At 43.3% G+C, this 288,358-nt stretch overlaps 1 protein-coding gene across 1 annotated transcript; it reads left to right on the top strand.

Moving 5' to 3' along the window:
- Positions 1 to 121,771: 121,771 nt before the first annotated feature.
- LOC124791884 (neuropeptide SIFamide receptor-like) lies at positions 121,772 to 252,262 on the top strand. The gene is made up of 4 exons (XM_047257898.1): positions 121,772 to 121,857; positions 134,354 to 134,627; positions 249,758 to 249,841; positions 251,891 to 252,262. The coding sequence occupies exons 1-4, from the start codon at positions 121,772 to 121,774 to the stop codon at positions 252,260 to 252,262; spliced, it is 816 nt and encodes a 271-aa protein (XP_047113854.1).
- Positions 252,263 to 288,358: the final 36,096 nt, after the last annotated feature.

The raw sequence follows: 288,358 nt of genomic DNA, 5'->3' as shown, positions 1-288,358 counted from the left end.
GTTCCCGAGAGACGTAAATTCTATCGAGGCGGCTCGCGGAGTGACTCGTCTGGTAAGTACGTCCAGGCGCGTCGCCGTGCCGAACTTCCCAAGTGTCGCGGAGCAACAGATCTCGGACGACAAGACGCAGTTCTTGACAGGTGTTGAAGTGGGGCACTTGATCTTTAGGGTGCAAGACACAATTAAAATCACCCCGAAGCACGTAATGGTCGCAGCGTCCAAGAAACAAAGTTGCGATTTCTCCTGAATAGAAGAGTGTCCTGTCGCGTCTGCGGGTGGAGCCTGACGGATCGTAAATGTTGACGATACGCGTCCCCATGACGGTGTCGGCCATGCCTCTGGCAGATGGAAGGTATGTGATATCGGTCACTGGAATGCCTTCTCTGCCGTAGATGGCTACGCCGCGTCCCAGGTGGTCACCAGGAGAAGGATAAGTGTTATATCCCGCGACGTCTGGAAGTGTGGCCAAGTGTACTTCCTGTAGTAGTGCGATATCGACGTCCGACGCCCATATCATCTCTCGCAGCAGTTGAAGTTTCACGGGTGAGCTAATGGTGTTAGTGTTGATCGTCGCTATTCGGTAGGTTTGGAGCCGTGCCCCGCCGTGGAGGGGAACTCCACCGGCGGAGGATGAAGAGGGGCGACGCAACGGCGAGTCGTGCCGTACGCCACCTAACGGCGGTATCAGCGGCGTAACGAGCCTTCCGTCTGGGGTAACTCTGTCCTCAGCGTGTGGTCCGGGTCTTCATCGACCTCACTCCACACCATTGAAGGCGCTGTCGTTGTGATGGTCGTACGTTCCACGTCGGTCGTAGAGGCGGAGGACGTCTCGGTGGCAGTCACAACGATGGAGTCCATTGGTTCAGGAGCACCTGAGCGAGCCAGTAGAGTAGGCATCGACACAGCCACAGTCGGCGTCATGTTGTCGTCATTCGTGTCGTCGTGCAGGTTCTCCGAGGCCTCGTCGGGTCGGACGGCCTCTGCAGCATCAGGGGGAGGTGATCCGTCTCGTTCAGAGACAGGACGGCGCCTCTTCTTGCGCCTCTTAGGTGATCGTTGTTTGCAGGTTCGTCTCTCCGTGTCGGAAGACGGAAGGGAGTCACGTCGCTCTGAGAGGAAGGCCGTCGCGGGAAATGAAGGGGCGTCCATATGTTCAGGTGGGTGGGTGTCGGAAGTCGTCGCTGTTGGTAGTGGCGCCGGAGTAGCGTCTGGTTTTGAGCGCGACGTGTCGGCCCCGGCGGTATCCGTAGCAGCTGGAAGGGTCACCGGTACGTGGTCCGACGGGCGGCGGCCGGTGGGAGGAGAAGAGAGCGCCGATGCGTACGTGATCGGTAAAACCGTCGTCAGAGCCGGAGGTGCCACGGTAGCGGCTGGCAATTGGGTGATTCGTCGCTGAAGACAGATCTGAGGTGGCCTTCTTTGCCGCACCCGGAACAGGTCTTGGGTTGGCCGTCGTATATGACAACCGCGCGGCACCCGCTAATTTGCAGGTAAGATGGCACGTGGCGATGGAGATCGATGATGATCTGCCGTACACCGTTAAGAACGGGGTACGTTTGGAATTGCGCCCAACGTTCGGCAGTGTGGCCATGTACAGTGCCATATGGGCGGAAAGCCGCGATAACGTCTTCCGCCGGGAGCTCGAACGGGAGTTCGAAAACTCGTATGGTGCGCATTCCTAAGCCGGCATGGTCGACAGTGACCGCTCCGACATTGCCGTCGGCGTGGCAAAAGTGTAATCCATGGTTGGTGTCACGAAGTATTCTTTCACATACCGCGTCATTGACGACTTTGACGTACACTGTACTGCTTAATATGGACAAATGGATGCCCAAGATGTCGGAAGCTGGGATCTTAGCAACGTCGCGTAGGAAGCGTTCCACTTCCAAGGCCTTTTGTCGTGCGTAGTCGTTATAGAAGGTGATTCGTAATGTTGATTTTCTAAAACGGTTGACCATGGTTCCAGTGCACGTAAGCGACACGTAAGTGACGGCCGCTAAAATGTAAACAACAGCGAGCGAGCGCGCTCCGCAGGCGGAAACAACAACACGTTCGCACTGCACGGCGGCGAAAGCCGGACTGAACCATCTGAGTCACCGAAGCACGACTCACGCCCGGTCCTCACAGCTTTACTTCTGCCAGTATTTCGTCTCCTATCTTCCAAACTTTACAGAAGCTCTCCTGCGAACCTTGCAGAACTAGCACTCCTTAAAGAAAGGATACTGCGGAGACATGGCTTAGCCACAGCCTGGGGGATGTTTCCAAAATGAGATTTTCACTCTGCAGCGGAGTGTGCGCTGATATGAAACTTCCTGGCAGATTAAAACTGTGTGCCCGACCGAGACTCGTACTCGGGACCTTTGCCTTTCATATCAGCGCACACTCCGCTGCAGAGTGAAAATCTCATTCTGGAAACATCCCCCAGGCTATGGCTAAGCCATGTTTCCGCAATATCCTTTCTTTCAGGAGTGCTAGTTCTGCAAGGTTCGCAGGAGAGCTTCTGTAAAGTTTGGAAGGTAGGAGACGAGATACTGGCAGAAGTAAAGCTGTGAGGACCGGGCGTGAGTCGTGCTTCGGTAGCTCAGATGGTAGAGCACTTGCCCGCGAAAGGCAGAGGTCCCGAGTTCGAGTCTCGGTCGGGCACACAGTTTTAATCTGCCAGGAAGTTTCATATCAGCGCACACTCCGCTGCAGAGTGAAAATCTCATTCCATTCCTGTAATGTTTTCCGTGGGACAGGAAGGTAGTGTATTTCTGTTCTGGATGTTAATTAGCACAACAGTCATACCACAGTTCACAGAATCGACAGAAATATTTCCTGCTTCTTCTAATGCTTCCACAACTTCTAATGAAATGCCGACATCATTCCAAAGCGGCTATAATTTTGACTTATTGTTTCTTTCAGTGAATTGCGTATAAAAAATTTCATGGTAAGTTTCGTCAGTCTGCTCAAAATGTTCACTATCGTACATAAGAGATAAGGAAGGGTGTGCCAAAGCACAGCAGTGATGTCCGTCTGAAACTTATAACCAAGTAACACCGAAGATTCCGTAAGAAGAACCCTTGTGATAAAAAGATACTATATAAAGGCCGACTAAACGGTCCACACTACTTTGAAGAAGTTGCTGACAAAATAGGCTAGTGTCGTATGTGATGTGAGTATTTGTCAACAATGGTGTCAGCAATGAAGCAAGCCGTTTGGCTAAATCATACGTGGGGGCATCAATACTACTTACCTTAGAGGCGGGTCTTCCTTATTAACTTCAGAAAGGCCGTACAAGTCTTGGTAGACAGCTATGTGGTCTTAACGTATTGTGGTCTCTTTTGGTAATGAGGATGAATTCGGGAGAGCACAAGTCATCCGCTGCACACATCCTGTAGGATCGTAATCAGTCTTTCTACAAGCAGAACCGTTTAGTAAACAAAACATTTTATCTACGTAGAATCTACGAGGTTACAATAATGTTGCATGACTTTTATTGGACTTCAGTGCCACTATCTCAGGATACTCTCAGAGATTTCGCAGTGCAGCCCTTTCTACAGAGATTATAAGTTACTGCAGGTAGGATGAGCTTTCAAAAGGAGCACGACAAGTTTGCCTTCTTATTTCTCCTACAGCATCCAAAGTAAGGCTTCATACTGCTTCTTCAATAGCACTCACAAGACTTATTGAGGGTGGTTCCCTAGGTGTAGGTGCAAAATTGAGTTCGTTACCTAATACAGACAGTGTCGCGTTGTCCAAATTTTTCTAAATGAATTTGACAACCCCCTGTGGTGACGACTGCTGTACCAACAGATTATCAAATCTGCTGAGAACTTACATTCTTATGGATTCAATTAAACATTTCCGAAGTCACTCCGTCAGCCCAATCCCATTATACGAAAGCGATATGTGCTGCAACCTTCAGACGTAGGTGGAACAATTCCCCTGAAATTACATCCAGTCTTCGTCTCGCTGTCTTAATAAAATGTGTCACTTTGACAAATTTTTGTGTTATGGAATGGTCCCGACACCTCAGTCAAAAGTTTAAGGAACTGAAATGTTTTGATCTCTTACCACGTAACATGTCGAAACTTCGGATATGTGAGGCCATCTCCTTCCCATAAAGGGATCTGGTGTGGATGTTGAAAATCTAACGGGTGAATTGAATTTTCGAAGAAATTTTGGGCTTGTAGCTGTTATCGCCAGCTATTATTGACGACAGTGAAGCGAGAGAGCTTTTGTTTTATTGGCGCCACAGTAACAATGTTGCCATGCAGGCTGTTGTAAATAATATTACGGTACATGAAGATGATCGAATTGCGGCAAGTAATAGTTAATAAAGAAGGGTTTAAAGAATTTTTTTTCGTTAGAGCTCTTGCTCCGTCCGAAAGATGATATTTTTAAGGCATCCGTCCGGTTGATTGACCCCACTGTAAGTGTGTTGCGAAATAAGGCGAACCTACGAGGGTGCCAGCTCTGAGACTGGGGACGACTCGGAACTAATCTTCGCCGAGTGCCTTCCAGCCGGCTTTTATCAACAGAAGGAACCACCACCCCCCTGCCACAGCGATGCGGCGTGGCTTCTTTCGGTCTGACGCCAGCAAAGATTTGTTGAGCCGTGCAAGTCGTCCACGACTGAGGAGAAGTCGTTCATAAAAAGACAAAGTAGGTTTCACGTCTCGATATTGGATGTCTGACGACCTATGCAAGTTCAGTACGTATTGTATGTGTTGCGAAACCAGAGGGTAGTAACGGCTGTTAGAAAACATTCCAATTTTAGAGGAGGTTGAAATTTATCGGTAACTAAAGAAGTTCTTTACGCGCAAACCGAGCTGCGCCAAAAAACTATACTATCTATTGTTGATTTTCTAGACAGCTAATAGTTAGCCCACGTAACTGTTGCATTCGTACAGGCCACTTATTCTTTGCTGTGATTTTTGTTTTGGTAAGACTTGGTTTTATTTAGTTTTATTCTCATTTATCGTAATTGGACCTTTTAAAAAACAAACTTCTGAATGTGCCTTGCAAGTACTACGGATACGTTATACGCTTTCTGGTTCTCAAAAATAGGGCAGTGTAGCATTCAAAAAAGTTCACGTTATTAGCTAAGTTTTTTTCTGAAGCGTGTTAACTTGTATCTTAACGTTTTGAACAGTTTGTAGCTTTAACGGTTTTTAAATATGAAATTCCTAATGAGCTTATAACACGCAGAGCCAACCCGCACCTTTCTTGTCATAGCATCAGTTCGGTCCGAGACTCTCGCTAGAGCCGCCTCGCGTACGTGGTTCGTAATAGCGACCCAGCAGTACGTTTGGCTGGCACCGTGAGCACTTCTATGATTACCGCATGGGAAGACATTCAAGGCAGTATTATACTTCCCTGTAGAAGTAACGAGAGGCTAGTGTGGTGTTTTTAGTCAGTTCCCATAATTACTCGGTAGTCAGAAAATTAAATTGTTTTTTTCGGGCTTCCTGTAACTTACAGGTGCGGTGTGATTACAGTCAGTTTAATTACTGACAACCAGTTGTAGCGCGCTATTATTTTACTCTTGACAAGGACTTGGCTCTTAGCATTTACTTTACCACACCATAACCATGACTATTTAAAAAAACCGAAAAAAATAAAGAAACCTGTGCGTACTGAGCTCTCATTGGTATATACGCTTTATGCTAGGACTCAACTTTTTTAAACCCATCGTAATTCTTTACTGTTTCAATTTCTTTTACATATCACCTGAAGATGCACGTCTCCTCTGACGCCAAACTGGCCGTGACTTTTTAATAAAAGTACTTTAACAGCAATGCGGAATTCTACGACTTCTACATGAATGAAAGAAAACTGTGGTAACATTTAACTTACCCATCGAAACGAAAAGTTTACTTCAGTGACAGTAGTAAGTTGTCGACTCGAGCACGTACCAGTACAGTCAACCTGCCCTATCTTTGGTGCATCAATTAGAAACGGCGATAACACACCACAAAAGGCGTCTTGAAATTCAGTTACAACACTGGCGACGTCATTTTTGTCGAGAGTACGACCTCAATGATGGATCAGCCATAATTATGGCCGTACGGATTTCGTATTGCAGCAATGACCTCCAAGGTCGTCTTATCTTATTGTAAGGGATTTCTTTTGTGGGGGACTGTGAGAATCCTTCTATATACCTCCTCTTCCAACGCCTTTAGGTGAACTACGATGGATCACAGCAACAGCATTACAAGCAGTATCTCTTGACACGTTCGCGGAAGTATGTAATCAACCTGATTGTCATCTTATGACGATGGCATCTTCATATCGTTTAAGGCTAACCGGCTGATGACCTACTCCAGTGCTGATGCACACGATTTGCCTGAACTCTTACGGAATTCGGTGGATTGTCTGCCGCGAGTAATGGGTATAATGGCAGGGGCACTACGAATTTAGTGTGTTGACTATAAGTTAAGAATGTGGGTCTCACGGGGAGCGTGCCGACGATAAATCCCTACAGTCGCACTGTGCTTGGGTAGCTCAGATGATAAAGCTCTTGCCCGCGAAAGGCAAAGGTCCTGAGTTCGAGTCTCGGTCCGGCACACAATTTAATCTGCCAGGAAGTTTCATAGAGAGCTGGTTGGTCTCTGTAATAAAAAACTGAGTGGAAGGATAAACAAACGAACTTGACCGGATGTCATGTGACGTCAGCATCGACCAAACCCAACGATCAACCGCGAACAAAATGCAAGAAAAAAAGTAGGAGATCCCGGGTTCGAGACCCGGTCGGGGCACACATTTTCAACTGTCCCCGTTGATGTAAATCAACGCCGGTCAGCAGCTAATGGTACTGATTTAATTGTAATTTGATTGCCATCTGGATTTTTGTAGTGCGGCCTATGGTGGGCACATTGAACGTTCTTGAAAGCTAAATGAAAATTAAAATTCTAAACATACTTGTAACGGCTCGACAGTAGGAATGAGAGAGAAGAAAGACTGCTTGCATTCTGCAACTTTTTTAGGTACTAATAGCAAATTTATCATTCAAGTATCACAAGAGCAGGAATCATATTTAGAGATGGCCGTTATCGCTCAAATAGCCGGTTTTCTGTTATACCGGTTCTTTTCGTCTCTAGTTTAATAGTGATATGGCGTGGGTGTCGGGACGGGTCGGTATTGGTGTTGATGCCCCACCACACGTACTGTGTCTCAGGCACCCTTTAATTCTCCGTTTGCAACCACCCCCTCCTGTTCTTTCCTCTTTCTGCTGCCCTGACGTTCCATTTCCCTCTCTGTGTGCCAGTTATCCCTTCTCCTTGACTGGACTGTGCTGTTTGTGTTGTTCCTCTCTTGATTTCTGCCCTCTTAGATCATGAAACCGATGACCTCGCTGTTTGGTTCCCTTCCCCACCACCCATACCCCGATCAACCAAAAACTAATTGCTGAAAATCTTAATTCTCCCGGAATTATTGCATTTCCTAATATCTAATTCATCGAGAGGGGTATTGAGTCGTGGCCGCACACGTGCGCACGCGACAGTGTATTTGCTGCTCCGAGTTGACATCAGATGATTGTCAGCTGAGAGCCCTCGCCGTTGGGAAAAATGCGGCGCGGGTCCGTACGTCAAGCCATTATTAGCGACGGCTTCATAAGGCAACATCGGAGCAGTGCGGCCCCAGTCCCAGGAAGCGCTCCCGTTTATTATCGACCCAGAGGCTTTCATCGTTCCAGCTGCCACAGCAGTTGCTGAGGTTCCTTTTCTATTTCTGCGTGCTCATCATTCTGCGGAGAAATGAGCCTCCTGTCTTCTGCTTTGTCCCGTGCCTCTTGTCCACCGAGAACTTTTCAGCTCATTCTGCTGCTCTGTCTAAGGGATATTTTCACTCCGCAAGCGCATTCTCGCGTTTATTGTGCACCTTATTTGCAACATTCTTCTCTTCCACGAACTGCTTCTTCGAGAAAAATTCTTCTTTCGTTACATTTACCTCTTACTTATTTTCTTCCGTTTTCGTTTATTGTGTGTGTGTGTGTGTGTGTGTGTGTGTGTGTGTGTGTGTGTGTGTGTGTGTGAAGGGGGTTGGCGGATTGTGTATGTACACGTCTCGGTCACCTCTTGTTCGCATTGACGGCATTTTGAACAGTGGACGTTACATTTCACATGTGTTACGACCCGTGGCTCTACCCTTCATTCGATCCCTGCGAAACCCTACATTTCAGCAGGATAATGCACGACCACATGTTGCAGGTCCCGTACGGGCCTTTCTGGATACTGACCAGCACATTCTCCAGATCTCTCACCAATTGAAAACGCCTGGTCAATGGTGGCCGAGCAACTGGCTCGTCACAATACGCCAGCCACTACTCTTGATGAACTGTGGTATCGTGTTGAAGCTGCACGGGCAGCTGTACCTGTACACGCCATCCAAGCTCTGTTTGACTCAATGCCTAGGCGTATCGAGGCCGTTATTACGGCCAGAGGTGGCTGTTCTTGGTACTGATTTCTCAGGAACTATGCAGCCAAATTGCGTGAAAATGTAATCGCATGTCAGTTCTAGTTTAATATATTTGTCCAATGAATACCCGTTTATCATCTGCATTTCTTCTCGGTGTAGCAATTTTAATGGCCAGTAGTGTAATAAATGTCGCACTCGCGAAAGTACAAAAAAAAAAAAAAAAACACGAAGCGAAATCCGTAAGTAGGAAACTACAGGGCGAGCTGGAACTCCAAAACCACTCATCAGTGATGCAGATGCCCTGAACAGGAAACCTGGATTATGGAGAAATGGAAGAAAGTCATTCCGTCAGGTGGTTCATGTTTCACGCTGTTTCCAACTTCTGTCCGAGTTTACGTCGCAAAAGTGAATATGTCAGGGATGGTTTGGGTAGCCATATCATGGAGGAGACAAACTGTTGTAAGCATTTCCCTTAGAACAATGAACTTACATCATTTATTTCCAGTATGACGGACAAGAAAGAATTATGTTCAAAATTGGAACGGATTGTAAATCGTGGCTTGGAGAAGTAAGTATGTGCTTAGTAAGTGGATTAAGAACGGAAAAGACCTTCCGCAGTTTAACAACGAAATTCGCAAACTGCTGACGAAGCGAAGGCTGTTACAGTCTCGGTTAAAAAGAGGACGCACAAATGACGACAGGCAAAAGTTAGTAGAAATTCTAGCCGCTGTAGAAAGATCTATGCCCGAAGCATACGGCTACCACTGTCATAGCTTAGAAAAAGATCTTGCCGAGAACCCGAGTATTTTCTGGTCCTACGTAGAGTCGCTAAGCGGGCCTAAGGCATCTATCCAATCACCCGTTGAGCAATCTGGTGTGACAGAAGGGGCGATAAAAGGAAAGTGGAAGTTTTAAATTTCCCGTCGAAGGAACCGTTCACGCAGGAGAATCGTGCAAACGTAACGTCGTTCGACCGTCGCACAGACTCCCGTATGGAGGACATGATAATAAGCATCCCTGGCAAAGAGAGATGAAAAAGCTGAAAGTTAATGAGTCGCCAGGTCCTGATGGAATCCCAGTTCCGTTTTAAAAAGAGTACTCCAGGATACTGGCTCTTTATTTAGCTTGCATTTATCGCTAATCTCTCGCCCAGCACAGAGACCCATGGGACTGGAAAAAAGAACAGATGACACCTGTCAATAAGAAGGGCAGAACTGCAGCCAATATCGTTAACGTCGCTTGCTGCAGAATCCTTGAACTTATTCTGACTTGGAATATAATAAATTTCCTTAAGATCGGAAAGCGTCCGTCCACGAATCAGCACGGTTTTAGAAAGCATCGCCAGTGAAAAATTCAGCTTTACCTTTTCTCGTATGAAATTCTCCAAACTGTGGATTTAGGGAAACAGGCAGATTCCAGATTCCTAGCTTTCAAAAAAGTATTTGACACGATGCCCCACTGCAGTTTATTAACGAAGATACGAGCGTACGCAATAAATGGTTCAAATGGCTCTATGCACTATAGGACTTAACATCTGAGGTCATCAGTCCCCTAGACTTAGAATTACTTAAACCTAACTAACCTAAGGACATCACACACACCCATGAGCGAGGAAGGATTCGAACCTGCGACCGTAGCAGCAGCGCGGTCCCGGTCTGAAGCCCCTAGAACCGCTCTGTCACAGCGACAGGCCGTACGGAATAGGTTCCCAGGTGTGTGAGTGGCACGAAGACTTGATAAGGAACAGTATGTAGGCCTCGACGGCGAGTGTTCATCAGAGACGAGGGTATCGTCATGAGTGGCCCGGGGAAGTCTGGTAGGCCCGCTGTTATTTTCTATGTGCGTACATGATCTGGTGGACAGGGCGAGCAGCAATCTTCTGCTGTACGAGGTGCATTCAAGTTCTAAGGCCTCCGACTCTTTTTTCTAATTAACTACTCACCCGAAATCGATGAAACTGGCGTTACTTCTCGACGTAATCGCCCTGCAGACGTACACATTTTTCACAACGCTGACGCCATGATTCCATGGCAGCGGCGAAGGCTTCTTTAGGAGTCTGTTTTGACCACTGGAAAATCGCTGAGGCAATAGCAGCACGGCTGGTGAATGTGCGGCCACGGAGAGTGTCTTTCATTGTTGGAAAAAGCGAAAAGTCACTAGGAGCCAAGTCAGGTGAGTAGGGAGCATGAGGAATCACTTCAAAGTTGTTATCACGAAGAAACTGTTGCGTAACGTTAGCTCGATGTGCGGGTGCGTTGTCTTGGTGAAACAGCACACGTGCAGCCCTTCCCGGACGTTTTTGTTGCAGTACAGGAAGGAATTTGTTCTTCAAAACATTTTCGTAGGATGCACCTGTTACCGAAGTGCCCTTTGGAACGAATGGGTAAGGATTTTACGCCCTCGCTGTCCCAGAACATGGACACCATCATTTTTTCAGCACTGGCGGTTACCCGAAATTTTTTGGTGGCGGTGAATTTGTGTGCTTCCATTGAGCTGACTGGCGCTTTGTTTCTGGATTGAAAAATGACATCCACGTCTCATCCATTGTCACAACCGACGAAAAGAAAGTCCCATTCATGCTGTCGTTGCGCGTCAACATTGCTTGGCAACATGCCACACGGGCAGCCATGTGGTCGTCCGTCAGCATTCGTGGCACCCACCTGGATGACACTTTTCGCATTTTCAGGTCGTCACGCAGGATTGTGTGCACAGAAACCACAGAAATGCCAACTCTAGAGGCGATCTGTTCAACAGTCATTCGGCGATCCCCCAAAACAATTCTCTCCACCTTCTCGATCATGTCGTCAGACCGGCTTCTGCGAGCCCGAGGTTGTTTCGGTTTGTTGTCACACGATATTCTGCCTCCATTAAACTGTCGCACCCACGAACACACTTTCAACACATCCATAACTCCATCATCACATGTCTCCTTCAACTGTCGATGAATTTCATTTGGTTTCACACCACGCAAATTCAGAAAACGAATGATTGCACGCTGTTCAAGTAAGGAAAACGTCGCCATTTTAAGTATTTAAAACAGTTCTCATTCTCACCGCTGGCGGTAAAATTCCATCTGCCGTACAGTGCTGCCATCTCTGGGACGTATTGACAATGAACGCAGCCTCATTTTAAAACAATGCGCATGTTTCTATCTCTTTCCAGTCCGGAGAAAAAAAATCGGATGCCTTAGAACTTGAATGCACCTCGTAGTGTACGGGAAGGTTTCGTCGTTCAGTGACTGTAAGAGAATACAAAATGACGTAGACATCATTTTTAGATGCTATGATGAATGGCAGCTAGTTCTAAATGTAGAAAAACTTAAGTTAATGCAGATGAGTAGGAAAAACAAACCCGTAATGTTCGGATACGGCATTAGTAATATGTTGCTTGACACAGTCACGTTTGTTATATATCTAGGCGTAACGTTGCAAAGCGATATGAAATACAACGAGCATTTAGCCATCGTAGTAGGGAAGGTGAACGACCTACTTCATTTTATTGGGAGCATTTTAGGAGAGTGTGATTCATCTGTAAAGGAGGCGGCATGTAGGATGCTTAGTGCGACCCGTTCTTGGGTACTGCTCGAGTGTTAGGGATCCGCAGGTCGGGCTGAAGGAAGGCGTCGAGGCAATATAGAGGCGAGCTGAAGGGTTTGTTACCGGTAGGTTCGATCAACACGCAAGTATTACGCAGACTAATGGTAATCCCTGGGCCACGCGGGATTAGCCGAGCGGTCTGTGGCGCTGCAGTCATGTATTGTGCGGCTGGTCCCGGCGGAGGTTCGAGTCCTCCCGCGGGCATGGCTGTGTGTGTTTGTCCATAGGATAATTTAGGTTAAGTAGTGTGTAAGCTTAGGGACTGATGACCTTAGCAGTTAAGTCCCGTAAGAATTCACACACATTTGAACATTTTTTTTGGTAATACCTGGAGGGAAGGCAACTCTCTCTTCGTGGAACCCAATTGACAAAATTTAGAAAACCAACATGTAATGCCGAGTGCAGAACGATTTTACTACCACCAACACACATTTCGCGAGTAAGAACCGCGAAGATAAGAGGAATTAGGGCTCTTACGCAGGCATATAAACAGTTGTTTTTCCGTCTGTCTATTTGCAAGTGAAACAGTGAAGGAAATGTGTAGTAGTGAAACAGGGTACTCTCCACCACGCACCATACGATAGCTTGCGGAGAGGTAGATGTAGACTCCATAGACCCTATGACTACCTGTAATGTCTCATTACAGCCAAAAATAATGTGATCATTTATGCTGATCACGTCCAGCATACAGTACAGTGTTTGTTTTCCAACGGTAATGCTGTGTACCAATACGGCAGTGCCCTTTTGTACAGATCACATAATCCAGGACTGGTTTCGTGAGGACGAGGATGAATTATCGCATATTCCCTGATCACCACAGTCACCAGTTCTCAATACTATTAAGCCTTTATGGTTAATTTCGGAGAAAATAGTGTGATCGTTGTCCACCTTCATCATTGTTACCTGAACAAGGCACTATTCTCTAGAAAGAGCGATATAAGATTCCCTTGGAAACCACGCAGGACCTGTATTTATCCATTCAGAGACGAGTGGAAGCCGGCTGGAGTGGCCGAGTTGTTCTAGGCGCTACAGTCTGGAACCACGCGACCGCTACGGTCGCAGTTTCGGATCCTGCCTCGGGCATGGATGTGTGTGATGTCCTTAGGTTAGTTAGGTTTGACTAGTTCTAAGTTCTAGGGGACTGATGACCTCAGAAGCTAAGTCCCATAGAACTCAGAGCCATTTTTTTACGAGTGGAAACTGTTCCCACACCCCATTAGGAGCCGTAATGTGTTTTTTCCTTGGTATTTCTGTATTTTTTTCCAAACCATATATGTTGGCGTATTTATTGCAACGAGTATCGCCTGTTGTCGAAATTCGACCAGCTCTGTTTATAGAGTAACGCAAGCCAATTTTTTTTATTCGTATGCATGGTCTTCTTACCGAAACACTATGCTCTGACTTTAAGGCGACAGCATGTGTATTGCGACATATTTGGTGCGTTACGGAACAACTTAACATACCACATAGTATTTCCATTAGGAAATAATGGATATGCTAACTGATCCAGTGACAAATTTAGAACCGAGATGTTTTCGACTGTATCATAGTTTCTTAGAAAGCCCACCGTATTTCTTTCGAATGGTGGTTCACCATCTACTGTGGTAAGAGCAGAGCCCTCATCACTTTGAATTGCATAGAAGTCTAAATTTTTATTATCCATATAACCATACAAATTTCTCTATTTTCCTTTACGACTCTTGCACAATAATATTTCACCGCAGTGAAAGAACGCTCAAAACAATTAGCACGTTGTATTTCAATAACATTTTCATGCATGCTGTTGTTACTATTACTGCACGTCTGATTTGACTGTTCATTCAGTCAATAGCGATGTCATAAAAATATAATTCCACATAATATGGTGAAAGATCATGAATAGAAGTCATTGTATCTGACCTGTGACAAAAAATGTCATATGTGATATACCCCACATAAAACGATGCCTGAAATTTTTGGCACATGAACTGACCATAACAAATGCTGTTTGTAATCTTCTGGGCCTGTTGCGTAATAAACTTCTTTCAAGGACATAATAAATTTTACACAAGCAGTTACGCTGCTAAGGGTATTATTTCTTTCATTTAAGCTATCGACCCGTTTTAGCTATACAGTCATCATCAGTTTATGTTTTCAAGTCGTGACTTCCATGCAATATCATCGATTCTGTTGATGTCTGTTTGTTTACTGGCTACATTGTTTTGTCGTTATTTTCCAGTGATCATCCTGTATGTTCTGACACTTCATTAGTAATGGTCAGAAATAACTTAATTTCCAGATGAAATTTCGTGACTGCTATTATGTCAGATGATCAGCGATATCTTTGAAATAATTCCTTGATATCCCTTGAATTCTTGGATCATTTAAAGTGCGTCCTTGATAAAGTGCGTTGTAAAATAAATTAGGTTTCTCCTTCTAGGCATGGACTAAAACAAACATAGTTTCCGTGTAATGAGGGGAATCGGAAGTCGTAGTTATTCAAAATGAAGAAAGTAAAACTTAGGAGCTTATTTCAAATTTTCTGGTAACGGCGTCAAATGACCACAAAGTTATTCTTACAGAAAAGTAAGCGAAATAACGACGCCAGTGTACAACGTTATTTACAGACTTCGTTATTACTATTTTCGGATTCCACGGCTCCAGCATTATCGACCTAGCAGTTGTTACTTTGTAGCTGCCCATAATGTGTGTTTTAATCCAAGTGAGCCACGTAAATATGAACGTCCCTGGAATAAAGTTTCATGAAACGTTGTTACTTTCGTATGTCGTTTCTACCATAGCACCTGGTCGGTACGTAGTGCAGAAGTTGGTAGCACTTCAGTTTTCGGATGTTCACCTATTAGAGATTCTAATGTTTTTATAGAGAAGATATTATCACAGTTATGAATATGAAACCATCTATTTATTTTTATTAGTCTTAACGGCTACGTGCATGCACGATTTTTTTCTTTGTGCACATCTCTGGTGAATTATTTATCGAACTGTCTAAGTTTCATTGATCTCCTTATGTAATTAATACAACAAATCGATATTTCAATTTTCTTGTTCACGTATTAATATTATGATGGCATACGTATTATTTGTTACGAAAGAACATAAAGTACTCTAGACCAGGACTCAAACCTGGGTCGCACGCTTTCGATGGTTATGCACTGTTCTATTTTGATTTGTCTTGTTTTCTAAAAGCAATTTACGATTCACAAAATTATGTCTTTCTCTTTTTTCGCATATATACTGATTCAATAAATCATTTACCATGAGTAAAATTGCAAAAAGGTAGAAAGAACAAACTTTGGATATTGAGCACAATCTGAACTAAGCAGGCAAGTGTAACAATGATGTCAGAACATGTAGAAACTTGTTAAAACAGTGTTAAAGCAACAAGAGACAAAAATACGTTATTCACGACAGTCATATCAGACTCAAGATATGTAAAAAGGCATTTCATATGGATAAGCCCTATTTTGGCTATAATGGACAGCTCGTTAGATATCGTTCGTTAGGTGAATGTGGACTACACGACTAGTGACACGTGCTAACTGAAATACGATGTGGTCAGAGCCAATCTATTCAATCATGGGTCTTAACCCTGTCCCAGCTAAGCTATCAAATGGTCCCACCAGTAAGTCTGAGGAGCCACTAAAAATAGAATAGTTTATTTAGTATTGTGTGTCCCTTATTTTATAAAAATTAAAACTGTGTTGATTGCATAAAAACATTTATCAAACTGGTGACCTGTTTCAGTACGTTTTTAAGACCATCTCCAGGCAGTTCTTTGAAATATGTGAACGTTTACAGACTTAGAGGGACATCTAGCAAAAGAGTTACAAATTGAAACATAGAAACGTAAAATAATTAAAAGAAAATAAACCCAGTGGTGAAAGGTTGAGGTGGTGAATGGAAAAGGTACCGCTTTTGAGACACGAACGTCACCTGCTGGATAGTATGGAGACGCTAAAGGTGGAGCAGGAGAGACTTCGCCTACCGCCTTCCACATTACGTCAATATCAGCGAATAAGGGGCGTACAGTATGTAAAAGCGGTACAAAATAATGTACATATAAAGAAGTAGCATAAAATAAAATACTAAAGGTGGAACCTGTGCAAAATAATAATTTATCTTTGCTTTGGCAATGCTCTGTTTATCGACGCAGAGTTCACGAATTCCCAATAGATGGCAGTTATCTTTCTCAGAACCGAATGCTATTCCTTTCTGACGTGTAATTTTATTTATTCTATTCTGATAAACTCCTTGTTATTTAGCTTAGGCTTCACCTCTTGTATCTTTTTCATGCTGCTACTTTGTACGTAGATTATTTTTGTAACGTTGTTACTTACTCTGTGCCTTAATGGCTGCTATTGACTTAATGCTGTGATTGAACCTCTCCTACCAAACGCATTGCCTCTCCACCCTAAGCAGCAACTGACTTTCGCGTCTCAACAGGCGTGCGTTATTCCTGACATAACGAACCCCCTTGGGGTATATTTCCCTTTATTTTTCTTACTTTCATTGTTTCAATTTGTAGCTCTTCTTGTTAGATGTCGCTCTAGGTCTGTAAACATACTTATATTTCAGAGAATAGTCTGAAGATGGTCTTAAAAACAGACTGAAACTGACCATCATATTAAAAAAAACATTGTATATGCGATCGAGATTCTATTAATTTTTTAAAAAATATTTCACATAATCGCTATTCTCCGAATCATGTTTATAAAAATTATTCCGTACTTTACTTACAAAAAAAATTGAGTTTTCAGAGTCTTATCAAGATACCTGCAGAGTAGAAGATCAGACACTTAAGAGAAATTACTAGGAAAAACATACAGAGGGCAGGGATTAGTTCGATGAAATGTCATGGTAAAAACTGGAACATGAATTTTTTCTCGTCCTAACATAAGAAAATCTTACACACGGTACTTTTACATAAGTGATTTAATTATAATATTTGCCCTCACGTCACTACAGCCATCAGTTTTTTAGACACTTATCTGTGCATTTTTCTGTTGCTTATTTTAACATCTACAGGTAGATGTGAATTATTCTCTTTCCTCCTCTTTGTTTTGTTCGTGATGTTAGGATTTTCTTTTGGTGATACATGTGAAATTCCATGACCTGATCTTTCTTCAGTTTCAACGTAATTTTTGACCATCAGTCCTTGTGCAATTTCTATTGTAAATTGTAATACAGATACCTTTACGAACAAGTGACAGTAAATGCCACATGCATTGATGCATACCATATCAGTTTTGCTTGGAATATTCAGTGTCAGTATACTGATGACTTGCAATCAATCTGACACAATGACCTGTGTTCCAACTGTACTCTGGTTTCTCTAACTCACTGCATCTCATTAGCAAAGATAGTGATTTTCTGTGGCGGTTTTATACAAAAAGATAACGCAACTTCATTGCGCCCTCGTCTTGGGAAGGTAGTGTCTGTTACCAGGAGAGAAATGTCAGTGACACTGAATAATTCGTTACTTGCTGTTTCGGTTGGAAAGTTGCCCTGTTAGATACTTCTACGCCTTCTAACGTATTGGTTGTTCTAACAAAGCTAAATTGTTGTTAAATGTTTAACTGCCAAATTTAGAGTTTTCCAGTTGTAATCTTTCCTGACATTGCGGCACTTTCGAAAGATCTTTCGTAATTTTCTGACTCTCCATAGTGTGGTTGGGATGTGCTACTGACTCTTGAATTTTCGAGTGTTATACGCAACATCTTGAACACCTGTCTCAATAACTTTTGTGCGTGCTCGTGTGTTAAATATTTCTCATGTGATGGGAAGTACTGCAACATAGTGGGCGAACAGAAGTGTGTAATGCAGTTTGACAAGCTGGAACGATGTCGTTTACCCAGCTGTCTGGAGAGTGAGCTATAAATCGGCTCCTTTACGCACATCGTTTTTACCGTCACATAGATTATGCCCTCGCACTGGATGGATACCTTGCATTCGCCTATCGACCATATAAATAGTGTATGTCCAAGCATTAAATTCAGTGCCGAAATGCAGAAGCACCGTAGGCTGCCCCAATTAAGACCAGGTCGAATGGTTGGCGAGCTATACAGGATATAGCAAACGGACGTGTAGATTTTTTTATTTAAGTACACACGCATCCCTTCATCTAACACAAAAAGGCCGTGTTGCAGACGCTAATGCCAGGAAAGAAGACTATTTCCGATTAAGTGTATCTGCTGGAGGATTTGAAATACCTCGTGAACGTATCTGGAATTAGATATCACAATTATGTGGATGCAGTACCCCTGTCACTAATAAATATAATCAGTCACTTAATGCGTAAAGATAGGAGAAACTAATGGTGTTTCTAATTTTGTGCGCGGGAAAAGACAGCAACGTAAGTACACTGCCCATGTCCAGCATGTCCTCGACGTTATAACACTTTTCATCGGCCATATGGTGCCAGAATAAAATTAAAAATGGGTCTCATTCCTCGATTCTGATGCAGGTTTTCTGGAGGGTTCCATTGGTTGAGAGGGAAATGTCAGAACAAAAAATTCCCTCCCAGATATTCTTAGTCTCCCCCTGTCTCACTATTAGCTCGTATGTTATCTGGCGGAAAAGTCTCTCACTCTACCATGGGTCATTATTCGAACAGCTTATTCAGGATAAAATATTTTTTTATATTAGGCCGTGGCACTATAAATCCTGAACCAACTAATCTGCCGATATGCCGACCACTTGCTGCTGCCCTCTTCTGGGTGGTTAACTGCTGGAATGGTGACACTCACCAGTATCTAGCAGTTAACCGATCTGAAGTGGACCACAGAAAGTCAGTCGAACTCGTATGCGGTTTCTACATCTACACCTACATCTACATCCATATTCTGCAAGCCACGTGACTGTGTGTAGCGGAGGGTACCTTGAGTACCTCTATCCAGATACATTTTATGTTCTCAAGGTCGAACCAAAGTGAGCTTTTCCTTGACGCTAGATTTCATATCACTTGGTAGGCACAAGATGCCCGGCACGATATAGCACATGCAAATGAGTCATCATAAGTGGCCTACACAGCTCTTACATCCATCTCACCTTTATACAATGCCTGACTAAAATACTGAAGTACCCGGGACGTCAGCGGGAAACGAATGAAACTGAGATGATGCGTAATGTTATTTCACTGATTACAGCTTCGAGAGGAATTCACGAAGTTCTCGGCAGAAGGCCGGCCGTTGTGGCCGGGCCGTTCTAGCTGCTTCAATCTGAGACCGCACGACCGCTACGGTCGCAGGTTCGAATCCTGCCTCGGGCATGGATGTGTGTGATGTCTTTAGGTTAGTTAGGTTTACGTAGTTCTGAGTTCTAGGGGACTGATGACCTCAGATATTAAGTCCCATAGTACTCTGAGCCATTTTAACCATCTTGGCAGTATGACCTCGCTTACCAGTATGATGTTGCACCTCTTCTCGCCTGGATGGACGCACTGATTTGACTGGAAATAAAGTCGCAAAGACGTTACGTCCTCTCTTGAGGCAAACTGGCCAGAGACTGTCCTCGATATGTTGGATGCTGTCGCTAGCACTGACCCCACACAAGTTTATCGGGGACAGGTGTGGAACTCTTACTGACCACGAGAGTACCTCAACATCACGTAGACTGAAACTTCCTGGCAGATTAAAACTGTGTGCCGGACCGAGACTCGAAGTCGGGACCTTTACCTCGCAGGAGAGCTTCTGTAAAGTTTGGAAGGTAGGAGACGAGATACTGGCAGAAGTAAAGCTGTGAGTACCGGGCGTGAGTCGTGCTTCGGTAGCTCCGATGGTAGAGCACTTGCCCGCGGAAGGCAAAGGTCCCGAGTTCGAGTCTCGGTCCGGCACACAGTTTTAATCTGCCAGGAAGATTCATATCAGCGCACACTCCGCTGCAGAGTGAAAATGTCATTCTGATCACGTAGACCGTTCACAGGGACACATGTCATGTTTGGACATCGTCCTTTTAAAATGGGATCACGATATTGTCTCATGAGCGATAACACAAGAAAACGCAGGATGTCAGTTACGCATCGTTGTGAAATCCGCTTCCTCAGTCACTACTAACTGCGACCTGAATTCACACCGATGATTCCCTATACCATGAAACCAGGAGGAACCCCGCTGTGCCTCTTCAAAACACTGAGACAACTCAATGAAAGTGTCATATGTTATTCGACACTTTCTTTGAGTTGTCAAGGCTGTACGGCTGGTTGGTTAGGAAGAAGTTGAAGTTTGTGATGTCCGAAGATGGGTGTAATCCCGAAACGCGTAACATGTTCTAATATGAGTCAATTGAACATCTCATGACTTCATTGCGATTGTACAGCATTGGTTGCCAATTATTATGCGTTATTATTCTTGAGTTGCACAACTAAAGTGATTTTACGTTCAACGTGATTGAATGTGACTTGTACTTTTTCGTAAGTTACGTTTCGTATTTTCGATGCTTTAAAGCGTTTCTTACTTTGAGTATTTGCTGTCGTTTTCGTGTTTTAACTCTGATTCAGGTGTCATATGATGATCGTTGACCAAAACCTTAGCAAGTAAATAAACTGTCCTGATGCAGCCAAGCGTCATGATATCCTGAACACTCCGCTATGCTTGTCGGTTCCTGTACGTCAGTTTGAGGTCTGCTGCCTGGTCTTGGTTTTGCTGCGGTTATTCCTTCACGGTCCTGGTACGCACACATTACCAGCAGTCGACGTGAGCACCTTTGGAAGGGTTGAAGTGTTCCCAAGGCATCTATCACTCAGGTCTCGTCCAGTGACTAGTCCACAGTCGACGTCACAGACCTCTTCTGAGCGACGCCATTTGCCCTTGGTGTTTCTCTACTGACTACACGATAACCCCCGCGGCCTTTCATACTGGCGGGTACTCCTCTCGTTACCTCTAGTGGGCAATTCCGCATTACATGGGGGCGTCCGGATACTTTTGATCAGACAGTGTAAGGAAAAAGGAACTTTACAAGGCTGCTGTGGCTGAACATTGTCTATATGATAAGTACAAAAAAAAAAAGATGAGGCTATATATTGGGATTTCGTTTTAAATAATACAACTGACATTATCACAAACTGCAACAATTTTAACCAAGATCAAAGGTAACACACCAAGGTGAGATATGAGGCCGTGTTTTGGACACTGAATGGATGCAAGCATGATGGCCCACGACTGTCCCACGCACTTGACCGTGGATGGCCGCAGCTTCCAGGAGCTGCCAGACTCGTTCTCCTGCGCATGCGTCACTTTGACCATCCTCTGGAAGTTTCCAGAAGTTGTTACCCCTTCTATACTTACGGGAAACTGTGCCAGCCCTACAAATCGGTGGTTCTGCTCCTGATGATATGGCCGAAGCAGGTGTCGAAAGCACAAAGATTTTTATTCGAAACGACGCAGTTTGAACATTATTCGGACTCCATTTATATGATTTTTGTTGTTTTACGTCCAGTATACAGTGGAAGATCATAATTTTGTTATAACCTTCATACGGAGTTCGTTTTATTAGACACCTCTGTCTCTTCATGATCCTCGCTGCTGCAATGTGCCTTCACTCGTATAAGAACAATTTGTCATTCAATAACTTGCAGTCTTCTTGCAGCTATCGAAATATTCCATCCCACAATGTCCATTATTATTACACTAAAATAGGTAATTTGGTAGGTTTAAAGCAGGTAGAGTTCGAAACAATCACGACACTGTCTTGTAACGCTTTTTCTCAATGGTCTGATTTACTCATTCCTTCTTTTCGGACGCACTGTGATTCACTTTCATCCAATGCTGTGCTCCAAACGTGTATTTTCACATGTTTGGTCTTAAAATCAGGGCTCGTGTGACATAGTAACTGACTTCTTTTAAGCAGAAGTGCACTCTTTGTCTACGGTAGTCGACTTCTTGTATCTTCTTGCTTTCTCCGTCACGAGTAATTTGTCCTCGTCTGCCGCCACAAATAACGATTCGCTTCAGTTAAGGTATTTAAAGCGCCACCTAAGGAGAGTTATAAATTTAGTATCTCCATTCACCAACTCAGACACGCATTAAGATATATTCACTACGCTCGTCTACCGACTGTGTTAATGACACAGCTCGCAGCACCCGAAGTTGACGATAGGGTTCATCGTCTGAATATGGAGCATAAAATGGAATCAATAGCTTGACTGAACACCTAATCGCACACCAATAATTGTTTATTTGAGAGAAATAGTTGACCAAGTGCTGGAGAGATGTGAAGTTAGTGGAATAGTTCATGATGGAAGCGGCTCTCCATGGCGCAGTGACTATACAGGAACAGCGGCTACTGCACTCTAGGTGTAAAACAAAGTATTGGGCTAAGGGTACAGAAGTACTGAATGAAATGTATCTGGCTGTCAAAGACCAATGCATGCATCCTTCTCTGAGTGTTGTAATAGAATCTTATAGAAAGACATCTCACGAAAGCTAAAGAAATTCTGACCATTTGTAAAGGCTATGAATGGAGCCAAAGACACTGCCCAGACAATCCAGAACGACACAAGAACTGAAATTAAGGACATCAAAGCAAAAACGGAATTCAAATGATCCTTTACTAACGAAGATACAGGAGTATTGCCCTAGTTCAGTGCTCTTAAGATTGCAAAGATGAGTAATATTGATATTAGTGTCACTAACGTTCAGAAACAGCTGAAATTTAACAAGGTCCAATTTCCCGAAAGAATCTCTATCACGTTCTCTTTGCTGCAAGTTAGATCCTCCCAAATAAAACGCGTGCTCAGTAGTTACATAAGAAAAGTAGCAGAAGAGATCCATGAAACTACCGTTCATCATCACTGACATCCATCTCTTGTAGAATCCTATAAAATTTCGTGGTATGCTGGTATTTTCTGTTCCTGTGTGTTTCCCACGAGGAAAAATTTTTGCGTGCAAATAAAGCGTTTCCGGACCCTTGTGCATAAAAAGTATTTTCTATTTTATTTGTAACAAACGTCTCCTGATTCCAAAGTGAATTTTCTCTCTGCAGCGCAGTCGCGGCCTTTGAATACTTCCTGGCAGACCGAAACTCCATGCCGAACAGGGACTCAAAGCTGTGACTTTTGCTGAGATCCCAACATTAAGTCCCAGCCCGGCACACAGTTTTAGTCTGCCAAGAAGTGTTCTGATAGCTTGGTCGTACCTTCGTTACATCCTGCGTCATACTCCTTTGAATTTGCTCTTATTTTGATAAATCAAAAATCTATTCCTAATCGATTACTTCAGGAGAAAGGCTCTTATTCATCAAAACCTAAATTTCCACGCAATAAAAGTTGATTTAATGTGACATAACAAACACTTTCAGTCACTGCTTGAAATTATCTCTCTCTTCTCATACCAAACATTTTATTTGTATTTACCAGTGTTCTTCGTTTGATGCAGATTCCGTATCTGGCATCTCGTTTAGATATGATCCTCTGCATTACTAACATGTATTGTAAGTCAGAACCACTTCTTATTCGCAGTTGCATAACAGGTGTTGTACACTAATCCTGCAAAGTCTGATACGAGAGCACTGCGCAATTTACTGTTCGGCAGTGTCTTCGATGTGTGTTCTGAAGTAACTGACTGTATCATAGTCTATGTAAAAATTCGAAATACGTCAATACAAGTAATTTGTTTCATCCATACAAAACTATAATAATTAATACTGATTAGTTAAAACAAACAGATACATCGACAACTTACGGGATACTTTTGCTTGTGAAAATCCAAGTACAGATTTGTAATCCGCGATTGAAATTTTCTCTTTGAGATTGAAGTTTTTGTTGTGATTTTTGTTTCTGTATGATTTTGCTCTATTACCTGTTTCAGTCAGTCCATACATTTTATAAAAATGTATGTATGTATGTGTGTGTGTGTATGTTCCACACCTCCATTTAAACCACTGGATCGATTTTAACCAAACATGGCACACATATGACTTACCGCTACAAATCTCGGCTTGCAGATTAGTTTTCACGCAAGTCAATAGTTATGATGTTATGTCTACGAACCTATCAAGGAGGTGAGGATGGACAAAGAAGTGTAGCTCACGACACGCGAATTCTGAGACTTGACAATGAGAGCACTTAGTGTCTCGCAAGGAACTTTATACGTAATTTCAAACCTTTATGAAACTTTTCCTCGCTGACGAAAGGAAAAAAGTTAATCACTTACTACTTACTACATTTTGTCTGTTCACGCTGTAAAACTGTTGCATCAGGCAAGAAGTTTTAATTTATTTCTTCTTTGCCACTAAACGTATACGAGACACTTCACATATGCCACTAAATCTACCTGCAAAATTTGATCATTGTACGACACATAGTTCGTAGACATAACATCATAACTATTGACTTGCGTGAAAACTAATCTGCAGGCCGAGATTTGCACAGATAAACTGAAATATGTGTACAAATATGTGTGAAATATTTTAAATATACATGAAATATATGTGACATGTGCGTACTCTGGCAAAGATTTGAGTAAATAGCTCCTCCTAAACACTTGGATCGATTTCAACCGAAGTTGGTACATTCACTTGCTACACCTACTATCTGGAAAGACATAGTGTTGTTGTGTAAATACCACTAGCCTGCTATGGGGGTGGGAGCGATAGCTTGGTGAGAGAAGATGGTGAGGAGGAGATGGATAGAGAGGGGAAAGGAAGAAATGAACAAAGACAGGAAGGAATAGGAGGAGGTGGACGAAGAGAGGGAGAGGAGGAATCGCGAAAGGAAAAAGGATGAGATGGAACTAGAGAGGGAGGAGGAGGAGATGGACGGAGAGAGAGAGAGAGAGAGAGAGAGAGAGAGAGAGAGAGAGAGGGGGGGGGAGGGAGGGAGGGAGGGAGAGAGAGAGAGAGAGGGAGGGAGGGAGGGAGATACGATGATACGAGAGAGGGGGACTGACGAGATCGACAGAGAGATGGGGGAGGAAAAGTTAGGAGGGGTGAGTGAACGAACTTAGAGGAGAAAGAGGAAGGGAAGGAGTTGATGTACAAAGAGAGGGGGAAAGATCACATGGACAGGGAGAAGGACAGGATGATAGAGAGTGGGGCGAGCAGGAGATGGACATGGGAGGAGGGGGGGGGGGGGGGAGAACTAACAGAAGATAGGAGTACATACATATCCAGGCAACAACGGTATTCACCTAGTATAAACATGATTCGCTTATAGACAGAATCGATAATCTTTGAGGGTCTCCGAATACTATTTTGATTCACTGTGTTATTGACAAAAAAGGCCTGTGCGTCATTAGAAATTGAAGAATATTTATTTGATTCATGAAACAATTCGTAATTCAGACGATGGGCGTGTTGGACGCCGTAGGAATGACATCAAAACGCATATGATAAAGGAAGAAGGTGAGTGGTCGCTTAGATAATCCAGTTACTAACAGAATGATTCTGGTGATTGTATTCTGTTAAACAGTACGGCAGTAACACAGTTACTCCAATTAAACTTCGTATTGCGTTGAACCTTAACAAACAAACACCATGCTTACATTTTGTTTATAATTTTTAAATTTAACGCTTTCACCGGCAACCCGTCAGTTGATGGAAAGTGAAAAATTCGGTCGATCTCCGATCCCACGACAGGATATGATTTCTCCCGCTTTTACATACGAAATCACGTATGTTAACCTACTTAATCGATTTTCATTGTCTTGCGATGGACACGTAGGTTTCAAACGAGTAAAAAAAAGAAAGCCCACCCGTCTAGAAAACGGCAAGGCATACGTGGCTGGCAATGAAAGTGATAAAATCAACTCAAACGCAAAATAAAACCGTCAGCCAATACACAACCTTGAACGAACCAACGACCAGAAGATAAATATGTCCATGAGCTTTAGGGATTTGAGATTCCTGTTGATGGGGCTTTGATTTTTATAAACAAATCAACAAAGTACAAGAAGCCCAAATTGATTCCATCGGAACAGTTGTACGCAGCGACAGTGATATATTTAAAGAAAGGAACGAATTTGGCATTCAATCGCAAATCTAATCTGCGATTTTGTTTTCAGGTGTTGAATACTTATCCTCAGTGCGTTTCAGTCGAGTCGTATAGACTCGTCAACGACGTGCCAACACGTGTTTCTACACGACTTTAACATGCACACAGTCAGATCCTACTTTCTTCAGGCAATGTTCGTGTTTATTGTTGTTACCAGGCCTGTTAGGTTATATACTGGTTGTGAAGAGCGTCAGAGTTGAGCAATCGCTGGAAAGGACGGGTTCATGTGAGATAGCGTTACCAGTCCCTGGCAGAGTTTGAAAAGAGCCTCAATGTGGGTCTCCACGTGGCCGGCTGGTCGATTCGCGCAATACCTGGACTTTAGGAGCACTGGGATGTGACAATAACCCGATTTTGGACTGCACAGGAAAAATGTGACAGACATATTCGCCCTCAAAAGGTTCCGATCAACCATGTCTGATCACCGCACAGGGGAATCACCGTATTGCGCTCCAAGTATATCGCGTCACCTTAAAATCTACAGCTGCTTCAGTCTGTGACATCGCGCACCATTGGCCGGAGACTACCACGAGCCGAATTAGGACATTACCATTCCATTTGTACACTGCCGTTAACGAACAGCTGCGTGTGGATTGGTACCACGATGGAGAAGCGTGGGCTGCTAGTGAATGGCGTCGCACGGTGTTCGCCGACGAATCGCGTTTCTGCACTACTCCGAATGGCCAACGTCGACGACTATGGTGGTGACAACTTTTATTAACATAAAAATGATCGCAGGCCTCAGACGAGATTTTATGTCCTGTATATCAATAACGCATAAGACTTACTCTTCTTTTTTGTTATTATTCGTCATTTGCCAGCTAATGCGATTTTACATGCAGCATGACAAGTGACTTCTGTTAGTCAATTTTGTAAGTTACGTTTTGTATTTTCGTGTCTTTATGATGTTTTGTAGATTGAAGTTTTGTTGTCATTTCTGTTTCTTTTTAACACTGATTCGGGTTTCACTTGATGGTCATTGGCCGAAACCAGAAGCAACTAAATAAATTGTTTTAATGCAGTCACGTATCGTGAGTTTCCTGAAGCATGCAGCCGCTGCTGACAATTGCCCGCAGAAAACATCTGAAAGTGGAAGGTGGTTGTACAAAGTCGCATGAAATCAGCGGAAGGAATCACTTTTGTGTTCCAAAGTGGTATCGGAAGTCCCGTACAGCTAGCACAATGGCTGTGCGTAGACAGTTAAAAGGAGTGGCGTACAATGATTAACCATATCCTCATAAGCCACAGCTAACGGCCTTGCCGCAGTGGTAACGCCGGTTCCCGTCGTATAACCGAAGTTAAGCGCTGTCGGGTTGGGCTAGCACTTGGATGGGCGACCATCCGGCCTGCCGAGCACTGTTGGCACACGGGGCGCACTCAGCCCTTGTGAGGCACACTGAACAGCTACTTGATTGAGAAGTAGCGGCTCCGGCCTCGGAAACAGACGTATGGACGGGAGAGCAGTGTGCTGACCACATGCCCCTCCGTATCCGCATCCAGGGACGCTGGTGGGTGAGGATTACACGGCGGCCGGTCGGTACCTTTGGGCCTTCATGGCCTGTTCGGGAGTTCATAAGCCACACATTTCTGTAGTCAAAGCTAGACGACGCTTTATGCGGTATAAAGAGCGACGTCATTGGACCGTGGATGACTGTAAAAGCCTGTAGAACAGTTTGTTTATTGAATGTCTGGAGGACAGTACCTACCAACATGTTAGTGCCAATAGTGACGTACAATGGAAGTGGTGTTACGGTAAGGGGTGTTTTTCGTGGCTACAATGTTTTCGCTTTATTTTGCTTGAAGAAAACACTGCTTGCTAGAGGATATGAACACATTTTACAGTGTTTTATAGAGCGTCGAGTCGAGAGACAGTCCGTAGAAGACTTTTTGGATCTGCATGATAGTGCACCCTGTCATTCAGCAGCATCATTGTGGTAATGGGTTGTGGACAATAACATTCCTGAAACGGACTGTCCTGCCCACAATCCCGAACTGTACCCAATGTAACAGTTTTGGGACGAGATAGATCATCGACTCCACTAGAGATCCCACCTTCCAAAGTCACTACCTTCAATGGTTTCGAGTCTTGACGAAGAATGGACCACCATTCCTCCACAGATATTCAGCCGCATCATTGAATGTGCCGCCAGCAACAGTCATAAAGGGAAACGATGGACACACACGATATTAATGTCCACTGAGAGCTGTCCAGATACTAACGATGCACACTGCTGATCAAGCATAGCGTCCACAAAATCTTGTATCCGGAGATTCCATCGCAGAAGATTTCGCAACCAAAGCAGTTGTTTCTGTGAATCTGCTCCAAAGGATACGATGACCGTACAGACATGAAAGCCTATGGCGACAATGTTTTGGGGTGCGGTGGGCATCCTACTCACATACTTCATAGACAAAAGGAAATATATTCACTGGACAATGCTAAAAAGAGATATGGAATCACTTTAGTAAGAAACTGAAGGAAATAAGGCAGCCGTTAGCCGAAGAAGGAAGTTTAGTATAGCAATTGCACATTCGTCCGGGGTTGTAGCTACTAAATAGCATTGACTGCGTTATTACACGCTACCGCATCTGAAGATTCGCCCATCATGGGACTCTGCGATTTTTTTCGCGTTCCTAAACATGAAGAAATGGCTCCCAGGTAAAAAAAAATAATAATTCAATTTTTTTGGAGACAAAGAGAACGGCCAAGGTATTGGGAAAATTGTATATTCAAAAAAGTGTAGTATGTTAAAGAATAAATAACTTCTTTTTGAAAAACAAAAATGGCGTCATCTTTCCTAATTTTTTGTATAAAAATATTTCTCTTGCAGAACTTAAAGTATGTGATTTCTGGGGGATAGTATATGAGTGGAATGCACACTGGATGTTAATTCATGAGATGCTTACGATATTGTGTAGACATTCGATTGAAAAAGGCGCAATAAACTGTTGTCGGGGTACGAGTGGAGGCAATGACGCAAGCACCGACAAAGGCCCCACTTGGAGAGCCGGGTGAACCTCCATTGATGCCGTAGGGGCAGACGCGATGCGAGCATTTATTGGGTGCTAAAATAGCGATATTACGGACGTATCCTGAAAGATAAAGATGAAACCCTCGATCGGATGCTTTTGAAGTCATAAAAGCTGGATCAGTAATGATGCTGACATGCGCCGACAAAACATCCTCGAACCACTCAGCAGAATATGAACGAAGAGTACAAAGCCTGTAAAGTTTGATGGAGGGAAAGACTTACAAAATTGTGCTTTCTAAGAAGTCCAACAAGAATTGTCAGGTGACTGTAGAAGAGGTAAGTACGAAGGACGTTAAAAAGTTTTAGGAAAATGTCCTGTAATCATCTTTTTTTTTCATTAATCTATGAATCACACAGCCTCTCAGCGTTTTTCAACTCTGGTGGGTGAAGAGAGAGCCGCGAGTAGAGCTCGGTTGTAATAAATTTTTTTTTAAAAAAAAGATTGTTAAATGTTCCGTGGAATGATTTGTGAGAAAGTAAGAAATAAAACAGATTAGACAAACATTTGACGTGCCTTTGATTGATGCATGAAATCATGTGCAGCAAATTAAGTCCTACTGAGATTTAAGGTACAGTGCTTAACTCAGAATCTCAGAACCTTAAAAAAAAAACTAGGGGATATTTATTTTCTGGGACTTTAAATTCTCACTCGGGGTCTCATTTTCTGGGAATGATTTCGAACATCATTCAAAGGCATATCAAACATCTCTCTAATCCTTTTTATTTTTTAATTTTGGGCAAATCGTTTCACCATTCCTCTTTTTCAATTATTTTTTTTTAATTTCCAACTTTTCTTTTTATAGTCTGCTTAAAATTACCCGATAGTTGACGTCTGTAACTTGCCGCTACAGTGTTGCCACAAACGCTGCAGGCTACCGCTCGGTTATACGCGACACACGGGTCATTTCCCAAATGCAGTGGGGAGCGGCCGTCACGAGATATGAGGGAAATGGGAGACGCTCTGTCGGCAGCCATTTCTAGGTGGCCAATGACTGAACTGCGGCAAACGACACGTTTTGTACCCCTGAATTTAAATTCATGTATTAGCGTACCACGACACCGTGATGTGCAATGATCCGAGAAAACGGCGATAAGTAATATGCGGCAGAACTAAAATCACGATCGTTTTGTTCAAAGCGTTTTAGGTTAACCTCTAAGAGCAAATTCAAGGCAAAAATATTTCATTTTCAACGTTAAATGCAAACTGTAATTTCTCGCCATCATTGGTTACCTGAAACTATCCTTACACTGGCTACACGCGCTTCCGCGTTATCAACCGATGAGAAGTCCTGGTTGGGCACTTGGTTGCAGATTATAAGTGACACAAGCAAATTGTAAACAGAGAAAGAATTATAGAAAGAATAATAATGGCAAATAAAACAGTCAATACGATGATGAAAATGACACGGCAAGATATTAAAAATTGAAAAATCATTTAAAGCAATTGAACAAAAATAATAATCAGAATCTCTCGATTAGATTTAGGAAAATACAAAATATTCTGTGCATTCGATGAGATTTGAGCCCACGACCTTCCACGCTGTATGTTCATGCGCTAATCACTGCACTACACCAATACTGCGCAGAGCATTGTAGTACTTGTGACTCTGGTGACCCAGGCGCAACTACACTACTGGCCACTAAAATTGCTACGCCAAGAAGAAATTCAGATGATAAACGGGTACTCATTGGACAAATATATTATACCAGAACTGAAACGTGATTACATTTTCACGCAATGTGGGTGCATAGATCCTGAGAAATCAGTATCCAGAACAACCACCTCTGGCCCTAATAACGGACCTGATACGCCTGGGCATTGAGTCAAACAGAGCTTGGATGGCGTGTACAGGTACAGCTGCCCAGGCAGCTTCAACAGGATACCACAGCTCATCAAGAGTAGTGACTGGCGTCTTGTGAAAAGCCAGTTGCTCGGCCACCATTGACCAGACGTTTTCAATTGGTGAGAGATTCGGAGAATGTGCTGGCCAGGGCAGCAGTCGAACATTTTCTGTATCCAGAAAGGCCCGTACAGGAACTGCAACATGCGGTCGTACATTGTCCTGCTGGAATGTAGGGTTTCGCAGGAATCGAATGAAGGGTAGAGCCACGGTTCGTAACATATCTCAAATGTAACGTCCACTGTTCAAAGTGACGTCAATGCGAACAAGAGGTGACCGAGATGTGTAACCAATGGCACCCCATATCATCACGCCGGGTGATACTCCTGTATGGCGATGACGAATACACGCTTCCAATGTTCGTTCACCGCGATGTCGCCAAACACGTATGTGACCATCATGATGCTGTAAACAGAACCTGGATTCATCCGAAAAAACGACGTGTTGCCATTCGTGCACCCAGATTCGTCGTTCAGTACACCAACGCAGGCGCTCATGTCTGTGATGCAGCGTCAAGGGTAACCGCAGCCATGGTCTCCGAGCTGATAGTCCATGCTGCTGCAAACGTCGTCTAACTGTTCGTGCAGATGGTTGTTGTCTTGCAAACGTCCCCGTCTGTTGACTCAGGGATCGAGCCGTGGCTGCACGATCCGTTCCAGCCATGCGGGTAAGATGCCTGTCATCTCGACTGCTACTGATACGAGGCCGTTGGGATCCAGCACGGCGTTCCGTAATACCCTCCTGAACCCACCGATTCCATATTCTGCTAACAGTCATTGGATCTCGACCAACGCAAGCAGCAATGTCGCGATACGATAACCCACAATCGCGATAGGTTACAATCCGACCTTTATCAAAGTCGGAAACGTGATGGTACGCATTTCTTCTCCTTTCACGAGACATCACAACAACGTTTCACCAGGCAACGCCGGTTAACTGCTGTTTGTGTATGAGAAATCGGTTGGAAACTTGTCTCATATCAGCACGTTATAGCTGTCGCCACCGGCGCCAACCTTGTGTGAATGCTCTGAAAAGCTAATCATTTGCATATCACAGCATCTTCTTCCTGTCGGTTGAATTTCGCGTCTGTGGCACGTTATCTTCGGGGTGTAGCAATTTTAATGGCCAGTAGTGTATTAATTGCAACTTTCAGATATTCGGCATCACAGAAAAAGGTACTGTAAACCGATCTCTGTGATTATAATAACTGCACATGTGACGCTGAATCACGCCTTATCCTGAAGAGTACAGCAGGGTCCGCCTGTGCTGTTCACGAAACGTGTGTATTTCCTTAGCATCGTTGCGTGTGTGCGTGTGTGCGTGTGTGCGTGTGTGCGTGTGCGTGTGTGTGTTACCATCGTTGCGCGCGCGCGCGCGCGTGTGCGTGTGGTTTTTGGTTTGTGATGAAATGAGAAATAAACGGGCCAGATCCAGGATTCAGGATCCAAACACATCAAGAAAGAAAGCCGGACAAAGAATTAGAAGTGCTTAGCTGTTGTGGCAGTTTGTCAATGACGAAATGTTCGAGCGTGACGCTGAACGCTCTGATTGGCGGAAGCTAGCTACAAAGCGTAAACTGTCAGCTGTTAAGTAATTTTCATCGGACTGTAGTTACCCTGATTAGTTTCCAGCTATTAATTTTTATTTATTTATTTATTTATTTATTTTGCAAGAGTAGATATCACGCTGGTCAGTCTAATATCCCATATAGTCCCTGGATAAGATTTTCTTAATTACCCTGATTAATTTCAAGCAGTTAAATCTTTCTTTGCCAAAACATATCTAACACTGGTCAGTTCCCCCTCTTCCTTTTGCTACTAAAGTTCGTACAGAAGTCCATCGTGTAATTTATAGGGTGTCTTGTTTTCATTTCAGTAAAATTAGCAGCAGGACACTATCAATTTTTTTGAAACGTGGTTGGAGTGCAAGCCCTGAATACAGGCAGCAACACAGCTCGCACCACTAGAAATGTCCGCTGAGTCGGTTGTCGACAACCCGAAAAATTAAATACAAGTAGAATTCTAGGAATGAAACTATAAAAGCAAGTCAGCTTTGTAGCATTTGTAATACTTTATTGGGCTACCAAAGATAGTTATTATGGCATGTATGGTCGCCGCGATTGATACACAGGGCTTCAATCGTGAGATAAACAACAATACAAATTACGTCACAAATACGGATCTCCGAACGAACAGAGAAAAGTAAGAACTTATGTGGAGTTCTTTTGTAGAGTTCAGTATCATTGAACCTATTTTCCAGTTTTGCAGAGAAAATATAATGTAAAACACGAATGTCATGACATATTAGAACCCGATATTTTACATAAATGGAAGTGTCTCATTTACTTACACAATACAGTCTCAACTTCTTACGGCAGTCATTATCATGATTGCTTCTTCGTTATATTTTTTCCATTCTTCGTAGATCGCGTGGTTCGTTCTACGGCTTAGTCACTGGTGCCTAAAAACGTTCTGCACTTCGGAATCATCGCTCAGAAACAAGTATATCCTGCATCATTATTCGCCAACACTGTTCTTACCACAGGTATTACGTTTTGCGCCCTGCACCCCCACGTTCTTAAGATGATGCACGTCTGAGATGCGAGTAGTTTGTTTCAGCGTTTGTTCCTCACGGTCCGTGTTCGGGCTTCATGAGGGTTATTGCGATGCTGAACTGATTTACAAACTACAATTTTCGCTGTATTCACGAAGTTATGGCTGCATAATACTGCGCTCAGTATGCCAATTGCCTCCTTACCATTGCTAATCGTCTTCCCAATTTCCATACCAGAAAGTCCGTTACTTTCTGAAATAGCACTACTGAAGGCAGTTTATCTGATTCTCTACGTATGTCCATCAAAATCATCATCAAACTGCTTTGTCGTCTGTTGTTTCGTCCTGCTGGAAGTTAACGCTATCTGTTGCATTCAGTTATGACTAGAGCAATGACGTTTTGTAACATGAACGTGCAGAATATGTAGATATATCAGTTACGAAAATTGGTAAAATATGAAAGAAGATATCTAATACAACGAAAATATTTTGTTACCTGTTTAACGTAAAACAATAATTTCAACTGAAATTACCAACCGAATTACACCACCATCTAATATACTGTCGTAATACGCACTTAAGCGTGTCTCCACTCCGCTAATAGAGGAAAATTATTTCGGTCTCATCTTTTTATTAAAATTTCCATCTACACTGAATTTATTAAGGTAAAATACGAAACTTTAACTTTCATTTTGAAGTGCTAGGTACTTTTCAAAATTCTCTGCGGTTATATGCTGTCGCCGATCAGAGTATCTTTAAAGGAAGAAAATGGTCTCGCCGTATCCCTTGACAAATGGTGCATACTGTAGTATATGAAATACAAGAGATAAAATATTCCTGGAAGGATGGCCGCTGAAGCATTTTCTTCTCCACCCCTGAAGATATTGCAGATATAGTAGCAAAAGTAGAATAGCCGGGATTCTCTTGCTACAACAGTGTCAAACGTATTCCCTACCTTCTGACCAACAGCACCTTTAACGTCAGTCACGTAGCATTTGACATTCTCATTTATAAGGATTCTTGTGAGGGAAACGCAATAACTTCTACAAAATGGTTCAAACGGCTCTAAGCACTGTGGGACTTAACATCTGAGGTCATCAGTCCCCCAGAACTTAAAACTACTTAAACGTAACTAACCTAAGGAAATCACACACATCCATGCCCGAGGCAGGATTCGAACCGGTGACCGTAGCAGCAGCGCGGTTCCGGACTGAAGCGCCTAGAACCACTCGGGCACAACGGCCGGCTAACTTCTACACTGACCAGACAGAACATTTGACCATCTAGCTGATGTATCCGCCTTTGGAACGGATAACAGCGGTGAAGCGTCTCGGTTTTCAAGCGATGTGTCCTCGATAGGTCGCTGGAGGGATTCGGCAACACATCCGCACACGCAAGTCATCTAATTCCTGTAAATTTCGGGGACGGGGGCAATGAGCTCTGACGACACGTTCAGTCACATCCCAGACGTGATCGATCGGGTGCAGATCTGGTTACTTGGGAAAATGTATCAACACACCACTGAGTAACTTAAGCAGCTCTATCACACTCTTAGCTTGTGACATGGCGCATTAGCTTGTTGAAAAACGCCACTGCGTCGGGGAAGGTGATCATCATGATGGGGCGTACGTGGCCTGCAACCACTGTACGATACCCCTTGCACGAAATCCACTGGACCCTTGGAGGCCCACGTGAAATGTTCCCCAGAGGATAAAGGAGCTGCCGCCAGCTTGTCTCTGTACCGCAGCACAGGTGTCAAGGAGCTGTTCCTCTGGAAGATGAAGGATTTGCACCCTCCCATTGGCATGATGCGGAAGGTATCTTGATTCATTAGATCATGCGATGTTCTTCCACTGTGCCAGCGTCCAATGCCGATAATCACGTGCCCATTTCAATCGTAGTTGATGTTGTAGTGTTAACATTCACACAGAGATGGCCTGACGGCTGCGGACGCCCATCTTTAGGAGTGTTCGGTGCACTGTGTGTTCAGACACACTTCCATCCATCATTAATGTCTGATGTTAGTTCCGCCTCAGTTCACCGTCTGTCCTGTTTTGCCAGTCTGCCCAGCCTACGAAGTCTGACATCTGAAATGAGCAGGCGCCCACCCAACACCACAAGGTCTGGACATGGCTTCACCTTTGTTTCGCTAAGTGTTGAAGGCACTCGTCGCAGCACTCTTCGGCCACCCAAGAAGTCGAGTATTTTCCTAAATGCTTGAGCTGAGCCTCTGGGTCATCACAATCTGCCTCAGATCGATTGAACCTCCCATTCTACTCACTGACAACGCGCTCAATGAAACTACATCTACATCTACATCAATACTCCGCAAGCCACCTGACGGTGTGTGGCGGAGGGTACCTTGAGTACCTCTATCGGTTCTCCCTTCTATTCCATTCTCGTATTGTTCGTGGAAAGAAGGATTGTCGGTATGCCTCTGTGTGGGCTCTAATCTCTCTGATTTTATCCCCATGGTCTCTTCGCGAGATATACGTAGGAGGGAGCAATATACTGCTTGACTCTTGGGTGAAGGTATGTTCTCGAAACTTTGACAAAAGCGCGTACCGAGCTACTGAGCGTCTCTCCTGCAGAGTCTTCCACTGGAGTTTATCTATCATCTCCGTAACGCTTTCGCGGTTACCAAATGATCCTGTAACGAAGCGCGCTGCTCTCCGTTGGATCTTCTCTATATCTTCTATCAACCCTATCTGGTACGGATCCCACACTGCTGAGCAGTATTCAAGCAGTGGGCGAACAAGCGCACTGTAACCTACTTCCTTTGTTTTCGGATTGCATTTCCTTAGGATTCTTCCAATGAATCTCAGTCTGGCATCTGCTTTACCGACGATCAACATTATATGATCATTCCTTTTTAAATCACTCCTAATGCGTACTCCCAGATAATTTATGGTATTAACTGCTTCCAGTTGCTGACCTGCTATTTTGTAGCTAAATGATAAAGGATCTATCTTTCTGTGTACGCAAATAGTAGGGCAAGTGCGGCATCGCCCCACTCTGAACTTTTGCCAGATTTGCTCGAGACGGCAAATCCAAGATATCGGCGATAGATGTGGCAACGTCGCAAGCCCATCTTGGTGGGAAGTTCAAATTTTTCCGGGAAAATAGGTCAACTTGGATACCTCCACTAACCTAACTCCTCCCTTCCCTCCCTCCCCAAGATAATGGTGGGACATTCAAATTTTACTGTGAAGAATGTCACTTGGGCTACCTCCACTAACCTAAGAAAATGGTGGGAAAAATGGTCCGCTAACCTAAGTCATCCGACCACCACCTCTTCCTTGGAATTGATGGGAAATGGACTCAGCCTGCGCTGGGCTGCTGGATAGGAAGGACGTAAGTATTTTGCATGCAGTGTTTGTTGAAACAATTTGAGTTGTCATAGGAAGTAGCTCCATCCAGTGGGTTCACCGTGATGCCCAGAGTCCAACTGACCTAGTACACAGTACTGTAACCAGTGGGCACTGCCGTCCATGGCGGTCTGGGGGCGAAAATGGTGGGAAAAGGACTCAGTCTGTATCCAGCTGCTGGAGAGAGGAAGGAGTGTACTTTATTTATTTTGGAACAATTTATTTAGGGATGGATTTCACATAGTTTATTTATTATACTTATGCAAAACACTCGCTCTGACGTGCTTGGGGTCACAGTAAATCGCCTACACACCTGAAACTACTCGTAAATCACCGAAATAATGCAGTACACTGATGTGCAGAAACCCAAGCAACTCTTAAGTTGTCAAAATAATGCATGTAAGAGGTGTGTTTTTTAAGTACCGTTTCGAAATTTAAAAAAAAACGTGCTAAGATATCTCAATAATTTTATTTTTACGTGAAACTCTGTCCTTAATCTACGCACTAACGCCATTACAGTCTGATTCTTCCTTGTTTACGTTGTGTACTGAGTGTTTAAGATGACTCCGATAATCGTGTGTCCAGCCGACTGTGAAGTACGGGCTGTTATAAGATTTGTTAGTGGTTCAAAAAATGGCTCTGAGCACTATGGGACTCAACTGCTGAGGTCATTAGTCCCCTAGAACTTAGAACTAGTTAAACCTAACTAACCTAAGGACATCACAAACATCCATGCCCGAGGCAGGATTCGAACCTGCGATCGTAGCGGTCTTGCGGTTCCAGACTGCAGCGCCTTTAACCGCACGGCCACTTCGGCCGGCATTTGTTAGTGCTAAAGGCCTAAAAGCGATCGATATTCATCATGAGAACTGTGCAGTTTACGGAGAAACCATTATGAGTGATGTAAGAAAATGGGTGAAAGCAGTTAAAGACGGCCGCACAAATGTGCATGATGAACAACGGAGTGGGCGTCCTTCGGTCGTTAATGAAAGTTTGGTGCAGGAAGCGGACAATAAGGTGAGAGAAACAGACGCTTTACGATTTCCTCCTTGCGGGATGACTTTCCTAATGTTGCTCGTAGTGTTTTGTATGACATTGTGACCGAGCACTTGAATTACCGAAAATTGTGCGCATGTTGTGTACCGAAAATGTTGACGGATGTTCACAAAACCAAACGTTTAGACAGTGCATTGACTTTCCTTGAGCGGTAACACAATGACGGTGATGATTTCTTAAGTCAAATTGATACGGGCGATGAAACGTCGGTGACCTACGTCACACCAGAATCAAAGCAACAGTCCACGGAAGTTGAGCAAGGGCATCGTTTTGCTGGAAGACAATGCCCGTCCACATGTGGTGAATCAGACCAAAGATCTCATCACATCTTTTCGATGGGAAACTCTGTATCATCCTCCGTACAGCCCAAGATCTTGCGCCCAGTGACCACCATCTGTTCCTGCACTTCAGGAGGCCGGCCGGTGTGGCCGTGCGGTTCTAGGCGCTTCAGTCTGGAACCGCGTGACCGCTACGTCGCAGGTTCGAATCCTGCCTCGGGCATGGATGTCCTTGGGTTAGTTAGGTTTAATTAGTTCTAAGTTCTAGGCGACTGATGACCTCAGAAGTTAAGTCGCATAGTGCTCAGAGTCATTTTAACCATTTTTTTGCACTTCAGGAAACACCTGGGCGGTCAGCGTCTTCAAGTAGATGACGAAGTCAAAACAGTGGTGATGCAGTGGTTAACAAGTCAGGCGGCAGACTTCTATGAAGAGGGTATTCAAAAACTGGTACAACGTTATGACAAGTGCCTCAATATTGACGGAAATTATCTAGAAAAGTAGATTAAGGTACAGGCTTCCATGTAAAATTATTGGGATATCTTAGCACGTCTTTTTTTAATTTAAAAACGGTACTTACTTAAAAAACACGCCTCGTATAATGCTCTGAATACATGCTCACTATTTGTAAACTGTTGAAATAATGCATTGCCCAGTCAACAGCCACGTAAACAACTCACAGATTGTCAAAATAAAACTTATAAAACGCTATGCAAACACGCTCGCTAATTAGAAACTGTCTAAGTAATGCACTGCACAGCCCACAGCCATGTTTCGCAATAGACTCGTTTACTACAAGTAAAATTTGCAAAATAATGGTGTATAACGCTCATAACGCTTAAATAGCCGAAATAATGCAGCGCACAAACACTCATTGCACGTAAAAACCGCTTTCGAACTATCATTAAGAAATTCGAGTGCGACGTATCAGCGAACTGTTCGCTACAGAGCTCCAACGCTGTAACGATGACATGAAATAAGAGTATATAAACGCTGGTAACAGAAAACTTCAAGACTTGCACTTTTCACGTGCGTAGTAGTGAAGGTAAACAATATTTAATTAGATAAAAGTTAGGGCTCTGGTTACGATACGCAGATTCCTGTACTTGTCATATAGTTCGGTTTGTGGCAACGTCGTGTTAGTTGGCAGACATTCTTATTAAAAGGCGAAGTTCGTAATATTCTTACGTATAATTAAATTAGAGATGCTGATTGGTGAGCAGAAAAAAATCAAGTATCGTGGCGTAAGCTGATTACTCTGAGACATGGCTCCCTATTTCTGCCTAGGAGTTTCTTAATGATATTGTTTTCAGCCAACACAGCGCGTCTAATAAGTTGAGGGCCTACCTAGAGGTACAAAGCGGTACTTACTATTGAAACAACGTTCTGGCTTGAGGCAGCCTTGTTTAAATGCAATGTCGTGATTTCACGTCCGTTGCGTAGCTGGGGAGGTCATACTTCCGCTTGAGACTATAATAAAATAATACTGAGTAAACATTTTCTCTGTTATTGAAAGAGCGTGTAAGAATTCCTGGAGTTCTTCCCGTCATTCTTCCACACAAGAGTTGTCTGCATATGAAGTAACAGAGGAATAAAAATAAAATCCCTTTTTGTATGAACGACGTTTCTTCGCGCGAGATACTGAAACAGCATATTTCATAATAATGTTTACTTTTCACAGTCTCAGTTGTATGTAATATAAATGATTACTGTTTTCTGTCATTCTAATTTAAGTACGCAAGCGTCAGTTGAAACTATCTAAAGAACTGGAAAATTCTTTGTTTATCTTCTTAAATAGTTTCTTATTGGTACTTTTGTATTTCTTTTACAGATCTGAAAATGATCATTAAATAATTGAAAGGAGGCATCATTTTTAATGTGTACTGGGAAAATAAACCGTTTTCGTTATAGAATAACACCTTCAAATACGTAACGTAGAAAAACATCAGGGCATTGTCAGAGGGCAATCCACTATAGCTTCATGCAGAGGAGAAAGGGGACACTGAGATCCAGGATTCTTGGTTCCTAACAACATTATTTGGCTTACTCAGACTATGGTCCGTCGTTCCGAGTACTGCAGTGGACTGGTAACTGCTGCAAATACGTCAGAATGGCGCTGATTAAAATAATCTCATCGGCGCTGTAGAATATGTCTTCAGAAGTCGTTCCAAAAATTTCACAACAGGCTGGAAAAGAGATGTTGGAAGACGTGCATGTAAGAAAACAGGAGCTGAGGTTGGGCGTTAGCAAGAGGCTAAGCACCACGTGATGAGGAAGGCTGCAGGGTCATTCTGCCGCGTTTGACTGTAGTGTGCATTCCGGCATTCGTGTAAAACATTCAGCATCCATTTTCGTTTTAGCGTATGTATGGCGAGGCAAATTAGCCATGGTAGTGTTCATTATGGGTGGCTCAAAAACAAAGAACCGGTATTACGTTAACGAATAACGAATAATAGCTATGATTTTCTGGGTGTATACATTATCGAAAGGGACGTTCCAAAAGTAAAAAAACAGTCCCTGTTGCTAGTGTTTTATTAATAATGACGCGTTTCGCGCTGTTAGCTGATCGTCAGATTATCTTCAACAGCAAAGACAGCATTATTCATATTTAAAAGTTTTAATATGAGGAATGTGGTCTCCGCTGTTCAAGAAATCTGAAGATGTAACAGCGGGATACCCAACATTGTTAATAAAACACTTGCAACAGAGACTGTTTTCTGTTTTCAGAGCATTGAACCACTCTTGCTGCATCAGGCCAAAATAGAGTAATGTGTACTTCGAAAGGGAGTGAGAAACAGTTGCCCATGAGGCTTCGCTCATAGACAGAGGACACACTGACGCCGCCGCAGAGTACACTCCATCCCAGTCACCTGCCCTGTTACCTGTACACCACTAGAGCTGGAAATCAAGTGGTAAGAAAGGAAAATTGAGTTCTACGTCCCGTCATGGTACATAGACACCGAGCACAAACTAAGTGGACCAGGATGGGGAAGGAATGTGGCTTCTCCATTCCAGAGCAACCACCCAACCACTTGCCTTCGTCATATCATAGAACTGCGAAAAACCTTAGTCTGTTTGGCACATGGGGATTACAACCCAACTACCTCCTAATGTATCACTTGGTACCAATGGGCCAAAGAACGCGCTCATGTCTATCATCGTGGTTTTAGATGGCCATTTCAGGCAATTAGCCACTGTTGATTCCGTGGTAACCACAGTTTGATCAGCAATATTTGACCTTGACAGCGTAACACTTCAGTTCAGTATGCCACACTAAGACACAGTGTTCTTTTTTACTTTTCAGTGTTGTTCTTTTATCAGCGAATGTAAATGTTATCGTTGTTTCTTTGACAGTGATGCCCCATGGCAATCTTCGTTAATTTGATGTAGCTGCCAATCATTTTACAAATTTTGGAAAGTATACGCACTGGCGGTTTCACGGATGTCGCATTTTTTACAGTCAAAGATACACCGAGGTAACAAAAGTCACGGGACACTTCCTAATATCGTGCCGGTCCTCTTTTTGCCCGACGTAGTGCAACAGCTCGACTTCGTGTCGACCAACACGTCGTTGGAAGCCCCTGTAGAAATATTGAGCCATGCTGCACCTACAGCTGTTCGTAATAGCTAATGTGTTGCCGTTGTAGGATGTTATGCACGAACTGACCTCTCAGTTGTGCCCCATAAATACTCGATGGGATTCATGTCGGGCAATCCGGGCAGCCAAAGCATTTGCTCGAATTATCCAGAATGTTCGTCAAAGCAGTCGCAGACGATACTGGCCCGGTGACATGACATCATCATTTTGGAACGTGATCTCCATGAATGGCTGCGAATGCTCTCCAAGTAGCCGAACATAAGTATTTCCAGTCAAAGATCGGTTCAGTTGGACCAGAGCATCCAGTCTGTTCCATGTAAGCACAGCCCATACCATTATGGAGCCTTGCTGAAAATTTGGATCCTTAGTTTCGTGGCGTGTGTACCACACTCGAGTCCTCCCATCAGCTATTACCAACTGAAATCAGGACTTACGTGACAAGGCCACGTTTTCCAGTAGTCTAGAGTCCGATCGAGATGGGCACTGACTTAAGAGAGGCGCAGGAGACGATACAGTTCTGTTAGCAAACACACTGGTGTCTGGCGTTTGCTGCACTGTGCTAACGGACACGTCCCACATTGGTTTCTGCAGTTAGTTCACGCACTGCTGCTTGTGTTTTAGCGCTGACAACTTTACGCAAACGCCGCTCTGCACTCGGTGATGAAGTGAAGATCGTCGCATACTGCATTGTCTGCGGTGAAAGGAAATGCCTGAAATTTGTCATTGTCGGCGCACTCTTGACACTGTGGGTCTCGGAATATTGAATTCTCTAACAATTTCCGAAATGGGATGTCCCATGTGTATAGCGCCGACTGCCATTCCGCGTTCAAAGTTTGTTAGACCATAACCATGTCGGAAACCTTTTCACTTCAATCACCTGAGTACAAATGATAGCTCAACCAATCCACTGTCACTTGACTTTCGTCACCTGAGTGTAAGCTGTGCTCTTGGGTCCCTGCCTAATCACACCCTTGGGATCCGCAGCTCGTGGTCGTGCGTTCTCACTTCCCACGCACGGGTTCCCGGGTTCCCTTCCCGGCGGGGTCAGGGATTTTCTCTGCCTCGTGATGGCTAGGTGATATCTGCTGTCCCTATGTTAGTTAGGTTTAAGTAGTTCTAAGTTCTAGGGGACTTTTTTTTTGGTTGGGTTTAAGGGCGCTCAACTGCTGAGGTCATTAGCGCCCAGTCTCTGTTGTTAGAGCACATGAATCCGGTAAAACTCAAGGGGATGGGAGGGACACCAGAAGGACCTGACAAAGATGCAGATAAAATAAGTAAAAAGGTTAAATGTCTTTGGACAAGCCAGTTAAAGTTATAAAACGCTGAATACGAGCAGCTGCTCGAGCGTCATTAGCTGAAAACATCCGGTAAAGTAGATGGCAGGGACAGGACAACACGAAATTGACTAAAACGGGGACACGACAATAAATCATGGCGCACTGTTAATGCCTGACCACAAGGGCACTGCGGGGCTGGGTCACCGGAGAGCAGGTAGCGGTGGCTAAACCGGCAATGCCCAATCCGCAACCTGGTCAAGAGGACCTCCTCGCGCTGAGATGGTCGGGAGGATGTTGTCCAAGCAGTTGGGAGCGGTTTTACTGCCCAGAGCTTGTTTCCTTGGAGGGATGACCAAGCATCCCACCACAACGACACAAGCCTCTTACATACATCCCCACGAACGTCAGATGACGGGACACAATGGGAGGCTGGCCAAGGCAGGAGGACTGCAGCCTTGGCTGCAGCATCCGCAGCCTCATTCCCAGGCACTCCTACATGTCCGGGAACCCACAGAGAGCTGACAGAACCACCATTAGCAGCGAAAGAATGGAGGGACTGCTGTATCCGTTGAATCAAGGGATGGACCGGATAGGGAGCTCCAAGGCTCTGAAGAGCACTGAGTGAGTCAGAGCAGAGTACATACGATGAATGGCGGTGGCGGCAGGCATACTGAATGGCCTGATGGAGAGCAAAAAGCTCGGCCGTAAAGCTCGAACATTGGTCGAGGAGCCGGTATTTAAAGGTGGCGGCCCCGACGACAAAGGCACAGCCGACACCATCGTCAGTTTTGGAGCCAACGGTGTAAATAAAGGTGTGACCGGCAAGTCGAGCACGAAGTTCAACAAACCGTGAGCAATACACTGCAGCCGGAGTACCCTCCTTCGGGAGTGGGCTGAGGTCGAGATAAATATGAACCGGAGCCTGGAGCCAAGGTGGTGTCGGGCTCTCACCCTCTCTGAAGGTGGTAGGGAGGGCAAAATCCAATTGTCGAAGCAGGCGACGGAAGCGGACTCCGGGGGCAGCAGGGCAGACACATACAACCCGTACTGACGGTCGAGAGAATCGGCGAAGAAGGACTTGTAAGAGGGGTGGTCAGGCATAGACAACAGCCGGCAGGCATACTGACACAGCAGTACGTCGCGCCGGTAGGTTAATGGTAACTCGGCAGCTTCAGCATAAAGACTCTCGACAGGACTAGTGCAGAAGGCTCCGGTCGCAAGACGTATCCCCCGATGGTGGATGGAGCTGAGCCGGCGTAAGTGGGATGGCCGAGCGGACGAGTAGACGAAGCTCCCATAATCCAGCTTCGATCAGACAATGGACCGATACAAGCAAAGCAGGACAGTGCGATCCGCTCCCCAAGATGAACCGCTAAGAACTCTGAGGACATTAAGGGAACGTGTACAACGGGCCGCCAAATAAGAGACATGTGGAGACCAACACAGTTTCCTGTCCAACGTGAGCCCTAGAAACTTAGTTGTGTCCATGAATGGGAGAACAATGGGACTGAGATGTAAGGATGGCGGAAGGAACGCTTTATATCGCCAAAAGTTGATACAAACCGTCTTCTCTTCAGCCATTTGCCACGCTCCATGAGTATAGGCTGTCTAGACAACGCTGAAGGCAGCGCTCCAGGAGGCATGTTCTCGGGGCACTGCAGTAGATCGCGAAGTCATCGACAAAGAGAGAGCCGGAGACATGAGGTGGAATGCAATCCATAATTGGATTGATCGCGATGGCAAAAAGGGCTACGGTCAAGACGGAGCCCTGAGGCACTCCGTTCTCCTGGAGGAAGACGTCGGAGAATACGGATTCCACACGTACCCTAAACTTTCGATCCGTTAAAAAGGAATCAATAAAAAGGGGCAGGCGACCGCGTAGGCCCCACCTGTGCATAGTGCGGAGGATACCTCCTCTCCAACAGGTATCATAAGCCTTCTCCAAGTCGAAGAACACGGCTACCGTTTGGCGCCTTCGCAAAAAGTTGTTCATGATGAATGTCGACAAGGTCACAAGGTGGTCAACAGCGGAGCGGCGGCGACGAAAGCCGCATTGGACATTAGTAAGTAGCCGTCGAGATTCAAGAATCCAGACTAACCGAGCATTAACCATGCGCTCCATCACCTTACAGACACAGCTTGTAAGAGAAATGGGGCGGTAACTAGAAGGAAGGTGTCTATCCTTCCCGGGTTTGGGTATAGGAACAACAACGGCGTCACGCCAACGCATGGGGACTTGATCTTCGGTCCAGACGCGATTGTAGGTACGAAGAAGGAAGCTTTTGCCCGCCGGAGAAAGGTGTGCCAGCATCTGAACGTGAATGGCATCTGGCCCTGGAGCAGAGGACCGGGACAGTGCAAGCGCACGTTCGAGTTCCTGCATAGTAAAGGGGGCATTATAAGTTTCCAGATTCAGCAAGTGGAAGGAAGGTCTCTGAGCCTCTTCTGCCTCTTTCCTGGGAAGGAAGGCAGGGTGGTAATGGGCGGAGCTGGAAACCTCCGCGAGAAAGCGGCCAAAGGCGTTGGAGACAGCCACACGATCAACAAGGACCTCATTACCTGAGGTCAGGCCAGGTACCGAGGAGTGGGCCTTAATGCCCGACAGCCGGCGCAGGCTACCCCAAACGACGGAAGAGGGAGTAAAACTGTTAAAGGAGCTGGTGAAGGAGGCCCAACAAGCTTTTTTGCTGTCTTTGATGACTCTACGGCATTGCGCTCGGAGTCGTTTGTATTCAATACAATTCGCCAACGTAGGATGGCGGCGAAAGGTGCGTAAAGCACGTCGTCGAGCACGGATAGCGTCCCTACAAGCCTCGTTCTACCAGGGGACGGAAACGCGACGTGAAGAAGAAGTAGTACGAGGAATGGAACGTTCGGCAGCATTGATGATAACAGCCGTGAGGTATTCGACCTGACTGTCACAACTGGGAAAATCGTGGTCCGGAAAGGTCGCCAGGGAGGAGTAAAGTCCCCAGTCAGCTTTCAGTATGTTCCAGCTCGAAGGACGTGGGGATGAGGTGTGGTGCAGGAGACGAACGACACAGGGGAAGTGGTCGCTCGAACAGGTGTCAGAAAGGACATACCACTCGAACCGACGGGCAAGAGTGGTAGAACAGATCGAGAGGTCCAAGTGTGAGTAGGTATGAGTAGAGTCCGAGAGGAAAGTCGGGGCGCCGGTATTGAGGCAGACAAGATTGAGATGGTTGAAGACATCCGCCAAGAGTGAGCCTCTTTGACAGGATGCAGGAGAGCCCCAAAGGGGATGATGGGCATTGAAGTCGCCAAACAATAAAAACGGCGGGGGAAGCTGAACGATCAGGTGCATCATGTCAGCCCGACTAACAGCAGATGACGGTGGAGTGTAGATGGTACAAACTGAAAAAGTAAAAGCAGAAAGAGTAATGCGGACAGCTATTGCTTGGAGTGGTTTTTTTTTTTTTTTTTTTTTTTTTTTTTGTGGTTTTCGGGCGCACAACTTCAATGGTCATTAGCGCCCTGACTACTCTAAGAATGCACCGCGAGGCACAAGTTGACAACAACAACTAAAAGGGAAAACACGATAAAAGATAGACTGACAGGCATAGGATTAAAAAACATCATCAAATGTCCTTAGCGAGGTGTGTCAAATTGATAAAACAAAGAACACGAGCAGCTGCTCGTGGGTCATCCGCTAAAATGGCATCGAATGTATTAGGCAGGTTAAGATCGAGGCGCAGTGTGTTAAGATCAGGACAGGACATTAAAATGTGTCTAACCGTCAGCAAGTGCCCACATGGGCAGAACGGCGCCGGCGCAGCCGTCAGCAGATGGCGATGGCTGAACCGGCAGTGTCCAATTCTTAACCTTGCTAAAACGACCTCCTCCCGCCGAGAAGGGCGTGAGGAGGACGTCCAAGCCACGGGAAGAGGTTTTAAGGCCCGAAGCTTGTTGTCGGTAAGTGCAGCCCAATCGGCATGCCACAGCGACACAACGCGCCGACAAATGACCCTGCTAAAATCGGACGAAGGGACACAACAAGAAGCTGTCCGAGGCTGGAGGACCGCAGCCTTGGCCGCGGCATCTGCAGCTTCGTTCCCAGGGATACCGACATGGCCAGGAACCCACATAAAGCTAACCGGCGTACCGACGTCCACCAGCTGCTGAAGAGAGCGTTGGATCCGGTGTACGAAAGGGTGAACCGGGTACGGATCACTGAGGCTCTGGATGGCGCTCAGGGAATCTGAGCAGATGACATAAGCAGAATGTCGGTGGCGGCAGATGTAAAGAACAGCCTGGTAGAGGGCAAAGAGCTCAGCTGTGAAGACCGAACAATGGCCATGGAGCCGGTATTGGAAACTTTGTGTCCCGACAATAAAGGAACACCCGACCCCGTCATTGGTCTTAGAGCCATCTGTATAAATGAAAGTCATGTTGTTGAACTTCGAACGAAGTTCCAAAAAACGGGAGTGGTAGACCGAACCGGGGGTGACCTCTTTTGGGAGCGAGCTGAGGTCGAGGTGAACGCGGACCTGAGCCTGGAGCCAAGGTGGCGTGCGGCTCTCGCCCACTCGAAAGGTTGCAGGGAGTGAAAAATGAAGGTGTTGAAGGAGGCGACGAAAGCGAACTCCAGGGGGTAGCAAGGCAGAGACATACAACCCGTATTGAAGGTCAAGAGTGTCGTCAAAAAAGGAACGATAAGACGGATGGTCGGGCATTGACAGTAGCCGACAGGCATACCGACAAAGCAGTATATCGCGCCGGTAGGTGAGTGGCAATTCACCAGCGTCAGCATGAAGACTCTCTACGGGACTAGTATAAAATGCTCCGATCGCAAGTCTTAGACCCCGATGTTGTATGGAGTTGAGGCGGCGTAAGATGGATGGCCGTGCAGAGGAGTATACGAAGCTCCCATAATCCAGCTTGGAGCGGACGATCGACCGATATAGACGAAGTAGGACGGTTCGATCCGCTCCCCACGACATACCACTGAGAACACGGAGGACATTTAAAGAACGGGTACAACGGGCGGCCAAATATGACACATGTGGAGACCAGCTAAGTTTCCTGTCAAAGGTAAGGCCTAAAAATTTGATTGTCTCCACGAGTGGGAGAGCAACGGGACCGAGTCGTAAGGACGGTGGGAGAAACTCTTTGTAGCGCCAGAAGTTAATACAGACCGTCTTCTCGGCAGAAAAACGGAAGCCATTGGCGACACTCCAGGAGTAAAGACGGTCAAGAGAACGCTGAAGACAGCGCTCCAGGACACGTGCACACTGCGCGCTGCAATAGATGGTAAAATCGTCCACGAAAAGGGAGCCTGATACATCAGCTGGGAGGCAATCCATTATTGGATTGATCGCGATGGCGAAGAGAGCGACGCTCAAAACTGAGCCCTGTGGCACCCCATTCTCCTGGCGAAAGGTGTCGGACAGGACAGAACCCACACGTACCCGAAACTGTCGATCCATTAAAAAGGAATGAATAAAAAGAGGGAGGCGACCGCGAAAGCCCCATGTATGCATGGTGCGGAGAATGCCCGCCCTCCAACAGGTGTCGTAAGCCTTCTCCAAATCAAAGAACACAGCCGCGGTCGGGCGCTTCCGCAAGAAGTTATTCATAATGAAGGTCGACAAGGTAACCAGATGGTCAACAGCAGAGCGGCGCCTTCGAAATCCACATTGTACATTGGTAAGTAGGCGTCGAGACTCGAGCAGCCAAACCAATCGAGAGTTAACCATTCGCTCCATCACTTTACAGACACAGCTGGTAAGCGAGATAGGTCGATAACTGGAAGGCAAGTGCTTGTCCTTCCCCGGCTTAGGAATCGGGACAACAATAGACTCGCGCCAGCATGCGGGAACATGTCCCTCAATCCAGATGCGATTGTATGTACGAAGAAGAAAACCTTTACCCGCAGGAGAAAGGTTCTTCAGCATCTGAATATGAATAGAATCAGGCCCTGGAGCGGAGGACCGTGATCGGCCAAGTGCGGTTTCGAGTTCCCGCATCGTGAATGGGGCATTATAACTTTCACAATTCGAGGAGCGGAAGTCAGGTGGCCTAGCCTCCTCTGCCTGTTTGCGGGGGAGGAAGGCAGGGTGGTAATGAGCGGAGCTCGAAACCTCGGCGAAAAAGCGGCCGAAGGCATTGGAGACAGCCTCAGGGGCCACAAGGACGTCATTCGCGACCTTCAAGCCAGAAACTGGGGAGTGGACCTTAGTGCCAGATAGCCGGCGCAGGCTACCCCACACAACAGAAGAAGGGGTAGAACTGTTGAAGGTGCTTGTGAAAGCAGCCCAGCTGGCTTTCTTGCTTTCTTTAATAATACGACGACACTGAGCACGTAATCGTTTATAATTAATACAATTCGCCACTGTAGGGTGGCGCTTAAAGGTGCGTAAAGCACGTCGACGAGCACGTAAAGCATCTCTACATGCTGCGGTCCACCAGGGGACCGGTACGCGACGTGGAGAAGAAGTAGGGTGAGGGATGGAATATTCAGCAGCAGCGAGAATGACTTCCGTGAGGTGTGCGACCTGACGATCGTAGCTTGTGAAGGTTTGATCCTGAAAGGTAGCCCTGGAAGAGAAGAGCTCCCAGTCTGCCTTGGAGATGGTCCAACGAGAGGAGCACGGAGAGGGAATATGCTGCAGGAGATGGATAACACACGGGAAATGGTCGCTCGAATATGTATCAGAAAGTGCATACCACTCAAACCGGCGTGCAAGTTGGGGAGTACATATAGAGAGGTCTAAATGGGAATAGGTGTGAGATGTGTCCGAAAGAAAAGTAGGGGCGCCAGTATTGAGGCAGACAAGATCGAGCTGGTTGAAAAGGTCTGCTAACAAGGAGCCCCTCGGGCAGGATGCTGGAGAGCCCCAAAGGGGATGGTGGGCATTGAAGTCTCCAGTTAACAAAAATGGTGCAGGTAGCTGAGCAATAAGTTGCATCACGTCTGCCCTGGTAACGGCAGATGACGATGGAGTGTAAACGGTACAAAAGGAAAACGTAAAAGTGGGGAGAGTAATGCGGATGGCAACTGCCTGCAGGCCGGTGTGCAACGTGATGGGATCGTAGTAAATATCATCCCGGACCAGCAACATAACCCCTCCATGAGCTGGGATACCTACCACAGGGGGTAGGTCAAAACGCACAGAGGTGTAGTGTGCCAAGGCAATTTGATCGCATGGGCGTAGCTTCGTTTCCTGGAGGGCTACGACAAGCGGACGGTGCAAGCGGAGCAGCAACTTCAAGTCCTCTCGGTTGGAGCGAATGCTGCGAATATTCCAGTGAATAAGTGCCATCGTAAGAAAAGAAAGATGAGAGAAGTGGTCACCTCGAAGGCCGCTTAGGGCCTGGCTTCGAGCGAGCACTGCCGCCGCTATCAGTAGGCGGACAGTCATCGTCCATTGGGTCTATAGGGTCATCGGCCATCTCGGGAGGATGGCCGGGAGGGGGAGCTTCCTCCGCCAGTGAACGGCCAGATGTACGGCGACCAGCGGTGCGGCCAGGCGAAACGGATGACGGCCTGGGGCGGCAGCCGCTGGGTGGCGCAAGAGAAGAAATGCGCCGTGGCGGGGAAGGAGAACTGTGCTTCCTATGCGCCTTTTTGGAAGGACGTGTAGTGGAAGTACCGGTCGAAGGCTGTGAGGTCGAGGTACGGAGGAAGTCTGCACGGGATGGTTCCTTCTTGAAGGCCCGTGCATCTGACTTCGGTGTCTTCGTTTTAGCAGAAGCTGAAGAAGGTGCTCGTGTCTGTGGGGTGATGGGAGGAAGAGGAGACGTCGACCGCGCGATCTTAGCACTGGCCGAACGGACGACCGTGGTGCTGAAGGTCAGATCGCATGTCTGGGTTGCTACCTCCCGGGTAGTCCGAGGAGAGGCGAGGACAGTACTGTATTTCCCCGCTGGGAGCAGCGTGGGCTTCCTACTAGCCAATAGCTTGCGAGCAGCCGAGGTGGACACTTTCTCTTTGACCCGAATTTCCTGGATACAGCGTTCTTCCTTATAGACAGGACAGTCGCGGGAGGATGCTGCATGGTCACCCTGACAGTTCACACAACGAGGGGACGGAGGTGGACAGTCACCCTCATGGGCATCCCTGCCACAGGTGACACATTTAGCCGCATTGGAACAAGACTGTCGAGTGTGATTGAAACGCTGACACTGGTAGCAGCGCGTAGGTGTCGGGATATAGGGGCGAACAGAAATAACCTCGTAGCCCGCCTTGATGCGCGATGGCAGCTTAACACTATCAAAGGTCAAGAAAATTGTCCGGGTCGGTACAAGGTCATTGTTGACCTTTTTCATGACCCTATGGACAGCCGTCACGCCCTGCTCAGCGAGGAATGATTGAAGCTCCTCGTCAGTCAATCCGTCGAGGGAGTCAGTATAGACCACACCACGAGACGAATTCAAAGTTCGGTGGGCCTCCACCCGGACAGGGAACGTGTACAGGAGGGTGGCCCGAAGCAGTTTTTGTGCCTGAAAGGCATTCTCAGTTTCCAGTAATAAGGTGCCGTTACGCAACCTGGTACAGGATTTGACAGATCCGGCTATGGCATCTACGCCCTTCTGAATAACGAAAGGGTTGACAGAGGAAAAATCCTTTCCGTCCTCAGTTCGAGAAACTACGAGGAACTGTGGGGCAGGCGGTAGTACTTTTGTCACTGTTGGCTGGTCACGTTTCCGTTTTTGGGTCGAAGTCGAAAGAGATGGAGTAGAATCCATTGCGGAGGAATCCCCCATGATTGCCAGCGTCTCCGATGGCGCGCTCCTTCCTTGTGGGGACCCTCTCAGAGGGCACTCCCGCCTTAGGTGAATGTTTACACCTCAGGTCACACCTCCCGAGAAACAGACGGAGGGACCAATCGGCATGGTCAGAAGGTATCAGCTCAGGCAATCACCCCTCCCCGGGCCTGGCCTTTACCAGGGGGTACGCGCGTGCCTTACATGTCTACCCAGGGCGGGGACTTACGCGTTACCCCGTCACCGGCTACGCGTGCGAACGCGTGGGTCGGCCTTCAGACACGCACAGGGAGGAAGGAAGAAGAGGAAAAAGAAGAGAGAGAGGGAGAAAGAGGACAGACTGTCTCAAACGCCGAGGCGGAGACCAGAGAAGGCAAGGAGAAGAAGGCAATGAGAAAGCAAGGGGAAGAAGGCAATAAGAAGGCAAGGAGAAGAAGGCAATGAGAAGGCAAGGAGAAGAAGGCAATGAGAAGGCAAGGAGAAAAAGGCAATGAGAAGGCAAGGAGAAGGCAAGGGAAAGAGTAAGGAAGACAGTGAGGTGGAGAAGAGCAAAGAAAGGAACCAACAAAAGGAAGGAAGAAACGAGAAGTGAAAAAAACCAAAAGGACCACGATGATAGGTCGTGGAACCGTCCGTCTCCGGACGCAGGCGCGAACTACCCCCGTGAGGGGGATGGACTCCTTTTAGTCGCCTCTTACGACAGGCAGGAATACCGCGGGCCTATTCTAATCCCCGGACCCGCAGGGGGGGCTTGGAGTGGTGTGGTCAATGGGATGGGATGGTAATAGACATCGTCCCGAACGAGCAACATGACCCCACCATGAGCTGGGATACCGTCCACAGGGGTGAGGTCATACCGCTCCGAGGTATAGTGGGTAAAGGCAATACGGTCAGTCGGGCGCAACTTGGTTTCCTGGAGACCAAGGACGAGCGGACAGTGCAGGCGGAGGAGCAGTTGTAATCCCTCCCAATTAGATCGAATACCTCTTATGTTCCAATGAAACAACGCCATCGCTAGTCAAAAAGTTGGGGGAACGAGACGGGGGAAGAGCTGGTCACCTCGACGGCCGCGGAGGGCCAGGTTGCGAGGGAACAACGCTACAACCGACGGGAGGCGGATCCGGTTCCATCGACTCGTCGCCAGCTGCAGCCGCTGTCCCTGGTTGTGTAGGATGGGCAGCATCATTTGCCGACGAAAGGCCAGCTGAGCGCCTGGCAGCAGAGCGTCCCGGCGAAACTGAGGACGGCCGGGAGCAGCGACTCACGGATGGAGCGTCAGACAAAACGCGCCGGGGTGGAGAGGGGGATAGAGACTTCTTCTTGGAGGCCTTCTTGGAAGGCCGAGGAGGCACAGGGATGGTGGGCTGGACCCGAAGAAGGTCCTCACGCGTGGGGTCCGTTTTGGAACGCCGGACCTCGGAAGCTGGGGTCCGGAACGTTTCCCCGATGGACACCTGAGAAGAGGATCGCTTCTCAGGTGGCGTGGGGGGAGGAGGAGGAGGAAGGGTGGCCCCTGGGGCAGAGGGGGTGGGGGCCACGGGGGAGGAGGATTTGGAAGGGAGGGATTTGGGAGGCGGAGGCAGAGCCCCCTGATGGGCGGAGGAGGCGGAGGGGGGACAGGATAGGGGTGAGGATACCGCAGAAGAAGTGGACACAACTGAGGCAAACGAAGTGGTCAATGGCATGGGATGGAGGCGGTCATACTTCTTCCTGGCCTCAGAATAAGAGAGCCGATCCAAAGTTTTGATTTCTTGCATCTTCTTCTCCTTCTGATATGCGGGGCAGTCTGAGGATCTAGGCGAGTGGACGCCAGGACAATTGATGCACCGAGGTGGTGGAGTGCATGTATGTTCCTCATGAAGAGGACCTCCACAATCGCCACAAAGGGGCTCAGCCTCACACCGTGACGACATGTGCCCAAAGTGCAAACACCTAAAACAGTGCATAGGAGGCGGGACGTAAGGTCGCACGTCACACCGGTAGCACATCACCTTTACCTTCTCTGGGAGAACGTCCCCCTCAAAGGCGAGGATAAAGGCCCCGGTGTCGATGCGACGGTCTTTGGGGCCGCGCTGGACTCGCCGGACGAAATGCACGCCTCGGCGCTCCAGGTTGGCCCTGAGCTCCTCATCAGATTGTAGCAGGAGGTCACGATGAAAAATAACCCCCTGCGTCCTATTTAGTGCCAGATGTGGGACAATGGATACTGGGATGTCCCCTAGGCGGTCGCACGCCTGGAGCACCGCCGACTGTGTGGCGGAGGTGGTCTTGATAAGAACGGACCCTGAACGCATCTTTCTGAGAGCCTCGATTTCCCCGAAGATGTCCTCAATGTGCTGAACAAAGAACATGGGCTTGGAGGTGGCGAATGTCCCCCCATCGGTTCGAGAACAGACCAAATAGCGGGGGAAGTACTTCGCCCCAAGCCGGCGGGCCTGTCCCTCCTCCCATGGAGTAGCCAAGGGGGAAAGGGCAGGAGAACCAGAACTAGAAACGGTACCTTTTCTTTTGAAAGACTCGGCCGCAGAGCGACCTGATACGTGTTGACGTTTCATCTGCGAAACGTCCGCCCCGATACCACCCACTCCGACCAGGGGCTCTCCCCACGGGCGCCACCCAGCCGCAGCAAGGGCCACCTGGCAGGATGACCATTGCCGGGAGTCCTGATGCCCCAAGGAGACGGGCATCTACTCCTTGGCTGACGTGGTGAGGGTGCAGCTCAGGTATCGGCAGTACGATCCCTGTGTTGTCAGGGGGCTACAACCTAGAGGGTACATGACGACCCCACCACAACGGGCTGGCTACCGTGCTGGATTTCTGGTGCCATGGAAAGTCCATCATGATCGCTGGTGCAGATGGAGATGCACTATGGGCGTAACTTGGACAACCCATCAGCTGTTTAGGCCCAATTTGAGGAATAGTGGGTATGGTTACAACGCCGGTGCAATGCTGAGTGCCAAGGTCTTAGTGCACTTAGGACCAGTGGTACACCACGTAAGGTGTCCTTCCCCAAAAGGCTCGTACTTCTGTAAAATTTTGAAAAATGGAGGTCAAACCCCAAGGGGGACCATCACATGGAAGGCCGAAACGGTTGAAACTCCTATTAGTCGCCTCGTACGACAGGCAGGAATACCTTGGGCCTATTCTTACCCCGGACCCGAAGGGGGGGGGGGTCTAGGGGACTGATGACCATAGATGTTAAGTCCCATAGTGCTCAGAGCCATTTGAACCACACCCTTGGGAAAAAAGAGTAAATGTTTGTGACAATCAAAATTATATGTAAAAGCATGGCTTTCGCTGTTATTATATACACTTTTCTCAATTTAAAACAGTAACCATTCTTATTTGTGTTTTCGCGCGACGAAAAACTGATGTTTCGACTGGCTGACTAGAACTCGTGTATTGTACTCTGACGCTGTGCTGTGATTGACTGACGAGGTCAAGTGTCCTGTGCTCTGATTGGCTGACAAAAGCAAATCGTGCAGAGCAACCTTGATTTCATTGATTTAGAAGGCTTCATATTTACATTTGCGTGTTACAAAAGTATGCATTTTGAATGAAGCAGTGCACAAAAGATATATCCGAAACTCTTCCTTTAGAGAACGATATGTTGTAGTAAAGTGCCAGGAAGTGCAACATCGGTATATCAAATCTGTAACGGTGAAATTACAGAATCTGGGAAATGACACTAATATTTATAATTTTATTCGAGTACACACTACTGGCCATTAAAATTGCTACACAACAAGAAATGCAGATGATAAACGGGTATTCATTGGACAAATATATTATACTAGAACTGACATGTGATTACATTTTCATGCAATTTGGGTGCACAGATCCTGAGAAATCAGTACCCAGAACAACCACCTCTGGCCGTAATAGCGGCCTTGATACGCCTGGGCATTGAGTCAAACACAGCTTGGATGGTGTGTGCAGGTACAGCTGCCCATGCTGATTCAACACGATACCACAGTTCATCAAGATGAGTGACTGGCGTATTGTGACGAGCCATTTGCTCGGCCACCATTGACCAGACGTTTGCAATTGGTGAGAGACCTGGAGAATGTGGTGGCCAGGGCAGCAGTCGAACATTTTCTGTATCCAGAAAGGCCCGTACAGGACCTGCAACATGCGGTCGTGCATTATACTGATGAAATGTAGGGTTTCGCAGGGATCGATTGAAGGGTAGAGCCACGGGTCGTAACACATGTGAAATGTAACGTCCACTGTTCAAAGTGCCGTCAATGCGAACAAGAGGTGACCGAGCCGTGTAACCAATTGCACCCCATACCATCACGCTGGGTGATACGCCAGTATGGCGATGACGAATACACGCTTCCAATGTGCGTTCACTGCGATGTCGCCAAAGACGGATGCGAACATCGTGATGCTGTAAACAGAACCTGGATTCATCCGAAAAAATAACGTTTTGCCATTCGTCCACCCAGGTTCGTCGTTGAGTACACCATCCCAGGCGCTCCTGTCTGTGATGCAGCGTCAAGGGTAACCGCAACCATGGTCTCCGAGCTGATAGTCCACGCTGCTGCAAACGTCATCGAACTGTTCGTGCAGTCGGATGTTGTCTTGCAAACGTCCCCATCTGTTGACTCAGGGATCGAGACGTGGCTGCACGATCCGTTACAGCAATGGGGAAAAGGTGCCTGTCATCTCGACTGCTAGTGATACGAGGGCGTTGGGATCGAGCACGGCGTTCCGTGTTACTCTCCTGAACCCACCGATTCCATATACTGCTAAAAGTCATTGGATCTCGACCAACGCGAGCAGCAATGTCACGATACCATAAACCGTAATCGCGATAGGCTACAATCCGACCTTTATCAAAGTCGGAAACGTGATGGTACGCATTTCTCCCCCTTACACGAGGCATTTCAACAACGTTTCACCAGGCAATGCCGGTCAACTGCTGTTTGTGTATGAGAAATCGGTTGGAAACTTCCCTCATGTTAACACGTTGTAGGTGTCGCCACCGGCGCCAACCTTGTGTGAATTCCCTGAAAAGCTAATCATTTGCATATCACAGCATCATCTTCCTGTCGGTTAAATTTCGCTTCTGTAGCACGTCATCTTCGTGGTGTAGCAATTTTAATTGGCAGTAGTGTATTATTCATTCGTGTGTTTCGTAATTTTATGCATCTGTCTCTTGGCTGTTGTATTTCGCCGTTGCAGTGGTACAGGGGACAGTCTAACGAGAAAAAGGAGGGAAGGAAGATTGGGTTTAATGGCCCGTCGACATCGAGGTCATCACATAAGGAGCACAGACTGATTGTGTCAAGGACGTGAAGGGAAAGGAAATCGACCGTATCCTTTCAAAAGAAACATCCCGGCATCTGCCTTGAGCGATTTAGGAAAATCACGGTAAACCCAAATCTGGATGGCTGGACGCGGGTTTCAACCGTCGACCTCCGGAATGCTAGTCGAGTGTGCTAACCACTGCACCACCTCGCTCGGGAAAAATGAAAAAGCGACAGATAGGGGAAAAAAGAAAGTAAACTGTTTATTATTTCAAAAGTAAACGCCATAACAATATATTTACCCCCGTGACATGAGACGTTCACTGCCCTCATGAAAACATGTTTGCGGTTGACTGCGAATCCATGATTGTACCCAGGCGTGCACCTATTCCTCCGAAGCAAATCGTCGGCCAAAAATGTCTTTCATCAGGGCTCCAAAACATCTGGAAATCGCGTGGGACGAGATGGGGCCTGCAAAGTGTCAACGTACTGGTGTGCGTTCATTGAAGTGTGCCATCGAGCCCAGACGCCCAGGAATGTTGACAGAGAGCATCATTCTGTTTCAGAGTAATGCTCACCCACATATTGCCAAGGTTATTTCTAATACGATGTAGAGATTCCCTGCGAAGCCCTTACACTTCTTCCACACAGTCCCGGGCTCTCCCCATGAGATTTCCATGTTTTTGGAGCACTGAAGAAAGACATTCGTGGACGTAAATTTTCTTCTGATGAAGAGGTGCTCGCCGGGGTACGGTCATGGTTCCGTAGACAAACGTGAATATTTCACCATGAAGACACTGACTATGTTGTCTGACAGTGAGATAAACTTATTAACACTGATGGTGATTACTTTTGAAGTAGGAATCAATCTATTTACTTTTTCTCTACTGCCTCATTTTAATTTGACTGCGTCCTTATGTATTTCTGTTATTTGTGATGTCATTCATATTTCAACACTATGTTTTTGCTAACGAATTTTGACTATTTTGCCCTCTACAGCTCCCTCTAGTACCATGGAAGCCATTCCCTCATGTCTTAGCAGATGTCCTATCATCCTGTCCCTTCTCCTTATCAGTGTATTCCACATATTCCTTTCCTCTCCGATTCTGCGTAGAACCTCCTCATTCCTTACCTTATCAGTCTACCTAATTTTCAACATTCGTCCGTAGTACCACATCTTAAATGCTTCGATTCTTTTCTGTTCCGATTTTCCCACAGTCCATGTTTCACTGTCCGCCGCTCGTGGTCTCACGGTAGCGTTCTCGCTTCCCGAGCACGGGGTCCCGGGTTCGATTCCTGGCGGGATCAGGGATTTTCACCTGCCCCGAGATAACTGGGTGTTGGTGTGTCGTCTTCATCATCATTCATCCCCATTACGATCGGAAGAAAGCAACGGCAAACCACCTCCATTAGGACCTTGCCTAGTACGGCGGTGCGGGTCTCCCGCATCGTTCCTCTACGCCCTGTCAAGAAGCATGCGGCTTCATTTCCAATCCATGTTTCATTACCATACAATGCTGTACTCCAGACGTACATTCTCAGCAATTTCTTCCTCAAATTAAGACCGATATTTGATATTAGTAGATTTCTCTTGGCCACGAATGCCCTTTTTGCCATTGCTAGTCTGCTTTTGATGTCCTCTTTGCTCCGCCCGTCACTCGTTATTTTACTGCCTAGGTAGCAGAATTCCTTAACTTCATCTGCTTCGTGACCATCGATCCTGATATTAAGTTTCTCACTGTTCTCATTTCTACTACTTCTCATTACCATCGTCTTTCATCGATTTAGTCTCAATCAATACTCTGTACTCATGAGACTATTCATTTCATACAGCAGATCATGTAATTCTTCTTCACTTTTACTCAGGATAGCAAACTCATCAGGGAATCGACCATTGATATCCTTTCACCTTGAATTTTAATTCCACTCCTGAACCTTTCTTTTATTTCCATCGGTGCTTCTTCGATGTACACATTGAACAGTACGGGCGAAAGAGTACATCCTTGTCTTACACCCTTTTTAATACGAGCACTTCGTTCTTGTTCGTCCACTCTTATTAGTCCCTCTTTGCTGATGTACATATTGTATATGACCCGTCTCTCCCTATAGCTTACTCCTATTTTTCCGAGAATTTCGAACATCTTTCACCATTTTACAACGTCGAACGCTTTTTCCAGGTAGACAAATCCTATGAACGTGTCTTGATTTTTCTTTATTCTTGCTTCCATTATTAACCGCAACATCAGAATTGCCTCTCTCGTGCCTCTCCCTCAAGCCAAACTGATCGTCATCTAAAGCATCCTCAATTTTCTTTTCCATTCTTCTGTACATTATTCTTGTCCGTAATTTGGATGCATGAGCTGTTAAGCTGATTGTGTGATAATTCTCACACGTGTCAGCTCTTGCCGTCTTAGGTATTGTGTGGATGATGCTTTTCCGAAAGTATGACGGTATGTCGCCAGACTCATACATTCTACACACCAACGTGAATAGTCGTTTTGTTGCCACTTCCCCGAACGATTTTAGAAATTCTGATGCAATGTTATCCATCCCTTCTGCCTTATTTGATCTTAAATCCTCCAAAGCTCTTTTAAATTCTGATTCTAAGTCGAGTCCAGTGTCTTCTTCTATCACATCAGACAACTATTCCCCCTCATACAGGCTTTCAATGTATTCTTTCCACCTACCAGCTCTCTCGTCTGCATTTAACAGTGGACTTCCCGTTGCACTCTTAATATTATCACCCTTGATATTCATGCCACCGAAGGTTGTTTTCACTTTCCTGTATGTTGAGTCAGTCCTACCGACAATCATTTCATTTTCGATTTCTTCAGTTTTCATGCAGCCATTTCGTCTTAGCTTCCCTGCACTTCCTATTTGTTTCATTTCTCTGCGACTTGTATTTCTGTATTCCTGAGTCTCCCGGAACATTTTTGTACTTCCTCCTTTCATCGATCAGTTGAAGTATTTCTTCTGTTACCCATGGTTTCTTCACAGTTACCTTCTTTGTGCTTATGTTTTCCTTTCCAACTTCTGCCATCTCCTTTTTTAGGGATATCCATTTCTCTTCAACTATACTACCTACCGAGCTATTCCTTACTGCTGTATCTGTAGCCTTAGAGAACTTTAAGCGTATCACGTCATTCCTTAGTAGTTCCGTATCCTACTTCCTTGTGTATTGATTCTTCCTGACTAATGTCAAACTTTTCATCGCTACTATATTGTGATCCGAGTCTATATCTGCTCCTGGGTACGCCTTACAATCCAGTATCTGATTTCGGAATCTCTGTATGATCATGATGTAATCTAACTCAAATCTTTCCGTATCACCCAGCCTTTTCAAAGTATACCTCTCCTCTTGTGATTCCTGATCAACATATTCGCTATTACCAGACGAAGTTTATTACGGAACTCAGTCTTTCTCCTCTCTCATTACTTGTCCCAAGCCCATATGCTTCTGTAACCTTTTCTTTTATTCCTTCCCCTAGAACTGCATTCCAGTCCCCCATGACTTTTAGAGTTTCATCTCCCTCTACATACTGTATTACCTGTTCAGTATCCTCATACGCCTTCTCTGTCTCTTCATCTTCAGCTTGTGACGTCGGCATCTATATCTGAACAATAGTTGTTGGTGTTTGTTTGCTGTCGATTCTGATAAGAATAACCCTATCACTGAACTGTTCATAGTAACACACTCTCTGCCATACATTCCTATTTACAACGAATCCCATTCCCGTTATACCATTTTCTGCTGCTGTTGATATTACCCGATACTCATCTCACTAGAAATCCTTGTCTTCTTTCCACTTCACCGACCCAAACTATATCTAGATTGAGCCATTGCATCTCCCTTTTCAGATTTTTTGGTTTCCCTACTGCGTGCAATCTTCTGACATTCCACGCCAAGACTCGTAGAATGTTATTTCGTTGATTATTTAATCTTTTTCTCATGGTAACCTCCTCCTTGGCAGTCCCGTCCCGGAGATCCGGAATCTAAAGGAGATATCATCATAACACTTCTGCAATTACAATCCACGTGTCCTGTATATACATGTTTCGTGTCTGTAATGCAATGATTTCCATTGCCTTCTGCATCCTCATGCCGATGATCTTTTTTGATTCTTCCGCCTTCAGGGGCAGTTTCTAACCCCTTCGGAGTAATACTGTGTATTATTTCCGCTGCGCCAGTCACTATCTCCTAACTAGTGTAACGTAAATGACTCATGACTCACCCTACCTGCGTCAAAAATGCCATTTGTTCTCAACTCTTGACCATCTGTCACTTTCATTTCTGGCCAAGTCCTGAATATACCATAAATTTGTACGAAATCGGTGATGACGAGTAGGTGCAATCCCATGTGAGTATCATATGAATGAACCGAACTCGGCCACCTGTTCTACCTATAACTCAACCTATTATACTCACTCCATGGTATATACCTACAGATTGTTACAACCAGGTATTTGTAGGAGCTGACTGATACCAACTGCGACTCATTGTCACTTCAGTCATAGGACAGTACTTTTTCTGATTTTGTGAAGTCTGCGTGATACATGCAAAACAAGTTGCCAATGTTTGCACCTCACTGGAAAGTTATCAAGATCTATATGAATATTTATGTATCTTTTTTATGTAGCACTTCTTAATGTATAACTACATCATCTGCAGAAAGGCTGAGATGACAATTACTATTGTCTGCAGTTCATCAACATGCATGAACAGCTAGCGTTCAACACATATCCATATCCACCCTTGTCTTTAATGAACTCGTTGTCGACGGGGCTTTAAATCCCATCCTTCCTTCTTTCCATGAACATTCACCGATTAGTACAGCGTACTGAATTCTAGTCCCCAAAACAATATTAATTCCAAATGCTTTCTAAAGAAGGAAACGACCTATCGGAATGTTCGGCAGTTCTAATTGTTTTTTACCCAGTACACTAATTTAGTTGCTGATAACTGAAGTCTGTAAAACGTATGAGAGTTTTTCTTCTGCGTCCCTATTATGTGGTAATTATGACCTGCAGTACGTCTTTTGGTTGACGTGAAGTGCACCCTGTGCTCAGCTACATGTGAAATTTGATTTCGGTTCAAAGCGATACTTAATTATTCTGAAAACCGGCCTTGAAACGTCCATAAATATCAGCGATGTGTAATGCCTTCCTCTTCCTTGCCGTGTTGATCTCAGAGCGACGAGCCTCTCTCTATTTTTTTTATTTTCTCTGGTCTGCACATCCTATCTTTCCATAACTGTGTGTGTGTGTACTTGGGAGTCCCTCTCCAATTACCCATGTCTCTGCTATCTTCCACAGAGAGGCGTCCATTTACCAAGGCTATACGCTATATGTACAATCGTAAAGGGCGCTTAATGGCCTCGTCCGAGAAAGTAAAGGGCGTCGAGCCGTACAGAATAGGGTGTGGCGTTGCCAAAGGCTCTTCATTCGATCGTGAACGCTGAAAACATTTGCTTTATGTCTATAAATAGCACTGTGCTCATTCTTTATCTAATTCCACCCGGCCTGCGTTGACGGACAAGGCTGGACTTGACAATTGTCACAGACGACAGGAAAGACCGGATCCAACACATGCGTTTTATGAGAAGCGGCTTATTTTCTTATCTGTACCTCTTCATTAGTTCACTATGTTTCTTTTTATGGTTCGGTTCATTCTGAATTTTTTCGGGTAGGATTCTCAATAATTTTTGCTTCTCCGTAAAGATTCAAAATTTTGTTCTGCCTTGAATGATTCCTTCATGAATCCTTTGCTTCTTATACGCCTTCACTATCTTCTGTCAACTAATTGTTGTGATATTTAATCGCTAAGGCTAAGTTGAGAATTTTCTTAGTGAGCCTGTTCTACTTCCTATTTATGTGACAGTGAAAGTGTAGTCGCCGTTTCCCGCTGATATCTGATTATTTTGTGTAGCTTGATAACCCTCCTGTGATCTCTTTCCAAATTTCATTTTCGCTTTTTGATCCCAAGATACTTGTTTTTCAAACTTTTTAATTGCAGTTTGTCACCGAATATCATTGTTTGGGATGCATAAACAGCTTCTGTTTTAAAATCTGCTTTATTACATGAGTTGTGTTCGCAGTTGCGAACATGGACACCCATCGGCTGTGTAATGGAATGACGACAATGAGGCTTTGGCAGGGCCCGGACTCGAACCGGATTTCCCGCTTATCGCGAGCGGCCGCCTTACCATTAGACTATCCTAGCAAGACTCACGGCCGGACCGAAACTTCCCTATCTCGTCAACCCTGTTATTACGTAATTTTCCATTCTGTGGTACTGATTTTTTTTTGTATCTGTACAAGAGGAATTTGTCGGTTCCTTGTAGTTTCGTACTTCGTTCTTTGTTACCTTCTCGTTTTAGTCCCGTTCGTAATATAATTTTTAATACTTTTAGTCATTTAAACAACGATGGTATCACCAAACTTCCGTATGGGCGCCACAGATGCAGATGTCTATTGCGTTGACAAATGTATCATTGTCGTCATCATCATCATCATCATCATCATCGCGCAAACAAATGTTACACACTGCGGCATTACAACTATGTTCCGGAAATTTTTGCTTGCTAATATGACCGCGCTCGGAGCGATATTTTTCCAACAGAGTGTAGGTAACATTAATCCACTAGTTTCGGAATGGAATACAATTATTTTCATTTAGTAGCGCGGTTGTTTTGTCTAAGTTAAACAAAAGTACATCCCTTCAATTTCTTCTACGTATTACAAGTTTGACTTTTTTTTCTCAGAGAAAATTTTATAGTACCCATTCAAAGACCTACAACGTGCTTCTGAAAGTGGTCTCGTCTTCTCTTTTTCTTTTTTTGTTTTTAAGACGTAGTCCGCTTTGGTCAGAAATACTTCAATTTTCATATAAGCATATTGTTAACATCGAGTATAGATTTCAGTGTCAGGAAGTCGTTTCTGAAAGTATTTGTATGGAGTGTAGCCATGTATGGAAGTGAAACATGGACGATAAATAGTTTGGACAAGAAGAGAATAGAAGCTTTCGAAATGTGGTGCTACAGAAGAATGCTGAAGATTAGATGGGTAGATCACATAACTAGTGAGGAGGTATTGAATAGGATTGGGGACAAGAGGAGTTTGTGGCACAACTTGATTTGAAGACGAGATCGGTTGGTAGGACATGTTCTGAGGCATCAAGGGATCACCAATTTAGTACTGGAGGGCAGCGTGGAGGGTAAAAATCGTAGAGGGAGACCAAGAGATGAGTAGACCAAGCAGATTCAGAAGGATGTAGGTTGCAGTAGGTACAGAGAGATGAAGAAGCTTGCACAGGATGGAGTAGCATGGAGGGCTGCATCAAACCAGTCTCAGGACTGAAGACCACAACAACAACAACAACAACAACAACAACATTATATTTAAAATTATTCTGTTCTTCACAGGAAGTACTATGCGGTAGGAAGCAACTTCACTCAGTTCAGTATAATTTGTCGTCGTCACAAATGCACATGCACATACAGAGTGTTTCAAAAATGACCGGTATATTTTAAACAGCAATAAAAACTAAACGAGCAGCGATAGAAATACACCGTTTGTTGCAATATGCTTGGGACAACAGTACATTTTCAGGCGGACAAACTTTCGAAATTACAGTAGTTACAATTTTCAACAACAGATGGCGCTGCAAGTGATGTGAAAGATATAGAAGACAACGCAGTCTGTGGGTGCGCCATTCTGTACGTCGTCTTTCTGCTGTAAGCGTGTGCTGTTCACAACGTGCAAGTGTGCTGTAGACAACATGGTTTATTCCTTAGAACAGAGGATTTTTCTGGTGTTGGAATTCCACCGCCTAGAACACAGTGTTGTTGCAACAAGACGAAGTTTTCAACGGAGGTTTAATGTAACCAAAGGACCGAAAAGCGATACAATAAAGGATCTGTTTGAAAAATTTCAACGGACTGGGAACGTGACGGACGAACGTGCTGGAAAGGTAGGGCGACCGCATACGGCAACCACAGAGGACAACGCGCAGCTAGTGCAGCAGGTGATCCAACAGTGGCCTCGGGTTTCCGTTCGTCGTGTTGCAGCTGCGGTCCAAATGACGCCAACGTCCACGTATCGTCTCATGCGCCAGAGTTTACATCTCTATCCATACAAAATTCAAACGCGGCAACCCCTCAGCGCCGCTACCATTGCTGCACGAGAGACATTCGCTAACGATATAGTGCACAGGATTGATGACGGCGATATGCATGTGGGCAGCATTCGGTTTACTGACGAAGCTTATTTTTACCTGGACGGCTTCGTCAATAAACAGAACTGACGCATATGGGGAACCGAAAAGCCCCATGTTGCAGTCCCATCGTCCCTGCATCCTCAAAAAGTACTGGTCTGGGACGCCATTTCTTCCAAAGGAATCATTGGCCCATTTTTCAGATCCGAAACGATTACTGCATCACGCTATCTGGAAATTCTTCGTGAATTTGTGGCGGTACAAACTGCCTTAGACGACACTGCAAACACCTCGTGGTTTATGCAAGATGATGCCCGGCCACATCGCACGGCCGACGTCTTTAATTTCCTGAATGAATATTTCGATGATCGTGTGATTGCTTTGGGCTATCCGAAACATACAGGAGGCGGCGTGGATTGGCCTCCCTATTCGCCAGACATGAACCCCTGTGACTTCTTTCTGTGGGGACACTTGAAAGACCAGGTGTACCGCCAGAATCCAGAAACAATTGAATAAAGTCCTTCGACGATGACTCGTTTCACTCAGTAGATATTCAGATCTACAATATAAAAAAATATACAACTGGTGGGCAGTCTGTCTATCAAAACAACACAGTATTTCATATCACGTTATACTCTCATACAAACTGAGAATATACATGTAAAATAAGGTAAAGCGTACCTGTTCTACACCATGTCCTAATGTGATAAAACCGTAATGGCATTGTCAAAAAATATAAATAAACTCAGCAAAGCATCGTCAGAACTAAAATATGGTGTAAAATATGCCACATCGTCCACACAGTCATTTTGCAACCGGTGTTAGTGTACAAAACATAATGAAGCGCTGTAGCTACCAGAAATATGATGAAAATACAGTAGGTAAAATACACGTAGCAATCTTTTAAATTTTGATAACTACTATAGAATCAATTGCAATAAAATAAAAGACGAATGCAGTTAAACATATAAAATTGTTTAGTATTATAAATTATATTATTTTGTATTATAAAATTATATAGTTCTGGCTCTAGTGTTCATTGAATGAACGTTTCAGTTTCTTTTGAATGAGTCAGTATTGTCAACACCAAATCTGACGATAAGAATGTAAGTATGTGGACGGTAGAGATAAAATTCCGAGACGCCTGAACAATGGCTTACACAAAATTCGCCGACTGTCACCGCAGATTACACAGACTTACAGTTTACGGGCCGAGAACATTCCTCGTGAGTGCACACAGCTGCCCTAAAATATAACAGCACATTAGTCTACCACAATATTATTGCACCTGGAGGTGTGGGCGCTTCAGCTGGCTTACCGTGAGTCAGCACGTAATCGGGTTTGATAGTATGCTCTAGAGTTGTAAAATTACCGTAGACTACCGTAGACTACCGTAAGTAAGTGTTCTACAATAGTTATCCAGATACATTTCGTCATTTTAGGTCTACCCGCGTTAACTGTACGTTAGATATGTTGCATACCCATAGGGCGTTAGTTCATGACCATCGCTCTCTTTACGTATGCGATGTGTGTCTTACTAGATTCCTCTAAAAACCGTGAGCGAAGAACTGTCTAGAAACTGAATGCGGATGTATAAAGGGCTGGGTTACCGACAGAACATTTTTGTTCTACATAGTTACACTTCCGTCTTTTAGTTAAAAATAAACAGAATTTATAGCAAAATTGAAATTGTCAATCTTCAATTCAGATTATATTCGAAAATTGTTGATTTGTAACGTGGAACAGAGGGATGCTGTAGTACAAATAAAGGCCACAATACAGATTTGTTATACAGTGCTAGAAAACTTAATTTTTTCAATAGAAGTGGAATAAAAAACGCAAAGCAACAGCGTATTAAAGATCATTTCAATCTTTCGTCGAACATCTACACACATCAAAAAAGTTTTCCATCACCTCGGTTCCGACTGTTCCGGAACCTGTACAGAAAACTGGAATAAAAATCAACATAAACATCATTTGCACCCTTTTTATTGCTCATGAAAACCACACATTGCATGTTGCACCACCATACAGCGAGACCTTCAGAGGTGGTGGTCCAGATTGCTGTGCACACCGGTACTGCTAATATCCAGTGGCACGTCCTCTTGCATTGATGCACGCCTGTATTCGTCGTGGCATGCTATCTACAAGTTCATTAAGGCGCTGTTGGTCCAGATTGTTCCACTCCTTGAAAATAACTGACTGAAAAGAAATTGGTCAGTAACTATGTACTTTATGTCTCACATTTTGATAAAGATGTTTCACCAATGAGTATTTTTAATCTGTCAGGAAATTTATCACACATGAAAGACACCTTGCACAGATGACTGAGTACATAAATAATGTATGTTGCACTGCTTTTCATAATCAAACTTGAAATGTGTGTCACATCCATAGTGTCTTCTTGTTCCGTAATGTGATACTTGATCCTATTTTCTCTTTACTCATTTCCAGTAGCAGCATGTGGTATAGCTGTCTCAGAACGGCAACTTTCAAGGGTTTTACATATATACCGGTAACAAACCATTTTGATTTAACTTGCTGACTACTGACAAAAAGTCATTAGTAAATATTTTGCACAAATCTGGCGGATCAGTAACTACTTCATTCTCGCAGAACAGAGGTTTAATGTACTGAGTACCCATATTCCAGCTCGGTATCTCTTTCACAACTGGCTGCATAGTTTTTACATTGTTCTGAGATATTTCTATTCTCTTTGTGTAATGCATTGTTTCTCTTGGTGACATGGATTGCTTTACCCTGTCTGATTCCATGTTTCAGCACTCTGAGCTGAAATTCTGTTACCAGGCTCTGTCGGTTCATATTATGATACAGTTCCCATTTCTTCCTACATGATATTCTAATGCCTTAATTATCTTTCTCTGTGTGTGTGTGTGTGTGTGTGTGTGTGTGTGTGTGTGTGTGTGTGTCTCTTACTCTCTGCTGTTTCTTTTCCTCTCGCTCCATTCATTCCCTCCCTGTGTTTGGCTTCCCGCTCTCCTATTTTCGATGTCCTCAGCCCTCTCCTCCTCCCTCTTTCTCCCACGCTCTTAGACTTTCTCCTCTCTTTCACTCCCACTAGGGTTGCCATACGTCGCGTATTTCGCGGACAGTCAGCGACTTTATGCTCGAAGACTGATGTCCTGGACGAAGAGAAAAATGTCCGTGAAAAAAAGTGTCTAGTAAGTAAAAGAAATTTCTTACGCAGGTTTTGCCACTCCTGCAAACTTGACGATAGCCGTTGAAACCTGATATTCCGTGTCACTTCAAAATCTCTCGGATATTTTCAGAACAGACTGTGGAAGCAGTGCAATAATCGATTCTTTGCGATTGTTTCAGAAAAGAAAACAACTTGCATAGTGGATGAGAGTTAGCTATTTGACCAGATAGTGAAACAAATGTTTTCTTAGGAGGATAACCAGAATTTGGAGATGCCTCATAAAAAGTGGGTTAAATTTTTTGAGGATTGTTTTTCTAAAGAGCAGTATTCAGAACTGCTTGCTATTGTGCAGTACTATTTCTACATTCCAGGGCATAATGCCAATGTGGAGAGAATGTTTTTCCTAGTAAATGCACAATGGACAGAAGAAACAGGCTAGATTTAACATCAGTTAATGCAATCTTCCGAATACAATATAACATGAAAAACACACAAATTGCACAGATTTTCATAGACTGCTTCAGAATAGGAGCGAGTTCCTTTCTTATGTCGAGGGCTTAGAGGAATATGACCGGTTTAAAGCATAAAGTGAAAGATATATATCAATTGTAGCAGCATGATTGTGTACATGTTAATAATTTGTATTCAGTGCTTTAATTAAAAAGTTATTTAATGTCAATTGCAATTAATTTTCTTCATCATTGACCACTCGTTTATAGACACCATTAATTCTTGGATTAATTTTCCTTGTTAATTACAACTTCTTTGCTGACAGAATTACTGTTTTGATTATGATAATTATGAAGATTTGGCTGACGTGCGGAAAGGTGAAAGGACATTGTGTGATTTCAGGTTTCAACCACATCTTCATAAGTACTACTGTAAAGTAATGATGAAGATTCAACTGAAATGCAAACCAATAGTCACTTGCAGAACATATCGGTCCGTGATTCAACCACATCTTTTTAATCACCTAATTTTGTCCTTGATTTTTGTCCTTGGATTATGGCAACCCTCACTCCCACCTAAGTATCTCTTCGTGTGTGTGTGTGTGTGTGTGTGTGTGTGTGTGTGTGTGTGTGTGTGTGTGTGTGTGTGTGTGTGCGTGCGTTTCTTATAATTTGTGTGCATGTGACAAGTAATAAATGTGTTCATAGTACAATACGATTTACATTTTAGCAAAGGCGTCCAGGTTGTGTAGAATTAGAGTGAAATAACGGAGCAGTCGCACATACTGAGATACGCAGCAAAGTCATCACCTTCTGTGCAGTCAAAGCATTTCTCCCATTATTCTGTGAGGTGTGGAAGTCTTAGATAAGAATCATTATAAAATGATCTGTAGCGGTATTCTGAATATCGCACACGAGACTGGGGTACCACCTTTGGAAATCATTTCATTTGGCCAAAAGGAGAAAGTCGAAATAAGGGTGAGTTACAGGTAGCACTCGAGTACTTAATGGTCGTTCCGTGTGAAAAAAAATCGCCGAGCTGGCGCGACAAGCAGCGTCAGACGGCGGCGCCTGCTGCCGGGCCTCCGCTCTCGAGGACCCGCGCCTGCCACGCAGCTCTAGAGGCTTTCTTCTCAGTACCAGAAAGGCAAACGAGCCCCGCTTTGATTCCGATATCCTTTATCCTCGCTTCTTCGCGGTGCTGAGGGCTTTATTTGGCTTTCGCTGCGTCTTATCAAGAGTTCAACACAGAGTGGTTCAAAAAGAAGATTTCTGTTGTTTATTACAGACAAACTATAAAACATAGAAATACGTTGCGCGCGCCACTGGACTGGGGAGGCTCAAAGTTCTTGACACAGCTGCGCTTTGTTTGTAGCTACATGACGACTACCACAAGAGCAATCGTTTTATGTGTTGGAATTTGGGCGAAATTCATGCATTGATCACGTGCTATGTGAGGCGTGCACGGCTCGTGTTCATCCCCTTAATTGTTTGTCATCTATTACTGTAGTGACGCCTCGTTTTCTCATTCCATTTGCTGGCGTCATTAACTTCCTGCCTTTACTTGTCCGTGAGTGGCAGCATCAGCGTATATCGATAAGCGCACTGTCGTACCATCTCTGGAGCCACCGACAGTATTTCCGGGTCGTCAGGTGTAGGGTAGTGAGTGAGTGGGAGACGCACCAGCAGTGCAATCGCGGCAGAGCAGCAGTCCAGTCGGTCGGTTGGCATGGAGCATCAAGCAAGCCCCCGCCGCGCGTAGTCGGCTGGAGCCACTGGCAGCGTACACGCGCGGGTTGAGTGTGAGGTGCTGCTTGCTAGCGCTACGAAGTTCGTCGCCCACCGATCTTGGACATGAAAGTTGAGTCCTCACTTAACTTACTATCGAGCCTCAACTGTTAACATTTCTTCGTTTTACCCTGGTTGTCGCTTTTGGGGCATTCCCGCGAGCAACAACGTGTGTGTATTTAAGTCGGCTAAGATTCCAGCTGCCTTCCTGTGAAATGTAACTTAATTTATTCCCTGTTATGGAAGTTAACCAGCGGTATCTTCTGCCTTGTGGCCGTTGACGTTCCGGTTACCTGCCCTGGTCGTTGACGTAATTTTAGGTGGTGTATTTTCCTCATCGTGTTGTTGCTGTCCAGCGTGGCATGTCGTTCGACAGCTGAGGTGTTGGCGCCAATATTCTGACAAGGGAACCTCCCCATCGCACCCCCCTCAGATTTAGTTATAAGTTGACACAGTGGATAGGACTTGAAAAGCTGAACACAGATCAATCGAGAAAACAGGAAGAAGTTGTGTGGAACTATGAAAAAATAAGCAAAATATACAAACTGAGTAGTCCATGCGCAAGATAAGCAACATCAAGGATAATACTAGCTCCTGAGCGCCGTGGTCTCTTGGTTAGCGTGAGCATTTGTGAAACAAGAGGTCCTTGGTTCAAGTCTTCCCTCCAACAAAAATTTTACTTTTTTTTTGATGGGGTTTAAGGGTGCTCAACTGCTGAGGTCATTAGCGCCCAGTCACTGTTGTTAGAGCACATGGAATCTAGTAAAACTCAAGGGGATGGGGGGGGACACCAGAAGGACCTAACAAAGATGCGGATAAAATAAGTAAAAAGGTTAGATGTCATTGGACAAACCAGTTAAAGTTATAAAACGCAGAATACGGGCAGCTGCTCGAGCGTCATCAGCTAAAACATCTGGTAAAGTAGATGGCAGGGAGAGGACAACACGAAATTGACTAAAACGGGGACACGACAATAAAACATGGCGCACTGTTAATGCCTGACCACAAGGGCACTGCGGGGCTGGGTCACCGGAGAGCAGGTAGCGGTGGCTAAACCGGCAATGCCCAATCCGCAACCTGGTCAGAAGGACCTCCTCTCGCCGAGAAGGTCGGGAGGAGGTTGTCCAAGCAGTTGGGAGCGGTTTTACTGCCCGGAGCTTGTTTCCTTGGAGGGATGACCAAGCATCCCACCACAACGACACAAGCCTCTTACATACATCCCCACGAACGTCAGATGACGGGACACAATGGGAGGCTGGCCGAGGCAGGAGGACTGCAGCCTTGGCTGCAGCATCCGCAGCCTCATTCCCAGGCACTCCTACATGTCCGGGAACCCACAGAGAGCTGACAGAACCACCATTATCAGCGAAAGAATGGAGGGACTGCTGTATCCGTTGAATTAAGGGATGGACCGGATAGGGAGCTCCAAGGCTCTGGAGAGCACTGAGTGAGTCAGAGCAGAGTACATACGATGAATGGCGGTGGCGGCAGGCATACTGAATGGCCTGATGGAGAGCAAAAAGCTCGGCCGTAAAGCTCGAACATTGGTCGAGGAGCCGGTATTTAAAGGTGGCGGCCCCGACGACAAAGGCACAGCCGACACCATCGTCAGTTTTGGAGCCAACGGTGTAAATAAAGGTGTGACCGGCAAGTCGAGCACGAAGTTCGACAAACCGTGAGCAATACACTGCAGCCGGAGTACCCTCCTTTGGGAGTGAGCTGAGGTCGAGATAAATATGAACCGGAGCCTGGAGCCAAGGTGGTGTCGGGATCTCACCCTCTCTGAAGGTGGTAGGGAGGGCAAAATCTAATTGTCGAAGCAGGCGACGGAAGCGGACTCCGGGGGGCAGCAGGGCAGACACATACAACCCGTACTGACGGTCGAGAGAATCGGCGAAGAAGGACTGGTAAGAAGGGGTGGTCGGGCATAGACAACAGCCGGCAGGCATACCGACACAACAGTACGTCGCGCCGGTAGGTCAATGGTAATTCGGCAGCTTCAGCATAAAGACTCTCCACAGGACTAGTGTAGAAGGCTCCGGTCGCAAGACTTAGCCCCCGATGGTGGATGGAGTTGAGCCGGCGTAAGTGGGATGGCCGAGCGGACGAGTAGACGAAGCTCCCATAAACCAGCTTCGATCGGACAATGGACCGATACAAGCGAAGCAGGACAGTACGATCCGCTCCCCAAGATGAACCGCTAAGAACTCTGAGGACATTAAGGGAACGTGTACAACGGGCCGCCAAATAAGAGACATGTGGAGACCAACACAGTTTCTTGTCCAACGTGAGCCCTTGAAACTTAGTTGTTTCCACGAATGGGAGAACAACGGGACCGAGATGTAAGGATGGCGGAAGGAACGCTTTATATCGCCAAAAGTTGATACAAACCGTCTTCTCTTCAGAGAACCGGAAGCCATTTGCCACGCTCCATGAGTAGAGGCTGTCTAGACAACGCTGAAGGCAGCGCTCCAGGAGGCATGTTCTCTGGGCACTGCAGTAGATCGCGAAGTCATCGACAAAGAGAGAGCCTGAGACATTAGGTGGAATACAATCCATAATTGGATTGATCGGGATGGCAAAGAGGGCTACACTCAAGACGGAGCCCTGAGGCACTCCGTTCTCCTGGAGGAAGACGTCGGACAATACGGAACCCACACGTACCCTAAACTTTCGATCCGTTAAAAAGGAATCAATAAAAAGGGGCAGACGACCGCGTAGGCCCCACCTGTGCATAGTGCGGAGGATACCTCCTCTCCAACAGGTATCATAAGCCTTCTCCAAGTCGAAGAACACGGCTACCGTTTGGCGCCTTCGCAAAAAGTTGTTCATGATGAATGTCGACAAGGTCACAAGGTGGTCAACAGCGGAGCGGCGGCGACGAAAGCCGCATTGGACATTAGTAAGTAGCCGTCGAGATTCAAGAATCCAGACTAACCGAGCATTAACCATGCGCTCTATCACCTTACAGACACAGCTTGTAAGAGAAATGGGGCGGTAACTAGAAGGAAGGTGTCTATCCTTCCCGGGTTTGGGTATAGGAACAACAACGGCGTCACGCCAACGCATGGGGACCTGACCTTCGGTCCAGACGCGATTGTAGGTACGAAGAAGGAAGCTTTTGCCCGCCGGAGAAAGGTGTGCCAGCATCTGAACGTGAATGGCATCTGGCCCCGGAGCAGAGGATCGGGACAGTGCAAGCGCACGTTCGAGTTCCCGCATAGTAAAGGGGGCATTATAAGTTTCCAGATTCAGCAAGTGGCAGGAAGGTCGCTGAGCCTCTTCTGCCTCTTTCCTGGGAAGGAAGGCAGGGTGGTAATGGGCGGAGCTTGAAACCTCCGCGAAAAAGCGGCCAAAGGCGTTGGAGACAGCCACAGGATCAACAAGGACCTCATTACCCGAGGTCAGGCCAGGTACCGAGGAGTGGGCCTTAATGCCCGACAGCCGGCGCAGGCCACCCCAAACGACGGAAGAGGGAGTAAAACTGTTAAAGGAGCTGGTGAAAGAGGCCCAACAAGCTTTTTTGCTGTCTTTGATGACTCTACGGCACTGCGCTCGGAGTCGTTTGTATTCAATACAATTCGGTAACGTAGGATGGCGGCGAAAGGTGCGTAAAGCACGTCGTCGAGCACGGATAGCGTCCCTACAAGCCGCGTTCCACCAGGGGACGGAAACGCGACGTGAAGAAGAGGTAGTACGAGGAATGGAACGTTCGGCAGCATTGATGGTAACAGCCGTGAGGTATTCGACCTGACTGTCACAACTGAGAAAATCGTGGTCCGGAAAGGTCGCCAGGGAGGAGTAAAGTCCCCAGTCAGCTTTCAGTATGTTCCAGCGCGAAGGACGTGGGGATGGGGTGTGGTGCAGGAGACGAACGACACAGGGGAAATGGTCGCTCGAATAGGTGTCGGAAAGGACATACCACTCGAACCGACGGGCAAGAGTGGCAGAACAGATCGAGAGGTCCAAGTGTGAGTAGGTATGAGTAGAGTCCGAGAGGAAAGTCGGGGCGCCGGTATTGAGGCAGACAAGATTGAAATGGTTGAAGACATCCGCCAAGAGTGAGCCTCTTTGACAGGATGCAGGAGAGCCCCAGAGGGGATGATGGGCATTGAAGTCGCCAAACAATAAAAACGGCGGGGGAAGCTGAACGATCAGGTGCATCATGTCAGCCCGACTAACTGCAGATGGAGTGTAGATGGTTCCGGTACCGGGAATCGAACCCGGGCCTCCTGGGTGAGAGCCAGGATTACTTTCTTTATTTTCGCAAAGTTATGATCTGTCCGCTCGTTCACTGACGTCTCTGTTCACTGTAATAAGTTTAGTGTGTGTTTTGCGACCGCACCGCAAAACTGTGCGATTAGTAGACGAAAGGACGTGCCTCTCCAATGGGAACCGAAACACTTGATCGCAAGGTCATAGGTCAACCGATTCCTCCACAGGAAAACACGTCTGATATATACGACACTGGTGACGGCATGTGCGTCACATGACAGGAATATGTTGTCGACTCACCTAACTTGTACACTTGGCGAATGGGTAAAAAGATTCTTCTACCTTGCCCGATTTAGGTTTTCTTGTGGATGTGATGATCTCTCCCAAAAAAGGGATGAAAACATAAGAGTGTCAAACTGCAACAAATGAATGCAACAGTTTCCCAGTCGCACAGTTTTCCCTGTGCTGTGTCAAAACACGTGTTTTTAACGTTTTCAAATTTTTCCGTGTGTAGACCGTCAAATCCTGCATATGCCCAAGCAAATCTGAACATGTCCTGGAATTTTGGAGAGCGAAGATGATTATGTGTGAGTGCCTGAACTTTGATAATTGTCTGAAAATAAAAAATTAAACTTTTCGCTCGAGGGAAGACTTGAACCAGTGACCTCCCGTTCCGCAGCTGCTCACGCTAACCGCGAGACCACGGCGCTCTTTAGCTCACTAGTTCCTTGATGTTGCTTATTTTGCGGATGGACTACTCAGTTTGTATATTTTTCTTATTTTTTTCATGGTTCCACAGAACTTCTTCCTGTTTTCTCGATTGATCTGTGTTCAGTTTTTCAAGGGCTATCCACTGTGCCAACTTATAACTAAATCTGAGGGGGGTGCGATGGGGAGGTTCCCTTGTGAGTCTCGTGCATTGAAATCTTGTGGTCGTTTTGCTGTTTGCGTGGAGCGGAACTTATTTGGTTGATTGTTCGGTCGGCTGTCTGTCGGTTGGGTTGCCTCCAGATTAAGAAGTCATTGGAGAGGCTGCCTGTCTCACCTAAATGGGCGTTAGTGTTACAATCTCAGGCTGACCCTTGGAAACTTCTGAGCGCCGTTCCTTGTGTGTTATGCAGTAATTTCGCTGTTTGGATTTTAGTTATTTGGTTGATGTTTGGCTTTCAGCCGAGTATAAATATCTCCCAAATTAATGTTCTTGTTTTGCCCGTAAGGCATGAGATTGTTATTCTTTATTTTATATGAAATGCTTTAAGATATGGTCTCCTGCCCTTTAAAATTGAAACTCTTCTCCTAGGGCTTAAGCCGTTAAATTATTGGTTGGTGAGTGGCCCTCAGCCGAGTTTTAATATCTCTTAAATTCCATTAAAATAAATTTGCTAAGGCCTTCAGTCGATTAGATTGAAGATATAGAAAATATTCTTGGGTGAAACCTCCGGAAGAACTTTGTATTTCAATTTTCCTTAAGCCTTGTGTCTTGGGTTTTGAATGTGGCCTTCAGCCGATCTAAAGTTAATCAAAGGAGGTCGTTAAAGTTTTGAGTGTTTTGCATCCTTGTAATGCTGCGTGCTGATAAATAAAGTTTGTATGTTGAGTGCAACTGACAGGAACTCATCTTGGCCCCTTTCCACAACCTAATCCGCTCTGTCCTGCTAGCCCAGGCATTTCACTATGTGCATTCCGTCATCGATTCAGCAAGAAGCCACCTCTGCTCAAGCTGATATATGACGCATTAGTTGGTTGCACATGCGAAGGGAAGAGCGTTGGTCAGCCACACACCCCTCACGAAAATGTCGAGCGTATCCGAGATGCGTTCACACGGAGCCCTTAGAAGTCCACAAGACGGGCAGGTCAGGGGCTTCAGCTTCCTCAGAGAACTGTGTGGTGTGTTCTGAACGATGCCTGCACATGAAGCCTTCCAAGTGGCAGTTAGTGCAGTAATTGCATGCCGGTGACCTTAACGGAAGATACGAAATCTGTGTGTCAGTTCTCCAGCATATGGTAGCCGATACTAGGAAAGACTGTTTGAGAGGTGCCGTGAGTGGGAAATTTGAGCTGCTTACGAATGGCGTCGCATTTAATTCAGCCATGGACTCGATGCTGCACTGCCCTGGACGACAATCATCGACGAGTATGGTGACGACCAGGGGACACATCCATACAATGTTTTGGAAAGACATCCCGGCGTTTCTCCCAGCGTCGTGGTGTCTGGAGTGATGGGATATTATTTCTGGTCACAGCAGGTACTGATTGAGGCAACTCTGTTGGAATAACGGTACCTCACGAAGTTCCTGCTTCGTCAGGTGCTATCTCTCATGGTACAGTTAGTAAGTTAGTTAGTTAGTTACGGGTTCCATAGATAATTTCAACGATTCTTTTATCGAAACTATGAGGAATGAAATATTATCTTGGTATAATTTTTTGACATACGACACCTGCAACTATGAACTATTCTGTTGTTGTTGAGGACTGGAGATAGATCTGGTGATAGAGCAGGCCAAGGCAACATGTCGACACTCGATACGGTATGTACGGTTACAACAGCGGTATGTGGGCGAGCGTTATCCTGTTGGAAAATACCTCCTGGAATGCTGTTCACGAATGGCACCACAACAGGTAGAATCACGAGATTGGGGTACAATTTTACAGTCACCTTGCATGAGATAACCATCGGAGTGCTCCTGGCGTCACACTAAATCTTACCCCAGATCATAATGCAGGTTTAGGTCCAGTGTGTTCAGCACTTCTGGTCTCCTAACCAACACACAGCCTACACTGGACCCGAGACAGAACAGACTTTCATCAGAAAATACAACGTATCTGCACCCTGCCCTCCAGTGAGCCCTCGCTTGACACCACTGAAGTCGAAAATGGTGGTGGTTTGTGCTCAGTGGGATGCAGGCTACAGGGAGTCTGGCTCGTAGCTGTCCTTGAAATAATCGATTTGTAACAGTGTCACTGTCGTACCAAATGCTGCTCAAATCGCTGTTGCAGATACATTGAGATGCGTCATAGCCATACGGCGAGGACGATTGTCTTCCTTCTTGGGAATGCAATGTGGCAGTCTGGATCTTTGTTTTCCCTCGACTGTATATTCTCGGGACCACCGCTACCATAGTCACATCCGGTGGCTACACTCCTATCAAGTCTTTCTGCGATATCGCAGAAGGAACATTTAGCTTCTCGTAGCCCTATTACACGACCTCGTTCAAACAGAGAGATGCTGATAATGGCATATTTGTCGCCTTAATGTCATTCTTGACTAAAGTCAACTCACCACGACCAGTCTCAAAGACAACTAACGCTCATAACCGTTACAGCACATCTTTAAAGTAAACCTGATTTACATCCTCATAGTGACTACCAGCCCGAGCGGTTCTAGGCGCTACAGTCTGGAACCGCGCGACCGCTACGGTCGCAGGTTCGAATACTGCCTCGGGCATAGATGTGTGATGTCCTTAGTTAGGTTTAAGTAGTTCCAAGTTCTAGGGGACTGATCTCAGAAGTTACATCCCATAGTGCTCAGAGCCATTTGAACCATTTTTTGACTAATAGCGCAACTCTTTCGCTGGGTCTTTAACTTTCCTCCGTTCTTTGAGTCTGTAACTTACCTGGTTACACACTACCGCTGCGCAATGAACACGTTTCTATTTCTTGACAAGGAAACTTCTCTATCATTGGTCAAGGGTGGACTACAGAGACACTCAGTTCCACAACGTCCGTGACCACAGCACTCGCTTATTAGCCACAGGTATCAATTTATTGCTTACTCTTAATTGAACAGCTTACTTCTGCTTAAATTATGTAGTAGGAAGTTGATGTTTAGTGAACAGTAACTGATGTTTTCTATAGTAGGAAATTCCATATATAATTTTCATTCTATCTTTTCTCCTCCTCTCGAATAAATTTAAAAACTTTTTAATTTAATTGTCTGCTTGAAACTGCCACCTTATTTTTAATAGCTGCTTCTTGCCATTTTACGTTTCCCTTTATTTTATCTGTTATGTAGATACAACAAAATGGTTCAAATAGCTCTGAGCACTATGGGACTTAACTTCTGAGGTCATCAGTCCCCTAGAACGTAGAACTACTTAAACCTAACCAACCTAAGGACATCACACACATCCATGCCCGAGGCAGGATTCGAACCTGCGACCGTAGTGGTCACGCGGTTCCAGACTGAAGCGCCTAGAACCGCTCGACCACTCCGGCAGGCGTAGATACACCTTTGCTATTTGCGTAAGTACTTTAAGTAACTGCACGTTTCATCAATGTCTGCGCAACGTGCATATTCAAATATAGTGAATTTGTTATTTAATATGGCAAAGAAAAGTGCCCAAAACCGTACATCCATTGTTTTTTATCCGTAAAAAACTGTTTTGAAAGCCTTTAATATTTACTTGATAACGTTTCGCTACTTTTCAGTTTTACTCTTAACTATATCGTTAAACGTTAGTCTGAGGAAAATTGTTTTCAGAAACCTTACACTTAGCGAGTTGGGAAATAATAGCCGAAATAAGATAGCTTGTAGAAAAAACGAAAAAACGCAAAATATCAGTAAGCAAACTTGGGAATAGATATTTAACCACAGTTTCAAACTAGGTACAATACAGCATCTTCCAGGAGATTGTAGAATTTCTGTGTTGAACCTAGGAGCACTGAGAACTTTCTTTCTGACATTTTCCCAGCAATTTCGTGTCTAAAGTATTTCTGTGGTTACCTCTCGCGACTGTACGACCATTATTCACACGTCATTACGAGTCAACCCAAAGAATGAAGCTTCCATAACAAGACAATACTAAACCAGCTCTTCAAGGTATTTTTCCAGAACTGTAGGTCTATCAATTAAGTTTTTGCTACTTCCTCTGGTGTACCGTACTTCATACTGGACAGCTTCATAAACGACGTTTTTGGAACATTAAATTGTCTAGCGGCCCTTTTCAGAAATATATCAATAGCTTTAGTCAATTTAGAAGGAGCCACATTCTTTGAGCAAGCTTCCCTATTATCCTCTTCCAATCTGAAATAGAATTCAAAGACAATAATGGTGTGGGCTAATACAGGCAGACTTTAAACATGAAAAACAAAGGGCACCGGTTTGAGTATCCGGAGGGAGTCCAGTTTGCGCAACTACAGCCTAAATTACGTTAATCAAAATTTTAACCAAACATATAAATGAAATCGTTTAATCACAGACATTAACCTGCTACCTTAGCATTCAAGATCACATGTTGCATGGCTCATCAGCTAATACGTAAAAATATTAAAAAATGTAGCACAATGTGAAAACTTTTTCTATTGTCGAAACAAGTAATGGTGAACTTATAAATAACAAGAGTAGTCGACTTGTCCACTCCGCTACAGCGTGGTAGAAGCCTGAACTACTACTATTTGCACTTGGTTCCGCTAGAGTACAGTACAATGTAGAGTCAAGTACCAGGGGGCCCACTTTAGGGAGTTGGGGACGGGGGAGGGGAAGGAATCCAGTTTAGGGCACTCCTGTACATTACCAGTCACACTTACTCGTCATCACCTATTCCGTCCTAATTTATATTATGTGCAGAGCTTGCACAGAAATGAAATAGAAAAAATAGCAATTTTTGCGCGGGTCGTGTGAGGTATGAGCCATTTATAACAGCGTAGTTTCCCGACAGAGGTAGGTGCAGCAGAAAGAACAGGATGGTAATGCGATGGTCGTGCGATCGAGTCACTATGCAGAAACTTGTTTCTTTTTTGTTTTAAATTTTTGTATCACTTACGCTGCAAATACCGAAGCGATGTCCAACATATTGTATTCGTTAATATTTTCATAAAGCATGTAAATTAAAGGCAAAGGAAAAGTTTGGATTGCTAATTTATATCTAAGAAAGAATTGTACCCACACCGTCGGCTAGGACTTTCGAAGAAGAGATTGTAATTAATGCGGATAGAACTTCGTTTGCCTTTAGTTTCGCTTTGACTTAGAGCAGCCCTCGGCAGCTGCACGTGAACAATTAAGTACTGGCCCATCGGCATTTGGGGAGCTCATTCGCCTGCTAGCTGTGACCGAGTATCATGAATTTTTCGATAATATTGTGACAACGCAGTGAGAATACTGTTTTTCTATAGAAACAGTCAAATAATGTAAATGTAAAAAATCCGGCCTTTATACCGTGTGTAAGTTGGAGAGAAAATTGCTGCTTCCTCTGGTTTTACAATCAATATCACCTCTAGAGGTATAAATCATCATCAATAAAATAATGAAAAGGTCTAATTTTGCATTCGAAATTCTCGTGTACATTTTACAATCCCTTTCTGGAAATTTATGTGCAATCCCAAATTTTCCTTTGCCTTTTTTACGCCTTTTATGAACATATTACTAAATACAATTTGTTGAGGATTATTTCGGTTTATTTTAGGTGTAAATACTACAAAAGCTGAAAATTTAAAAAAAAAGGGCTTGTGCGTAGAGACTCTACCCTCGGTCCTCTAATTGTCAGTCTGTACCATTTTCGCTGAGCCACCTGCTGCCTGGGAATTATACTCATAAATGACATGTCTTGCCAGACCCACATAAAAAATTCTACTTTTTTTTAACCCTTGGTCGTCTGGAGCTCCCGCTCCAGTCACTTATTTCTGGGAAAGCTCTGCATATGCAATTAATTTGGACGAAATCAGTGATAATGAAAAGCTGCGAACGCCATTTTAGACAAATTACGATAGTCTAGAAATCTGAATTAAGAGTCCCACTGAGTACGTTTCAGTCTAGCTTTGAATCTGCGTGTATGTTCACTCTGCATATTATAAATTTGTAAAGTTGTAGAACTATCTTAGCCTGTCATTAGTAAGCATAGACTATGGTAGTTTTCCTAGTAGCTTTGGTCAGTTAAGGTACGTGTACGTTAGGTGTGTTACATATCTATCTTGTGTCGTGCCTACTCGTCTAATATGGGGTGCCTGGGAAACCTTCCTCAGATCGCTAAACGACAATTCAAGCAAATCGTATTAATGAATTTTTATTTCAGTAAGATAAATGACAATACTTAACGCTGAAAATATGCATTGGTGTGTCGCAAGCAATGGGCGACCAACAAAATAAGAAAATCTGTTAAGTATACACAACGCCTAATGCAAGTGAAAGAATACAGTTCCTGAGTCGCTGCTGTACAGCTGGCAGGAACGGCTGGTCTTCAACTGGGCCACGGACAGCCGGTGCGGCGCTTCTGTTCTCTTCACCTAGAGGCCGGTGCTGCCTCGGAGTCGTCCTAGAGGGGTCGGCCAGCGGACTATTGGCTGACGTCTCCTTCAGGCCCCCTCTGCTCTATCATTCCTGAGCGTCGTGCAGGCGCTTGGCTTTCACGCAGGAACGTATCTCGCGTTAACGCATAACCGTCGTTTTTATTTACGTGTGTAATCAGTGTCTTACTAAATTCCCCTAAAAACAGAAAATGGTGAGCTGCCTTGAAACTTAGTGAGGGTACGGAAAGGACCGGGTAGCCTACGGAACACTTCTGCACTACGTAATTATCATCTTGTCTGTTACTTAAAAATAAACCGTATTTACAGCAAAATGTCCGCCCCCGGTAGCTGAGTGGTCAGCGCGACAGAATGTCAGTCCACAGGGCTCGGGTTCGATTCCCGGCTGGGTGGGAGATTTTCTCCACTCAGGGACTGGGTGTTGTCCTAATCATCATCATTTCATCCCCATCGACGCGCAAGTCGCCGAAGTGGCGTCAAACCGAAAGACTCGCACCAGGCGAACGGTCTACCCGACGAGAGGCCCTCGTCACACGACATTATTATACAGCAAAATCGAAACTTAAATTCGTTTTATTTGAAAATTATTGATCTGCAACACAAAACACAGGGGCGTTGTAGTAAGAATAAAGAAATTAATACAGATTTACCATACAGCGCTGGAAAATGCAATTTTTTCAACTAATAGCAAAACAAAGCGCAAGGCAATAATATATCAAGCGTCGCTTAAATACTTCGTCGAAAATGTACAAAACATGTTCCTGTTATTCATAAACAACTTTCGTATTTATTAACAATAAGAATCTCTCACATTTGACCATGATGAACGTTCCATTGAGTAAATAATAATAAAATATTTTTATATTGTTGCATTTAACTGTACTTAAATCAAAAGTAATTGCTTTCGTTACATAAAATCGCAGAAGTTGCGCGATCGGATAATTTTTGTTGCTCATAAAATGCAACGTATATTCGGTAAGGATATAAACTACACAACAGACTAAAACAAAGAGATGTTGTCAGCTCCCAGTCTCTCTCTTACACAACCGTTTATGTCTTTTTTCCCCTACCAGTGCTACCAACACTACCGGTAAGCCTATCATTTACTAGGTCATTTATGTAATGTACCAGAACTACCGAACCGTAGTTTCGGTACAGCAGAACACTGTACCTGTATATGATCGGTTGCATCTCCAAAGTGGTCTAGGATCGTGACATTCTGCACAGTACCTCCACTGTTTGAAAAAAAAAATAAATAAATAAAAAAATAAAGACGCAGCTCACAACAATTGTGTGTCTTTACTGCTTTAACAGGTGTATTAGAAACAAAAGTATCAAAGGTAATGACAAAATATGGTAACACTGTCAACGTCTTTCTTCAGAAGTTCTGGGAACCGGGGTGATGCAAAACTTGTTTTTGATCTGCGTATGTACCACAGCAATGTTAATTATATGCAATATGATCCATCAAGATGAAACCATGCCTCGTTAGACCAAAAAAAAAAAATAAATAAAAGGTCGTGTTGTTCCTTATGTGCAATTGCAGAACTCAAACTACTGAAAGAATGCTACATGGTTCCTATGTCTTCAGCTAAAGAACAGCGCGACGTCTGCACAATTGCAGCTTTGAACACTTGCGCAACACCTTCGTTAGGAGCTGCTGCGTGTCGCGGTTTACCACTGATTGTGACGGCTATTGGCCCACTCTATGATCAATGTCCGCGGTTTACTAAACCCTGGTGGCCTTATAGAGACGGTGGACGGCTTATAATTGGTCACAGACGTCTGCTCGTGGCGTCACCGTTCCCATACGAGCGTAAGCAATATAGCGAATTTCTCCATTTGTTCTCAGCGCCGCAACTTCGCTTCTGCGCACCACTAGGATTGCATCCACTGTCCCGGTTGAATTTCTTTCCGTATATCATTTCTATCGCTGCTTTAACCCAACTGCATAAAATAACGACCTGCAGTCGCAAGACGTTGCTAAGCTCTGCTCGCATTGCGCGCTTCGCTATATGAATGTACGGAGTTCAGTTTCGAGCTAATAGTCGGATCTGAAATTTATTCTGGAAGGAAGCTCAAGCCACATGAGACACGTCTTCGCCGATGTTAGTACCGGATTATAGTGGGGCGGCGCAACAGAGCAGGGTGAAGCTGCGCGTGTGGGTGCCGCAGAGCTGCTCCGCGCCCACATATAGTGCAGCTAGTTAGCCGCGCGGCAGCTGGCAGGTTGGCTTCACTGCAAACGCACAAGCCAGCCCATCTGCATACTTTACCAAGCGATTAAAAGAAAAACTACTCAGTGAAAGTATCTCATTCTCGCGCATCTCATAACTTTACTCGTCAGCTTCACGATGTATGTACTCATTTCAATATCTCACAATTAAGCGAAGCTACTGCAAGAAAGTCGAATAGTTTACAATGAAAATTAGAGGTCGCTATGAATTTGTGTTTGTTGCATGTTACGTCACATGTTTCTATATACCAAATGTACGTAGCGTATTGATTATTCTTTAAACTTGGGAAGCCGTAGATTTAACTAAACACTTAGGTGTTACGATTACGAACAACTTAAAGTGGAAGGAACACACAGAACATGTTGTGGGGAAGGCTAAACAAAGACTTATTGGCAGCACACTTAGAAAATGTAACAGACCTACTAAGGAGACTGCCTATACAAAGCTTGTCCGTCCTCTTTTAGAATACTGCTGCGCGGTGTGGGATCCTTACCAGATAGGACTGACTGAGTACATCGAAAGAGTTCAAAGAAAGGCAGCACATTTTGTATCATCGCGGAATATGGGAGAGAGTGTCACAGAAGTAATACAGGATTTGGACTGGATATCATTAAAAGAAATGCGTTTTTCGTTGCGACGGAATCTTCTCACGAAATTCCAATCACCAACTTTCTCCTCAGAATGCGAAAATATTTTGTTGACACCGACCTACATAGGGAGGAACGATCACCACGATAAAATAAGGGAAATCAGAGCTCGTACGGAAAGATATAGGTGTTCATTCTTACCCCGCGCTCTACGAGACTGGAATAACAGAATTTGAAGGTGCTTGAATGAACCCTCTGCCAGACACATGTGGTTTGCAGAGTATCCATGTAGATGGATGGATCTATAACTCATACCAGACTCGAGAAAACGGGTCATGTATAGCGCGCTCCGTTCTGCTCGCGCGTCCAGACTATAAAGCGAGAATGAAATATTTGTAACACTCTTGTGTCTCATACATGATCTGAGATATAGAAACAACATTTTGTCAAATGGTAGCACGCAAAGAGGACAGTGTGTTGCCATGCATAGTTTCCTTATCCAGCACGATATACTACAGGTTTTTTCAATGGAGTACTGTAATTTATGATTGATCGAGAGTCCGTCAAACGAGAATTGTTACAGTTTCCTAGAAACCGGAAGAAGTTTTCGAGACATGGCTCTGACATACACAACAGAATTCACAACCATTGTAAGAATTGCGGAGTCACGTACGAAAGTGTTTGGGATTGCCTCCAACCAATTCCCCATTAGAGTGCGTTCTGAAGATGATTTTCTAAATGCTGTAAATGATTTATACAACATAAAGAACTTTTCAAATGCAGTCGGTGATGTTGGCAGGAAACATTCGTCTACAATGTCCAGAAAATACTGGTACAATGTCTTACACATTTTAATTCAGTCGTACTACAAGCGGTAGCAGATCTTCATGGAAATTCATTAGAATCGATGTTGGGGGATACGGGAAGGAAAGCGGAGGTGACATTTCATTTTCGCGTGTTTCGTTTCATACAAGAATGGAAACTTAATATACCGGCAGACTATTCAGTACCAAGGACTTCATGTATGTTCCCTTTTACATTCATTAGAGATGAGTAACCATTCTTAAGGCAATTTATACAGTCTTACAGTCGATAGGTTTCGGATCCAAGGAAAGTATATCTCAATAAACGCTTTTTCAAAATGGTTCAAATGGCTCTGAGCACTATGGGACAACATCTGTCATCACTCCCCTAGAACTTAAAACTATTTAAACCTAACTAACCTAAGGACATCACACACATCCATGCCCGAGGCAGGATTCGAACCATCGACCGCAGCGTACGCGCTGTTCCAGACTGAAGTGCTTAGAACCGCTCGGCCACAGCAGCCAGCACGCTTTTTCAGAACGTGACGGTTAAGTGAATGTGCTTTTGGGATAATGTGCGCTAAGTGGACACTTTTTTGGAGGACAATAGAAACTTCACCAGAATATACTGACGATATTGTGATATGCGCATGTTCTCCACTACACTGTCAGACATAGGAAGCTCCCTCCTGAGTGTTTAAGAGCAACATACAGTAGAAATCGAACCTTCTATACAAGAAATTTATTATACAGGACGAAATTTTAACAGAGTTTTAAGTGGCGCTGACCAAATGAGACAGTTTTGAAAATTTTTACTCACATTCAGCTGGCAGTAGAATTACATACCACAAATACAGAATACTTATTTCTTTAGTTGTGCTGAAACAAGAGGTAATAATAAAGTCGAAGTAGCAAAGCACATGACAAGATTTTCATGTGTTTGTCAGTTATGCTACTTCAGCTCTATTATCGCCTCTCGTTTTTATACAGTGAAAGAAGTAAGAGGTTGAAACCCCCTGCTAAACCCGCAGGGCAGGACAAGCAGCAGGAATTGTGGAAGGGGGCCAGAATGAGCGACTGTCAGTCACACTCCAAACATAACACTTTATTTAGTTGCCCAAACATTACAGCGCCACTTCTAAGCTTGACTATCGACAGAAAACCGTCTTTAATTCCAAAAGCGGTTGAAGCCCCATAAACTTAAAACAAAATAACTACAATAACCTTTCAATAGGCAGAAGGCCCAAGCTTTATGACCAATAAGAAACCTTACTTCAAAACGGATGAAGGCCTTTGTTTAAAAAAAAAAAACTGCAAACAGTTTTCCAAGGCAGAAGGCCCAAAGCCTTTAACCTTAAATATTTAAGCCGAAATTTTAAGCCTAAGTGATGTAAGACTTGATAAGTAAGAATCCAAAATTTTAAACCGGCTGAAGGCCCATCATTTTTAGAACAACACAACTACAATAAATTTTCAAAAGCAGAAGGCCCACAGTTTTATTTTGAAAGAAAGCAATACTTGATAAGTAAGAACCTTAAAACTTAAAGCGGCTGAAGGCCGATGCTTTTAAAACCGATACACTACAATACATTCTCAACAGGCAGAAAGCCCACAGATTTATCTTCCAAAAGGTAAGACTTGCCCAATTTAGAAAGCTTACTTTTAAAATGGCTGAAGGCCTTTGATTTTAAAAACAATTACAAATCCCAACCATCGGCTATGAGCCATTAAAAATACACAATTAAACGCCAATAAGAAAGTCAGTATAGGCAACGGCGCTCAGAAGTTTCCAGGAGGCTCGGTCTGCCCTTAAAATCTTAACGTTCGCGTAGGGGAGACAAGTATTCGGCCCAACTATACTCGATCCACCAGCAACACAACCAAGAGACAGTCTGGGACCCACCGACAAGACGACTTGCTAACCACCGACCAGTATACGAGATTTCCAAAACCAAAACGTTACAGACATAGCCGCCTACACCCAAAAATACATTAAGCTGTCAAAAACTACACACCATGTTGGACAGCGACAACAGGTGAGGAAAGGACATTGCTTGAGTTTACGTCAGCGACCAGGCAGGTAATCGGAACACTAACGGCCACAAGTAGAAAATTCCGCTGGTGCACTTTAATTTCAAACCGAGAAATATAGTTAATTCCACCACACAGCGGCTAAATCTTCACCAACTCAAAAACTCGCTGCTGCTCCCAGGAATACTGCCAACAGCGAACCACCAACCAAGGGGATAACGTGAACAGACATGGCTTCGGTAATAAAATCACCACTCAACTTTTATGTTCTGGGTCGGTGTGCCACGAACCTCGTAGCACTCGGAAGAGCCCTCACACTCTCCGACACTGCATAGAGACCGCCAGCGGGTCCAACCGACTGCGCCGCGTGGAGATTTGCTTGCTGATCCGCTCCCACCGACCGACTGGCTGCACACCGCCAAGCCGGAACTATAAGCACTAGGCCAAAGATGGTATACAGTGCAAATATCGATACACACCGCTGCTGCCACACATAGAAGGAGAAAGAACCACAGCATAACCGCAATAACCATGGGAAACCAAACGCAGAGTAACAGCCAAGTTTTAAAGCAACGCATAAGCTGGGCTCACCACAGCTCAGAGGTTAAGGAAAAGTGTCCTGCACTTGTAGTTTGTAATCTACTGCCACCTCATCAGATAACTTGTCCAAGTGAATGAGTTGTCATGATAATTGTTTCGCTGGTCCCATAGAGGACGCCAAGTAAAACCACCTGCTATCAGGGCTTGTATACATGCCATTCTTTCAACAATGCAGTAAAAGAAACACAAGCGTAAGCAACAGTACTGTGTGTGTCATCCGCAACAACACCGGAATTCCGCCCAAACGCAGCTGGAGCCACTCGAACGCTCTGGTCGACGTGCTCTGAAACAAACGTGTTCGTTTCGCTCAGCGCCGCTCCGCTTACAGCGCCACTGTAATCACGCGCACCCACCAGCACTCGTTTGTCACGCTAGTGCTGCTCTTCTCGCTGCGGGCGAAGAGAATAGTTTGTGGCGATGATAAGATGGTGGTACAGCAGCTGCCAGAGAGAGCACAGACACCCGAGTGTTCCGTTTGCAGGTGAACATGAATGAATACCACCTCTATGAGGCTTCGGGCAAAGCCACGAGCTCATTTACCATTGCACATACCCCAACTGAGAAGAAAAAACTGTCACGCGAAGATGAGCTACGCGCTCCTTAACAGGATATTAAACTAAAAGTGCATGACAGTATAAAAAGTGTGGTATTGTTCTGCATTTAAAAGACATTTTTGAGGCCTACCGTAACCTTCAATCGTACTGGCTGATATTTAAAGCAGTCATACCAGCTCATATGAATTAGGTTTTTCACAGTTATTATAGGGTACTTAATAACTATGTCATTGGGTTAATAACAAGATGTAGGAGCCTGGGATAAGTCCACGTTTTTATTTATTAATTATTTCATTAATAACAGAATCCCACTATGAAACTTCCTTGCAGATTAAAACTGTGAGCCGGACCGAGACTCGAACTCGGGACCTTGAAAGGCAATCACAAAATTTGATGATAAAAAAGTTTTGTCCCAGAGTTCTACATACTGGGATTCTAGAATGAGATTTTCACTCTGCAGCGGAGTGTGCGCTCATATGAAACATCCTGGCAGATTAAAACTGTGTGCCGGACCGAGATTCGAACTCGGGACCCTGAAAGGCTCAGTGATGAAATTCGCCAGATGTAAATCCTATTGCAACCACCTGGGTCGCTATCAGGCGCCATCACCATGTACACAAGCCAGCGGCCCTTTATTTATGCGAATCACATGACCTGTAACTAGACATCTAATGCAGCATACCTCCACAAACATACCAACAAACTATAGGATTCCTGATACGGAGGATCACTGGTATATTTCGTTCCAGAGACAGGCAAACAAGCTATTACGCAGGTGGTCATAATGTTTACGCTCATCAGTGTTTATCAACGTTCTTAAAGCGACTTTCGTCTGGACTGCATGGCAAAAACTCTGCGCATTGAAATATAAGTCAATATGCGCCGGCCCGCAGTACACACATTAGCCGCGATGCCCATCCGACATCTGACTCCGTTGTATCAAAACATAAAAAAATGACAAGTTTACTTTACTCTCCGCTTCGGCAATTAACTGGAAGTTTGTGTGCATTATCCTCATGTTTCTGAGGAACTATTCAAGAGCTTCGACGTCATGTGGCAACTGTCGTCAATGTAACGATAAAATACACATGTGTGTTTCATACAGAAGTTGGCCACTGCTGGAGACAATACAGAACCCACAGCCATTCCTTCTAACATGTCATAAAATATGTCGCCATTCAAGAAGGATGCGATCGTCATAGGATGTCAGAGCAATTTTATTGTCTCGAGAGGAAAGTTCTCTGCGAACAGTTTCAGTGTGTCCTCCACAGGAACTTTTCTATACAAAGAGAGACCACGTCTATGCAGACTAAAATAACATTTTGGCCAATATTAGAGTGTCTGATTTTCTCATTGAGTTTCTGGGAGCTTTTGATGTTATGCTGTGAGTGGCCACCTTTCAGAGTATTAACTTGGTCAGACAGTTGGCTAGGTAGACTAGAACTAACCATAGGTCTAAATGGCACAACTTCTTTGTGGAACGTGGGTAATGTGTACAGCCTAGGAAGTCTAAGATCACGACCTCTGATTTGATCCAACAGTTTGTAAACATAATACTTGGAAAACAGTTGTAGCGGACGTGAGACAACGCCATGGGATGTGCAGTCAGTCACATCATTACTTTCTCGGGTTTGCGTTTTCATGAAAAAGTGTTTCCAAAGAGGTTGTGGCCCCTCGGTCCCATTAGTAGCAAGCAGACTTCTTAAGGACGACTGATGTGTAACCATAATATGGACTGTGCAATAGCAGCCGAGACACCTCTAATTTCACTACACATGACGTGGTCAAACGTCCAGAAGAATTTTATTGAAACTGGCCCTATATGCAAGATGATAGTGGAGAACGACGTGATCTGCATGCTCCTTTATTTTTCATGCCATCATTAGGTCAACCAATAGCTGTACCTTCACATTTTAATGTTAACACTTTTCATTCAGGTTGGGTTTCATTTGAATTGTAGTTACACAAAGCAAACGAATTTGGAAAACATTTCGAAAACTTTTACAAGCATACTGTTTCATAACGTCCTTGGTCACACCACGGTTTTGTTGAATCTTTTACGTGTGTTGTAAAACCTATCTCGAATAGAAGTACCATTATTTTGGAGTACACAGAGTACCTTTACCCATTATAGTGCAATAATATAAATAGAAGGATTATGAACAAGTTAGAAATTCTAGTCTCACTATGTGACTGCTTCACACAAGTCTCCTAACCATTAATGCAGCAACAGATTTGTTTCTTTCAAGCGAGAACAAAATCTAATTTTTCCGCTTCCAACTGGCTATCGCAGTATATCATAGCGAGTAACAAATCGTGCCCGTAATTTTATTTAGAATGTGTTATCCCACTGCCACTTCATGAATAAGGGATGCTCCCGGCGAAACGTAGGCTCCTCTCGCCCAGTCTGGCCGCTATTGTGATGTATTATCCTCACGTTACGTTAGGCTGCAGCCTCGCGTCGTTTAGTATACGGCTCTGCCTCATTTCTGTGGACGTTAGACTACAAGTTCCCACGAAAATAAAAGACGACATGCATAGAAAAATATAAAAAATGATAAAAATCACAAAAACGCGGCACAACAATAATATCTTATTCAAAATTAAACTGAGGTCCCAAACACGAGTCAAAGGAAGATAAATCAGGTCTTTAACAACTGAAAGTAATATATACTTATATCTATATCTTTCAGTTGTTAAAGAACTGCTTTATCTCGCTTTGGCTCATTTATATATATGAAAAACGTATATTTTTGGTTCAATTGGTACTAATAAACAATATTTACCTCACCTTACCATACATATCTACTTCTTGGAAACATTTAAGACAATTTGACTGTACATTTATTATTTTCGACTGAAGTAACTTTCATAAATTCCTTGGCATGATATGTACAGCTAAACTGTTAAAAAATGTCCACAAGACGTAGATATGTACGGCAAGGTAAAGCAAATATTGTTTAATAACAACTGTTGGACCAAAAAATACAGGTTTTTCAGGCGACATAAATACATCTCTGAATAGCTTCTGCACACATGATAAAAATTTGGACAGGTCAAACAGTAATTACACCCAAAGCTAATACATTAGTTTCTGTATTGAGAAATCACTGTTGTTTGTCAAAACAGTACCTCTGTAAAGTTACTAGATGCTAAACTGAGTTTATTCGTTTAAAATATATCGCAACACAATTTTGTGTAAAAGGAACCAAGTTGTCCTAACAGATCTACTTATTTCATTCAGAATGAGTGTTTTAGTTCTTTGTGTTGAGCTTCAGTGTATTCTCAGTACTTAGCATTCATGAAACTGTTATTTTATCAATAGTTACTTTTAAGTGTCCAAAATAGTGTACTGTTTTGTATGCAGTTACTGTTTGAGATGTTTATATTACGATAGCATGCGCATGTGTTAAAATTATTAAGACGTGTAAGCAAGCCGTTGAAATGAGCAAAAACTGTTATTCCAAATAAATTACGTCTCTCTCAAGTTTTCACAATTGGTGCTAGAGTAAAAAGTAATTTTCCTAAAAATAACTATTTTGGTCTTAATTATGCTATATTTTTACCAAATCATCTACTGCAATGGGGCTAGCGATAACTGCTGCGTGTGACTGATGACCTCAGATGTTAAGTCCCATAGTGCTCAGAGCCATTTGAAGCCAATTGCTGCGCGTAAACACTTAAGAAATATTGGCGTTAAGCAGCTAAAGGTGAGCCTCCAGTGTTCGACACGTAAATTAAATCATTATTCAAATGGCTCTGAGCACTATGGGACTTAACGTCTATGGTCATCAGTCCCCTAGAACTTAGAACTACTTAAACCTAACTAACCTAAGGACAGCACACAACACCCAGTCATCACGAGGCAGAGAAAATCCCTGACCCCGCCGGGAATCGAACCCGGGCGTGGGAAGCGAGAGCGCTGCCGCACGACCACGAGCTGCGGACAATTGAATCATGACCTGTGACTGCAGGTATACTTTTTAATCGAATTTTTAATTGTTTGTGACCTCCTCCAATGAGCCAAAAGATTTGCTTACTAGGCTGTTGGTCTACCACGGAAATGCAAAACAGAAAGTATTCTGCGTGAATTAGATTCCGCAAGTCGTTGATAGGTTTCCGAGGGTATGTGGAACCAGACGTCTACGCACAGCTCACGCAATATCAATAAATTTCGGTTCAGTGGTTTGTAGTTGCGGAACTGAGACTCGATAGCGTCACAGAGATATTCCATTGAGATTAGATAATGCGATTCTGGTAGCCAAGACATCATTCAAATCCAAGCAGCACGCTTCTGGCCTTGTGGAACGTTCAGTTATCTTGCTGAAAGGTGCCATCGCCATCGGGAGAAAAATCATGCATGAAAGGTTGCACATGGTACATGATAATGTTCAAGCTATCCTAAGCAGTGATGGCGCCTTCGATTAGTCCAGTTCAGTGAACCCTATAGCTTAACACTGCCACCACTAGCTTGCGTCTGCGAATGCAATGCATATTTCAAGCAGCTGTGTACCTGGATGACAAAGTATCCGAATACGACCATCGACCTCATGAAACGAGAAGTGTGAGTCATCCGGCCACGTTTCCATTGCTCCACTGTCCATTCTCGGCGATCTCGTGCCACCTGCAATCTTAACTGAGGTCGTCGTTGGGTTAATATAGCAACAAACAGGTGCCGTCTACAGCGGTAGTCCCATTTTCAGTAATATGCGTCTAAAGGTATGCTACGGAACACCAGTACTGTAATTTGTCGTCATGTCTCCCACGGGCTGACACCTATCCTGCTTAACGGAGCGGACAAGCGTCCGACATCCATGTTCTGTGATGAGGCGTAGACATGCAACTCCTTGTCGCCTACTCGTGTTTTCACCCTCCGTCAATTACTTTCCACTGACATTAACGACGTTAGCATGCGAACAGCCGAATTTCCGAGAGGCTCGCCCCAAGACGCCGGTCCAAAAATATCCGCCATTTTCCGAGATCATTTATGTAGGTGGATTTACCATTCACCCTGTGTATTTTTACTAGAAAGATCGTTCATCTCTGCTCCACTGATATACTTTCCCGCCCCTTACGTGCCCGTAACACTATTAACTATCTTCCAGTCTCGTAGTGGACTGTGCTCATGTTTTTACTCATCAGTGCACAAGTAAATGTTTGCAGCCTTTCACCATCACGAAATGTACAATATTTATTCACGTTTTCTGGGTAGTAGATGATTATTCATTGGCCTGCTTCATATACAGACAGATCTTTGTTATTATAGCGATCATATACACAGGGTGCTTCAAAGTGTTTGCATCTAACATGTATGGGTGACTCGTCACGTCAAGGGGAACAACTTTTGTTGAATATACACAGATGATTCCGAGTGACGCTAAGCGTCCTTTAGTATTCGCTAGTCTGGGACGACATTTCACAGAACTGGCGGTGTCTATCAACCAGACGTATGAATACGACCTACCCCAATAAAGTGATAGACTTGCAGTAGGCAAACCTAAAGGCAGGCAAAGATATTTTAGAATCGAATTACGAACTTTAGATTTTATGGGCCTCTTCTCTTTCACACATAGCAGATGTTGGAACTGTAGGCAACACACAAGGCATACACATGCCGCAGAGGTTCTACTCCCTGCCGCCTCTCAGGAGCGCAATCAAACAAAGGATAGGGAATGTCGCCACGAGGCGTCAACAAAAATTTTGTCTCTAATAACATTCTCCACTCTAGTTTGTTCTCTCATTAATGTTCCTGTCACTCCTAGTGATTTCCAAAATTCATATCTCCGTCCTCAGCTGTTAAATATTTTACGAATTAAAAAGCCGTATCTTAATGCCATAAATCAAAACAGGCAATATCTATCGATTCTAAGCATCAGCAAAGCTTTTAGTTTTGAAAATCCAATTTTGTTTACAAAATTCTCTGAAGTTAAATTCTACCCTGCTGTTTATTTATTACTTTTAGTATTATTTTCAGCTATTGTCCTTATTGTTATAAATACAGATAATCTCACCTACAGGTCCTATGATATCATTGTTAATTTCTTTTCTAACATTAAGTATAAGCAATATTGTTTATAAATTATTTTAGTACGAATATAATGTGTTTTGAAAACTACTTCCAAACTAGTCCTATTACGTCTACATCTACATCTACGTGATTACTCTGCTATTCACAATAAAGTACCTAGCAGAGGGTTCAATGAACCACCTTCATGCTGTCTCTCTACCGTTCCACTCTCGAACGGCACGTGGGAAAAACGAGAATTTTTCCATGCGAGCCCTGATTTCTCTTATTTTATCGTGATTTGGTTGGGTGCCAACAGAATGTTGTTGCAGTCGGAGGAGAAAACTGGTGATTGAAATTTCAGGAGAAGATCCCGTCGCAACGAAAAATGCCTTTGTTTTAGTGATTGCCACTCCATTTCACGTATCATGTCTGTGACACTATCTGCCCTATTTCGCGATAATACAAAACAAGCTACCGTTCTTTGTACTTTTTCGATGTCATCCGTCAGTCCCACCTGATGCGGATCCCACCACGCACAGCATTACTCCAAAATAGGGCGGACAAGCGTAGTGTAAGCAGTCCCTTTGGTAGGCCTGTTGCACCTTCTTAGTGTTCTGCCAATGAATCGCAGTCTTTGGTTTGCTCTACCAACAATATTATGTATGTGATCGTTCCAATTTAGATTAGTTGTAATTGTAATCCCTAAGTGTTTAGTTGAATTTACAGCTCTCAGATTTGTGTGACTTATCGCGTAATCTAAATTTAGCTGATTTCTTTTAGTACTCATGTGTATAACTTCGCACTTTTCTTTATTCAGGGTCAATTGCTACTTTTCGCACCATACAGATATCTTATCTAAATCATTTTGCACGTCGTTTTGATCATCTGATGACTTGACAAGACGGTAAATGACAGCATCATCTGCAAACAATCTAAGACGGCTACTCAGATTATCTCCCATCTCGTTAATATAGATCAGGAACAACAGAGGGCCTATAACACTTCCTTGGGGAACGCTGGATACTACTTCTGTTTTACTCGATGACTTTGCGTCTATAACTACGAACTGTGACCTTCCTGACAAGAAATCACGAATCCAGTTACACAACTGAGGCGATACTCCGTAGGCACGCAGTTTGATTAGAAGACACTTGTGAGGAACGGTGTCGAAAGCCTTCTGGAAATCTAAAAATATGGAATCAATTTGACATCCCCTGTTGATATCACTTATTACTTCATGAGTATAAAGAGCTAGTTGTGTTTCACAAGAACGATATTTTCTGAATCCGTGCTGACTATATGCCAATAAATAGTTTTCTTCGAGGTACTTCATAATGTTCGAATACAGTATATGTTCTAAAACCCTACTGCAAGGCCTGTAAGTCAGCGGATTACTCCTACTTCCCTTTTTGGGTATTTGTTTGACTTCAGCAATTTTTCAGTCTTTAGGTACGTATCTTTCTGTGAGCGAGTGGTTGTATACAATTGCTAAATATGGAGCTATTTTATCAGCATACTCTGAGAGGAACCTGACTGATATACAATCTGGACCGGAGACCTTGCCTTTATTAAGTGATTTAAGCTGCTTTGTTACACCAAAGATATCTACTTCTATGTTTCTCATCTTGGCAGTTGTTTTTGATTGGAACTCAGAAATATTTACTTCGTCTTCTTTGGTGAAGCAGTTTCAGAAAACCCTGTTTAGTAACTCAGCTTCAGTGGCACTATCATCAGTGACTTCACCGTTGTTATCGCGCAGTGAAGGTATTGATTGTGTCTTGCCACTATTGTGCTTTATGTATGACCAGAATCCCTTTGGGTTTTCTGCCAGATTTCGAGACAGAATTTCGTTGTGGAAATTGTTAAAAGCATCTCGCATTGAAGTACGCGGCATATTTCGAACTTCTGTAAGACTTTGCCAATCTTGGGGATTTTGCGTTCTTTTAAATTTGGCATGGTTTTTTCGTTGCTTCTGCAATAACGATCTGACCCGTTTTGTGTACCATGGGTGATCAGTACCATCACTTATTAATTTATGTGGTATATATCTCTCAACTGCTGTTGATACTATCTATCTCTTTGAGAACATTCCACAACTTTTCTACACTTACATGATCAGATTGGAAGGAGTGAAGACCGTCACTTAAAAAGGCGTTAAGAGCATTTTTATCAGCTTTTTTAAATATATGTACTTTGCGTTTCTTTTTGATGATTGTAGGTTTTACGGTATTCAGCCTAGCAGCAACTGCCTTGTGGTCGCTAATCCCTGTATTCGTCACAACACTCACTATTTGTCCAGGATTATTTGTTGCTAAAAGGTCAAGTATGCTATCGCAACCATTTACCCTTCGATTGGGCTCATGAACTAATTGTTCAAAATAATTTTCTGAGAAAGCATTCAGTACAATTTCGGATGATGTTTTATGCATGCCGCCGACTTTAAACGTATAATTTTTACAGCATATCGCGGGTAGATTGAAGTCACCACCGACTATAATTGTATGAGCGGGTACCTATTTGAAATGAGACTCAAGTTTTCTTTGAACTGTTCAGCAACTATGTCTTCTGAGTTGGGGGGTCGGTAAAACGATCCAATTAATAGTTTAGTCCGATTGTCAGGTATAACCGCTACCCATACTCTTTCACATGAACTATCTACTTCAGTTTCGCTACAAGGCAAACTACCTCTGACAGCAATAAATACTTCGCCACCAACTGCATTTAATCTATCTTTCTCAACACTGTTAGATCGTTCGAAAAAATTTCGGCTGAACTTATTTCCGGCTTTAGCCAGCTCTCGATGAGTGTAAACAGCAGTAAGACCGTAATTATGGTTCAGGGTACTAACACAAAGCCGAATATCACACTAGATGGCACTACTCTGCAAGTCGTAGATAACTTCTGCTATCTTGGATCTACTATAGTATCAAACATGTCTGTTGACAAGGAAATTGATGCTCGCATTGGAAGAGCTGCGACAACTTTTGGCAAACTCTCTACACGTGCTTGGAAAAACAACAAACTCTCTTTGACCACCAAAATTCTTGTATATCAAACTTGCGTCCTCAGCATCCTTTTGTATGCATCGGAAACATGGACTACCTATGCCAAACAAGAACGTCGCCTTAATGCTTTCCACATGCGGTGCCAGAGATCCATCCTCGGAGTAACGTGAAAGGACCGAGTGACCAACGAAGCAGTGCTATCTAAAACTAACTGATATATATATATATATATATATATATATATATATATATATATATATATATATATATATATATATATATATATATATATATATTGAGCTTCAGTGCTTTCTATTAGGGCTTGGAGCTCTGGTTCTTTCCCAACACAGCTACGACAATTTAAAACTACAATACCTATCGTTTCTACAACTACCTTACTGTGTTTTACCTGCCCACTTTCTGATGGGCGCCCCTTCTGTGGTTCCCTGAGACCCTCTAACCTAAAAAAACCGCCCAGTTACAGTGTTCAATTAGTTATTGCAGATCATCTGCACTAGAGACACAGTACATTGCCGTGAGCAAAACTAATATATTTCAGATAAGTTCCATCAACATCTTGTCCTTAAACTTTTTCCCAGATCAGTTGTCTGAAGGCTTCCTCGCCGGCTGCTGAAAATAGTTTTGTTCCTGCGGGTTCTCAATTTCTTACTTTTCTGATGAGGTGCAATGAAGCCTGCAGCTAATTCTGTTACGTCTTGCCCCCCAGAGACTGTTAGAAATTTTTTTTTTTTTTTGTTTTGAAACTGAGTCAAACGATTTCTGAAAATATCGACACCAGACTAACTACTTCGTTCCACAGTTTTCTTCAGTGACTGAAAATTGCCCACTGAGGCGTATCGGCTTTCAAAGACAGCCTGTGTTCCTCTGATTCATTAGAATTCAGTGCTACTCTATGCGGTTGGTAGTAATTTAGTGAATACCTTCTACATTACGTAGGAAAGACTGAGGTTTCTAATGTTTTTTACCTCGTTTCTGCCATCTTTCTTCTCAAGGAAAATAATTACAGCATGGTTTAAATGTTGGGAAATTGTCTTCTTTCGCTAAATCCCTATTAATAATTTTGCAAGTTCCCATTGTATAATTTTTTCTCCAGCTTTAATAGCTTTTATTGAAACTAGGCTTGCTATTTTGTCTCAAATTCATTCAATATCTGTAAAATTGCTATTAATTTTCTTATTTACAGTATAGCCTAAGTCTGAATTTTCTCCTGCTCTGTGCCTCAGTATATATATATATATATATATATATATATATATATATATATATATATATATATATTCAAACGGCAACCTGTGGGTAACACAGAAGGTAGGTTGCACAACTCGCTGTTACAGTTTCTTACACATGTTGTTGATAAATATACTGCACAACCGAACACAACTTTCCACAAATTATAGTGATTGCAATTTGTGAGGATATCATAGTCACCTACTAGCACAATTTAAACTTGAATTAGCTGAAGCTAACAGTTGACCCACCGCAGGTGTGCTAAACAATGTAAACAGCTAATCACTGTGTACTGTCAGCGAGTGCAGCGAGCAGTTCGTGACTGCCTATGCAGCTGGGCAGACTGTGTCATTAGATCACTATGTCCGATAACTCTTTGCTACCGGACATACTGTCAGTGGCTCTGTTTTGCTAACGTGCCGCATTGTATATCACTCTAATGCATTCTTCTTATCCACTAGTCACTGTCCTCCGTGACTGGAAACATAAAGTCTCAGGGCACCGTGACCACTTTTAATATAGTCCAAAAGACAAACACCGCCTTGGGCACCTTGTATGTTTATTCAGGTTATCGGTTGCGATTCTTGTCAAAGGTCACTTTGAGACTCACATCTAATTATTGCGAATCGCTGTGCATCATCAGGATGGAGATGTTTCAGTCTTAACTGAAGTATCGCTCTGATGACGCACTGCGGTTCTCAGAAATTAGATGTGAATCTAAAGGCGATCTCTGACTAGAGTCGAAATCGGTAATACATAAAAACTTACCGCAGAATCTGCTTTGTTTCAGTTAGCTACGTCTATACGTCGGTAGCACTGCAGAGAGACACTAATGGCCCCCACGAGGCATACGATACACCCAGCGTCGCTGTGTATTTTGACGTCGGCGTTGGCCTGTAATGATACTTGCCGTTACAGGAATGTACCGCTGGAGTAAGCGCTTCGATTGACAATTCACATAAAATAGTGGAGGCTCGTAAGGGATGCACTGCATTCCAATTTGTTCCTTAATGCTGGTAGTGGTCTTGTTGGACAAAGAATATGATCCGTGCTAACGATTTGATGTGGCCCTTGCCAGTACTTGTGGGTGTGAAACCACATTACAAATAACTTCAGCGAATCAGAAGTTATCTAAAGTGAAGAGACAGGCGCATCATCCAGTATGTAAAGAACATGAGGAGGATACAACAGAAGGTGTTTCATGGTGTCTGATGTTTTAAAGTATGTTATTTCCATCAAGAAGAAGGCAATGAACGTTAAAAGAATGAGGCTACAAACATTTTATACTATATATAAGGGACGTTCGAAAAGAAGAGAGGCGGAGGCATCATTGCAGAAACCAATACCTTTATGTTAGAAGTATTGACCCTGGCTGTTGAGACACTTGTCCCACTGTGACACAAGGCGGTGAATGGCTGTCTCATAAAATTCCCGGGGCTGCGATGGTAACCAGTTCTGCATGTACAGATGTACGTCGTCATCCGAGGTGAATCGTCTGCTCTTCAGAGTCTTTTTAAGGAGACCAAAAATGGCGTAATCACAGGGAGGGAGGTCCGGACTGTGCGAAGGGTGGCCGAGAACCTCCCATTTGAATTTCAGCAGGAGTGCAGAGATGGTGTTGGCCGTGTGAGGCTTTTCATTGTCGTGAAGCAGAATAACCCCACGGGTGAGACTGCCTGATCGTTATGATTTGATCACTTGACGAAGGGCGGTCAATGTCTGCGAGTAACGCTGGGCATTCACTGTTGTCCTGTGCTGCAGGAAGTGAATCAGAAGGGGGCCATCTTAGTAAAAGGAGAACGTCAGCACAACCTTCCCTGCTCTCATGTGGAAGATGACGTCCAGCTGTACGTGCGGAACTGGTTAACATAGCAACCCCGGGAACTTTATGAGACAGCCATTCACCGTCTTGTGTCACAGTGGGACAAGTGTCTCAACAGCCACGGTCAATACCTCTAACACAAAGGTATTGGTTTCTGTAATTATGCCTCCGGCTTGTTTCTTTTTGAACGCCCCTTATTATACTGCTATAACAGGCTCATAAACTGGATGTAGCCTCGTTCTCACGGCGGTCCATAAAAACGTCCACGCTATCCACAGCAGGCATGCTGCCCCCGATTGCTACTATGGGGCCAATGAGAGCTCATGTGTATGTTACCCGTAGCATCGTACTGCCCCCACTGGCCTGTGCTGGTGACGCAATGGATGTTTCGAGTAGGTGTTCACCTGGATGACAGCGTATCCAGACATGTCCGTCAGCATCGCATAACAAGGAACCAGGAGATACGTTTCCATTGAGCCACGGTCCAGTTTCGATGATCCCATGTCAGCTGCAATCGTAACTGACGTCGTAGTTGGGTTGACATGTCAACAAATAGGTGTCGTCTGCTGCCGAGTCCCATCTTTAACTATGTGCCCTGAAACAGCACCGTAGTCTGTCGTCATGTCTGCCAAGGACCGGCACATATCCTCTCTTACATATCCGACATCCACTTCGTGAGACTAGTCTCGGACGTCCAATACTTTGTTGCCTGCTCGTGTTTTACCCACACATACAGGGTGATCAGAAAAAATCTGAAAAGTCTGGAAGAATGTTGCAGGGTAGGTTGTGCTGAGAGATAGCCGTTAAGATAGAAAATCGTTATGATGCGCCTTTTCCAAGTTAATTATTAGGCCGTTATGCGGAAATTGAAGTGGCAGGCTACAGGCTATGTTGCCAAACGTGTTCTTCGTTTGGTTTCCTGAAACCAAACAAAAGACCGATACAAAAAGTGGACATGGACGGTAGTAAGGATCGACCCGAGCCGAGGGCTGAGCAGTCTCGTGCGCAGTCATCTACGCTACGAAAACAACTGACACCAATTGTATCTGGCGGGCCGCTTGAATCTGCGGCTGCAACCGCCTGATTGCCTAACATCAATGCTAATTAAGTAGAAAATGGCGCAACCTATGGAATTGTATGTCAACAGGTATCTCCCTACCCTGCAGCACTGTTACAAGCTTTTCAAACAATTTCTGATCACCCTGTATGTTGATTCTGATATTCCCTTCTAAAGAACTGGTTGAAGTTGAGTAGTCATATATGCGTGCGTGTGTGTGTGTGTGTGTGTGTGTGTGTTTACATTTATTAAAACTATTACGTAATGTTTAAGTAAGATAATGACGCAGTATCTTCTTACATAGTATTTCACAGCTCGATACTAACTCCGTCCGAACAGGCCATGAAGGCCCAACGGTACCGACAGGCGTCATTGGATGCGGTTATGGAGGGGCGCGTACTCAACACACCGCACTCCCGGCCGTATGTCAGTTTCCGAGACCGGAGCCGCTACTTCCCAATCAAGTCGCTCCTCAGCTGGCCTCACAAGGGCTGAGTGCAGCCCGCTTGTCAACAGCGCTCGGCAGACCGGATGGTCACCTATCCAAGTGCTAGCCCAGCCCGACAGCGCTCAACTTCGGTGATCTGAAGGGAACCGGTGATACCACTGCGGAAAGCCCGTTGGTTCGCTTAACACTACAGTATCTTTAATATTCGATCGCAAAATAACTCTTCTTCCATACAGGAATTATGTAGGGCCACAGTACTTTGTGGCATATCCTTCTGCTTTATTACGACTTCCACATGTGTGATACCAATGATTTTGTCGGAATATCAGGTCCAGTTACCTCCTAGCTTTCCTTCAGCTTGTTTTACAGGTCTTTCGGGATAATTGTAGTTCTCCAGGTCCTTCTATCCAGTTCATCCCATAAATTTCCTCTTGGGGTAAGGTCTGGCTACTGAGTGGCCAGTTATTAAAACGCCCTTTTCTACAAGATGAAATATGCGCATCTCGCTGATAAAATTTTATTGTAAATTTCATCTGAATTTTTTCTGCATTCTTATGGGAATTTTGCCTCAGACTATTCAGATATATCACCTTATTTAACGTTCTGTCTCCCACACCAAATGACGAAATATAGTCCCATGCCAAAACATTCCCTCGGACCTCTGCCACGTTTTTCAGCAGGTTGCAGCTGTTTATAATTCAGCTTGACATTTGATTTTTGCCATATCATTCTCCTCTCTTCTGTTGAAAAGGCGTTGAACTTGCTCTCATCATTCCATCAATCTGGCCTCTGATAACGTGTTACCTACCTAACTGCTGCTTCCTGCATCGATTCTCTGTATCCCGTACAGTTGTTTCCTTTACATTATTTCGTAGTACCCTTCCCCTTTCATAAATATCCGGACAGTTAATTTATTTACTTGTTTCTGACTTTCTCAGTCCACCCATTACCCAAACTAGATGAAGATGAAGTTTTCATTAGTGAAAAATTAAACCTCGCCCCACAAAACAAAGTAGGTCCACTTATAAGAACAAATTGAGCAGTTTTACCTACTCCACGTACTTCGTTCTTTTTTCCCTTCGAGGAAGATGCCGAAGCACCAAGAGTGCCGTCCACATTTACAAGTGTTTTGTAGACAAGCAGTTGGATGACAGTTTTAGATGCATTTAATCGAGGATTTCGCTAAATCTTTCGTACGTTTAATCGCCTTTCTCTATCTGTAATTTTTAAGGGACAGATTCTACGTGGTCAACCTTTTCGAATTGTGGTATCTGCAACCGCAGATTTGAGTAGCATTCGATAGTTCGTTCGGTGAAAGATGACAAGTTATCTTCTTCGGAACGTCGTGACATTTCCCTTATGACCTGTTGTGGGCTTGTAGACCACGTAGCAAGACGTAAATATTACGAGACAACAAACTGGGAAGAACAGACCATATTATATCACATTCAAGACCTATTTTTGCAATGAAATTTATGTCACGCTCTTAGTGACAGAATATTAAAGATTCATTCCGTTTCGACTTTTATTGTTTTCAAAATATATTTATCAACGTTTTACAATAATACAGTGACGTTTTGTCATTTAACAGTATCTCTCTACTGATCCTGATCGTTTAGTTGTAAGTTTCAAGCATAATCAGTCAGTTGACATCGACATTTGTTATAAATAGTGCCTGGCCGAATATTAATAGTAGCTACTGTGTATTGCTTGTCCCACTTAACTCTGACATCTGAAAGAAGTATGTTCGACGTCCGTTTAATATATAATGCCTCCTCCCACCATTTTTACAGCCGTTAATACATAAACGGAAACGTTCTTGTACGTGCTTCAAATCTGATGTTTCTTCTGCGCAGTTCCCACGAATGGCAGAGCCGTAGTGAGCCATCAAAAGAACGTCTACGGAAGACACTTGTTGCAAGCAACGTGCAGTAATTGAACTTATGTTTGCCGTAAAAAAATCTCGCGGTAAATATCCACAAATGTTTATAATGTAAGGTAATGATCCAGTTGATACGAGTACTGTTTGGCGATGGGTAAAGAGAGTTAAAGTGTCAGGTAGCGCGGTAGCCCAGTTCCATGTTAGGCCACGATCGGAACGTCCTATCACAGCCGCTGCCCCCGATACGGTGAATCGCGCGGATGCCTTTATTCGTGCCTATCGCTGCATCACAACTAGGAAATTGGTTCTACACACTTTAAAGATGATGAGAGCGTAATCCATGCAGCAAAATATGGCTACGACATTGGACTTGTGCTTTTGCCAGAAGGGAATACATGCTCTTATAGCATAGTCCTTATCAATTCAGGCAGGTTCGTAAAAAATCTTGCCTTCATAGTCTCAAATGTTAGTGTATGTAGCATATGTTAAAAAAATGAACTAAGTAAGGAACATGTATTTTTTGTTTTTTAAAAAAAAATTTCTGCTCCAAAGATGACACTGCGCATACCATTTTGATGGGGCGAATTTTGTAAAAAATTTTAAAATGCTCTATCTCTGGAACAGGTCTAGATATTTTGTTTTGTTTTTATTTGAAAGGTAATTGCTTTATGATTACAAAGAAAGCCTCAATTTGGACTTAGCTGTCAAAGTTCTTTTACTGTAGCATTCTGAACATTTTTTTATAAATAATGGATTTTTTTTTCAAAAATTCCAATCAACAAAATTTTGATTTTTTTCTGTTGATTAGTATCATATAGTTCTACATTCCCTGCAAAGGAGAGCTTCCACTTTTAGGTTGAACTGGTTTTAAAACAACTGAAATTTTTGCCATACATAAAACCTGTTTCATTACCATATTATCACATAACAGGCTCATAAACATCAAACCCTTGCCTTATTTAACATAATTTTAGTTTTGAAAGATGAGTAAGGGACTCATTTTTCAAGTATTTTAAATGGTTCCAAAATGTATGTGAAAGGTCCAAAGACATAAAGGTTCCAATTTATACAACTTCTGTGCACTCTGTTTTGTTCTGAAATTAGCCAGTCAATGAACTAAAAATATGTTCCACTGCTTCAGTATCTTCCTTCGATATTGTGTGATGCCTTCCTGTTGAACCAATAGGAACTGGAGCACTAACAATCTTCAAAACATTGTGAACAGGAAGTGAACACTGATGGCGTTGCTGTCCTTCAGCTGTAAACCTATATCCATCAGCTGATCCATGTGATAGCATAAAGTTCACTACAATTTCGTCTAACTCATAACTGGTGTAGTTTGTGAATCTGAATATTACCCTGCTCTTTCTGAGGTGCTGCTCTTTAAAGTGTGTGCAGTATGATTTTGCCCATCACTTTCAGTCCAAAAACGTGTCTTTTGAATTCCTTTCACAGGAGTAGTTTGTTTGGACCATTCTTCTTTTTTCTGCGCATGGAATTTTTCGATTTCCTCCTTGGACAAAAGAATGAGAGCGAAATGTTGGATTTCACGAATCTCGTAAAATCCTCAGCATTCTGAATTGCAGCTGTATTTAGTGTGGAAAGATTACGTTTTGTAGCATGGTGCTTCAGCAATCCCCCTACACCATCACGAGGCCCCTTCCTGTGACCAGTAGCATTGTACACCCGGCCAGTTGGCACAAGCGTCTTATTCAATTCAAACAGCTGGTAACGATTTTTAAAATGACTAGGAGTACCATCAGAAATAATGATGATCTCTGCACCCGTTCGCACTTGGAGAATTCTGCACATTGCTAGCAAAGCATGTGCTAAGTCATGTCCTGTGCCATTACTTGTAACTGCAACACTTGTGGTCTTGTTTTGAAAATGTGTCCTCGTGTGAAAATTGAAACCTGGTCATTACTCCAATGATGCCCTTGTACATCTTGTAGGTGAATTACAGACCAGTTCTCAGCAAAATCACAGTGCAGCACTAAACATTTTTATTCAGCCTGTACACACCCTTTCACTTCTGCAATGTGTTGATGTTGCAATTTCTTCAGATGCTCGTGTTACTGCTTTCACTGACCATTTACCAAGTTCATCAATGAAACTGTCAAAGGCAACAGTTTTCTTAATTAGTTTATTATCCTGTCACGTCGCTTATGTAATTTCTGCAGAGTTATCTGCTACGTCTTCAAGGCCAAGTGTCTGTAAAGACAGTCCTCCCTTTCCAGGGCAGTCACTACATTCTTGAAACAAACAAGTCTCTCGCTTTACATCACATACTAGTAATGACTTCACACGCCCAACAGAGGTGTCATATGTAACGTGCTCCAGTAGGTTCTTCAAAGTTACCACACGAAGTTCAAAATTCGCGCAGTATGCGCATAAACAGACAACTCTAGGTGGGTGTGGAAGTACCCACTTAGATCGTAGTGCATAAAATTTTGATCTTCCAAATGCGAAGTTTTATAGTTACTCTTATAAATAGCAAAATAGCAATAATACTGCGAGTCATATACCTCTTCACCTTCACAACTTTTTCACCTCAACTGTTACAGTTATAGTGTCTTTTTTGTTGGCACTCTGATGAGAACAGTCCCATGTATCCTCCAGCTAAAATGACCGCACTATTTGAACTTGAGCTGCTTCTACAGGATGACCATAATACGGATCTAGTCTTCTTGAACTCACATTTCTTGATTTATCTACACTGTACTTTGATGGAACGTGGTTCAGAACTGTTTCCTTTGAAAATGTCTCTGGAATAATAGTTAAAACTTGCACCTTTTCACTAAGTAGGATGCACAATATTCAACAGCTGAATTGATATTTGTGAAAAATTCCTGGAAAGAGGTGTAAGAGTGCTTTGGTTCATTTTCTTTTGAAGATGGAATTTCTACATTGAAGAGTGTGGTCAGTTTTGCTGTAGTGTATTCGTCCAGAGCTTTAGAAATTTATCTGCGCTTTCTTGATGCATAGAGCTTATGACTCAACTTCACTGACCGCAGTTTCTTAACAGGACGAACACCTACCTCTGCAGTTGACTGATTCAGGGTATTTAATTCTTCCCCTACTGATGCAAAATCTGCATCTGCACCGTGGGAGGTTTCACCTTTTTCATTGTTGTTATTTTTCAAAACATTTAGAACACAAAAAGCCGTCACTGGAAACGTCTTCACTTTCAAACAGAGTCTTCAAATGACAACACTTATTCCAAACCTGAACAAAGTCTGTTTTTTTGTTTGTCTTATATGCCACTCTTTTATGGATATACAAATAGTCAGCACGTTTCACTGTCCTGTGGGCCCAGTCAGAAGACATTTCAAACAGTCCTTTTCACAAAACACACTGCAACTGTGTCAACTTTCAAATTCCGCACGAAAACACAGAACTCACTGGATGGTCTTCGATTTCTTAGAAGCCTCTTCAGTAAACAAATTAGCACTGAACAACCATAATACAGAAACCTGCAATAAAAAACCACTACAAAAAAACTGACAAGGAACTACAACAAAGTGTCAGGAATATCTGAAACAATGAAAGTGATAAGAAATAACTGCAACAAAGACAAAAGAAATAAACATAGTAACATAGAAATAAGTAAGAAACAGCTTCAATGAAGACGTACATTACCCTTGAAAGTTTTAAAAATGATATTTTAAAATAAAACCTGTCCAACTTAAAAGTGGAAGCACTCCTTTACAGAGAATATAGTACTACATGGTACAAATTAACAAAAAAATATCTAACTTTTCTGGATGGGCATTTTTGAAAAAAAAATTTCTGTAAATTATAAAAAAAATTCAAAAGGCGACAGTAAAAGAACTTTGACAGATATGTCCAAACGGAGGATACCATTGTAATAATAAATCAATTATCTTTCAAATAAAAGAAAATATCTAGAACTGTTATAAAGATACAGCACTTAAAATTTCCGAAATTCGCATCTTCAGACTGCTGTTCGCATCTTTGGAGGACTGTATCTTGGGGCAGGAACTTTTTGGACAAAACAGAAAATATGTGTTTCTTACTTACCGCTCACTTTTAAAATATGCAAAATTCAATAACATCTGAAACTATGAATGTAACCCCTCTGCCTGAAGTGATACGGATTATGCCTCACAAAACAGTGGCATCGTGCTATAGAACATGATGGGGAGGAAAAATAGTACATGTAAAATAAATGTTGACTGTTATTGTCAGCAAATTATAACTCTTAAGGACATAAGGTACTTTTTCGGCTACATATCATGTGAAAATCACCATTGTTTCTTTCCTGCACTTTCTTTTGTTTATGTTTCAGAGTTTTGTAGTATATCACCAGTTAAAGCACAATACTTTCCAAACATCTGCAAGTGTTTTGAACAATTTAGGAAGTATTGATGTATATACATAACAATAAGTTTTATACTGTAAAATGCTTCTTCAAATTAATTTACCACTTAATCCAATAATACACATGTGAAGGAAACAAAATTTTTAACGTATATGTACGGCACGATGGCTGAAATACTTATTAAATATATTTAAAAAGTATTATTATGCATCATGTTTTAATGTTTATTCCCAGTCAAATATTTAATTCTTCTTTAGTTCCATTGACATTCCAATAAATTTTAGGTCTACTTGAAAGGGCTAGATAATTATAAGTTACGAAAAAATTGGTGTAGTTTTTTTATAAACTTAAGGAGTATCTTTACCTAAATACTGGACATACAACTTACAGTATAAAGCGAATGAAGATTTGAGTCATATTAAATGGTACCTCATAATATTCCTCAAACATATTCTTCATCGTGCTGCATTTCATTTTAAAGCTTTCTGTTCACATTCCACTCAGCACTTCTCATTTCTTTTGTGAATATGTAACATATATTTATGTCCATATAGTTCAATAAAAATAACTATTAAATTCCTTTTTTCACCTTGAGGTTATTAAAGAAGTAAATATGTTTCACATAAATGAATATATAATTGTTTAAAAGATATTATACGAGGGCTATATGGAAAGTAAGGACCGATCAGTCACGAAATGGAAACCACTGTGAAAATCAAAAATGCTTTATTTTACAACAGTCAGCTATAACTTCTAGCTAATCCTCTGCATAGTCACCTCTCCGACTTAGACATTTGTAGTAGCGTTATACCAACTTTCTCACACCGGCCTACAGCTCGTTGTCTGTGCCAAAATGTTTCCTTCACAGCCAGCTCTTTACGTGAGCAGAGATGAAACTCAGAGGGAGAAAATTACAGGCTATATTATGAGTGATCATACACTTCCTAATCTAAAATGCCGCAGGAGCATCTTCATCACCCCTGCAGAGTGCAGCCGAAAACTATCATCAAGAAGTAAATGCATGAAAGTTGTGTTATGTGGGCTGCATGACATCAGGCGAAATCTCTCATCAGGCCCTCTTACATGGCGGGAGACACTATTTGCTAGGCATCTTTACGCGGTCACTGCACTCTCAGAACTAAAAAGAGCGACGTGGCGCGATCGACGGGAATACTCGTACTAGAGATACTGCCCAGCAAGCTTTGCAAAGCTTCATCGGATGATCAGTGTGGTTTCCATTTCGCGCCCCATCGGGCCTTACTTTCCGGGTAGGCCCCGTATCTGCGCAGGAATAGAATCTTACACTTAGTTCCTTATGTGTAAAATGAGGGAGTATTGCAATATAATTTTACACTCCATTATTGAAACACCTTATTTGATAAACCAAGTAGTGAAATGTAAACAATGTGATGCTGTAGATTTCCTGGAAGTAACTGAACAACAAAGCAGTAGAAAGGATTTAGCATCCTTTACAAACAGGGTAAGTCAATTATTATCCGAAATTTAGTTATATTTTCGTTTATTTTGGTAGTATTGTCACTTTACGTTGATGACGCATGCTTTGTTTATTTGTTGTTATATCTTTGCAATTTTCAAACTGACAGGTTAGTTTCGTTATCGCTGCCGTGCTGTTAATCATGCCTGCTCCGCTGTCTATTTGCACCAAAGAAGAGCAACTTTCAGTGATCCGTTTTTTGTGATCGGAATGCGTATCAGGGGCCGAAATTTATCGAAGACTTACGATACAGTACGGGAACAGTCTTTTGCCACCACGGAGTGTTTACGAATGGATTGAAAAATTCCGAAATGGTCTCAAAAGTGTTATACGCGATGAAGGAACCGGACGACCGTTTACCGCCACAAATGAAGAAACCATTGAGCGGTCACGTGAAATTATTCTCTTAAACAGATGATTAACTACTGACGAAGTGGCACATCGTCTACAAATCAGTCACGGTTCTGCCTACGAAATCATCCACAACAGACTCGTGTTTCATAAAGTTTGTGCAAGATGGGTCCCAAAACAGCTCACACAGCTGCATAAACAAACGCGCCTGGACATCTGCAAAAACATTTGGATAGCTGACAGGATCAGTACTGGTGGCGAAACATGGATCCATCATTACGAGCTGGAGAGTAAACAGCAGAGTATGGAATGGAAACATCCAAATTCGCCGTGCAAGAAAAAGTTCAAGACCCAACCGTCCGCAGGAAACTTGATGCTTACGGTTTTTTGGGAGTCACAAGGTCCAGTACTGGACCATTACGGGAAAAGGGGCATAACAATAAACAGCTTACTGCCAGACTAAAGCATGCAATTGAAGCAATGCCGAGGACTGCTGTCAAAAGGTGTTGTTGCACCACAATGGCCCTCCACATACTGCTGAAACACTCCAGAAACTCAAATTTGAAGTACTGGATCGTTCTCCATATAGCCCTGATCTTACCCCTACTGACTATAACTTGTTTGGTCCACTCGATTTGCCTCGGACGCAGCAGTGAAAGAAGCGGTGCATTCCTGTCTCGCAGCTCAACCGAGGACCTTCTTTTAGGAGGGCATCAGGAAGCTTGTACAACGATGGACCAACTGAGTTGAAACACAAGGAGACTGTCAAAAAATGATGTTCTTGTAAGTTTCCTATTTCATTACAATAAAATTTTATAACTGCTTTGCGGATAATAATTGACTTACCCTCGTAAAAAACTGAATCACTAGAGATTAGGCCATATGGTGTTCCTTCCCTCAACAGCTGATAGACAGATTCCTCTTAATAGTATGGACTTCTTGGTTTCTCAACGGATCAATTATGAACAATCTTATATCGACTTTGATTATTTGTGACATACCTAGAATTTATTGCACACTAATGAATATCTGCAACCACAAAAATCTGTGGCACATAAGCTATAAACTTTCAATAAGAGGTAAACAAAAAACTTCACCAGTCCCAAAATAAACAAGAGCAAATACGATCATTTACTGACACTGGAAACCAACAGTGTCATTATTCATTATAATACACAATACATCCCAAACAGAATTGCTGAAAGTAAAAGTTCTCCACTTGTTTAGCGAAACATCAGTGGCTCTCTATACTTGACTGTAACTCCAACATTTAGTACAAAGCGGTCGTTCATCCTGAACCCATTAAACCGCATGTCAATGTAATCAGGAAAGGCTATAGAATCCAACAAAATTAAACAATTTTGATCTTTTCATCATTCAAAAGTACCCTGTGTACTCAAGAATACATATGTTCTGAGGAAAAATTGTGCACCATTATTTAAGGAACGACCTATGTAATTCTTGGTGTGACAAGAAAATGGTTTGGCTCTATTGCTTACGCTACAGAAAATCACTTGAATGACTATTGGAAAAGATGATCAGTGGTACAGCTCTTTTGTAGGTCCGACGAAACACAGACCGTGACCTTTGCTCACTACACGCCTCAATTTCAGTGCTGTTTGATCTACGACGATTGCTACTGAGAGCAGTGGCGTTTGAGAGGTAGCTGACTGCAACTCTTCATGTCATGGAGTTCCGGGATGGACCAACATTCACTTTTTGTGTGTGTGTGTGTGGGGGTCGTCAGTCCTCTAACTGGTTTGATGCGGTCCGTCACGAATTCCCCTCCTGTACCACCCTCTTCATCCCAGAGCTCCACTTGCAACCTAAGTCCTCAATTTCTGGATGTATTCCAATGTCTATCTTCCTCTACAGCTTTTGCCCTCTACAGCTCCCTCTAATACCATAGAAGTAATTCCCTGATGTCTTAACAGATATCCTATCATCCAGTCCCTTCTCCTTGTGAGTGTTTTCCACATATTCCTTTGCTCTCTGATTCTGCGCAGAACCTCCTCCTCCCACCTATCAGTCCAACTAATTTTCAACATTCACCTGTAGTACTACATCTCAGATGCTTCGATTCTCATTCACTTAGAGCAGCAGTAAATTCCTTTCGGGCTTGAAACGGTTTGCCATAGTCAAGAGGTGAAACCCGTCTCCGATCTCTGGTTCTTAGAATCTTTTCACGATCACTATTGGTCCACCGTGTTATATCGTTGCGTAAGACATTCTTTGTAGACATACTGGACACTCTACGTTGGTACACAAACAAATCGAGCAGATTGATGCGCAGTGCGTTCATGGCCACGTCTAAGCACGACAGTTTCATTCTACCAGTCCGTCATTTTTGTACGTCAACTCATCTTAATGCATTACAGTGTCGACTGGCAGGTACGCACCATATTACAACCGTCTCCATTCCTCTTTTCATGAGGAGCTACTCTTTGAAGGATCAGGGAAAGTGAGTATGGGTAGTGCCACTCTTGATACACGGATTTTATACATTCACAAGTGAGGAAAACAACCCTTTTTGTATGAACAAGATAACATTGAACACGCAAGAAGATCATATTCCCTTAATGATCAGGGGAAAACGGAAGATAATCTTGCATTAATATTCCACCTGATTCACACATGACTCGAACCTGAAACATTATTATCCTCCGACACAGGAACTACCTGGGCGGATTGAAGAGTCGCACCAGTTCCGAAGCAAAGGCTTCCCGTCGACACGTGGCAGTGAAGCTGCATACCCAATCGTGCTTCACATTTAAAATACACTCCCGTATTATACAAAATGATTCGCGTAACTCATTCGCATAATAGTAACATATAGTACTGGCCATTAAAATTGCTACACCACGAATATCACGTGCTACAGACGAGAAATTTAACCGTCAGAACGAAGATGCTATGATATGCAAATGATTAGCTTTTCAGAGCATTCACACAAGGTTGGAGCCGGTGGCGACACCTACAACGTGCTGACATGAGGAAAGTTTCCAACCGATTTCTCATACACAAACAGCAGTTGACCGGCGTTGCCTGGTGAAACATCGTTGTGATGCCTCGTGTAAGGCGGGGAAATACGTACCATCACGTTTTTGACTTTGATAAAGGTCGGAGTGTAGCCTATCGCGATTGCGGTTTATCGTATCGCGACATTGTTGCTCGCGTTGGTCAAGATCCAATGACTGTTAGCAGAATATGGAATCGGTGGGTTCAGGAGGGTAATACGGAACGCCGTGCTGGATCCCAACGGCCTCGTATCACTTGCAGTCGAGATGACAGGCATCTTATCCGCATGGCTGTAACGGATCGTGCAGCCACGTCTCGATCCCTGAGTCAACAGATGGGGACGTTTGCAAGACAACAACCATCTGCACGAACAGTTCGACGACGTTTCCAGCAGCATGAACTACCAGCCCGGAGACCATGGCTGCGATTACCCTTGACGCTGCACCACAGACAGGTGCGCCTGCGATGGTGTGCTCAACAACGAACCTGGGTACACGAACGGTAAACGTCATTTTTTCGGATGAATCCAGGTTCTGTTTACAGCATCATGATGGTCGCATCCGTGTTTGGCGACATCGCAGTGAACGCACATTGGAAGAGTGTATTCGTCATCGCCATACTGGCGTATCACCCGACGTGATGGTGTGGGGTGCCATTGGTTACACGTCTCGGTCACCTCTTGTTTGCATTTACGGCACTTTGAACAGTGGACGTTACATTTCAGATGTGTTACGACCCGTGGCTCTAACCTTCAGCCGGCCGGTGCGGGCGATCAGTTCTAGGCGCTTTAGTCTGGAGCCGCGCGACAGCTACGGCCGCAGGTTCGAATCCTGCCTCGGGCATGGATGTGTGTGATGTCCTTAGGTTAGTTAGGTTTCAGTAGTTCTAAGTTCTAGGGGACTGATGACCTCAGATATTAAGTCCCGTAGTGCTCAGAGCCATTTTTTTTTTCTACTTCATTCGATACCTGCGAAATTCTACATTCCAGCAGGATGATGCACGACCGGATATTGCAGGTCCTGTACGGGCCTTCTTGGATACAGAAAATGTTCGACTGCTGCCCTGGCCAGCACATTCTCCAGATCTCTCACCAACTGAAAACGTCTGGTCAATGGTGGCCGAGCAACTGGCTCGTCACAATACGCCAGTCACTACTCTTGATGAACTGTGTTATCGTGTTGAAGCCGCATGGGCAGCTATACCTGTACACGCCATCCAAGCTCTGTTTGACTCAATGCCCAGGCGTATCAAGGCCGTTATTACGGCCAGAGGTAGTTGTTCTGGGTTCTCATTTCTCAGGATCTATGCACCTAAATTTCGTGAAAATGTTATCACATGTCAGTTCTAGTATAATATATTTGTCCAATGAATACCCGTTTATCATCTGCATTTCTTCTTGGTGTAGCAATTTTAATGGTCAGCAGTGTAAAAACTCGAGTGATAGCTAAGGACAATATACTCGCGTGTACAATAACACATTGATTACTATGCTTCGCACATAAGAACGAGTTAAAAAGATTATTACAAGACATTGAAAATGAATCTAATCAAGTGGCAACTGATCATAATTAAGGAGATACATGATTATCAAGAAAACAAAGCTCATAATTACTCTAATGGGTGACAACTGCTAACTGCACATGGTCACCTCCGTGGCGAAAAGGCCAAGTGCTTGACCACGTATTTATTTCGTAAATCAACTAAATCGATTCACTAAAATGAAATAGTAACTATTCCGAACGCTCTAGAAACTGAAAGCAATTGCATTCTCCTATTCAAATAATACCTGACCGCACTAACTGAAGTATGGAATCTTTTTTTTCTTTTGTTTTTATATAAGGGGTGGTCAAAAAGTTTCAGTTTTAGGCTGTTACAGCAACGTAGCGCGACTTCCATGAAAGTATAAAAGCACCGACATGCAGCAAGGGATTAAAGTGGCGTTTGTGTTTTCCGACGTGCGTGCGGTAAACCGGAAACGTGAACTATGGCTACGCTATTACCAAATGCGTTCAGGTAGGACCAACGTGCTGTTATTCTTTCCTTGGCTGTCGTAGAACAAACAGCAGTATAGACTCCCATCGGAGAAAGAGGAATGTGTATGTGCCAGCATGCCTGTCGAAAACCGCCGTTCCAGAATGGTGCGCCAAAGGGTGCTGCTGCTTCCTGATAACGCAAGTCCCCATGTCTCAAATTTCGTAACTCAAAAGTTACACCATCTCAGGTGGTCCTGATATCTCTCCAAGAGATTATTATCACGCCTTCCCTTTAAAAAAAAGGCCTTGAAGGGTCGACGATTTCTGTCGAATGAGGACGTGCATCAGGCAGTCATGGGCTTCTTCATGCAGCGGGACACCGTGTTTACTAAAAGAGTTTCTTCATCCTCGTGCGTCTGTTGGATGATTGCCACAATGCTCACGGCGATTTTGCCTGATTGGCATACCGATTCTGACTCTAAAGTCTTCACACGGAAACTTTTTGATAGCCCCTTCTGCTGTTATCAGAAAGCGGGAACCGCTCCAATTCGTAAGAAATAGAGGCTCCTCTACAAGAAGCCAATAGAATCGGTACTATAGCGCAGACTACTCAAGAAAATGTTTGCTTCTCTCATCAGTCAATTTCAGACACACAAATTCATAGACATTAACTAACCAGCGTTTGACTCGGTGCCCCACTGCAGACTCCTAAGGTACGAGCATATGGGATTGGTTCCCAAGTATGTGAGTGGCTCGAAGACTTCTTAAGTAATAGAACCCAGTACGTTGTCCTCGATGGTGAGTGTTCATCGGAGGCGAGGGTATCATCTGGAGTGCCCCAAGGAAGTGTGGTAGGTCCGCTGTTGTTTTCTAACTACATAAATGATCTTTTGGATAGGGTGGATAGCAATGTGCGGCTGTTTGCTGATGATGCTGTGGTGTACGGGAGGGTGTCGTCGTTGAGTGACTGTAGGAGGATACAAGATGACTTGGACAGGATTTCTGATTGGTGTAAAGAATGGCGGCTAACTCTAAAAATAGATAAATGTAAATTAACGCAGATGAATAGGAAAAAGAATCCTGTAATTTTTGAATACTCCATTAGTAGTGTAGCACTTGACACAGTCACGTCGATTAAATATTTGGACGTAACATTGCAGGGTGATATGACGTGGGACAAGCATGTAATGGCAGTTGTGGGGAAGGCGGATAGTCGTCTTCGGTTCATTGGTAGAATTTTGGGAAGATGTGGTTCATCTGTAAAGGAGACCGCTTATAAAACACTAATACGAGTTATTCTTGAGTACTGCTAGAGCGTCTGGGATCAATATCAGGTCGGATTGATGGAGGACATAGAAGCAATTCAGAGGCGGACTGCTAGATTTGTTACTGCTAGGTCTGATCATCACGCGAGTGTTACGGAAATGCTTCAGGAACTCGGGTGGGAGTCTCTAGAGGAAAGGAGGCATTCTTTCCATGAATCGCTACTGAGGAAATTTAGAGAACCAGCATTTGAGGCTGACTGCAGTACAATTTTACTGCCGCTAACTTACATTTCGCGGAAAGACCACAAAGATAAGATAAGAGAGATTAGGGCTCGTACAGAGGCATATAGGCAGTCATTTTTCCCTCGTTCTGTTTGGGAGTGGAACAGGGAGAGAAGATGCTAGTTGTGGTACGAGGTACCCTCCGCCACGCACCGTATAGTGGATTGCGGAGTATGTATGTAGATGTAGATATATGTGGGGACTGGATAGGAGTGGAAGAGGAAGGTGACTGATACAGGAAATAAATATGCACTCCCACACTGTGTTTCCCTTCTCGAGACCTAAGGACAAAGAAAAAAATCTTTAGTATTTATTTATATCAAAATTAACCAGCAGTGTACTTGGCGTTGCCCAGGTACGTATTTATTTAAATATCTTCCCCCTCTTTCTGCCAGTCTCGTCTGCCTCTCTCGTTGTCCCCCCTTCCCTCTGTCCCCCTCAACCGCCCCCATTCTCCGTCCGTCTCCTCCTGCCCCTCTCTCTGTCCACCTGCTAGTTTCCCATCTTCGTCCATTCCCTCCTCCCCTCTCTCTGTCCATCTCCTACTCTTTGCTATGTTCATCTCCTCTTCTCTCTCTCCCTGTACAACAGCACCTATTTCTTTTCTCTGTACATCTCATCCTCTCCCTCTCTCTGTGCCTACAATGATATGATTTTGTAGGTACTTGCAGCGGCATACACTACCCTCCATAAGTTTGGAAAAACCTAGTAATTATAGACAATGGAAAAAATTACAGTATAAAAATGCATTTTGTTGTTTTCCAAATGTTTATTAAGCTCAAATAATAGACAGGAAGCTGCAACAATTAAATTTTCTATTCCTCAAAATAGCCACCCTTTGCTTTCATCACTGCCCTGCACGCTCTCGGTATGCGCTGCGTCAGTTTCGCAAAGGTTTCAGTTGGAGTTAATCTCCGTTCTTGCTGCAGGACCTCCCACAGTTGTGACCCACTCATGATTTCCCGTTTTCGGATCCTCCTGTCATCCCATAGCAGTCCGATTGGGTCACAATCAGGGGATTGGGGCGGCCGTTCCATGTCTTTCAATATTTTACGAACCTCTAGAGACTTCACATAGTTCTGACATAAGCGAGACGTGTGTTTCGGGTCGTTGTCTTGCTGCAGGACAAACCCTTTCCCAATGACGCAAACCAGATGTCTTAGCATGTCACTGGAGAATGGCATGTTAATCCTTTTGGTTCAGTTTTCCATCTATTTTCACCAAATCTCCGACTTTATGCCCTCCAAAGGATCCCGATACCATCACAGAACCCCCTCCATGCTTTACAGTTGGAATTACGCACTGAGGATTCAAGCGTTCATGGGGTAAACGGCATACAAACTGACGGCGTTTACTTCCAAATATTTCGAACTTTGATTCATCAGTGAACAAGACTCTCCCAATCCCTCGTCGTCCAATGTTGGTGTGTCTTAGCCCACTGAAGCCTTTTCTTCTTGTTAACAGGGTGCTTTCCTTGTTTACCTAACCTCGGAGGTTGTTGTCTGACAGGCGTCATCTCACTGTTGACTCACTCACAGGTGTATCCCTCGTTGCGTTTAGTTCAGCAGTCAATTCACGGACAGGTTTTAATCTGTTATGTTTAGTGTTCACTACCAAATACTTTTCCAGGCGTTCTGACATTTTCCTGGGTGCTCATGAGCGAGGACGATCTACATAGGAGGCTGTTTCTCGATGCCGGTGTATGGTTTTGACAACTCCGCTGATGGAAATCATCAGTTTCTTTGCTATTTGTCGGACACTGTTGCGTTCTTGGTACAACGTGATTATCATTACCCGTGACTCATAAGGAATCTGGCACTTTGGGGCCATATTCAATTACTTTTGCGGCGTGTTATACCTTTATGCAAACGCAAATACAAGTGAACAGAAATGTAAACATCGTACCTCTAGATAGCCATGCGGCCTACTCGCGCCACCTGGCGTGTTTAGTAGAGCTGCATAGACAGGTAAAGTCGGCTTACATAAAACAGAGCAATACTAGAATGTCCCTATATGTATGTATATGTAAAATAATTAAGTGTGCTTTACTGTACGTGTCATTATTAACCGTTATTTGAGCTTGCTATTCCGTATTCTAACCAATAATTCACATAGATCACTTCCATCTCGCTCCGTTGTAATACGCAGCATGGTGTTTCCAAACTTATGGAGGGCAGTGTATGTGGATACTATCTGCAAAATGCAGTGATAATAGATTTAGTACCAGAGAAGTAATAAATTCAACGTCATGCACAATGTGGAGTTTTTCACGCATCTCAGTGTTTATAACGTCTTATCTTCCGAACTGTGTGCGGCATAATGATATAGTTTTGCACGTATATTCAGTGCTACATGTGAACACTGTCTGCAAAACGTGTCGTGAACGGAGTTAGTAGTAAAAAAGAAATACATTAAAATTTCATGCCTGATGCCATAATTAACAGCGAAAATGTAGTACGCGATAGATCTTTTTCCTTTCATCATTACGTGGGGGCCGATGGATTTGTTAGCTAGAAAAATCTTTGTGAATGTTTGAAATAGTGTATAAAGTTTGTTGCAAGTCACTGTGCTCTCGTTCTCAAATACTGGGTGAATAAAATCTGGGTATTCTCGCATCGTGGGCTACAGTTCTTTTTCACCGCTACCCTTACCCCTTTGAAAGATAGGTGGTTCTTACTCCCACAGCGATTCTTTCCAGACAATAAGTGAAATGTATACTAAGTTTGGGTGCAATCGATCGAATGGTTTCACAGAATATGTGGAACACACACACACACACACACATACATTTTTTATAATACACTCCTGGAAATGGAAAAAAGAACACATTGACACCGGTGTGTCAGACCCACCATACTTGCTCCGGACACTGCGAGAGGGCTGTACAAGCAATGATCACACGCACGGCACAGCGGACACACCAGGAACCGAGGTGTTGGCCGTCGAATGGCGCTAACTGCGCAGCATTTGTGCACCGCCGCCGTCAGTGTCAGCCAGTTTGCCGTGGCATACGGAGCTCCATCGCAGTCTTTAACACTGGTAGCATTCCGCGACAGCGTGGACGTGAACCGTATGTGCAGTTGACGGACTTTGAGCGAGGGCGTATAGTGGGCATGCGGGAGGCCGGGTGGACGTACCGCCGAATTGCTCAACACGTGGGGCGTGAGGTCTCCACAGTACATCGATGTTGTCGCCAGTGGTCGGCGGAAGGTGCACGTGCCCGTCGACCTGGGACCGGACCGCAGCGACGCACGGATGCACGCCAAGACCGTAGGATCCTACGCGGTGCCGTAGGGGACCGCACCGCCACTTCCCAGCAAATTAGGGACACTGTTGCTCCTGGGGTATCGGCGAGGACCATTCGCAACCGTCTCCATGAAGCTGGGCTACGGTCCCGCACGTCGTTAGGCCGTCTTCCGCTCACGCCCCAACATCGTGCAGCCCGCCTCCAGTGGTGTCGCGATAGGCGTGAATGGAGGGACGAATGGAGACGTGTCGTCTTCAGCGATGAGAGTCGCTTCTGCCTTGGTGCCAATGATGGTCGTATGCGTGTTTGGCGCCGTGCAGGTGAGCGCCACAATCAGGACTGCATACGACCGAGGCACACAGGGCCAACACCCGGCATCATGGTGTGGGGAGCGATCTCCTATACTGGCCGTACACCACTGGTGATCGTCGAGGGGACACTGAATAGTGCACGGTACATCCAAACCGTCATCGAACCCATCGTTCTACCATTCCTAGACCGGCAAGGGAACTTGCTGTTCCAACAGGACAATGCACGTCCGCATGTATCCCGTGCCACCCAACGTGCTCTAGAAGGTGTAAGTCATCTACCCTGGCCAGCAAGATCTCCGGATCTGTCCCCCATTGAGCATGTTTGGGACTGGATGAAGCGTCGTCTCACGCGGTCTGCACGTCCAGCACGAACGCTGGTCCAACTGAGGCGCCAGGTGGAAATGGCATGGCAAGCCGTTTCACAGGACTACATCCAGCATCTCTACGATCGTCTTCATAGGAGAATAGCAACCTGCATTGCTGCGAAAGGTGGATATACACTGTACTAGTGCCGACATTGTGCATGCTCTGTTGCCTGTGTCTATGTGCCTGTGGTTCTGTCAGTGTGATCATGTGATGTATCTGACCCCAGGAACGTGTCAATAAAGTTTCCCCTTCCTGGGACAATGAATTCACGGTGTTCTTATTTCAATTTCCAGGAGTGTATATATTGTTATCTCTCTTTTCGTGATCCGATTTTTATGAAATATGCTGTAACCGGTGCCCGTAATTACGCTGAAGGTATGAGTAAAAACCCCATATAATCTGTCCGGTAAGTTTGGAGATGAGCGTGTTCAGATAGACAGACAGACAAGAAAGTTTTAGTAGACCTTTAAATCACGATATCTTTTTTTCTCGTTATCCGATTTTGATGAAATAAGGCCTATACTGTGCCCCAAATGGTGTTCAAGTTACCTGCGAAAGCCCCATGGAAGCTCGTGCAGAAGTTTCGGAGGTGAAGGTGTTCAAAGACAGGCAGACACGACGGCTTTAAAGATTAATTATTAGTATAGGTACGAATAAATCAGTAATGAAAGTCTGCTTCTACAGTCGCCTTTCAGTAGTTCCTGTAGTTCCCGAAGAGGAGACAGTAGCCCGGGCTGCAATCGCGGGATGCGGCGCCCTCTGGCGCGCTCGCTGCTCGGCGCGCCTCTCCCCGTCTCTCCGTGTCCAGCGCTGCTCGCAGGCTTAACGAGAAAGTGAGCAAAGGGAAGGCGCCGTCCGCCGTGGCCCCGTTCTCTTTGTTTAGCGCTTCGGCAGCCGCCCCGCTACAATAAAGAGAAGCACTCCCTGTAGTGGTCGGACGCCTGACTTCTCACCGGAGGATCATCGATCTCACCCGGCGTAGAGCAAAGCTCCTTTTTCTAGCTAGGCATTCAGTTTTTCTTAGTGCCTCCCTGATCGATACCGAGAGTATCGATCGTCCGCCGCGCTCAGTGTCGATAGAGACGCGCTGCAAGGCGCAATAGTGTCGGTAATGCTGAAAAAAAGAACAATAAGCAGAATTTCTGAACAAATTCCCGTTGTGGCCTTCTGCAGTATCCATTTCCTACACCCAGGATGAAGCAGTAAGGTACGCCACCACCAATACATCCAGAAGGAGCCAAAACGTCTAGGTTCGATTTTCGCTAAGTTATAGTGAACAACACGGTGTTTGTGATTGTACAGAGCAATTCTTGGTAGGAAGGACGGAGCTGCTCTTTTGGATGACGAGTCGTCCGCAGATTTTAATGTAGCGTCACGCGTCTCACACGGAAGTGTGTCGGGATCCTTGCTGTTCATGTTGTACGTTAAAGACCACCGAGCGAGGTGAAAGATACCGGGTGATCAAAAAGTCAGTATAAATTTGAAAACTTAATAAACCACGGAATAATGTAGATAGAGAGGTAAAAATTGACACACATGCTTGGAATGACATGAGGTTTTATTAGAACCACCGTATATTGCTAGACGCGTGAAAGATCTCTTGCACGCGTCGTTTGGTGATGATCGTACGCTCAGCCGCCACTTTCGTCATGCTTGGCCTCCCAGGTCCCCAGAACTCAGTCCGTGCGATTATTGGCTTTGCGGTTACCTAAAGTCGCAAGTGTATCGTGATCGACCGACATCTCTAGGGATGCTGAAAGACAACATCCGACGCCAATGCCTCACCATAACTCCGGACAAGCTTTACAGTGCCGTTCAAAACATTATTCCTCGACTACAGCTATTGTTGAGGAATGATGGTGGACATATTGAGCATTTCCTGTAAAGAACATCATCTTTGCGTTGTCTTACTTTGTTATGCTAATTATTGCTATTCTGATCAGATGAAGCGCCATCTGTCGGACATTTTTGGAACTTTTGTATTTTTTTGGTTCTAATAAAATCCCATGTCATTCCAAGCATGTGTGTCAATTTGTACCTCTCTATCTACATTATTCCGTGATTTATTCAGTTTTCAAATTTATACGGACTTTTTGATCACCCGGTATATGTAAAAGGGTAGAGAAATCTTTGCTGTTTTTATAGACTAAGAAAACGCTTTTGACAGAGTTCAGTGGAACAAGCTGATGGATATCTTGAAGAGGAAAGGATTGGAAAGAGATACGACTGATACTAAAATGTAAACTTTCACGGCCGGAAATATCATGTCCATTATAATTATCCGCGATGTTATGCCGTGGTCGGTTGATGAATTCTGAGGTGACTCCCTCAGAATTCATCAACCGACCACGGCATAACAGCCCAGATAATTATAATGGACAGATACGACTGATACCGAATCTATATTTACACCAGAAAGTAAGGATAAGGATTGGAAATGAAATGTCAGAAGGAAGCAGCATTGGACGAGGTGTTAGACAAGGTTGTTGCCTTTCCCCACTGTTGTTTAACGTACACCTTGAAGAGATTATTGCGAAAAGCTTAGATGGGAAAATAGGAATATGTATTGGTGGAAAGAGAATAGAATGTATAAGATTTGCTGATGACATGGTATAGGTGGCAGAAAGTGAGCGAACAGTGAATAACATGCTCAAAGATCTGAATGAAGCTTGTGTGGAATATGGGATGCAAATAAACACAGCAAAGCAAAGAGTATGGTCATCAGTACTTGACGCAGACTGTCCAACATTAAAATAGGACAATCTACCATTAGCCAAGTAAGTGAACTTAAATATCTCGGAAGCACAATAACTGAAGACTTGAGATGTCACCAGGAGGTGAAAACACGAATTGCCATAGCGAAGGAAGCATTCAACAGAAAGACCAGACTCTTATGTGGCAAATTAGATAAAGGACTAAGGAAAACGCTTGGCAAATGTTTTGTCTCGAGTGTGGCACTATATGGGGCAGAAACATGGACACTGAGACGAGTGGATGAAAAAAGATTAGAAGAATTTGAGATGTAGATGTGGAGGAGAATGGAGAGAATAATCTGGATGGAAAGAGTGAGTAATGAAAGAGTATTGGAAACGGTTGGTGAGAGATGATGTCTGCTGAAGGTTGTAAGAGAAAGGAAAAAGAACTGGTTGGGACATTCATTGAGAAGGGAGTGCTTGCTAGCAGATGCTTTGGAAGGATTGGTTTGTGGGAGAAGACTGAGAGGAAGAAGGAGATACAAGTTGATAGACGACATAAAGGGAAGAGGAAATTATGCAGACCTGAAGAGGATGGCAGAAGACCGGGCAGCCTGGAGAACTACCATGTGAAAACCTGTCTTTAGGCAGAAGACGGATGATAATGATGAGCGAGGTGGCGCAGTGGCTAGCACACTGGACTCGCATTCGGGAGGACGACGGTTCAATCCCGTGTCCGGCCATCCTGATATAGGTTTTCCGTGATTTCTCGAAATCGCTCCATGCAAATTCCGGGATGGTTCCTTTGAAAGGGCACGGCCGACGTCCTTCCCCGTCCTTGCCTAATCCGATGAGACCGATGACCTCACTGTCTGGTCTCCTCCCCCTAACTCCCATTAAAGACCTCTCAGAAGGTAGTAACCTCACACCTTTCGCACATGACATGCTCTTAAAAAAGCTGCGGAAGAAAAGCTGCACAAATATTCCGTCAGATCTTGATAAAATTTCGAAGTGGTGCAAGAATTGGCTATTTGCGTGGAATGTTCTGGAACGTAAAACTGTGCAATTTTCGAAACGAAAAATCATTCTGTCCTACGATTATTATGTGAGTGAGTAACGATTAGAATAAGACAACTCATTCGTAATAATTCGTAAGACAATAAAATGGAAAGATCTCATCGACTCAGTCGTAGGAAATCAGATGGTAGACTTCGAAAAAGATACGATTGTCCGAAGGACAGACTCAGCATACAGGAAAGTCAAAACAACCTTTGGTGACATTAAAAGCAACGGTGGTAACATTAAGAGTGCAACGGGAATTCCACTGTTAAATGCAGAGGAGAGAGCAGATAAGTGGAAAGAATACATTGAAAGCCTCTATGAGGGTGAAGATTTGTCTGATGTGATAGAAGAAGAAACAGGAGTCGATTTAGAAGAGATAGGGGATCCAGTATTAGAATCGGAATTTAAAAGAGCTTTGGAGGACTTACGGCCAAGTAAGGCAGAAGGGATAGATAACATTCCATCAGAATTTCTAAAATCATTGGGGGAAGTGGCAACAAAACGACTATTCACGTTGGTGTGTAGAATATATGAGTCTGGCGATATACCATCTGACTTTCGGAAAAACATCATCCACACAATTCCGAAGACGGCAAGAGCTGACAAGTGCGAGAATTATCGCACAATCAGCTTAACAGCTCATGCATCGAAGCTGCTTACAAGAATAATATACAAAGAATGGAAAAGAAAATTGAGAATGCGCTAGGTGACGATCAGTTTGGCTTTAGGAAAAGTAAAGGGACGAGAGAGGCAATTCTGACGTTACGGCTAATAATGGAAGCAAGGCTAAAGAAAAATCAAGACACTTTCATGGGATTTGTCGACCTGGAAAAAGCGTTCGACAATATAAAATGGTGCAAGCTGTTCGAGATTCTGAAAAAAGTAGGGGTAAGCTATAGGGGGAGACGGATCATATACAATATGTACAACAACCAAGAGGGAATAATAAGAGTGGACGATCAAGAACGAAGTGCTCGTATTAAGAAGGGTGTAAGACAAGGCTGTAGCCTTTCGCCCCTACTCTTCAATCTGTTCATCAAAGAAGCAATGATGGAAATAAAAGAAAGGTTCAGGAGTGGAATTAAAATACAAGGTGAAAGGATATCAATGACACGATTCGCTGATGACATTGCTATCCTGAGTGAAAGTGAAGAAGAATTAAATGATCTGCTGAACGGAATGAACAGTGTAATGAGTACACATTATGGTTTGAGAGCAAATCGGAGAAAGACGAAGGTAATGAGAAGTAGTAGAAATGAGAACAGCGAGAAACTTAACATCAGGATTGATGGTCACGAAGTCAATGAAGTTAAGGAATTCTGCTACCTAGGCAGTAAAATAACCAATGACGGACGGAGCAAGGAGGACATCAAAAGCAGACTCGCTATGGCAAAAAAGGCATTTCTGGCCAAGAGAAGTCTACTAATATCAAATACCGGCCTTAATTTGAGGAAGACATTTCTGAGGATGTACGTCTGGAGTACAGCATTGTATGGTAGTGAAACATGGACTGTGGGAAAACCGGAACAGAAGAGAATCGAAGCATTTGAGATGTGGTGCTATAGACGAATGTTGAAAATTGGGTGGACTGATAAGGTAAGGAATGAGGAGGTTCTACGCAGAATCGGAGAGGAAAGGAATATGTGGAAAACACTGATAAGGAGAAGGGACAGGATGATAGGGCATCTGCTAAGACATGAGGGAATGACTTCCATGGTACTAGAGGGAGCTGTAGAGGGCAAAAACTGTCGAGGAAGACAGAGATTGGAATACGTCAAGCAAATAATTGAGGACGTAGGTTGCAAGTGCTACGCTGAGATGAAGAGGTTAGCACAGGAAAGGAATTCGTGGCGGGCCGCATCAAACCAGTCAGTACACTGACGACCAAAAAAAAAAAAAAAAAAAAGGCTTCGATTCAGTGGTAGGATACTAGAAAATTGGAATAAGTCTATAAAGGAAACTGCTTTGCAAAACCCTCATGCAATCTTCCAAGAACATTTCTCAACTTTGTGACACCCTCATAAAACAGGGCTAACAAGCGGTATTTAGGGCATACAAAGATGGAGAATTTTAATGGACAGAGTTTGTTTCAGCAATGGGAGGGTGTCACGGAGATGCTGAAAATACGGAATGCGAGGCGTGTGAAAATCTGAGAACGAAACTAACTTTCGCATAATGTGTCACCGACATGTAACATAGCTCGATAAAACTTGGACCTTACATTGAAAGAACTGGTTCAATATGGTACAGAAACTAACTGAAAAAAATACGAAAAGACTGAAAAAAGTACGCAGTGAGACGAAACTGACGTTTGTATGAAAAGGCAATTACGATCGTTGTTGTTGTTGTTGTTGTGGTCTTCAGTCCTGAGACTGGTATGGTGCAGCTCTCAATGCTACTCTACCCTGTGCAAGCTGCTTCATCTCCCAGTGCCTACTGCAGCCTACATCCTTCTGAATCTGCTTAGTGTATTCATCTCTTGGTCTTCCTCTACGATTTTTACCCTCCACCCTGCCCTCCAATACTAAACTGGTGGTTCCTTGATGACTCAGAACATGTCCTACCAACCGATCCCATCTTCTAGTCAAGTTGTGCCACAAATTTCTTGTCTCCCCAATTCTATTCAATACCTCCGCTGAACATTACAAAAGATGGGACATGGTTCTTAACACTCTGGAGTGTGGTCCCATGCTGTCCATAAAGTTGATACTAGTTCGTGTCGTACTGTGTTCCATTCCTCCAAGAGTGCGGCTGACAACTGCTCCATGGTCGATGGTGCATGTGGCGTGCTGCAATACGTATCCCCAACGCGTTCCACAAGTACTCGATAGGATTTATGTCGGTTGAACAGCCAGGCCGGCCCATTCGCGGAGTATCCTCTCGTTACAAAAGCTCCTCCACTTGTACTGTTTGACGCAGTCGCTCATTTTCATCCATAAAAGTGAAGGGTGAATACACCCCTGACATGACGCACATGGAGGTGGACTACAGTGTCACAGCAACATTGCCCAGTGAGTGCGACGTGTTCGAAGATTTGGTCGTCAGTACCGCCTTACAACGTTCTCCATCCTTACACCACAGCATTTGGACCAACAAAACGATCATGTTCGATAATTTTCCAGGGTGCATTACTTGTTCCCACCTCTCGCCATATGAGAGCACCTCCAGAGTCACTGCTCGGACTGAATCGGCTCACATCTAACAAGAGCGCGGGACTACATTCCTTCTTGGCATGTCCTGTGCTCTTTGCGCCACGGCAAACGCTGCCGCCGATGTGAAGCTGTCAAAGGATCGCAACGAACTGGTCGTCGGGCAAAGAGAGCAACCCCCATGCAGTCGATGTGCCACTGCGTGAGGTTGCGTGCCTCACAGCCCTGTTAAATGCGTTTACAGCTACACCTGGCTTCCTTCTTGCCTGCTGCACGATATAGCCGTCACCTGCAGCTGTAGTTGACACATTCGACAACCTACATCTACGTGATTACTCTGCTATTCACAATGAAGTGCCTGACAGAGGGTTCAATGAACCACCTTCAAGCTGTCTCTATTCCGTTCCACTCTCGAACGGCACGCGGGAAAAACGAGCACTTAAATTTTTCTGTGCGAGCCCTGATTTATTTTATCGTGATGATCATTTCTCCCTATGTAGGTGGGTGCCAACAGAATGTTTTCGCAATCGGAAGAGAAAACTGGTGATTGAAATTTTACGAGAAGATCCCGTCGCAACGAAAAACGCTTTTGTTTTAATGATTGCCACTCTAATTCAAGTATCATGTCTCTGGCGCTGTCTCCCTTATTTCGCGATAATACAAAACGAGCTGCCCTTCTTTGTACTTTTTCGATGTCATCCGTCAGTCCCACCTGATGCGGATCATACACCGCACAGCAATACTCCAGAATAGAGTGGACAAGCGTGGTGTAAGCAGTCTCTTTAGTAGACCTGCTGCACCTTCTTAGTGTTCTGCCAATGAATCGCAGTCTTTGGTTTGCTCTATCCACAATATTATCTATGTGATCGTTCCAATTTATGTTATTTGTAATTGTAATCCCTAAATATTTAGTTGAATTTACAGCCTTCAGATTTGTGTGACTTATCGTGTAATCCAAATTTAGCTGATTTCTTTTAGTACTCATGTGAATAACTTCACACTTTTCCTTATTCGGCGTCAATTGCCACTTTTCGCACGATACCGATATCTTATCTAAATCATTTTGCAAGTCGCTTGTGAGGAACGGTGTCGAAAGCCTTCTGGAAATCTAAAAATTTGGAATCAATTTTACATTCCCTGTCGATAGCACTTATTACTTCATGAGTATAGAAAGCTAGTTGTGTTTCATAAAAATGGCTCTGAGCACTATGGGACTTAACAGCTATGGTCATAAGTCCCCTAGAACTTAGAACTACTTACACCTAACTAACCTAAGGACATCACACAACACCCAGTCATGTGTTTCATAAGAACGATATTTTCACACTTGACAAGACGGTAAATGACAGCATCATCTGCAAACAATCTAAGACGGCTGCTCAGATTGTCTCCTATGTGGTTAATATAGATCAGCAACAATAGAGGGCCTATAACACTTCCGTGGGGAACGCTGGATATTACTTCTGTTTTACTCGATCATTTTCCATCCATTACTACGAACTGTGACATTTCTGACAGGAAATTACGAATCCAATCGCACAACTGAGGCGATACTCCGTAGGCACGCAGTTTGGTTAGAAGACGCTTGTGAGGAACGGTGTCGAAAGCCTTCTGGAAATCTAAAAATTTGGAATCAATTTTACATTCCCTGTCGATAGCACTTATTACTTCATGAGCATAGAAAGCTAGTTGTGTTTCATAAAAATGGCTCTGAGCACTATGGCACTTAACAGCTATGGTCATAAGTCCCCTAGAACTTAGAACTACTTAAACCTAACTAACCTAAGGACATCACACAACACCCAGTCATGTGTTTCATAAGAACGATATTTTCTGAAACCGTGCTGACTATGTGTCAACAAATTGTTTTATTCGGGGTACTTCATAATTTCCGAATATAGTATATGTTCCAAAATCCTACAGCAAATCGATGTTAGTGATATAGGCCTGTAATTCAGTGGATTACTCCTACTTCCCTTTTTGGGTATTGGTGTGACTTGAGCAATTTTCCAGTCTTTAGGTACGGATCTTTCTGTGAGCGAGTGGTTGTATATAACTGCTAAATATGGAACTATTTTATCAGCATACTCTGAGAGGAACCTGACTGGTATACAATATGGACCGCAGGCCTTTCCTTTATTAAGTGATTTAAGCTGCTTCGTTCTTCCGATATCTACTTATATGTTTCACATCTTGGAAGTTGTTCTTGGTTGGAATTCAGGAATATTTACTTTGTCTTCTTTGGTGAAGGAGTTTCGAAAAACCGTGTTTAATAACTCTGCTTTTAGTGGTACTGTCATCAGTGACTTCTCCGTTGTTCTCGCGCAGTGAAGGTATTGATTGCGTCTTGCCACTGGTGTGCTTTATGTATGACCAGAATCCTCTCCTTCGGGCAGCAGTACCTGTGGTTCGGAAAATTCCCCATTCATGTGAAACAATGCTGTCAGCAATACCAAACTCCTGGATTACACTCATCACACTTCTTCTTTCTTCCAGTTTTTTGATGACTCTTTCCCATGCAACTGCACCTAAATGTTGTCTCCAGCCCATGATGTAATGAACACCACCGCAGAGCACCGTAACTCTTCGGTGATTCAGAAACACAGACACACACACACACACACACACACACACACACACACACACACACACATTGTCTTTTCCCGTTCCTTCAACTGACGCGCGTTGCGAGGCCAGTCTCATTTGGTGCTACAGTTGCGCTGACCTCACGCCATGTGACGCCCTCTTTTCTGCTTACGACTGGAAGGTCTCTGGCAACATGATCTAGCACTTTCTTTCATTTCTACACAGTAGTTAATGTGTTCTGATACTTCATCTATCTCATCCTTAACTTCTGCAGGACAGCGTATAATGTTTGCTTAGATACAGAAAAAGCTGAGAAAGCCAGCGTCGCTGGGGTATTTATTTATCTGTGCCGGAGACTTCGTAAGTGTGGGATTTATTTTTGACTTGTATAGCTTCTTTGTATGCAGCGCTTGATGTAGTATGATCGAGACATGATCGAAGAGCTTGTTTGCTTCATTAACATGAGGAAGAGCCAGGAAGAGCTGGTCATACGAGAAGCAACTAAGGTCCATGCTCGAAAAACACAGCGTGTGGACTTGTACTTTGTAGTCATGGCTTATTTTAAGCTCAGCGAGAATTGTACGCGTTTAAAACGTACAGGCTTAAGCGAAGTTCGGGGTATAAACTGCCTGCGCTACTTTTCGTCTAAATTTTCGCTTTTATAATTTTACGTTGCAGGGAAGTAACTCTAACCCTGTGTGAGTGAAGGATTCTGAGGAGCGAGATAATGTAGGACACTCTCAATCAGAGTTACTTCATGCTCCGCTTTCGGAAGGCGTTTCCAAAAAACGAGTTGAATCCTGATGTTCTTGAGCCAGAGCAAGTCTCACCTCACGATCTTCGTTGGATTCTTGAGACCTCATGAACCCATTAGCCATTCTGGCCCATTCAGAAAGACACGACTATTTTCTAGGCATTTTTACTTGTAAACGAAATTAAACAAAAATGTAAGGAGAGGGCATCCAAATCACAAAGCAATATTAATAAATTCGTTTTTCTCAGTAAAGAATATAAATAAAACTTGAAGCAATGTCGTTAAGTTTTTAATACACAAAACGAAATCAGTAAATCCATATATACTAGCCAAGTAAGTTCCTGTTAGTTTGTATTCGCGAATATATGGATGTAGTTCTTAATTGTGTCAATGGCGTAAACTTCCGAAAAGACATCCGTCACGGAGTTAAAAACCACTAACAACGCTGTTGGTGTACTGCAGCGTGATTAAACTTTCGAATTGCTGAGCTGAGCAGATGATTTTCATTAAAATTTTAAATTACAATATTTTTTTCCGCGTTCCGATTTTTCTGATACAAAGCATGTATTCAGCCTCAAGCTACACACAAGTTACCTGTGAAATCTCCACAAAAGTTCTTATAGTAGATTAGCGTATTCAAATAGGGAAACAAACAAGACGGCTTTATAACGTTATTAGTGTACGTAGATGTTGAAGGTATGTCTCCTACCTATTCTGTGTGTTTGCACTCACCGCCCGGACAAGGGGACTAGACCACTCCACTGTCCTTCACACGCACAAATCCTTAATCTTTCCTATCCTTTTCTATTGCAAATGCTGCGTGGATATCCGCCCCTCGCTTTAGATCCTCGAAAGCCATGCACTCCGTCTCGCTTTCTGCATCAGTTTACCTTCTACCATAAGGAGCCTTTATCAGCTCTTCAAATTCTCGTCTGTCCTCACTGACTCTGAACAATCTACACCAATCGCAAACTCCACTGCAATAAGCCTATCGTTTCCCGTCTTTCCAATCCTCATACACTGCCACGCCTTTAACAAAACATTCCACAAGCCCTCACCTACACACGCTGCACGTATTCTCCCAAAAAAACTTCAACCATTTCGCTCTCCCAGATCATGAACTCTGAAGCGACATTTTCCCGTGCTACCAGCTATACGTCCATCCCACCCATTCCACCTCACCAGGGCTTCGTCTCCCTCCCCTCCACACATTTCCTCAACCTCCTTTTTTTCCACTATCTTCCTTTCTTTCCTCACGCCCCCCCCCTTTTCCCAACAACTGTTAGCCCTCTCTACTCCACCATTTCTTCTGTCCCAAAAGCCACTCCTACCCCACCGGTGATATGCACCAGTCCTCCATCCTTATACCACCACCAGTTCGCTACATTCCTCACTGGCCAACATTTCCCACTTCAACAACAGCCTTCCTGTACCAGGGCAGAGCCTTCAGGTTCTCAGTGGCAGAAAAGGCTTCCTTTAAATGTCAGTACATCGGCATCACCTTCTAAATGTTTTTAAATAAGCGGTTCTTGAGTTTCGTTGTACCTTTTATTGTTATTATTTTTAATTGCTAATGCAGGAGGTCATATCTCTCATATACGAGGCATGTTTTTTAAGTAAGTACCGTTTTGAAATTAAAAAAAGACGTGCTAAAATATCTCAATAATTTTGTTTTTACATGAAAGCCTGTACCTTAATCTACGCACTGACGCCATTACAGTCTGATTCTTCCTTGTTTACGTTGTGTACTGAGTGTTTAAAATGCCTCCGATAATTGTGAGTCCCGCCGACTGTGAAGTACGGTCTGTTATAAGATTTCTTATGCTAAAGGCCTAAAAGCTTTCGATATTCGTCGTGAGGTCTGTGCAGTTTACGGAGAAAACATTATGAGTGGTGGAATGGTGAGAACATTTAAAGATTGCCGCACAAATATGCACGATGAACAACGGAGTGGGCGTCCTTCGGTCGTTAATGAGAGTTTGGTACAGGAAGTGGACAATAAGGTGAGAGAAAACAGACGCTTTACGATTTCCGCCTTGCGGGATGATTTTCGTAATGTTTTTCATAGTGTTTTGTATGACATTGTCACCGAGCACTTGAATTACCGAAAATTGTGCGCACGTTTGGTACCGAAAATGTTGACGGATGTGCACAAAACCAAACGTTTAGACAGTGCATTGACTTTCCTTGAGCGGTACCACAACGACGGTGATGATTTCTTAAGCCAAATTGCTACGGGCGATGGAACATGGGTGGCCTAAGTCACACCAGAATCAAAGCAACACTCCATGGAAGTGAGCAAAGGCATCGTTTTGCTGCAAGACAATGCCCGTCCGCATGTGGCGAATCAGACCAAAGATCTCATCACATGTTTTCGATGGGAAACTCTAGATCATCCTCCGTACAGCCCCGATCTTGCGCCCAGTGACTACCATCTGTTCCTGCACTCGAAGAAACACCTGGGCGGTCAGCGTCTTCAAGACGATGACGAAGTCAAAACAGTGGTGATGCAATGGTTAACAAGTCAGGCGGCAGACTTCTATGAGGAGGGTATTCAAAAACTGGTACAACGTTATGACAAGTGCCTCAATATTGACGGAAATTATGTAGAAAAGTAGATTAAGGTACAGGCTTTCATGAAAAAATAAAATTATTGGGATATCTTAGCACGTCGTTTTTTAATTTCAAAACGATACTTACTTAAAAAACACGCCTCGTATCTAAAAACTTCCGTTTATATTTTTCCCCCTCAAAAAAGTTTTAAATTCTATGTAAATATCTCCCCTCTTTGTAACTTGTTTCTTTTTAATGCAATTAAATTTTACTATCAAGACCGGATTGCCTGTATCGTTTATAGCTCCCCTTCCCTTCCCCCCTCTATCCCCACCCCCCGTCCATATGGGGAGTGGGGGGACGAAATAAAAAAAAAAGGAAAAAAACTGCACTGAAAGCTTGCAGAGAAGTAAATACAGATTTGACATTTGTTGCAAGTTGTCTTCACAGCGCTGCAGCATGAATGGCCAGCTGCGCAGTAATCCGCCCCGACGACGCGCGAGCGCTGCAGCAGGTGTTCCCTTGCCGGCAGGTTCCTGGCGATCTGGTGGCCGCTGAAGTTCCAAATCACGAAGCGGCGCGCGCGGCTGATCATCGCGGCCATCTGGCTGGTGGCGCTGACCACGACGCTGCCGTGGGCGCTCTTCTTCGACCTGGTGTCCGTGCTGGACGACGTGCGCGTCTGCGTCGAGGTGTGGCCCGACCCAGCCGACGGCGCGCTCTACTTCCTCTTCGGCAACCTGCTCTTCTTCTACGTCGTGCCCTTCGCCCTCATCTCGCTCTGCTACGTTCTCATCTGGATCAAGGTCAGCCGCGCTTCCACGCGCTACGCACAGTTTCCATTTAAGGGGTTCCGATACTAACAAGGGAACCTTCCCATCGCACCCCCCTCAGATGTAGTTATAAGCTGGCACAGTGGATAGGCCTTGAAAAACTGAACACAGATCGAGAAAACTGGAAGAAGTTGTGTGGAACTATGAAATAAATAAGCAAAATATACAAATTGAGTAGTCCATATGCAAGATAGGCCGCACAAGGATATGGCGGACTCAGGAGCGCCGTGGTCCCGTGGTTAGCGTGAGCAGCTGCGGAGTGAGAGGTTTTTGGTTCAAGTCTTCCCTCTGGTGAAATAATTTTATTCTTTATTTTCGCAAAGTTGTGATCTGTCCGTTCGTTCATTGACGTCTCTGTTCACTGTAATAAGTTTAGTGTCTGTGTTTTGCGACCGCACCGCAAAACCGTGCGATGAGTAGACGAAAGGACGTGGCTCTCCAATGGGAACCGAAAACATTTGATCGCAAAGCCATAGGTCAACCGATTCCTCGACAGGAAAACACGTCTGATATATTCTATACGAGATTGGTGACGGCATGTGCGTCACATGACAGGAAAATTTTGTCGACCCACCTAACTTGTACACTTGGCGAATGGGTAAAAAGATTCTTCTACCTTGCCCGATTTAGGTTTACTTGTGGATGTGATAATCACTCCCAAAAAGTGATGAAAACATAGGAGTTTGTCACATAAACTACAACAAATGAATGCAACAGTTTCGCAGTCGCACAGTTTTCCTTGTGCTCTGTCAAAACATATGTTTTTAACGTTTTCAATTTTTTCCGCGTGTAGACCGTCAAATCCTGCATATGTCCAAGCAAATCTGAACATATCCTGGAATTTTGGAGAGCGAAGTTGATTTTGTGTAAGTGATTGAACTTTGATAATTATCTGAAAATAAAAAATTAAAATTTTCGCTGCTGGGAAGACTTGAACCAAGGACCTCTCGCTCTGCAGATGCTCACGCTAACCACGGGACCACGGCGTTCCTCAGTCAATATTTACATTTATATTGCATATGTTGCACATACTCAGTTTGTATAATTTGCTTTTTTTTCATAGTTCCACACAATTTCTTCCTGTTTTCTCGATTAATCTGTGTACAGTTTTTCAAGGCCTATCCACTGTGCCACCTTATAACTAAATCTGAGGGGGGTGCGATGTGGAGGTTCCCTTGTAAGAAGGCTATTTACACATACAGTGAGTGTGCACTGCATTCATTAGGCAGTAAATTACACGATCCTGCTTCCAAACGATAGAGCGGAGCAATCAGTCATTCTTTTCTTGCAAGTTTTATTAGGCAAATCTACATTTCAGCTACAGCCTCACCATTATCAAAGCGCCATTTCATAGTATTAACGCATGTTCTAGCAGGTCAGCCCTCTGTTGTACGTACTAGACGTACTAGAACATCCACGGATACTATCAAATGCCGCAGTGATAATAGCCAGGCGAGAAAAGGACGAGTGATTGCTGTGCTCTGTCATTTGAAAGTCATATCACAGTAGTTGAGTGCACACACGTTCCTAACGGGAGGTACCTTGATACAGGATACTGGTTTATTCTGTGTTCTGTCAAACGCGTTTGTCAGTGTAATCTCTTTTTAACCCTCGAGCGGAATTTTCGTAACGCGAGCGGGTGCGTGGAGTACTTTACACAGATGTAAATAATTGCTGTCTTTTTGTTACCAAGGTAAATATGTATGAGCAAAATCACAGTGTAATCTTACTTTAATTAAAGGAGGATAAAATAAACTTATAATTTATTAGTTAAATCACTGTTTATTTAACCAATAATTAAGTAAACTTTCACCGAATCACTCTGTTGCCGCATACAAGCGTTACTCCACAGAAATGACCCACTCGGACCATTTACCAGCGTACTTACTTCACGTCCCAGCCAATTGCTTATTTGATTACCAATTATCTCGTAGACAGTTGCCTCATTGTGGGATTGTGATGCTAGTTCAGAATCTGGGTAATTTTCTTGCACAGATCGTAAATTTGTTTTGTCCTGGCTCGCTGTTTATTTTATTATACTGCTGCTCACCTGAACATATCACAACACAACTTGTCACTGTATTAGCTGAAGCAATAATGAAGGAATAGATACGGGACCGCAATTTTAAAACAATAATGGAACTGTACAAGACAGTGTTATTTTTGGTTGGCGTACTTCATAAACAGGTGGGCCCACTCGTGGGTTAAGTAAATTATAATATCATGGTACAACAGGAAATGCTACAAATTGCTTCAGATCTTGTCTCTTAGACGGGTAACAAGGGGTAATTATAGGATAGAGTCCCGTAAGTAAGCTATCAGTCAGCATACAACTGGTTAATAATTGACACTTGTTGGTCCACAAAGTTCTATCTTAGAATCCTCACTTTTTCTTGCATATATTAATGGCCTTTCATCAGTAACATTACCAGATGTAAAGTTAGTCTCGTTATCAGATGATACAAACATTGCAATGGATAGCAAATCAAGTACAATTTCAAGAATCTTCGTTAATGAACTTCTCGTGGACATTAATAAATGCTCCATAACCAATTGTTTGCCCCTGAACTTTGTGGGATTCATAACTTGTAAGATTCTTCCCTCCACCCTCTGTAATGTGTAATGCCATTCGAAGAGTAACCTTTTCATTTTGCAAAATACGTCAAACAATGTAGAGATACGCAAACACTGGTTCAAATTTTATTCTTTAAAGAGTAAACTATATTCGTACCACCAGAAGGGGTACTACCACTATGCAAAGTCGATAGCTTCTTCCCCATATAGATTTGACTAGAAAAATTCCATTTTACTCGAAGTCGATAAACCCAGTTCTACTACTTAGATGAATATTTGTATATCATCTATCGTTCATTTCCCACCTTATTTACTACATTACTGCTAGATAGATTGACGCCTTTCTGTCTCTGTCAGTGTCGTCGTAACTGCCGTCTGCTTCACGTCTGCTGTGCAGCGAGCTACCTTAATTTCAGTATTAACTGTATTTTTCTTGCTTGTCACTTCTTCGTCCGCGTGTTTTTGCTTTTAGGAAGCTTTAATTGTCGAGTGCTAGTAATAGTGTTCCATAGATTTCGTGTTTGTTTTGAATACAGTCAGAGAGAGTCCCTTTAGTCAACCATAGTGCCAGTAGTGCTAATGTTTGTTTTCAATACAGCCCAGAGACAGGTAGTGCTATTTTCATTGTTTTCTACAAGAAGTGGCTAGCAACCAGAGCTCAATCAACAATCAGCCGCCTTTAGTCAATTAGCAGTCTATTTAAAAGTTGATTAACTCTCTACAGTAAATTGATAGGATGGATAGGATGTGTGACTGCTGTGTACGGACGCAGGAGCAGCTGGCCACTGTTCGCGAACAGCTGAACGTGGTGATGGCCGCGGTCAGCCGTCTTCAGGCTGCTGCCTCGGAGTGTAGCGGCAGTGGGGAGTCTTGTACGTCGCATGGTACACCCCAGGTGTTACATGCTTCACCCACTGTCCCTGCTGTCGAGACATCTTCGCGGGTACCGGGCGCGGTTGGGCCACCCTCTCCCCAAGGGGAGTGGCGGGTTCAGCGGCGTTCGCGGAGCGCGAGGCGGAGGGTCAATGTGGAGGCTGGCCGTGTGGCATCGCCCGCTCTGCCTGTGAGTGGACATGTGGCCGCTCCTTCAGCAAGGTCCGAGCAGGCACACGGAGGGAGGGGTCTATTAGTTATTGGGAGCTCCAGCGTTAGGCAGGTAATGGATCCCCTTAGGGAAATAGCGGAAAGGACGGGGAAGAAGGCCAGTGTTCACTCTGTCTGCTTGCCGGGGGGGTCTCATCCGAGATGTGGAGGAGACCCTGCCGGCGGCGATAGAGAGCACTGGGTGCACCCGACTGCAAATTGTTGCTCATGTCGGCACCAATGACTCCTGCCGTCTGGGTTCAGAGGTCATCCTCAGTTCGTACAGGCGGTTGGCGGAATTGGTGAAGGCGCAAAGCCTCGCTCGCGGGGTGGAATCAGAGCTAACTATTTGTAGTATCGTTCCCAGAACCGATCGCGGTCCTCTGGTTTGGAGCCGTGGAAGGCTTAAACCAGACGCTCAGACGATTCTGCGGAGGTCTGGGGTGCAAATTTCTCAACCTCCGCTATCGGGTGGAGAAATGTAGGGTCCCCCTGAATAGGTCAGGCGTGCACTACACGCCGGAAGCGGCTACAAGGGTAGCAGAGTACGTGTGGAGTGCGCAAGTGGGTTTTTTAGGTTACAGAATCCCCTCTCTAGGCTCGGCAAGACGCCTCCTGAGACGCGGCAAGATAGTAGGCAAAATGCAACAGGAAATAACAATATTAATGTGCTAATATTAAACTGCAGGAGCGTCTATAGAAAGGTCCCAGAACTGCTGTCATTAATAAACGGTCACAACGCCCATGTAGTACTAGGGACAGAAAGTTGGCTGAAACCAGACGTAAACAGTAATGAAATCCTGAACTCAGATTGGAATGTATTCCGCAGAGACAGGCTGGACAGTGAAGGGGGAGGCGTGTTTATAGCGATAAGAAGTGCAATAGTATCGAAGGAAATTGACGGAGATCCGAAATGTGAAATAATTTGGGTGAAGGTCACGGTTAAAGCAGGCTCAGACATGGTAATTGGATGTCTCTATAGGCCCCCTGGTTCAGCAGCTGTTGTGGCTGAGCACCTGAAGGATAGTTTGGAAAATATTTCGGGTAGATTTCCCCACCATGTTATAGTTTTGGGTGGAGATTTTAATTTGCCGGATATAGACTGGGAGACTCAAACGTTCATAACGGGTGGCAGCGACAAAGAATCCAGTGAAATTTTTTTAAGTGCTTTATCTGAAAACTACCTTGAGCAGTTAAACAGAGAACCGACTCGTGGCGATAATATATTAGACCTTCTGGTGACAAACAGACCCGAACTATTTGAAACAGTTAAAGCAGAACAGGGAATCAGCGATCATAAAGCGGTTACTGCATCGATGATTTCTGCCGTAAATAGAAATATTAAAAAAGGTAGGAAGATTTTTCTGTTTAGCAAAAGTGACAAAAAGCAGATTACAGAGTACCTGACGGCTCAACACAGAAGTTTTGTCTCAAGTACAGATAGTGTTGAGGATCAGTGGACAAAGTTCAAAACCATCGTACAATATGCGTTAGATGAGTATGTGCCAAGCAAGATCGCAAGAGATGGAAAAGAGCCACCATGGTACAACAACCGAGTTAGGAAACTGCTGCGGAAGCAAAGGGAACTTCACAACAAGCATAAACATAGCCAAAACCTTGCAGACAAACAAAAATTACGCGAAGCGAAATGTAGTGTGAGGAGGGCTATGCGAGAGGCGTTCAATGAATTCGAAAGTAAAGTTCTATGTACTGACTTGGCAGAAAATCCTAAGAAATTTTGGTCTTATGTCAAAGCGGTAGGAGGATCAAAACAAAATGTCCACACACTCTGTGACCAAAATGGTACTGAAGCAGAGGATGACAGACTAAAGGCCGAAATACTAAATGTCTTTTTCCAAAGCTGTTTCACAGAGGAAGACTGCACTGTAATTCCTTCTCTAGATTGTCGCACAGATGACAAAATGGCAGATATCGAAATAGACGACAGAGAGATAGAGAAACAATTAAAATTGCTCAAAAGAGGAAAGGCCGCTGGACCTGATGGGATACCAGTTCGATTTTACACAGAGTACGCGAAGGAACTTGCCCCCCTTCTTGGAGCGGTGTACCGTAAGTCTCTAGAAGAGCGTAGCGTTCCAAAGGATTGGAAAAGGGCACAGGTCATTCCCGTTTTCAAGAAGGGACGTCGAACAGATGTGCAGAACTATAGACACATATCTCTAACGTCGATCAGTTGTAGAATTTTGGAACACGTATTGTGTTCGAGTGTAATGACTTTTCTGGACACTAGAAATCTACTCTGTAGGAATCAGCATGGGTTTCGAAAAAGACGGTCGTGTGAAACCCAACACGCGCTATTCGTCCACGAGACTCAGAGGGCCATAGACACGGGTTCACAGGTAGATGCCGTGTTTCTTGACTTCCGCAAGGCGTTCGATACAGTTCCCCACAGTCGTTTAATGAACAAAGTAAGAGCATATGGACTATCAGACCAATTGTGTGATTGGATTGAAGAGTTCCTAGATAACAGAACGCAGCATGTCATTCTCAATGGAGAGAAGTCTTCCGAAGTAAGAGTGATTCCAGGTGTGCCGCAGGGGAGTGTCATTGGACCGTTGCTGTTCACAATATACATAAATGACCTTGTGGATGACATCGGAACTACACTGAGGCTTTTTGCAGATGATGCTATAGTGTATCGAGAGGTTGTAACAATGGAAAATTGTACTGAAATGCAGGAGGATCTGCAGCGAATTGACGCATGGTGCAGGGAATGGCAATTGAATCTCAATGTAGACAAGTGTAATGTGCTGCGAATATATAGAAAGATAGTTCCCTTATCATTTAGCTACAAAATAGCAGGTCAGCAACTGGAAGCAGTTAATTCCATAAACTATCTGGGAGTACGCATTAGGAGTGATTTAAAATGGAATGATCATATAAAGTTGATCGTCGGTAAAGCAGATGCCAGGCTGAGATTCATTGGAAGAATCCTAAGGAAATGCAATCCGAAAACAAAGGAAGTAGGTTACAGTACGATTGTTCGCCCACTGCTTGAGTACTGCTCAGCAGGGGTTGATAGAAGAGATAGAGAAGATCCAACGGAGAGCAGCGCGCTTCGTTACAGGATCATTTAGTAATCGCGAAAGCGTTACGGAGATGATAGATAAACTCCAGTGGAAGACTCTACAGGAGAGACGCTCAGTAGCTCGGTACGGGCTTTTGTTGAAGTTTCGAGAACATACCTTCATCGAAGAGTCAAGCAGTATATTGCTCCCTACTACGTATATCTAGCGAAGAGACCATGAGGATAAAATCAGAGAGATTAGAGCCCACACAGAAGCATACCGACAATCCTTCTTTCCACGAACAATACGAGACTGGAATAGAAGGGAGAACCGATAAAGGTACTCAGGATAACCTCCGCCACACACCGTCAGGTGGCTTGCGGAGTATGGATGCAGATGTAGATGTAGATATCGTGATTCTTTACCGATAATCTTACGTGACAATTACATACCACATAGGAGTACGAAAAGTCACTGCAAGGAAGTAATAAAAAAAGTTATATCTCTTAAAAAACCACTAACTAGCCACTTAATGCGTGGGCTGCAATAACTTCTGAAAACTCGACGTACTTATAGGTCTAGACATTACTAGTTGAGTTAACATCTCAGTGATTTCTCATTATTAAAAAGACTCTTCCTTTTCTTTTATTACTACCACTCAACAGTCACGGTACTGAGCGTATGAACTAAATTATAGAAAAAAAACTGATACCACTTATTAGCGTGAACCAAAATGAATACGCGTTCCCACAGTCAGTTATATATCTGACTCTAGAATTAAATTTTCACTCTGCAGCGGAATGTGCGCTGATATGAAGCTTCCTAGCAGATTAAAACTGTGTGCCGGACCGAGATTCGAACTCGGGACTTTTGCCTTTCGCGGGGAAGTACTTTACCACCTTAGCTACCCAAGCCTGACTCGCGACCCCTCCTCACAGCTTCAGTTCTGCCAGTACCTCGTCCCCCACTTTCCAAACTTCGCAGAAGCTCTTCTGCGAAACTTGCAGAAGTAGCACACCTGGAAGAAAGGGCATGGCGGAGACTCTGCAGCAGAGTGTGCTAGTTCTGCAAGGTTCGCAGAAGAGCTTCTGTGAAGTTTGGAAGGTAGGAGACGAGGTACTGGCAGAATTGAAGCTGTGAGCAGGTGTCGTGAGGCGTGCTTGAATGGCTTAGTTGGTAGAGCACTTGCCCGCAAAAGGTCCCGAGTTCGAGTCTCGTTCCGGCACAGAGTTTTAATCTGCCAGAAAGTTTCATATCTGACTCTGTTTGCAATTAATACACAAAGTCATTGTCTTAAGAATATTGGCAAATTTATTATTTAATGGGCGCTGTTATAAGAAGCCTAATACTGGATTGTAAAGTTATCATTTTAGTTGACGTACCTCAACCAAAATTATATTGACTCTTAACCCCATGTCAAATGACAGAGGAACCATTAAAATCGATTAAACCAGTAGCGTTGCTAACGCTTATTATAATATTAATGTGGAAGCACGAAATTTGAAGTAACGGTTTTTAATATTAATTGTACAAGGAGACCAATGGTTCTTACATAGTTCGAACGGTAGAAGAAAAAATGACGTATTATGTAGCCATTAAGAGTGGTAAAAGGAAGTAGAAGATTTCACATTCATAGCACTGATGTTATATTCTCTATCACGCATTAAAATCTCCAATACCTGAACGTCGAAAATTGAAGAGCTACCAACCTTTGCCCTACCACCGTCAAAGTGTTATGGTAGAAAGACACATGAAAGTAACAACAATTCGTTAAGTTTACATACTTCATTTGCAGTAAACCATGCATACAACTTCTAGGTCGATGACATATCGTAATAATTAAGTCTGTACGTATCGGCGTCATTATTTCGCTTTCTTTTCCCTAAGGGTAACTATGTGGACATTTGCTGCCTTTACCAGAAAATATGAGGTAAGTTCCTAATTTTTAATTTCTTCATTTTGCGGAAAGTATAGAATTTTTTTTTTTTTTTTTTTTTTTTTTTTTTACGGTGTGCCTAGAAGGAGAATGTCAACGAGTCAGAGTGAAAGACGCAGAGCTAGGCAGACAATTTTTGCGTAGAGAAAGTAATAGCAATGCGGATATTCGTAATGATAATGCATCTGCTTTATTTAACGATCATAATACTAGTGCAATGAGCACCGAAAACTGAAGTACCGGCTTTTAAAATTAATTATACAATGAGGCCAGTGAAACTTACATAATTCGAAAGAAGCTTTGCGTAGATGTCCACAAAAGAAAAAAATCATGTGTGTACATAGCCATTAGGACAGGTAAAAGAATACAGACGACACATGAGAAAAGTTTTCCTTTGTCTCTGACATTGCTACCAACTTCTACCACGCAAAACAATCGGATGCTATAATAGAAACGACATGTGAAAATAACGTTTCGTGAAGTTGCATTCTAGGGATTTTCATGTTTAAATGTTGCAGATAGTTCATTTGCAGGGACACACGCATACCGGACAGATAAAATGCTGTAACTGCTACGGCGGTGATGTCGTCAGTGGAAAATGAAACGTAGTAAAAAAGCCGTTGTTTTTTTACTTATTTTGGTGTAAGAGGAAACGGAATTAACACTGTATTCGTTTGCTGCCGTAACCACAAAATTTAGTGAGTTCCTAATTTTCAGCATCTTCATTTTGAGTAGTTACAACGTCCCTTGTTATGGAACGTCCCCTTAGAACAATTATACAGGGTGTTTCAAAAATGACCGGTATATTTGAAACGGCAATAAAAACTAAACGAGCAGCGATAGAAATACACCGTTTGTTGCAATATGCTTGGGACAACAGTACATTTTCAGGCGGACAAACTTTCGAAATTACAGTAGTTACAATTTTCAACAACAGATGGCGCTGCAGGTGATGTGAAAGATATAGAAGACAACGCAGTCTGTGGATGCGCCATTCTGTACGTCGTCTTTCTGCTGTAAGCGTGTGCTATTCACAACGTGCAAGTGTGCTGTAGACAACATGGTTTATTCCTTAGAACAGATGATTTTTCTGGTGTTGGAATTCCACCGCCTAGAACACAGTGTTGTTGCAACAAGACGAAGTTTTCAACGGAGGTTTAATGTAACCAAAGGACCGAAAAGCGATACAATAAAGGATCTGTTTGAAAAATTTCAACGGACTGGGAACGTGACGGATGAACGTGCTGGAAGGGTAGGGCGACCGCATACGGCAACCACAGAGGACAACGCGCAGCTAGTGCAGCAGGTGATCCAACAGCGGCCTCGGGTTTCCGTTCGCCGTGTTGCAGCTGCGGTCCAAATGAGGCCAACGTCCACGTATCGTCTCATGCGCCAGAGTTTACACCTCTATCCATACGAAATTCAAACGCGGCAACCCCTCAGCGCCGCTACCATTGCTGCACGAGAGACATTCGCTAACGATATAGTGCACAGGATTGATGACGGCGATATGCATGTGGGCAGCATTTGGTTTACTGACGAAGCTTATTTTTACCTGGACGGCTTCGTCAATAAACAGAACTGGCGCATATGGGGAACCGAAAAGCCCCATGTTGCAGTCCCATCGTCCCTGCATCCTCAAAAAGTACTGGTCTGGGCCGCCATGTCTTCCAAAGGAATCATTGGCCCATTTTTCAGATCCGAAACGATTACTGCATCACGCTATCTGGACATTCTTCGTGAATTTGTGGCGGTACAAACTGCCTTAGACGACACTGCGAACACCTCGTGGTTTATGCAAGATGGTGCCCGGCCACATCGCACGGCCGACGTCTTTAATTTCCTGAATGAATATTTCGATGATCGTGTGATTGCTTTGGGCTATCCGAAACATACAGGAGGCGGCGTGGATTGGCCTCCCTATTCGCCAGACATGAACCCCTGTGACTTCTTTCTGTGGGGACAATTGAAAGACCAGGTGTACCGCCAGAATCCAGAAACAATTGAACAGCTGAAGCAGTACATCTCATCTGCATGTGAAACCATTCCGCCAGACACGTTGTCAAAGGTTTCGAGTAATTTCATTCAGAGACTACGCCATATTATTGCTACGCATGGTGTATATGTGGAAAATATCGTACTATAGAGTTTCCCAGACCGCAGCGCCATCTGTTGTTGAAAATTGTAACTACTGTAATTTCGAAAGTTTGTCTGCCTGAAAATGTACTGTTGTCCCAAGCATATTGCAACAAACGGTGTATTTCTATCGCTGCTAGTTTAGTTTTTATTGCCGTTTCAAATATACCGGTCATTTTTGAAACACCCTGTACATGTGACTGGGCTTAAACTGACACACAATGTTTTTAGCGCAATTTTCATACAGAGCGCTACGTGGCGTTACCAATAAGAAAACCTAAACAGCCTACTTACAATTATAAGATAACTATATTTGTTTTGGGGTATGTCTCAAAGAAAAACATTAACAGGTCGAACTGAAGGAGAAAGAGCTAGAGAGAGAATTTTTTTGTTTAGGCAAAGTAAGAGGAATAATACAGATATTGATAAAGATAATTCTATTGTCGTTCTGAAAGACATATTTAAATGTGCACTGAACATAATTCCAAATAATTTTGAGAACTTTAGCGCCGGCCGCGGTGGCCGAGCGGTTCTAGGCACTTCAGTCCGGAACCGCGCGCCTGCTACGGTCGCAGATTCGAATCCTGCCTCGGGCATGGATGTGTGTGATGTCCTTAGGTTAGTTAGGTTTAAGTAGTTCTAAGTCTAGGGGACTGATGACCTCAGATGTTAAGTCCCATAGTGCTCAGAGCGATTTGAACCAATTTTGAGAACTGTAATTGCGGTTTGATGATTTTACAGGGCAGATTTTGTAATACAAATGATTCCGCGTCAGAGGTGACTTTATGGTCTACAAGGGCATTGGCATTGTGTTTTCATAAGGGAAAATTTAATGTCCCGCGGCTAAAATGTTAGACACTTGAAGATACACGACATTTGCTATCACAGATCAGGTTCACTGACGCAACTGGTCGAATTTCGACCACTGGCCATATTAGTAATAATTAATAGACTATAGTCATAGGCCATCACTACTTTACGGAACAGCCCTCTCTACAATAATACATACTTCACAATATCACTGCTTTACGGAACAGCCCTCTCTACAATAATACATACTTCACAATAACCAAAGTTTTAACCATACATCGCCGGCCGGTGTGGCCGTGCGGTTAAAGGCGCTTCAGTCTGGAACCGTGTGACAGCTACGGTCGCAGGTTCGAATCCTGCCTCGGGCATGGATGCATGTGATGTCCTTAGGTTAGTTAGGTTTAATTGGTTCTAAGTTCTAGGCGACTGATGACCTCAGAAGTTAAGTCGCATAGTGCTCAGAGCCATTTGAACCATTTTAACCATACATCGGTTTGCAAATATTTTATTGAGCTCCCTGCCGCAGTTGAATAAGCAGCAGCCAGCAGCAATTCGCACTCTTAGCTCACTTATTTGTTTTATAGTTTAATTCTTAATTTCTTTGCATGCTTTTGGGTACTTGCATAGTTTAATTAACAAATTTCGGACGTATTACAGTATTTGAGAGTTGTAGCATCGCGTTTTAGTACCCGTATAGTGTAAATTCGCTTAGTAGTCAGTCATCTGTTTGTTTTGAACGGGTTGTGAGATAAAAGAGAGGAAAAAAATTGTTAGAGATGGATAGGGACTGCGTCTGTTGTGTACGGGTTAAGGGGGACTTGGCCACCGTCCGTAAACACCTGGAAGCTGTGTTGGCCGTGGTCGACAGGCTCCAGGCTGTTGCCCTGGGCCGCGGTGACATTGGGACACCCGAGGCGAGCGCTTTGGCGCCTCTGGAACCTGTAGCATCGCCTGGGATCTCTGATGCCACTGCGCCCTCGGATTCGGACGTCCCTGCCGATCGACACTTACCTGACGGTGATTGGCGAACCGTGGCGGGGTCGCGAATCCCTGGGCGAAAGGCGAAAGTTTGTGCTGGCCGCAGGGCTTTACACTTACGCCTCCGTAACAGGTTTGAGGTGCTGCCCACTGCTGAAAGTACTTCTGAGCCAGCAAGGGCGGCCTCGCCTGTTGCGGCAGTGGTCGGTCTTCCTGAGAGGTCCGGACAAACGAAGAGGGTGGGATTGCTTATCATTGGGAGCTCCAGTTTTAGGCGGGTGATGGAGCCCCTTAATGATATGGTGTATATACCGGGGGAAGTCATCCATGATGGGGAAAGGGTCCTTCCGGATGCCATGAAGGGTACAGGGTGCCGCCAACTGCAGGCAGTGGCTCATGTCGGCACCAATGACGTGTGTCGCTATGGATCGGAAGAGATTATCTCTGGCTTCCGACGGAGGTCAGAGTTGTTGAAGACTATCAGTCCTGCTAGCGAGATGAATGCAGAGCTCACCATCTGCAGCATCGTCGACAGGACCGATTGCGGACCTTTGGTACAGAGCCGAGTGGAAGGTCTGATTCAGAGGCTCAGACGGTTCTGCGACCGTATAGGCTGCAGATTCCTCGATTTGCGCCATAGGGTGGGCTCCGCTAAATAGGTCAGGTGTCCACGACACACAGGAGGCGGCTACAGGGGTAGCAGGGGCTGTGTGGCGTGGACTGGGCGGATTTTTGGGTTAGACAGTCACTGGAAAGATCAAAAAAGGCTCCAGCCTCAAAGGGTACAGGGCAAAGAAACGACGAGAATTGACCAAGCAACAGTCGGTATTGTAGTTGTAAATTGTCGTAGCTGTCTTGGAAAAATACCAGACCTTCAAGCGCTGATAGAAATCACTGAAGCTGAAATCGTCATAGGAACACAAAGCTGGCTAAAGACGGAGACAAATTCTACCGAAATTTTTACGGAGGCGCAAACCGTGTTCAGAAAGGGTAGATTAAATAAAGTAGGTGGTGGTGTGTTTGTGTCTGTTGGTAGTAGTTTATCTTGTAGTGAAGTTGAAATAGATAGTTCCTGCTAATTAGTATGCGTAGAGGTTATACTCAACAGCTGCACCAAAATAATAATTGGCTCCTTCTACCGACACCGCGACTCAAATGATATAATAGCTGAACGGTTCAAAGAAAACTTGAATCTCATTACAAATAAGTAACCCACTTATACAGTTATAATTCGTGGAGACTTCAATCTACCCTCGATTTGTTGGCGACAATACATGTTCAAAGCCGGTGGAAGACAGAAAACATCTTCCGAAATTGTACTAAATGCTTTCTCAGAGAACTGCTTTGAACAATTAGTTCATGAGCCCACACGAATTGTAAATGGTTGCGAAAACACACTTGACCTCTTCGCCACAAATAATCCTGATCTAATAGAGATCGTCATGATGGATACAGGGATTAGGTCATTGTAGCGAGGCTTAAAACCATATCACTCAAAACCACTGTAAATAAACGCAAAATACGTCTATTTAAAACAGCAGATAAAAATTAGCTTGATGCCTTCCTAAGACAGAGATTCCATTCCTGTCAAGTTTATTACGTATGTGTAGACCAGATATGGCTCAAATTCAAAGATACAGTATCGACAACAATAGATAGATTCATACCGCATAAGTTAATAAGAGACGGGACTGATCCACCATGGTACAAAAAACACGTCAGAACACTTTTGCAGAAGCAGCGAAAGAAGCATACCAAATTCAGAAGTATGCAAAATCACCAAGATTGGCGAAGTTTCAAGGAAGCTCGAAATTTAGTGTGGGCGTCAATGCGACATGCTTTTAATAGTTTCCACAATGAAACATTGTCTGAAAATATGATAGAAAACCGAAAGAGATTCTGGTCGTATGTAAAGTACACCAGTGGCAAAAAACAGTCAATACCCTCATTGCGCGATAGCGATGGAAATGTTACCGATGATGGTGTCACTAAAGCGGAGTTACTAAATACAGTTTTCCGTAATTCTTTCAAGAAAGAAGACGAAGTAAGTATTCCAAAATTCGAAACCAGAACAGCTGTTAGCACAAGTGACATAAAAGTAGATATCTTAGGTGTTGCGAAACAACTCAAATCACTTAAGAAAGGCAAGTCTTCCGGTCCAGATGGTATAACAGTCAGGTTACTTTCAGAGTATGCAGACACAATAGCACCTTTCTTAGCAATCAGATACAACCGCTCACTTGAGGAAAGGTCTGTTCCTAAAGACTGGAAAGTAGCACAGGCACGCCAATATTCAAAAAAGGAAGTAGGAGTAACCCATTGAATTACAGACTCATATCACTGACCTCAGTTTTCAGTAGGATTTTGGAGCATATACTGTACTCGAACATTATAAATCACCTTGAAGAAAATGACTTATTGACACATAACCAACACGGATTCAGAAAATATCGTTCTTGTGCAACACAGCTAGTTCTTTATTCCAATGAAGTAATGAGTACTGTCGACAAGGGATCTCAGATCGATTCCATATTCCTAGATTTCCAGAAGGCTTTTGATACCGTTCCTCACAAGCGACTACTAATCAAATTGCGTGCGTATGGAGTATCGTCTCAGGTGTGACTGGATTCGTGATTTCTTCTCAGAGAGGACACAGTTCGTAGTGATAGACGGCAAATCGTCGAGTAGAACAGAAGTGATATCTGGCGTTCCGCAAGGTGGTGTCACAGACCCTCTGCTGTTTCTGGTTTATAATGATCTAGGTGATAATCTGAGCAGCCCCCTTAGATTGCCGGCCGCGGTGGTCTCGCGGTTCTAGGCGCGCAGTCAGGAACCGTGCGACTGCTACGGTCGCAGGTTCGAATCCTGCCTCGGGCATGGATGTGTGTGATGTCTTTAGGTTAGTTAGGTTTAAGTAGTTCTAAGTTCTAGGGGACTGATGACCACAGCTGTTAAGTCCCATAGTGCTCAGAGCCATTTGAACCATTTTGAACCCCTTAGATTGTTTTCAGATCAATTCCAATTACAAAATGATTTAGAGAGAATTTCTGCATGGTGCGAAAAGTGGCAATTGGCGCTTAAAGAAAAGTGCGAGGTCATCCATTTGCGTACTAAAAGAAATCTGATAAACGATAAATCACACAAATCTATGGGCTGTCAATTCGACTAAATACCTACGAGTTATTACGAACAGCTTAGATTGGAAAGACCACATAGATAATATTGTGGGGAAGGCGAAACAAAGACTGCGCTTTCTTGGCAGAACAGAAGATGCGACAAACCCACTAAAGAGACAGCCTACATTACACTTGTCTGTCCTCTGTTGGAATATTGCTGCGCGATATGGGATCCTTACCACGTAGGATTGACGGAGGCCATGGAAAAAGTGCAAAGAAGGGCAGCTCGTTTCGTGTTATCGCGCAATAGGGATGAGAGTGTCACGAGTTTGGGTGGCAGTCACTGAAACAAAGGTGGTTTTCTTTGCGGCGAGCTCTATTTACGAAATTTCAATCAACAACTTTCTCTTCCGAATGCGAAAATATTTTGTTTACACCAACCTACGTAGGGAGAAATGATCATCATAATAAAATAAGAGAAATCAGAGCTCCAACGGAAAGATTTAGGTGTTCCTTTTTCCCATGCGCAATTCGAGAGTGGTACGGTAGAGAAGTAGTATGAAAATGGTTCGATGACCCCTGTGCCAGGCACTTAAGTGTGAATTACGGAGTAACCATGTAGATGAGGCGATACATTTTCCCGTAACGTCTACTCCCACCCCAAGTAGATATCTAAAATACGACGAACAGCATTGCGAAGACGTTGAGAGTGTTAAATTCTTGATAGTAAATACAATTGGGAGGAACATATCATGATAATCTGCTAAAGCTGCTAAATAAATATTCGTTTGTAACGCAGACATTGCTATAAATCGGTAATAAAAAATGAAAAAGTTAATTAGCATGCTTTCACCTCATAACATCCCATGAAATAATTTTTTGGAGAAACTTGTCAAGCCAAACTAAAGTTTTTCGTGTCCGTGCAGTACTAGGTGCGAATTCAAAAATATCCTGCAGAGGCCTGTTCCTAAATGGGGAAACTTACCATTGCTTTCTTAGTCAACTTTGTCACAAATTTAAATGTCTGTTTTCCAAACTAACAACTCAGTTTATGGTAACAATACCAGAAATAGGAATAATATTCACAAAAATATAACGCACCTACTTTGATCCAGAAGGATACACAATATTTTAATAGTTTGCTAGCCAGCATAAAAAGCTTAACTATTCATAAACTCCAGTTTAAGAGGAGCCTGAAGAATTTATTTATTGGTGGCCAACTCGAGCTGCATTGACGCATTTCTTAGTAGAAGCGAGTGACGAGTGTACACACCTTATTGTCAAAAGTACCCACACAGCTATTACTGGACATTAATATAGAGTGTGTCCACCCTTCGCCCTTATCAGGGCTTGACATCCGCTTGGAATATGTTCACTGAGGTGTCTGAATATCCATGGAGGAATGGCAACCCATTTCTCCTCAAGAGCCGAAACAAAGGAAGGTAGTGGTTTCGGACACTGGGGTATTGACCGAAGTTACGTTCTAATTCATCGCTTAGAAGTTCCGTTGCGTTCAAGTCGGGACACTAGATAACCCAGTTCATTGCAGCAATGTTATTCGCTACAAAAAATTGCATCACAGATGCTGTTTTATGGTAAGGTTCATTGTCATGTTGGTACTGTCATCGACTCCCAGTACACAGTGCTGTAGCATGTATTTATATTCTTCCGCATTTAGCTTTTTCTTAAGCACGATGAGACCGTACCGTAACGACGAAAGACACATCCCAAAGAAATAACATCTCCTCCGTATTTCACTGCCGGCATCACGTATAACTGGAGCTAACGTCTTTTTAGGCGTTCCCCAAACCTAAACACTTCCATTGGATTGCCACAGGGTATAACATCAACACAAGTCACTCGTTTCCAGTCATCCACTGTACAGCGGCGGCGCTGTTTAAATCACCTCAAGCATCGCTTAGCGCTGACTGCAGAAATGTCTGGCCTATGAGGAGCTACTGGTAAGTCTGCAGACCGATGACCTCGGCAGTTTGGCCATTTAGGAATTCATACGCATTTGAACATTTGAACTGATTCCTTCTGCTGATTTCATGCAATGTTTTGAAACAACCGTTCGCAACCTTCGACGGTCCTCGTCCAGCAGTATATGAGGTCCGGCTGGTCTTTGATTAGTTATGGTTGTTTCTCCGCATTTCCGCTTCACAATTAGATCATCAACTGTTGACTTAGGCGGCTTTAAAAGGTGTGAAATGTGCCAGATTGATTTGTTTGTACATTAATGGGATCAGTCTAAATAAGTATTGTAACCTCATTGTCTGTTTAATGATACGCGACTGCAACAATTTAAAAATCATTTAATGCAGATCAGGTTATTTATTTATTTTACATGTCCAGGTCTTATACAATAGAAAACAATAAAATTCCAGCAGGCACAGCTGATTTTCTGCGAAATAGATCGTAAGCTCCGGAATTCCCCCGTCTTGATGGTCTTAACACTTGCTAAGTACAGATCTTCTGTTGTGCAAGGATATGGCAGTTTTCTACAGACCAGACGTTGTAGGTCCTGCAGGTCAGCACACTCACAGGACCCATCTTCGGTCACGAAGCCGCACTACCTAAGTTGTATTGTATTGTACTGTGGATTGGGACAAGCTTGTTATTATCTCCTAAATGAATATCTGATCATAGTTTTTTACTTGTATTCTACAACCATGAGTACTATTTCACACACAACCTGTGCCAAGAGCATTAGCGCCTCTCTCATTTTCGTAAATATGTATCTTGTATATATATAACTTCAGTTGCTGATGGGTGTTGATATATATCAACGGGGACAGGTGAAAATGTGTGCCCCGATGGGGATTCGAACCGGGGATCTCCTGCTTACATGGCAGACGCTCTATCCATCTGAGCCACCGAGTGCAGAGAGGATAAAGTACGACTGCAGGGACTATCTCGCGCACGCCTCCCACGAGACGCACATTCTCACCTTGTATGTCCACACACTACATTCGTAGTGTCCCTGCCCAACACACTCGTTACTCGTGGAAGACATTCTTACCAAGTCCCGTAAGAGTTCTGGTAATATGTGTGCATCCGCACAGAAGAAGAAGGTCACGGCCGGTATTGCCAGAACTAGATACTTATATGGATATGGTGTCTGTTCTTTCGGGCATGTCCATATCCATATAAGTAAATAATTACTACTTCACAGAACTGTTATGTGGACCGCCGACAGAAGACTTGGCAATTTATATTTCTTTCTTGCGTGGTACACATCGTACTCGATGTAAATTCTTAGTTACATAGTTTGAATTTGACTTTTTTGAACTTCACCTTCTGCAAAACACAATATTTTTCCTTTTCTAATACAGGACCTTTAAAAATAATATAGCGACTAGAAACGGCTCTAACTATTTAATTTATAGTGCTGTATCGATAAGAATTACAGAGACTGCAAAATAAAAATAAAAATTTCGGTCGCAAGCACAGTGGATCGGAAGCCATCGCATTCGCGATGCTTCATAAATGTCGCAGGATTGGTCGTCCTGAATCTGAGGACGCTGTTCTCTGCTCTGGGCCACCTGACTCTCCTGATCTGACACCAATGGACTTCATTTTATTCAGTTGTCTGTAATATTTTGCGTATGTGGCTCCTTCGCTGAAAATAATTTCAGAACTCAAAATACGCATTTCTAATATTCTCGCTTCGCTGATTCTACGTATACCTCAGAATGTACGACATCAAATGGATTATGGCTTGGATGTTGCACGTGTGATCAAGGGGAGTCATATACAGAACATCAACAAAGAACGAAAAAAATTTAACCGTTGTTTTGCAATATCTACAATTCTTATCGATGTATTTATGTGTACTAAATAATTATTGTTGCTTACAATCGCTATACTCATGTTGAATTGCGCTATATATTACTTTCACCTGTGTGGCACCCTCTGAAACACCATTAATTTTAAAGATGGGATTATACATGTAAGCGCCGGCCGCGGTGGTCTAGCGGTTCTAGGCGCTCAGTCCGGAACCGCGCGACTGCTACGGGTCGCAGGTTCGAGTCCTGCCTCGGGCATGGATGTTTGTGATGTCCTTAGGTTGGTTAGGTTTAAGTAGTTCTGAGTTCTAGGGGACTGATGATCTTAGAAGTTGGGTCCCATAGTGCTCAGAGCCATTTTATACGTGTAAGCCCGCTTTTAGGCGCTTTATGACTTGACGACATGTAAAGTAGCGTAACATCTCTTGAAGAATGTTGTGACTACATTGCTCTTAAATATCATTTACTTGTACTGAAACCTGCGGTAACGACTGAGAGTGTAATGAAAAAGGAGTGTGAAAAACAATGAAAATAATTACAACTGACACGGAAGCACAGGAGAGCTGCACAACGCGACGGTAAACACGACATGATGTGAAGCCGTAAGACGCCTGAAAACAGGGGAGCCTGTACAGTCCCATATTTAAAATGCATGTAGTGTATGACATAATACAAGACTCACTGAAGATGACATATATTCAAAATATATTTGGGTAAAGAGTAAAAGGTAGAACATTGTGTTTTGTAGAACGCTGAGTTTATTCGTCAACGGATCGTTTACACGATGATATTTGACATCTAATCTTAACAAAAGAAGATAAACAATAGGCAGTTCTATTCATTCAGCATTCGGGAGGACGACGCTTCAATCCCGCGTCCGGCCATCCTGATTCAGGTTTTCCGTGATTTCCCTAAATCACTCCAGGCAAATGCTGGGATGGTTCCTTTGAAAGGGCACGGCCGACTTCCTTCTCCGTCCTTCCCTAATCCGATGAGACCGATCACCTCGCTGTTTGGTCTCTTCCCCCAAACCAACCAACCAACCAATCTATTCATTCATGCATTAAGAACAGGTTTAGTCGACAAAGGATTTATATGTTGTGTACAGTCCTCTTTCGTATATACATATTTGTAAACAAATTAACCACTAATCTCAAAGAATTTGTTTTCCCATATGTCTCACAAAAACTGAGTCACTGTGGTGTACGCACAGTAAGTCCTTCGGTACACACACCATCAGATTATTTGACTTGTCGTTCTAACGAAGTAGGCGAGTGTCAGCAATATGTCTCGTGGTCTTATTGTGGCGTGTTTATCTTCTGCCGTTAGGTCAGACGATAGAAATGCCACTTGCACGCTTAGAGTAGCAGATTGACGGTGACCAACTTTAAACAGAACTTGATTAATTTTCACACACATTTATTAAAATAATAACAAGCATAAAAATAACTTAACTTGGTTCTGGATGCCATTTACAATTGACAATCTGTAGTTCCTTTGGTCTTGGTACGTTAATCTTATTCTCACATATCTCTGATACGTGACAAAAGTGTCTATACATTTATCTTCACGGCTATGTACAGGAATATGATAATCTTATTAGGCACAGGCTAATGCAGACTGACTGATCGGACGTCTGTAACTCGTTATAATACCTCGCGCGTTCAGGTATCACTGCGTGAGTGTGATCCGCGAGGAGAAAAGGTTCTACGTTAGCAGCAATCTCATTGGCTGCGTTACATATTAATTCGCGGATCGGCGGAAGCAGAATTTGGTCTGTCTCTAAGACAGCGCCATCTCGTAGTGCGAAGACGGACGAGCGCTGCGCCTGCGCTGTTGTGCTTAGCGGGGCGCGCTCTATTGGGAAAGTTGTGTACGCGATGACTACGCAGAACTATGTACACAACAGTCACCATCTGTATACAGTTGAGCAACATATCGAACGTAGGAAAATGGAAGGAGGTTTGTATCACAGACCTGGGGCACAAGATTTTATAGTGGTCTACACCACCTTTGAAACTAACCCTTTAATTATTTTTATTATTAAGCACTGACCAACAGAATTTTCACTGACAAAGGCAACTCAAACTTAACCTACTCACTTATTACCCAGAATATACAAGCCCAGCGCAGTCTGACTGCTATACATTGACAATATTGACAATAATTAAAGAAGAATAGCCTGGAATAGCAAGAAAGCCGAACAATAATACAAATCCAAAAAATATGAAATTAAAGAAATACGAAACTATCTGCAACTCTGTTAATTGCCTAATCGCATTTCAATCACGAATCCAGATAGTGGAAATCTCTCTCTCTTTGTCGTAAGTCACTTACCTCACCTAAAATCTTCATAACACGAATTACAGAAATTACAGCAAGTACCAACAACGGCCAGCTAAGTAAAAAAATTCTAACTGCTATAGACGCTAACTAGGAGGCATAGGGTTAGCAAAAGAAATATTTTATTGTAGAGCAAACAATGTATTTAGAAAATTTTACCTTATCCATGTGACATCCAGTCCCAAAAATTACGTAGTTGTCAATAATTCCACTGCACAAACATTATCAACCATACATCCATTATCATAAGTTTCCTTGCATCTCACTTTACAATACACGTCCTACCGACACATTTCGTTGTCCACACGCTAGCAGCTAGTCCGTCCAATCACAGAAATTCTTGCCGAGGGCGCAGAGCGCTGTCAGCGATATTAACAGTCTACAGCGCTGCCAACGTACAAACAGGCTACTTACACATTTAGTGTGCATACTCTGTGTTCTCTAAATAATCCTTGACTATGTGGTAGTATAACATCTGCATCCAAATACATACTCTTCAAACCACTGTGAAGTGAATATCAGAGGATATTTATCATGATAGGACGTGTTTGCTTTAACTTCCATTCCAATTGCGTCAGTAGCGCGGGAATAATGACTGCTTTCATTCCCGTGTGCATGTTATAATTACTCTGATTTTGTCTTTACCGTCCCTAGTAAAGTAATACGTAGATGGTTGAAGAATATCTCTAGATTCTTCATTTACTGCTGAAACTTCATAAGCAAGCTTTCACGGACTGATTGGTGGTTATCTTTAAGCGCCTGGAAATTCAGGTTTTTTTATATTTCCATGGCGCTCTCACGTAAGTCAAACAAACCCGTGACCATCGGTGTCGTCCTTCTTTGTAAGTGACTAATATTTTTGTTAGTCCTGTTTGTATGGTCCCCACAAACTGGAACAGTAACCTGAGAGATGACACACAAGTGATTTCTAAGCAATGTCCTTTGTAGACTGGCTGCATTTTCCCAGTATCCTACTAATGAACCAAGATCTGCCACTACCTTACCTCTTATAGTGCCTATGTGGTTATTCCATTTGTCCCGAGTGGTTAGCTCACTGGACTCGCATTCTGGAGGTTGACGGTTCATATCCGCCTCTGACCAACAAGATTTATGGTTCCTGTGGTTTTCCTAAATTGCTCCAAGCAAATGCCGGGATAGTTCTTTTGAAATGGTACAGCTCATTTCCTTCGCCATCTATAAAACATTCTGAGGTATTGCCCCATCTCTAATGACCTCCGTGTCGATAGCAGGACGTTAAACCCTAATCTTCCGTCCTTTTTATTCCATTTGGTACCTGTGGTAGTTGTTACGTCCAGGTATTTCTACGAGATGACTGATCCAATTGTGGTAGAATATTTCGCTTTTGACTCTTCCGAAGTGCACAAATTTACATTTTTTAAAATTTAAGACTAGAGGTAAGTCTTCTGCACTACGCCTCAAAGTGGCAGAGATACATTACAGTATTTTTCAATATAGTCACCGTGTCCCTATCAATCGATCAGTTCTTCGACGATATAATGCGCTCCATTTTCACGAAACCATTCGATAATCGCTCTGTGAATTCCCTCATCATTCGACAGTCTCTTTCCTCGCCAGATGTTCTTTAAGGCTGCCGAAAGGGTAGAAATCGCGTGGTGCAAGGTTTGAACTTGTCCATCATCAACAACCACTCTTGTGCGACCCTGGTAAAATTGTTTTCAGGCGCAACTTTGCACTTTTTGCGAATACCTCCAGAACTGCATGGTGAATCTGTGTGCAATTTAGACGTTTTGGTCACAAGGATCGTACCGTCACAAGGATCGTAGTACGATTTAATTGCTGCATCATTTCACTCTTGCACTGTGATGCGCCTGTCATCCGTACAGCAGTATAACTATTTCTACAGAAAGCTCTGAACATGTTGCCCTCTTCCGAATACGCGCCACTATTACGCGCAATGCTCTTAAAGTGCGACGAATTGTGTAACTTTTCAGCGTCCCTGCATATCTTCATTATAGATAACTGCATCATATGAAAAAGTTTGACGTTTCTACTAACATCGGTTTCAGGGTCACTAATATCCAATATAAAGAATAACGGTCCCAACATAGTTCCCTGGAGAAACTTCTGTCAATGACTATCCATCTAATATCTACATGCTACCTATTAAAAATCATCAGTCTAGTGATAAAGTTTCTTTGATATCCCAGTTCATAAATATGGGTATGTTACCGAGTCAAATGCTTTTCCGGAAGTATAAAAATACTGCATCCACCGTAATGCCTTGATACATGGCTTTCATTATGTCACGAGAGGAAAGCTCAAGTTGGGTGCTGCATTATCGATGTTGCGGTATCCGTTCTGGCTGGCATGGGTGAGGTCATTCTGTTCGACATATCTCACAATGTTTGGCCTCATAATACATTTTAGGATTCCATAGCAGTGAACTTAATGCGGCATGACTGAAATTTTGTGATTCATTTCTGCTACCCATCTGGTAACTTGTGCTTTCTACCAGTCACTGGGCACAGATTTTTGTTCGGGTGATCTAAAGTATGTTATGGTTAAAATATGAGCTATCTGAATTGAAAATTTTGTATAGAATCTGACAGTAATTCTTTCGCTCAATAGAGTCTTATTTAATTTGTTTTTTAGTAACCATTTCAGCTACAACTTTCTCGTTATTGCCAGTTTCAGAGCTGACGTGTTCAGACAGTATAAGTCTATTGTTTGTCGTTACGTTTGAAATATTTTCTTAACGAGTGAACTTCCGAACGATATGTTACAGGTAGTTTCCAAAAAAGACACCTGCTAATGTTTCGCAGGATGTCTTGTCACGCCCATCACTTACGAAACTCTAATTATCCCAGTCAGTTGTTGAATAACTAAAGTGTCCCCCAATAATGAGAATATGATCGAGGAATATTCGTAGTAGCATTATATTTGTGCTCGTCCCCGCTGGCACGCCGCCAACGCCAAGCGATAAGAGTGTTTACATAACAAAACTGTTGCATCCTTGAGCCTCCGGATCTAGATGTACCCTTGTCCGGTTAGTGGCTGACGCTACAGATCTTTATGTATGGAAATATACAGTACAATCAGATACAAATTTTACATATGCACATACAGCTTTACCTTTGACCCAAATAAATACAGACTCATTTTGATTAATGAGTATACAAGACAAGTGGAGATGTTGAGTCATAAGCTGATTTACCAAAATCTCTGCTACCAATTTCAAACATATGATAGGTACGATATGCAATCACATCTCTATCATTAAAACTTTCAAGACCAGGTACACTAGGAACTCCGCTACCACCTCTTACTATGGCAACGGTGAACCATCCATTTCCATGGGAGAAAGTGTCGTTTATATCTAAGCTAAATTTAAGGGAACATCCAAGAAATACACAAGGTCCATCGACGAGGGCGTGGGCTGCAACACTCTTCACTGGGAGGCGATTTTTCTTGTCTGCTGATGTTGTTGTAAGTTCAATTTTTTCTATGGTTTTATAGACTGTTGTGCGGGTACGACGATACCTCCTGTAGGGCATGTTGGCCATAGAAAACATTGAACTTACAACAACATCAGTAGACAAGAAAAATCGCATCCCAGTGAAGAGTGTTGCAGCCCACGCCCTCGTCGATGAACCTTGTGTATTTCTTGGATGTTCCCTTAAATTTAGCTTAGATATAAACGACACTTTCTCCCATGGAAATGGATGGTTCACCGTTGCCATAGTAAGAGGTGGTAGCGGAGTTCCTAGTGTACCTGGTCTTGAAAGTTTTAATGATAGAGATCTAATTGCATATCGTACCATGGAGTGAGTCAGGTGATCGATAAAAAGCTCCATTTACATGTTTATTATCACCCTTGATACTGACTTGTTCACAAACAACCTCGCATGTAACTTCTATTTTTATGTCTATGGATCTGAGTTTCTTGTTTTATGCGACGAATACACTACCTCTATTTCTCAGTAGCTTTTCCTGTCGACATACAAATTTATCACAAAAGTCTCACCACTGTCAATTTCACGGTTCAGCCAGCTTTCTGTACTTAGTATTATACGAGCCACACTGCTTTTCAGGACTTGACTTCAGGACTTTGTTGTAATGTGTTGCTAGTTGATGACTAGGATGCTAGAATTTTTTTATCTGTGACAGCCGTTTCTTTGGGTCTTACTCTGATACGTCGAGGATTCCTACAGCTATCATTATCTGGATTACGTGGAGAACTGCCTGAGCGGAAAATCCCTTATGTGCATACCACACACAGTCAGCCACCAGGGTAACAGCCTCTGATGTGTATTGCACCTCCATGCCATTTAGGGGCACCCTTTTTCTGTCCTCTCCGGATGTGGAAGTATAAACTGTAAACAGAGCAAGACTCGCATGTAATGAATCAATACTACCAATAGCAAAAAGCAAACAGTCTCAACAAAAGTGGGGTCGTTGAATGCGTAACAATATGACGAGATACTGAACATATTATATACGAGTATAACAAGAGATTAGTGGTCGCCCAAGGTGCCAGTACTCCTGAGAGATGTCCAGCCCATGTAACACGCCCATTTTGCCTCTATCGGCTGTCGTAGTACCAAAGTGTGCATCTCTAAGTCACTAATGACACATGCTGTAGGTAAGGATAATAAACCCTCTCCCCTGTGATCGACACGCACAGGCAACAACACACAGGTTGGAGTCACTGCTGCAAGGGGGCCGGGAGTATAGTTTAGCTCCCCATAAAGGGATCCAGCCGTTTGGCATAGTCTGGACTGGCCAGCTTAGGTGGCCCAGCTTGTTTTCATGGGGCATTGATGTTAGCAACAGGCTACAGACAGAATGTTGATCCGATAGAACCATGGCTAGGAGAGGATTATTTTGTGGGAGTTGTTCCGCATCCATGGACTTCAGCACAATGGCACTCTCATCTGCTTGCTTTCGAGAGAGCGCAGGTTGTGTCAGTGCGTAGGCGGCGCAGATTTATGGCCAGTGGCATCGTGGGTGGTTGTGTGCGTGTTAGGTCCTTCGGTCAAAGACACTGGCTAGGGCAGGGGCGCTGTTTGCGATTGAAGTCAAGGCCTGAGTTGGTTTCAGTAGGGGATAATAAGCTAGTGACTGGCTGCAACGTCAACAGATGACACTCCATGTAACCTACGGCTACCCCTTAGGTCTACTCTGGCCGCTGGCCAATTGGGGATTTTTTGAGAGCTATCAAAGGCTGAAGTATTGTGGTATGAGTGGGACAGTTCACAAATGGTTTAATTCATATTTAACTGGAAGAATGCAGAAGGTTGAAATTAATAGAAGAGAAAGTCAGCAAAAATAGCAGTGTCCTCTAACTGGGGAGGTCTCAAAAATACTGTCGCACAGGATTCAGGCCTGGGCCCCTTATTATTCTTAATACAGGGTGTTACAAAAAGGTACGGCCAAACTTTCAGGAAACATTCCGCACACACAAATAAAGAAAAGATGTTCTGTGGACATGTGTACGGAAACGCTTAATTTGCATGTTAGAGCTCATTTTAGTTTCGTCAGTATACACTGTACTTCCTCGATTCACCGCCAGTTGGCCCAATTGAAGGAAGGTAATGTTGACTTCGGTGCTTGTGTTGACATGCGACTCATTGCTTTACAGTACTAGCATCAAGCACATCAGTACGTAGCATCAACAGGTTAGTGTTCATCACGAACGTGGTTTTGCAGTCAGTGCAATGTTTACAAATGCGGAGTTGGCCAATGCCCATTTGATGTATGGATTAGCACGGGGCAATAGCCGTGGCGCGGTGCGTTTGTATCGAGACAGATTTCCAGAACGAAGGTGTCCCGACAGGAAGACTTTCGAAGCAATTGATCGGCGTCTTAGGGAGCACGAAACATTCCAGCCTATGACTCGCGACTGGGGAAGACCTGGAACGACTAGGACACCTGCAATGGACGAGGCAATTCTTCGTGCAGTTGACGATAACCCTAATGTCAGCATCAGAGAAGTTGCTGCTGTACAAGGTAACGTTGACCACTTCACTCTATGGAGAGTGCTACGGGAGAACCAATTGTTTCCGTACCATGTACAGCGTGTGCAGGCACTATCAGCAGCTGATTGGCCTCCACGGGTACACTTCTGCGAATCGTTCATCCAACAATTTGTCAATCCTCATTTCAGTGCAAATGTTCTCTTTACGAATGAAGCTTCATTCCAACGTGATCAAATTGTAAATTTTCACAATCAACATGTGTGGGCTGACGAGAATCCGCACGCAATTGTGCAATCACGTAATCAACACAGATTTTCTGTGAACGTTCGGGCAGGCATTGTTGGTGATGTCTTGATTGGGCCCCATCTTCTTCCACCTACGCTCAATGGAGCACGTTATCATGATTTCATACGGGATACTCTACCTTTGCTGCTAGAACATGTGCCTTTACAAGTACGACACAACATGTGGTTCATGCACGATGGAGCTCCTGCACATTTCAGTCGAAGTGTTCGTAAGCTTTTCAACAACAGATTCGGTGACCGATGGATTGGTAGAGGCGGACCAATTCCATGGCCTCGACGCTCTCCTGACCTCAACCCTCTTGACTTTCATTTATGGGGGCATTTGAAGGCTCTTGTCTACGCAACCCCGGTACCAAATGTAGTGATTCTTCATGCTCGTATTGTGGACGGCTTTGATACAATACGCCATTCTCCAGGGCTGCATCAGCGCATCAGGGATTCCATGCGACGGAAGGTGGATGCATGTATCCTCGCTAATGGAGGACATTTTGAAAATTTCCTGTAACAACGTGTTTGAAGTCACTCTGGTACGTTCTGTTGCTGTGTGTTTCCATTCCATGATTAATATGATTAATGTGATTTGAAGAGAAGTAATAAAATGAGCTCTGACATGGAAAGTAAGCGTTTCCTGACACATGTCCACATAACATGTTTTCTTTGTTTGTGTGTGAGGAATGTTTCCTGAAAGTTTGGCTGTACCTTTTTGTAACACCCTGTATATATTAATGGCTTGCCACTCTGTGTTCGTGAAGATGCAAAACTAGTTCTTTTCGCTGACGCTACGGGTATAGGAATTACACCCAACAAACAAGAATTAACCTAGGAAATTGTAAATAATGTTTTCAGAAAATTATTAACTGATTCTCTGCAAATGAAATCTAACTAAATTTTGAGAAAACACAGTATATACAGTTCTGTACAGCGAGTGGCAAAACATCGCTGATAAATATAGACTTGAACAGAATTCTGTTGATACGGCTGAATATTCAAAATTTCAGGTTGTATGCATTGATGAGAAATTGAATTGGAAGAAACGCATTGATGTTGTTGTTGTTGTGGTCTTCAGTCCTGAGACTGGTTTGATGCAGCTCTCCATGCTACTCTATCCCGTGCAAGCTTCTTCATCTCCCAGTACCTACCGCAACCTACATCCTTCTGAATCTGCTTAGTGTATTCATCTCTTGGTCTCCCTCTACGATTTTTACCCTCCACGCTGCCCTCCAATACTAAATTTGTGATCCCTTGATGCCTCAAAACATGTCCTACCAACCGATCCCTTCCTCTAGTCAAGTTGTGCCACAAACTTCTCTTCTTCCCAATCCTATTCAATACTTCCTCATTAGTTATGCGACCTACCCATCTAATTGATGATCGGCTGAAACTTTTAGGTTCGGCTACTTAAGGTGTTAGTGTTACTGCAAATTTTAGGGCTAAACGTATCAGTATATTAACCTGCTATGCCTATTTCTATTCATTGCTTTGATATGGCATCATATTTTTGGGGTAACTTATCATTAATAGAAAAGATTTTCATTGCACAAAAGTGTGTAATCAGAATAATAGCTGGAGCCGACCTGAAATCACCTCGCAGACATTTATTTAAGGAACACGGTATATTCACAGCATCTTCACAATAAATATATTTTCTTATGAAATTTTTTATTAATAACCCATCCCAGTTCAAAAATAATAGCTACAGCACTAGAAGAAAGACGACATTCACTGTTCTGGGTTAAATATGACTTTGACACAGAAAGGGGTGAATTATGCTGCCACAAAAGTCTTTGGTCATCTACTAAATAGCGTTAAAAGTCTGACGTGCAGCCAAAGAGCATTGAAAAACAAGTTAAAAGGATCTCTCAGTGACAACATCTTCTACTCAATAGATGAATTTTAACATATGAAGTAGGAAAAAATTATGCTGTATAAAGAAAACTTACGTTTAGCTGACACCTTCCACGTCATTTCGAAATGTCGCAATCAGATCTATGGAACAAGTATTTATGTAATGTGATGTAAGCGTCCAGTCACATGCTCCATTTTTTTATAGGCAGACCTGTATTTAGGCTGAAAAGGTTGCAGGGCTCTAGCAGCTCGATGGTTGCACCCATGCAGTATTTCATCCAGACTGGTCCTGTTAATCGGGGTGATCCAGTAGGTGGCGAAAAAGCTACGCAGAGTTTCCTCAGTCGACATCCTCAACAAAGCATTACGCATCTTGACCATCTGCTCAGCCACTGGTTTTGAGGCTAGATAAAAAGGGGTCAGGCGCTCAGTGCCATAGCAGCTACAGAAGGGCTCGAAGTGCGACAGTGTGAATTGCGGATCGTTGTCAGACGACAATGCGTGTGACGCTCCTTCGATTGCAAAGACTGTCGACAACGGCCACACATGCTACCATCCACTATAAAAATGAAACTGCAAGGAGTGTGCCCCACCACCAACAACACCACTCCATGCAATGGACCAGTAAAATCAATGTGTACTCTCTCTCTCATGGGAGATCTGAGCGTGGACGTGGAGAAAAACATTAAAGCAGGGCCGGTTTATGGGGCAAACACGACAAGGGCTGAACACACATTCAGTTTCAGCATAAATAGCAGGCCGGTATTTGTGGCGATGGAATAACACCTTGACATGCCTCACCCTCAGTGCAAAGCATGAAGTAGCTGGGGGATGAGGAGCCAAACCATGGCAATCAGAGCTGTCTGCCGCCAAAACTAAGACCCCGTTCATGGCGTTGAGCACGTGTCACATCGGCAAATGGTTACGAAATGTTCCGGCAACTGCTAGACGACCCCAACTGCTCTGTTGACAAAAATTTGTGCAGAACTGGTCGTGGGCATACACTGTGGCTGTTTCCTGTCAGCGGGTAAAAACCAAAGTGATGATAGAGTGCAGAGCAAACCATTTCCTAGTAATGCAAGTCTGCATTAGGGCCAACATGAACGTGGGACATGGTGTGTGCATTGGCATGTTGGATGGTAGGATAAAACTTGTTTACTTATCACTTAAGAACAACGCCCACCCCTGCAGATGCTAGGTTATGCTTCCCAGAAGCTAGCTTGACCTATGCACAAATATCGATATTAAAGGTTTGTGGTCGGTTAACAGGTGAAATTTTCTGCCATTCAAATACAAACAAAACTTCTTTACGCCATAAATTATAGCTTAATCCTGTTTCTCAATTTGTTAATACACTATTGGCCATTAAAATTGCCTCCCCCGGCGACGACATGCTACAGACGCGAAATTTAACCGACAGGAAGAAGATGCTATGATATGCAAATGATTAGCTTTTCAGAGCATTCACACAAGGTTGGCGCCGGTGACGACACCTACAACGTGCTGACATGAGGAAAGTTTCCAACAGATTTCTCATACAAAAGCAGCAGTTGACCGGCGTTGCCTGGTGAAACGTTGTTGTGATGCCTCGTGTAAGGAGGACAAATGGGTACCATCGCGTTTCCGACTTTGATAAAGGCCGGATTGTAGCCTATCGCGATTGCGGTTTATCGTATCGCGACATTGCTGCTCGCGTTGGCCGAGATCCAATGACTGTTAGCATAATATGGAATCGGTGGGTTCAGCGGGGTAATACGGAACGCCGTGCTGGATCCCAACTGCCTCGTATCACTAGCAGTCGAGATGACAGGCATCTTATCCGCATGGCTGTAACGGATCGTGCAGCCACGTCTCGGTCCCTGAGTCAACAGATGGGGACGTTTGCAAGACAACAACCATCTGCACGAACAGTTCGACAACGTTTGCAGCAGCATGGACTATCAGCTCGGAGACCATGGCTGCGGTTACCCTTGACGCTGCATCACAGACGGGAGAGCCTACGATGGTGTACTCAACGACGAACCTGGGTGCACGAATGGCAAAACGTCATTTTTTCGGATGAATCCAGGTTCTGTGTACAGAATCATGATGGTCGCATCCGTGTTTGGCGACATCGCGGTGAACGCACATTGGAAGAGTGTATTCGTCATCGCCATACTGGCGTATCACTCAGCGTGATGGCAGGGGGTGCCATTGGTTACACGTCTCGGTCATCTCTTGTTCGCACTGACGGCACTTTGGACAGTGGACGTTACATTTCAGATGTGTTACGACCCGTGGCTCTACCGTTTATTCGATACCTGAGAAACCCTGCATTTCAACAGGATAATGCACGACCGCATGTTGCAGGTCCTGTACGGGCCGTTCTGGATACAGAAAATGTTAGACTGCTAGCCTGGCCAGCACATTCTCCAGATCTCTCACCAATTGAAAACATCTGGTCAATGGTGGCCGAGAAACTGGCTCGTCACAATGCGCCAGTCACTATTCTTGATGAACTGTGGTATCGTGTTGAAGCTGCATGGGCAGCTGTAACTGTACACGCCATCCAAGCTCTGGTTGACTCAATACCCAGGCGTACGAAGGCCGTTATTACGAGACGGTTGTTCTAGGTACTGAGTTCTCAGTATCTGTGCACCGAAATGTAATCTCATGTCAGTTCTAGTATAATATATTTGTCCAATGAATACCGTTTATCATCTGTACTTCTTCTTGGTGTAGCAATTTTAATGGCCAGTAGTGTAGTTTAATTACGCCACTGTTAACGTTTTGGAGGTCTATATGGCTTGTCTTCGAGAGCTGTCTGACGATCTATGGGACAAAATCGCCAAAACAGCGTAGAGCGATGCATCCGCGGCTGTGCCAATCGCAAGCGCAGTGTATACAGCATCAGGCACTCTACTGTTTTGAATCATTCGGTAAGGTGCTGAGAAGTCTATTGGCAGGGAGACGACCACACAAATTGGACGCCTTTTTTGCGCAGGTGGTTGGCGGTTGCGTGATTTGCACTGTTTTGGATAGAATCTTTCCATAGTAAGTGCTTTACCGAAATAGACTGTAGGTGTTTCAGGTAACTGGGCGCTAGCATACTTGTTATTGCGTCGATGTGGTTACGTTATAACTTTGCTGCTAAGGATATGTCCCAGGTACGCCTGCACTTGTCTAGCTGGCAACGTAGCTAAAGCTGCTTTCCAACAAGAGTTTGAAACAGGATTCAAGATTCCTGCTATATTCCGCGTTCGTCGTCCCTGTTTCAACGATATCGTCGAAATATTGAATGTAATGTAGAATATCCCAAATTTTCCTCTTTGTCTTTTATAAAAATATTAACAAATACAATATTTTGAGCATTTTTCTTTTTATTTGTAATATAAGTAACTTAGAAACTGAAAATAAATCAAATAAAAAAGGATCCACAATGAGACTCGACCTCAGGCCGTCGCATTGTCTTTGTGGATTCTTCCCATTGCACCATCCTCTGGCTGGAAACTACGCTAACATAATTGGCTCACGACCTGGACAACGAGAGGAAGAAATGCTATTTTTCCTAAACGACTGGCCATCTATAACTCCAACCTCTGTTACTTTCATTTCTGTCATATACCATAAATTTGGACGAAATCGGTGATGTTGAGAAGGTGCGATCCCATAGTAAGCCGAAAACGTTAACAGCATTTGGCAACTTCATTGTAAAGAATGTTAGCCTACGCCTCTTTCATACTTAGCTGTAAGTAACAGTTCTCCGAGAAAGTGTCTTGTAGCAGTAAGGCACAACCTGTCGTCGCCGAGGCCTTTACAGCAAAGGTGAGCCGAATCACCAATAGGTGTCTTCATTGAATAAATGGAACAGGAGCTCCTGCGCCCAGCTGGAACTCCAACTCTAAATCATAAGAGACAACGTCAGCTTCTGCGGTACTGGTGGAGCTGCCTCGTCAGTTGCCATGACTGAATGGAGTATGAAATGTATTCACAGGTTTGGAATATGGACAATCATCAGATGTGTAATGGAATGACGAGAGTGAAAATTTGTGGCACACCGGGGCTCGAAACTGGACTTCCCATTTAACGCGAGCGATTACCTTACCATTCCCTTACCTAACTTTCATATGTCATTAAACACACATCTGTAGCATACAGGGGAGGTACACCGCTTGCCCGGTGTAGGCGAATATCTTCGATATCACAGTACCTGTGCTGTTTAGAATTACGATGCAATGTTCTTGCATGTCCGAAGGAACATTGCATCGTAATTCCAAACAGCACAGGCACTGCGAAATCGTATGAATGGATCATTGCGCTGTCAACAGGCCGTGCTGGGACAGCAGGCCGGCTAAGAGCTCCTTGACACACAGCTGCCAGGTGCCCGAGTTTTCTGCACGCTGAAGAGTCTTCAGCGCGGAGACGGCAACATTTTCTGGTCTGCTGCCTTCGGGGCGTGATTGGAGCCTCGTTGCCTACCGTGTTGACTGCTTCAACATACAGCTGGTATGCAAAATCGGTTTACTCGGTGCTGAGGAGATTTAATGTGGCGACTCGATACAGATTTCAGGAAATTGTGTTTGTCATCGGTAGCATAAATTTATTATTTATCTTCTACCGGTTTCAGATGTAGTGACCATCTACACAGGAAGGGAAAATATCTGCACATTAGACAGGTATGCAATCCAATTTTCCACTAGATAAATGAAAAACTATGATTTCGGTATCAGTGAAAAACTGACTTCGAAATCTACATCAGTAGTAGGGCAAGGCCGCTATCGCGCCACTCTCCGTTGTTGCCTAATTTATTTAAGATGGCTGTTCCAAGATGGTGGAGATAGATATGGCAATTTCACAATGATGTCATGGCAGGAAGTTCAAATTTTGGCGGGAAAACAGGTCAATTGGGCTACCTCGACTAACCTAATCCCCTCCCCCATCCCTCCCCCAGAAAATAGTGAGAAGTTAAAATTTTGACAGGAAAACGAATCAATAGGGCTACTTCCATTAACCTAAGAAAATGGTGGGAAAATAGGTCACTTGCGCTACCTCCACTAACCTAAGTCGTCTGACTACCACCTGTTCCTAGGAATTGGCGGGAAAAGGACTGAGCCCTGAAATGCTTGGGGTCACACTATCTAGCCTACAGACCTGCAAACAACTCGTAAATTATCGAAATAATGCAGTACACTGATCTACAGACATGCAAACTACCTGTACATTACCGAAATAATGCATTGCACACCCTATAGAACTGCAAACTACTCACATATCACCGAAATAATGCATGTAAAACGCTCTGAGACACGTTTACTGTTCAAATAACGCATTGCACATTACATAGACACGGAATCAATTCGAAAACTGTCAAAATAATGCATGAAAAGCGCTCTGCAGACACGTCTGCTAACTATGAAAAAATGTCGAAATAATGCAGTACATGGCCTACAGACCTGCAAACTACTTGCAAACGATGCAGTACACTGATGTACAGACACACATGCAAGGGAGCAAGCTATTGCTCTCACGTCGCTGCCACATACAGCCAGTAGATGAAAGTCACGTCTATTTTCAGGTATAGAGTTAGAGTTCTTCGACTGTTATACTGATGTCATATGTCTATGTAAATAAGAGCCAAATCACCCTCTGGACACACACATGTTTACTGTTGCTGGCACACAGCCTCTCTACCTGTGATCCAGCAAAGACCTAATTGCCTGCGGACTCACCATCGCAGGTTCAGCCAAAAGATTCTCAATGCTATACTGACGTCACAGGTCGTGCTGTAGTAATCTCTTGCAATGCTTCCCAGAATAGCACTGGCTGCATATTTCCTAGCGATCCTAATGGGACAAGTGAGACACCTCTGGCTGTGCATGCGTTTACTGTGACTGACATTTACCCCAAGTCCAATGTCAAGTGAGAGATGCCTGCATAGCAGCTTACTCATGTAGGCCAGCTAAAATGTTCTCAATGTTATACTGACATCACATGTATATGTAAATAAAAGCCAAGTCTACCTCTCAGAAATAGTAAAATGCTGCAGAAATAGTTAACGGTCGCTTTTGTAGGACCTTCCGTGACGTCTCAACTTGTCTGGATCGAAATTCTTGTCCTAACAGTTGTTCATGAAAATAGCCCAGAATAACACCAACTGCATTCTTCCTCTCGATCCTAACGGGACAGCCCGTCCATTACTTGTCATTCCCTTCTACAAATCCCAAAAGTATAGTGTGGAAGAATGCAGTTGGTGTTATTCTGGGCTATTTTCGTGTATAGCTCCTGTCAGAACCAGAATTTCCATCCAGACAAGCTGAGACATCACGAAAGCTCCTACAAAAGCGACCATTAACCATGTCTGCAACACTTTACTAATTGTGAGAGGTAGACTTGGCTTTTATTTACATAGACATGTGATATCACTTTAACATTGAGAACCTTTTAGCTGTGCCTGTGTGCGTGAGCTGCTATGCAGGCATCTCTCGCTTGACTCTGGATTTGCAGGTAGACGTCAGTCACAGTAAACGTGTGAGGCAGGAGGCATTGCAAGAGATTTCTATAGCACGACCTGTGACGTCAGTATAGCATTGAGGACCTTTCAGCTGCATCTGTAAGGGTGAGTCACTAGGCAATTAGGTCTTCACTGGATCACAGGTAGAGAGGCATCGTGCTAGCAACGGTAAACACATTTGTGTTCAAAGGTGACTTGGCTCTTATTTGCATAAATGTGTGACATAACAGTCGAGGAACTCTAACTGTATACCTGAAAATAGACGCGACTTTCACCTACTGGCTATATGTGGTAGCAATGTGAGAGCAATAGCTTGCAGCCTTGCATTCATCAGTGCGGTGGTGGCTCGTGGTGGTGGCGGTGCGTGTGACTGTTGGAGCCTCTGATATGTTGCAGTTGACAATGGTTCAAAAGACTTTTTTACATGCAATGAGTGTTTCTTCACTGCATTTCTTTCAGCTGATTAAGCGTTGTGAGAATGTCTTCAGAGTCTTTTACATGCATTATTTTTTGACAATTCAGGAGTTGTTTGCATGTCTGTACATCAGTGAACTGCATTATCTATGAGTAATTTTCAGGTCTGTACGCTACATACTGCAATATTTCGACAGTTTACAGTTAGCGAGCGTGTCTGCAGAGTGCTTTCGATGCATTATTTTGACAATTTTCGAGTTATTTTCGTGTATGTATACTGTGTAATACATTATTGCGATAGTGAGCGTGTCTGCAGAGCATTTTACATGTATTATTTTGGTGATCTACGAGTAGTTTGCAGCTCCGTAGTGTGAGCAATGCATTATTTCGGTAATTTAAGAGTTGTTTGCATGTCTGTAAATCAGTGTACTGCATTATTTCTCTAATTTACGAGTAGTTTGTAGGTCAGTAGGCTATTTAGCGTGACCCCAAGTACGTCAGGGCAAGTGTTTTGTATCAGTGTAATAAATGAACTATGTGAAATCCATCCCTAAATAAATTGTTCTAAAATAAATAAAGTAAACTCCTTCCTCTCTCCAGCAGTCCAGTCCTTTTCCCACCATTCCCCCCCCCCCCCCTCATACCGCCATATTGGATTATGTCACAATAGCGATGACAGCACCCTCTGGTGGCAGTGCAAATAAAGATTGCCTGCAAAATAATGACTTACATCCATTCTATCCACCACAAGCTGAGTCCTTTTCTTGCCAAGTCCTAAGAAGAGGTGGCAGTCAGCGAAAATTTGAACTTCCCACCATTTTCTGTGGCGGGGGTGGGGAGAGGGGGGGAGGTGGTTAGGCTAGTGCAGGCAGCGCAATTGACCGATTTTCCGGTCAAAATTTGCACGTCCTACTGTGACATCATTGCGACATTGCCATATCTATCGCCACCATCTTGGATCCGCCATCTTAAATAAATTTGGCAACAATGGAGAGTGGTGCGATAGTGGCCTTGCCCTACTACTTACCTATATGTGACTATTCTGCAATTCACACTTAAGTGCCTGACATAGGGTTCATCTAAACTTTCCCACTATTTATATACCATTCCATTCTCGGAAAGCTCGTGTGAGCTCCGATTTCTCTTATTTTATTACAGCGATCATTTTTCTGTTTGTTGGTGTGCATCAACAAAACATTTTCGCTTTCGTAAGATAAAACTCTTAAGATTGAAATTTCGTGAAAAGATCTCACCACGTCGAAAAACGGCTTTGTTTTAATGATTGTCATCCAGACACGAGTATATCCGTGACGCTCTCGCCTTTATTTCGCAATAGTAGAAAACCAGTTACCTTTGTTTGAACTTACTCGATGTCCTGCGTCAATCCTGTTTGATAAGGATCCGATAACACAGCAGTAATCGAGGGGAGGGCGGACAAGTGCAGTGTAAGGAGTCTCTTCAGTGGATTTGTTCCGTCCTCTCAGTGTTACACCAATAAGTGGCAGGATATTGTTTCGCACTCCTCACAACGTTATCTATGTGATCGTTCCATTTTAAGTTGTTCGTAATTGTTACCGCTGGATATTTAGTTGAATTGAGCTATTAGATTCGTGTGGTTTACGATTTAATCGGAATTAAACGAATTGTTTTTATAACTCATGTAAATCACCTCACATTTTTCATTATTTAGAGTCAATTGCCACTTTTTGCATCATACAACTATCTTGTCTAAATTATTTTGCAATTGGGTTTCTTTTCAAATGGCTCTGAGCACTATGGGACTTAACATCTGAGGTCATCAGTCCCCTAGACTTTCAACTACTTAAACCTAACTAACCGAAGGACGTCACACACATCCATGCCCTAGGCAAGATTCGAACCTGCGACCGTAGCAGTCGCGCGGTTCCGGACTGAAGCGCCTAGAACCGCTCGGCCACACGCGGCCGACTGCAACTGGGTTTGATCCTCTAACGGCCTAACTGGAAAGGTAATGACAGTGTCATCTGCAAGCAATGTAAGAGGGTTCCTCAGACTGAGTCTTAAATCATTTATGTAGATTAGAGTCAGCAGAGCGCTTGTAACACCTACAAGGGGAATGCCACATATCACATCCGTTTTACTCTACGACTTTCCGTCAGTTCCTACTTCATTATCACTAAACAGAATGATCGTTAACATAGTAACTCGAGACCAGATCTCTGCTTAAACGAGTACATCAAAGAACTTGCAACTCCTACGAGACACCGGCATCTGGACACCCGTGAACCCGGATGAGAGGTGCATCAAAAGAAGCTGATGGATCAGATTCATCGACTGCCTGCTGCCTCAATGGTGACAAAGTACTTGTGTACTTGAATTTAAATAATGAAAGTATCCCGAGCTTCTAAAGCAAACTCTAAACCCTTGGCAACCCGAAGGATGTCAATAGGACTAGAATGGTATGTGGCTAATGATTTAGTAGTCAATTCCCTGTCCGAGGCTATGTGTACAACCACATTACGTACCTATGATTCTGCACGGAAAAGTTTAAAATTCTGAGAAGTGAAACTGCACTGGCGTGCTGGACCTGCAAGTTTGGTAGCCCAGACATCGTAAGTCCATCCCTGTTGTTTACTACACCGATTAAATATTAGCTCAGCTGCAAAATGGTGCATCTTATTTATGGTTGTAGTATTCGGTTAACAGGGGACGAAGTTCATTGACACACAAATCGCTAAGGTTCGCGAGTGCTCACAATTTTTGAGTCACTTCGAACAAACGACTGGTAAAAGAAAAGAGTAAAGCACATTTTTGCCTATCGGAAATGCTAGTATATGAAAAACAAAGCAGTTCAAAACGTCGGAAGTATACTTCCCAGCTCTCTAAAGCCTCGTCAAAGCAGATGAACGGGTGTGGGCCTACAGTCGTGACAACCGTCTTGCTGGTGTTGAGACAAGAACTACACAATAGTAATGTGGTCTTATTACTCCAGTTTTCCCTGTTCTGTTGCTGTTGCTCCTGCTCCTGCTGCAGTGGCACCTGTAGTTTACAAAATTCAAGAAACTTCGAATCCATAATAACCGCACTGGATGCGAATGTGTCGCAGACTGCAGGATAGGGGATGTTATCGTCGTCACTTTTCTGTCCATTCCTGATATCAGTGCGTAAATCCAAAAGTGAGCAAAAGGTCATCGATAGCTGCGTACTGAATATACACTGGAGCTCCAAAGAAACTGATATAGGCATGCGTATTCAACTAGAGACAAGCAGAATGCAGCACTGCAGGCGGCAACCCCTGTATAAGACAACAAATGTCTGGCGCAGTTGTTATATCGGTTACTGTTGCAACAATGGCAGGTTGTGAACGTGGTGGCTAGGCGTGGTGGCCGAGCGGTTGTAGGCTCTGCAGCCTGGAACCGCGCTACCGCTACGGTCGCAGGTTCGAATCCTGCCTCGGGCATGGATGTGTGTGATGTCCTTAGATTAGTTAGGTTTAAGTAGTTCTAAGTTCTAGGGGACTGATGACCTCAGCAGTTAAGTCCCATAGTGGTCAGAGCCATTTGAACCAGTTTTTGAACGTGGTGTTATAGTCGGCCCTGGAGCAATGGGTCACAGGACATCCGAGGTAGCGATGAAGTGGGGATTTTCCCGTACGACCATTTCAGGAATGTACCGTGAATATCAGGAATCCGGTAAAACGTCAAATCTCCGACATCGCTGTGGCCAGAAAAAGATCCTGCAAAAACGGAACAAACGACAACTGAATTGAATCGTTCAACGTGACAGAACTGCAAACCTTCCACCTTCAGATTTCAGCACAGGACCATCAACACGTGTAAGCATGTGAACCATTCAACGAAACATCATCGATATGAGCTGTCGGAGCCGAATGCTCACTTGTGTACCTTTGATGACTAAACGATACAAACCTTTAGGCCTCGTCCGGGCCCGTCAACACCGACATTGGGCTGTTGATGACTGAAAACAAGAAACTTCCCGGCAGATTAAAACTGTGAGCAGACCGTGACTCGAACTTGTGACCTAGTTAGCGGAAGAGCCTCTGTGAGGTTTGGAAGTTAGGAGACGAGGTAATGGCAGATTTGAAGTGGTGAGGTCGGGTCGTGTGACGTGCTTGGGTGGCAGTTCTAATCCGCCACAAAGTTTCATATCAGCGCACATTCCGCTGCAGAGTGAAAAATCTTATTCTGGACTGGAAACATGTTGCCTGATCGGACTAGCCTCAGATTGTATCGAGCAGATGGACGGGAATGTAGACAATATCATGAATCCATGGACCCTGCATGTCATCATGGGACTATTCAAGCTGGTGGAGGCCCTGTAGTGGTGTGGGGCGTGTGCAGTTGGAGTGATATGGGACCCCTGATACGTCTAGATACGACTCTGACAGGTGACACGTACTTAAGCATCATGTCTGATCCCTTACATCCATTCATGTCCATTGTGCATTCCGGCTGACTTGGGCAATTCCGGCAAGACAATACGACACCCCGCACGTCCTGAATTGCTAGAAAGTGACTCCAGAATCACTCTTCTGACTGTAAACACTTCCACTGGCCACCAAACTCCCCATACATAAACATTATTGAGCATATCTGGGATGCCTTGCAATGTGCTGTTGAGAAGAGATCTCCAGCCCCTAGTACTCTTACGGATTTATGGACAGCCCTGAAGGATTCATGGTGTCAATTCCCTCCAGCACTACTTCAGACATTACTCGGGTCCATGCCACGTTGTTTTGCAACACTTCTTGGTGCTCGCGAGGGTCCTACACGATATTAGTCAGGTGAACCAGATTCTTTGGCTCTTCAGTGTATAGGCGTATACCAATAGCGAAAACCAAGCGGTCAGAACAAGAGCAGGATCGTTGTGTTGCTATTGTTGTTTCGGTGTTCAGTTCGAGTACTGGTTTCATGCAGTTCTCCATACTAGTCTATCCTGTCCAAATTCTTCATCTGTGCGTCTTCAGTTATTTAGCTGCCAAAGTAGTAAAACTCATGTACTTCTTTTAGCATCTCATTTTCTAATCCAGATTTCTCAGCATCGCGTGATTTCATTCGATTTCGCTCCATTACCCTTATTTTACTTTTGTTAATATTCATCGTAAAAACTCTTTTGACGACACTATCCATTCCATTCAATTATTCTTCTTCATGAACTTTAATTTCCTTTCATAATTATCGTAACTGCTTTCTCCATGTACAGATTAGATACAGTCCAGCTCTACTAATGCGACTACCGCCTGTGTTCGACATCAACGTGCAATAACCACTCACAGACGGCAAGTGGCAGCACTAGCCGTGGAGGGTATGTAAAGCGTGTCGGTGGGCTGCTGACAACAGCGCAGTCCGCGGAATCGGAGCGATTTATCCGACGTCCCAAAGTGCATAATCATTGGCTTTCGAACCTAGGGAGAAAGCAAATCAGAAACGGCTAAGATTGTAAACTGTTCGCGTGCCGCCATTGATAAATCATGTCGTGCATGGCAAAATGGCACTATCCAAAAGAGGCACAAAGGCAACTGCGATGCACCACAGATCCCAGATGTCAGAGCTGAACGACGGCTGCGGAGATGAGTACGGATGAATAGACGTGCAAGTGCTAGGCTACTGACCGCCCAGATGAACCAAGAGTCTACCAACAGTATCTTCTCAACGACTGCTCAACGAACTCTGCTGCGTGTAGGCCTCCACAGCAGGCGGCTGATTGATGCACCCTAAAGCCTGTCTCACACGGAGCAAGATTCGCTGTAAGTTTCCTTGCTGGCTCGCGCGATGGATACCTTGCGGGCTCCGTCGTCTGCTAGCGGGCTACATTGCTGGGAACCTTGTAAGATTGCCAGGATAGGTCCGGTGCTATTTTTCTTGTAAGGTTCCATGCGTGCTACCTGCTTTGGACAATCATGAGACGTTTCGTTTGTGACGTCAGACGCGGAATGCTTTGGCGGGAAGCCTTTGTTGATAGTCGCTTTTCTGCTATTGTGAGGTGCGGTAGGAAGTTCTTATAATTATTAAATAATGGCACCGCAGTGGTCCAAGGAAGCGATTGAAGTATTGATATGTACTTATAGGGAAGAACAGTGTCTGCACGTCGTGAAAAGCGCAAACTATTATAATAAATACTTGTGTGCTGAAGCAACAGTGTCTGTACGTCGTGAAAAGCGCAAACTATTATAATAAACACTTGCGTGCAGAAGCACTCGAAAGAGTTGCAAGTGCCGTGTGTCTTGTTCTACCATATACGACGAGCAAGGAGTGCTATCCTATAAAATGAAGTCGTATATAAGAGTCATTATTGGTATATTTATACAGTCAAACAGTAATGAAATGGTGATACTTTTCAAACAAAAGTAGGTGTTACGCGAACTAACCTCAACTCTTTATGAAGCATGGAGAGCACACCTTTTCCAAAGTTTCTCCCCTTAATCCAGTTTTTCGTCCATTCTTTCTTTCTTCTTCTCCCATTAGCATGCACTTCTGCATCGTTTAGCACCAAAACAGCTAATAACGCCAGTTTGCTCTGAATCTGTACCTGAAGCAGCCATCTTCGTTCGATACAACATGCAGCCGACCACAACACAACTAGCTGTCAATCTTGCACCGTGGGAGAGCTTCGGCATGGAAGATAGCCGGCTCCTTTCCCTGCAAGCCGGCAGGCATGCACGCCATCTCGCAAACTTACGGCGAACCTTGCTCCGTGTGAGACGGGCTTTACTGACTGCTGTTGATCGGCTGCGGAGGCTGGAATGTGCACGCCAGTAGCGCAGCTGGTCCCCCACTGAATGGTGACAGGTGGCCTTTTCGAATGAATCATGTTTCATGCTCCTTCCGACAGATGGGAAACACCCTACAATGGTCGTCGGAAGGGTCCAGGACGGAGGAAGCAGCGTTATGGTCTGGGGAATATTTTCATGGTATTACCTGTATGATGTCATTCTACACTCATGCTCATAAATTAAGGATAATGCTGATATGTGGTGAAACAACGCTCTGGTGGGCGGTTTGCGGGTTTAAATCACCTCAGGGTATGACCATGCGGTGCGTTTGATCTGCAGTCGTCGCACGGTGGTGCTGGCAGCTGTCCACACACGCAGATTGTTTGTTGTTGGTTGGTTGGGGGAAGAGACAAGCAGCGAGGTTATCGGTCTCATAGGATTAGGGAAGGATGGGGAAGGAAGTCGGCCGTGCCCTTTCAAAGGAACCATCCCGGCATTTGCCTGGAGCGATTTAGGGAAATCACGGAAAACCTAAATCATGATGCCCGGACGCGGGATTGAACCGTCGTCCTTCCGAATGCGAGTCCAGTGTGCTAACCACTGCGCCACCTCGCTCGGTCACACACGCAGAGGTGTGTTGGTGCATGTCAGAATACGGTGCATCGAGTAAGTGTGCAAACGTTTTCAGACGTACTATTGGTGACAGTATGTTGAAAATGGCTCAAAGAACACATATTTTGATGCTTTTATGAGGGGTAGAATACTAGGGCTACTGGTCAAACACGGCAGGTCGTAGCACGGGCCTTCCGTGTGCCACAAAGTGTGATCTCAAGATTAAGGCAACGATTTCAGCACACATGAAACATGTCCAGGCGCTACAGTACGGGACGTCCACAGTGTACAACACCACAAGAAGACCGATATCTCACCATCAGTGCCCGCATATGGCCAAGGAGTACTGCAGGTAGCCTTGCTCGGGGCCTTACCACAGCCACTGGAACAGTTGTATCCAGACACACAGTCAACAGACGATTGAACAGACATGGTTTATTCGCCCAGAGACCCGCAAGGTGCATTCCACTGACCCCTGGTCACAGGAGAGCCCATAAAGCCTGGTGTCAAGAACACAGAAGACAGCACATGGTCACTGTAACAGTGGTACCGGGTTATGTTCACGGACGAGTCCAGGTATAGTCCGAACAGTGATTCCTGCCGGGTTTTCATCTGGCGTGAACCAGAAATCAGATACCAACCCCTTAATGTCATTGAAAGGGACCTGTACGGAGGTCGTGGATTGATGGTGTGGGGTGGGATTATGATTGGTGCACGTACACCCCTGAATGTCTTTGACAGAGGAACTGCAACAGGTCAGGTGTATCGGGACGTCATTTTGCACCAGTATGTCCACATTTTCAGGGAGTAGTACGTCCCACCTTCCTCCAGATGGATGATAACGCACGGCCCCACCAAGCTGCCATCGTGGAGTAGTACTTTGAAACAGAAGATATCAGGATAATGAAGTGACCTGCCTGTTCATCAGACCTAAACCCCATCAAGCACGTCTGGGAGGTTCTTGGTCGACGTATCGCTGCACGTCTTCAGACCACTACGATACTTCAGGAGCTCCGACAGGCACTGGTGCAAGAATGGGAGGCTGTACCCCAGCAGCTGCTCGACCATCTGATCCAGAGTATGCCAACCCGTTGTGCGGGCTGTGTACGTGTGCATGGTGATCATATGCCATATTGACGTCGGCTTACATGCGCAGGAAACTGGCGTTTTGTAGCACATGTGTTTCGGGACGGTTTTCTCAACTTATCACCAACACCGTGGACTTCAGTTCTGTGTCGTGTGTGTTCCCTATGTGCCTATGCTATTAGCGCCAGTTATGTGTAGTGCCACGTTGTGTGACACCACATTTTGCAGTATCCTTAATTTATGAGCATGAGTGTAGAAAGCAGAATTGAACAATACAAGCACGTCCACGCGTAAGTGCAGTTTGTTTTTCATTGGCACGAAGTCATGTACCAGCAGCACAGCTCGCAGTATTACGGCGTGGTTCGAAGAGCACCAGGATGAGTTTACCGTTGCCTGGGAAACAGCGTGCTATAATTAAGTTTCGAATTCTAGAGCACGCTCTCCTTCAACATGACTGTGTCAGACCACACACGAGCCCTGCGATATCTTCGAAAACCCGGCGCCGTGTGTTCACTGCCATCGATCGTCCTCCGTACAGTCCTGACTTGGTTCAATCAGATTTTTTTCTGTTTCCAAACCTTAAATGGTTCAAATGGCTCTGAGCACTATGGGACTCAACTGCTGAGGTCATTAGTCCCCTAGAACTTAGAACTACTTAAACCTAACTAACCTAAGGACATCACACACATCCATGCCCGAGGCAGGATTCGAACCTGCGACCGTCGCGGTCTCGCGGTTCCAGACTGCAGCGCCAGAACCGCGCGGCCACTTCGGCCGGCCAAACCTTAAAGAGCACCTCCGAGGACAGCTATGAATCTGTGTAAGCAGCGGTGAGGTTGTGACTCCATCGTTCTATAGTGACCGCATCAACAAACTGGCCTCTCGTTGGGAGAAATGTATTCGTCGCCAGGATGATTATGTCGAGAAATAAATATGTAAAAGTTAATAAAGCATTTATTTAAAACTTTAAGTCCCTTCACATAATATTTTAAAGGAATTACTTTTCAGCACACTCTCGTAATTATTTCTCAACAATTAAGTTAAATTTTTCAGTTTATTAAACGTCAATTCAAAATGACACAGCAATATTCATCACACAGCAATATTTCAGTTCAGTAACTCCGAACTACGAATCATAACCCGAACTTCTGTCATGCAGTTCTGGCACAGTCTGAAAACACGAATTACACGCAGTGCTCCTTATACTGCTGACTGGTCCTTACGTATTTCAATTAATTCCAGGTTCGATTCAAATAAGTGCACTAAGAGCTTTGGCCAGGCGTAATATAAAAATTCACGCCAATCGAGGAAGTACCGGTGTACAAACGCAAGGCTGACGGTACATAATTAAATTTCAAGCTTCTTGATCAGCAGCGTGCCGACCGACAATGCACGGCTGCCGGTGTATTGTCGCCCTGCCGTCGTCAATCACGTAATCTAGGCCAAGTAATTTTATCTTGCCCAGCACCTCTGAATACTGCCGGGCACCGTGCTATTCTCTTTCTAGAACACATTTTCGCACACGTTAACACATGAGATGTCACCTTACTTGTGACACTGTCAGGCCGCCTAGCAACCATTTTGACCGCATTCTCCTGCCTTAATTATTTTTACAAGAATTAAATTTACATAGCGACGGTCGCCATAGGCCATAGGCGAACCGTTACATCTTCCTCTTGGTCCGCTATCGGCTTTTCCATTCTTCCGTAAATAATTCGAGTCAGTATTTTGCAACCTTGATTTAAAAAAAAAAATGGTTCAAATGGCTCTGAGCACTATGGGACTTAACATCTGAGGTCATCAGTCCCCTAGAACTTAGAACTACTTAAACCTAACTAACCTAAGGACATCACACACATCCATGCCCGAGGCAGGATTCGAACCTGCGACCATAGCAGTCCCGCGGTTCCGGACTGAGCGCCTAGAACCGCTAGACCACCGCGGCCGGCCCTTGATTTTAAATTGATGGTTTGGTGGTATGCATATTTTTCAGCACCCGTGATTTTTTTTTCTTAAATTGGCGCTGTTACATTCTTCTTGAACTGTGGGGAAATTTCGCTTCTCTCATATATCTTACACATCACCAGGTGGAACGGAGTCGTCGTGGGTGGATCTGTCATAATATTAAAACGTATGCGCAGCGGTGACTAAATACTGATCACTTTATATAGCATGGAACAAGTGCACTGGCCGCCCGCCTGGCCTTAAAGCAGCTATCGTTATAGCGAAGTGCCTCATCACTATCGATACACACTGTGGGTGGGGAACCTAGAGCCTTAAAGTTCTCAACCCTTTAGCGTGAGTTCACGAATTTACGGCCTAGTAGATCCCTCAAAGCATCTGGTTCAAGCCTGCCATTCTGCTCAAAACCAGAGGGTCCCGCCCGGTTCTGCTGCATTTTGTGTGATCCTCTCCTCGCAGTTCGAATTTTGCACAGGATATTTCGCAAATTTTTGAAGGTCCTCGCCTCGTCTTAATCCATTGACACTCTCTTCACATACCGTAATGGTGATGGATAGGAGAAAGAAGTAAACCTATTGTCTTTGACAAAACTAAACCACAAATGTAGGCTACATGCGATTAATACCCATTCATTCTTGGGGAAACCACCCTTTTCATTCATACTTATTACTGGACACGCAGACGAAGGCAAATTACTCAATGTTGCCGAAGGCATTTTAATCTCACAGACATGTCACAAAAAATCTAAATAACAAACCAAAGTAAGATAAAACTCTGCCCAGCTGTTCGATAAACACATTCACATCTTAATGGAAGGGAAAATGTATTATTACAATATTTCTATGTATTCCTTTTCTTCAAAATTGTTGATTGTCCCAGATATCATGATTCCTTCACTTGCTCCAGCAGATAAATGCTTGGTGACGTAATATCTAACTATATATACTTTCATACTATCTCATCACTGAATTTTATAGCAACAGTATCTGTACAACCATTATTCTTACATCATCAATACACAAAATTATATGATTAAATCCAATGCACAGAATAAGAAATGTAATACTTTATAAACACTCTTTACTTGTTGCAGAATATGAAACCTATTTTATATGATTACTGTGTAAGTGTCCGCGTTACTATTGGAGACTAAAACTAATTTAATGAGAACATGATAATAACACAAGCAATAAATCATTAGTGTGTAATTATGTGCGATACGAAGAGTAATTAAGGCAAGCTAAGACTGTAAATGCATATGTAAAACATCTCATCAACCTCCCCTTTCTTAATTACCCAGGTGAAACGAGACTGTTCTGTTTGAGATAGACTGGGGCGAAAGCCTACTGAAAATAATATCTTTCAGTTCTGTGTGTTAACACCCAAATGTTACCCTAATCAATAAAAATCTCCATCACATTTACAGATACAATTAAGCCGGTGTGGGTCTTGGGCAACAAACCTTTATAGGCTAAATATGTCAAACGACTCGATGAGTGAGCAGTTATTACATACAAGCACAAAAGATGACCAAATACGATAAATATAATATAATTCGTGTCAGTAAGGTCCCTAGAAATCCGCAAGGGCACTGTTAGCAATACATGAAAAGGTCCTAGCTTCACCTGGCGTGCGGTTAAAGGCGCTGCAGTCTGGAACCGCGAGACTGCTACGGTCGCAGGTCTGAATCCTGCCTCGGGCATGGATGTTTGTGATGTCCTTAGGTTAGTTAGGTTTAAGTAGTTCTAAGTTCTAGGGGACTAATGACCTCAGCAGTTGAGTCCCATAGTGCTCAGAGCCATTTTTTCACCTGGCGTGAGTGACACTTCTGTCCGCTACGCGGTAGTTCTAGCGTTTTCACTTTCGCGTCCGCCAAAGATTCTTCGGCCCTGGAGTGCGACTCGGGATTCATTTTCAGGTGAGGGCAGATTCTTGTCACTCGTCGTCATCTGTGCTCCACGAATCTAGACGTCTCGGCATCCTTCCTTCACGGCAATCGCCCATCTAGAAGTCAGGTTTCCCTCATCTCGTATATCGGATGCTGGCGGAAGCAAGTGTCCCACAAGTGGTGAACTAGTTCTGATTTTTGCGCCTAAATGACTTTGCAAGAACTGGGTTTCAGTTAGCTTGCTGTCCCTAAATAGGGCAGTGTGACCCTGCGGGAAGTCCACCTACACTCTTTGGCCCGTTACAGTTTGCGTCCACGTTGCATAAATGCAGGAAGATGCAGAATAGCTCCTAGGAAAGCGAATATCATGTGATAAAGTCAGCGTAGCGCTACCTGGTGCGGTGCTGGTATTCGTGTATTTCTAGGACAGGATATGGGTTGCTATTCAACTGCTCATTGCGCGGTTGAAATCGGGTAATTGGTTCTCACTAGGAGAACATTTAATCGTAGATACATATCCCTTGACAGTCTGCTAGCATGTGTTGTAGTCTAGGCGACTTGATGTCCTACGAGAAGGGATGGTCCCTGTCACTCCGCTGTGGAGTTTATCGATGTGTATCTTCTGCCAAGCCGTCGCCTAGTGACAACCTTCTGTAGTGGAGTGTCATCAACTCAGGACTTGTGATTCGACCATCTGTTTAGCCAGCTTGTCTACCGATGCTGTCATGCCCCACTCTGGTCCCAACGGTGTGCTTCTGTCTTCCTCTTGTAGCGCAGCGTGTGCCGACCAATAGGACAGCTCACTGCTCACATTTCACTGTGCTCAGCGATCATACAGTGGGCGGCGCCCTACTGTTAAGCCGTCAGCTGTTACTCGATTCGCTTCAATGCGTCCCGCATGTGTCTCTCCCACGTGTGCTTGCCACTGTGGAGCTGTCCTGAACAGGTCACTGACCGTTCTCATCCACGCATACCTGCACAAGACTCATAACAAAAATTTTACTTATTTATCCGTAGATGGCTATTCTAATATCCGTTACTTCTAATATTTATAACGTTACAATTCATTTGTATTCAGTCTCTGTTCCTCATTCTGTCACTTACATTACATTATAATGACTTGTTTACACAAAATTTTCTAATTTATATCATATCTGTTTGCTTTTCTGTGCACATTTCTAGTATTAGCATATTAGTAATTAGTACTGTCATTCGTTAATAAATAATGCTGTTGTACAACCCTTCTTTTATATACATACAGCTTCGCCTTCATGTTTCACAGGTTACTTCCTCTCATTATCTACACTTTCGGTAATTATTACCAATTCAGACACAGAAAAGATGATACCATCCATCGACTGATATGAGTTACATGCCAAGATTGGCCCTTCTTTCGTACATTCTGTTCTCCATACTACCACCTCTTTCTTTTTGCATTCCGTCACTCCCACTCTATTCATGCTACCATGTGTGGGACTTTCCCTATGTCGTTGTCGCCATTTCGGTGCAACTAGTTCGTTCCTGTCAACATCTTACAAAACAAAATAACAATACAATATAACCTCTTAATCGACCTCGTTACTTTTTTACCTTCCAGATACGTACATTAATGGGATATCATTTTCGTCTTTGTTCATCACAATCCCCAATGATTTGTACGGCTTCCAGGGTCGGTTACTCGATACCCTCTTTGTCTTTTTTCATGACGATGATTAATAACCTATGTAGCCTCCGGGGATGGTTATGCCTGTTCTCCTTACGTTTCGCATCACACACAACAGCGAGAACCTCTTTTCGTATCTAAGAATAATTGTTCTGAGTTTGAGTTAACAGCTTTGAGGAGAAAGCAATAGGTCTGTCTTGCGCACCAATTGCGTGCGAAAGCACAGTGCCGGTGCCGTAGGAAGAAGCTCGACTTGTAAAACTATTGACTTGGCGAGGTCAAAATGCGCTACACATATGTCAATAAGCAAAGCATTTTTGAGTTCCTGAAATGCGTCTTGACAGTCTTTCGTCCACACAAAAGGTACATTTTTGCGACGCAAGCGATACAATCGAGCCACGATCTGAGCAGCAAACGGTATGAACCGAATGTAGTGTTTCACTTCGCCTAATACTGACTGCAGTTCAGACACAATGTGAGGAATAGGCAGGACACGGATTGCAAGCAAATGAGAGTGGAGGGAGTGCACACCCTGCTGTTTATCACATCACCTACGTACTGTAGTTCAGTTTGAAAAAACACACTTTTCGAGACGGCACTTGAGTCCTGCTTTCTGACAACACTCGAAAAAAAAATGGCTCTGAGCACTATCGGACTTAACTTCTGAGGTCATCAGTCCCCTAGAACTTAGAACTACTTAAACCTAAATAACCTAAGGACATCACACACACCCATGCCCGAGGCAGGATTCGAACCTGCTAACGTAGCGGTCGGGCGGTTCCAGACTGTAGCGCCTAGAACCGCTCGCCCACCCCGGCCGGCAACAACACTCAAAAAAGCGTACATACATTTGAAATGTGTTCCTCTGGTGCGGTTGGAAATAGTTTTTATATTAACCCGAATACTGGGGACCCTGCAATCGAAAGGAACTATTGTAACTTCACATTACCTTGAACATGATGAACTTGACAATGTGCTCGGAACTGAGTCAGGTAATCAGTCCACTCCTCTTCTGTTTCCTTATATTTCCGGAACGTTGCTTAAATTTCCTTTACTTCGCGTCTATGGTCACAAATTTTTTGTCGTCAGACTACTGTTTCGGTCTGTAAGGGCAATCTTCAGATCTGTTCTATAAAAGCATGTCCTAATGTATTGCAGTGGCTTGGTGGGCCACCAGCCATACAATAATAGGTCAGTCTTGGTACTGTTTTAGGCCTGCTTTCTACAAATGTTATTTGCGCCTGGAACCGACTCTTTTCTGACCCATAGATGCCGAAAGTGATTTTCTGAAATCCCTCATACCAGCGGGAAAGTTTTTCCGTTAACCTGCGTGTACGCAGAATGGCCCGCAAGTTATTCTGGGAGAACAAGGAAAGGTTGCATTTGATCGTCATGGCTGCGTCTCTTTTATTTTGTCCCCCAGCACTAGTGGTTCCGTATCCCAGTACCTTCCTGGCAGCTGCAAAAAGTACCATTCTTCCACTCTCCCTTGGTCATCAGTCCACTGTCCAGCTTGAGAGGACACTACCTTCTACACCCCGAAGGATGATCCCTGGTGCGGTCGTCAGTCTCTCTTCAGTGATCACCCTGCTGTGACAATTTCTTGTCTACCCGTCCACATCATTACTACAGCATGCAGGAAATCCAATCAGAATGAGCCGGCCGCTGTGGCCGAGCAGTTCTAGGCGCTTTAGTCTGGAACCGCGTGACTGCAACGGTCGCAGATTCGAAACCTGCCCCGGGCATGAATGTGTGTGTTGTCCTTAGGTTAGTAGGGTTTAAGTAGTTCTAAGTTCTAGGGGACTGATGACCTGAGACGTTAAGTCCCATAGTGCTCAGAGCCATTTCAACCATTTGAACAAATCAGAATGTATAGCCACAGGATGTACTGCCACTGAAATCAGTGTCGTACCCCTCATGTTTCACTGAAGGACTGACATTATGATATTGGTAACAAATGCTGAACGTTCTCCATCTACATACATACTCCGCAATCCACCATACGGTGCGTGGCGGAGGGTACCTCGTACCACATCTAGCATCTTCTCTCCATGTTCCACTCCCAAACAGAACGTGGGAAAAATGACTGCCTATATGCCTCTGTACGAGCCCTAATCTCTCTTATCTTATCTTTGTGGTCTTTCCGCGAAATGTAAGTTGGCCGCCGTAAAATTGTACTGCAGTCAGCCTCAAATGCTGGTTCTCTAAATTTCCTCAGTAGCGATTCACGAAAAGAACGCCTCCTTTCCTCTAGAGTTCCTGAAGCATTTCCGTAACACTTGCGTGATGATCAAAACTACCAGTAACAAATCTAGCAGCCCGCCTCTGAATTGCTTCTACAGGGTGTTTCAAAAATGACCGGTATATTTGAAACGGCAATAAAAACTAAACGAGCAGCGATAGAAATACACCGTTTGTTGCAATATGCTTGGGACAACAGTATATTTTCAGGCGGACAAACTTTCGAAATTACAGTAGTTACAATTTTCAACAACAGATGGCGCTGCAAGTGATGTGAAAGATATAGAAGACAACGCAGTCTGTGGGTGCGCCATTCTGTGCGTCGTCTTTCTGCTGTAAGCGTGTGCTGTTCACAACGTGCAAGTGTGCTATGGACAACATGGTTTATTCCTTAGGACAGAGGATTTTTCTGGTGTTGCAATTCCACCGCCTAGAACACAGTGTTGTTGCAACAAGACGAAGTTTTCAACGGAGGTTTAATGTAACCAAAGGACCGAAAAGCGATACAATAAAGGATCTGTTTGAAAAATTTCAACGGACTGGGAACGTGACGGATGAACGTGCTGGAAAGGTAGGGCGACCGCGTACAGCAACCACAGAGGGCAACGCGCAGCTAGTGCAGTAGGTGATCCAACAGCGGCCTCGGGTTTCCGTTCGCCGTGTTGCAGCTGCGGTCCAAATGACGCCAACGTCCACGTATCGTCTCATGCGCCAGGGTTTACACCTCTATCCATACAAAATTCAAACGTGGCAACCCCTCAGCGCCGCTACCATTGCTGCACGAGAGACATTCACTAACGATATAGTGCACAGGATTGATGACGGCGATATGCATGTGGGCAGCATTTGGTTTACTGACGAAGCTTATTTTTACCTGGATGGCTTCGTCAATAAACAGAACTGGCGCATAAGGGGAACCGAAAAGCCCCATGTTGCAGTCCCATCGTCCCTGCATCCTCAAAAAGTACTGGTCTGGGCCGCCATTTCTTCCAAAGGAATCATTGGCCCATTTTTCAGATCCGAAACGATTACTGCATCACGCTATCTGGACATTCTTCGTGAATTTGTGGCGGTACAAACTGCCTTAGACGACACTGCGAACACCTCGTGGTTTATGCAAGATGGTGCCCAGCCACATCGCACGGCCGACGTCTTTAATTTCCTGAATGGATATTTCGATGATCGTGTGATTGCTTTGGGCTATCCGAAACATACAGGAGACGGCGTGGATTGGCCTCCCTATTCGCCAGACATGAACCCCTGTGACTTCTTTCTGTGGGGACACTTGAAAGACCAGGTGTACTGCCAGAATCCAGAAACAATTGAACAGCTGAAGCAGTACATCTCATCTGCATGTGAAGCCATTCCGCCAGACACGTTGTCAAAGGTTTCGGGTAATTTCATTCAGAGACTACGCCATATTATTGCTACGCATGGTGGATATGTGGAAAATATCGTACTATAGAGTTTCCCAGACCGCAGCGCCATCTGTTGTTGACAGTTGAACTACTGTAATTTCGAAAGTTTGTCTGCCTGAAAATGAACTGTTGTCCCAAGCATATTGCAACAAACGGTGTATTTCTATCGCTGCTCGTTTAGTTTGTATTGCCGTTTCAAATATACCGGTCATTTTTGAAACACCCTGTATGTCCTCCCTCAATCCCACCTGCTAGGGATCCCAAATGCTCGAGCAATACTCAAGAATAGGTCGTATTAGTGTTTTATAAGCGGTCTCCTTTACAGATGAACCACATCTTCCCAATATTCTACCAATGAACCGAAGACGACTATCCGCCTTCCCCCACAACTGCCATTACATGCTTGTCCCACTTCATATCGCTCTGCAATGCTAAGCCCAAATATTTAATCAACGTGACTGTGTCAAGCGCTGCACTACTATTGGAGTATTCAAACATTACAGGATTCTTTTTCCTATTCATCTGCATTAATTTACATATATCTATATTTAGAGTTAGCTGTCATTCTTTATACCAGTCACAAATCCTGTCCAAGTCATCTTGTATCCTCCTACAGTCACTCAGCGACGACACCTTCCCGTACACCACAGCATCATCAGCAAACAGCCGCACATTGCTATCCACCCTATCCAAAAGATCATTTATGCAGATAGAAAACAACAGCGGTCCTACCACACTTCCCTGGGGCACTCCAGATGATACCCTCATCTCCGATGTGAACACTCACCATCGAGGACAACGTACTGGGTTCTATTACTTAAGAAGTCTTCGAGCCACTCACATACTTGGGAAACAATCCCATATGCTCGTACCTTAGGAGTCTGCAGTGGGGCACCGAGTCAAACGCTTTCCCGAAGTCAAGGAATATGGCATCTGTCTGATACCCTTCATCCATGGTTCGCAAGATATCATGTGAATAAAAGGGCGAGTTGCGTTCCGCAGGAGCAATGCTTTATAAAGCCGTTTGGAGGCACCTTACAAAGATTTGTACACGACTCATTGAAAATGGAGATTCAAGGACAGCGCCAGCTCCAGAGAGGCCCTCTCTCGTCCCGAACAGTCAAACCGAGCGAGATGGCGCAGTCGTAGCACACTGGACTCGCATTCGGAAGGAGGACGGTTCAATCCCGCGTCCGGCCATCCTGATTTAGGTTTTCTGTGATTTCCCTAAATCGCTCCAGGTAAATGCTGGGATGGTTCCTTTGAAAGGGCATGGCCGACTTCCTTCCCCATCCTTCCCTAATCTGATGAGACCGATGACCTCACTGTTTGGTCTCTTCCCCGAAACAATCCAAATCCGAACAGACAATACGCAAACTACCTGGAAAAAATGGTGTCCGAAATCTCTAGCAAAAATTCTGTACGGGTACCTCAGTCCCCGCAGTTGTCCGTCATTCGAGTTTTTTTTTTTTTTTTCCTTTATTAAATTCAATTCCCCCCAAAGGGGGCGGGCTGGCAGCAGCTTAGTACGCTGCTCTACAGCCTACAGACTTTTTTTTAAAAACGAAAGAAGAAAAGAAACAAGAAAAACAGACGATAAAACGGTGACCTAAAGTGTAAAATGGCGGAAAATTGCGGAAAGTTAAAACAGAAAACAAAGGGGTTTGGCAATGTTAATAAAATACACAGGAATCAGACAAATAACATAGTAGACACACAATTAAAAAAACATGGCGGCAGTCTGGTTTCTGTTCGCAAGAGATAAAAAATCGCACCCAGCGACAGTATGATGGCAGTTCACAACACTTCCCAAAAGACACACAGCACAGAACACTCACTGTAAAACACTCACTGTAAAACACCGCACGAAAATGTCGGCACAAAGATGACACTCCCTGGCCAAGGGCAGATGGGGGGGGGGGGAGACCTGGAGGAGGGGGAAAACAAGGAGGGAGGAGATGAAAAAACGAAAAGGGGGGGGGAAACCAAGGAGGGAGAGGACTCATAAGGGGGGAGAGGGGCAGGGCAGACGCGAGAGGGAATGGGAAAGGCAGAGGAGGGAAATGAAAAAGGACTCGGGGGAGAGAAGGGGGCAGAGAGAGGGGAGGTGGGGAAAAATGAGGATGGAAAGGGGGGAGAGGGAGCTGGGGAAAAGGACAAAGGAGGGGGAGTGAGGATTAGAGTTGATAGGAGGGATAAATAGAGGGAGAGAGGGCATCATCCAGGAGGGGGAGTTGATGAAGGGTGTAGAGATGAAGGGTAGGGGAGACACAACAGCAAAAGCGTGGCAGGGGGCGGGGATGGGAGAGGAGAGGTGCAACCAGGGGGTGAGGGGGAGTCATTCGAGCACACACAGAAGCTCATGAAGCTTCAGTGAGCAAGAGCAGCAACGAGAATGGAATCCCCGCCAAAGGTCACAGTGTCGCTTAGGAGCGAAGAGTGTCAGCCTTGGGCATTTTGCAACTAGTGCGCAGGGCGACTAATCTGGCCATTTTTCCGCCGCGCCAGGCGCCGCGATTGCACCCATTGCGGGCTGCGGGTCCTTCCGCCGCTTTAAGCAGCGTCAGCCCTTCAAGGGCTGCGCTATCCGTCACCCGCGGCGGGCCGACGCTCAGTCCGCAGCGGCCACCTCATAACGGAGAGTGCCTCAAGTAGTATAAATGAGATACCAGCGTCACCGCCGAGGAAAGGTCAGCTCGACTGACGGGCGCCCGCCCTGCGCCCACACGAGGAAATCCTCCTCGAGTTTCACTCCAAGATTAATGCGCCGCTGAGCCGATGGCCCTTTGTGTCGCTGTACGCTAGTCATGCAAAGCAGCACTTAAAAGTAATGGCCGCGATACGGGTCGCAAACTCGCAGCGGGAAATGATGCTCCCACCGCACAAGGGCGTAAATAAAATTTGTTTACTGTAGAGGAGAGCGCTCAGCGCAGTACAAACCGTAACTTACAGAATTAGCTGTCCAGACGTTATTATTCGAATGCTGTGCTCAGGCTGTTTACTGCACGGGACCAGAAATTCCTCGATGTTTTGACGGTTTCTAGAAGCATTCCATTTCATAATAACTACGCAATCTTTCCGTTACGGTCCGCCTCTGTAGCTCAGTGGTCAACGTGTCTGGTTGTTATAAAGAGGACCCTGGTTCAAATCCCGGTAGTGCTAGATATTTTTCGTTAGAGACAGGACTGGTACGGTGTGCATTCAGCGTTGTGATTCCAATTGAGGAGCAGAGACTCCAAGGTCAAGAAAGCCAACAACAGCTGATCTCATGCCCTTCCAGGCGCATCCAAGTGACGCTGTGGTGAGGGTACTGTAAGACCTTCAGTACACACACCATCAGATTATTTGACTTGTCGCTCTAACGAAGTAGGCGAGTGTCAGCAATATGTCTCGTGGTCTTATCGTGGCATGTTTATCTTCTGCCATTAGGTAAGACGATAGAAATGCCACTTGCACGCTTAGAGTAGCAGATTGACGGTGACCTACTTTAAAAAGAATTTGATTAATTTTCACACACATTTATTAAAATAATAACAAGCATAAAAATTACTTAACTTGGTTCTGGATGCTATTTACAATTGACAATCTGAAGTTCCTTTGCTATTGGTATGTTAATCTTATTCTCACATATATCTCTGGTACTTGACAAAAGTGTCTATACATTTATCTTTATGGCTATTTACAGGAATATGGTAATCTTATTAGGCGCAGACTGAAACTTGACTGTAGACTGGTACAGACAAATGTAGAACTCGTACAGACTGGTACAGACTAATGCAGACTGGTAATCGGAGGTCTGTACACTAGTTATAATACCTTGCGTGTTCATGTATCACTGCACGAGCGTGATCCACGAGGAGAAAAGGTTCTACATTAGCAGCAATCTCATTGGCTGCTTTACATACTAATACGCGGATCGGCGGAAGCAGAATTTGGTCCATCTCTATGGCAGCGCCATCTCGTAGTGCAGAGACGAACGAGCGCTGCGCCTGCGCTGTTGTGCTTAGCGGGGCGCGCTCTAGCGGGAAAGTTGCGTACATTCTGACTACGCGGAACTATGTACACAACAGACGCAAATGTCAGAAAATGACACGGCGAGCGGCCGTTCCTCATTCAGCTATCAGGGCCAGAATGCGGAGCTTTGCTTTCTTTCTTCTAGTGAAACTTCACCGAAAAAGATCCCTTTTACAGGTTTTAGTGTTGTAACATTGTATATGGATTACATGAAATAATTACACTTATTGATCAATAGGACAAGTGGTACTGAGGTGCTAGGTATCGACACTCACTATAAAACCCACACTAGTACGTGGTGTAGACTCCATGGGCGGCAAAACAAGCGCAGGCTCTGGCATCCAGTCGATTGTACAGCTGATGAATAATGCCCTGGGATACGTTATACCACGTCCACTCGACCAGGTCACATAGTTCTGTGACGGTTGGTATACAAGCCGCACGAGTACCTTCTTGTCCCATCATATTCCACACGTGCTCAACCGGAGGCAGTCCAGATATCGTGCTGGTCAGGGGACTTACTGCACGCCTTTCAGAGCATATTGGATTTGACAAGAAATGTATGAGTGAGCATTATCCTGTTGGAAACACACATCACTCTTCTGTTGTAATGACGGCAAAAGAACGGATTTGTGAACATTCTGCACGCGGGTTAGTGTCCGTTAGAAACACCAAAGGTAAACGAGAGACCAGAAGGCCCGGGGTGAAGCCAATGTTTCTCAGGAAAATGTGCTCTACGAGGTAGCGCTCAACAGATCTTACGTAGTATGCGCAAACGGCCATAACTTGCGTGCAGGCAGAACCTGCTTCCATCGCTGGAGACCACTGCGCGCCATTCCATCTCGCAAGTGTACCTCTGATAGCATCAGTCGAGCCGTGCAGGTCGGGGCTGTGGTGTGGAGATTTGCATGCCCATAGTCCCACCGGTAATAATTGGTTCGCAAAAGTTCGTGCTGACACGTATCGGCTCACAAGCCCTCTTATCTGTCCTCTGATAGCTATACGATCTGCCACTGCTGCCTCTATAATATGAAATCATTGTGGGCACTCGTGCTGTGTCGACGACCAGAAACTCATCTACAAATGAGACAACATTCACATGACCAGTGATACCAGCAACGTTGCACAAATGACACAGCACATGCAAGTTGTGTTACAATTCTCCGAAAGAACCATCCCGCCATTCGGGATGTCACAATTTGACACCTTTCAAACCCGCGCAGTTGGCTGTAGGAAGCACAAGTGCATCTCTGTGGTATGATTGCCTGCTTGCTTCATACATTTGCACCACACTGAGCCTTCTAGCTGTGAGAATTCCCTATTAAATGGTAGACAGAGATGGCGCTCTTGCAGCTACGCCACTACGCTGTCTCTTGTTGGACGGCGTTGACACCATTATGAATACATCTGCTATACCCAAAAGGGCATGTGCCGCCATGACATGAAAATCGACACCATCTTTCGCGGCATACTAATTTTCTTTACCAGCAGTGTATTAATTAATCACCACCTTAAAAGATCATGCTCGCCGCTTTGGAGCGCTGTAGATGGTATAGAACTGGTGTCACGCCATTATGCGACTCTCCAACACTGACTAAGTTGGCACTGAAGTGATGTGTACGTTGCAGTCAGTTATTTGGAATTAGCGCAGTAAGGAGGGTCCATGTGGTGACACGGCAGTCGCAGAAAGGAGTGCCCAAGACCACACCATGAGTGAAGTTGCTAAATTCCTTGGTGTATCACTACAGATTGTCCAAAGTGTCTATAAGAAATGGTGTACCACACGCTGCCAGTATGGTGTACAAGACACTTACTCTTATGAAAACCCTAAGCGACAAGGACTGGAAGAGAGTGTCACACCTACTCGATGACAGCCGGTTTGAAACCAGTCTATAATCGATGTCCACTATCTCAACCAGTTTACGAGTGAACTTTGAGAAAGGACGTGCATGAAATGGAGATCAGGAGGTGGTACCTAACTAAGGATCGTCGCTGACAGTATCACATAAATCTGCAGAGAGGAACTGGGAAGTAGATGAGTGGAGACAGCCGGCCGGAGTGGCCGTGCGGTTCTAGGCGCTACAGTCTGGAACCGAGCGACCGCTACGGTCGCAGGTTCGAATCCTGCCTCGGGCATGGATATGTGTGATGTCCTTAGGTTAGTTAGGTTTAATTAGTTCTAACTTCTAGGCGTCTGATGACTTCAGAAGGTAAGTCGCATAGTGCTCAGAGCCATTTCAACCATTTGAGTGGAGGCATGTGGTTGACAATGTTTATTTCAACAGTCTCGGTGTGTTCCATACTCTCCATATCTTCATGATGAGTGTACTGTGGTCAGTCCCGCCTTTCAAGATGACAACAATCGTGTTCACAGAGCTGCAAGTTTGTGACTCACGAATAATTAGGCACAATATCAGACCTCAACTGTTGTGTAACTTTAAGGTGTCCACATTGAGTGCAAAAATCATGCGATACCTCGTGATACCGTGTCGGACCTCCTTTTGCAGCCACTAGATGTGGCATGGACTCAACAAATCGTTGGAAGTTGCCTGCAGGAAAACTGAGCCCTGCTGCCTCTATAGTCGTGTATAATTGCGAAAGCGAAGCCAGTGAAGTATTTTGGGCACGTACTGACCTCTCGAGTATGTCCCATAAATATTCCATGGAATTCATGTCGAGCAATGTGGGTTGTCTAATCATTCGATCGGGTTGTCTTGAATGTTCTTGAAACCAATCGCGAACAATTGTGGCCCAGTGATATGGCGCATTTCATAGTTACTTGGGGACATGAAATCCATTAATGGCTGCAAATGGTCTCCAAGTAGCCGAACATAACCATTTTCAGTCAGTGACCGGTTCAGCTGGACAAGAGGACACTGTCCACTGCATGTAAACACAACTCACAACACAGTGTAGTCACCACCAGCTTGCACAGTGTCTTATTGACTACCTTTGTCGACGGCTTCGTGAGGGTCTGTGCCACACTCGAACAATATCATCTGCTTTTACCATCTGAAATCGGGACTCATCTGAACAGGCCACCGTTTTCGAGTATCTAGAATCCAACACGTATGGTCACGATCTCAGGAGAGGCGCTGCAGGCGACGTCGTGCTGTTATCAAGGCACTCGAGTTGGTCGTCTACTGCCATAGCCCATTAACGCCACATTTTGCCGTACTGTTCTTACGGATGCGTTTATCATACGTCCCACATTGATTTCTGTGGTAATTTCACGCATCGTCGCTTGTCTGTTAGCACTGGTCCAATTTTCATCAAGCTGTATTACTTACAAGGGAACATCCCCATCGCACCCCCCTCAGATTTAGTTATAAGTTGGCACAGTGGACAGGCCTTGAAAAACTGAAGATAGATCAATCGAGAAAACAGGAAGAAGTTGTGTTGAACTATGAAAAAATAAGCAAAATATACAAACTGGGTCGTCCATGCGTAAGATAGGCAATATTTAGGGCAATGTGAGGCGAGGAGCGCCGTGGTCCAGTGGTTAGCGTGAACAGCTGCGGAACGGGAGGTCTTTAGTTCAGATCTGCCCTCGACTGAAAATTTTGCTTTCTTTATTTTCGCAAAGTTATGATCTGTCCGTTCGTTCATTGACGTCTCTGTTCACTGTAATAAGTTTAGTGTCTGTGTTTTGCGACCGCACCGCAAAACCGTGCGATTAGTTGACGAAAGGACATGCCTCTCCAATGGGAACCGAAAACATTTGATCGCAAGGTCATAGGTCAACCGATTCCTCCACAGGAAAACACGTCTGATATATTCTATACGACACTGGTGACAGCATGTGCGTCACATGACAGGAATATGTTGTCGACCCACCTAACTAGTACACTTGGCGAATGGGTAAAAAGATTCTTCTACCTTGCCCGATTTAGGTTCTCTTGTGGATGTAATAATCACTCCAAAAACAGTGATGAAAACATAAGAGTTTGTCACATAAACTGAAAATAAAAAGTTAAAATCTTCGTTCGATGGAAGATTTGAACTAAGGACCTCTCCTTCCGCAGCTGTTCACACTAACCACCGGACCACGGCGCTCCTCGTCTAATACTGCCTTTAATATTGCATATATTACACATGGACGACCCAGTTTGTATATTTTGCTTATTTTTTCATAGTTCGATACTTCTTCCTGTTTTCACGATCGATCTGTGTTCAGTTTTTCAAGGCCTATCCACTCTGCCAACTTATAACTAAAACTGAGGGGGGTGCGATGGGGAGGTTCCCTTGTTAGCAGTGACACTTCATGCGAAAGGTTACTTTCGTTAGTTTTGTTCGTCAGTGTATACTTCGTCCACAAAATGTGTCGATGACTAAGTTGAGTTCCTAAGAAGAATTGGTAAAGATTTGAATTAATAACACGATGAAGCAGTTTCTCAGGATCGTTTGCTACACCAGAATATTAAGTTCTCTTTATTTCGAATTTGTTATTTCGTCCTCCGATAATCCGGTCTCACAAAGACGAACTGCAGGAGAGTATTTGTGTTAAAAGTTATGGGTAGTCTAAATTGTGTTAAAAGTTATGGGTAGCCTAAATTCTGAGCTAGAGGAGGATGGAAAAAAAGTCAGTAGATGCCTGAACATACACCCTAAGGTCCACGGTTTATATCATCAGTTGCTCTAAGAAATTCTATCTGCTGCTTCAAATGAGTGTGATTATAATTTTTCGGCGATGGCTATTTACCGTTTCTCGGTCCTCTATGATCATCTGGGATCACATTTACGTTCGTCTACAGGAAATTCATAGTCCTGCATGCCCATCACGCCAGTTACGTTTATAGTGCTGAACTGGCCCAGTAATTGAAGTAATTGATGTATTTATGAGCAACAGATAAAAAGGCTGAGTCTTATTTCTTCTACGAAAGGCACGTGGAGGAGAAAGAAGGTTTAAAACTCAAACACGCGGCTTTCGTGAAGAACTTGAGGACGTTGGAGTTTTGGGAAAGAACGAAACTCAGTTTCAGATCTGAATCTTTAACCCTCTCCTTTCATTTCTTTCCTCAAATATCAGAGTTGTTTACACGAGGAGTTGTTTTTGATTGGCACGGTGACAGCTGGAGGCCTTTTCTTTTGTGACTTTCATAAACCAGGCCAATCTTTACGCAGTTCTGGACCCATTAGCAACTTTTACAAACCAGCGCAGCCCTCAGAACATCATTGGCTCCTTGAACAAGTTTTTCTTTACAGCGAAAGAGTAGCTGCTGCGACGCTAAAGAAAACATCAAATAAAGACCCTGTAAAACCTTTTATGTATCCTCAGATCAGTTTACAACATCTCATCTATTTTTATGAGTTGTTGCCTCTAATAGAAAGTAAACTTCTTCTGACACGTCTGTTGTAGTGTCTCTTTCCGCCAAGACTAGATTTGACAAGTATCTTCGTATCTGAGATAAACTTCCGCGTACTAGTGTACTGATTTTCGTACCTGAAATAGGTTCATGGTAGCCCAAACAGGGCATTCTTGGCGAAACCGAGCCATTGAAGTAAACTGAAAATTGTATCTTCAGTAGCGTTTTCTACTTCACAAGAGTATATTTCTAAGCACAGTTCCCTCATCAGGCCTTCAAAAGATTATCGCTGGACCTTCAAAGTCCTATCAACATACCAGAAACACCAGTCTGTGGGAGGATCATAGTTCGTTCTTAACTGACATTTGCGACGTTGGTGTAGAACATATACAGCATTACTGAAGAGAATATCAAGATTTTTGTTGAAAACTATTATGTATCAATGACTTCATGAGCTGTTGCATATTACATCGCAACACATGTATACATTCCACCACAACGTTGGAAATTTCAATCAAGAACGCACTAAAACGCTTTTTGGCCTGTAGACACCGCAATGTAGATTCTTCGGTAACAACGGAAGTCCTCACGATTTGAATCTGTGCTTCGAAGTAATAAACGCTATAGAAAGGATAGTACATGAAATTAATTGTTAAGTAGTTCGAAAGTAGTTGCTTTTAATCTTGGTGGTGGAAGAAATTTTCATCGCTATCATTTGGTTCACAAAGAAAAGAGATATGAAGTTGTAAATGTCCCGCTCTGCAAACTCAGCTCCTAGATCACAGTTTAATTTATTACTTTTATTCTATTACTGGCTTTTGGCAAGTGCCCACTAGCCATAAAATAAATAGTGGGATTTCGATTATGACTATATGAACGTAAGGACAACACAACACCCAATCCCCAAACGGAAAAAAATCTCCGACCTGGACGGGAATCGAACGCGGGCCCCTTCACTTCTCAGTCCGCCACACTGACGGTCCAGCTAAAAGGCAAAGGGGGTTAAGTTACAGATATTTCCGGGACCTCTCACAGAACTAGGGCATGAGATACTGTTGCTGATTGTGTGTCTTTAGTGGGGTCATTAGAATATCTGCCTTGGAACTATGTTTCTCCGCTGCAGAATACGCGGCACACGTCTGGCAAAACTCTGCACATGCTAAACATGTAGATACAGCCCTGAACGAAACAGGATGGTTTGTCACAGGCTGCTTACGACCTTCTCGCGTCAACAATCTGTACCAAATTATGGGTATGGCACCGCCACGCATTCGAAGGCAAGCTGCAACAGAAGTGGAGAAGAAAAAACAAGAAATCGACCCTAGACATCCTTTGTTCGGACATGACCGTCAACAGCCAAGACTGAGGTCCAGAAAAAGCTTCCTACAGAAAACTATGGCAATTCGTTCATCTCCCAAAACTCGCAGAGAGGAGCTTTGGCGAGACTCCCTAGCTGAAGACAATCACGTAATGTTCAAGGAGGAAATAGCCGAAGGTTCACACCTGTCATATGTGACCTGGAAGACTTTGAACAGACTGCGAGTTTGGGTGTCAAGGTGCAAAGCCAACCTCAGGAAGTGGGGCTTCAGTAATGAGGAGGAAACTTGTCAGTGTGGTGACGTACAGGACGAATAACATCTGCTAGTCTGCAGGAACCTACCGGCTGCATGCACTATCTGTGATCTTGCTACAGCCAGCGAAACTGCTGTGATAACCGCCGAATACTGGGCCCGTCAAAAGATATAATCATCTTGCTGCCTGCTTATCTGCTGCTTGTTTGTATATATTATTGAATCTGTGTCATAAATACTACTGTACATATTTAATTTTGCAAATTTGTTATGTGAATCAATACTTACTAGTTTTTGTAATTATTTTATGTCCTGGACACGAAAAATAAAAATAAATTAAACGCGTGGACGTCATCGTTCAAGAGGTGAATACTACTTGGTTTTAGCCCTCTCCACTCCCTTTCACTCTCATGATCAACAATAACGACACAGCACAGCACTCCTCACAGTCATCAAATCCACGAAGTTTACTCCGACGCATCATCAATAAATTGAGAGGAGGCAATGGCAAGCTGGATCTACTTGGATATTATCAAGAGAACATTGTCACCTTGCCAAATATCGAGCATTAGATTGAGTTAGCTGTCACAGACTACATTCTCACCAACGTCAGTAATTTTTTTTATGTAAAGGAAATTCGGTCAAGAGTGGGCAACGTCTAGGGTACGCATTTTTAGTTTTCTTACACACATTTCACAATTTATGCTGTTTTAACCAAACAGTGACTATAGTGTACTTTACATCAACGTGGTTCCCTAGCCCAGACAGTAGCAGCTTTCTGTCTGTCATGTGGTGGGATCATTTGTCAAGTAGTCACTTCCGTTTTCGGGGAAGAATACTCATGACTGCGGCTGTTGACTCAGAAACAAACCTGCCGGACTGCTACAGAAGAGCAGGCAGTAAAATCATCTGAAGAATGGTAATATTCCCATCCAGTCCTAATGTTTATGCTGCATAGGATTTTGTTCCTTGTCGCGTAACAGCAGAAGATGACACTGCCGTTCAAAACAGCGAGTATAATAACACAAACGGAACAGCGGTCCCCGAAAAAAAAAACTCTCAGGAACGTCTAGAGGAGTACAAGAACTCAGTGTGACAAGATTGTAGACGCACACGCCCATTTCTGACATAGGTCTTCAGTCGAAACTGTCATCAGTTGACCCAAGCGGAGAGCCCTGAATTTGGAAATGTTCTCCCCATTAACGGTGAATAATGCTCAAGAACACAAACAGAAGCATAAGAACTGGAAAGAAAACCGAAAGGGAGAGAAAAAATGAGAATGAGATATTCTAAAACTGAAAAAAAACTCGTTCTGCATAAAGAAAATTGTTCATAGCTTCTTAAATTCCACAAAATAATGTATTCGGCAAGGGTACCAATGTGATTTTGATGGGTAAGTTAAGTGTATATGTGTGATAAAGGTGAAGAAAGGAGAAATGCGGACTGTACGGATTATGAATGTAAAGAGCGCTACGCCATGACCACTGCTGAAGAATTTAAAGTGCGAACTATTGGGCCACTGAACGCGTACCCTATCCGTCTCCGTAATAAGAGAAGACTGTTACCGCTTTTGTACTCACAAGCTCATTGTGTCTGTCTTAATGAGGAAAACTGCATTTACTTTTGCAATGATTAATATATAAGCCTTTAAAAGTCACACTGGTGTAAAGATACAGTTGATTACAGCAGAAGATTAAGTGGATGTCTTCATTTTATTCTTAACAGCATACTTTAACCCAAAGCTCCCATACGACGTTTTTTTTTTCACTTCAGTAAAATCTTTAGGTATTACGTATCACCATTTTTAATCAAAAAATGTCGCAAAACATGGCGACATGAGCTGTTCGGATTCGGGCAGAACAGATTCGGCGTGAATGAGGCCTTGAAATTGTCAACCACTAATAGCAAGTTACTACCGTCACCTACATCCTATGATTAGGAAGGAAAACATATTAGTTCCACATTGAAGATGCCGTATGCAATAGATTCATGAAATCACAGAATGAGATCATATTCTGTACAAGTATGGAATGGGTTCAGTGTCCAGAAAGCGCGTCCGTTATAAACTGGAACAAAAACCGTGAACTAAAAATGAATAAGCCCAAGCATACTTTTGGTTGACTTTCATTACTTCGTCAACCTTCATATTTAGCTGTATGAGATGAAAACCATAAACCTTCGTGCTTTTAAAAGTCGTTTCACATTCGTTATTCCAAAAATTCTTTTCCAAATGAAGTAACTCATTAGTCTCAATATTTACCAATATTACACTGTTGCTTTACTTTCCTCAGTTTACACAAGGGTTGGAACTCAAATAGTGGCAACTACTTATTCACAACCGATACAAAAGAGTTACGGCTTTTCGCCTGTTACTGTCCTTCAAAGTAGTCACCATCGTTGTGTAGAAGCGATGTAGAAGGCGTAGTATAGCGTTAGCAGAGCCTGTTCTGTTGATGGTGCGAATAGAGCGGTCTATTGCCTGTCGAATCTCTAGGATAGTTCTAAAGCGAATGTCACGAAGTGGTTGCTTCATCTTCGGAATCAAATCAAAATCACAAGGATTTAAGTCTGGGGAGTATGGTGTATGGTACAGTACTTCCCAGTCCCGTCGACCGAACAGAGCAGCCACAGCTTGCGCTTTATGCGCCCGCGCATTGTCGTGCAAAATCATGAGTGGGCTGCGCAGAAAGTGTCGCCGCTTCTTTCGCAAAGCCGATTGCAGGTGATGCTCCAAAAACGAACAGTAATACTGTGCATTCCCGGTCTGCCGTGGAGGAACGTTAAGCGTTAGGATAACACCATCACAGTCGTACACGAGAATAACCATAACTTAAGACCGCTCCATTCGCACCACAACAGGACAGGCTCTGCTAACGGTATACTACGCCTTCCACATCGCTGGCAACGGGTTCTACACAACGCTGGTGACTACTTCGAACGACAGTAACAGGTACAAACATGTACCTCTTTTGTATCGGTTGTGAATAAATAGTTGCCATTATTTAAGTTCCAATCCTCGTAAAACATGTACAAATTATAGAAATACAATTTACTAGTGGGCACAATTGAAAAACTGGAGAGAATCTGGGAAAATTCTTTTCATTATTTAAGAAGAATCTTTGTACGGTAATGATATGAAACTGTCTGTAAATGCCACGCAACATCGAATTTCAAACCTATATGTACAATAAGTAAAATAAAACAGCAATTTTCATGCAGCACAATTTTATAAAAAATAAAGAGCCATAAGGAATTGCCTAAAACATTAGACTAAAAGCATAGTACTTGAGGAAGCAATGATCGCCTTCACATAGCGAAAATTAATTACAGGTATCGGAGAAAACTTCAGTTTGTAAGAAAAATAACAAAAAAGAAAATCAACTGTGCAATAAAAAATTTCCACGACGATGTGGAATGAGACATTAAATACTCTACGCTAAATTGTCACACAGGTAATGACGTACCTCTCGCTTTTCAGAAAGCATTCGCAATTTCTTCCTTCACTGAACTTGACAGGTTGTTGTAGTCATGAAACACATGCCTCATAGTTTGTTAGCAATGTAGGAGATATGAATGCGCCTGGAAGAACAGTACTGGGCATAAAACTCCTGCATTGTTTGGAACACAAATGTGCTACTATTTTTAGAGAGTCCTGAGAAGACGAGCGTGGTTAATCACACCACTGTTGCCTCACTTAGAAACAAGGGCTTTACAAACTAGGCGTTCTGCTTATAGTAGCTTCAGCTGTAATTAATACCAGATAATATAAATAAATGCGGGATGCTGATGTTGAGACTGTTGTAGTCTTCATTCCGAAACTACTTCAATCCACAATAGTCTATCCTGTGCAAGTATCCTCGTTTCTGCGTAACTACTGCACCCTATGTGTATTTGAACCTTACTGTATTCGAGCCCTGGGTTCGACTCCACACTCTCATATGCCCCTCTCTGACACACATTTCTCTTCATTACTAAATTAACTATCTCCTCGTTCCTCAGGATGTCATAAATATCTTTTTTGGCCATTTCAACTTCATCACTTTCTTGATTTACCCATCTAATCTTGTGCATTATTCTGTAGCGCTAACTTTCAGAAGCCGCTGTTCTCTTTTTGTCAATGCTTTACTTCCGTAAAGGGTGCACTTCAGACAGGTCCCTCCAAAAAGTAGTTCAATATATACACAGTTTTACCAAATTTCTGTTTTTCAGGATCGCTTTTCTTGCTGTTGCTAGTCTGCACTTTATATCTGTACTTACGTCCTCAGTTATGTTGCATTCCAAACAGCAAGTATCATCTACTACTTCAATATCTCATTTGCTGATCTAATTTCATCGGCATCGCCTGATTTTATTCGGTAAAATTCCTTAACATTTGTTTTACTTTTGTTGCACTCATCTCTAAATCTCGTATGAAGAGGCGATAGTTTTCGTTCAACTGCTCATCCACGTCCTTTACTATCTGTGACAGAATTATGCCAGCTCTGACAGTATTATAACGTCATCAGCAAACGTCAATTTTTTTATTTCTTCTTCTTTAACTGTGATTTCTTTTCTAGATTTCTCCTTGGTTTCTTTACTGATTACTCATCTTACGGATTGAATAAAATGAGGAAAATGCCGTAGCCCTGTCTAATTCCCTTCTCTGTTGATGCTTCCCTCTCATTTCCCTTGATTCTTAGAATCCGCTATTGGAGGTGCCAGTATTCATTGTCGGCATGAGGACTTGCCGAAAATAACAGATTCACTGAATCCGTTACAGTAATAATTTCGGCAGAGTGATGTCTGTCGAAATACATCGGGCAGATTATCATCTCCTAGTCAAGAATAAGTTTTGTTTAAGGAGAGAAGGAACACGAGAAACACGGCCGGCTGACAGTAAGACGTGGGAACAGTGCTTCTTTACGAGAGAGACCGTTAGGCAAGCCGTTATGGAGCCTATTATTCAATCCTCTTCCTGTCTGTTATCTGATTGAATCCACAATGGCGATCGAGCGGCTCGCGATGCGTTCGTTTAATCAACATAAGGGCGGCACGAAAACTCCCGACCATCTTAAAGTCGAACGACTGTAAGAGAACCTGACTTTCGATTGCGTCAAAAGTTTTTGGATATTTGTAGTTTGTCATTATTGTACATTCATTTGATACGACATTCCAGCCTCCTTTCTGTGGCCCTTTTCCAAGAACCGGACGTTCGCTGTGGCACTCTTCTTTTTTTATTGTTATTTCAGTTTCTCAAGGAGAGCCGGCTGGCAGGGAATGAAACGACTCTTGTCCCAAAGGTTATACATTTATACAAAAGTTTTTAAAATACATTGACGCACAAAAAATCACAACAATAAGGAGTTGAGTAACGTAAACTAAAGTTGGTATGGGTGTTTCTACATCTGAAAGATGATGTCTACTAGAATTTCGCACCAGTCGCATAAGAGTGACACGCTGTAACGGTCGTGAGCGTTAATTACCTTTGAGACTGGACGTGGTGATTTGGTGTTAGTCAAGAAGCCCTTAAGGCTGCAAAGACGCCATTATCAACACCTCATTGAGTTTGAACAAGGTCGCCAAATAGGGCTACGAGAAGCTGGATGATCCTCCTGCGATATTGCAGAAAGACTTGACAGGAATGTAGCCACTGTACATGATTGCTGGCCTTGATAGACACGAGAATGTACAGTCGCAAAAAGACCGGGATCCAAATTCTAACAATACCACCATTTGCAAAGTAGGTTAGAAATCAGATTAATAATGTTGCTCACGCAGCATATGTTCGCTTTATCGGGCAACAACGAAGTTATTGACTGAGGATGGTATCATCAGAATGGAGTGTCGGCTGTGTTTGTAGTGGAATTTGTTTCAGTGAGTTAACGATTTTGTGTGAGGGTTAATTTAGTGTTGTTGTACATCGTGTGATAATTTTAGTAAAATTAATCGGTTGTTCGTTTTGTTCAGGAATGGATATGACGGATGAAATTAACAGTGCGCAGGTCAAGGGAAGTGTTCGATCCCAATGTGTGGCTGTGTATGTTGATATTGGTAGGCCGTGCGGTTCTAGGCGCTACAGTCTGGAGGCGAGCGACCGCTACGGTCGCAGGTTCGAATCCTGCCTCGGGCATGGATGTGTGTGATGTCCTTAGGTTAGTTAGGTTTAATTAGTTCTAAGTTCTAGGCGACTGATGACCTCAGAAGTTTAGTCGCATAGTGCTCAGAGCCATTTGAACCATTTGATATTGGTATCGGGAGTTGTTTTTGAGCTATATAGGCCAAGGGAAGGGTTTGATCCTAATTTATTGGATTTGGAGCTGCTGTTGAGCTATATAGGTCAAGGGAAGTGTCAGATTCTAGATGATATTGTGTTTAGTGGTATTTAGGGAGTTTTGTCATGTCGGTTTTCTTCGTCGTTTTGTGTGGTTTTGTATGGGGGTGGGTGTCTAAATTTGTTTATATTTAGTTTGCCCTCACACAAAAACACCCCATTTCTCGCACTTGTGCTGTTAGTGTCATTAGGCTTTTTGTGGAAAGTGTGTGTGTTTGTTTTTCGATGTATTTTCGTCCTGATAATGTGTACGTACCGATTTTATATGCGCCATATTGGAATCGTGGTTTTTGGTCGTTTCCGCCATATTTGTGACGTCATTGGTCAAAGCAGACGGGCGGGATCGGACGCTTCCGTATTTCCAGTTATTGACTGTGGATGGTATCGTCAGAATGAAAATAATGAGGTCACTGTAAAAAAGTCATTAATTTTGGCACTTATCTTGAATGGATTCCGACGTAAATTTCGTCGAACTTGTTATGGCTCATCTTGTTGATTCTAGGTTGATTCCACTTTGACTGCTAGAAGGTCCAGATGCGTATTTTAGCAATATTTGAAGACCTAGCAGATGCGTTTTTCAGGAAATTCTTAATGATCAAACAATCCCAGATCAGAATAATGGTATGGTAGAAATAATTTTTGACTTGGTGTTCACGATTCACATTTTTATTAAACTTCTTGTAAATTCACATATACTTCTTCTTAATTGTGACATCATCAAGAAAACAGTTTTGTATCAATCTTCATGTATCTAATTTCCACTCTAACCAAACACAAGACTTGACTGTTCTTTTACAAAGCGAAATAACAACTTAACTTCTGCAAAATGAAACAAAGACTGCCCTGTGCGCAGTCGCGCCAAGACGGTTACAAATAAGCCAAAGATTATGACAGTCTCACAGAAATGAATACACACAAGAACCATATCACTGTAATATATCAATACATCGGAGTACCTATACATTAATAAAACCAAATGGGAATATTGTCACAAAAATATGTCTGTTACTTCGCAGAAAAGTAGTACGATATTACTGGTACCGAGAACTGGGGTTGGAGTGCTGTAATGGTCACGTAAGATAACTGTGTTCGGCATGTGGCCCTGACGCATCATACTGCATCTCCAGCAGCAATTTGGGCAGCAGTTGGCACCACTGTGACCCAACGACCTGTTTCATATCGGTTACTTCGAGGACAGCTCCGAGTCAGACCCCCTGTAGCGTGCATTTCACTCACCTCAAACCAAGCAAGAGCTCATTGGAGGGCAGAGTGGACGTCTCGTACGTTTTCTGTTGAAAGATGATTGTGCCTCGGTGATGGGTGAAGGCTGTGTGTTGGTTAGGAGGAGGCCGGTTGAGGGCCTGCAACCAACCTGTCTTCGTGCTAGACACACTGGACCTACACTTATGGTCTAGGGTACCATTTCGGATGCCAGCAGGAGCACTCTCGTTATTCCACGCATCTTGACTACAGAGCTCTACGTCGATCCGGTGATTCGACCTGTTGTGCTGCCATTTATGAACAGCATTGAAGGGATGTTTTCCAACAGGATAACATTCGTCCGCATACCGTTGTTAGCCAAAATGTGTCGACATGTTGGCTTGGCCAGCTCGATCACCAGCAGATGAGGGACAGCATCGGACGACAGCTCCAGCGTGATCCACAAACAGCGTTAACCGTTCCTTTATTGACTGGCCAAGTGCAACAGGCATGGAATTCAGTCCCACAAACCTTCATCCGGCACCTGTACGGCACAATGCATTCAAGTCTGCATGCTTGCATTCAACATTCTGGCGGTTACACCGGTTACTGATGCACTTGCATTTCACATTTGCAATGGCTTTTCTCTAACTTACATTAACCTGTGATCTTCCAGTGTTAATCACATATGTTACCTAGAAAAATGTATTCCAGAGATTTTGTTACTCTACATTAATTATTCTTAGGTATTTCGAATTTTTCCGTCAGTTTATACAGAAATGACAATAAATGATGTTTTTAGATGTTTTTATACTACAGCTAGAATTTAATCGCTGATGATATTGATAATAAAGTATCGTGGTATAGTTTTGATGTTGGTGATGCATGAAAATGATCAAATTCGAGATAGAGTTGAAACTATGAATATGGATTTGGGACCCTGTGGAACCGCAGGTAGCGACTAAAACTCTTTGAGGGGGTGGAGAAAAATGGAAGGATTGTGTGATGTCGAACGCTGTTACTAGGACTCGCAAGAGGTGTACAAAAATGGACAGATTATTGAAGCTCTGGCCGGAGGTGACGGATAAGACATAAACGGGAATTAGTACCTATGGGTTTTAGAATGGCAGATGTCGATGGACTATACACGTTTCTATGTTTCGATTCATAGCACGAGCCGTGGCATAATTTCACAAGGGGACAGGCGTGTCAGAACAAGTAGAGAAATCATCCACTCCGTGTTTTTGCATGATATTAGTTCGTGCCTGCATAAAAGCAACCGAATGAAACGGGTTTCCAAACCGCACTGTGTTGCGCCTTCCCGCAGCAGCGACTTCAAGGAGGAAGATTGGGGAGTGGATGAGGTTGTATAACACGCGAATTGGAGGAGATGGGTGGATGCGAAAGGTGATGTACGATTTAAAGTCTTTCCAGGATTTCAAGAAATTTGCAGATTTTAGGGGTAGGGGAGGGCAGAGATCTAGATCTAGACATGTTAGAATTGGGCAGAAGAGAGAGTTTTAGGTGAGCGGAACACTGTGAAACTTGAGTATTGCAAATATATGAAGCCTATTCGCAAAGAAAAGTCGGATAGGTTGTGAAATGGAAACGACAGTCAAAACCCGATGAAGCTCGACACAGAAGTGTTGCATGGAGTCTCTAGTGTGCCTGTGATCGCATCACGTGGCTCTTTTCAGTTCTGAGCGTACAATGAGTAAATAAAGATTCCTGGAACAATAGTGTCTCCAGGCAAATATGGGTACCCACTACGAGGTTTCGCCTGATTTCATACAATCTCACGTCACGTACCTGTCATACATTTCCTTCTTCATGACAATTCTCGGTAGCTCACTGCAGAGACAATGAGGATTCCCCTGCAATGTTTTCGATGAGAAGTGTTTGATGATACAGTCCAGATTTGCCTCCCTCTGATCTTCATCTTTGTTCACATGACCCACTGGCTGTGAAGACAACATTTTGGCACAAGCAACGAACTGCAGTCCACCGTAGAGAATAAGGCTGGTATAACGCTACGACAGACGTTTTAGAAATTCGGAGCAGCGACTGTGTAGAGAAGTAGCTGGCAATTGTAGAAAACTGATGCAAATAAAACTTTTTTGATTTCCACTGTGGTGTCCATTTAGTAACCGAACGGATCTTACATTCCGAAAAGCCCACGTAGCACTTGTTGCGTTTATCGCCATAGATGTTAGTGATTGGATACTGACTAACGCTGCTGTGAGTGGTGAGGGCGTTCACCGTTGTACTAGGGAGGGGCGTGAGTGGCGCCATGTTTGTGTTTATGCTTGCATATTGTGCCGGTGGCGTGCTTGTAGTACAGAGGACAGGCAGCCGCGCGGCCGGTGGTTTCAAGCCATCGCCATGATTTGAACTTTCCGGGCGTCTAGTAGATTCGACTGCCTTTCTGATTTTTCGTTGACATAGGTATGGTGCACCTGCTAAAAATCGACTGTTAGCAAAGTCCATATATGAATCACGTTTCTCGCTACGTTCAGCTACGGCACACTCGTCAGTTTCTCGAGGCGCACTCCTGTGTCACGGCTGCTGTATCGTGTGGTCAGCGTTTTAAAGGCTAAATTTCGTACACTGTCAGAATAGCGAAATCAAAGAATTGCCTAAAAGTCCATTATCTAACTGCAACTACAAGTCTCTTTTACTGTTGAATAATTCCTATTTAAGTTTCATTACTGACTTCTCATGCGACATTCACACTAACAGTCTTTAGTTACATCGAACTCATAGCCTTACGTTACTAAATCCCCGTTCTGTTAGTTTTTGAACAGTTCAAATTTCATTCGACGTCCAGTTGTTGTTATGTTCGAAGAAAATACTATGCATTTAGTTACTAACAAATGCAATTTTTGCAGCATTTTATGAAAGTCATTTGAGCTACTGCATACACCAGCTTACGCACTGGTGACTACATTGCACCCCATTATTGTAGCCTGTGCACTACGCCACCCGGCTCCAGAACACGGGAACACGCTCTTCTCTGTTTGACTTATTCTAGCGATGGCCAGTGGGAGTTGTATATGTTTTAATGTAACTGAGAAAATCCTGTTACTCTCCACCATAATTGGGTGTATCTTAACTGTCAAAATATTAGTTCGTAAACGTCAAATGAACTTCAGATAATAATATACTTACTCATAGATTGGAGTAAAGATATTGCTTCCCTAGTATTGTTACCGCCTTTTTTACATTTTTCCCACTCCATTATTGGTAAGCTTATATTTCTATTAAGACTCACAGTCTGGCGTATGCTTTAGCTTCTCGCTACAGTCCCAAGCGCTGCAGTATGTCCGATGACAAATTGTATAGCGTGTGAACCAGCGAGCTGGTCCCATCTCTGTATCGTCTCGTGAAAGGCACAAGACTGCCACTGCTAAACTAAGCATCTTTACTCCACAATAGGTGTTCATGCTCTTTTAAGCCATTTTTAACTGATCCTGTCTTTTTGCGTAACAATTTCACCCGTTCCAGCAGACCCCCTAGCGGGTCTCGTTGATCTTTATCACCCGCCGATGCGGACATTTCGGCCGCTATATGAAAATTATTATTTTCGTTCTCATTATCATCGTTTCCAATGTCTATTTTAGGTTTCTGAAACTAAAAGAAGATGCATTATATAATTTTTCTCAAATTTTTGTAGTAAGAAGCTGACGTATTTATTATGTACTCATTATTATAAAATTAATTACTGTGATATTTTATGTAGTGCGCTTATAGTCATGAAATCTGTTTGCAAAATCCACATACCACAACATATTTGGAAGACACGCTGATATGCATTACATATCTTTAGTGGCAGGAACTACATACCACGTCCTTAGTTAAGTCCTTTGAACAAGAACCAAACATTCTTGTCTTATTCCTACACTTCATTTGTCTCCTCATTTTATTTTCTCCCACCTAGTTTTCAGATTCAGCTTCTGTTTCCACCACGTTGCTTTTCGAGTCCGTGTACCCCATACGAAGCTTCACTGCTAGCTTCAGGATATAATTTCCACTAGTGATCTTTGTGGTGTCACCGCCAGACACCACAATTGCTAGGTGGTAGCCTTTAAATCGGCCGCGGTCCGTTAGTATACGTCGGACCCGCGTGTCGCCACTGTCAGTGATTGCAGACCGAGCGCCGCCACACGGCAGGTCTAGAGAGACTTCCTAGCACTCGCCCCAGTTGTACAGCCGACTTTGCTAGCGATGGTTCACTGACAAATTACGCTCTCATTTGCCGAGACGATAGTTAGCATAGCCTTCAGCTACGTCATTTGCTACGACCTTGCAAGGCGCCATTATCATTTGCTATTTATCTTGTGATGCATGTACCGTCAGACCGATGTTCACCAATCATGGATTAAAGTTAAGTATTCCAGAAGCTACGTACCTTTTTTGCTAGTCTCTATTCCTTTAACTGTTCCAGACCTCAAGCCAGCCTGCGTGAGCTTAAACGCGTGCCTTTCGGCTTCCTCTCCTAGTGGCTTGGCTGTCTTGCCAAGTCACAACAATCTTCATCCCTGCTACTTACTTGAAAATAATCCATGAATTGATAGCTGCCAAGTCAAAAATATTATAAAATACATGAACTGGCCGTCTACGAGTGCCAGCTCGAACAGTGTATTTTCTTGCCATTTGATCCACTATTTTGTATTGTTGTAGAAATCTATTGTATCTGGAGTTTTTTTCGGGCCAGTTTGAAGTTAATCTTCTGAATGCAAAGTGTCATACAGAAGCACATTCTTGTTTCCTTTGTCTTGATATACAGTAAGAGTGACACTGGAATGTTTGAAGAGATCTGAGTCGTAAAGATTAGTCTTCACTGCCTTCACAGCATTAGGGATTTCTCTTCTTGATCGTCTAATTGTTCCAACAATGCTAGTACAATTAGTTCTCAACTTCTCGCCAAGTTTCACTGTTGTAAAAAATTGTCCGTAGTCACGGTTTAACGTCTTCTTTTGAAACGCCTCGATCAACTTCATTACTAACTTTCAGGGAATGTCTGGTCACGTGATCTGTGGTCGCCATTTCCTAAATAAGGGAACCCCTTGCACAGAATCTTTGAGTCAACATCGACAAGAAGCCAAAATTTTATATCAAATTTATTTAATTTGCTTAGCATATACTGTAAGAATGTACACCTTGTTTTGCTTGGAAAAAGCTGTTCATCAGCAGTCAGATTTTCGCTGGAAATATAGGTGGAATGAAAGTTTTCAATTAATTTGTTCCAAACTTTTGATACTAAAGGGAATTTACCTGTCTTAAAACGTTCTGATCAAGTGTTTATAATGTCGAAGCGCAAAAATCTTAGAATTTATCGAAAGTAGTTTCTCCCCATAGTATCACTGAAGATACTTTACAGACCACAATTCATCAAGTTCAGTACTATTGGCTCCAAGAACACCACGAGCATACAACAAAGAAATAAAAGTCTCCAGTTTCTCCAAACTTACATTCCACATTTCATTTCCTAAAACACGTTTTGCTTCCGTTTCCGTAATATGTTTTATGTCTTTCAGTATTGTTTCGTCAATAAACAGACGCCATGCACTGACTACACTGGCGTCAGAAACACACCGCTCTGAATATGGTGTCGTTCCTGGAGTTTCTCTCACGATGTTATGCCTCGCCAATCGGCCAGATGTGGTCTTTCCAAACACTGTTACAGTCCTCTCTGTGATGCCACAGTACCTAGAAACATATTACGTAGTCCTGGGAGGCATGTGTTGACCTGTCCCTTCTGATATCTTTTTTTTTTACGTGATAAATTTTCTGCTGCTGGTACAGAACAATAGAAAACATGAAAGTTTAATTTTGAGATGTAAATAACGCTTTCATAATTATTAATAACCTGGCTGAAGAACTACGTTTTCAGCATAATCTGAATCACTGCTTCCACGGTGATCGTTTTGTTGACAGTAATCTTCATCCGCATCTTCTCTTGGGCCTTTTGCATCTAGATCACATTCTGCTTCAGACTTATCATCTGGAATATCATGTAAGAGAGTGAACAACTCTGCATCGGTAAGCGGCGGATTACAATGTTGCTGCGAGCTAACGAATGACAATAGGCAGACGCTGAGACAATCAATGGACATAAGTAAACTAAAAGAGTTTCACCACTGTGCGTATTATTGCTGTTTAGAGACTGATGGTTAACAGATTTAATCTCAACCAGAGGAAGAAGGACATATTGTAGGATATTTTATTACTATAATCAATACAGCGGTCCAAATAACCGCTCTCTCGGTTCTAGGTATACTTGTTAACAACGTCCTAACCAGTATTTAGTACTGGTGATTCTGACCTTTAACCTGGAAAACTCACTGAAGCTCATTGCAATACGGCCAAAACTGGAATCAAAATAACGTTTTGAAAACGTGTTGTGGTCATTTTGACCGCTCTGGTGGTTCTAGTGTTAACAGATTTTAAAATATCATCTGTTTCATGATTGCTCGAAAAAATTGGCTTTAAAAGATCGGAGAGCTTTTCCCTTAGCGTCAGTCACACTCTTTATATCTATGACAGAACCGCAAATTATTTGGTGCTGTGACCTCTTGAGTCGCTGCATACTCCAGCTTATGCACTCATACTTACCTCCGCTTCAGAACTCTATTTATGACATAGCCACTTGTTACTAAATATTTTCCGTAGCTAGCTTATCTCTTATTCTGAATTTGCTGTGTCAGTAATTCGATATGCCGTTCCCACCAACGTAATGAGGACAACTTATTCTGGGCAGGGCGATGGTAGGTGTCCATACGTAGGTATCAAGAAAAAGCACTTCGCAGCTACGCACTCTTCCCTGAGGGAAACCGACTTCGCGTGAATGTTGTTGAGATACCTGTGGATGCCCTGCAGCGTCTCTTCTGCTTGTGGTCAAACGACGAAACTATAGTCCACACTACGTAGCCAGTTAGGTGGTTTTGAAGGCGTTCCTCCAAAAGTCCTTATTTCGAAAGCCTCCATGAATATATCTGCAGCCTAAGGTACAATAGGACAGTCCATAGCTACTCGGTCTCTCTGTTTATAAAATTCTCCTCACAAAATTCTTCTCCACCCAAAATTGACAGCGCGTAGCCAGTTCCTGGTGGACGGCCGCAACGACAGATTCTAAAAGAATGACGCAGTACCAATATTCAAGAACATGTAACATCACCAACAACCACAGCGGAAACCTACGTTCTTAAGCTGATTTTCCGGAATAAATGTTCGTAAATAGGGCCCCAAAAACGATCTTCAGAGGCACTCGTTTGAGGTTGCACAATATCAATAGTATTTCTTCTGCTCTAAAAATGTATGAATGACTTTATCAACCAAGAAAATGCAGTTATGTAGTCCCCTAATCAGCAGGAAACGATTCTAAAACAATTTAATTGTTTATTGTGTACATAAATCTACTGGAAGTGTAACTGCCCCTGTGTTCTCTATTTCCTATAATTTGTTATCAGACATTCTACTTAAACTGAAGTCTGTATTTGTAACACGGGCGGCAAATATTAACACATACTCAGAGGGCATTTAAAACATGTGTATGCTGCAGAACATCTCAGCTGTCAGCAGTTTTGAACAAATTTTTATTGAAAGGAGCTCCTATTTTTAAAACAGCTTCTGCCGGAAATAGTCGCGCTTTCGATGAGACTGGAATGCCGTCACCCCTGTACAGACCACTGGCCTAGGAATCGAGTACCGGGCAAGTAAAAAGAGCGGTAAGAGCACATTTTATCGCTGTCAGACCTCAGGTACCTGGTTCTTGAACCACGTCCGAGCTCATGGAGACAGAGTGTTCCATTCATCATCCCATGAGGGATGTATCATGAGTGACGAACGACTTTTTCCAAAACAATATTTTTTATCCGTGTACAAATTATTTAACGTTCAGCATGTGTTCAGGGCTAACCCATTATCAGGACATTTTAATTTAAACATGCAGATCATAGCCCAAATATATTGATCCCTTAATATTCGCGTCAACCATATCCAAAATATTTCGATGAATTTCTAGGGGTATAACATAAGAACTTTACACTCTTTTATTCATAAATGTTTCATCTTTTCTGACAGACCAATTAAGACACAACCAATTTTACGTCTAGAGAGTTTTCATCAGAAATAAAAATCTAGAAAAGACAAAAATGCATGTATTAACCATACACTGTTACAAAAACATTAAAAACTACAAGATAAAGAGCAAATGAAAACGTACCCCGCATCTAGTTTCTGAAATAACAAATCAAGTCGCAGTCAAACAATTATTGTGATCACACAAAATTTTCATTTTTTATTTTAATCTTTTATACATTTTAAGTTCTGATGATGACAGTCTAGACTTGAAACCGGCGGCCTGTAATTTATCTATCAAATAATTCCTGCATAAAATTTTATCTTAGATTACATTTTTAATGTTTTCATAACTTTTAATATTAAATAATTATTTGCATTTTTGTCTTTTCTATATTTTAAGCTTTTATGATAACTTTCTAGGGTTGAAACCAGGTAGCAGCAATTTTCTATCAAATGCGATCAGGACATGCATAAATAAAAAAATTACATTCCGAACATAGCGCACGTTCCACTTCAAAATGTCATATTTCATTTAATGAACTGAGATGAAAGGAAACATATGAATCAAGTATAACGTATAAATCTAACAAAATATAACATATTTAAATAAAATAAATTGTGAGAAAACTCAGAGATAAGATCAGCTAATGAGAACCTAAAAAGTCACAGTACTTGTTACAAACGTAAAGTAACATACCGCATTTATAGGAGGAATAGGACCATTTGACCGAAATAGAATTATAGCTTCAAAAACAACAACAACAAAAATCCAATTACATCAAAAGAAATGTAATAACCTTTATTATTAAAAGAAAAACCAAAATAGAAACTATAATCGCCAGACACAGAATAACAAATAAACGAAAAGAACAAGATGCAGGTAAACCAGTAAAACTAATACAGGAAAACAGTAACGAATAATTCAACTTAAGTAGTCCATTCCAGGATATAAATCCTTAGAACAACACCAGCTAAATAAGACATACCACAAAGATATAAACTAGAACATCAAAACACAGATATCATATTCAAGCCAGTATCGTATATCCTACCCACCAACTGTTACCTTCTTTTTAATTTTTGACTTACCAAGCAAGAATGCAAATGAAAAACAAAGATATAAAGAAGGTAGGTTAACAAACCTGAACATTTATAGCAAACTAAATAAAATGGGAGAGACGTAGACGTGAGAAATTTTTTATCTTAAAAGTCTACTTATTCCATGGAAAATGATCCACCCATACAATAAAGTTAGGAAGCAATGTGTCAGTATTTTCAGAGAAGTGGAAAACATTATATTAAAACAAAAACGAAAAAAATATACAAAATACTTAAATTAGTTGGACTGATTGACTGGTTTGATGTTGTCTAACAACGAACATTATTTTCAGATTTATAACAAAATAACTTTTCATATAGGTTCATACTTCGTTACGGGAAACAGTACATGCGAAAACATCGATTACGAATCCTTCATTAGCTCCGTGCGAAGCCGGGTAGTCATTAGGATGACATATTTTATATGGGAGGTAATAGTATAGCGATGATACGACATCTGTCGACTCTGGTTAGTGAGTAAGAGTAGATACTGATGAGAAATAAGAAACGGTCGAACAACGGCTTTTTTATGCTACTTACTTCGTGGACGCACCAAATATTCTTATTATTTTTTCCTGTGATCTCTTATTTGGCATATGCCTCACTTACAACCCGTTTTGTGTGGCCAGTTCATCTTAAATCTGTCTGAACAAATGCCCGTAGACATTTTATCGTTGCGACTTTTTTCGGTGATTTATCGTCTATGGTGTAATCGATGGTTCCTTTATTGCACCATAAAAACTACTTAGAAGAAAGAGATCAGTACAACAGAGTATGAAAAGAGAACGCTTCTGATTTCTCGGAGTCTTACATTACCACAACGGTTCCTCGAAACCAGATAATTACGGAAGTAATTATACGTTAATTTTGCTCCATTGTGACTCTCTAAGAGACAGAACAATTATCGGTTCTCTTAAGTACTGTCCGGAAAGAACTGCATTTGCCTTTTACAGACGTCTAACAGAGATGAAAAATGTCGGTGAGGTATTGTTACCCCAAAACTGTAAATGGTCCATATTACACCTCTTTTATTCGCAGCAGCTTTGTATCCAGTTCCTTTCTTTACATCCAGGAAACGTGTAAATGTACATTGGATTATGATGTATTTGTCTAGTGTTCTGATGTAATTACCAGAATTCCTCCCGCGGGAGAGAAGAAGAGCAGACGATGTACAGTTGCTGGTCACTAGATTGTCCGGTAGTACCCTGCAGTAAATTCCACTCCCCAGTGGAGTGTTATAGGGCCATTACTGATCACATTATACATAAATCTAAAAATGTAAATGTCGTACACCTTTGTTGACTGAGAAATCCCACAGGGTAAGTTCAGCCACCTGGCGGAAAAGGTATTTTTCCACCCAGCACATTGCCCCTATCCTTGCAGAATGTGAAAGGTGTGTCGTTTGTGTATTTATAGAGTGTAGAAGAATGTAATGAAATCGTGTATAGTGTAGCCTGGTTTTGAAGGGGGAGGGTGAAACCCAGTGCCAGCACATAACCTACTCCATTCGAAAAGCACCATGGGGTACCAAGCTTAACGCCCCATCCGACAGACAGATCACCATGAACAATATCACAAGCTCTCACTTCACAAGACACAGCGGAAAGGTTTGGAATTTAATCCAGGACAGTGGCACAAAGTTAGGTGATCAGGAACTTCACATGACTGCTTCTTCTCACCCACCACCAAGATTCAAAACGGTGTACCTCTGCATCGAACATCACCGCAGAGGCGGGCGTTAGCGACGTCGGCAATGGAGGCGTGAACTTGAATGATCTAGTGCACAAAAATGGTTGAAATGGCTCTAAGCACTATGGGACTTAACATCTGAGGTCATCAGTCCCCTACACTTAGAACTACTTAAGCCTAACTAACCTGAGGACATCACACACATCCATGCCCGAGGCAGGTTTCGAACCTGCGACCGTAGCAGCAGCGCGGTTCCGGACTGAAGCGCCTAGAACCGCAGACATTTTGTCTTATACATTTGTTTTGATTCTTGGTAGTTGGCGCTATAATTCAATAAAATCCATGTTCTCATTTTTCTGCAGAAAATGGTTACGGATAAATAAAAAATACTTATTTACTTCATAAATTTTGATTCTCTAAAACTTAAACACTCGATCTCTCACTATAGGGTGGGGTTTGAGAGAGAGAGGAATTTGAGTTTTACAAATTTTGACCCAAATATTAATTTTTTCCTCAGTTAGTCTTTTACTTTGTTTACTGTCAGTTAATGAGTTCACTCGTTAGTAAGCAGGATGTTTGGTTAGTTACTTAGTCAGATGATTTGTTTGATAATTAAAAGTTGTCTGGCCTCATGACCATGAAACTAACAAAACTTATCCGGATCTGCGGAAAAAATTAATATTTGGGTCAACATTTGTAAAACTCTAATTCCTCTCTCTCAAACCCCACCCTATGGGGGGAGAGGGAGAGTTTTAGTTTTAGCAAATCAAAATTTACGAAGTAAATAAGTATTTTTTATTTATCCGTAACCATTTTCAAAGCAAAAATAGGAACAAGGATTTTCTTGATTTATAGCGCCAACTACCAAGAATCAAAACAAATGTTTACGACACACTGTACGCAGCTTTTTATGTAGAATCTGTAAGGAATTATTTATGACCTGTAGGCTTCTCCTACCATTTGTATTGGAAAAAGCGACTTTTATTAACAAATATTTTTTAAGCAAGATTACTTGCCAGAATAAGTGTGTTTTCCTACAAGCCTCGCTGCTGACGTAACGGGTGTTCCCATTTCCAACCACAGTGCTTCATTCTATCGTCCAGTAGCAACACCATATCACAGTATAAACAGTATACAGAAAGATGAGCTGAGGGCGGCTCCTTTGATTTGTATTAAGCAAAGCTTTGCGCTCGACACCATACATAAACCGAGTACACGCGAAACGTTAGTTGCTTACTACTACGCTTCGAAACGGATATTCTTACGAAACAAAACTAATCTAACCGACTAAATAAAAAACTTTACGAAAGGAAACCCTCCTGAGACAAGCTGTGATAAATCTTCAGTTAAAAACTTACCACGTGAGTTTTGAATCTTCTGTTCACATGTACAAGCTGTGAAGTGTAACTGCTTTTAGCTTCAGATGCCGGCCGCTGTGGCCAGGCGCTTCAGTCCGGAACCGCGCTGCTGCTACGGTCGCAGGTTCGAAACCTGTCTCGGGCATGGATGTGTGTGATGTCCTTAGGTTACTTAGGTTTAAGTAGTTCTAAGTATAGGGGACTGATGACCTCTGATGTTAAGTACCATATTGCTTAGAGCCATTTGAACCATTTTAGCTTCAGATGACAATGAAGCTGTTTTGTTTTGTAAATATCGAGTGGTTTCTTGCAGAATTTTTTTTTCTTAATTTTTCTTTTTTGGGCCTGTGAACTAATAAATCAACCTCATTTCCTATAGAATCAGCTTTTATTGAACACTGCAGGAGTTTCAAGGTATGCATCAGTGTTAGAATTTCCATTCATGTTTTAAAGCTGAAAATAAAGCATATACATTGCTTTAAATGAAGCCGTTTTGGCGCCTGACAAGTGTCGTAAAGAAACTTTCGTCCATTTTTCTCCTAAATATGAGATGTGTATGTTATCCAGCAATAAAAACTACAATAAATCGCGATCACCAGTTTAAGAAACGAGCATTTAGTTCCATAAACTGTTCAAAATTGTTGTTGGTACAAATGTGATCCTAGCAAGTGTAAATTATCAACTGTAAAATACTGAAAGCATCTAATTTCATACGCGAAGTTCTCGCAGCTTACAATCGCTTCGTGGAAAATTATACCAAACCCAAATTTTTGTTGCATTTCCTTTTCTTGCCTTTCCTTTTCTTGCCTTTTATGAAAGAATTAATAAATAAAATATATTAAACATTATTTTTGCTTGTTTTACAGTGTAAGTAACGTAAAAATTCAAAATATGAAATAGTTTTCACAGACAGGTTCGAACCCGCGACCCTTGGCTTACCGTTCAACGCCCTTTCCACTATGCCACGCACTTCTTGTAAGGGATACAAAATTATAAATCTGGAAAATAAGGTAATAAAATGTGCCTTGAACGGAAGTGGTGCCTTACGAGGCATTGACAGAATTGAAGAGGTGGAGGCGAGTCTTGGATCGTGCCTGGCTGCCTCATCCTCTAAGACTATTTCTCGTAAAATAAAAAGATCCGATTTTGAGTTTTGGTCCGGCACACAATATTTATCAGTCAGGAAGTTCCGTCCTCTACCTCTTCATCAGAAACACGCCACCGTCATCCTTTCATTTTATACAGTCTTCAGAAAACAGAAACCGGAACACTCTCTGTCATGTGTTCATACTTTTAGCTTTTGGTGCTGATCTTTTTTTAGTCAATGAAAATGAGAATTAGCTGTTCCCTGGTATGTATTGTTGTCTGACCACCAATAAAGACAAGGAGAGAGACACATAGTACGAGAACAAGTAAAGGTCGAGTATCAGTTCTACACGCTTGTGTTAAATGTGCTTAAATAAAAGCCAGATTCCTGCCACAATTTCTGAGTCAGTTTTACAATTTTGACTGCGCACCCATTTCTCTTGTAATCACACTAAGTATAGAACTGTTACTCCACAGTTGCTTGTTCTCGTACTGAATAGCTCTTTCCTTGTTCTTACTAGCAGTCAGACAACAATACATACCAGGGAACAGGTTTTAGCACTACCTTCAACTAATTCTCGCTTTATTTAGTATTTCATGTCATTTCTATGTCATAGTTTTATTTAAGTGCATTGAAGGACATGAACGTGCATGAACATGCATGTTTACATGCATCATTTTTAATATCTATTTTCATATATTGATAAGTAACTACTCTCTGTGATGTCACAGCCCGACAGTCTTTGAAGTCTCTAAATTGCGTCTGTGGGCCATTGTCCGGAGAATATTGCCTGCTAGCATTTAGTTCACATTCTGCAAGAGTGCTAATTGTCATGCCTTTGAGCAACTGAAAACAATACAATTATCAATACCTGGTGAGAGTTTGTGATGAACATAAGTAAACTCCATATAGACAATAGTGGTGGAAGAAAACTCAGGGAAAAGCACTACGTGTTTCCTCCTGGACAAATGCAGTCTGAGGATTTTACCCGGACAAATACAGTCTGAGGATTTTACATGTTCTCTGTTAACCAACTCAACAAATTTAAAATAGGCCGAGGAAAAAAATAAAAATTAGAACCCCATGACTAACCGAATACTGATTAATTTTGAATTTAGAACACAATGAAAGAGAACAATAAACAAGAATGTTTATTACTTCGAAGTTAGAGACCGAGCGAGGTGGCGCAGTGGTTAGCACACTGGACTCGCATTCGGGAGGACGACAGTTCAAACCCGTATCCGGCCATCCTGATTTACGTTTTCCGTGATTTCCCTAAATCGCTTCAGACAAATGCTGGGATGGTTCCTTTGAAAGGGCATGACCGATTCCCTTCCCCATCCTTATCTAATCCGAACTTGTGCACCATCCCTAATGACCTTGTCATCGACGGGACTTTAAACACTAATCTACTCCTCCTCCTTCTCCTGAATTTAGAAAAAAATAAATAAGGACACTACAACACCTTTCACGTTTAAAGGAGTGACAGAGCAGTCTTTCGATTTCTGCTGAACAGCTTCACTGGTACAGTGTTCTGAAAGTCATCTTGTGATGTTATGCATCAATATGATTCGTGGACTCGATAACTGAGACGTTTCCAAAGTTAACACATCGTATGCCGTTGAATGATCCCTAAAAGTAGTAAAACAATTATGTAAACTTTAAGGTAAAATCTGGCAACGGCCTTGCCGCTGTGGATACACCGGTTCCCGTGAGATTACCGAAGTTAGGCGCTGTCGGGCGTGGTCGGCACTTGACTGGGTGACCATACAGGTCGCCATGCGCTGTTGCCATTTTTAGGGGTGTACTCAGCCTCGTGATGCCAATTGAGGAGCTACTCGACCGAATAGTAGAGGCTTCGGTCAAGAATACCATTATAACGACCGGGAGAGTGGTGCGCTGACCCCACGCCCCTCCTACCCGCATACTCCCCTGAGGATGATACGGCGGTCGGATGGTCCCGTTACGCAACTCAGGGCCTGGAGATGGAGTGCTTTTTTAAGGTAAAATCTAGAAGGGACGAGTATGTTGCTTGCTCTCTCTCTCTCTCTCTCTCTCTCTCTCTCTCTCTCCATCCCTCTGTGTGTGTGTGTGTGTGTGTGTGTGTGTGTGTGTGTCTGCCTGTCTGTGTTTGTGTGGGTGGGTGGGTGTGGGTGGGCGGGTGTGGGTGTGTGCGTACGTGCGCCTTTCTTTCTCTAGCTTCTCCTTGTGTTGCTCTAACTACATCTGTGGCCATCAAGGTGAACAGGCTTGTGGAATTTTACCGTAATATGCGGCTTAAAAAAAAATGGTTCAAATAGCTCTGAGCTCTATGGGAGTTAACTTCTGAGGTGATCAGTCCCCTAGAACTTAGAACTACTTAAACCTAACCAACCTAAGGGCATCATACACATCCATGCCCGAGACAGGATTCGAACCTGCGACCGTAGCAGTCGCACGGATCCAGACTGTAGCGCCTAGAACCGCTCGGCCCCCCCGTCCGGCGCGGCATAAAAGCAAAAGCTTGTGGTACTCTTAACCTTGACATCCTTTCCCGACTTCAGCAGTCTCTGCAGTTTTCTGGAGTCAATATCAGCCAGATCGCAGAAAAATCACACGCTTGTCGCAGATCGGATATGAGTAACTGGCTCCCTGGACTTTTTCGTTTCTGTAAAGTACTTTTTTGATGAATTATGGCTGCTTCATCGATCAACTGACATTCTCGCCTCTGTGCGTCGTACATCCAGAATTTCTTGGCTCACGTCGTTTCCAACATTTGTCACAGGACGGCCTGTATGGTCTTATCTCGTCGTTTTATAATTTTAACTCTCTCTCTCTCTCTCTCTCTCTCTGTGTGTGTGTGTGTGTGTGTGACAGAGAGAGGCAGATGTGCCACAGTTTCTCTTCCGTTATCTCTCAATCAGAAAACTTATCGGCCTATTAACGTTACACACACACCTAGATTCTCTTCGTTGTCCCGCGGCATCAACTATCATTCCTCCATAATGCTAACTAATTTTATGCAATTTTTAAGAAATGGTTCAAATGGCTCTAAGCACCATGGGACTTAACATGTGAGGTCATGAGTCCCCTACACTTAGAACTACTTATACCTAACTAACCTAAGGGCAACACACACATCCATGCAGGATTCGAACCTGCGACCGCAGCAGCAGCGCGGTTAAATTATGATTTTTTATCCCAGTGCGAACCCAGTGCACCCTCAAACTTCCTATAGATGGCACATATTATCGAGTTAAGATGCTGTACAGCAAATAAAACACAAAAGAGTGAGTCATTTGTAACATATCCTAATACTCGAAGATGTTTTCTTTAACCAGGTACAGAAGTAACTGTTCCTTTTGTTCTTGTTGCGATCTTCAGACTTATTGACACTTCAGCACTCTTCCACATCGCTTTGCAAGAACTTTTAATCACTCCTTGCTTGTACTTTTTATCATCCACGTTTTGAATCCATATTTGAATGTGCTCCAGACAAATATTTTCGAAAATACTTTCTAACATTGAAATTTATACACTGATGAGCCAAAACATTATGAGCACATGCTTACTAGCTTGTTTGTTGTTCTTTGTAACGAAATTCATCACTGATCCGGAGTATCAGGGATCAAACAGTTTGTTGGTAGATTTGCGGAGGTATGTGGCATCAGAGGTCAACGCACAGGTCGTGTAATTCCTGCAAATAAAGGTCCGCAGATTTGGGTACTAGGTGAAGGTGCCCGTTGGCGAATAAGATGGATATCATAGGATTTACATCAGGCGAATCTGGTCCCCGAGAAACGTGAGTTCACTATAATGTTCCTCAAACCACTGTAGCACGGTTCTGGCTCCGAGACACGTACAATTATGAAAGATGACGTCGCCGTCGGGGGGGAGACATCAAACATGGAAGGATATAAGTGATTCGCAGCAGTCGGTGTGTCCTCGATTACTCCCACAGGTCCCAAGCAAGCGCAGGAGAATATCTCCAATACCTTAATACTACTCCCAGCAGCCCGCGTACGTAGCGCGCTGCACGTTTCGAGCCGCCGTTCATCTCGACGAGGGCGTTTGTGGAGACGACCATCGACCTAACGTAGCAAAAATGTGAGTCACTCAAAGGGCCGAGACGTTCCTATAGATTGACGGGCGAATCGCAATGGTCTGATGTCCACTGCAATCGTAACTGACGACGTCGTTGGGGCACCATGTGAACACGTAGTGGGGATCTGCTGCAGAGCTCCATGTTCAACAATGTACGATGAAAAGTGTGCACCGAAACACTTGTGCGAGCACCATCATTGTCCCCTTTCGGCAGACATGTCACGTATCACCATCTATCCTACTTTATAGAGGAGACAAGCCTCCGAACCCCACGCTCTATGAAGAGTCCTGTACGTTCAAATATCCAAATATTTAGCGCCGAGTGATAGTTCCACTGTCCTTCTACTCCTTTCCACAGATTCCTACGACAGTAGCACGTGAACATTCGACCAGCTTCGCCGTTTTCGAGATACTCGTTCACAAGCTCTGCGTAATAACACGAGGGTGAGTCAAATGAAAACCTTAAATATTTTTTTAAAAGCTCTATCACTTTTCAACATAATCTCCCCCACGCTCAATGCAAGTCCTCCAGCGCTCACAAAATGCGTAAATTCCTTTAGAAAAAAATTCTTTTGGTAGTCCGCGCAACCACTCATGCACCGCGTGGCGTATTCATCAGAATGGAACTTCTTTCCTCCCATTGCGTCTTTGAGTGGTCCAAACATATGGAATCACTTGGGCCAAGGTCTGGTGAGTATGGTGGATGGGGAAGTGGTTGGTGGAAGTGAACCCAGGTTTCGTCTCCAGTAACGATTCTTGCGAGGAAGCCATCACCTTCTCATTCAAAGCGACGAAGAAGTTCTTCGCAAGCATCAATACGTCGTTCTCTCATTTCAGGAGTCAGCTGCCGTGGCACCCATCCTGCAGACACTTTGTGAAACTGGAGCACATCATGCACAATGTGGTTCTCTGACCCATGACTAATCTGTAAACATGCTGCAATGTCATTCAGTGTTACTCAGCGGTTTTCTTTCACTATGGCTTCAACTGCTGCAATGTTCTGTGGAATCACAACTCGTTGTGCCTGACCTGGACCAGGAGCATCTTCCACTGAAGTCACACCATTTGCGAAGTTCCTACTCCATTCGCAGACTTGCTGCTGTGACAAACATGCATCACCGTACTGAACCTTCAAAAAATTGTTCAAATGGCTCTGAGCACTATGGGACTTATCATCTGTGGTCATGAGTCCCCTAGAACTTAGAACTACTTAAACCTAACTAACCTAAGGAGATCACATATATCCATGCCTGAGGCAGGATTCGAACCTGCGACCGTAGCGGTCACGTAGTTCCAGACTGAAGCGCCTAGAACCGCACGGCCACACCAGCCGGCCTGAACCTTCATTCGTCGATGAATTTAAATAGGTTTCATACCTTCACTACGCAAAAACCGAATAACAGAAAGCTGTTCTTCCCTGGTGCAAGTCGCAAATTGGGCGGCCATCATTACACTGATACTGCGACGGTATGTGTGCATCTGCACTGTGCTTCCACCTACAGGCCATTCCGCACGCTTTTTGTAGCACGCTTACCAACTTACAGGATAACGGCGCGAAATTTCTATTTGTTATTACAAATTTATGGTTTTCATTTGACTGACCCTCGTAATCTGTTCTTTGCCAAAGCCGCTTATCGCAATGGATCTCTCCGGTTGCAGTCCGTATCTCTACTAGGATGACACTTCGTTCCTGTCTGTACATACTTTTGCTACCGCGTCACCTGCCTGCAACGCCACTCGTGGGCATCCAACGTCGCGGTAGGCAGTGGTCATAATGTTTTGATTGATCAGTGTATTAGATGTTAACATACTTCCCTTTTTCGGAGTGGTTCTTGCTAATGTTACACTCTGTTGTGTACGACTTCGAACACGGCGTTAGAGAGAGGTCGGCTGCAGAATGGCGCGGCAATTGTCGGCGTAGGAAAGTTGAACAGGAGAAGAAATGAATAGTGAAGAAGTTATAACACAGAAAACAGGAGGTCTACTTCATTTCTCAGAACATACGAAGGCTCATTACAAACGATGCAACAAGATGTACAGTCCAGCCATCGAGGTCAACCGGAAGAGGCTGCAGGCACGTGTGTGGTGAGGGCTGCCGCCAGCAGTCCTACATCGTGGCATCAGAGGGCGCTCGTTGCATGGGGCCGCTGCAGGCGCGCCTTAGCGGGTGCACTTCAATGGGTTTGCCCATCCCACATCGAACGGAAACTTGCAGTTACCTTACCAACGTTACAAGCTCGTGGGGTGGTCTCGATACGTGATATCACACACTCCATTTTATATCTTGTCTACTTTGGCCATCGTCAGTAATTCTGCTGCCAAAACACCTAAACCCTTCTTCTATTCTTAGTTTGTCATTTTCTGATATAATTCCTCAGCAGAGTATGTTTCCAATCGGCTGCGTTCCATTGCCTTTTTTTTTTTTTTTTGTCAACGTCCATCTTATAGCCTACAATGTAGGGAAAAAATTACAACACTAAGAAGGATTTTAGCGACATAAAGGAAAGTTGGTAGTCGTGTTTCTACATCTGAAACGTAATGTCTATTCATATTTCGCGCCAATCGTATAAGAGAGACGCTAGCAGCGCCACTATGAGAATGCACATCAGGTTTCCTTTAAATGAGTGCTGTAACAGCCGTTTTTGTAAATTTTTTGTATGTCCTATGGGACCAAACTGCTGAGGTCGTCACTATTGTAAGGTGTCAGGCAAATCCAACACCTTCCTTGAAAACCCTGACATGATAAGCAAATCCAGTAGTATGTCACATAGCTCCGAATAAATCGTGACATTAAATTAACCAAAGTAATACGAATAACGAGTGAGCAAATGGAATACCACAGACTAACACAAGAATGCCTAAATGCATGTCATACCTTCCCACCGTGAGACAGACGCAGTTCCGAGGGGAGAAACGAGAACAGAAGCCGAAGGCAGAACCGTGTTAAGTTAGAAGGCCCTATGATAAGGGACGGGCACCCACGTTTCCAGCTAACCGTTAGGACCACCCCCAGCCCATGTTAAAAGCTAGAGCCTTAGCGTGAGACTTTTTCGCGTCTCTGATACGTCAAGACCACCCCCCAGCCCATGTTAAAAGCTAGAGCCCTCCAGAAGAACAGTATAGATCTTACGATAACACAAAAAGAGCCACCCCAGCCGCATGTTTTAGCGTGAGACTTTTTCGCGTCTCTGTTACGTCAGGACCACCCCCAGCCCATGTTAACAGATAGAGCCCTCCAGAAGAACAGTATAGATCTTACGATAACATTAAAAGGACCACACCAGCTGCAAGTTTTAGCGTGAGACTTTTTCGCATCTCAGTTACGTTGCAAACTTTAAAAACATTGCCCCACCACGAAAAGTATAACGTTTCTCATTGGATAGACAGAATTTTTGTAGGCGGAGCTTAAGGTTAACATGGTAAACTGTAGTAAGGAGAAGTTAGGAGGGAGTTGCTTCCGAGACGGCGAGTTGAGTGGAGCTGTACTGTCCGCCGCCCCCCCGACGAACACCGACAATGTAATGAACGCACGCGATGCCGCATAACAGCGCATAAAGCTTCACTCAGAACTGCAGAAGTCTCATCTGTTACACCCCCTTTTTGCGTAATACTAGTGTCGATCGTCAATTAAAGCTCATGGTGTTCACATTTGCCACTTGAAGTAAAAATCTGAAACGCGATGATTTTTCTGTTATATAGTTATTGAGAAGCCACATCAGCCACTGTCATTTACGACAAGTTAGATAAGTAATTAAAGATAATTGAGGGTCACTGTAGACCATTTTGATAGTTTTCTCTTTTGTGAAACTTAATTTAGACTTAGATTATAGATGTGACATGGCATAAGTCATCCTTCGATTCATTGTAGACCTTGGAAACCCATTCAGGGATATTCGTTCACATTTTTGTTGAGCGCAGTTGGTTTTTACCATCCTGTATTAAAACATTTCCTTTTATCAATAGTGCAATTTATAAACGATGTTTTGTGAGTAGAATAAAATTTCCAATGGTAAATTTAACTGCTTTTTCGACGTTATTTTACCAGCTAACTAAAAATAGGAAAGCCTTGAACCCCTTCCACTAAATTTAGTTAGTATTAAGATTCTTTTACAGGGAGTGCAGTGGAGCTGACGTTGAAATCATTAAGTATTTGGTTAGATCATCGCTAGTCTCACTGAACTCTTCTGAATTCTTCATGTCATGTGTGGTCTGGCGTCTCCTTACCAGCAACAGGTCCCAGATTCAAACTAGTCAATTCCCTAAAAAACACGCTCAGAGCGTCGTTGCGCGAAAGTGGTAGGGAGACACGATATAGAACAAACAGACACCACGCAGAATGTTAGACTCTCTATAACGGTCGTGAGCGTTCCTTACCTTTGAGAGGATGTGGTGAGTTTATGTTAGTTAGGACTGCGTCAGGTGACAAAGATGCCGTTGTCAGCACCTCACTGCGACTGAACGAGGTCCTGTAATAGGACTACAAGGAGCTGCATGCTCCTTCTGCGATTTGAACAAAGACTTGGTAGGTACGTAGCCATTGTACATGATTGCTGGTACCGGTATTAACGAGAATGCACGGTGGCAAAAGGACCGGGCTCCAAATGGCCACCTAGCATTACCGAGAGGAAAGACCATCGTGTTGAACATGTGGCTCTGGACACCGTACTGCATCTGCAGCTACAATCCGAGCAGCAGATTACATCACAATGACACAATGAACTACTAAAAATCGGTTTTTTAAGGACGGCTCCGAGCAGGCTCCCTCAAGCGACGTTCCACTGACCTCTCACCACCGCCGTTTGCAACTTCAGTAGTGTCAGGCGGGAGCTCATTGGAGGTTTCGGTGGAGGTCTGTTGTGTTTTCTGATATGAGCTAATTCTGTCTCGGTGCCAGTGATAGCCATATGTTGCTTAGGAGGAGGCAAGCTGGGAGTGCTGGACACCTTGGGCCTACACCTGGAGTTATGGTCTCGGATGCGATTTTATATGACAGCACGAACACTCTCGTAGTTATCCCACGCTTCTGACCACAGAATTGTACGTCAGTTTGGTGATTCAACTATTTGTGAGCCATTCAAGAACAGAATTGCAGGGGTATTTTCCAACAGGATAACGCTCGCCCACATATCACTGTTGTAATCCAGCAAGCTCTACAGTGTGTTGCTTTGTTACCTTCGCCTGTTCAACCAGCAGATCTGTCTCCAATCGAGAACATACGGGGCATCATCGGAAGACAACTCTATTAAGTGCAACAAGCATGTAACTCCATCCCAAAAACTGACATCTGGAACCTGTACCACACAAAGCACGCACGTTTGTGTGGTTTCATTCAGTATTCTTGCGGTTAAACCGATTATTAATGTACCAATGTTCCACATTTACATTGGCTTACCTCGCGCTTACTTTAACCTGCGATCTTAAACATGTTACCTAGACAAATGTATTCCCGTAACTTCATTTCTCTATGTTAATTATTTTTTGATTTTTTCCGTCAGTGTGTTTTTAAAATAATATTCGTTTCGTTCAGTTTACATTTTGAGTCCTTTGCGACTCTGGTAGAATTATGATATCAACAAACTTTAAAGGTACTGCAGTGTCCAGTCACATTAATGTGACTGCCTGTCCAAAGCCTGAATAACCATCTTTGCAGCGTTGAAGGCTGTGAGACGTGCAGAAGAGTATCAGTGAGGTTCTGGAATGTACCAACAAGAATATGAAGCCATGCCGACGCCTTTGCCGTCGTCAGCTGCACAACTTCTCGATTAGGTTTCAATTCGGGGAGTTTGGTGGCCGCGGGGGTAAGGAATACTCGTTCTGATGCTCTTCAAACCACACACGTACACTACGAGCTGTGTGACGTATTGACTTGTCCCATTCTACATCTACATCCACTTAGAAACTCTGCAAATCACGTTTAAGTGCCTGGCAGAGGGTTCATCGAACCACCTTCACAATTGTCTATTATTCCAATCTCGTATAGCGCGGAAATAACGAACACCTATATCTTCCCGTACGAGATCTGATTTCTCTTATTTTATCTTGGTGATCGTTTCTCCGTATGTAGGTCGGTGTCAACATATTTTCGCATTCGGAGGAGAAAGTTGGTGATTGGAATTTGGTGAGAAGATTCCGTCGCAACGGAAAACGCCTTTGTTTTAATGATATCCAGCCAAATCCGGTATCATTTCAGTGACACTCTCCCCCATATTTCACGGTAATACAAAACGTGCTGCCTTTCTTTGAACTTTTTCGATGTACTCCCCCAGTCCTATCTGATAAGGATCCCACGCCGCGCAGCAGTATTCTAAAAGAGGACGGGCAAACGTAGTGAAGGCAGTCCCCTTAGAACATCTGTTACATTTTCTAAGTGTCCTGCGAATAAAACTCAGTCTTTGGTTAGCCTTCCCCACAACATTTTCTATATGTTGCTTCCAATTTAAGTTGTTCGTAATTGGAATTCTTAGGTATTTAGTTGAATTTACGGCCTTTAAATTTGACTGATTTATCGTGTAACCGACGTTTAACGAATTCCTTTTAGTACTCTTGTGGATGATCTTACACTTTTCGTGATTTAGGATAAACTGCCGAATTTCGCACCATTTAGATACCTTCTCTAAATCGTTTTGCATTTTGTTTTGATATTCTGATGACTTTATTAGTCGATAAACGACAGTGTCATCTGCAAACAACCTACGACGGCTGCGCAGATTGTCTCTCAAATCGTTTATATAGATAAGTAACAGCAAAGGGCCTATAACACTACCTTGGGGAACGCTAGAAATGACTTCGGTTTTACTCGATGACTTTCCGTTAGTTGCTACGAACTATGACCTTTCTGACAGGAAATCACAAATCCAGTCACATTTCTGAGACGATAAACGCGCAAATTCACTACAAGCCGCTTGTGTGATACAGCCTTCCGGAAATCCAGGATACGGTTGTTGTTGTTGTTGTTGTGGTCTTCAGTCCTGAGACTGGTTTGATGCAGCTCTCCATGCTACTCTATCCTGTGCAAGCTTCTTCATCTCCCAGTACCTACTGCAACCTACATCCTTCTGAATCTGCTTAGTGTATTGATCTCTTGGTCTCCCTCTACGATTTTTACCCTCCACGCTGCCCTCCAATGCTTAATTTGTGACCCCTTGATGCCTCAAAACATGTCCTACCAACCGATCCCTTCTTCTAGTCAAGTTGTGCCACAAACTTCTCTTCTCCCCAATCCTATTCATTACCTTTTCATTAGTTACGTGATCTACCCACCTTATCTTCAGCATTCTTCTGTAGCACCACATTTCGAATGCTTCTATTCTCTTCTTGTACAAACTGGTTAGCGTCCATGTTTCACTTCCATACATGGCTACACTCCATACAAATACTTTCAGAAACGACTTCCTGACACTTAAATCTATACTCGATGTAAACAAATTTCTCTTCTTCAGAAACGATTTCCTTGCCATTGCCAGTCTACATTTTATATCCTCTCTACTTCGACCATCATCAGTTATTTTACTCCCTAAATAGCAAAACTCCTTTACTACTTTAAGTGTCTCATTTCCTAATCTAATCCCCTCAGCATCACCCGATTTAATTTGACTACGTTCCATTATCCTCGTTTTGCTTTTGTTGATGTTCATCTTATATCCTCCTTTCAAGACACTGTCTATTCCGTTCAACTGCTCTTCCAAGTCCTTTGCTGTCTCTGACAGAATTACAATGTCATCGGCAAACATCAACGTTTTTACTTCTTCTCCATGAATTTTAATACCTACTCCGAATTTTTCTTTTGTTTCCTTTACTGCTTGCTCAATATACAGATTGAATAACATCGGGGAGAGGCTACAACCCTGTCTCACTCCTTTCCCAACCACTGCTTCCCTTTCGTATCCCTCGACTCTTATAACTGCCATCTGGTTTCTGTACAAATTGTAAATAGCCTTTCGCTCCCTGTATTTTACCCCTGCCACCTTCAGAATTTGAAAGAGAGTATTCCAGTTAACGTTGTCAAAAGCTTTCTCTAAGTATACAAATGCTAGAAACGTAGGTTTGCCTTTTCTTAATCTTTCTTCTAAGATAAGTCGTAAGGTTAGTATTGCCTCACGTGTTCCAACCTTTCTACGGAATCCAAACTGATCCTCCCCGAGGTCCGCTTCTACCAGTTTTTCCATTCGTCTGTAAAGAATTCGCGTTAGTATTTTGCAGCTGTGACTTATTAAACTGATAGTTCTGTAATTTTCACATCTGTCAACACCTGCTTTATTTGGGATTGGAACCATTATATTCTTCTTGAAGCCTGTGGGTATTTCGCCTGTCTCATACATCTTGCTCACCAGATGGTAGAGTTTTGTCATGACTGGCTCTCCCAAGGCCATCAGTAGTTTTAATGGAATGTTGTCTACTCCCGGGGCCTTGTTTCGACTCAGGTCAAACTCTTCACGCAGTATCTTATCTCCCATTTCATCTTCATCTACATCCTCTTCCATTTCCATAATATTGTCCTCAAGTACATCGCCCTTGTATAAACCCTCTATATACTTCTTCCACCTTTCTGCCTTCCTTTCTTTGCTTAGAACTGGGTTGCCATCTGAGCTCTTGATATTCATACAAGTGGTTCTCTTCTCTCCAAAGGCCTCTTTAATTTTCCTGTAGGCAGTATCTATCTTACCCCTAGTGAGACAAGCCTCTACATCCTTACATTTGTACTCTAGCCATCCCTGCTTAGCCATTTTGCACTTCCTGTCGATCTCATTTTTTAGACGTTTGTATTCCTTTTTGCCTGCTTCATTTACTCCATTTTTATATTTTCTCCTTTCATCAATTAAATTCAATATTTCTTCTGTTACCCAAGGATTTCTATTAGCCCTCGTCTTTTTACCTACTTGATCCTCTGCTGCCTTCACTACTTCATCCCTCAGAGCTACCCATTCTTCTTCTACTGTATTTCTTTCCCCCATTCCTGTCAATTGTTCCCTTATGCTCTCCCTGAAACTCTCCACAACCTCTGGTTCTTTCAGTTTATCCATCTCCTTAAATTCCCGCCTTTTTGCAGTTTCTTCAGTTTCAATCTGCAGTTCATAACCAATAGATTGTGGTCAGAATCCACATCTGCCCCTGGAAATGTCTTACAATTTAAAACCTGGTTCCTAAATCTCTGTCTTACCATTATGTAATCTATCTGATACCTTTTAGTATCTCCAGGATTCTTTCAGGTATACAACCTTCTTTCATGGTTCTTGAACCAAGTGTTAGCTATGATTAAGTTATGCAAAATTCTACAAGGCGGCTTCCTCTTTCATTTCATCCCCCCAATCCATATTCACCTACTATGTTTCCTTCTCTCCCTTTTCCTACTGACGAATTCCAGTCACCCATGACTATTAAATTTTCGTCTCCCTTCACTACCTGAATAATTTCTTTTATCTCGTCATACATTTCATCAATTTCTTCATCATCTGCAGAGTTAGTTGGCATATAAACTTCTACTACTGTAGTAGGCATGGGCTTTGTGTCTATCTTGGCCACAATAATGCGTTCACTATGCTGTTTGCAGTAGCTAACCCGCACTCCTATTTTTTTATTCATTATTAAACCTACTCCTGCATTACACTTATTTGATTTTGTATTTATAACCCTGTAATCACCTGACCAAAAGTCTTGTTCCTCCTGCCACCGAACTTCACTAATTCCCACTATATCTAACTTTAACCTATCCATTTCCCTTTTTAAATTTTCTAACCTACCTGCCCGATTAAGGGATCTGACATTCCACGCTCCGATCCGTAGAATGCCAGTTTTCTTTCTCCTGATAACGACGTCCTCTTGAGTAGTCCCCGCCCGGAGATCCGAATGGGGGACTATTTTACCTCCGGAATATTTTACCCAAGAGGATGCCATCATCATTTAATCATACAGTAAAGCTGCATGGAATACGGAGTCTGAAATCCCTTGTCAATAGCACACAACACTTCATGCGAGTAAAGAGATAGTTGTATTTCACGAGAACGATATTTTCTAAATCCATGTTGACTGTGTGTCAATGGACCGTTTTCTTCGAGGTAATTCATAATGTTCGAACATAATATATGTTCCAAAATCCTGCTGTATATCGACGTTATTGATATGGGCCTGTAATTTAGTGGATTACTCCTACTACCTTTCTTCAATTTGGTGTGACCTGTGCAACCTTCCATTCTTTGGGTGCGGATCTTCCGTCGAGCGAACGGTTGTATATGATTGTTAAGTATGGAGCTAATGAATCAGCATACTGTGAAAGCAACCTGATTGGTATACAGCCAAGACCAGAAGTCTTGCTTTTATTAAGTGATTTAAGTTGCTTCACTACTCCGACGATATTTACTTCTACGTTACTCATGTTGGCAGCTGTTCTTGATTCGAAGTCTGGAATATCTACTCCGTCTTCTTTTGTGAAGGCATTTCGGAATGCTGTGTTTAGTAACTGTGTGTTTAGTAACTCAGCTTTCTCAGCACTGTCTTCGATAGTATCTCCAATGCTATCACGCAGAGAAGGCATTGATTGTTCCTTGCCACTAACATCACATACGACCAGAATCTCTTTGGATTTTCTGCCAGGTTTCGAGACAAAGTTTCGTTGTGGAAACTATTATAAGCATCTCGCACTGAAGTCCGCGCTAAATTTCGAGCTTATGTAAAAGATCGCCAGTCTTGGGGATTTTGCGTCTGTTTAAATTTGGTGTGTTTGTTTCGTTGTTTCTGCAACAGTTTACTGACCCGTTTTGTGTACCAAGATCCGCAGCTCATGGTCGTGCGGTAGAGTTCTCGCTTCCCGCGCCCGGGTTCCCGGGTTCGATTCCCGGCGGGGTCAGGGATTTTCTCTGCCTCGTGATGCCTGGGTGTTGTGTGCTGTGCTTAGGTTAGTTAGGTTTAAGTAGTTCTAAGTTCTAGGGGACTGATGACCACAGCTGTTAAGTCCCATAGTGCTCAGAGCCATTTGAACCATTTTGTGTACCAAGGAGGATCATCTCCGTCGTTTGTTAATTTATTTGATACAAAATTCTCAATTGCTGCCGATACTATTTCTTTGAATTCAAACCACATCTGGTCTACACTATTTGGAAGGATTGGGCATTGTCTCTTAAGACAACACTATGTTTACTAATCCCTGTATCCGTTTTGATGCTCGTTATTAACTCAGGATTATTTGTTGATAAGAGGTCAAGTGTGTTTTTACAATCATTTACTATTGGCGTGGGCTCATGAACTAACTGCTCGACATAATTTTCAGCGAATGTGTTTAGCGTAATTTCGGATGGTGTTTTGTGCGTACCTTCAGGATTAAACATGTATTTTCGCCAACATATCGAGGGTAAATTAAAGTCACCATCAACAATAATCGCATGAGTCGGGCACCTGTCTGAAATCAAACTCGAGTTTTCTTTGAACCTTTCAGCAACTGTATCATCTTAATTATGAGGTCGGGAAAAGGATCCAATTATTATTTTAATTCGGGTGCAAACAATGACCTCTGCCCATATTAACTCACAGAAACTATCTACTTAAATTTCGCGGATAAACTGCTCCTGACAGCAACAAACAGGCCACCCCCCCCCCCCCCCCCCCCCAGCAGTGTTTAGCCAATCCTTTCGGAACACCGTTAGGTTCATCGCAAAAATTTCGGCTGAGCATATCTCCGGGTTTAGCCAGCTTTCAGTGCCTATAGCGATTTGGGTATCAGTGCTTTCTATTAGCGCTTGGAGCTCTGGTACTTATTCAGCGGAACCCGAAACCTAACCACCATTTGGCGCAAGTCGAGGAATCTGCAGCCTACACGGTCGCAGAACCGTCTGAGCCTCCGATTCAGACCCTCCACTCGGCTCTGTACCACAGGTCCGCAATCGTACCTGTTTACTATGGTGCATTTGGTCAGCTCTGCTTTCATCTTGGAAGCAAGACTAGCAGACTTTAACATTTCTGTTGTCCGCTCGAAACCAGAGAGAATCTCTTCTGACCCGAAGTGAAATACATCATTGGTACCGACGTGAGCCGCCACCTGCAGTTGGTTGCACCCTGTGCTCTTCATGGTATGCGGGAGGACCCGTTCCACGTCTGGAATGACTCCACCCGGAATGCACACGGAGTGCACATTGGGTTTTTTTCCCTTCTTGACAGACATATTCCTAAGGGTTCCCATAACGCGCCTAACGTTGGAGCTCCCAACTATCAATAATCCCATCGTCTGTGATTATCCGGATCTTCCAGGCTGAGAGGTTTCCTCTGAAATAGGACAGGCGACGGCATCTGGCTCAGAGGAAGTGTCAGCCACAGACAGCACCTGGAACCTGTTTGTCAGACGTACCGGGGAGGCCTTACGAGCGGCCGCCTGGGATGTCTTTCGCCTCCTGCTACGCCAAAGAGCGACCTCCCATTCGACCACAGGTGGGAGGGGGGGGGGGGTTAACCTCCGTTCTTTAAAAAAGGTGTTCGGTGCTACGGCGGTTGTTAAAGATTTCAGTGAAATTTTCATAAGTAATGGTGGTAATCTGAAGGTCGATAATGCCCTTCCCTACACAGTTTATGTCCGTTGTCACGTAAGCATCTTATAACGAGGTGGAGTTGGAGTTGACCTAAGCCTGCGAGCATACATTTAGATTAGTTGCGCATGGATGTGCTGACAACTTAAGGATACGTGACAGATTAATACAAATAAAGGTTATACATTCAAAAAATCGGTGGATACTATTCACAGTCTGTAATTACCATACATATTATGTCCCACATTACTTAATCAAAATTAATATCATTTTCGAGATTTCGTTCGCCACTAAAGACCAGAAAAGCACATATTGTTTAAAGTCATTTTTTCATTAAAAAATTTGTTTTATTAAGACAAAGTAGGAAGTTCCGTCTAATTACATTCCGTTTAATTAGCATGCACAGCAGCTTTTAAAGTTGTTTATATTCTTTACGCAAGTGCAGACTGTCAATCGATTTCAATCACAATGTCGTAAAGAATTTAAAGTGTACCCCCTACTGACAATCAAGGTTATTGTAATTCACGACAGCGGTAGGAGTTGTTTACGTTCAAAGACGCGCCAGGCGTTGTCGGCCGACTTTTAAGGGACATCGTGAATAATAATCTCCCTTAAGGAGGCAAAACAATTCTGTTTGGTGAAGATTTCCGTCAAGCATTTTCCGTCGTTTGACACGCCAATAGAACAGCAGTTGTCCAAAGTACAATTAAACGATTACCTTTATGGTCTCATTTTTAAGAGGGTTGTTTACGTGGTCCTTTCACGAGTTCGCACATTCTCTGATAAGCTGCACACACTTACAACCAAAAAGTAAACGGTTATCATATTATAAAGCTAGCTTCCTTTTCAAAGCATTTTAGTAAAATAGAGAAGTTTTAAAAAATAAAATTAATCACACACACTATCTGCGTTCTATATGTTTCACAATTAACCTTATTTTATATAATTACATCAATTTTCTACAGTGAGACTAATATTTGCTATTACTATTCAGAATATAATACCTTTTAGTAATAAATACATGCATTCACTTATTTGTCCCTCACTATTTACCTGTCAGTGACTGATAGAATGCGAGTTAATTGCAGGGTGTACTAGTAAATATAAATACAAGACATTGCTCGCTGGGAAATCCAACGGGCTGGTTTCAGCTGCTTGACGGTGAGGGTGATCTTCGTACACGCGCATTGGCCCCTTACCGTTCGGATGTGCGAGAGTCGTCTCGAAAGTGTGTTTGTGGAGTGTACGTGAGTGTAATGGATGCATTTATAGTGGAACGTTACATTTGTGTTGTTGAATGACGATGAGAGAAGAAAGAGCGTAAAACTCGGTGCCGTCACAGAGTCTATTCCTCTCAATAATTCTAAGGGGCCGCCAAGCTTAATGTCCGAATCCCACAGACGTAACACCTCACTTATGTTATTAATTAATCTAGGATACTGATGCAAAGACTGATCACCACCTCTCCTGGCTTTGCCGATAAAATACTGACAGCGAAAATTTCATTCACCACCAGGATTCAAACCTGCGTACCTCTGAGTTGAGTGCCACCGCATTGGCGCGGATTAGCGACCTCGCTTACGGAGGCAGGTTTTCGTGTCCACCTCTCGACAGCATGCAGAACTCCAGGACGGGACATTATGATTTCGCATGGCAATATAAGAAGTTGGCTTCACCAACCCGTTGGTGATAGAATATCATCTATTTCAAGGTACAAGATGGTGCACAACTGATAAACAATAGCTCAACCATCCATACCTTTTTTTAAAAATTTTAAAAATTTATAGAATTTTACTCTCCATAAAACTCTAAAACTGAAGAATTAACAATACCATCCAAATAGCTGCAATACGTTAGACAGCACTTGAATATGTATAACTCGTTACATTTACAAATACTGCAAAAAACACAACATCAAAAACAGTAGAAAATTTTGGTAGTCTGTGGTGCACATTCTTCAACTTATACTAAAATTGGTCACTATACTCAGACAACGACCAGGAAATATGTATTCCTAGGTACAGTATTCTACAGGCGCAACACTCCATATTCTGATTTTATTGTTTTTTAATGATTTGAATAAATTTGCAACAACAGAGGCCACCATTATTAGATTAATGACAGCCTATCTTTGGAGACTACAGGTGCAGATCGAGGAATTGATTTAGGGCTGGTGACGTTATTCTAGATGTTTAGCAAGGCATCGGGCAATTCCTCAAGTAACTGTCATTTGTCGATTGACAAATGTCCTCTGTCCATGATGGATCAATAGAGATTGAATTCCACAAGTGTTCCTAGCTGGGGATTTATCTACCTAGGCTTCTATCCATGAAATACCCATATATGTTCATTTGGATTTGTCAGAACTGCTGGCAAACCATTTCGTTACCGGAATCCCCACTGCATTGAGATGATCCCTGATGCCCCAGATTATGTGAGTGCAGTCAAAATGCTGTAGCCTCAGGAATGAAGAACATTTCTATTATCGCAGTAGTGCCGTGTGTTCAGTGCTGGAGATAGGACGATGATGAAGGGTATTATCCAGCTGTGCCTGTCTCCCCAAATCATGACAGATCTGTACCTAAATGTGATTTGTGTGGAAATTACATCCAGATGATTCCTCACCTCCACATCCCAATGCCAACATGGATCCGACTGTCAAAGCCCTCACTACAGAAGCGTGACTCATGTGTGAAGAGCCCACAAATGCCCCATACCTCACTGCACATGCTGTCTGGCAAACAACATGGCCACATGACGTGCGTTCAAGAGCTGTCTGTGGTGACCCCCTCGAACAGTAGTAGCTGCATGGCATGGCGAACAACTAGAGTTCGTGCTGTCACTTCTTCGTCCCTAGATTGCGTGTTTCCTAATAGTGTGATCCTCCCACAGCGTAGTGCAGCAGCAATGGCACTGACCTGGATGTCGTGTAGTAAAGTCATTGCATCACCCTCCTTACCACATTCTGTGACACACACTTTTGCAATATACTGCTATGACCTGCCATGTCCAGACAGAGCAACGGCTTAGTAACCTCGGCAGAAGATCATACCATAATTCTGTAAATCAGAACAAACATTATAATTCCTTTGTTCTCGATAAGGCCAAGCTTAAAGCACACTTTGTTATTCGCAGAGTCCTTTCCATCTACTAAAGACAACGACAAAAACACGAGAAAACAATGCACCACACAGTGAGAAAGTTTTCCGCCAAATGATTTGACGTTGCATCAAAATAAGACAGCTGAGTGGCACTACGCCGCTGCACCAGCACTCGCTTGCACCGGCTGCCTGCAAAATCTGAGGGGTATCAAAAGGGCTGCCTATCCGAAATGTTTGAAAATGAACACCCAAGAGAAATAGCAGTTTCATTCATGCCCTTTAAGCCGCCTCCTGGGACTTTTCCGTGGCGACTCTGAGCAGCGGTGTGCCACATGTGTTTTCCTCGGCCATTCATAAGAAAACCACATGCTTTCGACGCTGGGCATCTCGGTTCTGACCTCCCTCATAGAGCCATGGGTGAGATGTGAGTAAGGGAAGGTGTGATGAACTTCCCAGGGGGAGTCACTGAGAATGGGACTATCCCCGCATGTCGTCATGCTTGTGCATCATTACAGGAAAGGTGGTAGGCACCTTCGAGCCAAATTTTGTAACTACTGCGCCGCAATAGGAGAGAACGACAGGATTTTTAAAAAGTAACTTTTAATTTTGTTGCGCTTCATAGCTATCTTCGTCAATATAACGTTTTAATCGAATGAATTTTGATTGTCACAGGTAACATTTGTTCTATAAATTATTGCTTTTTTACCTTTTTTTGTATCATAAATACTGTTAGGTTTACTCATAAACCTACAAGTAGGAAATACAGTGACCGACTGTTTTGAAAATAGTTTCTTGTCACGCGCAATCACACTAATTTCAAACGGAGTGACTGAACCACAACATGCATTTTATAAACTAAGGATAGTCAATTCCAGCTTAAACTGGTAATTTCGTTTGATATTAGTTTGATTGTACCTGACAAGAAATTACTTTCAGAACTTAAAAGTATTTGTGCTACGAATAAAATAGCGGGAAAAAACCCTAAATTTCAGAAGAGAAGACAGCTGTAGAGTTCAGATTGAAATTAAGGTAGATGTTAAACTGACGAAGATATAAATGCATTACGTCAGCTGAAGACAGGTAGAAGCCTGAAACGCACCTTGTTATACATAAAGCTACACAAAAGGTAGCTGTCCACATCTAATACGTGGTCTCGTACACACACTCTCAAAACTAAGATTAAGGTCTGAAACATCAAAAACTTTCTAAACGTGATGTAGGAGTGAGGTGGTTGGTCATCATCTCTCCTCTTCAAGTGTGCTCTGGACAAAATCATGATAATCTGGAACAAATTATTATCAGAACATAAAGTTTCAACTATGGAGAAAACTATAAAGTCGTTAATGTAAACATTGCATTTGCTAATCATCCTCAAAGTCTAACAAATTTGGTGACGTAAATCGATGAGGTAGGCAACAAACAAAACAAAAAATGAAAAAATCAAGTATTTGGAAGAAATAATTCAATAAAACTGTTTGGGAAAACATGCTGTGCAACAGAGGGTAGGGAAGAATTTACCTATCATATTACGAGTAATGTTTATGACAAAAACTACTTGTTTAGTAAGCTTAAAATAAGGCACTAAAGCGGTAAAACCAAAATACCTAAATGCAAGTGAGCACCTAGTAATGGATTTTGTTCTTTATAAACTTTGAATATTGAAAAGAAAAATCATTAGGAAAATAGTGGGTCGTTTAAAAATGATAGACCCCTGGAAAAGATGAAAAAATGTTGAAATGTATGAAAACATAGCAAATCTAACAGAAACAGTAAGAATAACAAGACTGACATTCTCGATCGTTTGTGTAAATCAACAACAGATTTATAAAACAGTACTGCTCCACCGTTTCGGATCCTCATGAATCTATATATTGAGAAAGCATGAAAGGAAACGAAAAAAAAAATTTGGAGTAGGAGTCAAAATCCATGGAGAAGAAATAAAAACTTTGAGGTTTGCTGACGACATTGTAATTCTATCAGAGGCAGCAAAGAACCTGGAAGAGTAGCCAAACGGGATGGACAGTGTCTTGAAAGAAGGATATAAGATGAACATCAACAAAAGCAAAACGAGTATAATGGAATGCAGTCGAATTAAATCAGGTGATACTGAGGGAATAAGATTAGGAAATGAGACACTTAAAGTAGTAGATGAGGTTTGCTATCTAGGAAGCAAAATAACTGATTATGGGCGAAGTAAAGTGGATATAAAATGTAGACTGGCTATGGCAAAGGACACGTTTCTGAAAAAGATAAATTTGTTAACATCGAGTTTAGATTTAAGTGTCAGCAAGTCCTTTCTGAAAGTATTTGTGTGGAGTGTAGCTATGTGTGGAAGTAAAACATGGACGATAAACAGTTAAGACAAGAAGAGAACATAATCTTTCGAAACGTGGTGCTATAGAAGAATGGTGAAGACTAGATGGATAGAGCACGTAACTAATGAGGAGGTACTGAATAGAATTGGGATGAAGGGGAATTTGTGACACAACTTGACTAGAAGAAGGGATCGGTTGGTAGGACACGCTCTGAGGCATCAAGGGATCACCAATTTAGTACTGGAGGGAAGCGTGGAGGGTAAAAATCGTAGAGGGAGACCAGGAGATGGATATACTAAGAAGATTCAGAAGGATGTAAGTTGCAGTAATCACTCGGAGATGAAGAAGCTTGCACAGGATAGACTATCATGGAGAGGTGCATCAAACCAGGTCTCTGGACTGAAGACCACAACAACATCACGTAGACGTGACTAGTCGGTAAAGCCAACATGAAAAATTTAGAGCATTGGTAATCAAGGATCACTGAACCGTTCTGCTGTAATCATTGCATATATCATGTGGGAATGAAGTGAGTAAAACAAAAGAGAATGGGTTGTGTACAGAGTCATGAAGACAGTAAACTTTATCTTACTCAATACTCAAATGGAATAGGATAGAAAGTCGTTAATATTTGTTAGAAACATCCTCCACCATGCACTGTACTATTACTTCAGATGACAAGCGAAGCAAGTCCACACTGCATGCTGTGTTTCAAACTTTTGTAGTTCCATTACACCAATCAATCATAATTATGGACAGGGACGACTGTTCAGAAGAAAATGTAATTCAAAAAGTACTGCGAAACATAAGTCATGTTTTTATCACTTATACCATTTTTATACATGGTTTGGCATCGATATTACCTGTTTTAAAATTTCTGACGCAATATTATGCAGTTATTTGTCTCGAATTTTATTTTTAGTGTTTGTAATAGCAAATTTTATTACATTATTCTTTTAGGTCTGAGGGAAAGGTAGAGAATACCCAGTCACCATTAAAGCAGACAGGAAGAAAACGTACACAGAATGTGAAGATCTGGTAGACCGACAAAAAGAAAACTCTCCTAAATACTGTACAAGATTATATAACCAGGAAAGGACAAATGACTAAAAGAAAACGTTTTACCAACAGACTTGGGTCACGTTGATTAAAATGATCTGCAAGAATAACGTCAGCGCAGTCTAGCAAATTGTTTGATTCTTTCTGAAACCTAGGTGGCTTCTCACGAAGAACAGTGCAGTCATTCAGCGTGCAGAGGGTACGACCGCGAAATACTTCTGGAAGTCAGAAATCATTGTCATTTAAGTATTTCCTAGAGATGGAAAACCAAAGCGTTCAGGTTTGTAAAGAATTGTGGTAACTTCCCCATACATTGTCCTATCCACTCCTGGCGTTCTAAAGTTTTCGTATTTGCGCGTTTCATTTATTGACAAACATCCCGCAACCTTTTGGTGAATTTTTTCCTGAGCTCATTTAAGGTATCCGACGGACGACTGCCCCGTTGCATATCAATGCCGGACGTTTGTGCTGTAGTTAATTCTTGTGGAAAGAAACCCCAAGCAATAAAAATTGATGACAAGAAACACCAGTAAAAGAGAAATTCCACCACCATGTCTTTTCAACATTGAGCTACATTTCAAGCTACATCAAAAGACATGTGTATTTTCTGTGATGAAATTAACATGAAGAATTCAGTGGAACAGAATGAAGCTGCACTGCTGTCCATGACGCAAGAAAGAGACGTGCACTTAGGAAAAGCTCCTCTGGCCAGGGAGAATTTGAAATCTGACGCGGCAAATATTTAAAATGACTCGTAGCCATTGACCTTTGATCTACAGAAGACACTCCCGTTCCCATAATTGTCCATATCAGTAGCATACTACAAGAGGAATATCTGCATGTGTACTACTTTAAAATACTTTCATTTAAGGAAAAGAATGGTTTTATCTACATGTGAGATAAAACGGAAGGGAGAAGATGAGGATCAGAAGATCTTTCAACTTGTCTAGTGAAGCATCTTAAGGAACAAGGAAAAAACTGCAAACATGTGATTTTACATTTCGAAGCTGCACAGAACAAAACTTCAACGTAAAAATGACACACGCTTTGAAGAAGCTATTACAAGAACTTGTTATGGAAACAGAAATCAGAGAATATAAATTTCTTGTGTCAGGGCATTCGTACCTGCCAAATGATGCCGACATAGGCTTGATAGAAGAAAAGGGCAGAAAAGCAACCCACATTTATTCGCCAGATGACTGCATAACCATTGTGAAAGAAGAGGAAAGATCTGTTTAAAATAGTACACATGTTTCGTACTAATTGAAAGCAGCCATTGTAAATCGTAAGAAAATTTTGATGGTCACAAAGTGAATTGGCTAGACATTCAGTGGTTGAGGTACGAAAAGTGATGTACATATTCACGAAAATACAAAAACAGCCTCGATCTTGAAATACAAAAAAAAAAAAAAGATTCAAATGGCTCTGAGCACTATGGGACTTAACTTCTGAGGTCATCAGTCCCCTAGAACTTAGAACTACTTAAACCTAACTAACCTAAGGACATCACTCACATCCATGCCCGAGGCAGGATTCGAACCTGCGACCGTAGCGGTCGCGCGGTTTCGGACAGTAGAGCCTAAAACCGCTTAGCCACCCCGGTCGGCCCTGAAATACAGTTCCATCAAATTGGTGTTGGTGGTGCCGTCGCTCAACGCCGAAGTTATCAGTGTTCATGAAACTTTTCTGGCAAAGAAAGGTAAGGGAAGAGCAGCGACGTGCAAGAAGGATGTCTTAGATTTTCTGTCTTTTATTTCTCCTATTCAGCACCGTGTCTTCATGTTCATTGCAAACGCATGTCAAAAACGGTTTGCTGAAAATGGCGCCGAGTCTGAAGACAGTGATGATTGTTCTCTGTGCGATTACGTGGGTAAATATAGTCAATACAAGAACGCACATGGAAATATCAAACATGGAGCTGTTATATTGTGTACTACTTTGTTTGCAATTATTTTAAGGAGAGTACTGTAGCAAGTTCCGTTTCAAACATTGTTGCAGTCGCCAATGTTTCTTTTGAGTACTTCATTTTGCATCGATAAAGTGAAATATAATTGTCTGTTTCAGAATGAAGCAAATTTATGTTTGTAGAGCTTATGATTTTTTGTTCATATGTATTTTTATTCTCTGGTATCTTAGAAACACTTTCTGTGGACTTACACCACTTGTATTCTGAACACCTCCTGCTGGAGGACTGGTGGAACGTAGTGTAAGTGGCCACTACGTCATGATGCTCCATTTCGCTGCGATCTTGAGTGCCGAGCTGAAACGTCGGTATGGGGCGATCATTCCCACTTGCCAGGTTTGTTCTCATGTTAGCCTTCAGTGGTTAAACCTACACCGTCAAAGGTATTTTACATCACCTTCACGTAAAGGCACTTCTCTTGGATCACATTCCTGGTCACATGTCCATGTGACCTTTTTTGCTCTTTATCCTTTCAGAGACAGTTTCCTGCAGTTTGTTCCTTGAGGCAAATCACAACTAAATCTACATCATACTCCGTAAGCCACCTAACGGTGCGTGGGGAACAGTAATTTGGGTACCTCTAACTGATCCGCCCTCCCTTCCCTGTTCTGCTCGCGAATAGCGTGTGAGGAGAATGATTGTCGGTGAGCCTCTGTACGAGTATTACCTCTGATTTATCGAATCTTCTCAGCGTGGTCATTTCTTGAGATGTATATGAGAGGAAGTAATGTTGTTCGACTCTCCCCGGAAAGTGGTCATTCGAAATTTCAATAGTGATCATCTCTGTGATGCATATCGTCTCTCTTGTAACGCCTGCCACTAGACTCTATTGAGCATCTCTGTAACGCTCTCGCACTGGCTACAGGAACCCGTGACGAAACGCGCCGCTCTTCATTGGCTTTTCTCTATCTCTTCTACCAGTCCTACCTGGTAAGGATCACAGATTGATGAACAGCACTCAAGAATCTATCGAACAAGCTCCTTGTAAGCCACTTCGTTCACGGATGAGTTACATTTCCTTAAGGTTATTCCTATCTGGCATCTGCTTTGCCTATTATTTGCTTTATGTGGTCATTCTACTTCAGGTCGCTCTGGATAGTTACTTCTAGATATTTTATGGTAAATACTGTTTCCAGCAATTTTCGTATTGTAGTGGCAACTTCTGCCACCAAATGTATCAGGATGACCAAATGTAACGGGAAGAGGTAGAAGGCACAGTATCAAGACATCTGTGCTTTCCAAGTGATTTATTGTTTCCAAACACAGTGCCATGTTCCCCTCAGTCTGTGTCACCGGGTACCGCAATGCTGAGGTCACCACTTTGCTGTCTGTGAAATGGCCTGGTGTGGAATGGCTGCCTCAGAGACCCGTGCACGCACTGTGTGTCAGCCTTGTATGCCAGTGGAGTTGTGGCATCGTCAGGATGCCGGCAGTCGACACGGAGGTCTGTGTCCCTGCTGACTCAGCGCTGCTTGGTGTGAGCCGTAGGCGGCCAGCTGCATGCTTCTCGCCAGCATGGCTGAGATCACAGTGACAACAAACACCTGCGATCCGGCATCCGAATCTGTGGCCCTCACCTCTGGATGCCTCCGGCGTGTATTGAAAGCCAGGCAGTGGTGAGCCATGGAGTGGCCCACTGCTGGCTGGCTACGGACCCCACGTCGGCCTCGGAGGGTCGAACTAGCGACCCGCCGTGTACTGGAACGCTGGCACCCCACCTGCTGCTGCGTGTAGCTGGTGGTGTGACATGTCCTACCGTCCAGGAGAGCTGTCACACTTAAATGAATCTCGTTAGAAACCCGCACCTATTTATATAGGGCTGTGCACCTCTGTTTTGCCATACACACTGCTTCACGTCACCTACTCATAACATGCTAGGTTGGCTAGTGCGCCCCTTCTGCCTGTGATTTGCGACATGCAAAACCACTACGTATACTCTTTCAGCAATTTGACGGCCCTGTGGCCTCTGTTCTACTTCGCAATTGTTGGTGTGCATAACACTGCAATCTGGCCTGCACCTGGCTGGAACTTGTGCTCAGAGTATTGCACAAAATTAACTTTCCCTATCCTAAACGGCGGTGCTGCTAAACTATGTATGCGCAATACGTTATGTGTACTTATTTTCAGTGTCAGTTGCCAGAGTCTGCACCATTCATAAATCCTCTGCAGGTTTATACTACCTTCTGGCTTTGCAACATTCTTATTGACGAACTACAGACAACAGCTTTAAAGACCACCCGACACATTCTATTAGACCATTTACATACATTGTAAACATAAACTGTCCAGCCACACTTCCTTGAGGTATTTCACAAATTACATTTGTCGATTTTGTCCAGTTAAGAGCGACGTGTTGAGTTCTATCTGCAAGAAAGTCTTGAATCCAGTCGGAAATCTGGTCTGATGCTCGATGAGCTCGTATTTTTTTTCAATAAACGGCAATGCAGGGTGTCAAATGCCTTCCTGAAGTCAAGGAACACATCATCAACCTGAGCTCAATTGTCCATAGTGCTATGGATCTCTTGGAGTATCTGAGGTAGCTGAGTTTCGCAAGATCTCTGTTTGCAGAATCCATGTTGATTTTTTAGAGGAGATTTAGGTTCTCCTAAAACGTCATAAATCTTGAGCCTAAAACATGTTCTGCAGTTTACGACAGATTGACGTCAGCGATGTAGACTGCTCATGGAAGGAAGAAAGATTGGGTTTAACGCGTCATTGATAATGTCATTCGAGATGGAGCACAAGCTCAGATGGTGTCAAGGATGGGGAAAGAAATCGGCCATGACCTTTCACAGGAAGCATCCCGGCATTTGTCTGGATTGATTTAGGGAATTATGTGCATCTTTCTTACGATCGTTCTTGAAAACGGGAACTACGTACGCTTTCTTCCAGTCACTAAATCTCTTTCGTTGTTCCAGCGATCTAGAAAAACTGCTGCTAGAAGCGGAGCAATTTCTACCACATAATCCTTGTAGAATATTTATGGTACCTTATCTTATCCTAATGCCTTTCCTCTGGTAACCGATTATAGTTGCTTTTCCCTTCCGCTGTCGCTCTGTATCTGCCATTTTGACTTTCGCACGATGATAGACGGAATGGACAGTGCTATGATCATCCGCAATGAAATAATTTCGGAAGAGCAAATTTAGTTTTTCGGCCTTCTGTCTGTCATCTTCCGTTTCGGACTTAAAAAAACGAATACAGTGACATCAAGCTTGTTAATGTTGTCATTGAAAGCTCTAGCAAAAATGTCCGTGGAATGTGAAAAAATTGAAACTTAAGACGGCTCAAATCGTCTATTGCGGAGGTAACAGCAGCAGGTGTGCCTACTTGTTTCCACAAAAGCTGTTCACTTAAGCGTACATAGACACATTTGAATTAGTTTTGTTATGCCCCTTCTGTTACCTTAGAATTTAGCATATAGTCCCATTTACAACCATCGTAGTTAGCCCCATATCTATGTCAAGTAAAGCAGATCCAAGAGCAAATATGGTTAAACATTTTGTATTAGTAGCTTATTTGCTGCATATAGTGATGCTGGCATGAGATCCCAGCTTGGGTCGATACCGACCACGTTGTCTCTGGATTTTACCACATTTTTCTGATACTTTTGCCAAAATTTTCAGGGTCGAGCTTCACGTCACTGTGTTCGTCTTTCCTAGAGCTTTTGAATGTTGTTAAATATATGGTTCCATCAAAAATACTTGCTCCAGTATCTCGGCTGATACAAGAGTTTACAGAATCGCCCATACAACAAAACATTCCCTCTGCCTATAATCATCTGCCGAAATCCTCGTTTCGATAACTTGAACCGTCATGTGAAAGAGATCCAAATTTTAGACAATTCACATTGCATAGACAATAATCATAATAAAAATGTGTCTTTTTCTTATACACCCTTTGCCATACTTGCACACGACATTAGACGGAATGAGATGTCAGTGGCACTAACATGGATTCGACTTGTTGCAGGTGTGCAAGCGGGATATCCCTGGTGACTCCACGGATGCACAGCTGGAACGCATGCAGCACAAGAGCAAGATCAAGGTGGTCAAGGTGGGTATGCGGTATGGCCTGGCACTCACTTCCTATACCCTCCATAATGACCCTGCTATGGCTGCGTACAGACGAAGTTATGTACAGGAAAAAGTACGGCCTTCTTTTTCTCCACTGCTTGCCACCGACTGCAGTCCGAAACTGCGTCAGATCGAGTCACCCCTGAGATTTATACTTGTTTTCTACCTTAGTAATATGTGACATACCTTAGGTCCTTCCTTAATCTAAAAAAAAAGGCTAAATGTACTGCAGCGATGAGTGTATAGGCAGCAGTGTGATAGGCCCAATATGGTGCCACTGCAAGCAATTTGACCCGAGCTTGCTATGGCATAATGATAAATTTGTGCCTCTATGCGATCTCTGGTTAATGTGTTTGGCTTGTCTTTGCACCATTGAGGTCTTGGTCTGCTCCTCACTATCCATAAGAGCTATCTTAAAACTAGAGGTATCACAAGGCGCATGCTGAAGTGCTGATTAAAACAACGTATCACAATAATTTCTTAGATGAATAACTTGCACGCTACGTTGCCAGGTGACGAGGGTATAGAGCGCGCCACTTACTGGGCGCTAGTAGCGTGACTGCATGAAGTACAAGTGGCGCGCTGTACATCGTGTTTCCCTGGAATCGTAAAGAGTTGCCACACTCTCAGTCTAATGTTTGCTCTTTTAAAAAGTTGTACCTGTTGTAACAATATTTACTGTTTCCATGGAGGACTTTATTTGATATTTTCTGCTGTTTGACTTGAGCTCCTTAGCTCATCATATATGTTTACAATTTTAACATCTTTTAATCTATGTTCTCCTTTTCACTAAGGTCCAGTATTAATTATTTTAGATGTTTATTTCATAATATGTTTCACCTCCCACCACCTTGATCCCCCTCATCCCCTGGTTGCTCCTCTCCTCTCCAGCCCCCACCCTCTGCCGTGCTTTCATTGTTGTGTCCCCCCTTCGCCGGCCGGAGTGGCCGAGCGGTTCTAGGCGCTACAGTCTGGAACCGCGCTACCGCTACGATCGCAGTTTCGAATCCTGCCTCGGGCATGGATGTGTGTGATGTCCTTAGGTTAGTTACGTTTAAGTAGTTCTATGTTCTAGGGGACTGATGACCTCAGAAGTTAAGTCCCATAGTGCTCAGAGCCATTTGAACCATTTTTTGTCCCCCCTTCCCTCCATCTCTACACCCTTCATCTTCTTTCCCAAGGTGGCCTCTGTCAACTCCCCCTCCCGGATGATGTGCTCTCTCCCTCCATTTGTTCCTCCTATCAACTCTGATCCTCATCTCCCCCTCCTCTTTCCTCTATCCTTTCGCTGGGCTCCCTCTTCCCCCCTTTCCATCTTGTTTTTTCCCCACCTACCCTCTTTCTGCCTCCCTTCTCCCCCCCCCCCCCGAGTCCTTTTGCATTCCCGCATTCCCCTCCTCTGCCTTTCCCCATTCCCTCTTCCGTCTGCCCAGCCTCCCCCCCTTTTTTGGGTCCTTGTCCTCCATAGACTCCTTCCCCCCTCCCCACCCACTTCGTTTTTCCTCTCCTTCCCCCCATTTTCTTTCCCATCATCTGTCCAGGTTCCCCCCTGTCTGCCCTCGGCTGTGGTGTGTCATATTTGTGCCAACTTTTTAGTGCAGTGTTCAAGTGAGTGTTGTGCAAACAGAAATCATGCTGGCACTGGGTGTGATTTTTATATCTCTTGCGAACAGATACCAGACTGTCGCCGTGTTTTTTAATTGTCTGTCTATTATTTTACCTGTCTGCTTCCTGCGTATTTTATTAGCATCAGCAACCCTTTGTTTTATGTTTCAAGTTCCACAATTTTCCGCCATTTTACCATTTAAGTTACCGATTTTATCTCCTGCTTTCTGTTAGATGACTGAAACTCAGAGAATTTTTACTGAAAAATAACGAAAAAAGCCTTCTCTGGCAAACTCACTGACAAAGATGATGCGTATAGTATAGCTAGACTCACCATTTATTGGGAGGCAACAGCACTATTCAGGGCACTTTGCCGTCCTGGTCACTTTACCGCAGCTTCCCCTAAGAGAGGTACTGTCGGCAGATGCTGGTGGTGGTGGTGATCCTGTTCGTGGCGTCGTGGCTGCCGCTGTACGTGATCTTCGCGCGCATCAAGCTGGGCGGCGAGCTGGCCGCCTGGGAGGACGAGGCGCTACCGGTGGCGACGCCGGTGGCGCAGTGGCTGGGCGCCTCCAACTCGTGCATCAACCCGCTGCTGTACGCCTTCTTCAACCACAAGTTCCGGCGCGGGTTCGCCGCCATACTGCGCTCGCGGCGCTGCTGCGGCCGCCTGCGCTACTACGAGACGGTGGCGCTCTCCGGCTCGAGCGTGCGCAAGTCGTTCAACAACAACAACTCGTCGACCCGGCGACCCGACACGTCCGTGTCGTACATCTTCAACAACACGGGCGTGTAGCGAGCGCCGCGCGCCGGCCCCCGCCCCAACTATTGCACTCTCAAGCCGGCCCTCGCGGCCGCACCGGACCGGCGTCGGCCTCGACGCGACGGGTTAGTGCCGACGCGCGACGTCGCAGCAAAATAAAAACAAACAAAAGTTTCCTCCTCCGGCTCTCCGTCCCTCTCTGGCACACGAGCGCGCACACGCACGCACATACACACACACAACACATGTTCACATACACGTATAAACACACACTCGTTCAGTTCACACACGGCGGTTTGACACACGCGCAGAGAGGGGCGCGCGCTCGGGAGCATTAGATGGTTGTAGTTGTTTGGTGAGCGGCGCGGACAACGGCGGCCAGCGAGACGAGCCTTCACAGCAGCGACCGGCCGTCCCCCTCGGGGACGAAAATATTTTGCTGCCGCCGTTAAGGCTCGCCTCGTTGATCGCTGTTGTCGTTTTTTAAGGCTAATTGCGCACTCAGAGGAAGTACAAGTCACCTGGTGAGTGAACCTGGGGATTGGCACCGGCACCCTTTTTTTCTTTCGCACAGGGCTCGCGTCTCGCCTCGGTCTGGTGGCCGCAGGTAGTTGTTAATTTGTGCCTCGAAGTCAGCACCCCTCTGAAAGAACAACCGCCACGGCGGGCTTCCAGTGCGCCATCATTTTCAGTGAAGATGTAGAGAGCGATTCAAGGTGGCTGAGTATGCCAACATCTCTTCTGTCATAGGTACACTAGCTGTGATTTGTACTCTTACCAATCGACATGTATTCATCTGATCATAACTGCCACAAAGGGCAGTTAAAACTGATTACTTATTACAGTCACAGTTGCTATATAATATATGCAGTTGCTTACCAGTTGCGGCCATCAGCTGACCCGGCGAAATCTGTTCCGCCTTAAAGCCAATAAATAATCAGATTTTGGATGTTAAGTTCAATTTTTTATTAGGAAATACAAATAAAAAATTAAGTATTTTAATGATTCTTTATTCTTTGTGTTTTTTGGTGCATAGCTTCCACTCTTCAATTAAGTACCTTGTGATACACGACATTTTTTTGTTTTATTATCAGGCGCAAGAACAAACAACGTAGATGGTCTTCCGACCCGTGAACATGCCACATATAATTGACCATGTTGTTCGCTCGACGATTTCGCATTGCCAACTGAGCCGTTTCACGGGCTGCCTCACTTTGCTCTCGTGATTGAGAACCACGAAGTCGAGCCATACTAACGCGGCGCTCTTCACGGGCAATTTGTTGTTGTTCTTCAGTCCTTTCGTTCTCAGTGTTTTGTATCCTTCTTGCATTACGGCTTTGTCGAGAAATATTCGATCGTCTTGGTCGCGGCATTGTTAATGATGATTCACAGAAAATACAAATTACTTCTTTAAACTTTTAATTAATGATATATACTGATACTTAACCATAGACATTTAGCTGTCATTGCGTTTTGTTATTCCATGCCAGATGCGTTTTTGTTGTACCACGTTTTATAGCGATCGAACGGGATAAAAAGTAGGTCCGTCCCCTGATTCTAAGCTACCTCTCCATCAATTTTCAGCCAAATCGGTCCAGCCGTTCTTGAGTTATAAATAGTGTAACTAACACGACTTCTCATATATATATATATATATATATATATATATATATATATATATGTGTGTGTGTGTGTGTGTGTGTGTGTGTGTGTACGTATATTCGCCTCCATAACTACATGGCCGGTGTGTCTGCCACACAGAGGACCCATTCAGTCATTCGGGAGGACGACGGTTCATCCCGCGTCCGGCCATCCTGATTCAGGTTTTCCGTGATTTCCCTAAATCACTCCAGGCAAATGCCGGGATGGTTCCTCTGAAAGGGCACGGCCGACTTCCTTCCCCATTCTTCCCTAATCCGACGAGACCGATGACCACGCTGTCTGGTCTCCTTCCCCAAACACCAACCAACCAACCCATTCAGTTCCCAGTACTGCAAGGGATTTATAGTTGTGAGGAGGGGGCTGTGGGTCGTGAGGGTGGTGGGTCCACTCGCCTTGACATTCCAGTTGAGGAGCAGCTTGACCCAGAGGTAGACTCCAAGGCCAGGACAACTGACAACGGCCGCGAGGTGAGCTGTGCGCTGACGGTCATACTCCACTGTAACGCATCTGGATGACGTCATTAGCCATCATCATCAATACACCGTCTCTCATAGTTGTAAGCTGGTGACTCATCACACGATCCTCTCCACAGACTATCTCCAATTTTTCCCAGTCTTCTGCATCTCGGAGTAGCTAGCCTAACGTTTGATTTGTCTTCTTCTCTATCTGACCCATCCATCGTCTCGGTGGTCTTCGCTGCAAGCTTTTCCGTTTGAATTTGCGCTGGACGATAATCTTTTCCAAGTTATTTTCGTGTCGTCTAACAATGTGACCAAAGAACTGCAGGATTAAGTTTCATTATTTCTTTTTTGTTTTACTTGGTTTCAGGGGGAGTCCATTTCACCTGATATAATTATTGCAAATAATGATGCAAACAGCACATTTGTCTGGTTTCAATACAAAATATAAAACACAATTAACCAGCTAAGGGGTCAACAAAGTACGTTAGCCTGACTGCACCATTACAAGGAAAGCCACGAAATTTTGTCACAAAATCCCGTTATATAGGGTATACCGGCAGATATCTCTGGAGCGGCATAAGTCTCTAGTAAAAGTTGCAAGGTGTGAAAGTGATCATCGAGTGGTTACCTGGAAATGACCTTGAACCCTTTTTTTTCAAGGCCAAACCAAGGAAAAGTTCATTTTTGCAAATGATAACCCCTATTTTTATTCCATATTCGTATTATACGTCAAAAATTACGCATTGTTTGTAGAGAACATATGTTTCAAAAAACCAATGGTTTGTCGCCAGGGGCTGGTGAAATTTTCGTGAACTTGAAATGCCCTTGAAATTCTTCAGTAGTGATTAACCTGAAAGAAAATACCGTTGGCATTAGCGGAACCCAATGTGCACCACGTGGAGGTTGCCCAGTGGACTTCCCACATCGCTAGCCCTGAAAGTGACTGATTAACATGGTTCTCTCACAGGAAATATAGGATCTCAGATACTCGATCAACTACTCATTTTGTCCAATGCACATTTGCACTCTGTCGGAAGCTGGTCTCGACATCATTCAATGTCTGCTGGGTGACTGCCTGGAAAGCCGCCACAATCCCTTCTCTCGTATCTTCTGGCGTCGTCCGGGGGCTGGAGTACACCTTCTGCTTCACAGCTCCCCATAAAAAGAAGTCAATGCTGTTAAGTCTGGTGATCGTCGCGGGAATTCACGAATTGCACTATCAACATCAGTCCATCGATTCGGCCTGACACGTAAGGCCTGATGTGCAGGGGTGCCGTCATGTCGAAATCACATACGTGCTTGTACGTGTGGGGGGATATTTTCTATTAAAGGAAGCACCAGATTCTGGGGAATATGAAGATAGCACAAGCACTTCAACTTTTCGCCCTAAAAAACAGGAGCTATCATGTAGTCTCCAACTATGCCTACCCAGACATTGATTGACTCTCGTCTCAGTGTTCGGTGATCTCGTTGCCAGAGAGGATTTGCTTCCGCCCAGTAGCGTGCGTTATGGAGATCGATTCCTCCCATGTTGTCGAAGTTTGGCTCTTCTGTAAAGAGAGTGTGTGCGATGAAAAGGGGATCACGACGTATTTGCGTATCTGCCCATCGACAAAATGCCAGGCGTCTACCAGGATCCCCAGGCTCAATTGCTTGGGTGATATGTAATCGATATTGGTGGAATGTTAAGTATCTTAAAACACGATGTACCGTTGATCGAGGCACGCCATACATTCGGTGAATCTGACGAGAAGAAAGGTGTGGATCTTCAGCGAAGATAGCACGAACTCCCAGCGCAATCGCCACTCTCGGGCCTGTCTTTCGTCTTTGCCTTTCCAAGGTCCCTCTTTCAGCTATTCTTACCAGAGACCTAGTTGTAACCTCCGTGCGATGACAGACATCAGAATACCTTTCGGCATACAATCTGTGCGCGGCACCATAATTGTCACGACACTCGCCAACAATTTTTATCATTTTCACTATTTCTCACGGCGTCTAATTAGCCATTTCGGACAGATTAGAGCCGAAAAATAAATTGTACTGACCACTTTTACTATTATTGGTTTTCTTCGGTTTTCCAATGAAGCGTGTTGCAACTGACTCATTACACTGTACGCAGCCATTTTGTTTACAGACGCTCACCTTTGTATACGCCACAAAGTGAAGCCAAAACATACATTATTCAAGAGCGCCCTTTCAGAAAATTACTTAGGTATCTAACGGATGTCTGTCTTTTAAGAGGGCACCTTTACATATCTCGAAATTGACGTAAATAATAAAATAATGAAATACCCCATGGTAATTCGTCCTTCTAAAATACGGAGAGAAAGCATAAACAAAACAGGGGCCCGAGAAAGTCGATTGCGAGACAGGGTGACTCAAATAAATTTTTCTCTTATGGGCTCCAAACATTCGCATTGAGAATAATTTTGGAAAAATTTCACTTCGCAGGAACTCAGTAGAATCTCGCAGATGAGATTGTTCTGAGTCCCACAAGGCGAAATTCATCAGAGTTCAACAAGGAGGAATTTTTTAAAATCTTTACACACACATTTTTTCTAAGTTCATAACGGAAAAATTTATGAGAGTCACGCCAGTCACGAATCATTCTAAGTGAGCACAGCTGAGAAATTTCCAGTGTGTCCAAAGGTAAAATTTCTCTAACCCCCAGAAATGATTTCAAATTCCCCGACAATGACGCTTATTAGTTAGCCTCAAAGCTCCACCATTCTCTTCTTTGATTGAGCCGGCACACGCACAATGCTGGTCTCTGGTTGGGCACCGTCCAAGTGGTGCACATTGGGTTCCGCTGATGCTAAGGGTATTTGCTTTCAGGTTAATCCCTACTGAAGAATTTCAATGCCATTTCAAGTTCCGAACATTTCAGCAGTGGACAGAGTTCAGAAACCATTCTTCCCTGATCTCGCTTCGTTCTCCAGATACCGGTAACCTGGGAAAGTTACAATGAAGTGCCCCCTGATGACACACCATTGGTTTTTCGAAACAAATGTTCCCTATAAACAACGCGTATTTTTTCACGTAGAATACGCATATAGAACAAAAATAGGTGTTACCATTTGCAAAAATGAACTTGACCTGGATTTGACCTTGAAAACAGGGTTCAAGGTAATTTCGAGGTAACCACTCCATGACCCCTTTCGAACCTTACAACTTTTACCGAGACTTTTTTTGCAGTGTTCTGCCGCTCCACAGATATCGGCCGGAATAGATTAAAATGGAATACCCTGTATACACACATACGTAATGAAACATTAAACATATCCTCAAATTTTGAAGTTCCCTTTTAAAAAGGCGGAGCTATTCATAGAACTTAGAGCTTCCCTAGGAGAAAAATAGCCCTCAATTTTTTAAATATTGTAAAGTTTAATTGTTCTTGGATTATGGTATTTATCATATTCTATGAATATATGTACAATGTCCCAGTCGAAGAGGCAGGAATCACAGTTTGAAGAACGAATGAACTTTAAGAAATGTCTCGTTATATTGAATTCGTTTGACCTGCTCTTAGTCTGTTAAGAGTAACAAAATCTTCTCGTGAGCGCCAAGCTGGGAAACCAAGGGTGGCGTGGAATCCGTTGCAGAAACACCCCCACGTGCCTTTCGTATAACCGTCTAAGTCCACTAACTTTGTCCATTCCTTATTTGCCTGTGTGTCGACTCTACTAAGAAAATCATTTTATTGTAAAGATATGTCGATGGGAAATAGATGCTGCACCATTTTCGCCAGTCGATCTTCACGATCTTTGCCCCCATTCACGCAGCTCCTTTGCTCGACTGAGACTTCACAGTTTATCGTGTGACAAAAGACAAACAGTTTTGCCTCCGGCTACCCTGGTAAGACTGCAGGATTTCCTGGAGACAAATTCTGCACAAGCTTTTCTTTACTCTCAGTTCTTGAAGGATTGATTTGGTTTTCTCGCCAACTTCCAGTGTGTCAACATCTCAGAAGCTTCAGTTCTTTTCTGGTGCCCTTCAGTTATTGTCATGTGTCAGTACCACAAAGGAAAACTGGAAAGCACTCTTAATTTAGTAAGTCTGGTTAGTGCTCGGTCCAAGTCACTGTAAGCTATGCTGCAGCTTCCCTACCCAGAGCAGTCTACGCCGTGTTTCTGCCGTCTTTCTTCTGAAGAGCCAGCTGAAGCTAGGTAGGCAAAATGATCAACTTCTTCATATTTCGATAGTACATCATTAGCTGGTAGTGACTGGCACCTGCCGATTTCATGATCTTGGTCTTCTTATTATTTACTAACAACACAAGTATCTTACTTTCTCTCGTGATTCTTTTCAGTAGTCTCTTCATTTCCACTTATGATTCGGGTGTACAGCATGTCTATCGTCGTTGAATCTTAAATTACTTAATTTTTCGTCCTCCAATTCGGATCCGGTACACCCATGAAGACTTTGTACAACACATTCTCCACAGACGTTAAATAGAAATGGTGGTAGAATGCACCCCAACCTAACACCTATACAGTGTTCAAAAGGACTTGAAGTTGTATTATCGAGTACAATTACTGCGTTGCTAACAGAGGAGAGATTCCTGATAAGGGTGATAATGTGATCAGGCGTGCTCATTTCTGCTAGCAAAGTCCACACTTCTTCCAATCGAACACATTCGAAAGTCTTAATATAATGCAGAAACAAAGAACTAAAGGGGTATCGAACTGGCAGATGATGACTTTTCAGCATGATCTCGGTGTGGAATATCAGTAGCCATTCTTGGGGACAAACATCAAAGCGCAAGTTCTTGTAAAGAGCCTGGTAGCGTTAATGACACTAGGTGACGTCAAAAGTATCCGCGCCTGTAAAAACACTGCAGAGAGCCGCTAACTCATGTTTACTGGATCGTCGCTCCTATGGCACGCGTTAGCCCCCTGTGTCTTCGACGCTCTGTGGTCCGCTGGACGGTCTTCCCGCACACTGCTCTTATCCTAAATTGTTTCCTCAATATACCCTCTACAGTCCCTACAATCTTTACAGTCTTCTAAACCCAAGTTGAAAAGGTACGTGTTGTAAATGGTGGCATATATTGAATCACACAGTAAGACATCTTGGTGTTTTCTGTGTTTGGAATTTGTTGTTGATTCTAGTATATCTCAAATTGGCCCCTAAAGCGCGTCCCAGTAATCGATTATAACACATCGCAACTGTGACTGTAATAGTCAGTTACAACTCTTGCTGAATCTTTGATACGCGTTGTGTCTACCTTTACACGACAATTACATTTCATTATTCAGACCTCTAGGACTTGTAGTCGACGAAGGGAGGCTTAAACACACACTTATCTTCTTTGTAATCGGCCGAGAATAGATACTGTTTTGAATAAGATCGTATTGGTGGAGGACTAACGTTTGTTTGCTTCAAGTAAAACAAAATTGGATCATGTGTACGCTGGATTATCACACCGCCGATGTGACCGGAATAAATGCGAGCAGGTTTTCCTCCGCTTTTGCCTGGTATACGTGTCTTCTTAATCGTGGTGACTAGGACACGCTAGCTCGCCCCAGATTCAACATGAAGGAATCCGATTGGACATCTAGTGGTGAAAGAGAATTTGAGTACCAATATCTGAGTGATAATTGGAGGAGAGATGTTAGCGTAAGTGCCCGAGCACTAGATTATGCCCCAAAGTTCTGGGTTAAATCCCAAACCTATGCGGTTTCTTATGCAGTAAGGACATTTTCCTTAGGATTAATACGTTCAGTTTGGCAAACGCCGTGGTACTAATTGATACGAGACAGGTATGGGTCAACACTGGTACTTACCTTCTTCCTTCTCTCTCAGATATAACCCAACTCTCAAACTCTGCAAAAGGAGTATGTCCGTTAGGTGTGTCTACATTTATATATAGGGTGATCGAGATGTTATAACAGTTAGGCAAGTTAGTCTATAAGCGAACGATGATCAATATCATAACAGACATAACTTCTCAAGTCTAGATACAACTGTTCGATATCGATAGTAAATACACATTCGAATTTACTCTTTGGTTGTAGCAGAAGAGATGCTTTAGGCACGTGATATGATTCCGTTTCATTCTTAGCTTGGAAACGGTCAACTACAGCCCAAGAAGTCTGTTAAATATATTTCGAAACTCTCAGTATAACGAGTTTCCCCTGACAGTTGATATTTCGTATTCAGCCACCTTTGGGCATACTCCCGTCTTTGCATCTTTAAAGAAAAGAATAGCAATGAGATGTTATGTACAACCGCAATGAGCTTAGAGTCCTACATTTGCTCTCATTGGACAGTACTGAACAAATAATTGTCATTTCGCTGTCACACATGTTGTAACTTCCCACCGCGTCAATCTCCAGCCAAGGTGTTTGCTGTCGCACACACTATTCAAATCCACAACCAACTAGGGATTTAATTGTACCATCAACAGCTAGCTAATTATGATCCATCGGTATATTTGGTTCACTGACTACCGTTTCAAGGCATGCACAACAGTTTACAGTTTTCCGGAAGTAACATCGTGCTGGAAAACACTGGCGAAATAGAGTACTGCTATCCCGAAAACGAAACCGACGCAGGAAGAGATACGGAGTACCAGTGTTGTGAATAATGACGTAAACTGCGTGCAACACCCGAAATCAAACCCAGACGTCTTGCTTTCGCAGTCCCTACCCTACCAACTTATCCGTCCGTGCAGAGTTACCAGACAGCGTAAGTTTTACCCAGTCTGTCGGCTGTATCCCGGTATCACAGTTTCTAGGGCGCTGCTGGTGAAAATCAACGATCAGAGGTTCGTTTCCGGTGCCCAAAAAACTTTTAGCTGTCATGATTATACATTTCATGACACATTCAGCTGTACTGTGGGGGTCGAGTAATGGTACATTATCTTGCTGAAATATTTGAAACGTGCTCTCAGAAATGCCTCATAAGACCCTCCACACAAGCAGTAACATATGATCGTTTACGCTGCATGAATGAATGAGCATGTGAAAAACTTCAAAAATCAACTTCTGATACAAGCCAGTCTGTTACCTACGAAGTGAAGAAAGGAAACCAAACAGTAAAGGCTTACCAAATATTTATTTTCGTTATTATGATTCTCACAGACATCTAATACTATATTTGAATGTCCTTTAGACTCTTTCCATTACTAAAGCTGATGTTTTTTTATCTTCTCTGTTCAGTGTCGAAAAAGCTTTCAACAAAGACTACCATGATATAAATCCACATCATAAAATTTTTACTTACAGTAAATTAAAACTAAAACGCCATTGATAGGGCGAGATTAAAACTGATGCTGTCACAGTCCTCGTTGTACCGTTGCCACAAAACCAAACATATCTTTTTAGACGGAAATAAAACTGCCATTTTGTGTGAATCTGCCTTATGCAATCCACAGGGTATTTTTAATTGCATGTCCAAAGCGATCAGTGCTGTTTGCATAGATACTGGAACTTCATATTTGTGCTGTTGTGCCTCATAAATTCAAAACGTTTTGGACAAACATGAACATTCTGAAATTTGCTACAAAACAAAGTTAAATGCAAATCATTTTGTCTAACACCCAAAACAAATTGTAATACATGTAAAACTGTAATGTTAGATAGATTTTTATACCTTCCTATATGATGGGTTTTGAACCTAGATAGGTATTTAAATGTTACCTTACCAAAAATACATTTTATTGCAACTATAAATTTTTAATGTACAGACAATAACATTTATAAAAAGTACACATCGAAGATTTGTGTTCCTTAAAAGAATGCAACAACAGAAGTCAGTTCAAACTGAATTGTCAATATTGGCCTTGTCAGACTGAACATAATAAAGCATTCAAAATAGTGAAATAATTTTTTCTAATGAACAAAATGTCTTGTAGAATTAATAATATAGTTTTAATCGAATTCAAGTAGTAGAGGTTAAAGATACATGCTGCATAACAATAACAATTGAAATAATATTTTTACATCAAGCATTAACAAAATCAGCTCAGCAAATAATATCCTTTAAACTAAGTTGTAATTATGCACTAGAACATACAAACACACGATGCATTTCATTTTGTTAACTAGTTTGTAGCTGCCACAATTCTGCAAAATGGGTGGTACATTTTGGCTACATGTAATGTTACTGGAACTTCTATTCTAAGTAATTACACTGCTGTTCCTCTAAAAAACTATATAATTGATAGAAACATGGTTGCTAATACCAATACATTAGAATATCTTCATTCCTGTACCTCAAAATAAATTTCAAGACTGACTCAAAATTTAAATGCCCTGTTCTACTAAAGACAGGAACTTCATCTAGTATTATATCATTGCTTTCAGAAACACAAATTTTGATACTCCAGATGACTTAATTTCTTCTTATTTTGATTCGTTTAACTTAAACTGATTACTATCGGTAGTCACAAATTTGTTGAAAACTAGGCAATATAAATTTAAAAACTGTATACTGTTGTAATACAAAAATGAACATATATTAAAAGTATTATGGTGACTAGCTGTTGCATTTTACTTAAAATGTATAAAAAAATACACTGCTACAAATATAAAATTCATTTCATATTAAACTAAACCAACCAGAGTACATATCACATTACAAAAAGAGACAACTCAAGATGTACATGGTTAAAGTAAACATAGGGAAATCATAAAAACCGTTGTAATAATACTATTTAAGAAAAATATGTTAATGGTAACATTAGTTTATTCATAGCGATGCAAAATGAAATTGATTTTCCTGTCGAATGTGAAATCATTCTGTACTAATATTCTTTCACTGATTTTTATACATTATGAAACGAAGTATGTGAGTTACAATCTTCCTCTTGTACGACAAATCACATACAGATTGCTTTAAGTCCTAACCAAACACCTGAAATTATATTTTATCTACCAAACAGTTTATCAGAAAGAAAATAAAACTTCTAAGTACAAACACAGATCAATCTCCCCTATCATAATTTGTTTCATCTCTATCACTTCCTCTTTCTTTCACTTCTGCTGTACAGTCAAGGCTAATTTCCCCTGTTCTTCCAGTTTATTCTGAAGTTTCCAAAGCCAAACTATTTACATTAGTAGCCTGAACAAGTTGTCACAAGATATTCCTTTACTATTCTTCGAACAGACTATAAAAACCATCAGTTTTTATCTTAAACATTTCTTTATCAATCTAGCACTTTTCTTCTTGATCAGAATGAACCTCAATTAAAAGTTACACAATAATCACTTGCATTCTCATTGACAACGACTGTCATAATTAAGTTCATCCAACTGTTGTCGTCACCAGATGAAATCTTCCTGTGCTGATGACTATACACAAAGACGCAGAGTTCTGGTTTCCACTGTAAACTCAAAGACACAAATTCCAACTTCTCGGCACAATTTGTCTTACGTGTGCCGTCATGATTCATGCTTGGGCTACATTGTTAGATATCCGCTACCAATATATCATCCAGCTATCTTATGTATTTGACAATGTTAATAAAATAGGCCTATTAGTGCTGATTTCTTTCCTACGCTAAATCAGGAAGTAGCTCTCCTTAATAAAAAAAATTCGTCCAGCAACAGCAGCTACTATTATGCGTCTATATGACCAAGTAATGTCATCCTGCCGGCAAGAGAGGAGGGCTGGACTATACTGAGAAAATAGGATTACTTTAAATGATCCTACTCAAATGCCAGAAAATGTGACAACTTTCGTCGGACAAAGAAAACAGTTTCTGTTGAAGAAGAGAGAGTTCTCCGTAACTTCTTTGCACTTCAGAAGAATATCGTGTACAGAACGCTGATAGTTAAATGTGCACTCACTTACAGCCGCCGAATAGGAGGCGCATTCACTTACGTGCAATGTAGCGCACACAGAAAATAAAGCAATAATGGTCTTTAAAAGATGTAAAATAACGCCTAATAAAATAAATATTTAGTAACATTTACCTTTTCTATCACCCAGAGACAAACATTATATTAGTTGGCGTTATGTAAATATATCTTTATATAAAAAAATTGTTAAAAAATCAAGCACTTCCACACACATTGAATTAAATTTCTTGCCAAGCAGGATCAGTGTTTCCGAAGCCTATATGGTAAACACCTGACGATTGCAGCAACAGTCTGAGGATTATGTTTACAAAAATATGCATTCAAAAAGGGGCGATAACATAATGTGCACTCTGTAAGTAGTCTGGCTTGCACTAAAAGAGCAAGTAGTAATACAAACAACTGTTGAGTTGAGTTACGCAATAAACGCACAATCAGGGATGTTCCAAATAGAGCTATTGTGATTTAATTCGTATTATAAGTATATAACAATTTATCCTGACGAGACCTTCTCTTGTGTTTTTACTGATTGTTTTGACAGTTTTCTTGCTCTTTGGGTGACAAAGAGTAGAAAATTAGTTGAGATGTTACTAAAAGACAGCCTTTTTACTCGCTTAATAGCACGAGTAGATTTAATGGGAATTCTGCAGCAGATCAGTCCGGTCAACCGGGTACCAAAAAGATTATGTCAGATGGAATTATGATATCAATTTATCTTGAAGTTTAATTGAGCGCTGTCAGTACGCACAAGTGCAGTACGAAAGAATGTTTTTAGTATATTTCTCTTACAACGATATGAAGAGTGGAAATCGAAAACGTTCTAAGCGCCATTTTTTTCCAGAAGCATTTTCAGTGGTGTTGTGCTCGGGGAACGGTGTTCCGTGTCCGTAAGAGTCGATCCAGGTGCAAAGCCAGGGGGAAAGTCTTTCAAACATGTGTTAGTAGATGGCGCATGGTCTTTCTGCCAAGCTGTGATCCCCTCTGGAGTACCAAAAGTAAAAGGCATGAGAATTGTTTTTGTTGACTACAGTTCTACTAGCAAAAAATCTAACGCGGTATTTATGAACTAGTATTATCCCAAAGGTAACGTTGTGCCTCAATAGTACTGACTCTTGGAACAAAAACTTTCTTGCTGATACGTTGTCGAAAACTGACTTTCTAAGACCGTGACGGTGTACAAAATACAAGTTGATTCTTGCAAAGAAGAAAAGAACAACCAGCCGCTGTTAATGAGGCTACTTATTTAAAAAATATCTCCATTATCGTTTTCAAACCGACACATTAATCTTCATACGGTTGCTCGCGCTTCTATTACATTTGTTCTTATTTACGTTAGTTGTTGGCTGTTTCTTTAACAATAAATGTAATACAGACCGGTAACGTTGCTATTTGCGTAAATTAATAGCATGCTTAACAGCAGGCGGTTGCTGTTTTCTTCTTTGCTAGCATCAAATGGTGAAAACTTTTTATTGCCGTTTAGAACGACTTACGGCGTTCTTAATAAAATATTTATTTTCTAATTTGTTTCATTATTTTTTGCAGTTATGCGGTGAGCAGCATAATTCTCAGTTTTTTGGATAAAAATCAGTCACGCACAAAAAGAGGTACACTGTTTTTTCATTCTTCTGAGAGATTCAGATTTGGCCTTATAAAGTTTTCCGTTTCCACTCTTGAAATAATCTTACTGCAAGTATCTGATTTACAAATCATGCTAGTTATTCATAAGGGAATTAAGTGATGATACATCAGCAGAAAGTGGGAACGTGCTATAGGAAATTATCTAGACTTATGTTAGACAAAACGGCACGTCAGTTACGACCTCGCTAGAGAAAATGTGTGCGTTGTTTTTTAGTGTCCCTGTAGGTCAGTTTACGTATAAACATTTGTCTTTAATCTTTTTCATGCTCCTTACCTATGCAAATAAAGCAGTTCATCTAGCTGACACATGTTCTGACCTTTGCAATAAAGCGGTTCACCTAGCTGACGTTTGTTCTGTGGCTTTCTCGCGTTTCTTTTTTTGTGCAGTCGTACGCGGAACTACTTCTGTCTTGCTATATTGACAACTCACTGGAAAAAAACGTAGTGTGCATTTGGTTGTTCTCCTCACTCAAATCGATTAATCGTTTGTGTATAAAATCTACCCTTTTGGTTGTTGAGGACAGCTTCAGAAAAGCACGTAATGGCGATCTACCACGGGAACCAGAACATAAGACTCATCGGTTATCCAGTATTTGGGCTGATATGGACGACATTTAAGTAGTTTTGCGTACCGGGAACATAGATGCTATCACCTTGAACGTAGATATATTTCTGTGACTAAGATGGCATGAAAAACTGTTAACAGCCTTTCGAGATGGCAAACTACCTCTATAAATTAATCAGTATAGAATTGGATTCGACGTAAAGGTGCAGTTACATGGGTATATGTGTGGAAAATGCAGCGCTTGCCCTTGATACTTACAAAATTCATGTGTGACAACAAAATAACAATATTTTTCTAAGATTGTCCAGTAATGGCACATTCACCACGTCGTTCGTATGTTGATGGACACCGCTGTATTCTGTTCGTAATAGAATCTCCCGCTGCCCGTGGCAGCCTGCCAGAAGCTGCCTTTAGTTTCTTTCAGTAGAGAGAACGCGAGTTGGCGTTTTCCGTGATTGGGACCAGTGTTTCCGGCCGAGCGGCTGCAGCGGGCAACCCCACGCCTCCCCATGCCACGTCGCGTGCCTACCGCCTACCGCGACACCCACCTGCGTCCCATCCATCCTCCTTACATGCCCAACCAACATACCTGTACTTACGTCTCATTTCGGTGCAGAACAATTACTCACCGCTTTCCTCGCTAACACACCTTCTACATTTAAGAAGATTAAATGAAAGACTCTTAGTAACATATGATCTCATGCTTTCGTTTTGGTCTCTAGTCCGAAAACTGGTTTGCTGTAGCTCTCCACGGTAGACTACACCGTCCAAGTCACTTCATTTCTCCATAACTACTGAAATCTACATCCATTTGATCACGCTTATTACCTTTGGTTCCCTCTATAACCGCCCTCACCCCTCCTTCCAACACATTCTCCTTTTATTACCACGTTAAAAATTTCTTAACGCCTCATTACGAACCCATCCCTTCTCTTATTGAAGTTGTCCCAAAATGCCCTTTTCTCCTCAGATCGATTCAGTGCCTTTTTGTTAGTTATTCGATCTGCCCATCCCTTCTACAACTTCACATTTCAAAAGCTTCTTTTCTGGTCTCTGCTGCTTATCATTCAGAGACCACACTAACACATCAATTAATATAGCAGGTTAAATTACTTCTCTTTTTCATAAATACTTTTCTTGCAGTTACAGGTCTACATTTTATACCTCCTCCAATTCACAGTCGTCAGTTATTTTACTGCTCAAATAGCAAAACTCCTCTACCTTTGTTTCCGATATTTCCGCATCATCTGATTTAATTCGATTATATCCCATTGCCGCTCCTTTTTCACCTTTGTTAATGTTCAATTTTATAACCTCTTTCAAGAAAGTCCATTCCACTCAACTGCTCTTCAAAGATCTTCTCTGTTTCTGACTAAATTATAATGTCGTCGACAGTGCTCAAAGTCTGAATTTCAACACCCTGAACTATAGTTCCCTTCCCATATTTCTCCTTGGGTTCCTTCATCGAAGATCACGTGTGACAGAAAACTCGTACCCTCAACTTCCCCATTGATCCCCAGTAATTGTGTATCTGAGAAACATTCCTCGTAAAAATTTACCTGTGCCTTTAAGAATGAACTCCAGAAACGAAAACATCTTCTAGGACTACTCCAGTTCCCTACAGGAAGCATAGTCATTAGAAACATATAGCTTATTTTTAAATTTTGAGCAGTGTAACTGCATTTGTTTCTGTAACTCAGTACAAATAACTGTCATCTGTTTTCGAACGTGGTAAATACCACTTCTGGCGGTCGATAAATTAGCTGCGATTGCAGTTTCGCTTGTTTGTTATTTTCAAGCATACATTCACGTTCAAAAATTTCTTAAAAGCAAAGAACGTCATGATTTCCGCAAAACTGTTGCTTTAAATGAGTATTTGTCTAATCATCAGAGGCCAGTTTCCAGTGCTCGCACATTCTCAAGAGCACCGATATATATGGGCACATCATCCTCGTTACGGTTGTGGATCCTTGCTTCACAAACCATTATCTGTTTGTCCGTTTCTCACGTCTTCCCCAGGCCTTCCTCCTCTTCTCTGCGTGTTAGATGAATGATTTGCGGATATTGTGTTTAAATTTTCTTAATGCTTATCTGTTATCTGTTTATTCTCATCCCTTTCTCTTTAGTTTAAACCAGTTCCCAAGGTAACCTAGAATGTCTCGTCAGAGAAACGGCATTCAGTACCCATCATCTACCTCTACCAGAGCTGACATCTCTGACGCAGTATCGCGTGTACGCATCGCTTCGAGTTCACAACGCGTAATATCCAGCAATTCAGAGATCTTGGCCACTTCCTCAGTGATGCTACTCGCACTGACATACAAACAGAACATAAATTTTCTTAATTTAACAATTGGCAACAGCCTCATACGAGAAGCACTAACAAGCGACTTATTTCTCCCTCAGTTTCTAATTTTCTTTCTCCACGATCACTGGAACTCCTCGACCTCCGTCGTATATAATGGATAGCTGCAACCACTTTTTTCCAGTAAACGTATTCGAAAACTGCTTGAACGTGAATATGCAAGAGATTACATAACTGAGCCTTTCTACGTAACCTCCACCAACATTATCAGCCTTGTATTTCTTATCAGCCTTTTGACTATCATCTCTTAAAGCTAAGCTCGGACTTACACTTTGAACACCACACTCCTTGAATCTTCGCATGTTGTATTCTTAATACTATCCAAATGTTTGGAAGCCCATACCTGAGTTTACGCTTCCCCCAGAATTTATTAATTCCGTATGTAATAAGCGCCTTGAGCGTGCTTGAAACTAGATGACTAACCCTGAGCGAAATCCAAGAACGATGTTTCAATATTTTGATTTCGGTTTGGAAACAACTAATTTCCAAGTATTCGAGTGACTGAATACACAAATTTCGAATGAAAAGTGTACTTTATTTATCCCAGTAAATCAGTGACGTGAGGTATAACTAACCTGAAAGATAATGCCTTACATACCTTCCAGAATGCTCGTTTCCCGTAAGTTGCTCTATACCAGGTTTTAGAGATCGTGCAATTTGCCAGAGCCACTTTCTACAGCGTACCTTCATTCCTTCATATTATCCTGCAGCATGAAACTCTCAGTAACAGTCAGTTGATTACTTCTCAATTCACATATGAGAAGTGATAACCAACCTGTTTTCTGAGTTTCCCAGAGTTCTGCAGTCATACCACCAATCCGATGCTCGATACAGGAAGTTCAAGATGAAATCGAAAATCGAACTCCAAGCTCTGGTCGTCGTAGGTTATTTTCCGAGCATTTTCTTCTTTCCTATTTCAGCAGCTACTGTGCATCTTGTAGCTCTATCATCAGAATTTATACACGTGTTGGCATTTACGCAATTTCACACTGATACCTGTAGACCTGGTTTTGCAAATCATCGTCTTTCATCCATGACAAAAGACATTTCCAAACCTGTTTCGTTACATATATCTTTGTGCTTGTGTATTTCCGACGCGCTATATAAGATATATCAGGGTTTGTTACTTGAATACCTCTCTTTTTGTACATCCCGCTCCAGATGTGTCAACACCACAAGTGACTTTATCACTAAATATTCACACTCTAGCCCGCCTCATCATAGACTGGTAGTAGGTTCCCATCGTTTCATTGCTTTCTTTTTGCATTACTATTGTACTTGTTGCATAGCCCCCTTTATAGATTATAGGTTTTTTCTGTTTTGCAACTTCTCCAACGAACGGAGCTATATAATCAAAGAATGGAAACTGATAAGCAAGGTTAATGAGTTTTAATAATAACAACAGACTTCCACCAGGGTTGCAACGTGCTCCAAAACGTCATGAACTCTGTTTCACTCGGCAAAATTTCAGATTTACAGTGTTCCATCATTTTTTTTCATTCCAAAAAACGCCTTGTTTAGTACTCTTTCTGAGACTGAAACATCTGCTTATCACAGCAAAATAAGAACATCGAGAAGAAATTATTGCTGCTGCCGTTGTTGTCAATACATTGTCAGATGGAGTCATCACATTTTACATTAAACATTACATGGTCAGACCAGTCATCGCTGATAGAGGTGTCAATGTTTCCCTGTGTAACCAATCCTAGGTTACTTCCAACATTAGAATTGTGTCGCACAAGTGTTTCAGTACATCTACAACACGTTCCGCAATTAATCTTCTATGCATAGTGTCTCCGAGTTTGCTTCTCAGTACTCCGTCTGAGGGTTTCACTATGTCGACAAGTGCAATGTTGTACTTTAAATATTCGTCAGAAAGCTTTATTTTGAACGCAGTTGCATGCTTGATTTCGAGAGCTTTCTCTTTTGCTGTTGTCAAAATGAACTCCTTTGCCGATCAGTAGGCTCTTTCTCTTCCTCCCAACACGAGCAACAACATTTAAGTGATAAGATGATGAAGTGTCTGATGAAGCGTAAGGCCAACAAGTTAACTGTCCTATCTCGACAAAGTGTCCAGATCAGACACTAAAAGAGGTTCATACAGTATATTTCGTTGCGCTGATACCTTAAATAATTACCATCCATTTTTAAATTATTGTTGAACAATTGAAAAATGATAATGCGAACAGCATAAATTTTGTTTGCCCTTGCTAGTACGTCTGGCAATTGTATCATGTAACAGTATTGATAAAGTAGTGTTGAAATCTTGAACTGCAGCTGAGATGCAAAAAAATCAACAGTATTCACAGTAACAATGTTGTAACAACTTACATCATAGTAGAGACTTTTATGCTATCGACAGCTCAATTTTCCATTAAAAATACCTGTTTGCTTCCCGTATCTTCATATGTAGAGTTGTACCGCGTTCAGTGGAAGCCGTTTGAATCATTCACAAATCTCAAATAAGGCTTCGTTTTAATAGGGCCAGTTCAATATATACGACCTTTCAGGATTAACCATAGGCCTTATCCAACAACAATTATAATCTGTCCATTGATTAATTTTAACGTTGCTTTCTATCTTCGGTAAATTGATTAACGGTGTGTGAAATAAAATCTTTTTTAGTACTAGATTCTTTGTTCCCCTTCAGTAGCACTCGCCGGGACATCACTCCCGAAAGACAGTTTCTCCGTAGCTGTCGATCAGAGGTGATCGGTTCGTTGTCTTTATTTCCCGTGACACAGGTTTTATTCAAGTCCAAGTGTTAGCCTTTACTGCAGAAATCAAATCAACATCTCTTGTTTTGCTCATCGGCTTGGAGCAAAAAATTTAAAAAAGTTCTTAATGGAGTTCTGTTAAAAATTTCCTCTTTCATCTGTTAATTGGGAGTTTATCCACTATTTTCCGTGAACAAATTTTTCCTTACCACTCACATCTGAGTATTTATGTGCCGCCAAATCGAAAGCTGGAACATATTGGACTTAAAAACCTCCAAAGTGTACTGTTGTCGTTCCAGACACACATTGGGACACTACTGTAGATGCATTCTCTCCTGACAACTCCCTGCAAGGTATACATTACCTGACAGTTTAAACTGAAGACCCACCGGCAAATAGTCTATAGCCGGGAGAGAAAGAGACTAAGCTAGAAAGAGACTACATCCAGTATTACCAAAAGTGTATCCTGTCACACACTAAACATATGGTACTTTTACACACATCTCTAATTTCGTTACCATTTATTCACTTTATATTAATCCATATCTAAGTAAGCCACTGGCCGTTTAACCACCAATGATTCACTTTATATTCTGTTCAAATTTGTAGTAATAATTATTTAAAATATCGATTTGTTAGAACAATGAGATCAAATAGAAAATCTTAGGCCTTGTTTTTATTTTCAGTTTAGTTTCCATTGGTTGCTTCTTCTCTTTTCTTGAATCGTGGAGAAAATCGAAACACGGAGGCTGTGTGAGTCGCTGCTTACCTTCTTTGACGCTGTCTTTTGCAAAGTCATCTTTACTTCGTTGCGCTCAATACATGAGTGATCCTTTAACGACATGTATTGGCGGTTTTATTTTATTTTATACATATATTTGACGTTACGTTCATTATTAATTCCACCTCGTCATAAATATAGCAATCTAAATAACATTTGTACTTCAGATGCTCTAATTGCTCCAAAGCATTTTTAAGATGTGATGGAGATTGGGCCACGGAAATGAATATCTACATACTAAAGTACTGAACAAATATGGGTAAGAGATGTGTCTGACAGAAACACACACACACATACAAACACAAATGCAAGAGTAGGTTGCTGCTATTTCCTATGTAAAATTCAGGACTTTTACATTTAATGAGCGTTACCTCCTATTGTTGTTGTTGCTATGAGATTGAAGATTTGTTTGATACCTCCCTCGACGCTGTTCTATCCTTCGGATTTTCACATCCGCATAACTACTACATCGTACATTCATTTCAGCCTGCTTTGTTTATTCATGATTTTGCCACAGTCATCAATTCTTACGTTTCCTCCTCATTCGCCTCACGCCCATCCCCCCTCCCTTTACTACATTAACAGTTCCTTGATGCCTCGAGATGTGTCCTATCAACCTATCCCTTTTTATAGTGAAGTTGTGCCATGAAATTCTTTTCTCCACCGTTCGATGCACTTGCTCTTCATTACTCATTCGATCTATCCATGTGACACTCAGTTTCTTCAGTGAGACGAGATTTGAAAAGCTTCCATTCTCTTCTTGCTTGTACTATCTATCGGCCATGTCTGACTTGCATTAAGATTACACTCAGAATAAACAGTTTCTAACATATAAATTTATACTCGACGTTGAAACATTTTTTTTATTTTTTTCAGAAATGCTTTTCTTTTCACTGCCAGTCTGCAGTTCACGCCCTCTTTACTTGTACCGTCACCGTTTACTCTCTTGTCAAATAGTAAAACTGGTCAACCATTTTGGGCCTCTAATTTTCTATTCCGATTCCCCTAGCATTACCTAATTTCACTCGACTACATTTCATTACTCGTGTTATACTTTTGTGACATTCATCTTAATGGTTCAAATGGCTCTGAGCACTATGGGACTTAACTGCTGTGGTCATCAATCCCCTAGAACTTAGAACTACTTAAACCTAACTAACCTAAGGACATCACACACATCCATGCCCGAGGCAGGATTCGAACCTGCGACCGTAGCGGTCGCGCCGTTCCAGACTGTAGCGCCTAGAACCGCTCGGCCACCCCGGCAAGCCGACATTCATCTTACAACCGCTTTCAAGAGACTCTCCATTCCATTCAACTATTCTTCCAAGTCCCTTACCACTTCTGCCGGCCGTTGTGGCCGAGCGGTTCTAGGCCCTTCAGTCCGGATCCGCGCTGCTGCTATGGTCGCAGGTTCGAATCTTGCCTCGGGAATGGATGTGTGTGATGCCCTTAGGTTAGTTAGGTTTAAGTAGTTTTAAGTGTAGGGGACTGATGACAGATGTTAAGTCCCATAGTTCTTAGAGCCATTTCAACCTTATCACTTCTGACACAATTACATCGGCATTGAGGTTTCTTTCTATTGACTCAATATACGGACCGAATAACTTGCGTGGGAGGCTACAACACCATGCCACTGGATTGCCCATCTACTGCCTCCCTACCATGTCCTTCGATTCTTATACCTGCGGCCTGGTTTATGTACATGTAATCGATACCCTTTCGTTCCCAGTCTTTATTCCCGACAATGTCAAAATATCGTTCTAAATCTATGGATGCCACAGACTTTTTCCCGTTAGAGCCGGCACCGCCCAGTATGGTGTGAGGCGTACGCACACAGGCAGCTGGCAGTGCTGTGCTGTGCCGTGCTGTGGTGCGGGAGGCGTGCTCGTGCAGCCGCAGGCCTCATCGGCCGCTGTGTCTCGCGGCGGGACGCGGGTCCTACCGGGCCGGGCCGTCTGTAGCGGACACGTAGAGGCGCAGCCATTCTGACACTTATCCAGGAGTCCAACGTGAATCATTAGCAATAACAAGCCCCGAAAGTAGTGCTCACTTTATCTACAGACACACCATCCTGAGCCTATATACAATATACATATATTATATACAATATACATACATACATATATAATTATATTTGTGTTAATGTTTGATGTTAGACGTAATGACTAAGGGATGTATCTAGGTGAGAAAAAGATGTAATAATATAATAAAAAAGTACTCTGGAAATGTTTCATTGTATACAAAATGAATAAAAAAGATAAGATTGTGAATTATTTATACAAAAGACTGAATATCAAGATGGTTTGTATAATTTTCGGAATGGGATGTATGATTAATATATTGTCCAATGTACCACAGTCTGATGCCTGCCATATGTTGTTCGTGTTAAAATAAAGTTGAAGAAAATCACATTTCAGTGTTTGTGTGATTGCTCTTGCTCCCATTCATTTCATAAATACGTTTTTTTTTTCCCCCTCTCTCTCAGCGCGCTGAGTCTTCATTGCTCGCAGCGACGAAGGTAAGTCAGTCAGCCAGAAAATCGGCAAAGGAATCGGAAGGTACGAGAACGCACACAAGTCATTTCATTTTCATGTACACCCATACTCTGGATGCCACTGACAAGTGCCTGTCAGAGGGTATATCCCACTGTACCACATATTAGTATTGGCTTTCTTTCCTGCCTGGAGCACTCCTTGAAATCCGCTGTGCGTGCAATAATTAGTCGAATCTTCTCCTTGCATACGGAACTCAAATATACATTGAAGTGACAAAAGTCGTGAGATACCTCCTAATATGGTATCGGACCTGCTCCTCCCGGCGTAATGCAGCAACTAGAGCAACGGAAGTTCCATGCGGCTTTTCGCGGATGACGCTGTAGTATACAGAGAAGTTGCAGCATTAGAAAATTTCAGCGAAATGCAGGAAGATCTACAGCGGATAGGCACATGGTGCAGGGAGTGGCAACTGACCCTTAACATAGACAAATGTAATGTATTGTGAATACATAGAAAGAAGGATCCTTTATTTTATGATTATATGATAGCGGAACAAACACTGGTAGCAGTTACTTCTGTAAAATATCTGGGAGTATGCGTACGGAACGATTTGAAGTGGAATGATTATATAAAATTAATTGTTGGTAAGGCGGGTGCCACGTTGAGATTCATTGGGAGAGTCCTTAGAAAATGTATTCCATCAACAAAGGAGGTGACTTACAAAACACTCGTTCGACCTATACCTGAGTACTGCTCATCAGCGTGGGATCCGTACCAGGTCGGGTTGACAGAGAGAAGATCCAAAGAAGAGCGGCGAAGTTTATTCACAGGGTTATTCGGTAAGCGTGATAGCGTTACGGAGATGTTTAGCAAACTCAAGTGGCAGACTCTGCAAGAGAGGTGCTCTGCATCGCGGTGTAGCTTGCTGTCCAGTTTTCCAGAGGGTGCGTTTCTGGATAAGGTGTCGAATATATTGCTTCCCCCTACTTATAACTCCCGAGGAGATCACGAATGCAAAATTAGAGAGATTCGAGGCTTTCCGGCAGTCGTTCTTCCCGCGAACCATACGCGACTGGAACAGGAAAGGGAGATAATGACAGTGGCACGTAAAGTGCCCTCCGCCGCACACCGTTGGGTGGCTTGCGGAGTGTAGATGTAGATGTAGAACATGACGTCACATGGATTGAGCCGGTCATTAGAAGTCCCTTGCAAAAATATTGAGCCGCGCTACCTCCATAACCGTCCATAATTGCAAAAGTGTTGCCAGAGCAGGATTTTGTGCACCAGCTGACCACTAACATTGTTCCACAAATGTTCGATGGGCTTCATATCGGGCGATATCGGTGGCCAAATCATTCGCTTCCATTGTCCAAAATGTTCTTCAAACAAATTCCGAACAATTGTGACCTGGTGACATGACATAGTTTTTTTTAGCAACGTGAAGGCCATGAATGTCAGCAAATGGTCGCCAAATAGACGGACGTAACCATTTTCAGACAATGATCAGTTCAGCTGGACCAGAGGACCTAGTACAGCCCATATAAACAGTCCACACCATTATGAAGCCATCAGCAGCTGCCACAATGTTTACTCCATTGCTTCGTGGAGTCTGCGCGACACCCGAATCCAACTGTCAGCTCTTACCAACTGAAATATGACGAGGCCATGATTTTCCAGTCATCTAGGATCCAACCGATATTGTCACGATCCCTGGAGAGGCGCTGAAAGCGATGTAGTGCTGTTAGTCGTGCCGGTCGTCTGCTACGATTAGCCATTAACGCTAAATTTCGCCGCACTGCCCTATCAGATACGCTCGTCGTACGTATCACATTGATTTCCGCGATTATTTCCCACAGTGTTGCTTGTCTGTTACCACTGACCACTCTAAGCGAACGGCGCTCCTCTCGATCGTTAAATGAAGGCCTTTGGCCACCGCGTTGTCCGTCGTGAGAGGTGATGTCTGAAATGTGACATTCTCGGTATGCTCTTGGTTTTCGGAATACTGAATTCCTTACCGATTTACGAAATGGAATGCTCCAACTGCCATTCTGCGTTCAGAACCTGTTAATTCCCGTCTGATGCCATGATCACGTCGGAAACATTTCACATCAATCACCTGAGTACAAATGATAACTCTAACAATGGATTGACCTTTTATACCTTGTGCACGCGTTACTAGAACCATATGTATACGTCCATGTCGCTGACCCATGACTTTTGTCACCTCATAATATTTCTAGATTCTTCAGTTAACCTTAAGACACTTAAGAGGAGAAAATGTGGCATTGTTACTAAACCATTGCAAATCTTCCCACTCTACTTTTTATTCAAATGATATCATAACTTACAGTTTATTCACTAGTTAATTATAATTATAAGGACTCCGATGATATGTTACATTCAAAATACGTACAAAATGTCTTGTTTTACACCTTGTACTGACGATACGAGATTGACCGAAACCGAGAACTGCTACCAGCTGTAATCGTAAAATTTGTGAGGATTTAGTAATCCAGGATGAAAACTGGTTCTCGAACCTTTGTACGTAGACTTTCACGAGATAGTTGGCGTCTGTCAGTCCAAATTTGTTCAGAATTTTGGTGACGCTCTTCCGGGAACTAAGGAAAGGTTGTACCAAAAAATCAAATGGCTCTGAGCACTATGGGACTTAACTGCTGAGGTCATCAGTCCCCTAGAACTTAGAACTACTTAAACCTAACTAACCTAAAGACATCACACACATCCATGCCCGAGGCAGGATTCGAACCTGCGACCGTAGCGGTCGCGCGGTTCCAGACTGTAGCGCCTACAACCGCTCGGCCACTCCGGCCGGCAAAGGTTGTACCATTTGTGCCGCCTTTCTTTCTATACGTTCAGTATCTCAACGTCACTCCTGTATAGTATGGGCAATATTCTAGACTCGTGTTCCATTTAGTGAGACGTCGTCGTCGGATTCGTTACTGTCTCTGCATAGCAAAACAGAGTTTGCAGACTATAATGCCGCTTAGGATATAGATACACAGTGAAAGCGTGATTCGTGCATAACGATTTTCTTCATTAGCAACACGATGCTGCTGTAACTTAAATCGGTTTGAAAAGTGTCTCCTGTGGAGATTCGGTTCTTGTGTCTTTGTGAGGAAAGTATGTTTCGAGGCTTGGTACAGAATCTGTTGTCTATTAATTCAGCCGAATGATAGTACAGTTAATTTTGTCACATTCCCTATCAGTGAAAGTTTCTCATTTTGAAATTTGTAAGAGTTAAATGTATATTTTGATCTTCTTACCCATTGCTCCTCTGCGTGCCACTTATTTTTTGGTCACTTATACACTCCTGGAAATGGAAAAAAGAACACATTGACACCGGTGTGTCAGACCCACCATACTTGCTCCGGACACTGCGAGAGGGCTGTACAAGCAATGATCGCACGCACGGCACAGCGGACACACCAGGAACCGCGGTGTTGGCCGTCGAATGGCGCTAGCTGCGCAACATTTGTGCACCGCCGCCGTCAGTGTCAGCCAGTTTGCCGTGGCATACGGAGCTCCATCGCAGTCTTTAACACTGGTAGCATGCCGCGACAGCGTGGACGTGAACCGTATGTGCAGTTGACGGACTTTGAGCGAGGGCGTATAGTGGGCATGCGGGAGGCCGGGTGGACGTACCGCCGAATTGCTCAACACGTGGGGCGTGAGGTCTCCACAGTACATCGATGTTGTCGCCAGTGGTCGGCGGAAGGTGCACGTGCCCGTCGACCTGGGACCGGACCGCAGCGACGCACGGATGCACGCCAAGACCGTAGGATCCTACGCAGTGCCGTAGGGGACCGCACCGCCACTTCCCAGCAAATTAGGGACACTGTTGCTCCTGGGGTATCGGCGAGGACCATTCGCAACCGTCTCCATGAAGCTGGGCCACGGTCCCGCACACCGTTAGGCCGTCTTCCGCTCACGCCCCAACATCGTGCAGCCCGCCTCCAGTGGTGTCGCGACAGGCGTGAATGGAGGGACGAATGGAGACGTGTCGTCTTCAGCGATGAGAGTCGCTTCTGCCTTGGTGCCAATGATGGTCGTATGCGTGTTTGGCGCCGTGCAGGTGAGCGCCACAATCAGGACTGCATACGACCGAGGCACACAGGGCCAACACCCGGCATCATGGTGTGGGGAGCGATCTCCTACACTGGCCGTACACCACTGGTGATCGTCGAGTTAACACTGAATAGTGCACGGTACATCCAAACCGTCATCGAACCCATCGTTCTACCATTCCTAGACCGGCAAGGGAACTTAATGTTCCAACAGGACAATGCACGTCCGCATGTATCCCGTGTCACCCAACGTGCTCTAGAAGGTGTAAGTCAACTACTCTGGCCAGCAAGATCTCCGGATCTGTCCCCCATTGAGCATGTTTGGGACTGGATGAAGCGTCGTCTCATGCGGTCTACACGTCCAGCACGAACGCTGGTCCAACTGAGGCGCCAGGTGGAAATGGCATGGCAAGCCGTTCCACAGGACTACATCCAGCATCTCTACGATCGTCTCCATGGGAGAATAGCAGCCTGCATTGCTGCGAAAGGTGGATATACACTGTACTAGTGCCGACATTGTGCATGCTCTGTTGCCTGTGTCTACGTGCCTGTGGTTCTGTCAGTGTGATCATGTGATGTATCTGACCCCAGGAACGTGTCAATAAAGTTTCCCCTTCCTGGGACAATGAATTCACGGTGTTCTTATTTCAATTTCCAGGAGTGTATTAGAAGCATTAACCTACTTCTATTACTTTCTGGATATCAGTTACATGAGATTACATTCAAAAATTCTCTCAGGGCAATTCTCCTTGCCGCTCTATTTTTTCTGTTTGGAGGAATTATTCCGACTTGGACTCAGCAGCTGGAATATAATAAACCGATGTGAAACATACTATTTGCTTACTTTGATCATCTTACGTATTGGACCTCTGAGCGCCACTTGTTTTCTGTGCACTTATATTAAACGCATTAATATAGCTGAATTACTTTCTGTATATTAGTGACATGGGTTTGCATTTCAAAATTCTGTCAAGTCAGTTCTCCTTGTCACTCTCTTTTTTCTACTTGGAGGAATTATGCCGACTTGCACTCAGCAGTTGTAATATAATGGCCTGATGTTAAACGTGCTACTTCCCTTCAGCGACTGTTAGAATATTAAGGGGTTTCTACCGCAATGAGTATGGACAAGAAAAATAATTATTACCAATATCATAAGCGGTGCTCAAAAGAGAAGGTACGAAGCAGGACTGGAAGTATAAGTGAAGTCTTTATTCGAAAGTAATCGTTAGATACCTGAGCACAACTATCCCACTATTTCACGAGCCGAAGACTGTGGCTGTGACACAAGTCAGTTCTCCACTGTGTCCTTCCGTTCGTCGCCCGAGTTGAAGCGCTTCCCTCTGAGACGTTTTTTTTTTTTTAGCTGACCAAACACGTGGAAGTGGCAGGACGACGTGACCGGGCTCTAGGGCAGATGCTCAAGCTGCTCCCACTTGAACTCAGCCATTATACTTTGTGTGGCGTGGGAGATGTGTGGACGCGAGTTATCTTGGATCAGAATCACTACCTCCGTGAGCAGCCCAGGACGTTTGCTCTCGATTGAGTTGCGAAGATCACGGAGAGTCTCACAGAACACGTCACTGTTAACGGTTTTTCCGTGCTCAAGGAAATCGATAAGTATCGGACCGCGGACATCGAAAAGAACGGTGAACATCACCTTGCCTGCTGAGGGCGCAGCTTTGAATATTGACTGCTCTACTTTCGTGTTCCTAGACGTCTCACTACGTTATCCCAAAGCGGCATATTAAATTTGGTGGTTACGACGTTTGGTACCTTTTCATTTAAACACTCCACAAATATTTCACATTTCTTGGCATGCTTATCAGCAGCATTCTAGGTGTTGGTGTTGATGCATTTGGTGGTGACGCAGTGCTTTATTCTATAGCGTATGTGCTGACTTCATGCGTTGTATCTGTGAGTTGATTGGGTCCATTGGACGACTCAGAGCTATAACGCACATAGCATTACCTTTCTTTTTGTTTGGCGAGAAATTTGATGTGACTGCTCATGTTCACCGAAATTCAGTTTCCTTTTGCTATGCCCGTTGTAAATTGTTGGGCAAAAAGTAAGTGTTCACAATCTACAAGCTCTTTACAATCAGATCGCGCGAGTAATTAGATTCTTGGATCCAAACAGTGGTGTTAATGAGGCTTTTTTCTTAAATCAGGGCATATACTGACTTCCTCTCATACGTAACCCGTCTTCATAGCTAAACCTTTGAGGCCCTAATGACGGAAAACACTCCAATACCGCAACAGCAATTCCACAGTACTTTACTGTGGGCACTCCACATAATGCAAGTTACGTTTTCCAGGCAATCGCCAAACCCAAACCCTTCAATCGGATTGTAACAGGGTATAGCGTGATTCATCACTCCACATCACTCGTTTCTAGGCATTCAATGTACATTGGGCCGCTCTTTACAGCACTTCAAGTGTCTCTTAGCATTGAGTACAGAAATGTGTGGATGCGTAGCGTACAAGGAGCACCTCGACCGTGGCACGCTATTTCTTTCAACTCCCTGCGCCCAGTCATTGTTCTAGTTGGACTGCTGGTAACACTTTGGAACTCACGAGTCCCTCCCTTGATTTCATGCGACTTTTTACAATCGGAAATGACCGAGGAGAAGCCCTCGGACGTTGGCGCGCTACGTACATATAGTCTGCGGCCGCGAGCTCGGCTCCAGTTCACAACCGGCAATGGAAGGCGAAGCTTTGACAATGCCAGCCACTCGTGCTGGCGAAACGTCAGTAAAATCATTAGATGAACATCGGCCGAAGAACCCGAAACAGAAGCCAATAGGCAGTTTGCCAACAAGTGGCCACGAAAGCTTTAACTATTTTGTATTACTTCTCTACAGGGAGGAGATTTGCAGATTGTACCGACGCCTTGACCAACGACGGAAGAAGAAAGCGCGATTGATGTCCTCTCTCGTCTTTCTGTCATGGTGCCGAGATGAAGGTGCTACACCGAAGTTCTTGAAATGTAAGCGCCTATTCACCACCGCCCAAGCACATCGTAGCTACGACAGGATGGAACTAGCTTTTCTTCGTGAGCCACTCCCTGAGTCAATTCATACAACACGGAGAGACTTGGCAAGAACGGATCAGGAACTTTTGGAAATTTTCTATCAACTAAGCAGCAGAATGCATCGAGACGACTGGGACAAGATCGACAGCATCAATCACAGGAGCATGCAGAACGAACTCGAGTGCTGCACCCAGCGACAGAAGAACAAGTTTGAAAGATGCCGGAAGCAGATCGACAAGGCGATTCCCGATATGTCATACACATTGGTCAACCTCACTGAACGACAATTGACCGAAGAGGAAGTGTCTGCTCTCCAAAAAGGAGTGTTCAAAAACACTAGCGAATGACATTGCAACACAAATAAATCTAATTTATTTGCTTCATCTACCTCCTGAATATAAGAAATCTGGCTCTGTGTATCTTGAAAAGTGCATTCATGTGTTTGGGAATCGTAGAGTAGAACTGCATGAGCACCATTTCCACTTCCCACAAACTTTAAATCAAGAGATATGTATGGCTAGTAACTTAACACATCTGTAAGAAATCTTTCTCTAAGTGCACGTTCATCGAATAACAACTTAATCATAGATCCATCATTAACCAATTTACCTTAACGTAACCCAATCTTGTCTTAAAATTGCTACAATCGCCAACTTCTACGCAACAACAAAATTCGCATAACAGCTATATCACTGATACAGAAATTCGACACCGGCTTGTCTTTTCGCCTCGACACTTTTTTCCAATGATTTCCTCTTTTACCTGCTGTAAAGGTAGAGCAGACCAAGAACCTACCTCTTCCATCTCTGTAATGCTGACTAGTTTGATACCGACATCTGACGACCTGTGTCACCAACATACCAACTCATTTCACATCTGTAGCAAGCACTGTTTCCAGTTCTGATTTTATTTTATATTTTACTGGGTCGCAGTTAGCAACGCTCTCAAATGGTTCAAAATGGCTCTTAGAACTTAGAACTACTTAAACCTAACTAACCTAAGGACATCACACACATCCATGCCCGAGGCGGGATTCGAATCTGCGAGCGTAGCGGTCGCGCGGTGCCAGACTGAAGCGCCTAGAACCGCTCGGCCACTCCGGCCGGCCGCAACGCTGTCGTTTAGCCTTTCTGCAACTTCTGTACCAGTTGCTGACAGCACTTCTCGTTCCGTTGGCAGCAGACACTCCACACATGGTTAGTTCCGTGGATCAGATCATCGAACTACAGTGGACATGAACCTCATCATCTACCATCACGACTATTCTCCCTATTACCATGGCTAAGCCAAAATCTCATCTGATTCCAGTTTCTTCTGCCTCTCCTACAATTATCGTTACTGCCTTCATCTAGGAAACCTTCCCAACGCCTCAATATCCCATTACTGCACCTATCGCTACAAGAATCGTGGTATCCATGATCATAGTTACAATTCCGTTGTGGCTTGGGATCACGACATTCAAAAATGATTTGCTTCTTTACCACGATGGTATTCCTCCACACTATCATGTTCAAGCTCCTGAAGTAGACACTGAAACACTTCAAGATCACCCTTACAATACTTCATACGAATGGTTTGACATGAACGTTCAAGTAACTTCATCAAACATAACCAAATCAGTTCAGATGTGCTGTAGAGATTGTACAGGAATTCAGTTTTGGAAAAGCCTGTTTTCAAAGGATCGTGCAGGATTTGTTAAATTAGATTGATCAAAATTTTGCATCTTTAATATCCCATGTTTTACACTGTTCTAAATTACTTAAGACCAGTGTGCAGACAAGAACAACTGAGAGATATCTTTGTACACCTCCAATTTTGAGACAATGGTTGTATTTGCACCGTGTGTTTGCCCTCTAAATACCCACGAACGAATTTAATTTAAGAGAAGGTGCCCATGTGGGAGGAAGTGAAAAATCAAATTGTTCTGATCAAGTATGAGGATGAATGATATTTCACATATTATGACACACAGAAAAATAATTGTTATCAGACCCAGTCATTCTCTGTCTGCCTGCAGGTATGCAACTAAATTGTCCTTTGCTTTGACGAGTCCCTCTCCTCTCATAATGAGGCTCTGGATCTAACTCATCTTCAAATGGCCTGATTAAAACTTTTCAATAGACACTTGACTTTTAATACAGCAATGACTTCTGACAGCTCTTTCACCCAACATTTCCTCAGTTTTAGAATCTCTGTTGTAGCTTCTGAACTAACTCTCATCTCCTCTTAAATTCCATGTGTCCCACTTTAAGCCTCAAAAGCGATCTAGCTATTTCTGAATCAGCAACACGCACTGGCACTCTGCAATCTGAGCTCTCCTCGCCATTAACAGTTATCTGTGCTACAGCAGCATCAACTTCATGAATCTTTGTAGCAGCTTTTTGTACCTACTCCTGATTTTCTAAATATTCCTCCTCGGTATTGGCCTACGATGCTTCCTTTCCATGTTCAATTTTTTGAAAACCCTTGCTTAACTACCTACTTGTTTTTTTATCTGTCTCACAATATACTGACTTGGGACAGCATCTAACTTGAAAATTTCTGTATTTTACGTGTTCACTGATGAAGTACTCAGATTATTTATTCTCATCTTAAACAGCTACGCTGAAGTTAAACTAACTTTTCTTCTACTGTAATAAGTTTGCTCTTGACAATAGACATTCTTTCATTGCAAAATTTCATCTGACTTGTGAAATATCCTCTATGATAGACTCAAATTTACTTTCCAATTTTTGGATTTTTACTTTTAATTCACTCATACTAGCCTTCTGTTCTCTTGAATTCAGCTACACCTGTTCAACTAATCAATCTGTACTAGACTTTTGTTGTTGGGTAAGAGCCATCCATTCTTTTGCACTAGCCTCTAACTTTTCAGTGAGTGATTTTGTACTATCATCTAAATTGTCACGCTGTTCCCTCATAGCTGTTAGTAATGCATTGATGAAATCATGGTCAAAAATACGTTCAGGAGTTTAAACAACGTTCTGCCGCTCAATTTCAACATTGCAGATATCAGGAGATACAGAATTATCCAATGAGATTACAAAACTACCAGTGGAGTCATAAATTCACAGGCACATGCGTGCCTACTCAAACTAACACAGCTTGCTTCCTGAGTCACAACACCACCACTGCGTTCAGATATCACAGGCCAACGATGGAAAAACCTTTTTGCTGCAAATACCTTACTCTTATGTTTTTAGTGTGGGAAATCCAAATATGATACTTAAAAAACTGTATCACCCACAATTTCTTCATATTTTACAGTTAAATTTATAAAATTAAGCGATTTTTTAAAGAATTAAACAGCTTTTATATAGTTAAAATAGTTTAAAAAGGAGGTGTAATGAATGTAAATGACGATAGTAGCACTGGTGAAAAAATCTGCTGGCAAAAATGGTCGATTCTCTTTTTGTGTTAACATATGGTGTTTTGTTTACTGTTAACTTAATCTCACTTTCCCGTTTCCTGCAAATGTGCTCAGTACAATGTCTAATCGTGGTTGTAAAAACTCTGCTGACAGTTTTTGTTATATTTGTGGTGAATTTATGATTAAAAACACCAAAGAAGCATTGCAGACTTTGTGAAAAAGTTTATCTATCATATTTTGGATCTAAGCTTGGTGATCAAGATAAATTTTGGGCGCCACATAAGGTATGTTATGTGTGTGTTGAGGAAATGAGAAAATGGTCCAAAAAGGAGCAAAAAGCCGTAAGATTTGCTGTTCCTATGATACGGAGGGAGCCAAGAAATCATTCCGATGATTGCTACTTCTTCAGTGTTGATATTACTGGTCATAATTTGAAAAACAAGAAGATAATAAGCTACCCTAAACTTCCGTCCGCCATATTTTCTGATGTACAATGCGATTTAGATGAACCAGATGATGATTAATTCCATTGTAATAAAGAAAGTCTAGAGCCCAAATTGTTTACTCAGACCGACCTTAATGATTTGGTTAGGGATCTGGGCTTAACGAAAGAATGCTGAATTGCTTGGGTTTCGATTAAGAGAAAATAAGTTATTGGCAGTTCGAACCAGCATATACATGTATAGAAAGAGAGAGCAGCAATTTTCCAAGTTTTTCAACAAGAAGGTGATTTAGTGTAATGCTCAGACATTCCCAGTTTGATGAATGAGTTTGATATTGAATCCAAAAGGAAGACTGGAGGCTGTTTATTGATTCATCCATAACTAGTTTAAAGGCTGTTCTATTACACACTGGTAACATGTATCCATTTATACCTGTTGGACATCCTGTACATATGAAAGAAAGCTATGAAAACCTTGAAACAGTGCTAAATAAAATAGGCTATTCTGGTCGTGGTTGGACGATATGTGGAGATCTAAAAGTAACATGCATGCTCCTTGGTCAGCAAGGTGGCTTTACCATATGTCCATGATTTTTGTGTGAATGGGACAGTAGGTCTAGGGATCAACACTGGTGCAGAAAGAACTGGCCTGAGAGGGAGTCTTTAAAACCTGGTGAGAAGATAATTGTAGAGCCAAAGAGCGTACTCCTACCACTTCTGCATATAAAGTTACCCCTAATGAAACAGTTTGTAAAGGCTTTGCCTAAAGATAGACCATGTTTTAAGTATCTCTGACAAAAGTTTCCACACCTTTCAGAAGCTAAACAAAACAAGACCTCTTTGTCGGACCTGACATTAGAAAATTGATGTTTGATGTTAACTTTGAACCCACAAAGCACGAGTATCATTCAAGCAAGTCGTTACAAAGTGCTTAGGACATGATAAAGACCCAGAATATGTTTTCATTACAGCTACATTGTTAAAGAAGTTTAAAACTTTAGGATGTTTAATGAGCCTTAAGTTTCACTTTTTTGACAGTCACCTTGGTTACTTCCCAGACAATATGGGAGATGTTAGTGAGGAGCAAGGAGAGCGTTATCACCAGAACATTAATGATGGAAAAGCCCTACCAAGGCCGCTGGGACACCAAAATGATGGGGGACTACTGTTGGTCACTTCACCGAGAATTTAAGCAAGTGACTCATCGTAGAAAAAGCTACACAGGAAGCTTCAAAGAAAAATAAAAAGAAAATACAAACCAATTCCAGCTGACAAGTGTAACCTCTAGTAACACATGTCATTGTTTTAAGTAGCTTACTATAAATACAAACCATGCTTATGTTGTAACAAAGCGTTTCATTAATTTCCCCATTTACTGTATAGCATAGAACTTTTATACTATATAATAAAAAGCATAATGCTCGAAAACCATGGGTGATACAAAAAATCTAAGGCTAGATTTGGTGTTCAGCTCATAAATATCTATAAAGCTCAGCTGTCAAAGCAAAAAAAGGTCTTTTTAAAAAATAAATTGGTTGGCCAATGTATTAATCGTTCCCTCTTGACTGTCCAACGACCTAAGAATTTACTCATTGCCTTGAGTTGCCAAAGAAAAAAGCGAGTTGCTGTGAGTGAAGCAATGACATTTGGTTTGTATTATCGGCCTAGGCTTGTCATTTCTGTCTGTACTCCTACCTATACTACCACTCTTCATCTCTCTTTTATTTGCACTGTCCTTCCACATTTGTAAGAAATAATGAGAACAACACAGCAACAAACAAACTCCCTTAAAGAATACCTAAATGAACCACACAGAAATGTAATAGATCTCAAGCAACTGAGGAATAACGTCCTAATGTGCCACCAGAGTCTCTGTATAACACTACAAAACAGAAATATAAAATAACAGTATCAGATTCGTTCCTCCAGACCCAACAATATTTGTCAGCACCAAGGATGAACTCAGAGAATCTCCAAAGAAACCAAAGAGTATCAGAAACACACAAAACTATATTGTAAAAATCATGAAGGACGTATATGGAATACACACAACAAATAATTATCATTAGTAGAGGAACACACTTAAAGTTTAAGAGTGTCTCAGGCTTCATCAGATTTTCAAACCATACACTCTTTCATAAGCAAATAAATCAAGAAAAATAACTAAAACCTTTAAACCAAACGAGCTTGACATCATCTAGTTGTGCAAAAATGAATATAAATTCCACTGCAGATTCTCATTCAGTAGTAATATGGGAAAAAGAAAAGATAGCTGTGGAGGTGACAGTTAAAACTCTCTCTACCTTTCTACGATTCTAGTACCAATTGCTGCAACAAATCACAAGAACCCCAAACTAGAGTTTCACTATTCCAGCCACCAGTTGGTAACAGAAGCACTGAATGCCCACTTAAAGAATATATTGCACAGACATATTTCCAGTTAAACAGCAATTAAATTCTTGTACAGAGGTTTCAGACAAGAATATGCACCAGATCCATATAAATATTATGTAAACTCAAATAAAGGAAGAGTAATTTGTAGACAAACCTCAGTATGTTTAAAAGTGATTTCTGTATAACAGTTCACTCAATAGTCAAGCTATTAAGACACGAAAGTAACCTTCTAGAAAAAGTTAAACCGGTGTTAACTACACATCGACAGAAATTTTAAAAGAATAGTTTCCCTCACTGCAGCAAGTTCAGTCAATGATT

The sequence above is a fragment of the Schistocerca piceifrons genome, chromosome 1 (assembly GCF_021461385.2).
Source record: "Schistocerca piceifrons isolate TAMUIC-IGC-003096 chromosome 1, iqSchPice1.1, whole genome shotgun sequence".
Lineage (NCBI taxonomy): Eukaryota > Metazoa > Arthropoda > Insecta > Orthoptera > Acrididae > Schistocerca > Schistocerca piceifrons.
This window is presented reverse-complemented; position numbering and strand designations above follow the sequence as displayed.

Bases quoted from the DNA above. Each gene is read 5' to 3' on its own strand.
- LOC124791884 (XM_047257898.1), top strand. From the start codon at position 121,772: ATGCGGCGCCCTCTGGCGCGCTCGCTGCTCGGCGCGCCTCTCCCCGTC. The intron at 121,858-134,353 runs GTGAGCAAAGGG...CCTTGCCGGCAG, and splicing joins CTCGCAGGCTTAACGAGAAA to GTTCCTGGCGATCTGGTGGC. The intron at 134,628-249,757 runs GTCAGCCGCGCT...GACTTGTTGCAG, and splicing joins ACGTTCTCATCTGGATCAAG to GTGTGCAAGCGGGATATCCC.